General features: G+C 51.3%; 51 protein-coding genes, 1 long non-coding RNA gene and 4 pseudogenes across 72 annotated transcripts; 31 read left to right on the top strand and 25 right to left on the bottom strand.

Moving 5' to 3' along the window:
* Window positions 1-2525: 2525 nt before the first annotated feature.
* LOC137463556 (keratin-associated protein 10-4-like) lies at window positions 2526-5733 on the top strand. 20 transcript variants are annotated; one of them, XM_068174811.1, is made up of 5 exons: window positions 2526-3512; window positions 3606-4072; window positions 4337-4406; window positions 4452-4639; window positions 4820-5733. In XM_068174811.1, the coding sequence occupies exons 1-5, from the start codon at window positions 2616-2618 to the stop codon at window positions 5694-5696; spliced, it is 2499 nt and encodes an 832-aa protein (XP_068030912.1). In that variant the 5' UTR covers window positions 2526-2615; the 3' UTR covers window positions 5697-5733. The 20 variants fall into 20 exon arrangements, with proteins under 20 accessions (XP_068030912.1, XP_068030911.1, XP_068030913.1 ...); XM_068174810.1 differs by having other exon boundaries at window positions 2527-3512; window positions 4337-4361; window positions 4407-4639; XM_068174812.1 differs by lacking the exon at window positions 4337-4406 and having other exon boundaries at window positions 2527-3512; window positions 3606-4052; window positions 4407-4639.
* A 5753-nt stretch (window positions 5734-11486) lies between these two features.
* LOC137463481 (proline-rich protein 9-like) lies at window positions 11487-12377 on the top strand. The gene has a single exon (XM_068174705.1). It carries the CDS (start codon window positions 11507-11509, stop codon window positions 12041-12043), a length of 537 nt encoding a protein of 178 aa, XP_068030806.1. The 5' UTR covers window positions 11487-11506; the 3' UTR covers window positions 12044-12377.
* A 4697-nt stretch (window positions 12378-17074) lies between these two features.
* Window positions 17075-18627, bottom strand: LOC137463473 (keratinocyte proline-rich protein-like). The gene has a single exon (XM_068174690.1). The coding sequence runs from the start codon at window positions 18282-18284 to the stop codon at window positions 17361-17363; it is 924 nt and encodes a 307-aa protein (XP_068030791.1). The 5' UTR covers window positions 18285-18627; the 3' UTR covers window positions 17075-17360.
* A 12992-nt stretch (window positions 18628-31619) lies between these two features.
* LOC137463513 (putative uncharacterized protein ENSP00000383309) lies at window positions 31620-32881 on the top strand (the record flags this gene model as incomplete). Its single annotated transcript, XM_068174751.1, has 1 exon — window positions 31620-32881. A coding segment is annotated over one exon (1260 nt), but the record flags the coding sequence as incomplete, so codon positions are not given.
* Window positions 32882-37374: 4493 nt separating this feature from the next.
* On the top strand, window positions 37375-39954 carry LOC137463477 (keratinocyte proline-rich protein-like). The gene is made up of 2 exons (XM_068174693.1): window positions 37375-37424; window positions 39018-39954. Exon 2 carries the CDS (start codon window positions 39037-39039, stop codon window positions 39934-39936), a length of 900 nt encoding a protein of 299 aa, XP_068030794.1. The 5' UTR covers window positions 37375-37424; window positions 39018-39036; the 3' UTR covers window positions 39937-39954.
* A 14392-nt stretch (window positions 39955-54346) lies between these two features.
* Window positions 54347-54994, top strand: LOC137463514 (feather keratin B-4-like). Its single transcript, XM_068174752.1, has 2 exons — window positions 54347-54590; window positions 54918-54994. The coding sequence occupies exons 1-2, from the start codon at window positions 54347-54349 to the stop codon at window positions 54992-54994; spliced, it is 321 nt and encodes a 106-aa protein (XP_068030853.1).
* A 1200-nt stretch (window positions 54995-56194) lies between these two features.
* Window positions 56195-56755, bottom strand: LOC137463515 (scale keratin-like). The gene has a single exon (XM_068174753.1). It carries the CDS (start codon window positions 56753-56755, stop codon window positions 56195-56197), a length of 561 nt encoding a protein of 186 aa, XP_068030854.1.
* Window positions 56756-59456: 2701 nt separating this feature from the next.
* LOC137463516 (claw keratin-like) lies at window positions 59457-59960 on the top strand. The gene has a single exon (XM_068174754.1). It carries the CDS (start codon window positions 59457-59459, stop codon window positions 59958-59960), a length of 504 nt encoding a protein of 167 aa, XP_068030855.1.
* Window positions 59961-62487: 2527 nt separating this feature from the next.
* LOC137463517 (uncharacterized) lies at window positions 62488-63198 on the bottom strand. The gene has a single exon (XM_068174755.1). The coding sequence runs from the start codon at window positions 63196-63198 to the stop codon at window positions 62488-62490; it is 711 nt and encodes a 236-aa protein (XP_068030856.1).
* Window positions 63199-66702: 3504 nt separating this feature from the next.
* On the top strand, window positions 66703-67377 carry LOC137463518 (uncharacterized). The gene has a single exon (XM_068174756.1). The coding sequence runs from the start codon at window positions 66703-66705 to the stop codon at window positions 67375-67377; it is 675 nt and encodes a 224-aa protein (XP_068030857.1).
* An 11180-nt stretch (window positions 67378-78557) lies between these two features.
* On the bottom strand, window positions 78558-78881 carry LOC137463519 (feather keratin 4-like). Its single transcript, XM_068174758.1, has one exon. It carries the CDS (start codon window positions 78879-78881, stop codon window positions 78558-78560), a length of 324 nt encoding a protein of 107 aa, XP_068030859.1.
* A 2920-nt stretch (window positions 78882-81801) lies between these two features.
* On the top strand, window positions 81802-82377 carry LOC137463500 (scale keratin-like). Its single transcript, XM_068174737.1, has one exon. The coding sequence runs from the start codon at window positions 81963-81965 to the stop codon at window positions 82287-82289; it is 327 nt and encodes a 108-aa protein (XP_068030838.1). The 5' UTR covers window positions 81802-81962; the 3' UTR covers window positions 82290-82377.
* A 2858-nt stretch (window positions 82378-85235) lies between these two features.
* Window positions 85236-85888, bottom strand: LOC137463724 (scale keratin-like). The gene has a single exon (XM_068175054.1). It carries the CDS (start codon window positions 85749-85751, stop codon window positions 85383-85385), a length of 369 nt encoding a protein of 122 aa, XP_068031155.1. The 5' UTR covers window positions 85752-85888; the 3' UTR covers window positions 85236-85382.
* A 4033-nt stretch (window positions 85889-89921) lies between these two features.
* LOC137463604 (scale keratin-like) lies at window positions 89922-91636 on the bottom strand. The gene is made up of 2 exons (XM_068174879.1): window positions 91227-91636; window positions 89922-90743 (listed from the first exon to the last, which is right to left on the bottom strand). The coding sequence occupies exon 2, from the start codon at window positions 90713-90715 to the stop codon at window positions 90248-90250; it is 468 nt and encodes a 155-aa protein (XP_068030980.1). The 5' UTR covers window positions 90716-90743; window positions 91227-91636; the 3' UTR covers window positions 89922-90247.
* Window positions 91637-94548: 2912 nt separating this feature from the next.
* Window positions 94549-95016, top strand: LOC137463520 (scale keratin-like). The gene has a single exon (XM_068174759.1). The coding sequence runs from the start codon at window positions 94549-94551 to the stop codon at window positions 95014-95016; it is 468 nt and encodes a 155-aa protein (XP_068030860.1).
* A 3299-nt stretch (window positions 95017-98315) lies between these two features.
* Window positions 98316-98778, bottom strand: LOC137463620 (scale keratin-like). Its single transcript, XM_068174898.1, is given in 2 exon segments — window positions 98316-98342; window positions 98344-98778. Coding segments are annotated over 2 exon segments (462 nt in total).
* A 4032-nt stretch (window positions 98779-102810) lies between these two features.
* Window positions 102811-103381, top strand: LOC137463609 (scale keratin-like). Its single transcript, XM_068174884.1, has one exon. It carries the CDS (start codon window positions 102811-102813, stop codon window positions 103270-103272), a length of 462 nt encoding a protein of 153 aa, XP_068030985.1. The 3' UTR covers window positions 103273-103381.
* Window positions 103382-106303: 2922 nt separating this feature from the next.
* Window positions 106304-107156, bottom strand: LOC137463738 (scale keratin-like). The gene is made up of 2 exons (XM_068175084.1): window positions 106950-107156; window positions 106304-106842 (listed from the first exon to the last, which is right to left on the bottom strand). Exon 2 carries the CDS (start codon window positions 106816-106818, stop codon window positions 106426-106428), a length of 393 nt encoding a protein of 130 aa, XP_068031185.1. The 5' UTR covers window positions 106819-106842; window positions 106950-107156; the 3' UTR covers window positions 106304-106425.
* Window positions 107157-107912: 756 nt separating this feature from the next.
* Window positions 107913-108480, top strand: LOC137463726 (scale keratin-like). The gene has a single exon (XM_068175056.1). It carries the CDS (start codon window positions 107922-107924, stop codon window positions 108312-108314), a length of 393 nt encoding a protein of 130 aa, XP_068031157.1. The 5' UTR covers window positions 107913-107921; the 3' UTR covers window positions 108315-108480.
* Window positions 108481-109666: 1186 nt separating this feature from the next.
* Window positions 109667-110063, bottom strand: LOC137463796 (scale keratin-like; annotated as a pseudogene).
* Window positions 110064-111102: 1039 nt separating this feature from the next.
* Window positions 111103-111565, top strand: LOC137463612 (scale keratin-like). The gene has a single exon (XM_068174887.1). It carries the CDS (start codon window positions 111173-111175, stop codon window positions 111563-111565), a length of 393 nt encoding a protein of 130 aa, XP_068030988.1. The 5' UTR covers window positions 111103-111172.
* Window positions 111566-112958: 1393 nt separating this feature from the next.
* Window positions 112959-113467, bottom strand: LOC137463611 (scale keratin-like). Its single transcript, XM_068174886.1, has one exon. It carries the CDS (start codon window positions 113465-113467, stop codon window positions 113075-113077), a length of 393 nt encoding a protein of 130 aa, XP_068030987.1. The 3' UTR covers window positions 112959-113074.
* Window positions 113468-114558: 1091 nt separating this feature from the next.
* On the top strand, window positions 114559-115050 carry LOC137463614 (scale keratin-like). The gene has a single exon (XM_068174889.1). The coding sequence runs from the start codon at window positions 114568-114570 to the stop codon at window positions 114958-114960; it is 393 nt and encodes a 130-aa protein (XP_068030990.1). The 5' UTR covers window positions 114559-114567; the 3' UTR covers window positions 114961-115050.
* A 1255-nt stretch (window positions 115051-116305) lies between these two features.
* Window positions 116306-116707, bottom strand: LOC137463617 (scale keratin-like). Its single transcript, XM_068174891.1, has one exon. It carries the CDS (start codon window positions 116696-116698, stop codon window positions 116306-116308), a length of 393 nt encoding a protein of 130 aa, XP_068030992.1. The 5' UTR covers window positions 116699-116707.
* Window positions 116708-117486: 779 nt separating this feature from the next.
* Window positions 117487-118221, top strand: LOC137463610 (scale keratin-like). The gene is made up of 2 exons (XM_068174885.1): window positions 117487-117667; window positions 117775-118221. Exon 2 carries the CDS (start codon window positions 117799-117801, stop codon window positions 118189-118191), a length of 393 nt encoding a protein of 130 aa, XP_068030986.1. The 5' UTR covers window positions 117487-117667; window positions 117775-117798; the 3' UTR covers window positions 118192-118221.
* Window positions 118222-119413: 1192 nt separating this feature from the next.
* On the bottom strand, window positions 119414-119872 carry LOC137463613 (scale keratin-like). Its single transcript, XM_068174888.1, has one exon. The coding sequence runs from the start codon at window positions 119870-119872 to the stop codon at window positions 119480-119482; it is 393 nt and encodes a 130-aa protein (XP_068030989.1). The 3' UTR covers window positions 119414-119479.
* Window positions 119873-120954: 1082 nt separating this feature from the next.
* LOC137463615 (scale keratin-like) lies at window positions 120955-121366 on the top strand. The gene has a single exon (XM_068174890.1). The coding sequence runs from the start codon at window positions 120974-120976 to the stop codon at window positions 121364-121366; it is 393 nt and encodes a 130-aa protein (XP_068030991.1). The 5' UTR covers window positions 120955-120973.
* A 1477-nt stretch (window positions 121367-122843) lies between these two features.
* Window positions 122844-123321, bottom strand: LOC137463737 (scale keratin-like). The gene has a single exon (XM_068175083.1). The coding sequence runs from the start codon at window positions 123300-123302 to the stop codon at window positions 122910-122912; it is 393 nt and encodes a 130-aa protein (XP_068031184.1). The 5' UTR covers window positions 123303-123321; the 3' UTR covers window positions 122844-122909.
* A 1075-nt stretch (window positions 123322-124396) lies between these two features.
* LOC137463586 (scale keratin-like) lies at window positions 124397-124956 on the top strand. Its single transcript, XM_068174854.1, has one exon. The coding sequence runs from the start codon at window positions 124400-124402 to the stop codon at window positions 124790-124792; it is 393 nt and encodes a 130-aa protein (XP_068030955.1). The 5' UTR covers window positions 124397-124399; the 3' UTR covers window positions 124793-124956.
* A 972-nt stretch (window positions 124957-125928) lies between these two features.
* LOC137463585 (scale keratin-like) lies at window positions 125929-126504 on the bottom strand. The gene has a single exon (XM_068174853.1). It carries the CDS (start codon window positions 126493-126495, stop codon window positions 126103-126105), a length of 393 nt encoding a protein of 130 aa, XP_068030954.1. The 5' UTR covers window positions 126496-126504; the 3' UTR covers window positions 125929-126102.
* Window positions 126505-127152: 648 nt separating this feature from the next.
* LOC137463587 (scale keratin-like) lies at window positions 127153-127548 on the top strand. The gene has a single exon (XM_068174856.1). It carries the CDS (start codon window positions 127156-127158, stop codon window positions 127546-127548), a length of 393 nt encoding a protein of 130 aa, XP_068030957.1. The 5' UTR covers window positions 127153-127155.
* A 3777-nt stretch (window positions 127549-131325) lies between these two features.
* On the top strand, window positions 131326-131841 carry LOC137463747 (scale keratin-like). Its single transcript, XM_068175098.1, has one exon. It carries the CDS (start codon window positions 131449-131451, stop codon window positions 131839-131841), a length of 393 nt encoding a protein of 130 aa, XP_068031199.1. The 5' UTR covers window positions 131326-131448.
* Window positions 131842-132362: 521 nt separating this feature from the next.
* Window positions 132363-133764, bottom strand: LOC137463521 (scale keratin-like). The gene is made up of 4 exons (XM_068174760.1): window positions 133666-133764; window positions 133533-133542; window positions 132898-133324; window positions 132363-132744 (listed from the first exon to the last, which is right to left on the bottom strand). The coding sequence occupies exons 1-4, from the start codon at window positions 133762-133764 to the stop codon at window positions 132513-132515; spliced, it is 768 nt and encodes a 255-aa protein (XP_068030861.1). The 3' UTR covers window positions 132363-132512.
* A 2591-nt stretch (window positions 133765-136355) lies between these two features.
* On the top strand, window positions 136356-137251 carry LOC137463522 (scale keratin-like). The gene is made up of 2 exons (XM_068174761.1): window positions 136356-136765; window positions 136919-137251. Exons 1-2 carry the CDS (start codon window positions 136356-136358, stop codon window positions 137148-137150), a joined length of 642 nt encoding a protein of 213 aa, XP_068030862.1. The 3' UTR covers window positions 137151-137251.
* A 1211-nt stretch (window positions 137252-138462) lies between these two features.
* Window positions 138463-139198, bottom strand: LOC137463553 (feather keratin B-4-like). The gene has a single exon (XM_068174791.1). It carries the CDS (start codon window positions 139075-139077, stop codon window positions 138745-138747), a length of 333 nt encoding a protein of 110 aa, XP_068030892.1. The 5' UTR covers window positions 139078-139198; the 3' UTR covers window positions 138463-138744.
* A 5244-nt stretch (window positions 139199-144442) lies between these two features.
* On the bottom strand, window positions 144443-145081 carry LOC137463606 (feather keratin 4-like). Its single transcript, XM_068174880.1, has one exon. The coding sequence runs from the start codon at window positions 144791-144793 to the stop codon at window positions 144443-144445; it is 351 nt and encodes a 116-aa protein (XP_068030981.1). The 5' UTR covers window positions 144794-145081.
* Window positions 145082-149800: 4719 nt separating this feature from the next.
* Window positions 149801-153162, bottom strand: LOC137463725 (feather keratin 4-like). The gene has a single exon (XM_068175055.1). It carries the CDS (start codon window positions 150458-150460, stop codon window positions 150110-150112), a length of 351 nt encoding a protein of 116 aa, XP_068031156.1. The 5' UTR covers window positions 150461-153162; the 3' UTR covers window positions 149801-150109.
* Window positions 153163-155029: 1867 nt separating this feature from the next.
* Window positions 155030-156350, bottom strand: LOC137463601 (feather keratin 1-like; annotated as a pseudogene).
* A 781-nt stretch (window positions 156351-157131) lies between these two features.
* On the top strand, window positions 157132-157983 carry LOC137463600 (feather keratin 1-like; annotated as a pseudogene).
* A 1671-nt stretch (window positions 157984-159654) lies between these two features.
* LOC137463543 (feather beta keratin-like) lies at window positions 159655-161455 on the top strand (annotated as a pseudogene).
* Window positions 161456-164374: 2919 nt separating this feature from the next.
* Window positions 164375-164803, top strand: LOC137463541 (feather keratin 1). Its single transcript, XM_068174781.1, has one exon. It carries the CDS (start codon window positions 164496-164498, stop codon window positions 164799-164801), a length of 306 nt encoding a protein of 101 aa, XP_068030882.1. The 5' UTR covers window positions 164375-164495; the 3' UTR covers window positions 164802-164803.
* A 1639-nt stretch (window positions 164804-166442) lies between these two features.
* On the bottom strand, window positions 166443-166987 carry LOC137463548 (feather beta keratin-like). Its single transcript, XM_068174786.1, has one exon. It carries the CDS (start codon window positions 166967-166969, stop codon window positions 166613-166615), a length of 357 nt encoding a protein of 118 aa, XP_068030887.1. The 5' UTR covers window positions 166970-166987; the 3' UTR covers window positions 166443-166612.
* Window positions 166988-176065: 9078 nt separating this feature from the next.
* LOC137463577 (uncharacterized) lies at window positions 176066-186304 on the bottom strand. Of its 2 annotated transcripts, none has more exons than XR_010993949.1 (2): window positions 185457-186304; window positions 176066-176354 (listed from the first exon to the last, which is right to left on the bottom strand). It is a non-coding gene; the product is annotated as an uncharacterized lncRNA (long non-coding RNA). The 2 variants fall into 2 exon arrangements; XR_010993948.1 differs by lacking the exon at window positions 176066-176354 and adding an exon at window positions 184880-185088.
* A 2081-nt stretch (window positions 186305-188385) lies between these two features.
* Window positions 188386-189316, top strand: LOC137463575 (feather beta keratin-like). The gene has a single exon (XM_068174841.1). The coding sequence runs from the start codon at window positions 188444-188446 to the stop codon at window positions 188849-188851; it is 408 nt and encodes a 135-aa protein (XP_068030942.1). The 5' UTR covers window positions 188386-188443; the 3' UTR covers window positions 188852-189316.
* Window positions 189317-190481: 1165 nt separating this feature from the next.
* LOC137463576 (claw keratin-like) lies at window positions 190482-190838 on the bottom strand. Its single transcript, XM_068174842.1, has one exon. The coding sequence runs from the start codon at window positions 190836-190838 to the stop codon at window positions 190482-190484; it is 357 nt and encodes a 118-aa protein (XP_068030943.1).
* Window positions 190839-192777: 1939 nt separating this feature from the next.
* LOC137463523 (claw keratin-like) lies at window positions 192778-193113 on the top strand. Its single transcript, XM_068174762.1, has one exon. It carries the CDS (start codon window positions 192778-192780, stop codon window positions 193111-193113), a length of 336 nt encoding a protein of 111 aa, XP_068030863.1.
* Window positions 193114-195100: 1987 nt separating this feature from the next.
* On the bottom strand, window positions 195101-195562 carry LOC137463713 (claw keratin-like). The gene has a single exon (XM_068175044.1). The coding sequence runs from the start codon at window positions 195560-195562 to the stop codon at window positions 195101-195103; it is 462 nt and encodes a 153-aa protein (XP_068031145.1).
* Window positions 195563-197428: 1866 nt separating this feature from the next.
* On the top strand, window positions 197429-197890 carry LOC137463712 (claw keratin-like). Its single transcript, XM_068175043.1, has one exon. It carries the CDS (start codon window positions 197429-197431, stop codon window positions 197888-197890), a length of 462 nt encoding a protein of 153 aa, XP_068031144.1.
* A 3057-nt stretch (window positions 197891-200947) lies between these two features.
* Window positions 200948-201409, top strand: LOC137463703 (claw keratin-like). The gene has a single exon (XM_068175027.1). The coding sequence runs from the start codon at window positions 200948-200950 to the stop codon at window positions 201407-201409; it is 462 nt and encodes a 153-aa protein (XP_068031128.1).
* A 3057-nt stretch (window positions 201410-204466) lies between these two features.
* Window positions 204467-204928, top strand: LOC137463714 (claw keratin-like). The gene has a single exon (XM_068175045.1). The coding sequence runs from the start codon at window positions 204467-204469 to the stop codon at window positions 204926-204928; it is 462 nt and encodes a 153-aa protein (XP_068031146.1).
* Window positions 204929-207956: 3028 nt separating this feature from the next.
* Window positions 207957-208418, top strand: LOC137463715 (claw keratin-like). Its single transcript, XM_068175046.1, has one exon. It carries the CDS (start codon window positions 207957-207959, stop codon window positions 208416-208418), a length of 462 nt encoding a protein of 153 aa, XP_068031147.1.
* Window positions 208419-211493: 3075 nt separating this feature from the next.
* Window positions 211494-211955, top strand: LOC137463718 (claw keratin-like). Its single transcript, XM_068175048.1, has one exon. The coding sequence runs from the start codon at window positions 211494-211496 to the stop codon at window positions 211953-211955; it is 462 nt and encodes a 153-aa protein (XP_068031149.1).
* A 3049-nt stretch (window positions 211956-215004) lies between these two features.
* LOC137463598 (claw keratin-like) lies at window positions 215005-215466 on the top strand. The gene has a single exon (XM_068174869.1). The coding sequence runs from the start codon at window positions 215005-215007 to the stop codon at window positions 215464-215466; it is 462 nt and encodes a 153-aa protein (XP_068030970.1).
* A 1986-nt stretch (window positions 215467-217452) lies between these two features.
* On the bottom strand, window positions 217453-217788 carry LOC137463524 (claw keratin-like). Its single transcript, XM_068174763.1, has one exon. It carries the CDS (start codon window positions 217786-217788, stop codon window positions 217453-217455), a length of 336 nt encoding a protein of 111 aa, XP_068030864.1.
* Window positions 217789-219684: 1896 nt separating this feature from the next.
* LOC137463557 (claw keratin-like) lies at window positions 219685-220068 on the top strand. The gene has a single exon (XM_068174816.1). The coding sequence runs from the start codon at window positions 219685-219687 to the stop codon at window positions 220066-220068; it is 384 nt and encodes a 127-aa protein (XP_068030917.1).
* Window positions 220069-235003: 14935 nt separating this feature from the next.
* LOC137463525 (keratin-associated protein 6-5-like) lies at window positions 235004-235357 on the bottom strand. The gene has a single exon (XM_068174764.1). The coding sequence runs from the start codon at window positions 235355-235357 to the stop codon at window positions 235004-235006; it is 354 nt and encodes a 117-aa protein (XP_068030865.1).
* Window positions 235358-240054: the final 4697 nt, after the last annotated feature.

Raw genomic sequence — 240054 nt, forward strand, 5'->3', positions numbered from 1 at the left:
AAACCCAAAAACGTAAATAAAATCTGTTCTCTTCCCCCTCAAAGAAAACATTGGAAAATCATTGGAAATGTTCGGCTGAGAACAGATTTGAGCAAGAAAATCTCTTTTTGGGGAGTTTGAACAGAAAAGCAAAAAAAGGAGGAAATTTTTCCTGCAGTCAGCAGCAAATTCCCAACCCAAGGGGTCACGAATCCCAAATTTATTTATTTCCTGGAAATAACCAAAAAACACCACACTGGACACCCAAAATTGGAGGGAGAAGAGGCAAAACCCCTCTTGGTCTCCTGATGGAAAATGGCCTCGCCTCTGGCATGAGTCACTCCTGTCCCTGGTTGTGTCACCGGGTGACTTCGGGAGGAATTCCAGAGCCTTTGATGTCTCAGGGGAACTGGTTGGGTCTCTCTTCCTTCTTTTCCAGGCAGGGACGGCTTTTCCGCAGGGAGAAAGCAGCGGCTCCGAGCTGTGATGGCCGTGTGAAGTTTGTCACCTTCTCGGGCTGGGTGTGACCTCCTGGCACCAAAAACGGGCACAAAAATCAGCCCAAAGGCCACTGGGATCAGAGAGTTCATGCCTCATCGCCCCGGGTGTCGCCTGGTGGAGCTGGGACATGCGGGAGAGGTCCTGGAAAATCCCAGAGATCCTCGAAATTAGAAGATTTCCCTGGAGGCCGACGGACAAAATCCCAACAAATCAAACAAATCAAATTTGTATTAAAAACAAAATCAAAGAACTGTGGCAAAAATGACAACTGGGACCGGGGCAGGGATTGTCCCTTGGGCTGGGCACTGGGGAGGGGAATGTCCAGAGCTGGACACAGCACTGGACAATCATGGAAAGAGGGATGGGGAGGGGCTGGAGCGGGGCCAGGGATGGGAATGGAGCTGGGGAAGGGTCTGGAAAATCCTGAGGGAGCTGGGGGGCTCAGCCTGGAGAAAAGGGGGATCCAGGGGGGATTTGGGATCTGCCAGGGGAGATTTGGGATCTGATCCCAGGGAACAGGGACAGGACAAGAGGGAACGGCCTCGAGCTGTGCCAGGGGAGGCTCAGGGTGGGAAATTTGGAAAAATTCCTCCTGAAAAGGGCAGCCAGGCCTTGGAAGGGGCTCAGGGAGGTTTTGAGTGGCCACCCCTGGAGGTGTCCAGGGAATTCCTGGACTACATCTGGAGCTGCGGCTGATTTGGATCCCACAGCTCAAGACCAACCAAGGCTACTCAGATGTTCCAGGGACCTTGAGGAAAAGGTGGATTGGAAGATGCTAAAGGATTTGCCCACCCTGGAAAGGATTTGGGGATGATCCTGGGGCCTCTTTCAGCCGTCCAAAATATTCATGGAGAGGTTCTTCCAACTGAGGGATTGAGGGAAAACTGACCAGATTTTCAGGAATAAAATTCCCAGCAGAAGGAATACTGTGAGAGACCAAGGCCCTTCCAGAGTCCCATCCCACCTCCATTCCCCAAATGCACCAAAACAACTTTTTTTTTTTCCAGAGTTTAATCCCGAGGGGGATTGTTTCCAGGCTGTCTCATCCGCATTTCCCGGTCTGTAGGAAATACGTGGATGGGGAATTCCTCGCAGTCATAAAGAGTCTCATGTCCCACCTCGGCGACATTAAAAATTATAACGTCGAGCGAAGTAATTGAAGGATTGGAGCGGAGCAGGTCTGGATTATTAAATATTTGATTTCCATACCCCTGAGGTGTCTCACTTCCGGAGCCACGGACACCAAAATCCTATAAAAGGATTCCTATTGTCCTGCTCCTCAAGCCATTTTTGGTTTCATTTGGTGCTCGCTGGTGGAGAATTGGGTAAGTCCAGCTCGGTTTCCTGGGAAGTCACCTCATGGTTGGTTTTTTTTTTTTTTTTTCATTTTGGAGCCGTGCAGAAGCAAATTAAAACACTTAAAAGTGTTTCTGCTTCTGGATATTGGGGTTGGGATTCCCCCAGATTTTAATTCCATCTTCCCCGGGGTTTATTTGCTGTGGGTTTTGCTCTTTCTCCATCGAGGAGGACCAAATTCTCTCTCTGTCCTCGACTTTGCTGCGTGTTTCACCCAGGGAATTGTTGGCTTTGGGAGAGATCAAAAGGCCAGGCTGGGACTTCAAAGGGGAGAAGTGGGAGGGGTGATAAGGAGCGGAGACTTTCAGGCTGCCAGGGAAGGCCGTGCCTGGGAGGAAAAATCGGGGTGGGAAGAGGCAGGCAGATTTTGTGGGAAAAGCAGCCGCGGCAGAGCCTTTCCTTGGGGAGGTTTTCCATCACAGAGCCTCCACTGGTGTCCTCTGGATGAGGGCAGCGTCCCTTTTTGGGTGAAATTAGGGAAAGAGTGGGAAAGATTCATCCTGAACCACAGGGAGGTGTGGGCAGGTGGAGGCTTCCCACCTTCCAGAAAACTTAAAGGAGCCCAAATAATTTTTGCTTCCTGTTTTGAGAGGAAGTTGCTTGAAAATAGCTACAAATTCATCTAAAACACTTCCATGTGGAGTCACAGCTGTTTTCCCAATTCAGGATTCTGTGGGAAAAGGATGTTTTAATTCCGTGTATAGAACAGCCTGGAATGTTTTCACACCTTTTAAATCTTATCCCTTTCCTGCTTCCAGCCTCCCCCTTTCCCCCCAAAAATGCGTCGTGCGACCGGCTGCCCGCTGAGCCAGATCTGCATCCCCCCTCCCGCCGTCCTGGTGAGGAGCTTCCCCGTGAGATCCAGCCCGGACCCCTGCGGCACCGCCGGCAGCTTCCAGTGCCTCCCTCCCCGCGGGAGCTCCTGCTGCTACCCCGGCACCACCACCTACGTCAGCCTGGGGAGCCTGGCCGCGGCCCAGGCTGCCGGCTGCACCAACTGCGGCCTCGTGGCTGCCACACGCGTCCCCCCGTGCTGCCAGGGCGTGGCCAGGTGCACCACCACGTGCCGGAACCCCTGCTGCTGCTGCCGGGTGACTGAGAGCAGCAGCAGGAGCTGGGACTGCTGTCAGGACGTGGCCAAGTGCTCCACAGCCACATGCCAGGATCCGTGCTGCCAGGAGGTCACCAAGTGCACAACCACGTGTCAAGACCCGTGTTGTCAGGAGGTCACCAAGTGTGTCACCACGTGTCAAGACCCGTGTTGTCAGGAGGTCACCAAGTGTGTCACCACGTGTCAAGACCCGTGTTGTCAGGAGGTCACCAAGTGTGTCACCACGTGTCAAGACCCGTGTTGTCAGGAGGTCACCAAGTGTGTCACCACGTGTCAAGACCCATGTTGTCAGGAGGTCACCAAGTGTGTCACCACGTGTCAAGACCCATGTTGTCAGGAGGTCACCAAGTGTGTCACCACATGTCAGGATCCGTGTTGTCAAGAGGTCACCAAGTGTGTCACCACATGCCAAGATCCCTGCTGCAAGGAGGTGACCAAGTACGCCACAACATGCCAAGATCCGTGTTGCAAAGAAGTGACCAAGTGCACCACCACGTGTGTGGACCCCTGCTGCCAGGAGGTCACCAAGTGTGTCACCACATGCCAGGATCCCTGTTGTAAGGAAGTGACCAAGTGTGTCACAACGTGCCAAGATCCCTGCTGCAAGGAGGTCACCACTACCTGCGCCACAACATGCCAGGATCCCTGTTGTAAGGAGGTCACCAAGTGTGTCACCAGGCGTGTGGATCCCTGCTGTAAGGAGGTCACCAAGTGTATCACCACATGTCAGGATCCGTGTTGTCAAGAGGTCACCAAGTGTGTCACCACGTGCCAAGATCCCTGCTGCAAGGAGGTGACCACGTGCACCGCCACGTGCCAGGATCCCTGCTGCAAGGAGGTGACCACATGCACCACCACGTGTGTGGATCCGTGTTGTAAGGAAGTCACCAAGTGTGTCACCACATGCCAAGATCCCTGCTGCAAGGAGGTGACCACATGCACCACCACGTGTGTGGATCCGTGTTGTAAGGAGGTCACCAAGTGTGTCACCACATGCCAAGATCCCTGCTGCAAGGAAGTGACCACGTGTACCACGTGTGTGGACCCATGTCGTCAGGAGGTCACCAAGTGTATCACCACATGTGTGGACCCGTGTTGTCAGGAGGTCACCAGGTGTGTCACCACGTGTGTGGACCCATGTGTCAAGAAAGCCCCCAGGGGCCTCACGCCGTGTTACGATCCCTGCTGCAAGAAGGTGACCAAGTGGAGCAGCCCGTGGGTGATTCCTTGGTGCAGGAAAGGCGCCAAGTCCAGCACCAGATGTGGAGATCCCTGTTCCAAGAAGGGGACCAAGTGCAGCTCCAGATGTGTGGATACATGCTACAAGAAAGTGCCCAAGTGCTCCACCCCGTGCCAAGATCCATGCTGTGTGACCAGGTGTGACCCCAGGTGTGTGGACCCGTGTTGTCAAGAAGTCACCAAGTGCAGAACCAGATGTGTGGATCCCTGTTGTCAGGAGGTCACCAAGTGCAGAACCAGATGCGTGGATCCCTGCTGCCAGGAGGTCACCAAGTGCATCACCACGTGCCAAGATCCCTGTGGCAAGGAGGTCACCAAGTGTGTCACCACGTGTGTGGACCCGTGTTGCAAGGAGGTCACCAAATGTGCCACCAGATGTGTGGATCCCTGCTGCCAGGAGGTCACCAAGTGTAGAACCAGATATGTTGATCCATGTTGTCAGGAGGTCACCAAGTGTGTCACCACGTGTGTGGACCCCTGTTGTAAGGAGGTCACCAAGTGTGTCACCACGTGTGTGGACCCCTGTTGTAAGGAGGTCACCAAGTGTGTCACCACGTGTGTGGATCCTTGTTGTAAGGAGGTCACCAAGTGCACCACCAGATGCGTTGACCCATGCTGCCAGGAGGTCACCAGGTGTGTCACCACCTGCCAAGATCCCTGTTGTGTCACCAGATGTGCCACCAGGTGTCAGGATCCCTGTTGTCAGGAGGTCACCAAATGTGTCACCACGTGCCAAGATCCCTGCTGCCAGGAGGTGACAAAGTGCACCACCAGGTGTGTGGATCCCTGCTGCCAGGAAGTCACCAAGTGCAGAACCACATGCCAAGATCCCTGCTGTGTCACCAGATGTGCCACCAGATGTGTGGATCCCTGCTGCCAGGAGGTCACCAAGTGCACCACCAGATGTGTTGATCCCTGCTGCCAGGGAGTGACCACGTGTGCCACCAGGTGTGTGGATCCGTGTTGCCAGGGGGTGGCCAGGTGCATCAACACGTGCCAAGATCCCTGCTGTGTCACCAGATGTGCCACCAGGTGTGTGGACCCCTGCTGCCAGGGAGTGACCACCTGCACCACCACCTGCCAGGACCCCTGCTGCCAGGGAGTGACCACCTGCACCACCACCTGCCAGGACCCCTGCTGCCAGGGAGTGACCACCTGCCAAGACCCCTGCTGCCAGGGAGTGACCACCTGCCAGGACCCCTGCTGCCAGGGAGTGACCACCTGCACCACCACCTGCCAGGACCCCTGCTGCCAGGGAGTGACCACCTGCCAGGACCCCTGCTGCCAGGGAGTGACCACCTGCCCCACGACGTGCCCAGCCCCGTGCTGTGTCCCCAGCTGTCCCCCTCCGTGTGCGGACCCCTGCTGTGCCACCCCGCAGTGCCGCGGGGGTGTCCAGGTTGTCACCAGGTGCGCCGACTCCTGTCCCACCACCTGCGTCACCCAGACCTGCCCGGTGTGCGGCCAGCGCTGCTCCATCTCCTGTTGCCCCAAATTCCGGGCTCGCTGAGGGGCTCCGGGGTGGGATCCGAAGGAGACCCCGCTCCCCGTGGGGGTTTCCCCATGAAATCTCCAAAGGAAAAGTAAATACTCATTTTCCTCGCGTTCTGCCCCGTTCCTGCTGTTTTTCACCTCAAGAAAGCGCCGTTCCTCATGGGATGTCACCGAGCGATTTTGTGCCCCCGGGATTGTTCCCCGGGAGAAAGAATCCACAGTTCCCCCTCGCACCAGGAGTGCCATGGAGGAATTCCCCTCTTTGTCCTTCCTCCTGATCTTTTTCCTTCCCGTGTTCTGAAGCAATAAAAGAAACGATCTTGGCATTGGCCTCGCGCATTTCCTTCCCTTCCCGCCCTTCATCCTTTTAATTCCTTTCCTAAAATCCCGATTTTTGTAATAAAAAATGCTTGGGAAGGTCTCACTGGGATTGTGGAATGCCCTGAGATGGAAGGGGCACACAGGGATCACCAAATTCAACTCCTGGCTCTGCCCAGGACATCCCAAAATCCCTCCGTGTCCCCGGGAGCGCTGTCCTGGAGCTCTGGTGAGTTTGGGATGGTGACCATTCCTTGGGGAGCCTGGTCAGCGCTCCCACACTCTGGTGGGAAGAACCTTTCCCCAAAATCCACCCCAATTCCCACCCCCTGGCGCATCTCCAGCCCTTCCCTCAGTCCTGACATTCCTGAAATCCCAGATCAATGTGTGAAATCCCAGATCAATGCGTGATATCCCAAATCAATGTCTGAAATCCCAGATCAACATCTGAAATCCCAGATCAACGTCTGAAATCCCAGATCAACGTCTGAAATCCCAGCTCAGGTGGGATTTCCAGGCTGGAAAACCACCTGGAAACCCCAAAAAGGGGGAGTTTTCCAAGCACTCCTTCATCACTCCCATCGCTCGATCCCAAACCCCCAAACGGGGGTCGGGACCGTCCCAGGAGGCTCCCAAAGTTGAGCTCGGCTGGAAGCCGGGCCCGGGGAGGGTTTGGCGGAGCAAATCCGGCTCGGAATGCGGGCGGGAGGAGCGGGGGCGGCGGCAGACGGGGTGGGACCGTCTGGGAGCCGCCACCGGCTCCTCTGAAGATGCCCCAAGGCCCGGGGTTGGTGACAACCTGCGAGCTCCTCCCTCAGAGCTCCTCTGATCCCAGCGGGCTGTGGCACAAAAACTTCCCGTGGGGTTTCATTGGACTCCAAAACGCCTCGAAAATTCGTTAAAGTTCTGTGCAAGCATCGATGTCCTTCGCTCCTGCTCCCAAATCCCTCGGTTTTCTGGGAAATAAAATGTAGGTGGGGAAAAAATGGCTTTTGGATTAATTTTTCCCTTCTGGCGTGGTGCTGGCAGGGTGTTTAATCCTTCACATGTCCAAAAATTTCGGCTGTAAATAATCTCGGAGCAGCAGAGAGCAGAAACACCATTTTCAGAAAAAATCCAAACAGGAATTCTTCCTGCGTGACCACGCAGATGTTTATTCCGCACCTGTCAAAATTAAAACAGGCAGGAAACTCCTGCTCACTACAAGAAAATGTTGTAGAATCCCCCTGGTTCCTCTGTCAGGTGAGGTCTAAAATTTCCATGGAGATCAAAGCAATTTTATCCACTAAATTAAAAAAAAAAATCCCGAGGAAATCCAGAGATTTTTCCTGAAAAAAATTGAGAAATGAAAGCAAAGAGATAAAAAAGGCAAGGATTTTTTTTTTTTTTTTTCCCCTGCAACCACAGCCAGTTCCTCCTTCCCAGATTTAATTACTCAGGTGCTAATTGTCATTCTTCCCTGAGAGCTCACCTTCCGGAGTAAACAGGAAAAGAGGCCAGAATGGTGGGATTTGGGTTCCTCTCGTGGCTGGATCCAAATTGTCCCTCGGGCATGGGCTGAAGGAGCCACTCATGTCCATGTGAGGCTTCATGTCCTCTGCTCTCATCCTCCTGGCATCCCAAAAATTCCAGGGCTCCCGGAGCCACCTGGACGCTGCCCAGAGAGCTGGGTCAGACCCTCCCACCTTCCCCTGGTCCTTGTGGGAATGAGGAGAGGGGAAAGTTGGGTCTGATGAAGGCCCAGGAGGTTTAATTGCAGCCAGGTGTGGAGGGTTTGGGCAGGAAAATGGGGAGAATCTCTGATTTCTGTGAGAATTGATCGAAACGCACAGGAAAAATTCCTTTTCTTTCTCGGGAAAATGGGAATCCTGCACGGGGATGGAGGGGTTGGACCTCGACCCCGTGTCCAGCTCTGGAAAATAATGGAAAGAGGAACATGGAGGGGCTGGAGCCTGACCAGGGGTGGGAATGGAACTGGGGAAGGGTCTGGAAAATCCTGAGGGAGCTGGGGGGCTCAACCTGGAGAAAAGGGGGATCCAGGGGGGATTTGGGATCTGCCAGGGGGGATCTGGGATCTGACCCCAGGGAAGGGAACAGGACAAGAGGGAACGGCCTCGAGCTGTGCCAGGGGAGGCTCAGGGTGGGAAATTTGGGAAAATCCCTCCTGGAAAGGGCGGCCAGGCCTTGGAAGGGGCTCAGGGAGGGTTGGAGTGGCCACCCCTGGAAGTTTCCGAGGAATTCCTGGAGATTCCTCAGGATGACTAAGGGGGATCGGACACAGCTTGGACTCGATGTTCTGGGAGTTCTTTCCCAGTCTCAGGGATTTTGGGATCCTGGGAAATCTTTGTCCCTTCAGCACAAGATGGGACTGGACCCTTGGAGCTGGGGGTGCTGCCCTCGAGGAATTCCCTCGTGGAATTCCCTCCGGAACGCCCGGCCCACTGCGGGAGGAGTCACCGGAGCCACGGAAGGACGTCTCCGTGGGGTCCTGACTCACCAACACCGTGACAACTCCAATGACTCCAATTGCCCATAAATGTAATGGAGATTCCCAAATAAGTGCCAATTAGGGATAACGACCCAACCCCGTGACGTTCCCACGTGTCGGAGTGCGGATCCCTTTACGTCTCCAGAAATAATCCACTTTTGGAAGGCCTCAATTTCTTGCTAATCAAAGTTAACAACGGGGTGCAAAACAACTCGGGGTAGAAAGGGAGGTGCGGGAGCGGTGCTCAGAGATGGTTTTGAGGTGAGCCTGGAGCCTGAGGAGATAATGAGGAGCTGTTCCAACCGGAATATGGGATATTCCTTGGGAAGATAAGAGTTGGAAGCTGCTCTGGGGGAAAATTTCCACACCCAGCAGCTCGGGGAGGAGAAAATGATGAGGGATTCATCTGCCTAAAAATTCAGCTCCCAAATCCGAGCTCTGCTGGGCTCAGTTTCTCCTCCTATGGCAAGGGAGGTGTTTAAGATGAGCAAACCACACTCTGTCAGTCCCAGTTTATCCCTGGAAAAGCCTCCGGGGCAGCGGAGCCTCCGGGGAAGAAGCTGTGGGGAGCTGAGTCTGTGGAAAAGCTGAGCCACCCATGAGGTGGCAAAAGCCATGGAGATCAGGTGGAATTCCAGTATAAGCACTGGGAAGGAACCAGTGTTGATGCCTGGAATTCTCCGGGAGACTCCGGGCTTGGGGCGTAAACAGGACGTGCTGCTCGTGCTAGGTTGGTTCATTTTGGGGTGTTTTTTCCCCTATTTAGCATTTTTTGTGATGGTCACGTTCCCATCTCCGTGATTGGAATATCTAGGAGAAACGTGGATTTTCCATAATCAGCAAAACTTTAATAAAAATTGTATGGTGGGTCTAAATCCCACTTAAACTGGAGCCTTTTGTACTTTTCTGTGAGGGAAAAACATCTTTAAAATGAGGATTATTCTGCCTTGAATGGCTTGAAGTGTTCCTCAAAAAACCTGGAGTTGTGTCCAGCATGGATGGTGCTAATCCATGGAGAGGAATGGGTTGGATTAATTAAATAATTTAATTTATCAGGAAAACAGGGACCTCAAGGTTTTGTGGGAGCGCTGGAGGATTGGTTGTGCCTTTCCATGAGAATTAGGGCAGGGTATTTCTCATAGTAAATCCAATTAATTATCCATCTTCCCTAATAACAGCCATCCCACGCTGGAAAAACTCCAGGTATCAAAACCCAACATTTATGGAAATAAGGCCATGGAAACGTCCCAGCGCATTAAATCCTTTTCTGAAAACCAATTAATTCATCACCTGCTGTTTTTTTTTTTTAATGACTCCACCATTCCCGTTGGGAACCGCATGACCGAGGTTAGAGCGCGGCTGGCTCAGCATCACCTGCTTTCCTGGAAGAGGGCTTCCACCAAAAATTAGGATGCAAACAAACATGCAAAGCATGTGGAGGTGGAGCCTGCCGGGGCAGTTTGTGGTCAGCTGTCCATCCCCCTGGGCTCCCATGTTTCCGGAGCTGACGCCACTCCGGCCGTATAAAAGGTTTGGATCTGGAGGCTCCCGCCAGTTCCTTTGGCTTCTCCGTCGCTCGCCAGGACCGGTGACCCGGTAAGTCCACCTTGGCTTTATCAGGGAAGTTTTTATCAGGATATCTCGTGGAAAAGAGAGTTCCCTCCAGCTCCCAGGAGAGCTTCGCTCCCGTGCTTCTCTTCTGGGATTTGTTCTGGAATTGGGGATTTTATTTAGGGTTTGCTCTGCCTGGAGGAGCTTGGAGAAGTCACGTCCTCCAGAACTATGGTGGCTTTTCCTCCTCCCTCCTGTTCCATCCTGGTTAATTTCTTCCTGCCTCATTAAAGCTGGGAATTAAATAAATGAATGGATGCTGTGGAGCAGCTCCTGGGACTTCAAACGGGATGGGTGGGAAGAGGCTCTATCCAGAAGGAGGGAGCTGCAGGATTCCTGCGGGCAAAGCCAAGGGAGACCTCGAGGAGAAGAAGCCAAGAGGAGGAAATGAGTTGGAAATGGGAGCTGCAGCCTCTGGGCCAACCCTTCCCTCATGGAAGGATGAGCCCCATTAATCCTCCCAAAAATTCCAGTGACATCCCAGGATCTGGAGGAACATCAGGATGGGAGAGCTGGGAATGTTCAGCCTGGAGAGCTCGGAGCCTTTCCGAGGATCTGCAGGGGCTCCAGGGAAGCTGGAGAGGGACTTTTCCTCAGGAACTACAGGGACATGACATGGGGAATGGGTTTACACTGAAATGTGGGAAATTTAGGTTGGATATTGGGAAGAAACCCATGAGGGTGGTGAGGCCCTGGCCCAGGTTATTCCATGGATTCCCCATCCTTGGAAGTGTCCAAGGCCAGGCTGGACAGGTCTTGCAGCAACTTGGTCTGGGTTGGAATGAGATGATCTTTGCGATCCCTCCCAGCCCAAACCATCCCATGATTCCATGAGATAATGGCAGGATTTGTGGCCTCCGGGTTTTGTGGTTGGGAATTCCCAGCTCGGGGAACGTGTCCAGGTGGGCGTGAGGATCTGATAAGGAAGAGACGAGCTGATGGAACTGAGAATAGGAGGGATTGGACTATTTTTGTGTGTATGGCTTCCACAAAATTGACAGTCCCATAAAATTCAGGATTTGTGGCTTGAGGCTTCCTAATAGGTTCCCAATAAAGGAAGGGATTCTCTGGCAGCGTTAATTCCATAAAAACCCTGGGATTGGCCCAGACCGCAGCGCTCACAACGCCGAGCTCACGCATTTGATCCCTGCAGGGGCCATTTCCTGAAGAGCTGGACATGATGAGATCCTTGTGGGTCCCTTCCAACTCCAGAACCCAGGAATCCTGGACACAGGCAGCTTTTCCTAACATTCCTTTCCTCAGCCAAACACGAACCCACCAAGACCTCACGCCGCGAATCGCGCCTCGATAAGCACGCACCGATATCCTGATCTTTTTTTTTGTTGTTGTTTTTGTCTCTTTCCCAGCTTTTTCCCAGCTCTCTCCCGCTGCCCCGGCACCTCCCCAGGATGTCCTACTACTACGAGCAGTGCAAGCAGCCCTGCCTGCCCCCTCCCATCTGCCTGCAGAAGTGCGCCAAGTGCCCGGAGCCCTGCGCCACCAAGTGCGTCGAGGTCTGCCAGGCCCCCTGTGCCACCCAGTGCGTCGAGGTCTGCCAGGCCCCCTGTGCCACCCAGTGCGTCACCCAGTGCGCGGAGCCCTGTGCCACCCAGTGCGCCACCAGCTGCGCCCCGCAGTGCGTGGACGTCTGCGCCAAGCCCTGCTCCAGCCAGTGCGTGGAGGTCTGCGCCCCGCAGTGCGTCGACGTCTGTGCCACCCAGTGCGCCACCAGCTGCGCCCCGCAGTGCGTGGATGTCTGCCCCACCCAGTGCGCCACCAGCTGCGCCCCGCAGTGCGTGGACGTCTGCCCCACCCAGTGCCCCGCCCAGTGCCCCGAGCCCTGTGTCACCAAGTGCGTGGAGAAGTGCCAGGCCGAGGTTTGCAGCACCAAGTGCGTGGAGTCGTGCGAGACCGTGTGCCTGGAGCCCTGCTCCCACCCTTGCTGATTCCGACGTCGGGCCCAGCCCCGTGGGGTGGCTCCGGTGACCGGTGAGGAGCCGAAGCTGCGGGGTCCGGATGGAAAACATGGCGCAGACCCATCGGCAATGCAACGAGGCCTCTCCCGCTCTGATTGTCCCACGTTAACTTCATCTTGGAAAATGTTTCCTCTCTGAGTGTTCCCTGTGTTTTCACTTCTGCTCCTGACAGCGTTTTTCCTTGTGTATTCCCAATATTTTAGCGTTGGGAACCCCAGGAAGCGCTGTCAGCAGCTGGTGGTGGAAGATGTTGATGCTTTTCCCCTTCCCTTCTCCTCTTGTCTCTTCTCAGTCCTGTAAATTCCCTGTGCAGCAATAAAAAAATGACCATCGATGGCACCAGCTTTCTTTTGTCTTTTTTCTCCCCATTTCCATGACATCAGACCCCAAAATATCATCCTTAATTTCCATTTTCAGAAGTGGCTGGGGAGGGTTTTATGCCTGAAGTAAAAAAACATTTAAATATGGAGAAATTCCTTCTAATTCGACAAGGAAATAATTGTCTGGTCAATTCTTTTCTGAGAGATGCTTGAAATTATTGATAGAAATTTGATTTTCAGACATAATTTTGGTCTTCACAGCTTGGGATTTTGGAAGTAAATTCTAGAAACCGTTAAAGGGCGAATTTAAGTGGAAGAAAGCCTTAAATTAATAAAGGAATCAAACATCTGGAAAGCACAATTTTAAATAAATATAAATACATCTTTATTCTGGGTAAGTTTGAAAGTGAAGGTGACCCCGTGGTCTGGAGGGAGTTAAACCCATAAAAAAACCCAAATTTTGGGGATAAAGGTCCCACTGCGTCCCAGCTTGTACCTGTGTCTTTCTTCACCTCCGGCTCCATGCTGGCCACGCCATTTCCATGTCTGGGAATGCTGAAATCGCTCCCCACCTACCCCCTCATTACGGGAAGGGTGGGGAATATCTAATCTGGAGAAGAAAAGAGAGATATTTATATTCGGGGGTGTGCCGACACTGTTTCCAAATCGCCTTTTTAATGTGCAGGTGGGGAGGCGAGGAGCAGGTTCCTCTTTGTGTCCCTCGCTGTCGACACCAGGAGGTGACACCAGAAGGTGACACCAGGAGGTGACACCCTCAGGCGGGGATCATGGGAGGCAAAAAAAACACAGCTGGGGAAGGCAAACACCTGAGCACACCTGAGAGGCAAAGCAGGAGCAGAAATTCCCAAAAAATGGATGGGGAAGTGAGGAATCAGCACCTCAAATTCTTCCTCTGTGGAATTTGCGGACCCAGGCTCTGCCTCAGGAGCAACTCGGAGGTGCCACCTTTGGGGCATCTTGGGGACATGGAAAAGGTTTTAGGAATCAGGGCAAGCAACCCCACACTCGGGCCAGAAATTCCCAGGAAAATGGATGGGGAAATGAGGAATCTGCACCTCAGATTCCTCCCGAGGAACCCAAATCTTTGAGGATCCAAGCTCTGCCTTGGAGGTGCCACTTTTGTGACATCTTGGGGGCATGGGAAAGGTTTTAGTCAGGAATCATGGGAAAAAAACCCAACCCCTACACCTGACCACACCTGGACTGGATATTCCCAGGAAAACTGATGGGGAAATGAGGAATTTGCGCCTCAAATTTTTGGGGATCCAAGCTCTGGGTTGCCACTTTTGTGTCCTCTTGGAGGCCTGGAAAAGGTTTAAACCATGAATCATGGAAAAGGTTTAAATCAGGAATCACGTGGAGCTCCTGCCCTCCGTGAGTCACCTGATTCTGGAGCATCTTCATCCCCATCTATCACCAGTGCCTGTCACTGGAATTTTTCCATTTTCCCTGGGAACAGGGATCACGGGAGCACCTGGAAAATCCTGGAGGGACCTGCTCTGCTCCCAGCATTTCCTGTGGCCAAGCCCTGACGCACCATCTGTGGTCAGTGCTGGGGATTGCTGGAATTCCTGGGATATTTGCAATAAATTAGGGATATTTCATCAGGCTGGAGGCGGAGGAGCCTGGAAAATCTTCCTGATATCTTGGCGGGTGGGGGGGGGGGATGGAATTTCATTCCTGGTTTTGGGATGGGAATTAGAGAAGGGAAACAGCAAAATCCAGAATGGCAGGGTTCCAAACTGGGATCTGGTGCTTTTCCCAGGAGACAGGACAGATTCCCAACCCCGCTCAGATTTCTCCAGGTGCTCCCCAGCCAAAATTATCCCTAAAACTCAGAGAATTCCACTCAGAATTCCCAAGTGGATGTGAGTTCTCCCAGCTGCCGGTTCTTTGTGGGATCTCTGCCCAGGACGGGGAGGGGGCGAATCATTAAGAAATTATTAATGAATTATTAACAAATCACCCCGCCATGAGCAGCCCTGGGTGTGCCCTGCGTGAAAAACACCCAGTCCCCCGCAGCCGGGAGAGGAGGGAATCTCTCCCAGACTTTGACTGAGGTCCAGGAGGTGGGAGCGGAGCCGGTTCTGGTTGTGAAAGATTCTGGTCACCGAGTTTAATCCGGAGGCATCGGCCCTTCTGCAGGGATATAAAAGCCGCTGCTCCGGGAAGCTCCACACCCGCAGCGGCTCCTCCTGAGCTCCCTCCTCGAGCAGGACGCGCCAGGTGAGTCCGTCCCTGCCCCTCTCTCTGCCCAGGTGAGGGGTTTGGTGTCCTGGGGTGGGAAAAAATGGGATTTTTCACCATTTTCTTCCGCAGTCTGGCGTTGTCTCTCCCAAAAAACTCCGCCTGCAACGGGTGGAAAACCGGTTTATGGAATTTTGGGAGTGTTGAGGCTCCAAGCAGAGGTTTGGGACTCTTTGGGTCAGAACTCCATGACAATTTTTTCAGGATTGATAAGAATCCTGTGGATAGCCAAAGGTTGGCATCCATGGGCAGATGGTGGAACAGCTTCCTGGATTTCTGGGATTCTGGTTCGGTTTCCTTGGATAAAATCCTCAATCCCCTGAATTTCATGGCCCCGGGTGTGGCTCCTGCTCTGGGGATTTCAAGGAGCTGGGGCAGAGATGTGGTGGTTCCAAAAATTGGTATAAAATATTAGGATTAGTATCAAATATTGGGAACATTATCAAATGCTGGGAATATTATCAAATATTGGGATTGGTATCCAATACTGGGATTGTTATCAAAGGATTTTTCCCTGTCAAAACTCCCAATCCTGAGATTTTCCCAGTTTTACGCGCCTCTTTTGCTGCTTTTCTTGGAGCTTCTCCTTGAGTTCAGCTTTCCTCCAAATCCACATTTTATCCCTTTTTAAAGTCGAGATTCCCAGGAAAAATGAGCAGAGGGAAGGAAGGAAAACCCCTGGTGCTGTTTGTCTCCTCTCCAGCTCTGCAGCCTTGCCCTGGCTTTGTTAGGCTGGGTTTTGCCTCTGTTCCTCATTTTAGGCACAGCAATTCCCTGATCCCTCAGCGGGGCAATCGATCCCGTAGGGAATGGGATGGGATCCAAAAAAACCCCAAAAAGGGGCTGGAAACAACTCCCCAAAATTCCAGCTGAACTGCAGCACCCTCGGGGATTTAATCCCAGCAGCTGCCTGGTTTGGGACCGGGATTAAGTTTAAATCTGCGGGGTCAATCTCGAAGCTGAGGCAGCACCTGGAACCTCAACACCCCAAAAAGGCGAATTTGAGCCTAAAACCCGCCCGATTCTCTCCGTGATTTTGAATTCCAGGCTCGCCCAGGATGTCCCAGCAGCAGAAGCAGCCGCAGCAGATCCCGGCCCAGTGCCAGCAGAAGTGCGGGGCCCTTCCCAAGGGGGTCCAGCAAAGCCAGGCCTCCAAAGGCCAGGCCAAGGCGGCCGTGAAGAGCCTCCCCCAGCAGCAGCAGCAGGAGTGCTCCAAGCAGAAGTAGGAGCCACCCCAAATAACCCAAATCCCGCTTTTCCCACCTCATCCTGGCTCCCGGGAACGTCTCCAGACCTGCAGCCACCTGCTTTGCTTGCCAGAAATTACCTCATAACGAGATACGCTTAATTAGCTTAAAAAATGATAAATGAATGGCGGGGCTGGTTTTAATTCCAAATTTAATTTGGGATGTGGTGCAATAAAATGATGGAATGACCTCGTGGTTGCTTCCTGGTGTTTTTGTTGGTGCTTTTCCTCCTGTTTTCACTTCTCCTTCTCTTTTGTTTTCCCCTAAAATACCAACTTTAAACACACACAAACCCCGGCTTTTGCAAGCTGAGCCTCTTCTCCATCTTTTTCAGGAGAAGCTGTTGAAAATCCTCAAAACTTGATTTAAAAATCCCCAAAACTTGGTATGAAATCCCCCAAAACTTGGTATAAAAACCCCCCAAACTCAGTATAAAACTTCCCAAAACTTGTCATAAAAATTCCCAAAACTTGGTACAAAAACCCCTACAATTTGCTACAAAAACCCCCAAAATTGGCTACAAAAATCCCCACAACCTGGTGTAAAACCCCCCACGACCAGGAACAAACATTCCCAAAACTCGGCATTCAAAGTCGCTTTTATTTTGGAATTTTCACAGTGAAATAAATCCTGGATCCAACAGCAGCCGAAAACGAGACAAAGTCCCAAACACCGACGGGTGGCGAAACATTCCCGGCTGGAATTCCTCCTCTATCGCCACGCCCGGGGTTAATCCCTTCCCAAACATGTCTGGAGTGGAGTTAATTATCCATAAATTTGGGTAATTATGGAATATACACGGCCTGATCTGTTCTTTGACACCTCCAAGGAAATTCAAGGGGAGCGTGAGCTCAGATTTATCCTAAAATGCTTCCTTTTTTCCCCTCAATCCCAAAGGATTCTATTTAATTCCACCAAAGCAGGATCTATCCTAAAATCTTCTCTTTCTTTTTCTCACTCAGTACCAAAGGATTAGTTTTTAATTCCACCAAATATTCGGGACCAATTCCCGATTTGGGAATTTTTGAGCATTTTGGCGGCAGATTCCGCACAAATCTGATTATAAGGAAAATTTCCCAAATTCCAGGTGGGAGCTGGAATCCAGTGGGAAAAAGGAGATGAGCTCTTCCCTGGACTTGGGGCTTTTTTCTTTAACTTCACGAACCCCGCCTTGCTCCATGATTTTTTTGGGGGCTTTCTGGGCATTCCAAAGCCGCGGGATTGGGGAAAAGGGCAGGGATTTGGGAAGGTGAAGAGCTACAACCCTGCTGGAAAGCATTCCCGATGGGAATTCCCTGCTGTTAGTAACGGACAAGGCGTTAGCGGGAGGGGCGGCTGGAAGGAATTCCCGACAAAAGCTCTGCAGGGGTTAAAAAAAAAAAAAAAAGAAAAAAAAAGTTTGGAAAAACCTCTGGATTCGGGGAGAAAATCCCCGGGATCGGGATTTTCCCTCTACTTCTGCCACGGGCCGGGCTGCTCCAGCTGCTGCTCCAGGGGAGGGAATTTCTCGGGAAGGGAGCGCTGCTCCGGGATCTCCTGGAATTCCTGCTTTTCCTGGGAACAGGGGGCGGGGTCTGGGACTGGGACTGGGATGGGGACGGGGGTGTCCTTGCATTCCTGTTTTTCCGGGATGGACACCGGGATTTCCTTGCACTCCTGTTTTTCTGGGATGGACACCGGGATTTCCTTGCATTCCTGCTTTTCCTGGGAGCATGGAATGGGCTCAGGGCATGAAACTGGGATGGGGACAGGGATTTCCTTGCACTCCTGTTTTTCTGGGATGGACACCGGGATTTCCTTGCATTCCTGCTTTTCCTGGGCAGGATCAGGGATGGAAACTGGGATTTCCTGGCACTGCTGCTTCTCCTGGGAACACGGGACAGGGTCAGGGTGTGGATCAGGGACGGACACCGGGATTTCCTTGCACTCCTGTTTTTCTGGGACGGACACCGGGATTTCCTTGCACTCCTGTTTTTCTGGGATGGACACCGGGATTTCCTGGCACTGCTGCTTCTCCTGGGCGCACGCCGCAGCCTCGGAGCAGGGAACGGGAACCGGGATCTCCTTGGCCTCCTGCTTCTCCAGCGTCGGTTCCGGGCAGGATTTCTCTTCCAGGCGCGGAGCAGGCTCGGGGGTCGGGAATGCCGGAGGGAATTGGGTTTGCTGCTCCTGGGGCGGGCACTGGGGCACGGCAGCTTCCCCTTTTCCCGGTTCTGGGATCGCCTTTTCCGGGCATTTCGCCACTGCCGGGAGCGGCTCGGGGCAGGGGGCGGGCACCGGGATTTGGGGAGGCTCCGGGCTCTGTTTTGGGGTGGTTTTACCGAGGCCGGGGGGGAGCTGCAGCTCCTGCTTGATTTGCATCTGGTTCAGAGACATCTCTGCGGGAAAACGGGATCACCTGTGAAAAAAAGTGGGAATTTCTTGTGTTACCGGGACGAGGGTGACACAATCCTGAAAAACGTGTTAAATTTCTTTTAAAAAGCCCAGTTTTTCTCCTCTGCCCTTTGCTTCCCGAGGCTAAACCCAAACATTTCAGGACGTTTGTCGTGACAGAAAAAAGAAGAATATAAATGTGGGGCCAAGGGGGTGTTTGGGACTGGTAAACCCGAAATAATTCCTGCTTTTTGCCCCTCGATTTTCAGCTTTCCCTTGGAATTTGGAACGCCAGGGGAGGTTTCTCGAGGCTCCGGCGAGCTGAGGGTTAAATTCCCAGGAGACAGCTCCTCCTCTCGCTCCGGTGACGATGCCGAGGGTTTGGCTGACCCCGGCTCGGTCCTTGGAAGGGAATTGTCTGGGATGAAGAGTCCCCGAGGTCCGTGATTGTCACCGCTGTCCCCTCCTGAGTCAGAGCGGGCAGCGCGGATTTCTCCTCTCCGACAATTTGGGGACAATTTGGGGGCAATTTTGTGGCCGCAGAAGGCTCGCCCGGACCTCGGGAATTCCTGCGCTGGATTTTTTAAATCCAAGGGCAGGAGGGAAAGGTGAGAATTCCAAAAGCGGGGTTGGAAGGGATTTGATGAACTCCCCAAGGCAGAGAGAGGGGAAAGTCCTCCTCCCTTCCCCGGGGGATTCCCAGCTCCTCTCACAGCCAATTCCCTCCTTTTTTTTTTTTTTTTTTTTTTTTTTTTACATCTGATAAGACCTTAATTAATTAAATTATTAATTAAGATCTTGTTCCTGACATGAATGAGGCGGCACTCGGGGAATATTTTCACTCCTTGTCTCCCTGCAGCGCCCTCGTGCTCCCAAATTTGCCTCTTTCCAAGGAATTTCTGGGTGAAATGCAAGTTTTAAAAAAAAATTCGGTTATAATATCAAAGGAAAATCAATTTGGCAGGAGAGGGTTTGGTGTTCTTCCCTGGAGGGAGGAGATTCGTTCTTAAACCAACGGAATTCCATCTGATCCATGCCTCAGGAAGGGTCTAATTTAAGACTTAATTACCCTCGGATTTAGGCTCGGTCTTAATTTGCCTTCCAGTGCCATTTCCAGGCCACCCCAACGCCCACAAATTCCCTCCTTTCCAGGAACCCTCCACATATCCCAAGGCACCAAATCCAACCTTTCCTGAAAGGCAGAATCCCAGATATCTCTCCAAAAATCAGGATTCTCGATCCCAAATATCCCCAAAAATATCAGGATTCTCAGTCCCAAACATCCCCCCAAAAATATCGGGATTCTCAATCCTAAACATCCCCGAAAATATCGGGATTCTCAGTCCCAAACATCCCCCAAAAATCCCAGGATTCTCAGTCCCAGATTTCCCCCCAAAATCTCGATATTCTCAATCCCAAACCTCCCCAAAAATCTCAGAACTCTGAATCCCAGCGCTCCCCGAGGAACCTTGGGATCCCCAATCCCAAAGCTCCCCGAGGAACCTTGGGATTCCGGAACTCACCCAGCCGGTGCCGAGGGAGCAGTGGGAGCGGAGTGGATGCCGGAGTGGGGAGATTTTGGATCTTTTATAGGGTTTGGAAGCCCTGCCTTCTGGGAATGAGTCCTCCTGGCTGATGAGCTCATTCTTTCACAAGAACCTTGCCCGGCCGGGTTTTACACGTAGGCACTTTCCAGAGAGGATTCCGAGTTCGTTCCCCTGACTAATCCCGGTGAACTGTGGAATTTCTGTCTGCATAAAGGTCAGAGCCTTGGGATCATGGAGTTATTGGAGACCCCGTTGAGGTTTGGGGGCTTGGTGGGGTTTGGTGCCGCCTCAACCCATCCAGGGGTCATTCCACAGCTAAAACCCCCTCTGATGTCTGAAATTCCTGGGATTTATTGTGAATTCCCACTTCAACCCATCCCAAGGTCATTCCATAGCTACACCTCTCCTGGGTTTTCCTGGGAAGAACTTCATGGATTTCCCCCAACTTTCATTTCACTTTGGAATCACCAGGAGGGATTTCCTGGACATTCCAGGAATTTCCTCCTGGAAAGGGTGGTCAGGGGCTGCCCAGTGAGGTTTGGAGTTGCCACCCCTGGAGGTGTCCAAGGAATTCCTTGGACACCCCTCAGGGCTCGGGAAAGGGGTTGATCCATCAAAGGATGGACTCGATGATCTTGGAGGGCTTTTCCAACCTCAATAATCCTGGAATTCTCCAGATAAATCTCATTTCTCCACGGAGATGCAGTTCTCACCCATCCAAACATGATGGAGCAGGGATCTGAGTTTCTCTCCAGGGATTTTTGACAATAGCTGAGATTTTTCCCACCCAAATGGAATTTGGGGAACCGGCCCCACGGAATTCCGGAAGGGAATTCAAAAAGGTCTTTCAGCCTGAATGTGAAATAAAGGGAACTCTGCGTGTGCAGTGCATTCCCTGAGGATTAGTCCAGGTGGAAAAAAACCCCAAACCCTCCGAAATCCAATCCCAATGCCCAAAATCTCCAGGATCCATCGGGACACAGCCCCTGGAGACGCCGTGTCCCACCCAGACGGGAATTTCGTCACCTTTGGTCATCCCGGGCCTCTCCCAGGCTCATCTCCGCGGCTTTTCCGGAGCTTTTATCGGATCAAGATCCCAACGCGATCACTTCCAACAGGCTGAGCTGGTCCCACGTCGCCTCCCGGAATTCCTGGGCAGCGCCTGGAAGCGGCTGCTCCTGGCGTGGAGCAACTTCCTCTCTCAACAGCCCTTCAGCAGCACAAGGCTGGAAAATTCTAGAATTTTCTCCCGTCTGTGCAATTCCCGTTTTCCCGTGGGTCCTGCCTTGCTGTTCCCGCTAGGATAGGCTCGGTTTAATCTCCAGCTTTGGGGATACCCCAGCCCAAGCCCAAAGCCTGACTCAGGCCTTGCTGGAGCTCCGCTGGTGCTGACTCCAGGCTGGAATTAGGGCACTTCCCAGACCTGCCCGGCTGCTTTCGAGGCAGCCTGGTGGCTGGCAGGGCTCGGAACCGAGATAAGCTCCTGGAATTGTGCCCTTCCCGCGGGGAGATGCAGGGAAGGAGATCAGAGTCTTTAAACCTCGGGGTTCGGCACTGCCCCGTTCCTGGAGGTGTCCAAGGAAAGGTTGGATGGGGCTTGGAGAGACCTGGGACAGTGGGAATTGTCCCTGGCCGTGGTAGGGGCTTGGAATGGGATGATCCTGAAGGTCCTTTCCAACCCAAACCTTTCCATGATCCTCTGATTTTCTCGGATCCTCTGATTTTATTGTTCCATGATTTTATGCTTCTGTTATTCCGCAATTCCATGATTCTCTGATCCTCTTATTCCATGATTTTCTGATTCTCCGACTCTATTATTCCATGACTTTGTGATTCTGTGATCCCCTAATTCCATAATTTTGTGATTTTATGATACCACGATCCTCTGACTCCATGATTTTCTGATTCTCTGATTTCATGATTCTCTGATTCTATTTTTCCATGATTTTCTGACTTCACAACTCTCTGACTCCATGATTGCATGATCATCTGATACTCCATGGTTCCCTGATTCTATTATTCCACTATTTCATCATTCCCTGATCCTGGTTTTTGCCCCGCCGAGGCCGGAGTGGCCGAGTTTGAGAGCGGACAGGGAATTTCACCACCTCCAACCTTCCACCTGAATTTTTGTGCAATATTCCCGAGGGAATTCTCCTTCTCAGGTCGGTGCTGTCCATCCCTCAGAGCCCCGAAGAAGGACAGGACACCTCCACCTGCTCGGGATATTTTTATTTAAGCAATAAATCAAGGATTTCTGGAATATTTCAGTGCCAAATTTAAACCCTGAACTTGCAACACCCAGGGATTAAATCAAACACTTCCCATGGCTGGGAGGGAGAGACCTAAACCTAATCCTAAACCTAATCCTAAACCCTGTCTGGAGATCAGCAGATGTGGCCTGACCTTAAACTGGTTTGGATCCAGTCTGGAAATGCTCCAGAGGTCACCGGGCAGCAACCTCAGCACAAAAATGATGGATATTGCTCTGGAGTCAGCCCTTGGAAAGGGAGGGAGCGTTTTTCCCAGAGGAGAGGTGGAATTGCTTTTCCCATCCCTGGGAATTGCACAAAAATCTATTTTTAGCCAAACCTTTGAGAAAACGACGGGAGAAACGTGAGGGAACGGAGGGAACGTGGTGCTCCCGGCCCGTCCCAAATGTGCCACCAATTCCAGGGATCGCGACACTGTGGGGAAGGATATTCCCAGCCTGGCGTTCCCGGATGGGAATTGCTGCTCCAGACCCCACAAATCCCGAATTTATCAGGGACCTCCCAGGTGCCGAGCAGATGATTCCCAGGAGTTATTCCAGGAGATCCAAATGGGAGTTGGCGGCTCTGTCTGGGATGTCCCAGAGGCGTCTCGGTGTCTCCAAGGGTCCTAGAGCTCCTTCGCTTCACTCTGCCAAAAAAATGGATCCGAATTTTGGGAAGTGAGGATCCCTCACCCAGGGCTCCATGGATGCTCCTTGACCTTTTTTGCCACCTCAGATTTGGGGATTTTCATGCAATTCCCAGATTTTTTTGGGAAGTGAGAACCCCTCCCTCAGTACTCCGTGGATGCTCCTTGACTGTTTTTCCACCCAGGATTTGGGGAAAGGATCAGATTTTTTTGGGAAGTGAGGAGCTCTCCCTCAGGACCCCTCAGACGCTCCCTGATTTTTGCCACGCAGGATTTGGGGATTTTTGTTTAGGGATCAGATTTTTTTGGCAAGCGAGAATCCTTCCCTCGCGATTTCATGGATTCTCCCTGATTGCCCTCCCGGGATTCAGGACCTTTGTGCACAGAGGGGAGGATCCTCGGGAACTTTTGCCCTGCTGGATTTCAGCCGTGACTCAGGAGCCGCAGAACCGGCCCCGCCTGGCCTGGGGCTCTTCGGAGGGTTCAGCTCCCGCCCATCTCATTGTTGTGTCCAGCTCCTGGCTGGACATGGCTGTGAACTCATCAAACAAAGGCTTAATTAGCACCTGCTGGATGGCTTAATTAGCACCTGCAGCTTCTCCCCGGTATCGGTCTGGAGCCTGGAGCAGCTCCTGTCCCAAACTCCCGGGACCTTTGAGGCTTCCCTGGAAGTGTCCAAGGCCAGGCTGGACGGGCTTGGGGCCACCTGGGAGGGTGGGAATTGTCCCTGTCTGTGGCCCAGGATGGGATTTAAGGTCCCAAAAAACCGGGACACCCCTAAGTGCTGCAGGATCCAAGGACTCGATCTGGAGTGTCCATGGTATTTTCCTGGCTGTTTTTTTTTTCCAACAGGCTGGGAATGTTGGGAATGTTGAGCCTGTGGGGACCCCAGAGCCCCTCCAGGATCTGCAGGGGCTCCAGGGAAGCTGGAGAGCGACTTCTCCTCAGGAACTGCAGGGACAGGACACGGGGAATGGGGTCAGGGGGACAGAGGGGGAATCTGGGTGGGATTTTGGGGAGGAATTGTTCCCTGTGAGGGTTCCAGGTTATTCCATGGATTTCCCATCCCTGGAAGTGCCCAATTCCTGGAGCCTGGAGCCACCAGGGACAGCAGAAGGTGTCCCATGGCAGAGGTTGGAAAGAGATGATTTTTTAAGGTCCCTTCCCACCCAAACCATTCCATAATTCCATGATTCCTGAGCTTCCCAGGATCCAGACAGTTCCTATAAAACTCTGAGTTTCCTGGCTGAGTCATGGCCTCCGTTCTGTGACTCCCCTGTAAAACCTCCCCATAAATCCCCCAAACTCCAACCCAAAGCTTGGTCCCTGTTTTGAGTCCCATTTTTGGATTTCCCAGCCTGTTCCTGAGTCCTTCTGGGCTGCTCCCTGAAAACCTCCTGCTCATTCCCGGCCTAAATTAGTCCCTAATTTCTTCTCTGCTTGAAAACCTCCTCCTAATTCCCAGCCTAAATTAACCCCTAATTTCTTCTCTGCTTGAAAACCTGCTCCTAATTCCTGGCCTAAATTTAGTCCTAATTTCTTCTCTGCTCCTTGAAAACCTCTGCTAATTCCCAGCCTAAATTTATCCCTAATTTTCCCCACAGGGCTCTGATTGCCTCACTGAAACCCCACAACTTTTCCAGCAGCCATCCCATCAAAGAACCCAATTCCCGATTGCTTCATTCCCCCTCCGGAGCTCACTGGGAATGAACTCACTGGAGTTCAGCCTTTCCCAGGTTTTTCCAGGACCTGCTGGAAAGTGGAGCAGCCTTGGGGACACCCAGGGAGGAACTGGGATACAGAGGCAGGTTTCAGCCTTCCCTGACCTCTTGGAAAAGGATAAAATCCCATTTTTTTTTTCTGGAATATCAGCTCTGTGGTGCTCCTGGTGCCACTGGGAAAGGCAATTATTGGTCTTTGAGCCAAAAAATCAAAAGGATTTATCTTGGATTTCGTCCTTTCCATGAGTTCCATGAGCCGGGCTGAGTTAATCACTAAAATAATTAAAATTACAATCCTGGGCTCGCCATTTGCTCTGTCCCAGCACCTGCACGAGGCCAAACCCCAAATCCCAGGGTTTTATTCCACATGGAATCCCAGCACGGGGATGGAGCCGATGGACAGAGGCGCTGGGGGAAGAAAAATTGGTGCCGAAACCCCAAAAAAAGCTGAGCTTTGAGAAGTCACTGGGGTTATTCTGACCCTAAAGCCAGGCTTAACCTCCCCCGAGCCTGGCCTAGAACAAAGAGCTCCTAATTAGTGAAACCAAGAGTTAATTAAGTAATAAAACCCTTTTAGGGTGAAGCAAGAGGGACCCGAGTGAGGAGTTTCATTCTCATTTTGCCCTGAGCGCTGTTAAATCGCCCAAATCGGGAATTTACTCATGAGAGAAATTTTCTTGTCTGCAGCTCCTGTGCAGCTCTTTAATTACAAATTAATTAAACTAAATTAATTAAATTAGAGAATGGTCTTTGCTCGTCCCCTCACGTTTCTTTTGGTCCCTGCCCCATGCCCAAAATGGTGGAATGGTTTGGAATAGTTTGGAATAGTTTGGAATAGTTTGGAATGGTTTGGAATGAATTGGAATGGTTTTGGAATGGTGGAATGGTTTTAGAATCGTTTGGAATAGTTTGGAATAGTTTGGAATGATTTGGAATGGTTTTGGAATGGTGGAATGGTTTGGAATCCTGGAATGGTTTGGAATCCTGGAATGGTTTTGGAATGATTTGGAATGGTTTGGAAGTCTGGAATGGTTTGGGTGGGAAGGGACTGTAAAGCTCATCCAGTTCCAATTCAGGGGCAGGGACACCTTCCCCCACCCCCAGTTGCTCCAAGCCGTGTCCAGCCCAGCCTTGGACACTTCCAGGGACAGAAAATCCATGGAATTCCCTGGGCCGGGCTCTCACAGGGAACAATTCCTCCCCAAAATCCCAGCCAAATTCCCCCTCTGTCCCCCTGACCCCATTCCCCGTGTCCCGTCCCTGCAGTTCCTGAGGAAAAGTCCCTCTCCAGCTTCCCTGGAGCCCCTGCAGATCCTGGAGGGGCTCTGGGGTCTCCACAGGCTCAACATTCCCAACATTCCCAGCTTTTCCAGCAGCGGGAACAGGAGGCCCTGAGAGGGGTGGGGGATCCCTCCCCGATCCCTGGGATCCCTCCCCGATCCCTGGGATCCCTGGCACAGCTCAGGGACAGGTTGTGCCCACCAGGACCCCCAGGTCCTTCTCCGTGGGGCGGATTCCCAGTGGGACAATCCCAGCCCGTGCTGCTCCTTCCCAGATCCAGCGGCGAAAAGGGGTTGGGCTGAGCCAAGCCCGAAATTAAAACTTTTCCTGGAGACACAGAGAGAGAGAGAGAGAGAGAGAGAGGATCCCACGGGATTTTCCAGGAGCCGTCTGCGCGGGCCAATGCTGCGCTCTGGTGGCTGGGGACACTCGGGGACACTTGGTCCTCTGTCCCCGCATGGAAAAGGGACACGGAGGGGATGGATCAGGGATGGGAATGGGGCTGGAGCAGCTGGAATGGAGAATCCTGAGGGAGCTGGGGGGGCTCAGCCTGGAGAAAACGGGGATCCAGGGGGGGTTTGGGATCTTCCAGGGAGGATTTGAGATCTGATCCCAGGAAACGGGGCCAGGACAAGAGGGAACGGCCTGGAGCTGTGACAGGGTGGGAAATTTGGGAAAATTCCTCCTGGAAAAGGGAGAAGGTCTTGGAAGGGGCTCAAGGAGGGTTGGAGTGGCCACTCCTGTAGGTTTCTGAGGAATTCCTGGACGTTTTTGTGGGTGTCCAGATGGGGATCGAGCTTGGACTTGATGACCTTGGAATTCTTTTCAGGGATTTTGGAATTCCATCCTTTTTACCCCGCCTGACTCCACCAGGAAGCCGCCGCCAGGTGAAGGTGGAGGAAAGGAGTTAAAGCAGGGAGGGGTTGGAGCGGGGAGGTCCCAAAAACCCCGGGAGGAGGAGCCCGGTGGGACCTCGGGGATTCTCCACCCCACCGTTAATAAGTCAGGAACGCGGATTTGGAGGGTGAGGCCCCAGGAATGCAGAGCTCCCTCCCTGCTCCAAAAATAGAAAATCTGGCAGCAGAACAAAAGTGAGAGAAGGGAGGAAAAAAAAGGTGAATTGTCAATGTGTGATCCGAGGCGTTGGGTTGAAACCTCAGGAGATAGAAAATCAGCCCCGCTCCACGAATTCGCACCTGGGAATCGCCTTCCAATGCCCAACCACCTTTTCCAGGTGGAAATTCCACCTGCCGCTGTCCAGACCTGGAAAAATCAAAATAAATTTGTTTACGAGCTACATTTATATGGATGTGAACTGCTCGTTTTGGTCAAAGGGAGGTTCAAACCTCCAAAAATGTGAGCTGAAAACCACGGGGGAACTGTGGCTTCAGATCAAAGAAACGATTCCTGCAGGAGAGAAGCCACAACAAAGCCACGTTCCTGTGGTCCAGGTGGAGCCGGACACTCCGAGCTGACCAGGAAAATCTTGATTCGTTCCTGATGGAGAATTCCCGGAAAAGGGGAGGGTTTCACCCTCTCTGCTTCTTCCCCCGCGTGGAGCACAATTACCCAAGAGCTCCCAAACTTCCTGATTTGTTTTCGTGTCTGAATTATCCGGGGCCCTTTCTCCTGGCCACAAAAACCGCCCGGGCGGGGCTGTTTGTCCGAGTTCACAAGAAACCACATTTTTTAATAAAAAAATTAAAATACTCAGGCCCTGCCCCCTTCCCTGTGGGTCTGGGCTCAGTGTTGGTGTCACCAGGGCTGGGCTTTATTTTGTCCTGGTCCCTCTCAGAGGCTCTGGAGAGAGCTGGGTGGAGCCAGCAGGGCCAAATTGGCCTTTTTGGGGTTATTTTGTGTCACAATGAGCTCACAAAGACTCTGAGCAGATTTTAATGACTTAAAAGATCCATCTTCCAGATTTTTTTGGGGTTATTTTTTGTCACAACGAACCCATGAAAGCGTAGATCAGATTTTAATGACTTTAAAAAAAATCCACCTCCTGTTTTTTTGAGGATTCTTTTCAGTCTGTGTGAGATAAGGAGTTGAATCAGTGAGAAAGTCACACGTGATTTTTGGAGGAAGTTTATTTTTGGGTGGCAGCCCAGCTGGTTGTGCAAGGGCTGTGCCTCACCTGTCCCGGTCACCTGAGAGTCACCAGGGCCACATTCCCGCTGCTCCGGGGACAGGTGACAGCCCCGGGACCCGCATGGGGACACCTGGAACCAGAGGTGACAAAAAGCTCCCAGGAGCTGATAAACTTCCTCCGGCCCCGTGTGACTTCCCCAGGCATTCACCTCCTTGTCTCCCAGAGGTTAAAAAATTCCTGAAACCAGGAATTCCTTATTTTTTTTAAAGTCACTAAAGATCTGCTCAGCATCTTCGTGGGTTCGTTGTGACACAAAAAAAAAAAAAAAAAAAAAAAAAAAAAAAACCACAAAAACAAAAACAAAAAACAGAAGATGGATTTTAAAGTCATTAAAATCTGCTCAGTGCTTTCATGGGTTCGTTGTGACAAAAAATAACCCCCAAAAACAGAAGATGGATCTTTTAAGTCATTAAAATCTGCTCAGAGTCTTTGTGGGCTCATTGTGACACAAAATAACCCCAAAAAGGCCAATTTGGCCCTGCTGGCTCCAGCAGAGCTGAGAGGGACCAGGACAAAACAAAGCCCAGCCCTGGTGACAACAACACGGAGCCGAGACCCACAGGGAAGGGGGCAGGCCCTGAGTATTTTAATTTTTTTTATTAAAAAATGTGGTTTCTTGTGAACTCGGACAAACAGCCCCGCCCGGGCAGTTTTTGTGGCCAGGAGAAAGGGCCCTGGATATTTTGGACATGAAAACAAATCAGGAAGTTTGGGAGCTCTTGGGTAATTGTGCCCCACGTGGGGGAGGAAGCAGAGAGGTGAAATCCTCCTTTAATTATGGAATTCTCCATCAGGAACGAATGCAGGAATGAATCCGGGCCTTTCCTGCTCGGTGCCATGGGACAATTTTTCCCTGATGGTCCCGAGGAGAGCTGAATGGGACCAGGACAAAGCCGTGCCCAGCCCCGGTGACGCCAACACTGAGCTGGGACCACAGGGCGGGGAGAGAACTGGAATTCTTAATTTAAAAAATGGAGATTTTCATGGATAATGAGCTGCACCCACCACAAGGGGCCATTTGTTTTCCTGTTTTCCCTCACTGGATCGAAATCCACACCCAAAACGTGGCCAAGCACCCCCAAAATCTGGGCGTTGCAGGGTGGATGAGAGGAAACCATGGAGCTGGAGAATCCCATGGAAAACCTGTCCCAAATCCACTAATAACCGGGATCACCCCATCCCTGTGAGCCCCCCCAGGGATAGAGAACCCCCTTGGAAAACCCATTCCTACACATCCAGGGGTTCAGTTCCCAAAAACACCCCCGGGGCTGGGGCTGCGGCTGCTCCAAATGCCACGCAGGATTAATTATCCCGAGGTAATTACTCTGGGAAGCTGACATGGAACCACTCATTGTCCGGGATGAGTCGGCGACTCCGACTCACTCCGGGAGGGCCACAGGGGTTACGGGACCTGGCGGCTCCTCCGGCGGCCCTATAAAGGCTCCATCGGAGCCCGGACACGCCGGTCGCCTCTGGAAGCTCTTCCCGCCCCCAGGAGCTGGGTGAGTCCGGTTCCTGAGCCTCTGGAGATGCTGGGATGGGGAATTCTGGAGGGAATTCTTGATTCCCAGAGTGGGGATGGGCTGGGTGGGGTGGCTCGGAGAAGATTCCCCATCCAGAGAGGTGTCCACAGCCTGGTTGGACAGGGTTTGGGATTGGGGCTTGGGTTTGGAAAATAGCAGCTTGTTTTGGGGTGGGATTGGTGGATTCCAGAGAGAGATCCAGGATGGGTTTGGAGAAATAACACCTCAGTTTGGGGTGGGATTGGGGGATCCCAAGCAAAGAGTTGGGGTGGTTTTAGGAAAAATAACACCTCAGTTTGGGGTGGGATTGGTGGATTCCAGGGAGAGATCCAGGATGGGTTTTAGGAAAAATAACACCTCAGTTTGGGGTGGGATTGGGGGATCCCAAGCAAAGATTTGGGGTGGTTTTAGGAAAAATAACACCTCAGTTTGGGGTGGGATTGGTGGATTCCAGGGAGAGATCCAGGGTGGTTTTAGGAAAAATAACACCTCAGTTTGGGGTGGGATTGGGGAATCCCAAGCAAAGATTTGGGGTGGTTTTAGGAAAAATAACACCTCAGTTTGGGGTGGGATTGGTGGATTCCAGGGAGAGATCCAGGGTGGTTTTAGGAAAAATAACACCTCAGTTTGGGGTGGGATTGGGGGATCCCAAGCAAAGATTTGGGGTGGTTTTAGGAAAAATAACACCTCAGTTTGGGGTGGGATTGGTGGATTCCAGGGAGAGATCCAGGGTGGTTTTAGGAAAAATAACACCTCAGTTTGGGGTGGGATTGGTGGATTCCAGGGAGAACATCCCCTGCAAGGAAAGGTGGTGGGAGGGACTTTCCATCAGGAGCTGGAGTGACAGGAATATGGGGAATGGGGTAAAAGTGAAAGTGAAGAAATTGAGGCTGGATTTGGGAAGGAATTGTTCCCTGTGAGAGTGAGGAGAGCCTGGCACGGGATATTCCATGGATTTCCCATCCCTGGAAGTGTCCCAGGCCAGGCTGGAGTGACCTGGGATAATGGAAGGTGTCCCATGGCAGGGGTTGAGTTGATCTTAGATGTCCCTTCCAACCCAAAGCACTCCGGAATGCTGGGATTACGAAATTCAGATTTATTCCTCATTTTCCCATAAGAAAAATGCAATCTGGGGGAGGATTTTAATATGGATCGGTTGGCATTTCTGTGCTGGAGTGGGAGAGGACTCTTGGGGTTCACTGCTGAGTGCCTGAATCCCAGATTTGCTCCTGAAAAAGGGCAGTTTGGGAGCGAGGGAAGTTTTAATTAATTAATTTAATTAATTGGGGGTTTTTGGTATGACATTCAGTGCTGAGTGTCCCCGAATGTCCCCAGCTTGGCATCAGGACGTGGTTCAGAGATAAAAATGAGGATTTGGGTCCCTCAGGTGCTGCTGGGGCCATGCTGGGATGGTGGCACAGCTGGGACATGTCCCAGAGGTGTGGGGACCACAGGGAACTCACCTGTCCAGGTGTCCTTTGGTGTCACCAAACAGGTGGGGCAGGACCCTAAAATTCACCTCATTCCAATCCCACCATGTCCTTCAAGTGTCCCCAAGATGTCCCCAAGACCTCCACCAGCTGGGGCTGTGACACAGCTGGAATGTGTCCCCGAGCTTTGGGGACCAGAGGCTCCCTCAGGTGTCACCAAAAGGGTTGGGTTGGGAGGGACCTCAAACCTCACCTGATTCTAACCCCGTCCGTGTCCTTCCAGTCCTGCCACGTGTCCCCAAGATGTCCTGCCACCTGCACCAGCACCTCCCTCCGCTCTACCAGAATCCCGTGGCGCTGTCCCCTGGTGTCCCCTTCCCGGCTCAGCGGTGGCACTCCACCACCTGCATCCCCCAGGCCGTGCCCGGCCAGGTCCCCCTGCAGCGGGCGGTGTCCTCCAGCGTGTGCCAGCAGCAGAGTGTCACCCAGGCCGTGCCACCCCGCCAGCTCCACGGACCCCCCTGCGTGCCCCAGCACCTCCTGCAGCAGCAGATTGTCCCCAGGCGGGTGACAACGTGCGTGCCACCACAGCAATATGTCAGCCCCTGCGTGCCACCCCAGCAGCGCGTGACCGGCGGCGCGGGTGTCACCTGGTGTGTGCCACACCAGGTGGGGGTCACCCAGTGCGTGCCACAGCAGCTGCGGGTGCCACAGCAGTGCCCGCCCGTCCCCCAGCAGCAGAAGATTGTCCCCAGGTGTGTCACCACCTGTGTGCCACAGCAGCGTGTGACGGGCGGCGCGGGTGTCACCGGCGTCACCCAGTGCGTGCCGCAGCAGCTGCAGGTGCCACCACCTGAGTGCGTCCCCCAGCAGCAGAAGATTGTCCCCAGGTGTGTCACCACCTGCGTGCCGCGGCCGCCGTTCGTCACCAAGGGTGTCCCGCAGCAGCAGAGTGCCACCAGGTGTGTCCCCCAGCAGTGTGTGACCAGCGTCTGTCCCCAGCAGGGCGTCCCCAGGTGTGTCACCACCTGTGTCCCCCAGCAGCGCGCGGCCCGGGGCGTGTCGTACCAGTGGGTGACAGCGCCTGTCCCCCAGCAGTGGCAGAGTGTCACCGCCGGTGTCCCCCAGCAGTGGCATAGCAGGTGTGTCACCAAGTGTGTCCCGCAGCAGTGTGACACCGGCGGCGCCAACATTTGTGTCCCACAGCAGCAGCAGAGTGGGACGGTTTGTGTCCCCCAGCAAAATGTCACCAAGGGTGTCCCCCAGCAAAGTGCCACCAAGTGTGTCCCCCAACAGAGTGCCACCAAGTGTGTCCCCCAGCAATATGGGACAATTTGTGTCCCTCAGCAGTGTGTCACCAAATGTGTCCCCCAGCAAAGTGCCACCAAGTGTGTCCCCCAGCAGTGTGTGACAAAGAGTGTCACTCAACAGAGTGCCACCAAGTGTGTCCCCCGGCAGAGCGTGACCAAATGCGTCCCCCAGCAAGGTATGACCAAGTGCGTCCCCCAGCAAAGTGCCACCAAAGGTGTCACCCAGAAGCATGGGACAGTTTGTGTCCCCCAGCAAAGTGCCACCAAGTGTGTCCCCCAGCAAAGTGTCAAGTGTGTCCCTCAGCAGTGTGGCACAATTTGTGTCCCTCAGCAGAGCGTAACCAAGTGTGTCCCCCAGCAAAGTGCCACCAAGTGTGTCCCCCAGCAGTGTGTGACCAAGAGTGCCACCAAATGTGTCCCCCAGCAAAGTGCCACCAAGTGTGTTCCTCAGCAAAGTGCCACCAAGTGTGTCCCCCAGCAGTATGGGACAATCTGTGCCCCCCAGCAGTGTGTGACCAAATGTGTCCCCCAGCAAAGTGCCACCAAGTGTGTCCCCCAGCAGTATGGGACAATCTGTGGCCCCCAGCAGTGTGTGACCAAATGTGTCCCCCAGCAAAGTGCCACCAAGTGTGTTCCTCAGCAAAGTGCCACCACGTGTGTCCCCCAGCAGTCTGGTGGAGTGAAGATCTCCAGCCACTCCAAGAAATACTGCTCGGCCCCCAAGTGGCCCTGGTGACCACCAGGGCGTGTGGCGAGGACAATCCCTGGGAATTTGGGGTCTGGGATCTTTATCGCCTCCCTCTCACATCCGCGTTATCCCAGTTTTCCAGCGTTTCCCTCCCATTCCTTGGGGTCATTCCAGGTGCCTCTGGGTCCTTCCTCGATGGTGGGATGGGACCGAATTGCCACAGAATTCCAAGAAATTGTGATTTTAAAGCAATAATAATAATAATAATAATAATAATAATAATAAAGAATGGGAAGATAAGAGGAGTCCAGATCTCCAAAGCTTCGAGGGGACTGGTCCAGATCCCAGCTCCAGGTTTATTCCTGGAATCGGGATGGAATGTTCCCGTTGAGTTGGATTCCACAAGGCTCGGAGATTTCCAGAACATCCAGGTTTGGACTGGGAAGGCGAATGTGAATTTCTGATGGAATTGGGATAAAATTCACTCGGAATGCCAGGATTGGAGGGGTCTGGAGGGACCAGAGCAGGTCCAAATTCCCTGTTCCAGTAGGGTATTAATTAATTAATTAATAGTTGTGAAATATTCCCAGGGAGGGAGACTCCAGACCTTTTCCAGAGCACAGCCAAGGAATTCTTAAAATTCAGTTGGAAAAGGACCCTCTTGGTCCAGGAGAGCCCCTTTCCCTCTAGAATGTGGCCACAATTCCCTTTTTTTTTAACCCCTGACTCCTGCAGAGTCCCCAAACAACAATTCCCCAAAATGTCCCTCCTGAACCTTTTATTTTTATTCTTTGATTAAAATAAAAACCACAACTTGAAACGAAAACTCTTCGAAATAACGGAAGTTATAGCAGGGTTATTCTAGAAATGTTTTATTTAAAAAAGTAATTAATTAAATTATTTGTGCTGAAGATGTGTACTGAAAACAAACTTTATTTACAGAAATATACTAATATTTTACATATATATATATATATATATAAACTTAAATAAACATTCTTGCCTGACCTCGGATTAAAATCTTGTGTTTCTGCCTCTTGGTGTTTTTTTTATTTCATTAAAGAAATATTTTGTTAATATTATTATGATTATTTTATTATTTATAATATAAATATTTAATATTTATATATTTATTTAAACACTACATCTTTATTTAAGGTGACATATTTATTTAACAGAAATATTTCTTTAGTGGAAGTACTATTTAACAGAAATATTTATTTAATGTTAAATAAATATTTATTTATTTAATCCTGCAAAATCCAGGCTGGAAAAAAGCCACGGATGAGCCCCATCATTACGAAAATGAGCAGGAGCTCACGAGGTGACCTGAGGGGACAAGAGGGTGTGGCCGGGCTGGGGACGCTGTCCCGCATCTTGTCCTGCCCCTCCCTGCCTCGATGACCTCCTGGTGCCACCTTGAGTTGTCCAAAAGCTCCTGGAATTGTTGGGAGATCCCAGTGCCTCCTTTTCCTCGGAGTTTGGGGTTTTTTTTTGCCAGCAGGGAATGTGGAAAATCTGCCGCCCCCAGAGCCAGGGGTGGTCCCGCAATCCAACCCTCCAGATCCCCCGAAAACTGAGGGGGGAAATCCTGGAGTGGTTTGGGTTTCAGAGACCTGTTGGATCTGCTTAAAATCGGGAAAAAATCCTGGAATTATTTGAGTTGGAGGGATGTCAAAATCATCCCATTCCAGGAGCAGGGACATTCCCCTACCCCAGGTGGTTCCAATCCAGCTCTGGACATTCCCAGGGATGGGGAATCCATGGAATCACCTGGGCCAGTGAAGGATTGACCCCTAAAACCCCATCCAAACCAGCCCACGGAATTCTGGAATGGTTTGGGATGGGAAGGAGCCTTAAATCCCAAAAAATCCCACCCCAGTTCCATGGGCAGGGATCTTCTCCTATCCCAGATGGTTCCAACCTGGCCTTGGGCACTTCCAGGGATGGAAAATCCATGGAATAACCTGGGACCCTCACAGGGAACAATTCCTCCCCAGAATCCCACCCAAACTCCCCCTCTGTCCCCCTGACCCCATTCCCCGTGTCCTGTCCCTGCAGTTCCTGAGGAAAAGTCCCTCTCCAGCTTCCCTGGAGCCCCTGCAGATCCTGGAGGGGCTCTGGGGTCCCCACAGGCTCAACATTCCCAACATCCCCAACATTCCCATCCCCTCCATGACCTTTGGAGGAGTTGTCCCATCTCCAGGTGGCCTTGTGGCTTTTCCCATGGAATCTTCCAGAAAATCCTCCTTGGGGATTGGATCCCGGATTTTGGGGTCACTGAGATTTGGGGATGTTTTGGACGGGGTTGGCCCTGACTCAGCCGTGCCTCAGTTTCCCCAGTGTTTAATTGGGAATAATGACCCCCCCCCCCCAAATTTCCCAGGAGTCTCTGGGAGATGAAAGGGCCTCGCAAATGTTAATTAAGGACATTGGGGTGCTAATTAGGGACGTTTTTAATGTCAGGTCACCACGTTAATGCTCCGGTCCCTGCACTGGGCACACACAACCAGGAATTAGCAGCTCTCCTTGATCCCGAGCTTCCCAAGGAATTCCCATAAAACCCGGCCTAACCCAGGGTCCGACGCCTGTTTATTCCCAGAATTTCAGGTCAGGGAATTCAGCATTTAAAAGATTTAGTTGTTGTTGTAGAGGGGAGGGAGAATCCATAAAAGTGAGAGGAATCCAGGCCGGAGCCGGGATTTACCTTCGGGTTCCTCCCTTGAGCCCTCCTGGGAATGTTGGGATCCGCCTGGAAAAGTGGCGCCGGCCGTGTCCCTGTGATTTCCTGTGGAGCTGGGAAATTACATGGAAATCACGGGGCTGCCTCCAGGCTCCTGGGAAAGCAGGAAATAAAACGGGACATTTAGGTTGTGGGCCATAATTTGGAGCTTGATATCCCAAATCTTCCAATATTCCAAGACTCCAATGTTCAAATTCTCCAATACTCAAATAATTTAATATTCAAGTACTCCAATATTCAAATAATCTAATATTCAAATACTCCAATATTCAAATGTTTAAATATTTCAATATTTCTATACGCCAACATTCCAAAACTCCAATATTCAATTATTTCAATAACCAAATAATCCAATATTCCAATGTACAAATATCCCAATATTCCAAAATTACATTATTTCAGTATCCAAATATTCCAATATTCAAATACCTCAATATTCCAAAATTCCAATATCCAAATAATCCAATATTCCAATATCCAAGTATCCCAATATTCCAATATCCAAATATTCCAATATTCCAGTCATGGAATTCTCGTGGCCAGGCACTGACCAATGGTCACATTCCCAAAGCTCCAGGAGCATTTCCCCAGTTTTGGGAATTTTGGGAATTGCGAGCAGGGCCCGGAGCTGGATTCGATTCCTTCCAAGAAGAACATTCCATGATAATTCCCCTTTTTTCAGGCTCCTCACCTAAATCCCTGCATATCAAAAGTGTCAAATTCATATAAAAGGGACCAAAAAAAAAAAAAAAAAAAAAAAAAATCCGGGGACAAAAAAATTCCCCAAAAACCCCAAAAATACTGAGTTCCAGGCCCTTAGCTTGTGCAGAAGTGACTTCCAAAGTCGCCATTCCCAGCCCTGCTCATTTTTCCGGTTTTTTTTGTTTGATTGTTTGGTTTGTTTTTTGTGGTTTTTTAAGGGGTTTTTTTGTGGTTTTTTTTTTGTTTGTTTTTTTGGTTTTTTTTTGTTTTTTTGTGGGACAAACAGGGAACAAAGGGCGGCACGGAGCAGGAAATGGGAATTTTGGGTTTTTTTCGGGATGAGCCCGCTCCTTTCCCCCCTTTGTAAGAGCCAATTTTTGGGAGCTGTGACCCCTCCTGCCTCCCCTGGATTCCCGGGAAGGAATCCGCGTGTCCCACTAATTATGGGATGCCCCGAGTCCTTCCTGGATGGATTTTCAAAGGGATTCCTGCCCGCAACTCCCATGGGAATGAGGAATTCCTTCTCTTCCCTTGGCTGGGCTCCAATGGGATTTTTTTTTTTTTTTAATTTTTTTTTGGGTGGAAAGGGCCGTTTTGGCTGGAATTTCGGGAAAATTTGGCACCCCTGAGAACCCTTGCTTTTCCAGTTTTTGGTTGGTTTTTTGGGGTTTTTGCGGGGATGGAAAGGGCCGTTTCAGCTGGAATTTTGGGAAGATTTGACAAGCCTGAGAATCCTCGGTTTTCAGGTTTTTTGGTTGTTTTTTTTGGGAATTGAAAGGACCTTTCAGCTGGAATTTCGGGAAAATTTGGCATCCCAGAGAATCCTCGGTTTTCCATGATTTTTCCTTTGTTTGTATGGTTTTTTTGAGGGGTTAGAAAGGGCTGTTCCGGCTGGAATTTCGGGAAACTCCGGCATCCCTGAGGATCTCTGATTTTGCAGGGTTTTTTTTGCTGGCCCAGCCTCTCGGATCCCGGGGATCCAGGACATCCCTGGGAGCCGGAGCCGCACGTGGCCGGCTTTGGGGTGCAATTAAAGCCAAACCCAACCTCCCAAAAATTCCCTGGGGCATTCCCGAGCTCCATAAAAACCCGGCCAGCCCGGGCCTTTCCCGGGCTCTTCTCTCCGGCTCTTCCCCCTCATGACCTGGGTAAGTCCTGGAACTCCCAAAATTCTCCTTTTTATCCCCGAAAGCTCCTCCAGCCTTTTGGGATGCGCGGCTCTTCCGGCGGGAGCTGCGCTGAGGAGAAATGGGGAAGGAATTCCACAGGGAATGGGATTTTTGGGGTTTTTTTCCTGCTTTTTTTCCCGGTGGGATTTGGCTCCATAAAGGGCTGGATCCCGACGGGAATCGGGTGTGGGATGGGAAGAGCCGGGGCAGCTCCTCCAGAGGAACCGGAGGAATTCCCTGCTGCTTTTATGGAATTTCAAACAGAGGAGTTTTTTTTTTTCCCGACCAGAGGAAATTTTTTTCCCCAGAGCAAGGATTTTTTTTTTTTTTTTCCGGACCAGAGGTGACGGGATTTCAGACGGGAAAAAATAATCCCCAATTCCTAAAAATTCCCGGTTAAACCCCCTAAAGACGAGTGGGAAGTGCAAACAATCCCCCTAATTAAGAGGCGTTTTGTTCTCATGAGCTTCAGCTCTTGCGGTAATTGCTGCCTTTGTTTTCCCGGCGTAGTTTTTATTGGACAATGATTGTTTTGATTGTGGCGATAACGAGTTTTCATAATGAGCCGGGCACGTGACTCTGTCCCGGTTTAGGATTTGGGAAGACGAAACCTTAAATCCTGAAATGATCAGAATTCGGGGTGCTCTGACAATCTAAAGTTTTAATTTTAATTTTTATTTTGCAATCTACAATGTAGATTTTTTATTTATTTAATGCTTTACTCTCCAAAGAAATATTGGAATGAAACCATTTTTGGTCAAAATAATCCTGTTTAAACATGGGAAAACTCCCTAAAACTGGATTTTTTTCTGGAGCGGGATGTTTTTTTCCTGCGATTTCCAAGGAGAAGGGAGACTTTTCAGAGGAGAAAAGTGGTGCAGCCCTGGGAGCTGATTTATTGGGTGTAATTCTCCCAAAATCAGCGCAGATGGAGCCATTCCCAACCCTGTGTCACCTGCTCCGGGTCCCTTCGCACCCCAAATCTTCTGGGATATTTAACCCTTTTATCCGCCTGGGGTTTTGCCTTGATTTTTGCCTTCCCTCCACCAAATATTTTGCTGCCTTTCCTAAAAAAAAAAAAAAACAAAAAAACAACCAAACCAAAAAAACCCAAAACACAACAAATCGGGATTTGTCCTGACAGGGAGCCAGGGCTGCTCCTGCCCCATCCCAGACCCCAAACCCCTGTGGGATCGGGGCTCCAGAGAGCCCCAAACCTCTCCTGAGCCTCGGCGCGGCTCCGTGGCCACACCCGACTATTACCGGGTGGCCACACCCGTCATTTTGGCTCCTCTTTCATCTCGCAGGAGCTCAACTTGAAAGGGCGACCCAGGGAGGGCCCCGAGGTGCTCGGGAGGGGCAAGCGCCGCGGTTTGGAGGGTGCCACGAACCGGCCTGGCTGAAATTCCGGATTTTTTTCAGGCTTTCGAGAGCAGAGCCCGGAGCCGAGGACGGAATTTTCTCTCCCCTCCCAAACACGCCCCGCTTTGAGTCACGGCCCGCGAGGAGAGCGGGGCGTGCGGGCGAGTTTTGGTGCTGAATCACCCCAAAAAAATCGCTGCTTTCGCGCAGCTCTGAGCCGCGCTCCGCCATGCGCTGCCCCGGCGAGTGCTGCCCGCCGCTCCTCCTGCCGGGCCCCAAATTCATCCCCGAGCTGCTCCCGCCGTGCCCTGCTCACCCCGAGCCCTTCGCCAACACCTGCCACCCCCTGAGCATCACCAAGGGCCCGGTGCCCCGCTGGCAGAGCTGTCCCCAAGGTGCCACCGCGGTGCCGCTGCTGCCGTGCCAGCCGCTGGTGCAGAAGTGCCTGCTGCTCTACCCCGAGCCCTGCGAGACCACGCGGCTGCTGCCCCGCCCGAGGGGCTCCGGCGTCCTCCAGCCCCCGGCGACCCCGCAGAGCCCCCGCGGCGACAAGAAACGCGTGGCCAGGAGCCTCCCGCCGTGCGCGCCGCGCTGCCCCGAGCCCGGCCGGCTGCGCTTCCCCCCGTGCGGCATCCGCTGCTCCTCGGCGTCGTGCCGAGGCGAGTGCCGCCCGCGCAAGGTGGCCACGAGCCCCCCGCGCCGCCCCGAGCTGACCAGCGGCTACTCGCTGCCCCTCCGAGGGGTCACCGAGTGTCCCCCGCAGCAGAGCGTCACCCGCTCCTTCCTGCAGGAGCAGCTGGTCGGGGTCGCCCCGCACCGCTGCTCCAAGGGGTACCCCACGCAGGAATTTGTCACCTGCTGCTCCTCGGAGCAGCGCCTGAGCAGCGCCCCCGCCACGCGCGGTGTCGCCAAGGCCACCAGGGAGTGTCCCCCGCTGCGGGCGGTGGCCAAGGGCTCGCCGCCGCTGGAGGGGAGCAAGGCCAGGAGCTGCTCCGCGCAGCACCTGAGCAAGTCCCGCTGTGGCCACCACCCCCGGGGCGCCCCGCGGCCCTCCCGGCTGGCCCCGGCCGGGACCAAGCGCTCCGGCCACGCCAAGAAAAGTCGCTGCGCTTCCAAGTGGCTCTGGTGAGGGAGGGGCGGGGAAAGTCGGGAATGCCGCGGTGGATGGAGCCCAGGGTTGGGGTCATCGCCGTGGGGTGATCGCCCCCTCCTTGGAGCCCAAATTTGGGGTGATGCCCCCCTCCTTGGAGCCCAGGGTTGGGAGGAACCCCCCTCCTTGGAGCCCAGGGTTGGGGTGATCCCCCCTCAGAGCCTAGGGTTGGGGTGATCCTCCCCTCCTTGGAGCCCTGATTTGGGGTGATCATCCCCTCCTTGGAGCCCAGGTTTGGGGTGATGCCCCCTCCTTGGAGCCCAGGGTTGGGAGGAACCCCCACCCCTTGGAGCCCAGGGTTGGGGTGATCCCCCCTCGGAGCCCAGGGTTGGGGTGATCCCCCCTCAGAGCCTAGGGTTGGGGTGATCCCCCCCTCCTTGGAGCCCAGGTTTGGGGTGATGCCCATGGGGTGATCCCCCCTCCTTGGAGCCCAGGTTTGGGGCGATGCCCCCTCGTTGGAGCCCAGATTTCGGGTGATTTCCCCTCCTTGGAGCCCAAGTTTGGTTTGGGGTGATCCCCCCTCCATTCCCCGTCCTGCCCCCCAAGCCTGGTTTTACCCCCATGTTCAGCTCACAGAGAGAATCCCCCGTTTTATTCGACCCCAAAATTCGGATTTTCCAGCACTGGGAAGGTTTTGGGGGGAGGTTGAGGAGCTCTGAGCCACTTGGAGCCTCACCCCAATGCCTTTGTGCCAAGGTCTGCACCCTGTTTTTATGTTGTGGGATCAATTCTCCTCTGGTTGTACCACTCACATTAAACTCAGGTTTACAGCTGATTCCTGCTCTCTGCCTGATTTATTTTCCATCTTTGAAAAGAGTTTCTAATTCCTGCTGCTGGAAAAAAACAAACCAAAACAAAAAAACTTCCCCTGTTGTTACACCGCTCCTTTTGTGTAAAATAATGGAAATAATCACAATTTTAGGGCTGGGTTCACTACCAGGGATTTATTGGGGGGGGGGATGATGTTCTTCAGGAATCCATCATAAACTTCTCCCTGTTGAGCTGAACCCATTCCCCTTTTCCTGGCATTCCAGGCCCTTGGGAAAAAAAAATTAAAATCTCTCCCCATGTTCCCTGCAGCCCCTTCAAGGCCGCAGCGGGGTCACCCCAAAGCTTCTCCAGGCTGAAAATTCCCAATTCCCTCCGCCTTTCCTCCCAGAAGGAGGGAAAAAAAAATGGGGAGGACGGGATGGATCAGCAGGAAAAGGTTAAATTGTAAAAATCTGAGCTCCGATTCCTTGGATTTGCTGCTGATAACAGAGTTGTGTTGAGATGACAAAATAAAAACCCGGCATCCCAAAGCAGCAGTGAAATTTTGCTGTAATTCCGGCGTCTCCACACGAGGACGATGCTCAGGCTCTCCTGCTCCCTGTCCCGCCCTCATCCCGAGGTTTTCCGGGTGGGATTTTTCCTGGGAAAATCTGGAGACCTGGAAAAGGCCACAGGGAACCCCGAACGCGCCGCGGGGCGGTGCTGCCGCCTGGTGGCCACAGGGGCGAACTGCGCCGGGAATTCCATCCTCATCCCAAAAGTTCCCGAATCCCAAAAAAATCTCTTTCCCAAATCCCAAAAAATCCCATTCCCAAATCCCAAAAAATCCCTTTCCCGAATCCGAAAAAATCCCTTTCCTGAATCCCCAAAAATTCCACCCTCATCCCAAAAAATTCCACCCTCATCCCAAAAAGACCCATTCCCAAATCCCAAAAAATCCCTTTCCCGAATCCCAAAAAAATCCCATTCCCAAATCCCAAAAAATCCCATTCCCGAATCCCAAAAAATCCTACCCGAATCCCAAAAAATCCCATTCCTGAATCCCAAAAAATTCCATCGTCATCCCAAAAAATCCCTTTCCCGAATCCCAAAAAATTCCACCCTCATCCTAAAAAGTCCGATTCCCGAATCCCAAAAAATCAGATTACAATCATAAATAATCATATTCCAGCATGAAATCATAATCCCGATAATAAATCTCGACCGGATCGGCCTCGATTGGGAAGGAGGCATTCAAACCCTGATTTTTATTTATTTTTTTTTTTTTTTTGGAAAACTCTGTGAGAACCTGGCGTTGTCTTTTGGGACGGGATGAGGGAAATGATCCCGATAACGAGGTTCCCACACAACTCGGGGATGAAAAAAAAAACCACGTCGGGAATATTCGCGAGTAATTTATGCATGCAAAGTGTTTTCTCCTCGTGATAGAAATAACAAATGATCCCAGGAAAACCCCTCGGGGCTCGGAGCAGCTCTGGAATATTCCCCCCTGGAATAAACAGGATGTTGTTCTCCCGCCTAACTCCGGCTGTTTTGCATATTCATGAAGCAAAGCGATCGATTTCTCCTCAAAAATCACCTCAGAATTGTGGCTCCGGCTCAGCCTGGGGGAATTTCCAGGGGCAGGAATGGATTCCCATGAACTTCCACTGGAACAGATTGTCCAGGGAATGTTGGGATCTCCCGCAGTGGGGATATTCCCGAGGGATCCTGAAAATCCTTTGAGCGTGATCCCTTCCCGCCTGAAGAATCCCCAAATTACCCAAAGAATTCCATAAAATTCCCAGTTACTTCCATAAAACACCCATCCCGGAATTCTGGGATTCACCCAAATCCTCAGAAAATCAGCAAAACTCCATGAAATTCATCAAATTTTTCCAGCTTCCACAGGATGAATTTTTTTCCCCTCATATTTAAGACTTTAATGTTTAAATGTTTTTAAATTAATTTTTTATTTGCTATAAACTTTTTAAACTTTTAAATTGAGTTTTTAAAAATTAATGTTTTTAAAATTATTTTTTTAAATTAAAAAAATAATATTTAATATTTAATTCCTTGAGGCATTTTTAGCCCAAGGAAAAATTGGGATGAGGCTTGGAGCAAGCTGGGAGAGCGGGAAGCGTCCCCGTCCCTGGAAAAGAGTTGGAATAGGATGAGATTTAATCCCCTTCCCACCCAAACCATCCAAAGGTTGGAAATCCAGGCAGAAATGGTAAAATCTCCTCCAAAATTCACTTTTCCTGAAAAAAAAAACAAAAGAAAACAAAACAAAAAATCAACAACAGGAATATGGGGGATGTGACAAAAATTCCCATTCCCATTCCATTCCAAAAATTCCCATGGAAAAGGGAATCATGTGGGTAAACAACCCTGAAATAATTACTGGTAATTAAGTTTATTACACATGAGGGGAGGGCAATTAAACCCTCGCGCCCAAAGGCTGCCTCAGCTTCCTGGAAGTTCGAGAGTTCTTATAAATCTCCAAGGATTTGGGGCTCCCCCGGACATTCCCGGCAATTCCTTCCTGGAATATTGGTAAGTCCCTCTCCCTTCCATCCCATAATTTGGGGGAAATCGAAATAAGTAATTGGGAAACAAAATAAATAATGGGGAAACAAATGGGAAAACAAAATAAATATTTGGGGTTTCACGAGAATTCTGTGGCTCCAAAAATTCCAAAGGGAGATTCCCTGCTGGGAATTATTTTGTTGGATATTTGGGGTGAGTCCAGGCTTAAAAATTCTTGTTAAAAATCCAAAAATAATTCTGTTGGAATGTTGTTATTATCAATTGACTGGCAATTACAATAAAAGTCACTTTAATTGTAATTCCGGTGGGATTTGTGTGAGTTTGTCATAAAATCATGGAATGTTTTGGGATGGAAGGGATTTTAAAGGTCAGGATGCTCAGCAACATTTGATCTGTGTTTTTCCATTTTAAAAACCTGGAATTTCTCTTTTTTTTCCCCCCCAAAAATTTTATTATTCACAAATCAAATTGATTTTCTATGGGATAAAAAGTGAGGAAAATATTTTTTCCTCCTTATTTTCCTGCCCAAATGATCCAAACCAAGCCCATTTTCCTCAAAAAGGAAATTTCTTTGGTGCAAAACCCCATTTTTGTAGCACTTTTTGGGAAGAAGAAACTCCAATTCTGTTGTTTTCCCACCCAAAAACTTCGGGAATTGTCTAAAAAAACCATTTGATCTCCATGGAAATCCCCATCACGTAAATAATGGAATTCCCCTGGACTTTTCCAGCGGAATCTTTGGAGAATAACCAGGAATTTGATGAATTTGAGGAGTTTAACCCAACACCTACCTCCAAAGGAGCCTCTGGAAGAGCCTGGATTCCTCCAGGGACAAAAATTTCAGGGATTTTTTTGGGAATCATCTGCATCCCACAGCTTTGAGCCCTGACAAGTAAATCCCAGGAGAAATTCTGGAATGAATTCCACAAGAATGTGGATTCAGGGTCCAGGGGAAAAAAAATCTGGGCACCAAAATTTCCTGTGGAGTTCTGGGCCCTCTGGAATTCATCTGGAGGAAGGATTTCTCCAGAATTCCATGGATTTTGGAGCTGTCGGGGTGAAGGGAGCGCTCCGGACGCGGATCTGATCTCAGGCTCTGGAATCTGCTCCGGGTAATTATCCCAGTCTGGGCGGGCTGAGATAAACAAATCATCTGGGAAGGGATGGAAAATCCTGGAATCATGGCCTGGAAAAAGCCAGGGTGGGGTTTTTTGGGATGGTTGAGGCGGGTGGGGAAAAAGGGAAACTGAGCTGGGAGTTCAGTTGCAAAGTAACATATAAAAAGTTAAATTATTTTTTTTAAAACTACAATTAAAAACCTCAGTTTTAAAAGTGCAATGAAATCTAAATAGACTTTTAAAAAATAAGATTTAAAAAACTGAAGGAAATGTAAAAATGACAATGAAAATGGAATAAAATTTTAAAAAATTAAAACTAAATTAAAAAATATGACAGAAATTAAACTGAATTTTAAAAATAAAATTAAAGAATGAGATAATTTAAAGAAAGGAGAAATAATTAAAAATAAAATTTAAAATTTGATTAAATCGGGTAAAATAAATTAAAATAAACATTAAGTAGAGCAAGTTTTTATCCTCACCAGGATTTACAAATAAACAGGAATAAATGTTCTAATTCTGGGATATTTTCACTGTTCTGGCTGCAGGTTCTCCCTGGTTCCTCCCAGATGTGCTCGGAATTCCAGGGGCCGTGTCCGCGGCCGGCAGCCTCCGGCTCCAGCCAGCCGTGCGTCGTCTCCTGCGGCGCTTCCCGTGTCATCATCTTCCCTCCTCCCGTGCTCGTGACATTCCCGGGGCCCATCCTCAGCACCTGCCCGCAGGAGACCGTGCTGGGATCCTCGGGAACGGCACTGGGATCCTCGGGAACCTCCCTGAGCTCCCACAGAGCGCAAATCCCACATTCTGGTGCTTTTGTCCCAAAATTCACCCCCAGGCCCGTCCTCGGCGTGGACCCACAGGAGACCCTGCTGGGATCCTCAGGAATGGTGCTGGGATCCTCGAGAATGCTGGAGGGGGGAGCGGGAACAATCCAAAACTCCCTGAGATCCCACAGAGCGCCAATCCCGCGTTCCGGGGGTTTTGTCCCAAAATTGGGCCCCCGGCGAGCGTCGCGCTGCTCCTACATTTTTAATTCCCGTTGGATCCATCCCTGCCGGAGAAGCAGCTGTGGGAGCCAGCAGCCGGCCGGGAACGGGAGCCAGGAGCAAATTCCAGGTGCAGAAAAGCCAGGAACGGAAAATGCGGATGCAGCAAAGGAGGAAGAAGAGATCTTGGAAGTGTGACGCAGATCCGACCCCAATCCAAAGGCTCTGGAGGCTCCTCCAAAGCAGATTTGGGAATTTAAGTTCAGTTTAAATTGGGGTTTTTTTACGGTTGGGTTTTTTTTAAATTGTTTTTTTCCCCCTCAGACATTCCCAAGTGGTGGAATAAAGCCATTAAGTAACAATTTCAAATGTTGGGATAACCTGACACTTGGACTTGGGTTTGTGGGAGCAATTCTGTGGTTCTTCCGTGGTTTTCCAGAAAAATCAAGATTGGGGAACACCCCAAGTGTGGTCAGGTCTGACAAAGCCTTTGCCTGCCAGGCCTAATTAAGCCTAGTTTAGCTTTTATGGGAATTACTCACCAGGAAATTCCCTTTTCATTGGGATAAATACAAGCACGATCCTGGCACCATTTACCGGCTTTCACTTTCACCGCAGGAAAGTCTGGAAAGGGAATAAACTGATCTCCTTATATTTAATTTTAATAAAAAGGGAAAAAATGTGGAAATGAATGATTTTTATATAAAACTTAACCCAGCGGGAAAGTTTGGCCACAAAAATGTGGATTTTCCACCTTGGAAGTGTCCAAAACCAGGTTGGATGGGCTTGGAATAACCTGGGATAGTGGGAGTGTCCCTTGCCCATGGATCTGGATGATCCCACCCAAACCATTCCAAAATTCCAGGATAAAAGTGAAGAATCTTCACCTGGACCTATGTCCTTTGCCCCATAATTTATTATTTTATTTTATTTTATTTTATTTTATTTTATTTTATTTTATTTTATTTTATTTTATTCTTTCCCTTCCCATTAAAATTATTCTGCATTATCACAGTGTTCTCCTGGTTTTCTTTTCCAGGGAAATTCTCCTAACTGGGAAATCTGGATAAATTCCAAATCCCTGAGGTTTGTTTTTTTTTTTTTTTTTTGGAGCCGGGGAGGTTTGAGAGCCGCTCTTAAATGATTGGAATTTTGGAATTCCCAACCAACCTCAGGGTGGGCTCCTCCTCCTGGGACCAGCCCCAATCCGGGGGTTCCCTTCTGGGGGAAAAGGGATTGTGGAAAATTTGTCAGGGGTGTTAAAACAGCTCCTAAACATCCAGAAGGAACAATCCCAACCTCCGAGGAGGCTTTTTCCGTGTTTTTGCTGGATTTCACTTTCTCTGTGCCCACCCTCCTCACCTGGGCATCTGGATGGGAAACAGGAAGTTTTTCCACACTTCCAAATCCCCACAAACCTGTTCCTGCTGAAACAATCCCCTCAAATATTCCCCGCCTATCCACATTTAAATTTTTCCCCTTATGGGAAAAAAAATTTCCCTTTATTTATGGCAGTTCCCACTTCGGGAGCTCCCATAAATCCCTTTGTTTACCCCATTTGCATGTGCCCCACTTTCCCCATTCCCGATCCCGATCCCAGTGGTGATGTAACAATCCCAATATCTTGGAGGATCAGCCCGTGAGCCGCGGGCAGCTCACGGATCCCACATTTCTTGTTTGGTTCTTGGGGAAAAGGTTGGGAAAACTCCGGCAATGAGGTCACGGGCGGGGCAGGCCCCAAGACCTCGGGGTTGACTCATTGGCCCCAGTGGCTCCACCCCATCCAGCTCCAGGGGTTGGACAATCTCCAGTTCCACACGGGGCTCAGGAAGAGGAGGAATGGGAATTGTTCCTTTTATATTATATAGGTTTTTTTGTTTTGTTTTGTTTTGTTTTGTTTTGTTTTTTTTTTCTTTTTTTCCTTAAAGGAAGATCCCTGAGCTGTTGAGGTTGGAAAAGAGTCCAAGCTGTGCCTGACCCCAGACCAATGTCCAGGAATTCCTCGGACACCTCCGGGGTGGCCACTCCAAACATCCCCGGGCAGCCCCTTCCAAGGCCTTTTCCCTTTTTCCAGGAGGGATTTTCCCAAATTTCCCACTCTGAGCCTCCCCTGGTACAGCTCGAGGCCACTCCCTCTTGTCCTGTCCCTGTTCTTTGGGATCAGATCCCAAATCCCCCATGAAAGTGCCCGAAATTCCCCTGTGGAGTCTCCTCACTGAGACTTTTTGGAGAAGAACCACCAGTTTTTCCACCAAGAACTCAGAGCTGGATCCCTTTTGGATCAGACTCATCCCTTTTGGGTCCAGTTGATCAGATTTTTTTTTCCCCACAGATTTTGTTTGGGTCCATTCCATGTTTTTTTTTTTTTTTTTGTTCCAAATCAGTATTTCAAACAACCATCAGCACTGTCCACTCATCTACCTAAGATGATGATGATGATGATGATGATGATGATTATTATTATTTGCAGCCTGGAAAACCAAGGGTGCATCAGGAAACCCTGGATTTTTCCGCCAATTTGGCTTTTTTCCCTGCTTTTCCCCCCTTTTCCCACCTCCCACAAACCCATCCCACCTGCTTCTATCCCAGTGCTCCCATATTTTTTATGGCCTTGCATAGGGAGCTCAGCTGTTCCTCCTTTTCTGATCTTCACGGAGTCCTGGCATGGTTTGGGATGGAAGGGACCTCCAGCATGATCCAGATCCCTCATTCCCTTTCCGATATCCCATCCCACAACTCCTCCTCGCAGGCTTTTCCCTTTCCCCTCTCCTGGCCCAGTAAAATACTCATTCATTAGGGGCAATCTGGTGCCCAAAAGTGTCCCAACCTGCCCAAGGATTCTCCATGCAGAGGGTGGATCTGAGGCTGGGGCACACCCAGGCATTAATAGGGTTATTCCCAATAACCTGTCATTATATTCCCAATATTGCATGGCAGCAAAATTCAGGATGAGGTCAGGGAGACCAAGGCTTGGCCCAGCCCCAGGGGAAGGGATGGGGCTGCTTTTCCTCCTTAAATCCCATTTTCAGGCCCAAGAATCATAAAACCATGGGATGGTTTGGGTTGGGAAAGTCCTTAGGGCTGCTTTTCCTCCTGAAATCCCATTTTCAGGCCCAAGAATCATAAAACCATGGAATGGTTTGGGTTGGGAAGGTCCTTAAAAATCATCTTATTCCAGCTCCTTTCCATTATCCCAGGATGCTCCAACCTGGCTCTGGACAATTCCTGGGATATGCTGGCCACAGCTTCTCTGGGGAATCCATTCCAGGGCCTCCCCACCCTCACAGGGAACCATTTCTTCCCTAAACCCCACCTAAGTTCCCCCTTCTTCTGCTTGAACACATCCCCCTTTTCCCATAACTACAATTCCTGATGAATTCCAGGAGCAAGGAGAGCACTGGAATTTCTGACCCGATTTTTATTCAAGCTGAACCTTTGGTCCTGTTGAGCTGGACTAATCAGTGCTGTACAAATAATCTCAGCTGGCAAAAATTTCCAATATTTCCTCTGGATAACAAAACTCTGCACTTTTTTTTCCCTGGGAAAATTTCCTTTTCCCTCCTTAAATCCAACTATAAATTCATTTTACAGGATTTTGTGCCGCCAGCTCCAGGTTTAATCCTTGAAGGAACTCAGAGGAAGCTGCCAGATTTTCTTGCTGAGACGAGCAGCTTTAATGAGGCAATGAAGGCAAATGAAGATTTAATTAATATCTTTCTCATTAATGGATGATTAAATTGGATCTTAGCACCACGCCTCAGTGAGCCATGGGGTGATACAGGAATGGGAATTCGCTCCGTGGCGTTGGCTCATTCCACAGGCACTAATGAAATAGTAAAATTAATTATTTGCAAGGGTGGAACTTCTAAGATGCCCCAAATAACCCCAAACTTCTCCCATGAGCACTCACCCTCCTGAGGAGCCGATCCTGCAGCTCTTTAGAAGCCCAGGATATTGTAGGTTGGGAAAGAGTTCTGAGGTCATTGAGTCCAAGCTGTGTCCAATCCCCACCTGGACACCCAGACCAATGTCCAGGAATTCCTCGGACACCTCCAGAACTCCAAACCTCTCTGGGCCTTTTCCTTTTTCCAGGAGGGATTTTCCCAAATTTCCCACCCTGAACCACCCCTGGCACAGCTCGAGGCCGTTCCCTCTTGTCCTGTCCCGTTCCCTGGGATTAGATCCCAAATCCCCCATGGAAGTGCCCAAAATTCCTCCTGGATCCCCCTTTTCTCCAGGCTGAGATGCCCCAATTCCCTCAGCATTTTCCAGACCCTTCTCCAGCTGCTCCAGCCCCGTTCCCATCCCTGGCCATGCTCCAGTTCCTCAGTGAAGGTCAAAATCTCCTTCTCAATCTTCTGGGAGTTTGGGGTTGGGCTGAGCCGTATCAGATCTTCACCCGCCTTGCCCACACCTGGGGGCTCCAGGACCTCAAAAATACCCCCAGATGAGACTCTGGGGACTCTTGGGGATGGTTCTGTGTCTGATCCTTGGTGTTCCCTTCCACCTCGGGATATTCCGAGATCCTGGGAAGTCCTGGAGGTGACCCTGACCTGGAGAAGGCATTTGGGTGGTGGCCCCAGAGGGACACCTGGCCCAGCTTTTAGACAGACCCAAATCACGCCCAGGCACTCCAGGCTTCGCCCCCTAGGGCTGCAATTCCACCTTCCCTGGAGTTTTATGCAGGGAATTACAGACCATTAGCTGGGTTTTGTTTCCAAGATGAAAGATTCCCAGGAAATTGGGGTGCCGTCATTATTCCCCGAGCTCCCAGCAAAATCTCGTTGGGTGGTGGGGGAGAATTCCGCAGTTCCGGAGTTATTTGTGTGTTTAATTCTTTAATCACCGCCTTCCATGGTGCTGGTGGTAAAAAATGTCCCCAAACCTCTCCATGAGAGAGGAAATCCAAGTAAAAATGTGTTCTGTCCTTAAATTCTTAGGGATGAGACGGAGATGTCCAGAAAGAAATGGGAGGCTGCCAAAAACTTGATTTTTTAATAGGATGAATTATCACATTGGGGGGAATCACATCAGAAATGGGCAGAAAGGGACTGAAGTTTGACATAAATGGTCAGAAATGGACAGAAATGGATAGAAATGGACAGAAATTAACATAAATGTACATAATTCAACAGAAATGAACAGAAATGCTCTGGTCTGAGCAATAAAGCAAATAATTAATGAGCAGTTGGTGCTGATTTAATTTAATCTCATATTTCCTCTTCAATCTCACAATTATCCAATGAAAAAACACCTCCAAACATCATCCCTTGATTTGGAAATCGGATTCCAGGTGAGAGCTCAGAAACTGCTGCAAAACTGAGATTCCAGGATCGAAACCAGCCTCAGCTTCGTGCAGGAATTCCCAAATTTCAGCCTGTTTATTTTCCCGCCTGGTGTTGTTGGTTGTTCCCTTCCCAGCCTGGAACTGCCGCGATAAAATCTGGGGGAAAATGAGGGTTGAGGATTGTGTTCTGCCCCCATCTGGGATGATGACACCAATGATTTCCTCTCTGCCAAGCGGCCTCGGAGCCCAATTTGGAAAATTATAGGGAAGAGCAAAGCAGCTGCAGCAGCTTCCTCTGATTTCATCTCTGTATGCAAAGCAGCCGGGAAGGATCAGAGCAGAGCCCTGGAATTCCTAAAGCCAGAAAATCAATTTAGCAGCCACGAGAACAACAACATCAACAACAACAACAACAACAACAACATCAGTGTGCCAGGAAAAAACAGGATGAGGAATGTCCCAGGTAAATCTCTGGAGCTGGTTTGTTTGAGGTGAGTCTGGAGCTCCTCAGCACAAAGTGCTGCTCTTTAAAGTTCATTTTTTTTAATGTAAAAATTATGTTGCTTTGTTGTTCCTTTTTCCTTGCAAATCCCCTGCAAAAAAAGCCAAAATTCCTGATTTTTTAAAAATTTAATTCATATTTCCAGAAGGATTTCTCTTCCAGCTGGGGAGTTTATCTCCTTAAAGAACTCTTTGATCTGAGGCAGGTTCAGGGCTTGTGAAAGGAATTTTGGGCCTGTGCCAGGGGTTTGCATTTGGGAGATGATTTTTTTTGGAAGGATCTCCATGGAATATCGGGGCTGTGAAATTCCACCAAGGAAAGGATCCCATTAAACCTTCCAGGGAAAAAAACACAATTCCAGAAACCAAACTCCAGGGATTTTTTTGGGGCAGTTTTGTGTTTTACATCAATTTTCTCTCCATTGAAAAAACCTCCAAGACAATGGGATGAGGTTCTTACGGGCTTTTTTCAAATATTGGGTTTGGTAACTCCTGGAATTGCCTCAGATGTCAATCACTGTAATTAATAGGTGCTCTTAATTGCCACAAATTAAGTGAGTCAGACTGTTCTGTCCTTCTCATGTGTCTCCTCTGCTCATTAGATTGATTCCAGAGCCATGAAATGTAAATAAAATAATTTATTTGGGGCTTTGTTTTTGTGTTTTCCTTTCGTTTTAATAATTCACCACAACTGAGAAGGCAGAGGGTTTTTGTTAATATAAATGTGACCATGGAAATCACATTATCAGCATTTTCCAGGCTCTGGGGATTTTTTTGAGCTCAGTTTGTGGGCCTGGACTTCAGGTAATGTTTACTCTGAGTCCTCTAATCCTAAACTAAATTCCCCTCCTCATCTTGGCCTCTAAAAAACAGATCCCCAAAGGAAAATTCCTTTTCTTCCTGGTTTTTAGTAATTTTTTGGTGTTTATTCTGAAGGGGATGACCCTTGAGATGAGGGATTGCAAATAAAATATCAAATCCTGGGCAGGTGCCCTTTTTTAGCTGAATTTCTGATGGAATTCTTGTCCAGGAAAAATGAATGTTTTAGGGAAAATCCCACTCAGTGGGATTCCCTACAAAGGTCCTGGAAGGGTGAAACACCTGCAGGCCTGGGGATCGTCCCACACCCTCATGTGGGCCTGGGAATTTAGAAGTCAGAAATTCCATAAAAACTCACGGGGTGAACACAAAGTGACCACGGACACACAGAATGAATGTTTTAGGGAAAATCCCACTCAGTGGATGGTGGGATTCCCAGCAAAGGTCCTGGAAGGGTGAAGCACCTGCAGGCCTGGGGATTGTCTCACACCCTCATGTGGGCCTGGGAATTTAGAAGTCAGAAATTCCATAAAAACTCACAGGGTGAACACAAAGTGACCACGGACACACAAAATGAATGTTTTAGGGAAAATCCCACTCAGTGGATGGTGGGATTCCCAGCAAAGGTCCTGGAAGGGTGAAGCACCTGCAGTGCCCTGTGTAGGCCTGGGAATTATCCCACATCCCCGTGTGGGCCTGGCAATTTCTGTCCCAGGACAGAAATTCCATAAAAACCCACGGGGTGAACATAAAGTGACCACGGACACACAAAATTAATATTTTAGGGAAAATCCCCCTCAGCTTTTAGGGAAAATCCCCCCTCCATCCCCCAGGATGGAGAGATTTCCAGCAAAGGCCTGGGAAGGGTGAAGCACCTGCAGCGCCCTGTGTGGGACTGGGAATTATCTCCTAATCCTGAGGCGTTATCAAAACAGTTGCGACAAGGGGAGGCAGGAGCAGGGAAAACATTCCATTTCACAAGGGGTTGCGTCAAGGTGGCTCCCAATTTCCCTTCTCCATGACAGGATATAAAAGTGCTCCTGACTGGTGGCCCTGGAGCTGCCTCTGCTGACTCGTTCTCCTCACTGACTGGGTAAGTCGGATTTAACTGAATCAGCTCCTAATTAGAGGTAATTTGGTTTATGGGGAGCTTTGAACTGAGGTTTTATATCCTATCCTAAATAAGGGTAGAGTTTATTCTCCAAACCCGTTCTTGCGTGGGAAGTTGGGCTTGGGATTAAGGTGGATAAAAGTGGGGAAAGGAATGGGAGTTATAAAAATGTTGATGGGATGAATTTTTAGGAATTGAGCATTCATTTATGGAGAAGGGCCACCCCAAACCTGTGATCAGGGTGGGATTGATTCCCAAAAGGAACAGGGAAGGGAATGAAGTGGGAGAAGGACAGGGAGGTTCTTCCCAGAATTCATTCTGGGAATAGAGACAGGACAAAAATACAGAAAAGCTTTGGTGTGACCCAATTGTGGCCTTCCAGGACCTGAAGGAGCTAAGAGGAACACAGGGAGCGACTTTTTCCAAGGGATGGAATGCCAGGAGAAGGGGGAATGGGTTCACACTGATGGACAGGAGGTTTAGATGGGATTTTAGGGATAAATCCTTCCCTGTGAGCGTGCGGAGGCCCTGGAATGGAATTCCCAGAAAAGCCGTGACAGCCCCATCCCTGGAACTGTCCAAAGCCTGCTTGGACAGGGTTTGGGGTCTATGGAAAGGGTCCCTGCCCATGCCAGGGATCGGAACTGGATCTTCAAGGTCCATCCCATGATTCCATGGAACACTAGAGAGGAGTGGGAACAGAATCAGAAGCATTTCCCCACAATTCATCTCCCTTGATTGGTGCAATTTATGGAAAAGCCGATTGTGCCTTAGAAATGATGATTTATTTTATTTTATTTTATTTTATTTTATTTTATTTTATTTTTAACCACAAACTTATTTATTCAGATGATTTAATCCCACACATCTGCACCTGTCCATTCAAACATCATCCAGCATATTCCCATTCCAAGCTCCCTTTTGAGCAAATTCCAAAGGGAATAATCCCCCTACACCTCCCATTTCCTACCAGGTATCTCAGCCTCATCCCTCAGAATTTAGGGACAAAACACATTTTCTTCACCCCGATTCCCTCTCTCATAGAGAAGTCTGGGGACACGGGGACAGTTTTTACCTGGGGACATTTTTTACCTGGGGACATTTTTTACCACCTTTTAAAAGGTGACACTTAAAGAATTAAACACACAAATAACTCCAGAACTGAGGAATTTTCCCCCATCCTTCCAATCCATCCTTCCCCATCCTTCCCAGGCCATGCCTTCACTGGGCTGGGACCTTCTCGTCCTTCCAGGTTGGATCGGGAACGATGTCCTCCTATGGCCAACTGCTCAGCGCCCGCTGTGCTTCGCCCTGCGAGGTGACGTGCTCCCAGCCCTACGTCGATGCCTGCAGTGAGCCTTGTGTCGCCTCCTGCGGAGACTCCCGAGCCATCGTCTATGCCCCGCCTGTGGTCGTGACATTCCCGGGGCCCATCATCAGCTCCTGCCCCACGGAGAGCATCGTTGGGTCGTCCATCCCTGAAATCAGCGGGGGAATGGGGTCTGGAGGGGGTGGGATGGGGTCTGGAGGAGGTGGGATGGGGTCTGGAGGTGGTGGGATGGGATCTGGAGGTGGAGGGATGGGATCTGGAGGAGGGATGGGATCTGGAGGTGGAGGGATGGGGTCTGGAGGAGGTGGAATGGGATCGGGATCGGGATGGGGCGGGATGGGCTCTGGAGGGGGAGGAATGGGATCTGGAGGGGGAGGAATGGGCTCCTCCTGCGGGGGAATGGGAGGGGGAGGAATGGGCTCCTCCTGCGGGGGAATGGGAGGGGGCTCCTCCTGCGGGGGCGGCATGTCACGGCTGGGGAGCCTCTACCGCAGCTCCTATTTCTCAGGCTACGGTAGGAATTATTATCCCTATTTTTCCCGAGGGTACTACAGGTATCGCTACGGGAACTATGGGCCTTTTTAACCCTTTAAAGCTGAGGAATGTCCAAAGGAAAAATAGGATGTAGAGTAGTAGTTGAGAGCTAGTAATTCCAAACAGTCTCTGCTCCAGCTGATCCAGTCGGAGCTGGGGTTGTTTGGATCCTGTTGTGCTTTATCCAAGGCTTAGGATCCCGATGTTCCCTCCCTTTGTCCCTTGCTCCTGTTGTGTTTTGTACTCCCTGAACCCGAAGAGTCAAACCAGTCATGGGACTTGGCTGTGAAAGTGTCCGGCTGGAAAAAGAATGTCTAGGAATGACTGCTGGACTGGAGTCCAGGCTGAAATGGGAATGCTGAAATGGGAATGCTGAAATGGGAATTCTGAAATGGGAATGCTGACATGGAGATTCCGTTCTTTGTCTCTGCACTGCCTCATCCCACTTTTTGTTTGTATTAAAGCCCTGTTGCATCACAGCCCCGGGTTCTGGCTTTTATTTCACCACAGTTTCACTTACAAACTGGTCTGAAAGAAGGGAATCCTTGTGCAGTAATTAATTCTCATCAGAGGGGAATTACTTCCGCTTTAATGCAAATATATTTAGTCTGAAATTCCTCAATAAACTATTTTCCCTTTCTGATCTATTCCACATAAATAGCACAGAATAATTTCCAACAGGCTGGAAAAAACCTCTGGGGATGGACTGGTGCAGCTCCCAGTTAAAACCAGTTTACCCTTGGAGGCAGGGTAATGGAGGATTGGGATGCTTAGGGGTGACCTCATTTTGTGGAGATCAAAGGTTGGACTTGATGACCTTGGAGGTCTTTTCCAGCCTAAATGATCCTGGGATTGCACAGAAAGGAAAACCAGGAAGCTGCCAATGCAATTTGGAAAGATTTTTATTAGGGTAAAGTAAATGAAATAAAACAAAACAGAGCAATTCATGGGTGGTCCCAGGGCGGCCAGGCCACCCCTGTGGGTGACAAAAGCCATTGCACAAGGTGAAGCCAGGGCCTTTACAGAAAACCCCACATAGAATTCTGAAGAAATTTCCACCCCACCAGAAAGAACACAGGACGAGATTAATTAAAGAGTTCCAGGAGAGACGTCATCCCACGGAACGGTGTTTGATTGAAGATGAGGCACAGCAGGAAGAGATGTGGGCCTGGTTTTCAGGGAGCAGGCTCAGAATTCCAGGCCCAGCCGTGGATCTGGATCCCAGGTTTTCATCCTTAGGGTTGTTTGTCCTTAGGATGAGCTCTGGCTCGCCAGGTAGGATCCGCGGTGGCTGCTGCGGGACCTCCGGTTGTACCAGGAGCCGCCCATCCCTGAGGAGCCTCCGTAGCCAAAGGCACCCCCAGACCCATAGGAGCCCTTCGCCCCCAGCACGCCCCCGTAGCCACAGGACCCGCGGGAATTCTGCATTCCGTAACCAAAGGAACCCCCATATCCAAAGGGGCCCCTGATGCCCGAGGAGCCCTCGTAGCCAAAGGAGCCCCCAGATCCGAAGGAGGGTCCCACCCCCACCGTGCTCCCAGCCCCAAAGGAGCCCCCCACCCCGTAGGACTCATCAGAGATGTTTGGGATGGGAGCACCCAAAATCATGGGATGGGATGATCCCACCACGCTCTCCTGGGAGCAGGTGCTGAGAGTGGGGCCCGGGAAGGTGAGGACCACGGGAGGAGGGAACACCACGGCTCTGGAATCTCCACAGGAGGTAACACAGGGCTCCAGGCTCCTGCTGTAGGCACAGGGCTGGGAACAGGCCACCTCGCAGCCTGGCAGGCACTCGGAGCCGACGTTCAACATCATTGCTTGGGATTTGGGATCAAGCTGGGAGAGGAAATGCGAGGTCAGGGAAGCAGGACAGTCAGGCCACGGGTTCCCAGTATGAACCAGTTGCACTTTGTCCATCTCCAACTGCTCCCAGTTCAATCCTCCCTCACAGATTCCCATTTTTCCTGCTATCTCCTTCCTTCCTGACCTGTTTGAGGCTTCTCAGTTCTTCCTTTCCTACCACCACAACTCTTTTTCTTCTGAATCTCTCAAAAAACCCCAAAACTTCCCCTTTTCTCTGGGGCTGAACTGTTGATCCTTAAACAATTCCTTGCCCAGAACAGTCCCATGAATTCCCTTTTCAAGTAGATCTGCAGGAAGATTTGCCTTCAGAAAGTCCCCAAGGAAAATCTTCCTTGCTCTCTTCTTCCCTTTCCCCTAGCTTTTCTAAATCCACTCTTCTCTCCCTCAGCTTTTCTGAAACTGTTGGAATTTTGCAAGATAAAAAAGGAGAAATATCGAAGTATTGAGGAGTACAATGAAGTCAGACTTACCTCGTTGTCTTGGAGGGAAGAAATCAGTGGAGCTGCAAGGATGGAAGATTTCTCAGATCTCTCCCCTTTTATCCCATTTTCAGACAATAGGGAGGATGTGATGTCACCCATTATTTACTAAATTCTTATCACTTACAAAGAAAGAGATCCTCTTAAGCCTCGCCATTGTTTTGATTTCAGCTCATAATTGCTGATCTTTTCCAGCCCTGCTTTGAGTGGCACAAACCCAACACCCAGAATTCTCCTTTTGTCTCAAACTTCATGGAGGAAAATCCTTACAGCATCATTCTGGTTCCAAAAGAAACAGGAGCTGATCTCTGTGTTTATTTTCCTTCAGTGACTCGCAGGAAGGTGGCTCCCCTCATGTCACTCACATAATTGGGGCGTAATCCTCAGATTTGGGTGAAATCCCTCCCAAAGAGAATCATCCGACCTCGGATGGGGGTCAGGGCTCTTTGCAACCCCTCCTGCATCCACTGATTGAGGGGATGAGACAGCAAAACACGTTTCAAAAGGTATTGAAGTGACACGTGAAGTCCTCTAAGCCCTGAAACCTCTGAGTAATTTTAATCAAAACTCATTTCGGGGATGCTGAGCTCAGTGTTGTCAGCAGGATGTCACCAGTGCCACTGCAAGGGCACAGCCCAAGATCACCAGGCCCTTGTGCCCCAGGGTGGATCCCAAACTTGGAACCTTGGAACCATCTTGGTTGGAAAAGCCCTCCAAGGTCGTCAAGTCCAACATTTGAGCCACCACCACCTGGTCACCCAGACCAATGTCCAGTTTTTCGTTGGACACATCCAGGGATGAGGACTCCAAACCCCCCTGGTCATCCCCTTCCAAAGCCCTTTCCATGAGGAAATTCCCCCTGAAATTCTTCACAAATGAGTTTGACTTTCAAAATTATCTCATTATCAACCCAAGCTGTTCTTTCGTGCAGACTTGCAAGGTTGATCTGTCCAGGCCTCACTTAAATCATTAATGAAAAATAACAGGCAGGGGTCAGGTTCCATTGTAAATCCAGTCATCCCTGGGATGTTGCATAGGAACCAGGCTGTAAAATTCCCACACAATAAAAAAGCCAAATTTATGATATGAGAGCCAGATTGTATATGTCGAGGGTTGATTTGCTAATTGGAAACTATGAAAATAATTACAGGCGTTAGAGGAGTCACACAGAGGAAAAAAATCAGAATTTGGTAAGGGTGAGAGATTTTATGGGATGCTTCATACCCCAGGAGCTGCCTCCAAAGAGGTATAAAAGCAGGAACATCTCAGGAGTCTCCTCAAACCTTCTCCTGACTTCTCCTGCTACACCAGGTGAGTTGGATTTAAGCTGATCTTTGCTGTCTCTCATTCTCTGTAGCGACAGTTTTAAAAAAGGACTCGTTCCTTGATTTTGGGCATTTTAGCTGGGAGATGTGACAGTGAAATCCTGCTTTTCGTTGGAGTCTCGCTGCAGTCACTTGGAAGAAATCAATCTGATATTTAAAGATAGAATTTTAGGAGTTATTAGAATTTTTCTTGTGGCTTTTCAAAGCTTGAGGTGCAAATTTAAAGCTCAAGTTTACTGAAAAACCAAGTCCAAGGTGTCTTCTACAGGGGAGGGAGAAATGGTGTCTCAGGACAGGAGGATTTGAGGGAGGAGGTGAAGCCACACCTCGATCCTGTGGCCAGTTCTTGGTCCCCCAACTCAGGAAGGTCATTGAGGGGCTGGAGCAGCTGGGGAAGGGTCTGGAGAATCCTGAGGGAGCTAGAGGGGGCTCAGCCTGGAGAAAAGGTGGATTCAGGGGGAAATTCGGGCTCTTCCAGGGGAGATTTGGGATCTGATCCCAGGGGACAGGGCCAGGACAAGAGGGAATGGCCTTGAGCTGTGCCAGGGGAGGCTCAGGGTGGGAAATTTGGGGAAATTCCTCCTGGAAAGGGCAGCCAGGCCTTGGAAGAGGCTCAGGGAGGGTTGGAGTGGCCACCCCTGGAGGTGTCTGAGGAAGGAGTGGACACTGGTCTGGGTGACCAGTTGAGGGTTGGGCACAGCTGGGACTCGATGCTCTTGGAGCTCTTTTCCAACCTCCGGGATCCTAGAGTTCCGTGGGCAGGAAGGACGAGGACCTCATCTGCTGTCCCTGACATTCCCTGACTCCATCTTCTCTTCTCCAGCTCCTCCTCCAGCTCTGAGAACCATGAACTGCATCAGCTCCCGGTGCCTGCCCGGCTGCGAGGTGGTGTGTCCCGAGCCCTGTGCCTACAGCAGAGGCCTTGGCCCCTGCGTGGCCTCGTGCGGGGACTCCACGGCCCTCGTCTACGCCCCACCCGTGTGGATCACCTTCCCCGGCCCCATCCTGAGCTCCTGCCCCCAGGAAAGCATCGTGACATCATCCATGCCCCAGCCCTCCGGTGGTTCTCCCTACGGCTCAGGGATGGGAGGCTACTCTGGTGGCCTGTCCAGAATTGGGGGTTCCTATGGATCTGGGGGTTCCTATGGATCTGGGGGCTCCTATAGTTCTGGGGGCTCCTATGGATCTGGGGGCTCCTACGGATCTGGGGGCTCCTACGGATGTGGGAGCTCTTCTGGGGGCATGTCAGGGAAGGTGGGCTCCTCTGGATGTGGGGGCTCCTCCTCGGGGGGCTGCTACCTCAGGAAGTTCTACACCAGCAGCAGCCGTGGATCCCGCCTGGGAAACTGAGGCAGCTGAAGATCCGCAGGCCCAGGAGATAGAACCCCATGATCCAGACCTGCAGCTGGGACCGGCTTTTGGAGATGGCAAAAGCATCAACAGGAGCCACCCTGGCTCAGGACTTCTGGGAACTGGGCCCACACCTCTTCCCTGCATTCCCCCTTTGTCTTTAATTAACAACAGCCTCTGTTAGTCACCCTTCAGTGCCAGCTCCTTCTTTCCATTGTGCCAAGAGAAGAAAAACAGAACAGCTTGAAAGGCCTGGCATGGAGTTTGTCAGTGCAGCCCTGACAGGAGAAGAACAATGGGTGGAAGGTGGATTCTTCTTGGACAGTGGGCTGAAGGAAGGAGTGTCTGTTTGGTGTCATTCGTAGTGTATCCTATTAAAATCCTCCTGCATCATCAAATTTTGTTGGGATTTCCTTTCTCTGTGGGGCTGTTTTGGTCCCATCCTCTCCTCTACCTCCCTAGGCTTCCTCAAGCTGGGTCCGTGAGCAGCAATTACAGGGTTTTATGGTAATTGGGAGGTAATTGTTTGATGAATCGGGGTTGTGAAACGGAGGGTTGGATGAGCACCTGAAATTCGAGCACAAAAGGGTTCAGTTGTTCTCTGGGGGGCACAGAGGTCTCTGGAGGTGACGACTTTGAGCTGCAGGATGAACAAGTGAGGGGTGGGGTGTGGTCAGCTGACGGCTGGAAAGCCACGAGGTTTTTATTTTATACCCTGGTTTAGCTCAGCTCCTCCCTCCTGAAGGATTCTGTTCATTCCTGGAATCATAAAATCCAGTCCTTGAGGCTGGAAAAAATCTCCAAGGTCATCGAGTTCCATCTTTGGTTGATGTCCACCTCCTACCAGACCAGTGCCATGTTCAGTCATTCCTTGGACACCTCCAAGGGTGGCCACTCCAAACCTCCTTGTCCACCCTTTCCAGGAGGAATTTTCCCAAATTTCCCACCCTGAACCTCCCCTGGAATAGCTCGAGGGCATTCCGTCTCATCCTGGCCCTGTTCCCTGGGAACAGAGCCTGGCCCCACCCATTCTGCCGCCATATTTCGAACCAATTTTTAGGAATTATCGTGATTCCCTGCAGAATTCCGGGGTTCAGGAAAGCTGAACACATCTTCAGGAGTATTAAAGAACACAAACCAAGATGAAAATGTGAGGATGGGGACGGGAACCAAAGGAAATCCACCAAGGAGCCTCTCCTTGATTTCTGAGCCGTCACTCTGAGCTGGCAGCGCCAAACTCTTCAAGACATGGAGAAATTTCTCTCAGCTGTGGCATCATCAAAGGGCTGCTTTTATATGACAGCAAAATATCACTGGGCTGTGCAAGAGAGGATTTCCCAAGGGAGGAGTGACACAAGAGCTCAGATCCCACCTAGTGCTGTTTTCCGTCAGGATGGGGGCACAGAGAGAAGCTTGGGTTAGCCCCAGGTCTAAAGATGTGCCAAAGGTGACCTAAAACCCAGCTTTACTCCCTTGGAAAACACGGGAGGGAGAGCAGGAACCCCCCAAAAAAGTTTAAAGATTGTTTTAATATTTTTTATTGCACTATAGAATCCTTAGTATTTACTAAATCAAGAAGGATGAACTGAAATGTGGGAAATATCAAGAAGAATCAGTTGTTGATATGAGTGATTCCTGCTTGGAAAATCAAATTTTTCGCCCTCTATTTAAGCTGAAAATGGGTTTAAAAATTTGAATTGACAGCTCTGGAGGTAAATAGAAAATTAGATGACACACGACTAATGTTGCTTAAATTCCACGTGTGCCTAAAGAGGTTTAGGAATTTTAATCTGCCATTAATTTAATGATGGCACATAATAAATTCATCAGCTCAAAGTAAAACCTTAATGGGGCTGAAGGAACAGGCTCAATTGGAAAACAATTAGATAATTTGTTTGCAATCGTGGTGAAGCTCTGGAAAGAGGAGGCAAAAAATCCTACAGAATTGCACATCAGCAAATCCCAGAATGTGTCACAGGGTGAAACCAGAGCTCCAAATCCCTGTTAAAGTGGCCTGAAAGTGACTCCAGGATTTAGGAGAGGAGGATTTCTGCTGGGTCTGGGCAAAGTGGTTTCCAGCTGAAGGATTTGTAGGAGAAAAGGTGGAAAAGAAAATGTGAGGCAAAAATAGGGATATAAAAGAATTTTAGTGGGAAATATTGATGGTGGAAAATTTGTTGTCCCCCCCTCAAACCCAGTGCTGAGTGGGATAATTGGTTCTAGTTTTCATCCTGGAGCCTCCAACCCTCCCAAATTCCTGAATTAGACCAAAAGGATAACTTGGAAAAAGGAGTTACAAGGAAAATAAAGACCAACGTGGAAATTTGAATGCAACAAAACTTTAATGTCGGGGAAGGGTTCAGGGCAGAGTCACAGGCAGGGAGACCAAAGGACAATTCCCAGGGCTTTGGGAAGCAATGCAGATCCACAAAGGCTGGAGAAGGTGATTCCTGAGATGTCCTTGGCTTGCAGCTTCGCCAGGAGCTGAGCCCAGCCCGTGGATGCTGCCGGGGGAGCCCGGGCTGCCTCAGAAATAAAAGGAGCCGCAGTTTCCTCCTCCAAACCTCCTGGAGCTGGAGCTGCCCCCTCCGTAGGATCCTCCTCCATAGGAGCCGCCCCCAAAGGAGCTGCCCCCACCGCAGGAGCCCCCAAAGCCCCCGCCTGAGGAGCCAAAGGATCTTCTGCTCCCAAAGGATCTGCCCCCTCCATAGGAGCCCCCGGAGCCAAAGGATCTGCCCCCTCCGTAGGAGCCCCCAAAGGAACCACCTCCGTAGGATCCACCCATGGAGCCGCCTCCATAGGATCCCCCAATTCCACCCATGGAACCGCCTCCATAGGATCCACCCATGGAGCCGCCTCCATAGGATCCCCCAATTCCACCCATGGAACCGCCTCCATAGGATCCACCCATGGAGCCCCCTCCATAGGATCCACCCATGGAGCCACCCCCAATGGATCCCCCAATTCCCCCCATGGAGCCGCTGCCCCCTCCGTAGGATCCCCCAATGGCGCCCCCGGATCCAGAAGATCCCATGGCCCCCGACGGGAAGGAGGTGCCCACGATGCTCTCCTGGGGGCAGGAGCTGAGGATGGGCCCCGGGAAGGTGATGACCACGGGCGGAGGGTAGACCACGGCCCGCGAGTCCCCACAGGAGGTGACACAGGGCTGGCTCCAGGCGTCTGCGTAGGGCTGGGGACAGGACACCTCACATGGGGACGAGCAGCCGCTGCTCATCATCGCTCCTGACGACATTCTTGGGATGGACGGCAACCTGCGGCAGCACAGCAGTCAGAACTGCAGTGCCCAGAATTCCAGAGGAAAAAGAAATCCTGCTCTGGTGCCTTCCATGAGCAAGAAAAAAGTGGGGGAAGGAGAGTTTGGGAAGAGTCAGGCTTGTCCCTTTTCTGCATTTTTCTGCACTGATCTCTGCTGAGTCTCAAAGGGTTTCCTGCTGCCCTGGCAGCGCTGGGAATCCTGGAGAGCAAAGCCAAACTCAGGGGCCTTTGGGAGCAGGTCATCCCCAGGAGTTTGTTGGACCATAAGATATAGTTGTGGTGGTCACCAACAACCTGGTTTTGATCCCAGTGCCTGCAAAATTCCAGTCCTGTTATTGATCCCGTGCCTACAAATGCAGGCATGGATGGGACTTTGGATTTTAAAGCCTGGAAAAGGCAAATGGAATTGCTGGGCCCCACAGGTTCTGCAAGAGAGCAAGCCCTCCGTGTCCTGGAGACAGCTTTTGGGATGGGGAGGAACCCGAAGCAGGGGACAAATCCTAATTACAATGCCCAAAATCCCAGAGGAAAAAGAAATCCTGCTCTGGTGCCTTCTGTGAGCAGGAAAAGAGAGGAAGAGTTTAGAAAGAGCCCTGAAAACATCTTTTGGGAAGGAGAGAAAAGGCAGAAAATATTTTCTCCTATTCATGCAGAGGACCAAGAAGATCCAACTCACCGGGTCTGGAGAAGTGGAGACAAGGAGCAGCCGTGGATGGCACTGCAGAATTCCAAGGGCTCTTTTATACTTTTCCCGACCCCCAGTGGGATGGGAGCTGCGCTTTGTGCAAGAGCTTCCCACGCGTTACCAAACCATGTTTTGCTGGCTGGATTGTTTCATTAATTGTCCTAATTGTTCTCCTAAGTGACATGATAAATTCATTATTAATCCCAAGTCACGTTCCAAGCACTGCACCCCTTGGGTTTGATCCCATTTGCTCCGCATTCCGACCCCCAGGAAGTCACCTCGGAGCTGGTGCTGTCCCTAGGCCTCGCTGGAATTAAAGCTGGAATGAGTTTAGATCTACTTGAGGGATTTATTGATCAATAAATCTGTTTCCTGTACAATAATTTGCTTTCCACCCCAAAATCTGGATTTTGGGGAGTTGATGGAAGTGCTGCCACTTCCCAGAGCCGCCGGAATGGGAGAACCAGCAGCAGAACTGAGGAATTTCCATGTAAATTGATATTTCCCAACCCAACTGGAGGAACCCAGAAAGTTTCACATTAATTGAGGAGTCAAGGAGGAATTGCTGACTGGCAGAGCTGTCAAACCCGGGGATGTCACCGGGGCCTGACAGGGCTTGTTAGGGTTCTGTTGCAAGATCTTAACCCCGATATCGGCTCCTCATGTTCTGTTTTCCAATCGGGCCTGGAAACACCAGAAATGTGGGGATAGGAGTTATGTAAACACCGACAATGAACTTCATCGTGATAGAAATGTGAAGTGCGGGATGATCACGGAATTTCAGGATTGTTGAGGTTGGAAAAGAGCTCCAAGGTCTTTTCCATGGAGTCCAGCCTGGGACTGAGCCCCACCTGGTCACCCATACCAATGGCCAGGTGTTCCTTGGACACCTCCAGGGAGCCCTTTCCAAGGTCTGACCACCCTTTCCAGGACAAACAAGATGAAATTCCAGCTCCAAACTGGAGTCACTTCCCTCTCACAGCTCCGACTGAGAATCAAATCTCAAATCTTGAATCTCAATTCTCGAACCTCAAATATCAAATCTTGAATCTCCAATATCAGATCTCAAACCTCAAATCTCTTCCACTGACTTTGATTTAGAACCAAACCCCCCTGCCAGTCTGGGGTTTGATGACACCAATGTTTGTGTGAGATGTTTGTCTGTGACAACCACCCCAAAATATCCATCACATCTAAAACCCTCCTGGATGTTTCTGGTGATTGATAATTTGAGAATTTTGCTTGGAGGTCTCTCCTCCTATTTATGCATTTCTGCCTTTCACCAGACGAGATTTAAACCCAGGAATTCTGCTGGAATTTTCAGGGAATTCAGGAATTCCCTGAAAAAATAATCCTGGCCAGTCTTGAGATGCTTTTATTTTGTTTTAGATGGAATCAGCTTCATGCACTCAAAAATATTTTGGTTTCTTCCTCCAATGACAGCTCCTGGACACGTGTCTCCCTGGAATATTGCAGCTGTCCCAAAAGGGGACAAAAGGAGAATTAGGATAATTAAGGTGACAAAAGGAGAATTATGAAAATTAATGTGACAAAAGGAGAATTAGAATAATTAAATGCTCTCACACAGGGTTTCCTTGGATGACAATGAGCAACCAAGGAATTTATTTAAGTCCTTTTTAATGAGCTCCTTGGGTTAAATGGGTATTAAAAATGACCCTTCCCATCCGAGGATTTATAAATGCAAAATTTGCGGTTTTTCCCAATTCCAGATTTCCATGGAATTTTCTGCAGAACAGAAAATATTTCCCCTGACAAAGCCAAAGTGATTTTTGCCCTCGCTGAGGGAATTCCTGATCCATCACCCTTCCAAGCCAATTCCCAAGTCAAACCAGGTCAGGAAATGGCAGCAGTCACAAAATCATCTAAAAATTATTTAAGGATTACAGCAAGACAAAGGGTGTGTGCATGTATTGGCCGATGAGGAGTTGATTTACGAATCATTAGCACTTATCAAAGCAATTATTACAATTAGAAGACGCTTATACAGCAAAAAGTGTTGCTGGTGATGTCCCAAAGTTGTGTTGCATGGCCTGGGAGCCGTTGGGAAGGGTATAAAAACCGGGATTTTCCAGCAGCTTCTCCAGCACCTTCTCCTCAGTCCGGTTTTCCCTGCGAGCCCGGTGAGTTCTCTGCCTCTAATTCCATTTCCATTAACAGGGATGCAGCAGTCAGTGCTGAACTGGGAAATGATTCCTTGTCAGAGCTCTGAAATTATCAGAAATTTGGACTTGGGGCTCTTATCCAAGCCAAATTGTTCCATTCTATCAATTCTGTCTCTTGGGAAGGGAAGTTTTTTGTGGCTGGAACTGTTGGGAGATGCAGATCTCAAAAAGTGAGGTTGTGCTGTTCCCAACCACAAAGGGAAAGTGTCAATTAAGCACTGATTATTTGATGGGGAGGTTACAACTTAACTACTCCGAGCTTGGCTTTTATTCAGGATGGAGGGAAAAGACAGGAGATCTCGTATTTATAGGGCAATAATTCCTTCAGCCAGGAAAATACAGATTTTATCATCCTGGGGATTGTGCAAAGGCCCAGATCTCCGGGAACATTTTAATTTTACTCCTATTCAGAGCTGCAATTCTTCCTCTATCACAAAAGATCGTAGGAATCTCTCCAAACTCTCCTTCCCCCGCTTTTTTCTTGCTCATGGAAGGCACCAGAGCAGGATTTCTTTTTCCTCTGGAATTCTGGGCACTGCAGTTCTGACTGCTGTGCTGCCGCAGGTTGCCGTCCATCCCAAGAATGTCGTCAGGAGCGATGATGAGCAGCGGCTGCTCGTCCCCATGTGAGGTGTCCTGTCCCCAGCCCTACGCAGACGCCTGGAGCCAGCCCTGTGTCACCTCCTGTGGGGACTCGCGGGCCGTGGTCTACCCTCCGCCCGTGGTCATCACCTTCCCGGGGCCCATCCTCAGCTCCTGCCCCCAGGAGAGCATCGTGGGCACCTCCTTCCCGTCGGGGGCCATGGGATCTTCTGGATCCGGGGGCGCCATTGGGGGATCCTACGGAGGGGGCAGCGGCTCCATGGGGGGAATTGGGGGATCCATTGGGGGTGGCTCCATGGGTGGATCCTATGGAGGCGGTTCCATGGGTGGATCCTATGGAGGCGGTTCCATGGGTGGAATTGGGGGATCCTATGGAGGCGGTTCCATGGGTGGATCCTATGGAGGCGGCTCCATGGGTGGGTCCTACGGAGGTGGTTCCTTTGGGGGCTCCTACGGAGGGGGCAGATCTTTTGGCTCCGGGGGCTCCTATGGAGGGGGCAGATCCTTTGGGAGCAGAAGATCCTTTGGCTCCTCGGGTGGGGGCTTTGGGGGCTCCTGCGGTGGGGGAAGCTCCTTTGGGGGCGGCTCCTATGGAGGAGGATCCTACGGAGGGGGCAGCTCCAGCTCCAGGAGGTTTGGAGGAGGAAACTGCGGCTCCTTTTATTTCTGAGGCAGCCCCGGCTCCCCCGGCAGCATCCACGGGTTGGGCTCAGCTCCTGGCAAAGCTGCAAGCCAAGGACATCTCAGGAATCACCTTCTCCAGCCTTTGTGGATCTGCATTGCTTCCCAAAGCCCTGGGAGTTGTCCTTTGGTCTCCCTGCCTGTGACTCTGCCCTGAACCCTTCCCCGACATTAAAGTTTTGTTGCATTCAAATTTCCACGTTGTTTTTTTTTTTTTCCTTGTAACTCCTTTTTCCAAGTCATCCTTTTGGTCTAATTCAGGAATTTGGGAGGGTTGGAGCCCATCCCCAGCTCCCTCCCGACCTTTCCAGACCCTTCCCCATCCCAAACCTCTAAATATTTAATATTTATTTAAATTTTCTGCTCACAACATCTATTGTAACTTCACCAGTTTGAAGTCTGAAATCCTTTTCCAACCAGGATTGCACAACCACTTCCTCATCCCCGATTTTATCCATGTAAATAAATAGAAACATGCAGGAGAAGAAATGAATTCCTGCTTGTGAAGTCAGGCTGGTCCAAAAGCTCCCTCTGGAGCTGCTCTGGGGAAGGGAATTCCTTCCAGGAAGGGCAGAGCGGCTCTTCCCTTCCAAGGGGCTTTTGGGGAATTCCTGGGGCTGAAACCTGGCAAGAGATGAAGACCTGGATCTGGGAATGCCCCCGAGAGAGCCAAAAACAGGATAAAAGCTGCAGGAGGCTTCTGCTGTTAAGGAGAGAGGAGGAGGAGGAGGAGGAGGATAAGGAATCCTCCTGGCAGGGCTGGCACTGCTGACAGGAGCTGGAAAGGAATTCCAGTGTCTCTAAACTTTTCTGAAGCTGCCAGAGGCTGCTCGGTTGGGCTGCTCCAGGGAAAGCAGCCCCTGACAGGTCCTACTGATCCTCATCCTGATCCTGATCCATTAATTCCCCATCCCTGGAAGTGTCCAAGGCCAGGCAGGATGGGAACTGGAGCAACCTGGGATGGTGGGAGGTGTCCTTGCCCATGGATGAAGGGATTTCTAAGGTCCCTTCCCACCTAAACCATCCCATTTCTGTGATTCCTTTAAAATCCTCTCTCAGGGGCCCATCCCACCTTCCCACCTCCGGAATTTTGTGTCACACTCAGCTGAGGAGCCCTTGATCAGGTTGGCACCACGATCCCAGGATCTACCACCCAAACCAGTTGTTTTTGAGCACCCCCCAACACTTCATGGGGTCATTTCCATCCTTCCTGGGTTTTTTTGTTTGTTTGGTTGGGGTTTTTTTTGTTTTTCTTTTTGTTAATTTTTGTCACGACCTCCATGCTCTCTGTTCCCTCTTTGGACCAGAGCGATCCCAGAGGCTCCCCTGGGCAAAAGCACTCATTGGGAATGCTGTGAGGAAATGCTTGGGGATGGTTTTGCAAACACCCACTCATGTTTTACCCATGCAAAGCGCCGTGGCTCTCTGAAGTTAATGACAGGCTGCGGGAATTAAATCAGGACTGAATCATAGCGTCCCTTCCAAACAAATGTGTCAGGGCCACCCACGTGATTCCCCTGACTCAGTCTCGGGAATTCGGATCCCTCTGGTTCTTTGGGATTAAAAGCCTGCCCCTGTGTTTGTTATCCTAATGATACCATTTCAATCCACTTGGCCAAACACTCACCTTCCCAAATCAGGGCATATTTGGGGATTTAAATGGGACTGGGCTTCTCTCACCTCAGGGGCTGAGCTTCCAGCATGCCATGAATTTCTGCTTCGCCCCAGCACAAACTGGGCCTGTAACTCTTTGTCCTCTGGATCCAAAGTTGTCCTGAGTGGCCTTAAATAAATCCTGGGGTTTTTTCCTGGTTTTCCCTGTGTTAAACAGGGAATTATTGTCTCTGGTGGCTTCTCCCCTCGCCCTGAGTTTCCCACACTCCTCCACACTCCAACATTTTTCTGGTGACCAAAACCACCAGGAAGGGAACTGGGGATGGTGTGATTTATTCCATACCAGGATCCCTCTGACCATCCCACTTTTCCCAAAAGGGACTTTCCCACTTCCAGTTTCTTCCCGGGCACGAATTCTGTGGCAGAGGAGGAGTTTTGTGCTAAACCGGGGCTCCACTGGCCACATCAACTCCTGGTGTTGTTTTATATCCCAGAATCCCAGGATTGTTGGTGTTGGAAGTGACCTCTGGAGATCTCTCAGGGCAGGTGACACAGGGACGCATCCACATGGGTTTGGGATGACTCCAGACAGGGACAATCCGAATTCTGCACTCTCTGGGCAGCAGTTCCATGGAAGGAAGTACTCCCTCACGCTGAGGGGGAACTCCTTGAGGTTTGGAACTTGGAATGAGTCGGATCCCGGACTCGGTCACCAAACGAGGAGCCAGAGCCCCACGGGCTCAGCCGGGAGTGGCTCTGGGAGCCGACTCGGCCACTCCAGTCCAGCCGTTCCCATAAACACGTCCCAACAAGTTTGGAAGCAGCCGGGAACACTCATGGCTAATGCTGGGTTAGGCACTGCTGCATTCTTGGAGGCCAGGAAAACAAATCCTGGGATTAAGGAGCTGCAAGGACGAGCCTTGCAAAGCTCAGGAGCACCTGCAAAGCTGAGCTCAGCCTGGGTTTTCACCTTGGCAGAGCTGCAGGAATAAATTTGAGCCTCAAAACTCTGAAATGAGAAGAATCCGGGACCAAACAACGACGGTCACGTGCTGGTGAGAAAAGGGTAATCAACACAAACAGTGAGCAAAGCAAAGCAATTACTGTAATTACCCCTCAAATTTGGTTTGGGGAGTAATGGGACCTAATGCCCAAATATGACGTTATTTTCTTGCATCAGCCTGGTGGTCCAGCCGGGGATATAAAAACCATTCCTGACTCAGGGAGCTTCCAGCGGGTCCTGTTGGCTTCTCCTCGGTGAACTGAGTAAGTTAGATTCCGATATAACTTCTTCCTAAAATAATACAATAAAATCAGTCTAATTTTAAAAATGTTTACGTTTAACTCAGCGCTGAATTTTGGATTTGTGTTCTGCAGTTCTGGAAAACAATTCCATTTATTTTCATGGAATAATCAAAATAATTTTGATTATTCATCCAGAAGCGTTGCAGGATCAAAGTTTAAAAATGTATTTGCAATCTAGATAATATTAAAAACATTTAATTCCATTGCTTTATGGAAATGTAATGGATTCAGCCTTTAGGTAACCTTAAAATACCTCAGCCAGCAGCTTTCACCTGGTGGGGCGGTTCTGACCTTGTGGCTTCCAATTTTTATCTGATTTTGGGCAGAGGTGGTGCGGAAATTTAAACACAAGTTTTAGAAATGTTGAGATGGGCAGAGCTGCAGTCGCCTGTGGATGAGGACACAACATCCCTGGGGATGCAGCCCTACAAAATTCCTGGTTTTCCTATGCAGGGGATACAGGAATGACCCAAAAAATGTCAGCTTGGGAAGCAGCTTTGGGTGGTTTTGTTCTGTTTATGCAAAGCTTTGGTTTTATGCAAAGCAAGAATATTTGAATCTGCTTGGGATATGTTGTGCTCTGTGTTTAGGTCTGGTTTTAAGTTATTCCTTTCCTCTGTTTTGGTCTCCAATCAGAGTCAAGTCAAGGACAGGGAATTCAGAGTTGTAGCAGATTTAAAGGGTGGGAAACTCAGGAGAGCACCTGGATTAAGGTTTAAATTTGGGTGAATTATGCACATTTGGGCATCATGTTTAGAACGCAGAAAGAAAACAAAAATGGCTTGAGTCAAACTCAACCCCACCCAGGCTTCTCCAATATGTAGCTAAAAAAATAAATAATCACCTGGGCTGAACCCAAAATATTCAATTTAATCTGCAACAACAGATTAAGCGGCTCCTTCACTGGATGCTTTGAGGTGGAATTTGGGTAAGGCTGAAATGACAACTTGAAATGGACTTTTGTGCTGTTTTCCAAATCCCCACCCTTAAATTTTTTTCAAAACCAGAAAGAGGAACTCAGCCCTCATTTGGGAACAGTTTTAATCCCTCTGAAATTTAAATTTGGAGCAGCTGCTCTCAGGTTTTTTGTTGTGCTTCAGTTTTTCCTCATGATCTTGCAAAAGGTTTTTATTGAATTTTCCAAGTGAGTTTTGTGCTCAATATCTGTGGCAAAGACACCTGTTGTGAACTGACTGCACTAAATCCATAATTATTGGTATCCTTATGGATCAATTCCATCACAGGGATGATATCCCTTGGATTTTTATCCTCTTCAAAGCCCAGACTCTGTCTAAATTGGGTAAGGTAAAACCTCTCATGTTCTCCATTCCTACAGTGGTTTATGTGTTACCCTCATTTCACTGAGCTCCACCTCTGGAGCCCAAATTGCACAGGAGAAAACATTATATTAATTAAACAACAGCCCCAAAGGGGTCATTTGGTGTCCCCAAAGAGGTGTTTTGGTGTCCCCAAAGAGGTGTTTTGGTGTCCCCCAAGGGGTGATTTGGTGTCCTCCAAGAGGTGGCTTGGTGTTCCCAAAAAAGGTGGTATGGGGTCCCCAAAAATGTGTTCTGGTGTCTCCAAAAGAGGTGGTTTGGTGTCCCCAGTGGGGTGTTTGGGTTCTCAGGGCTCTGGAAGGTCACCAAGAAGAACCAAACCAAGCAGAGCAGAGTGGTTATCAACCCACCGCCACCTCGTGCCTTTCCAGGGGTCAATCCCATCCCTCTGGCTCCTTGGGATTGACATTTGTCCCCTCCTTGCAGGTCCAGCCCAGCCGCAAGATGTCCTGCGAGAAAACCGTGTGCGCCGAGCCCTGTCCCGACCCGCGCGCCGCCGCCTGCAACGAGCCCTGCGTGGTGGCATGCCCCGACTCGCGGGTCATCATCTTCCCACCACCCGTGGTCGTCACCTTCCCAGGGCCTATCCTCACCACGTACCCGCAGGAGACCGTGGTGGGCTCCACCGAGTCGGCCGAGCTGGCTGGGGCGCTGGAGGCGGGTGTGCCCATCGGGACGGGCCAGAAGGGCCTGGAGTGCCTGGAGTCCTGCTGCGTGCCGCAGTTCGTGGCCAAGTGTGACCCCCCGTGTGTCACCCAGTGTGCCCCGCCCTGTGTCACTCCGTGCGCTGCCCCATGCGTCACCAAATGTGCCCCGCCCTGTCCCCCGCCCTGTCCCCCGCCCTGTGCCCCGCCCTGTGCCCCACCCTGTCCCCCGCCCTGTCCTCCGCCCTGTGCCCCGCCCTGTCCCCCACCTTGTGCCACCAAGTGCGCCCCGCCGTGCCCTGCGCCCTGCGCCGCGCCCTGTGCCACCACCTCCTGTGCCACCAAGTGCGTGACCAAGTGCGTCCCCACCTGCACCACGCCCTGTGCCACGCCCTGTGCCACGCCCTGTGCCACCAAGTGCGTCCCCGAGCGCTCCTACACCTTCTCCACCCGCTGGAAGCACCCGTGCCAGAGGGGTCTCTGCAAGAAGATCTGAGCAGTTTTTGAGGGAAATAACCACGGAAAGGAACGAGGGAAGAAGCGAAGGAATACGGAATGTGATCTGAAGGCTGCCAGAGAGGGAAGCACCACTGGAAACCAGGACCATGCATTTTAAGTCTAGGATAGAGCTTTAGTTTAGTTCAGGCTTTTCTTTCTTCTTGGGGCTTTGCCTCTTCTGTCTGTGCTTTGGACTTTCTCTGCCCAGTTCGACACCGAGCGTGGATCGGAACAGAGGGATTTGGGGAATGGTAGGGATTGGAAGGTTTTGGCAAGTGTAAGGGGAGGGGCTGTCGGGCTGGAAGGGGTAAGGCTGGAGCGGGTGATTGCGATTTTGGGTGAATTTGGGTGATTTTGGGTGATTTGGGGCTTTTCTCTGAGTCGGCTCCTCTTTGCATTATTCTCTCTGCAAATGTTCGGCTCCACTTTGCATTCCCATTAAAATGCTGCTGCATCAAACCCGTTCTGAATTCCCTTTTTCCTCTGCTCCTTGGGTTCTCTTGGTGACACTCAGCCTTGGATAGAGGGACAGGTGACCTCCAGGCTCTTCCTGGACTGCTCCACACTTGACTGAAGGTAAAATTTAGGGTTAAATTTCTGGGATAAGAGATTTTATCCCTTAAAAACTCTGGCTCTGCATTTTCTGGGATAAGAGATTTTATCCCTAAAAAAACCCTGGCTCTGCATTTTCTGGGATAAAATATTTTATTCCTAAAAACATCTGGCTCTGCATTTTTCAGGATAAAACCTTCAGATTGAAGCAAAACGGGAATTTTTAGTGTCCTGTTCATACCAAGCCCTGTTTGGGGATTTTCTTCCCTCTAAACAAAGGGAACTGAGCCAAACCCAAGCTTTTCTCCACATTTCTGCATCCAAACTTTCCTGAACTGCTTTTCCAAGGACTCTTCTCCACCTCTTCAAGGTGACAGGGAGGGACCTGGAGCTCCAAATTCCAGGAGCCGGTGCCAGCAGCGGATCCCTCCAGGCAGTTTGGGATGCCAGGCGTGTCCTGCTCATCCCATTCTGAGCCATTCCAGGCGCTGTTTTTATCCTAAAGATCATGTTTGGTTCATTCTTCCCTAATGGCCACGTTGGAGCTGGAATTCCGGGTCATTGCCCGCCCCAAAATTACCCCTGCCCCAAAATATCCCAGGGCTTCCGCACAACAAAGAGATCCAGCATGCTTCCCAAACACTCCCAGGCTGGATTACGCCTGGACCTGGAATGTTAATTTAATGTTAATCAGGTTTTATTTGGGTTATGTGCCCTAAAACTGGAATAATCGATTTGGGAAAGAAAAAAAAAACAAAACCTCAAAACAACCAAGGTCATAATTTTCATCATTTCATCATTTCACATGGTTTTATTTCCTTATCTACTCTGAATACTTTTTTTTTAAATTTTAGTAAATTGATGATTTTCACCCTAAAGATGCTCTTCTCTTATTTTATGGTACCAATGATCAAGATATGAGAACATTTCCCATCAGCTCAACTTTAAAGAAGGGCTCCCAAAATCTGCTGGAATCCTTCAGCTTGGTCATTCCAGAAGTTCACTCCCTTCATATTTTCAAACAAATTGGGGTTTTTAAGCACTGAAAAAATTTAAGCTAAATAAAAATAAGTGCTATTTTATTAAGAACCAAACCCCAAGTTACCAGGCTGGAAAAAATCCATTTCCAACAATTTTGCCTCCTTAATTCCCCACCAAATTCCTTGGAAAAGGGGAATCTCCAAATTTTTTGTGGACATCCTTGAAAAACTTTAACATTCAGAGGTGGAAAAAAAATTGGGATATTTGAGGAAAGAAATAAAACAAGAAAACCTGAGGATAATCTGGCTGTGGATAAAACACCAAAACCACCTGGAAAAAAACAGGAATTCCTCTTGGAGTTTGGGACTGGACATTGAGATTGGAGATTGGGATTGGAAATTGGGATTGGAGATTGGGAATGGAGATTGAGATTGAAGATAGAGAGTGGAGATTGGGAATAGAGATTGGGATTTTCCCCCCAGGGGAGAAGAAGCTTTGGAGTGACACAGTTGTGGTTTCCAGGAGATGAAAGAGTCAACAAAAAATAAGGGAATTAACAATTCCCAAGGGATGGAGGGACAGGATAATGGGAATTTCACCTTGATATAATTATGTAGTAAGGGGCACTAAAATACATCAAGCATTTCCAGAAAAAAATCAATTCTATCCCCCCCAAAAAATGCAAATTTCCTCCTTAGATTTGCAAAAACATGGATGAAATACGATCTTAGAGAATCTTAAACCCCATCCCTACCCCAACCCTAACCCAACCCTAAACCTAAACCTAAACCTGAGCCTAACCCCTAACACTATCCCTAACCCTCCTGTGATTCCCCATCTTGTGTGGGAGGTGCGGGCCTCGAAAGAGCAAGGGAAAAGGTGATTATTGCTAATTAATGCTTAATAAAGCGGGATTTTCTGCGGGCTCAGCAGCTCCCAGGGGAAGTCTGGAGCGGGCACCGGGTCCTGAGTCAGGAGTGACGGCGAGGAAAGCAAAGATCTCTGAAAAACATCTTTAAATTCCTGAATCATTGTTTATCCTTCTTCAACCTCACCCCAAAACCTTCCTCCTCCTCCTCCTCCTCCTCCTCCTCCTCCTCCTCCTCCTCCTCCTCCTCATCCTCAGGGGCTGGGAATGATCCCTGGATTTCTGCGTGGCTCCTTCCCTGGAAATCGTATTTCCCCTGTTATCGCACTGACTCGAGCTGCTGCCAAAACAATTTAATTTTAATTTTAATTTTAATTTTAATTTTAATCCTCCCCTCGCCATGTCGGTGCTCTCTGATCTCGGGACGACGTCAAACCCTTGTTTTTGCCACCCAACCCCTCATTTGCCCGACACCCCACGGGAATTAGGCAATTTTTGGTGCTGATTTCCTCACGGGGATTATTAAAAAGTCTGAGGTGAAATCCCAGCCCCGGCTGTTGATTCAGCGGGGAAGGAGATCCAGGGAGGAGCCCAAGGCCTTGCTCCTTTCATCTCCTGCGCCGGCTCTGAGCCAGGAATTCTGTCTTTGGAGAAACAAAAACAGGGGATGGAGAGGCCGATTGCACAGAGATATTGAATTGGGGGATTTTGATACAATTTGGGGGAAAAAAAATCGATATGAAAGCTCACAGCAAAATAAATCTTCAGCTCGGGAGTTGTGCCAAGGGTGGGAATCACCCTCCCTGTCTGACATCCCAAAATCTCTGGGATTTAAAGGCATGCCAGGTGGAGTTTTGGGAGAAACAATAGCCAGAATTACCTTGATTGAGAGACAAAAGCCAAAAAATAAAAGGCATTTGAGGGACAATGGGGACAAAGAGGGCAGGATTGGTTCCCTTCCCCCGGGGCGAAGTGAGGCTCTATAAAAGCTCCTGCAGCGAGATTTTAAATCATTTTTCTGCGATTCTCATCCCATCTCCTGCTGTGCCACCGCGTAAGTCAGGTCTGGGAGGGGGGTGGGTCGGGCAGGGTTTGAACTCGAAAATTGTTCGATTTACCTCTAAAATATTCACAAGGAGAGGTGGGAGATGGTTCAAGGTTTGGGAACAGCACAGTCGGAAATAAATGAGACAAAACGTGTTAGTTCTGAGATAAATTTAATAAATGAATATTTGGAATATGAATATAAGAAATATGAATATTATAAATATGAAAGTTGAGAATATGAATATTGGAAATACGAATATTGGAAATATGAATATTGAAAAGACGAATATTGAAAAAATGAATGAATGAATGAATGAATGAATGAATGAATGAATGAATATTGAAAATATGAACATTGGAAATATGAGTATTGAAAAGATGAATTTAAAAATATATGACTATTTGAAATATGAATATAAGAAATATGAACTTTGGATCTATGAACACTGAAAATATTATAATTGGAAATGTGAATATTCGAATAAATAAATAAATAAATAAATAAATATTAATAATTAGTAATCAATAATAAATAAATGATAAATGACAAATTATAAATGAAAAATTATAAATGACAAATGATAAATGATAAATGATAAATAAATAATAAATAAGGGCTCCCTTTTGCTCTGTCCCCTCACATTGTCCCCTCTCTGTGTCACCTCCAGCCCTGTGATGTCCTTCCAGCAGCTCTGCGCCGTGTCCTGCCCCCAGCCCGTGGCCAGTGCCTGCAGCCAGCCCTGTGTCACCTCCTGCGGGAACTCCCAGGCTGTCATCCACCCCCCGCCCGTTGTCATCACCTTCCCGGGGCCCATCCTCAGCTCCTGCCCCCAGGAGAGCATCGTGGGATCTGAATTACCAGCGGGAATGGGAAATTCCTTTGAGTCTGGAGCTGCCCAGAGCTCCTTCGAGCCCGGAGCCGCTTCTGGTGGCTGGAATTTCTCCTCCTCCTCCTGCTTTTCCCCAGGTTCCTACCCCTCCTATCCCCGAAATTCCTACCTCTCTTATTCCCAAAAATCCTACTCCTCCTATCCCCGAAATTCCTACCTCTCTTATTCCCAAAATTCCTACTCCTCCTATCCCCGAAATTCCTACCCCCGCCCTGCCAAGCCCAGCAAAGGTTTGGGTTACCAAACCCAGATGAAAAAGAAGCAAATCCACAAAGAGTGAGCGAGGGGAGGGCTCCGAGAGGGGCCGGGGCTGCTCCTTCATCCCAGGAATGATCCCAGGAATGATTCCAAGAATGATCCCAGGAACAATCCCAGGAGTGATCACAGGAATGATCCCAGGAACCAACTCAGGGATGATTCCAAGAAGGATCCCAGGAGCCATCCTAGCCCCGCGATTTCCTCTGGATCGGATCTCCGCTCGCAATTCCCATCGATTCTGCCTTGCTGTGAATTTGCCCAAATTCCTCTGAATTCCTCTGTAATTCCCTCTGAATTCCCGGGGATTCCCGGCGGCGCTGCTGTCACGGGATGAATCCTATTTCTCAGTGCCAATAAAATCCTTTCTGCATCATGATTTGGAGTTTTCTGTTTGGGTGGGATGAGCTCTTGGAGCCGTTCTGGAGTGGATACTTAATTTTTCATGGATTTTTTTCGAAGGACTGCGGAGCTCTGTCCCACCTGGTTCCTGGGGAAGGTGAAATGGGAATTTTCTGACAGGTGAATCCATAAAAACATTCACTGGAAGAGCCAAACCCTCCTCCCAAGACCTCTGGGATAATGGGATAATTTGGTCCCATGGTTTGCAGAGGTTTTATAAAAAAGAGAAGAAATCCAAGAGATTTGAATGCAAACACAGAAGTTTATTGGGATAAAAGTGGGCGAACAGTTTGGGGTTTGAGGAGGGAAAAGGCAAATTCGGAGATAAGTGACATTAAAAACAAGGAGGGGGAGAGGAAGAGCAGCTCCCAGGGGTGCTGAGGGGTTTGCATGGAAGTTGAGCATTTCCCACAGGTTCTGAACAATTCCCATGGATCCTGAACAGTTCCCATGGATTCTGAGCAGTTCCCATGGATCCTGAACCATTTCCATGGATTCTGAGCAGTTCCCACAGGTTCTGAACATTTTCCATGGATCCTGGACATTTCCCATGGATCCTGGACATTTCCCATGGATCCTGAGCAGTTCCCATGGCTCCTGAACAGTTCCTATGGATTCTGAGCAGTTCCCACGGATCCTGAGCAGTTCTCATGGATCCTGAGCAGTTCCCATGGATTCAGAGCATCTCCCAGCCCCACAGAGCCACATCCCTCCGCTCAGCCCCTGCCCCAGCTCCTGCTGTCGCTCGCCCAGGTTCCCCCATGCCCTTTTCCGGTTCAGCAGGGCCCGCAGCCCCCGGAGCGCTGGCTCCAGATGTTCCTGGAGGAGGAGGAGAAGCAGCCTCCATAGAGCAGGGAGCCCTGCAGGCCCACGGGGCGCTCCATTCCCGCTGGGAATGCGGATCCCACGATGCTCTCCTGTGGGCAGGAGCTGAGGATGGGCCCCGGGAAGGTGATGACCACGGGCGGGGGGTGGATGACAGCTCGGGAGTCCCCACAGGAGGTGACACAGGGCTGGTTCCAGGTGTCCGCGCAGGGCTGGGGGCAGGACACAGCACAGGGAGTGGAGCAGCGGGAGCTGAGCTGGCTGGAGAAGGACATCCTGGAACTGCTGCGGGAAGGGGAGGCAGGGGAGGAGACGGGGTTGGAAATCAGCACAGCAGAGCCCCTGCTCGTATTCTTCTCTCTTTCCCTTCTCCCTCTCCCTCTTCTCCTCACTCCTTCTCTCCTTCCATCCCTCCCTCCAAAAACTCTCCAAATTCTCAGATTTTTCTCTTTCTCTCTTCTCCCTGTCCCTCTCTCATGCTCCCTCCATCCCTCCATCCCTCCCTCTTATACGGCTCCTCTGTTAAAACTCAGATTTTTTTTCTCTTTTTCCTTTTCCCCATCCCTCTCCCTCTCTCTCTCCTTGCCTCCTTCCCTCCCTTCCAGGCATCTCCTCTCCAAACGCTCAGATTTTTCCTCTTTCTCTCTTATCCCTATCCTTCTCCCCTCCCTCCCTCCCTCCCTCGCACCTGCTCTGGAAAAACTCAGATTTTTCTCCTTCTTTCCTTTCTCCCTGTCCCTCTCCTCCTTTTCTCCCTCCTTCCCAAACAGTTCCTCTCCAAAAACTCAGATTTTTCTGTCTTTTTCCCTTCTCCCTCTCCCTTCCTTCTCTGCAGCTCCTCAGGGCTCTCCCAGTCTCCCCAAGGAGCGAGTCCCACCCCAGCCACCCCAAAAACGTCCCCCAAACTCACTCAGATCCCGAAGAGGAGAAGCCTGAGGAGCTGAAATCTCAGGAATCCGGAGCTGGCATGGGAGGAATTGGGAGCCGGGAGCCTTTTATTCCATCCCGGGATCGCCCGCGGGGGTTGAGCCATTCCCGGCATTTCCCAACCCTCGGGAGGCGATCCCTGCCCGGGCTCCGATTGTTTCATCTGCCTCAGAATAATTATCAGTTTCTCCCAACACCCTCCAGTTTCTTCCTTGAGTTTTTTTTTTTAAGCGGTTTCACTTCCTGCAGCGTTTGCTGATTTTGCCAAGTTGGTAAAAATGTTGAGGAATGAATTTTTGGGGGTGGAATTGCTCCACAGACAGGGGCAGCTTCCATAGACCAGCCTGGCCTTGGACACTTCCAGGAGTGGGAAATCCATTGAATTCCCTTGGCCAGGCCCTCACAGGGAATAATTCCTCCCCAAAATCCCAGCCAAATTCCCCCTCTGTCCCCCTGACCCCATTCCCTGTGTCCTGTCCCTGCAGTTCCTGAGGAAAAGTCCCTCTCCAGCTTCCCTGGAGTCCCTGCAGATCCTGGAGGGGCTCTGGGGTCTCCACAGGCTCAACATTCCCAACATTCCCAGCCTGGATCCAAAGGGGAAGGGCTCCAGTCCCCTGAGCAACGTCATGGCTTGGGGACACCAAAACCGGGCACGGAATTCCCGGTGGGATCTCAGCACAGCAGAGTAGAGGGAGAGAATCAAACACCTGGACCCAAAATGAAGAATTTTAGGGTTCATTTGGGTTGATTCCACTGGGTTTCTCCTTTTACCCTTTTAGGAGGATGGGGAGGTTGGGACAGGGATTTCCAGGTGTGGTCGGGGCAGGAGCAGCTCCTGAGGGTTGTGGCCCCACAATTTCTCCTTCCCTGGTTTTTCCTAATCCTGGTTTTTGTTTGGGTGAATCCTCTTTACTGTAAATTCCAAGGGTTGGGAAAACTCAGGGAAACCCCAGGAAAAGCTCCTTCAGGCTTCCCACCCTGTTACCAATGGAAAAAAAAAATGGAATAAAATGGACATTTGGACATTTTGGGACAGAACTCTCAGGGCTACTCAAACCCCCACTCTTCACCTTATAACTCCATAAAGGGGAGGGATTTTGGTGGGGAAAAGCTCATTTCTTGAGGAAATTTAGGAATAATGTTGGGTATGGAAAATGGAGACTCAACAGGAAATGTAATCCATTAATGACTGGAGAGGGAGGAATCTGAGGAACAAATCTGCTGAAGTTGCAGCCAGACCTCTGCCTCAGCTGCAGTTGCACCTGGACGTTCCCAGGTTTTCCAGGGGTGATGCATGGATCCCCTCCCTGACCTGGCTCACCCCAGTCTGTGAATCCTCCTCCCTCAGCAGTGCTGATCCCACAGATTCCCTAAAATGTGGATGTGGAAAAACCCCCAGTTACTCCCCCTGGACATTTCATGAAGCTGAGAGTGTTCCTTGACCAGGAGGATGGGAAGGAGGTCTTCCCAATCCTAAATTCCGTCGGAAGGCACCTGTGGATGAACATGCCTCAAGTAGGAGTCACCGGAGTCACTGTGGGTCAATAATGGGAGAAATTGCACAATTCCCTTTTCCTCGGAAAAAGCGGGGTGGGATCCACACTATGTCAGCACCTCGTGTTGATGGATCAAGCTCTGAGCAATCATGAGGCAATCCCAGAAGTAGGAAAAAGCAACAATGAAAATCAAAAAAAAGAAATCATTACTGCACCTGAGTAATGCCGTGGATGTAACAACAACAGTAATAATTGCTGAGCGAAATAATCACTTTATCTGGGCCAGTGAGAGGTGGAGGGAATTTTTCTTGGATCATTCATCAGCCGTGGATGTTTCAGCTCCAGCTGATTGCCCAAGAAAAGGTATAAAAACCCTCTCGGCTCTGGGCTGCTCCAGCAAACCCTCCCGACTCACTCTGAGCTCCACAGGGGTAAGTCCGAGCCTGGAATTGTTCCTGGAACTGTCGGGATCTGAACTGAGCTTTGCTGGGATCCAGAATTGTGCAGCCAACAGGGCGAGGGCAGGGGTTGGGGTTACTGCTCATTTTGGGGGTTACTGTTAATTTTGGGGGCTACTGTTCATTTTGGGGTTTACTATTCATTTTGGGGGTTACTGCTCATTTTGGGGGTTACTGTTAATTTGGGATTTACCATTCATTTTGGGGGTTACTGTTCATTTCAGGATTTACTGTTCATTTGGGATTTACTGTTCATTTTGAGGGGTATTTTTTGTGTCAAATTGACTCCATAATTAAGAGTTGGGAGACATAGGAGACAAGGACATGAGAAGATGGAAAACCCCAAATTTTGAGCCTCTTTGTAATCTTTTTGCTGTCCGCTCTTTCTCTTCCCAGCCCAACCTCCATTAAATCGGTCTCTGACCTTCCTGCTGCCTCAGCTTTGTGGTTCCAGACCCATCCCCAATCCCAGAAGATGTTTTCCTACAGACAGAGCTCCAGCTCCCGCTGCCTGGCCCCCTGCGGGATCTCCTGTCCCCAGCCCTGCGCAGACACCTGGAACCAGCCCTGTGTCACCTCCTGTGGGGACTCCCGGGCTGTCATCCACCCCCCGCCCGTGGTCATCACCTTCCCGGGGCCCATCCTCAGCTCCTGCCCGCAGGAGAGCATCGTGGGGTCCTCGGCACCCTCAAACTTCCTGGGATCCGGAAACTTCCTGGGATCTGGGAGTTCCTATGGCTCCTACAGTTACGGGAGGTCCTACTCTTCCTACGGATCCTCTGGGAGCTGCAGACCCTGCTAAACATCCCAGGAGTGAGCAGGAAGGAGCCAAGAGCCACCACGGAGCCTCCACAAATCCCAGCAGTTCCCAGAGCATCCTCAGCCCCAAATCCCGGCAGTTTCCAGAGCATCCTCAGCCCCAAAATCCCGGCAGTTCCCGGAGCATCCTCAGCCCCACGCTTTTATGTAAATTCCCTTTTCTTTTTTTTTTTTTTTTTTTCCCGTGGGTCCTGCAAAGAAAATGACCTCGGAATGGTCCCATCCATGATCCCTGGCTGGCTGAAAGTGGGATGAGGTCATGTCACCTTCCCACACCTGAACATGCAGGAGTCACCCCTGTGGAATGCCCAGTCCTGGAGCACTTCTTTCCTTCATTTCCCCCGGGATTTTCCACCTGCACCGCGATATTTCCCTTCCTCCTTTCTCATTAAACCATTGTGCATCAAAATCCAGAGTTTTCCTGTGTTTTTTATCCATAATTTTGGGGGTTTTCCACCAGTCTGGGTGCAGCTTCTCGTGCCTTTCCACACCCAGAAGGTGGCCAGGTTCATCCGGCGCTGACACAAAGTCATTCCGCGAGGGATAAAGAGGTTTTGGATCTCTCCCAATCTCATTTGGATCTTCCCTCAGGGCAGGCGTGGCTGTTCCCTGTTCCCAGAGAAAGTCAAACACCGGTGACTTGGATTATTTGTGGCTCAATGCCCGCCCCGGGCTGCGATTTAATTACCTCCCCACACGGTAATTTTATGGTTTTTTCATTGTTTAAAAACAGCCTGGGGGGAATGACTTTCCTTGGAAAACTTCCCTTGGAAATCCCCACAGGAATTTTTACCCGAAAGGCAAATTTTTGGTGTAATTCTGTGAGTTCCTATAAATAGATTAAAATAAATTAAAGAGTTGTTAAAGTGTTCCTTGCAGATCAACCCACTCTCCCCTGGGAGGGGGGGGGGGAATTCTCTTTTCCAGGGAATTTCTGGCTGCCCCATCCCTGAAATTATCCATTAATAAGTTGGAGCAACCTGGGATGGGAGAAGGAGTCCCTGCCCATAAATCAAAGATCTTCAAGGTCCCTTCTAACCCAAACCATTTTCTGGTTCTATGAAACCTCAAAGGACAAATCTTTAACCTTTAATTCCTTAATTCTCCTTGAGCTTGGAAGGAAAAGAAAGAAACACAGGGAAAAGATTGGAAAATATCTTAAAGTTTAGGGCATTTTCTCCTGCTTTTCTGTCTGTTTTGGAGCAACCTCTGGTCCTGTGACCCTTGATTATGGAGCCAATTTAATACAAAAATCATCATTTTCTGGCCACTGCAACAGGGGGATGTGTCTGACTGTGGCATTTCCTGAAGTTCTTGGGCACAATTTGAAGAAGAACACGAGAGAAAAATTCTGATGGCAGCAACTGAGGCTCCTGATCCACCTGCCACCCAAACAGGGAATTCCCGGCAGCGGGGGGAAAACACTGAGGATGAGAAAAACTCATCTCTGAACCCCAGAGGTCACTGCACCCTTGTCTTACCCCGGGCTCAGTCCCAGGACAAGGGAATGCTGTTAATTGAGATGCAATCAGCAGCTGACTCATTAAAGGCATTGCAAACAGCAGCCTGAGCCTGATCCCAGCTCCAGGCAGATCCCGATGCCAATTAAACTTCTTGTGTTTGATTTCCATACTTTATTTAATGGGTAACATGTTCATTTAATGGTTTTTAGGTGCTCTGGGATGGCAAAATCTTGATTTAATGGGTTTTTAGGTGCTGCAGGCTGGCAATATCTTTATTTAGTGGATTTTTAGGTGCTCCGGGCTGGCAAATTCCCTGCAGGCACAAAGGCCCAGCCCAGGGATGTTCCCTGCTGGATTCCAGTGTCCTTCTAGGGACAGATTCCCTTGGGATTGGCATTTTTCTCATTTTGCTATTGAAGGAGCTGCACTTCAATTTTTCACATGTTTTAAATGAAACTCTCCTTTAGGCACACAGAAGAAAAGCTTGTTTTTTGCCTGTTCTCTCCTTTTTTTTTTTTTTTTTTTGTTAACTTAAACCCCAAATAATTTAATAAGTATGTCTGGAATCTTTGATTTTCGTAGTGTTCAAGGGGCTTTAAGCAAACTGATCTAGTGAGAGAAAACCAGAGGGGTTGGACTGGATGACATTTGGAGGTCCTTCCCAATCCAAACCATTCCTTGACTCCATAATTCCTTGTTAAATAATAAAAAAAACCAAACCGGAATAATTCTACTTGTCAGTTTTGCCCATGGCCTTTTCCAACCTGAATGATGCTGGGATTCTGTTATTTAATTTTTTTTTTTTTAGCCTTCAAAGTATGGAAAGCTGCTCCTGAGGAGTTTTATTACAGAAACATTTGGAAAATCAAGTAAACTGAGGCTGTGCTCCTCCTCGGGGAGCAGCTCAGACCTGCCTGTGGGCAGATCAGTGGGCGAAGGGGAAAAGGGGGGGAAAAGTGGAAAAAAAGGGGGGGGGGGAAGGGGGGAAAAAGGAAACCAGGAGGCTGCTGTGTGATGCAACAAAGTTTTAATGAGTGAGAAATGCCCCTTTGCAAAGCCATAGATCACAGAACGCGGAAAATCCATTTCCGGACAATTTCAGGGAAAATGCATTCCTGGATAATTTTGGGGAAAGTCCAACCAAAGTCCTGCTCTGAGATGTCCCCAGCCGGCTTCTCCTGGCTGTCATCCAAGGATATTGGTCATTGCGGGTGAAATCCATAGGGAATGGGCTGTCCCATGTTGTTCCAATAAATCGGGAATGCTGGAACAGGGAATGGGCCATTCCATGCTGGTCCAATAAACCAGGAATGCTGGAACAGGGAATGGGCTGTTCCACACCAGTCCAATAAATCAAGGATGCTGGAACTTGGAATGGGCTGTCCCATGTTGGTCCAATAAATTGGGAATGCTGGAACAGGGAATAGGCTATTCCATGCCAGTCCAATAAATCGGGAATGCCGGAACAGGTAGTGAGAGCAAACAACGAGGAGGTGCTGAACAAGAAGTAGGAGAAAAATCAGGAATACAAGGGGGCTGTGGAAACGCTGACCCCTCACGCTTGTGGCCGTGGATTTGGGCATTCCCAGGATTCCCTGGAGGCTCCGGTGCCCTCAGCAGGGCCCGCAGGAGCCGCGGAGGAGGCGGCTGAAGCGGCGTGACGTGGAGGGGCCGCAGGAGTTGCTGGCCAGCGCTGAGATCCCGTATCCAGAGCGGGTGCCATATCCCGGGAAAGCCCCAGAGCCATAGAGACCCCCAAAACCCAGGGAGCCCCCGAAGGCCGGGGCTCCAGCAGATCCCACCACAGCCTGCTGTGGGAAGGAGCTGAGGATGGGGCCAGGGAAAGTGACCACCACCGGGGGTGGCTGGATGAGGGCGGTGGAGTCCGGACACTGCCGGACACACGACTCGTTGCAGCTGTTGGCCACGGGCTGTGGGCAGGAGATGCCACCAGTGGTGGGGCAGAGGTCGTAGCAGGACATTTCCTGGCAGGGGTGGAGGTTCCTGGAATGCAGAGAAGGAGCTGCTGAAAACCGTGGATCTACGGAAGGAGCAGGTGGGGGTTTGGGGGAGCTGGGAAATGGGGGGGCAACATCCCCGGGGGAAAAATTGGGGTGGGACAGGAGCAGGTTTGGGTTGAGAGAGATGGGATGGGTGATGGAGATGGGATGGGATGGGATGGGAACAGGGTGGGATGGAAATCAGATGGGATGAAGATGGGATGGGATGGAAATGGGATGGAGATGGAAATGGGACAGGATAGAGATGGAAATGGAGTGGGATGGAAATGGGATGGGATGGAGCTGGGATGAAGATGGGGTGGAGATGGAAGAGGGATGGAGATGGAAATGGAGTGGGATGGACATGGGGTGGGATGGACATGGGATAGGATGGAAGGAGCACAATTCCTTCATCACATAAAAATATGGATTTAAAACATTTTCCCACCTGGATATCTGGGCATAAAAGCCTTTGGTTAAATGTTTAATGTTTTTTTCCAGTAAAAAAGTAGAAATATTATTTTATTCACTGGGTCAGAGCACGAGTCTACTTTCCTTCTCTTTGGCTGTGATGAAAATAACTAAATAATTAAATATATATATATATATATGTATATATATATATATGACTAGAATTAAACTGCTTCTTCAGCTGGATCATTTCACAGCTCAGGGCATGGACAAATTTCCCTGATTCAGTCACAGACTGAAATGCAGGAAAATTCAACATTTTAAAGCTTGTGCCATCCTGAATTTTCATTCTGCTGTCAGTCCAAGAATGGCCAAATATGAATAACAGGAAAAAAAAAACCATCCCTAAATAAAAAATGCCTCAAATTGATTTGGCTCCTAAATCCTTGCAGTAAAATACTTGCCAGGATACTGCATAAATGAAAATTTAAAGAATGAAAAAAAGAACAAAGGAAATATAAAGCCCTGAAAATGAATGTAACAGTTGCAAACAGTAGCTGGAATAAAAAATCAAAAAGCAAAGGTATTCTGGAGCTGGGAGAGGAATGAAAAGGCATCGGACTTACCTGATGGAGAGGAGAAAAGCAGGAGAAAGATGGAAAAGCTGCGCAGAGCTGCTGCTTTTATACCGACCCTGGGATGCCCCGGGGCTGAACACGCCGAGCCCACGAGTCGCCACCTCGGACGAGCCCAAATCACTCCCCAAAGTGACGAAACTCTCCTTGCTTTGCAAAACCACCCTGAATCTCTGCCCAGCACATTCCAGCTGCCGGCTCCCTTTCATCTCGGATCCTGATGGAGCAGCTCCATCCCTCCCAGCGGGAATTAAATCCCATTTGCTGAGCCCTTCCTTCATTAGCTTCATTAATGATTTTAATCGGAGTCAGAACCTGCTGCCGTGCACAGGTTTGGGGGTTTGGGGCTCCAGATCCTGTCTCTCATCACTTCTGATCCCAGATTTTGCAATGGAATGCTTGGAGAGGTGCAAGGAGCCTCCTGATGGGTTTTGCACCCGCAGCCACAAACCTCAGGTCATTCTGGGAATCGTGGATTTGCCTGCTGGGATTGGTAAATTCCCAATTTTCCTCAATGCAGAAAACACAATATTTTAGTACCTAAAACAGGGCTTAAATCAAAATTTGGTGTTGTTTTTTTGGGTTTTTTTGTGGTTTTTTTTTCCCCTGGAGGGATATCAGTGTTTTTTTCACAGATGAACATCGCCAGGTCCCATCTCAAAACCCCTCATTAGCTGTGGATCAGTTATTACATAAACACATTCCTACCAAAGTTGCACTGAAATTGGGAGGTTCTTTCCCCCAAAACTTTGGGATGTTGCCAGCGGATTAAAGGAATAATTCCCCCCAAAAAGTGTCCAAATATTTTTTGGGTGTGTTTTTAAGCACTTTCCAAACCCTCCTTAGTAGTTTATGTGTGAAATGAGGTGTGATTACTGTGATATAAATATGTGGTTGTGTTCTAACAGCCTAGCATTTTGAAACATAATTAAAATTAGTCTTATAATTATTCTTAAAAGTAAAATATAAAGAAAATAATTTGTCCAAGTGAACACTTCCTGTTCCCTCACCAGCTCATGGCTTCTCACCTCTGTGGATTTTCTTGTCTAATTTAAGTTTTCGTTTATTTGGGTGAGTTTCTTCTTCAGTGCTGATGTTTTCACTCCCATTTTCTCTGTTCGTAGCCTGAACATCTGTGAGACAAAACACGGATCTGTATGGTTTAAAAAAAATCTGTAATTTCCTCTGAAAAGTTTCTGAAAAGTTCTGAATTGTTTTGTCCAAATCCAAATTCCAACTACACATAAAAGTTGCTGATTTCACAAGGAAGGCACCAAGGTTTTCATCAATTTTTTGTCTACCAGAGGTGAAGAAGAAAAGAAAAAATCTTGCACCTTCAAGCAGATGAAAATGATGATTAATACCTGAGCCAGCATCATTATGCCAGCTAATGAGAGGTGAATAAATGAAGCAGCAGAATCCGTGCTGTCATTCTGAGTGTATTTCATGGAACGTTACCAGGTGTGAACCTCAGCCAATTAAAGTGCTGAGATGAAAGAAATCTTTGGGTTGTAATTTGTGTTTCATGCAGCGTCAGAATTTGAATCAACTCATAAACAGAAACATTGAGCAAAACTCTTTCGTCACCGAGAGGCGACCCAGGCGTGATAAACACGTTAATGGGAGCCTCGCGGTCTCCAGCAGCTCAGAGGACATATCAAAAGCCCCTCCTCGAAACTGCCAGGAGTTTCACAGAATCCCAGAATTATTTAAGTTGGAAAAGAGCTCCAAGGTCACCGAGTCCAGCTGGGACCACCCCCCACCTGCTCATCCAGACTAACGTCCAGGAATTTCTCAGACACTGCCAGGGGTGGCCACTCCAACCCTCCCCAGGCAGCCCCTTCCAAGGCCTTTCCAGGAGGCACAGCTCAAGGCCTTTCCCTCTTGTCCTGTCCCTGTTCCCTGGGGTCAGATCCCAAATCCCACCTGTCAGATCCCAAATTCCCCCTGGATCCCCCTTTTCTCCAGACTGAGCCCCCCCAGCTCCCTCAGGATTCTCCATTCCCTTTTCCAGCTGCTCCAGCCCCATTCTCTTCCCTGGAGATTCTCCAGCCCCTCCATGTCCCTCTTGCCCAGAACTGGATACTCGATTTTCCCATTTCCGTGAGATTTCCAAGCTTTTCCCCTTGTCCCTCAGAAGGTTCTGCTGGGTGACGGCCACGCTTGTGTCACCTGATGACCGTCACATTTCCCGGTGACCAACTCAAGGATTGCCCTGACCCGAGGGTGGTGGCTCAGCCACCATCCACTGTCATCACACGGATCCTTCGTCCCTTCCTTCCGGAAGCACCGTGGGATCTCCCTTAGAGCCTGGCTTAAACACTGCTTAAGGGCTCCTTTTGTAACCTGAGCTCTTCTTACCCTTCTCTTCACCACCGCAGATTTTCTGACTGATTTTTCAGGTCCTGACAGAAGGTAGACAGATTTTTCTGACTGATTTATCAGGTCCTGGCAGGACATAGAATATCGACTCTGCCTGTCATTTGGATACTGCTGGGGAAGCTCTGGGTTCTGCTGGGAGTCATTCAATTTTGCAGCAGGTTTTGCCTTTTTAAAATTCACGTTTTTCCTTCAATTTTCTGGTCAGATGTTCTCTAAACCAAATCTTTTTGCTGCAGGAAAATGCGTACCCTGAGATCTTTTGGCAGCTGAACCAGATAAGGAAAACTCCTTGTGAGATAAGGATCTGCCTGAATCAGGAGGTGGCTTTGTGCTTTGCTGATGACATAAGAAGATAATGACATTTATGGTGCAGTGCTTTAGGGTTTTAGGCTACTTATAAAATCTGAACACAAAACCTATTTCTATTTAATATATAAATAAATTAAACCCATGGTCTTGACAATCTTCAAGGCTCTTCCAACCCAATTCTGTGATTCCGTGACCATTAATGAGGTCCTTGTTGCGAATTTAAAGAAATTCCCTCTGCACACAGGGCTCAACACATAGAGGAAACTTCTGCTTATCTTTAGCCACCATGCTGTGACCACGTTGTAATTCTGTAAATGTAAATTTACTGAAATTGTAAATTCATGGGTAAAACAGACCCATGAAAGGCTCTCCATGGAGACTTTCCCCTCTGGGCAGGGTTTGCCCAATGTTTTGCAGCCTCATGCAGAGTAGGGAGCTTTACCCAGTGAGGTTGGCAAACTCAGGGGTGGGTGAGGACACAAAAGCCCAACACGAGGATTTTCAGTGATGCGACAGTTTTAATGAGAAAGAAAAGAACACAAACAACATGGTAACATCAGGATTGTAAACGCAGGCAGAGCTTGAAAGACACTTCAGTCTGTCACTGCATTCAGCCACAGGGGTGATAAAGAAGATAACAAGGAATTGAACTCATGGAGGTATCAGGAAAGAATTTAAAGGAAAGAAAAATCTGCATTTTGCTTTGCCCTTTTACGTCATCCAGAGGGTTTTCCGTAGGGTTTAGCAGATCCCCCAGAAGCCGCGGCCGTAGCGGCCGTACCAGGAGGAGTAGGGGCTGCAATAGCCAGAGCCAAAGAGTCTGCCAGAGCCGTACAGGCCCCGGTACCCCCCACAGTAACCCAGACCCCCATAGCCCCACAGGCCCCCGTAGCCCAGGGGTCCGTAACCCCCATAGCCCCACAGGCCCCCGTAGCCCAGGGGTCCGTAACCCCCATATCCATAGAGACCCCCATAGCCCAGGGAGGCCCCAGAGGCTGGGAGGACGGGCGCTCCAGCAGATCCCACCACGGAATCCTGCGGGAAGGAGCTGAGGATGGGGCCGGGCATAGTGACCACCACAGGAGGAGGCTGGATCACGGTGGTGGAGTCAGGGCACTGGCGGACACACGGCTCGTTCCCGCTGTCAGCCAGGGGCTGGGGCCGGATGACGCCGCAGGCAGAGGAGGGGTACAGGTCGTAGCAGGACATCTTGCAGGGGATTGGAGGTCAGCGGACACTGAGGAGTGAGCAAAAGGCAGAAATTCAATGGTTAAAATATTTGACATTTGGACATGTGGATGTAAATAGCTGTTATGTCTCAAGTCTTGGTTGTCCTTTGTTCTCATCAGTGTTTTTGTAAATCTCTCGCTCTCTGACCTGTCATGTCTCCTGGGGTCTCATTCCTAATTTCTTATACTTCGTTCCCACCTAGAAAACCCACAGAAAATTCTTATTGGCTGAACAAACCTTCTGCAATGCTTTGGAAGCTGCTTTGGTAATTTTTCTAATTTCTACTAAGAAGAAAGAATGATTTTACCATTTTGAACTTATGAATGTCCAGCACCAACTAAAAAGATAACCATCACAAAATTACCCAATTATTAAGAATCTTAGAATCCTTATGGATGATCCCAACCTCGATTAAGACCCACAGAAAAGAGAGACTGGAATTTTCTAAGGAAAAATTCTAAGGGAAGAGATCCCTTAGAATGGTGCTTACCTTTCTCACGGAGGTGAATGAAGCAAGGAAGGCGAAGTGAAGAGCCCCGGGTTGGGAGAGCTTTTATACCATTCCCAAAATCCTGGGGATCATCTAAGGTGCAATTTGGGGATGTGCATAACTGGGGCAAACCCCAAATGAATGTGACACGTAGGTCCTCAAAGTTCTGCTGACTCTTTGTTTATTTGCTGGTCCGAAGTCTCGTGAAATGTGATAGGTGCGTTTCATCACTGAGCCCTCTTTCATCTGGAATGGTGACAAGTCATCCTCATTCCTGTTATCATTCCATTCACAGCCCTGGCGTTACAGCAGGAATTATCCCAATGCTCTTCCGGAGCTTCTCCATCATTAATGGCAAAACCTGTCTGCTCGCTTGGGGTCACCTGATGTGCAGAGCTTTTTTTCCATTAAAAAACAAAATACCTGGAGAATAAATGATTTAGAGCAACTTTGGTGTGGTCATTTTTATCATTATTACTCTCTGCTTAATGTGAGAACAATAGGGAACCCAAAGGAAGGCGTGGAAAGCATCCTGTGGTCCTTAAATGGTTTTTGTTACAGAATCTTGAAATTATTTGGACTAGAAAAGCCCTCCAAGACCATCAAGTCCAAGCTGTGACCAACCTTCACCCAAGGCCATTCCCTGTTTTCCTGTCCCTTGTTCCCTGGGACCAGAGCCTGTGATTGCCCGCACCCCGGAATTGTTTTTGAATAAAATACGGTTCATGAATTTCTGGGTTTTATTCAGAATTTTTTATTTCAAATTCTTTTTCATTGGGAAAAACCTGAAGGGGCACAAACCCCCAGTATTTGCCCTTGAACCGATGATACCAAGGACACAAATATCTTGACTGAAGCATTTGAATGTGATGTCATTCCATAATTGTGAGGCACCTAATTCCAGCTCCATGCCTTTAATCTACTGGACCATCTACAGGATTTGCATGGACTTGCTCCCTGGAAGCTTGAAAAGATTATTGTCCAAAAGCCCCTGCCCCCCAAAGGCTGAGAACACCACCTCACCATTTAGGGATCACCTATGGCATGGAGTCTGCAATATTGAAATGGCCCAACTGTAAATGAGGCAAGAAGGAGCCTTTGTGTCACACATTCCAAATTCCTGATTGTTCCCTCATCCCAGAAACTTCCAGCTCAGCCGTTTGTGGGATTTATGACTTTTGTATCACAGGAGCTCATGAATTTCTAAGAACACAAGGCTATAATTCAAAGCACTTGCATCACATTTTGACTTTTGCATCAGAGGATCCATTTTTCCCTAAAAAATCCCACCTTTCCGCAGGCACATCCAATGTTCTTAGGTGCCATCTTTGTCCAGAAAACATCGGACCCTCAACACCTGGGAAAGTCTCTTCAGGACCTCCAATCTCTTTGTGCTTCAGTTAACTTTATGAATTCATTCCTTGTTTATCTCCCAAACCCAAACAAGCCTCAGGAAGGCAAAGGTTCCTCTCTGTCTCCTCCATGGAACTCTGTGGACTTGGCCAAAATTAAGGATTTCGCTGTTTTTCCTGCTCAGGATTAAATTCCAGTGGAATTTGTGATTCCGATGAACCCATGAGGCACTCTCCAGGTATTCAGTTAATACCAAGGGGAGCTGGCTTGGCGATTCCTGATGTAATTCCAAGGAAGTGACAGGAATAACGCCAGGTATTAATCTCCCCCCAAGTCGTCACAAGATGAAAGAATTCTCTATAATCTCAGGTGATGTTTAGATCATTATTACAAACAAATTTGAAAGGCCTCATAAACGCCAATAATGAACCCAACAATTTCATCATCCTGATGGTTGCATGAGTTCGAAATTGGGGCGGGCAAGATGTGATCTGGTACCTCCAGCTGATATAAAAGCTCCTCTGTCTCCTTGCTCCTCCAAACGCTTCCCTTGACTTCTTGGAGACTTGGGTAAGTCTGAATCTTCTCCGTTGCTCTTGGTGTATTTTTTATTGTTGGCTTCAACTCGAGTTGATGTCCAGCATCCTTTCTGTTGGGTGAATCTGCATGGACTTGGGAAAGATCAAGGACCTTTCTGTCTTTTTGGTGTGTGGAACTCTCTGTGGAGTTCTTGGTGTTAGGAACTCTGGACCTTGGAGCAACCGGACAGTGCTCTGAGTCAACTGAGGTGACTGGATCTCCTCCCCTATGGAGCCAGGCTGGGAGAGCTGGGAATGTTCAGCCTGGAGGAATGGAGGTTGTGTGGGGACCTCAGGATCTGCAGGGGTTCCAGGGAAGGTGGAGAGGGACTTTCCTCAGGAACTGCAGGGACAGGACACAGGGAATGGGGTCAGACTGACAGAGGGGAAATTTAGGTTGGATATTGGGAAGAAATACTTCCCTGTGAAGGTGGGGAGGCCCTAGCACTGGATATTCCATGGATTCTCCATCCCTAGGAGTGTCCAAAGTCAATTGGGACAGGGCTTGGAGCAACCTGGGATAGTGGGAGGTGTCCCTGCCCATGGAGGGGGTGGGACTGGATGATCTTAAGGGTGTCTTCCAAACCAGGCAATTCCAAGGTTCTCTGGTTTAGCTCTAAATAACCCTGCAAAGAGCAGGGAGCTGGACTTGAGCCTTTTGAGTCACTTCCAGCTTGAGGAAGTCGGTGATTCTCTGATCCTCATTTTGATACATTTAACCCATCTCAACCTTTCCATAAAAGGTTCAAGGTTTGACAAGGATTTCACCCCTGCAGCCGTTCACATGTGATAAAGTCATTTGTGTCCTGCTATCACAAACCCTCAGGCTCTCCTTCACATTCTCACTTTCAAGTTCCTCCTCAGAACTCTGTTTAGGATTTACAGAACATCGTTGGAGATTTGTTCTTTGTTGTCTTGTCAAATGCCTTTCTGGGCACTCACAATACTATAATCTGTTGTTCCCTTGACTCTCAGCAAAATTGGGATGAGTGGGAAGACGAAGCTACTGTAATTAAGTTCTCTATAAGCTCCATCTCATGCAAACCTGCTGAACCCAAATCTGAGTTTTTCTAATGACTCATCCAATGACCTTGGACAAAGTCACTTTGCTCTCGCTGCTTTTGCTTCCCGGTTTTCAGTTTAATATGGAGAAATCAGTCATAGTTCTTTGCAGGATCTTATGAGGGACAAGGTTTTTAGAACATTTCCCACTTGCTCTTGTGTGCGGATACACTTTAGAGAATTTTTGAAAAAAACGCTTTTTGAAAACAAGAGAGCACTGAGATTGCAAAGTGCTCAGAATGCTCTACTTATTATTTTAATTTGAATTGCTGAATTTTGAACTCCTTGTCTTCTTTTTTAGCCTGTGTTGACCTCCAATCCCCTGCAAGATGTCCTGCTACGACCTGTACCCCTCCTCTGCCTGCGGTGTCATCCGGCCCCAGCCCCTGGCTGACAGCGGGAACGAGCCGTGTGTCCGCCAGTGCCCCGACTCCACCACCGTGATCCAGCCTCCTCCTGTAGTGGTCACTATGCCCGGCCCCATCCTCAGCTCCTTCCCGCAGGATTCCGTGGTGGGATCTGCTGGAGCGCCCGTCCTCCCAGCCTCTGGGGCCTCCCTGGGCTATGGGGGTCTCTATGGATATGGGGGTTACGGACCCCTGGGCTACGGGGGCCTGTGGGGCTATGGGGGTTACGGACCCCTGGGCTACGGGGGCCTGTGGGGCTATGGGGGTCTGGGTTACTGTGGGGGGTACCGGGGCCTGTACGGCTCTGGCAGACTCTTTGGCTCTGGCTATTGCAGCCCCTACTCCTCCTGGTACGGCCGCTACGGCCGCAGCTTCTGGGGGATCTGCTAAACCCTACAGAAACATCTCGGAGTAAGGAATCACCGGCAACAGAGAGATACAATCCTGGCCTCAGAGGAGGTGTTGTGACCACAGCCACCCCACTCCGGTGGAGGTGGAAGCACACAACTCCTCCTTGATTTGTTCACCTTCTACTTGTCATCTTCTGGGCTTTTTTTCCTTTCTATGTGTGTGTAATATGTGTGATAAAATAATAATTTATCTTGTTCTAAAATGCAACTTCATTGTCCAACTGGAGAAGAGCAACCACACAAGGAGTTGCCTGTGATCTGATATTCTTCATACTCTGCAATGCTTTTCTGTGAATGCTTTTTTTCTCATTAAAGTGATTCTGTTCTGCAAAAAACAAACGAAGTTTTAGTTTCAATTTCTCTGGCTGTGGGTTTGCAACACTTCTCTCTCTATGGGGGGTGGGGGGTGGAATTCAAATCCTTACAATAGGCTGAGGTTCAGACTTCAAAACCACCTGTAATGTCTTAGCTGAGAGTGAAGTCAGTCCCTGTTCCTTGATCCAGAATTTGGGACCAGGAATCCTCCCTGCCCAGCTGTCCTGGGGCACAAAAATAACATTACAGAGTCATGGACTCATGGAATGGGTTGGATTGAAATGACCCTAAAGATCTTCTCCTTCCACCCCCCACCATGGGCAGGGACACCTCCCACTAGACCAGGTTGCTCCAGCTTGGCACTGGACACTTCCAGGGATTGGGCAACCAGAAATTCCCAGGAAAACCTGTGCCTGGGCTTATCCACCCTCACAGGGAAAGATTTCTTCCCAATATTCACCCTAAATTTGCCCTGTGTCAGTTTGAATCCATTCTCCCTTGTCCTGTCACTCCAGTTCCCTCTCCAGCTTCCCTGTAGATCCTGGAAGGTGGAATCTCACCAGAGCAAGAAGGGTGGATTTGCTCACAGATTAAGGTATTTCCTACCTTTTTATTTTTCCAGGTACCATCCTCCTAGGTTCTCTCTGCTCCAGCTTTTCTTGCTGGTGTGAATGAATCCTTGAAGGAGCTGTTTTTCTGTCAAAAGCCATCCAACACTTTACATTTCATGATTATTCAGAAAGATTTCTGATTTCAAAGTTTCACTCTGTGGCCCAGAAAACTTTATTTAAAGATTTGACAGGAAAATTGATTTAACTTTTTGCTGAGGTGTCACAGTTTGACACTGGCGCGATGCCAGCGCCCCCATGAAAATGTACTTTTCTAAATAATTACTGTGAGATGTGATCAGGAACAGAGCAGAGCACGCCCAAGCTTAATAACAAAGAAAAGAACTTTATTAAACTACTACTACTATAAAAACTACAAACACTAAATCCTGGATGAAGACCTTCCAAAACACCCCTCCTCCTCCCACCTAATTTCCAAACAAACTCAACAGTGAGACATCACCCGGGATCTTGATCAAGTTGCCACCTTTCAGATAATCAAATACTCAATCTTTCAAGGGAGACAGGAGTCTCTCTTGTGCCACAGACTCCCCAGGAAACACAATTGCCACCCTTGTGTTTCCATGTCACACACGGCAACCACCCAGAGAAAATCTGCCATGGTGACACTCTCCTCTCCATGTCACAGTGCTCTCACCACCGTGCATGGACAGACTGCTCATAGGGCTCCTTTAAGGATGCTTTGCCATGGACCAAAAGAGACAACAGTTCAGTTTCTCATCTTGGGACTACAGTCCCCACCATTTTCCCTTGGGGGCTGAGGGTCCAAGAACAGAGGTCTTCTTCTCCTCTTCTTCTTCCTCGAAGATGGAGGGCTTCTCCACACCTTCTCCAACTCTCCTCTGTTCTCTCTACTCCTCTGCTGGTAATCACTGAAACAGGTCTCTTGGCACACCAACCACCACCCTAAGTGCAGCTTCTGTCAGGAGAATTTGGTTCAGTCTATGGCTAACAAGAAAAGTCCAGCCACAAGCCACTCCATCATCTCCTTCCAACTCAAGAATTTCTTCTTCTATCATCTCGGATCCCAGACTGTCTTTCTTCTACTTCAAATCAAGGAGGAGTAATATTTTACAAAGCCTTCGTTTCTCAGGAAAGGGTTAAAAGCTCAGACTCCCTGGACGGCTGATATCTCTGCCCAGCAGCTGATTCCCAAGGCCAAGGCTGGGCACCTTCCCCCCCCTCCTTCTCCTCCGCACCGGCAAAGTTACAGGTGCCGTCCGGACTCTCTGTCTCTTCCCTCTGGGGGGGGGAATGACAAAGACATCTCCGCTTCTCTCCACCCTTCCGTCCACAGGAGCTGGCTCGGTTCCAGCCCTTCAGCCCCCTCGGCTCACCTCGACCAGGCCATGTGGCTTCCCCTCCCCCACCCAGCCCCATGGCTGGGCAGGGGAGGTCTGCACAGCACCTTGACCGGAACCAAAGAGAGCGAGCTCTTAGGAGTTCCTGCTTTTAACCCCCTGTGTTCTCAGAGGCGCATCCCTATCTTCAGTGGTCACTCCAAGTGCCAATATCCAAACTTGACCACTGATTGGTTTGACCCAACTTCCTGAAAAAATCACTTCCATGTCAAACCACGACATGAGGTTGTTCCTGAGGACAGAGTTTAAGTATTTGACTGAGGAAATATTTGGGACAGAGCATGAAGTTCAAAGAGATGAAAGCTTTACCTGGAAGAAATCCATAGGGAAATTTAATCTTCCCTGCTTTTTTTGGGCAGGACATTCATCTCCATGGTTTAGGGATAGGTTAGATGAAGCTCTGAGCCACCTGGGCCAATGGGAGGTGAGCCTGCCCATGGCAGGGCGTGGAATGAGATGAAATTTAAGATCCCTCCCAGCCCAAACATTCCATGACTCCAGGATATTTTAGGCTGTTACAGACACTTGCACAGGTGAGGCTTCTCCAAAGCCAAATAACCAAGGTGAAAACAGGAGAAAAGAACACCAGAACATGGCAACTTTGATGCAATAAACTTTTAATGACAACAAGAAAAGCAATGCATTCGCAGAGTCTCCAAGAAGCAAGAAACTCTTCTCCAGCCAGAGGCACATTCACATGTGATTGATTCGGGGTCTCTTCCAAATCCCAGATGTTGATGTGAACAAACAGGACCCATTTTGAGCCCTTTTGTTCCATATTTACCCCAGGCAACACAGAAATGGGGCGGGAGAAGATTTAAGGCAGAAGCTGAAAAAGGAGAAATCCAAAAGGGGCTGGACAGATACAAATCCATGGTTTTGGGATGGAGCAGCAGTGGTTCCAAGCTCTTTGGCTGTGAAACCATCACATTTCATCTGTTAGTGAGACCTCACTTGGGATTTTTCCCACGGGTTTAGCAGGGGCCACAGCTGCCACGGCGGGTAGCGGCCGTACCAGGAGGAGTAGGGGCTGCAGGAGCCAAAGGATCTCCCAAAACCATACAGGCCCCGGTACCCCCCACAGTAACCCAGACCCCCATAGCCCCACAGGCCCCCGTAGCCCAGGGGTCCGTAACCCCCATAGCCCCACAGGCCCCCGTAGCCCAGGGGTCCGTAACCCCCATATCCATAGAGACCCCCATAGCCCAGGGAGGCCCCAGAGGCTGGGAGGACGGGCGCTCCAGCAGATCCCACCACGGAATCCTGCGGGAAGGAGCTGAGGATGGGGCCGGGCAAGGTGACCACCACAGGAGGAGGCTGGATCACGGTGGTGGAGTCAGGGCACTGGCGGACACACGGCTCGTTCCCGCTGTCAGCCAGGGGCTGGGGCCGGATGACACCGCAGGCAGAGGAGGGGTACAGGTCGTAGCAGGACATCTTGCAGGGGTGGAGGTTAATCTGTGGAAAGTGTCAATTTATATTAATTTGAAAAGAATAGCAAACTTTAGGCTGTGCTGAAGCAGTCCAAGGGTATCAGTAATAAATCTGGGATGTAAATGCATTTCCTTTTCTTATTTTTGCTATGGCTGTGATCTCCAGGCTACTCTTGACTTCAGTCCACCACAGTCTCCAGTTGTATCTTTGAATTTCCAGATCTGGTAATTTCATCAGCATTACATTACTTTTAGCTGATGATTTCTACTCAGATTTTATCTTTCCTGTTACAAACTCAGCAAAATTCTTCCGAATGCAGGCACATATACGGGTTATTCTTTATCTCCTAAAATACAGACAAGTAACCCTTTGGAGTGCTAAAATAATACAATTTTGGGGTTCAATACCAGTCAGTGAATCCCTCTCCTAAAAGACCTAGAGATAAATGAGAAATTAAACACCAAATATCCTACAGAGCATCGGCCGCCTGACTGCAACCAGATTTCTCGACAGAAAGTTCAATTTAGAGAAGCTTGAGACAAAAGTGACTTACCTGGTTCACGAAGGCAGAACAGGTGAGAGAAGTGGATGGAAGGACCTGGTGCAGACACCTTTTATAGAGCTCCCTGCTTGCCCACAGGGCATTGGCCACCTGATGCGCCAGTTCATAATTAGGTCCCAACCCCAAATTGCAGGACACTTAATTCCCCAAAGTGCTGAAATTGTTTTTGCTTATTGCTGGTGCACTTCAAACCCACACATAGCGTGAGCTGCACATTCCACCTCAGACCTCTATTGTCTTCGGGCTTTATGGGGGGAATTATTTTTTATGATCCCATTGCTTTCCTTAGCGTTAGGGGAGGAAATAAAGCTGACTTCATTTATTTGTGAGTTCTTCATAATTGGGATGACTGAAGACCTCGTGGTTTTGTCCAGGTAAAGGTCCTTCAGTGAGGTCAACAGGAGACACGGCGCCAATGGAGTTTCTTTTAGGGCCTCAAATGAGGACTGGGGACAAATAGTAAAAGGAAAAACATTGGTTCTGTAGGCTCAGCATTTCTCCCTCCACCTACTCAAGGCAAGGCAAACACAACAATCAGGAGCATCTTTGAATGGACTTCATACCATAAAATGCTATCATGGAATGGTTTGGGTTAAAAAAGACCTTAAAGATCATCTAGTGGCACCGCCTGATACGGGCAGGGACACCTTCCATAGACAAGGGTGCTCCAAGCCTCGTCCATCCTGGCCTTGGACACTTCCAGGGAGGGGGAATCCATGGAATATCCTGTGCCTGGGCCTCCCCACCCTCACGGGGTGCACAATTCCTGCCCAATATCCCATCTAAACCTCCCCTCTGTCAGTTTTAATCCATCCCCTCTTTTCCTGCCAATTCAACCCTTGAAAGAAGTCTCTCCCCATGTTCCTTTTTAAACTCTCCACTGGTTCTCTTTCAGTCCCTGGAAACAGAGAAAAATGTCACCTGGCAGCCACAATTCCATGGAAATTGAGTTTTCTGAGTTGTCTTATCGAATTTTCCTTTCTCATGTTTTCCACTCCTATTCTTACATGTTAGAGACACAACATTCTGTGTATTAAATGAAAATGAAAAAATAGATTTTATTCTTAAGGTCAAAGACAGGAAGGTCAATGTTATAAATCAAGAGCTGATTATGGGAAAAACCCACGTGGCCTCAATTTATGCATTTTAATGTGATAATCTCTTTTAATTGTGGTGTGTTTACACCCAGGCACAGATTTTATATAACTCTGACACAGTAGGAACAAGTCAGTAATGGGTGTTCAGGAGGTGGTTGAAAATCCCTTGGAATGCTCTTGCAAAACTTTGACTTTTTTTTTTTTTTCCCCAGGATAATGGCTCAGGAAATACCCATATGTATCTCCAGATTTGAAAAAGCTCATCATTTATAAATAATACATGGTGTTAAGATTACCACGTAGGTGATGATGATAACGACAATAATGATAGAGTAGGACAATCGTGGTGTAAACAGAGAGAGAAACCTCAGCAAATCCAACATTTGCTTTTGCCAGCAGATTCCCACTTTGTAATTGCTCTGTGCAGAAAGATGACAACAAGGATGGGATTAGCTGCAAGATCCTCTCTAAAAACAAAGGGAATTTTATTTCCACTACAGCTAAATTTGGGATTTCTCCTATATAGAATCTTGGAATGGTTTAAAATTGGCAGGGACCTCAAAGACCCTCTTGTTCCAACACCTGCCATGGACAGGTTTGACAGTACCAGGTTGATCCAAACCAGCCTTGAACACTTCCAGAGATGGAACCATCTCAATAAAACATAAATTTGATTATTAATTCAATGTACACTCTGATTATTCTGAGCTTTCCATTCTAATCCTTTAAATCATAAATATCTCTCCCTTCAGAACTAAACTCAGGTTTAAACTGTGGCTTAAGGGTCAGAAAAAACATAAGACATTTCTGGATATTTGTTTCCCCAAACCATTCTAAGAGTTTTATCATTTCTGTAAATGACTGAGCATAATTGTCTTATAGGTCAGGAAAAGAATATTTGTGTAAAAACAGCTCAGTACATGGTGTCACTCCAGAAAACTGACACTAATTCATGAATCATGTTTTAGGATGAAAGATGCACCAATTTCAACCCATCAGCGTTTCAGCTCAAAGGACCTTGTGTGACGTAACGCGGCATTTGAAATCAAGAATAAACACAAAGAGCAACAATTTCATCACTTTGAGGAGCAATCAATACAAAAAAATGTTCTGTGTCAACTAATGAGCTCCTCCGAGCCCTCAGGCAAGTCTGAACTGTATAAAAGCTGTCTCCACTTGGGGTTCTCCCAAACGTCTTCACTTCACTCGTTCTTCTCAACGACTTGGTAAGTTTGGAGCTGCTCTTTTCTGCTTTTAGAATTGCTCTTTGCTGCTTTTGGAATCTCTCTTTGATAATTTTGGAATCTCTCTTTGCTGTACAATTCATACGGGGTGCTCTCTTTCATTGGGAATTCATAGGCAAAATTTGAGGTGAAGAGATAAACCTTGCAGACACCTTATGGAAGGCTGCTCTCTGCTTTTGAGGTTGGCGTTCTGTTACAAACCAAACTGGAAGTTTCTTATCAGAAAATTCTGCTGGATATTGGGTTGCCTTCACTAGTTGTATCCATAATGTGAAAGATTCAGTTTTTATTCCTATCCTCTGTTTGGTTAAATGGGTGACTGGAAATTATTTGGAAAGTTTAGATCTTCCTGGTTCACAGGGAAATGTTGAGTTTAGAGCCAAGCCTGCCATTAGATCCGGTTTGTTCTATTACAAATCAACTGAAATGCTTTTAATTCAAGATAAATGGGCAGGAACACCCCAAGAGACCAGGCACTGGCTTGGAGTAGGACACAGAGAAGAATTGAGAACTGTTTAAAATGCTCTCTATTAGATTCATTTAAGATGAAAAGGGATCCTTGAGGGTATTTAAGGAGCTGAAATGTGAAGCGCTGGGTTTTCCAAGTTAATGAGAGCAAGTGGTTTGGTGTGAGAATTCTTCAAAAGAGTTCATAGATCAAAATCAAAATGCTGGGGTGTTAAGCTCATTGTAAGGATCTCAAAGCCCTGATTCAATGTTTGGAAATATGGGACAATTATCTTTGCAATTCCCTTGCATTGATCTCATCCAAGAAACTACGAGGGAATCTGAACAGACAATGAGTTATAATCCCTGTTTTGACAAGGATCAGCACAAAGGAGATCAGTGGGAATGAAGAGCCAGAGTCATGAATTCCTGAGTAACAACACACTCCACTCCTGGAGTAGAGTCCCTCTCCTTGTTGATCCCCTGACTCACCAAAATGATCCAGCAAATAATTTTGGCTGTTCTTATTCCATTTTCAACTCTAAGAGATGTGGGGAAATTCCAGTGTTTCAAAGCTCTCCTGTCTGGGGAAAAGCAGGCATCTCCAGAGCCCTTTCCTGTTGGTAAATAACATCTTGTACTTGCTCCAATCAACTCTTGCAGATCGACCTCCAATCCCTGCAAGATGTCCTGCTACGACCTGTACCCCTCCTCTGCCTGCGGTGTCATCCGGCCCCAGCCCCTGGCTGACAGCGGGAATGAGCCGTGTGTCCGCCAGTGCCCTGACTCCACCACCGTGATCCAGCCTCCTCCTGTGGTGGTCACCTTGCCCGGCCCCATCCTCAGCTCCTTCCCGCAGGATTCCGTGGTGGGATCTGCTGGAGCGCCCGTCCTCCCAGCCTCTGGGGCCTCCCTGGGCTATGGGGGTCTCTATGGATATGGGGGTTACGGACCCCTGGGCTACGGGGGCCTGTGGGGCTATGGGGGTTACGGACCCCTGGGCTACGGGGGCCTGTGGGGCTATGGGGGTCTGGGTTACTGTGGGGGGTACCGGGGCCTGTATGGTTTTGGGAGATCCTTTGGCTCCTGCAGCCCTTGGTATGGCCGCTACGGCCGCTACCGCCGTGGCAGCTGCGGCCCCTGCTAAACCCTAGGGAAAAATCCCTCAACTCGGCAAACGACACCGATGGATCCTCACCTGAGCTCCTGAGGAAGGGGAAGAGCATCAGAACTTTACTTCAGACCATGGAGTCAGAACCCCTCTAGAAATTCTCCTTTTTGTTTCCTCCTTCCTTTGCTTGGTCTCCTTTTCCCCACCCCTTTCAGTGGCCAAATGTGTGGCTCCACCATCCACTGGCTTCTCCCTGAAATTCCTGCCTCCTGCCTCAAGGCTGAGGGAGCAGGTCTAGTGAAGGACAACCTGCTTGTCTTTGCCTCCTGTGTCCTCGTCCTGTGGGGCCTTCCCTGCCCTTGCAATAAAAAAATATCCTGCATACAACACCTGCCTTTGTTTTTTTTGTTAAGCCCCAGAGTGGGATTCCTCCCCATCAGAACCAGGCTGAGATGCTTTTGGTCATACCTGCAGCTGAGAGTCTTCTCTGTCTTACACTAATTATTCCAGTTGTCAGACTTCCAGTAGTTAGTCTAATTATTTTCATCCAGTTTGGCACTGGAACAGTGAACTGTCACATCCCCAAGGCTGACAGAGCTCAAGGACAACAGTCTCAGGCACAGGGTGGGATTCCTGGGGTGCCTGTGCAGGGCCAGGAGTTGGACTCAATCCCCGTATGGCCCTTCCAACCCAGGATATTCCATGGCTCTTTAAGTCATTAATTTAGTGCTGGAATTCCTTTTAATTTTACATCTTCCAGGCAATGTATTAGAAACCATCCAACTGCCTTCAAAGGCAAAGCTAAAAAATACCGCCTGAAGTTCTGCCAAAGCACATTCTGAAAAGGAATGATAGGAGGAAGGTGAATCAAGGGAAACAATTTTTGCGATAGGTATCTGATGAGCAAAGATGAGGCACTACCTTCTCTTTTTTCGTTAATCACTGCCATGATAAAGTTGCCTCAGGGAAGGTTTGGCTGAACCTGTCAGCAGGTGAGGTAAAAAGAACATGAACTGATGCATCAGAGAGGATTTACCTCTTCCTTCACCAGGACTCTTTCAAAGAAAATATCTTAATCAGTGTCAAGGGACAGCAGATCTTATTTTTCACAGGCAATTTCAATATTTTTCCTTGTATTGGACTGGATCTGTCAGATGGCTGTAAGTAATAAATTGAAATTAAAATTAGTCCATGGCACCTGTGAATGCTGCTTTTATTTTCAAAAACAAGACTTAATTTTTATGGGCAAACAAACACTTATTTGAGAATATTTTGACAAAAAGCCCACACAGAATTGTTTAGGTTGGAAAAGACCTTTGAGATCATCCAAGATTCCCACCTGGTCACCAAGCCCAGCATCTAGGAATTTCTTGGACATCTCAAGGGGTGGGAATTCCAAACCTTCCTGAACCCCTTCCAAGGCCTGGCTGCCCTTTCCCGGAGGAAATTCCTATGTCCAACCTGAACATCCCCTGTTGCATCTCCAAAAGCTCTCCCCAGGCAGGTTCTTGTCTCTCTCCTTGCTTTATCCTCCCTGTCCCCTTTCCTCTCATCCAGGGCAGATCCTGGAACAACTTTACAAAACGCGGATGCTTTGCCCTCCTTTTCTCTTCTGATCTTTGCTTCCACCCGCAGCCTCTGAGAGGTGCTTGGGTGTAAATCATGAGCCCAGCCGAGCACTTGAACTGCGACTGCCAAATTTCACCTGATCCTCTCAGCTAGGCAGTGCCAGGCAAGTACCAGCCTAATTAGGTGTTGTGTCAGACAAGTGCTAAGCCCAAGATAACACCCCTGAAGAGAGCCATTAACACCTAAAGAACAATGATTACACAGCTTTAATTTGGGCTGGATGCCTGCTCAGGGTGAGCTCATGTCTGATTGCAAAACCCAACAAAGGGCTGACCTTTCTCTCAGTGTCTATGCGGGAGTTATGGGGTGGAGGGAGTTCATTCGTTACTCAAGCATCCATCCCGAAAAACCTCTAATTATTCATTTGCCTTCCTGGCATTGGCACATCTTTTGGGAGCCCTGATAACAGAAAGCTGAGTGGCACTGAGCCGGAGGGAATCAGAGTTTCAGACTGGAAAAACGAGGTGGCTGAACTGCTGGGAGCAGCAGTAACAGAGTGACCATCATGGGACGGGGTAGAGCTGGGTGCCTGCTGACTGTGGGGAAAGGAGGTGCTGCAATGGCAAGGAAACTTCCCTGTCGCACCTTTCAGCAGCCACCTCAGCATCCCAGGAACCAGGAAAACACCTCCAACGTCATTGAGTCCAAGCCAGGACCGATCACCACCTTGGCAACCAGCCCAGAGTGTTGAAGGTCCCATGCAGTTGAACCACCTGAGCCATCACTGGTTCCAGTGACCACTGGTTCCAGTGACCACTGCTTGAGTCCCCACACCTCTCACAGTTCCAGTCACACAAGGATTTCTCACAGCCTCGACCCCAGGTTTTCCAAGAAGAGTCTCAGACCCCTGAATGTTTAAAATTATTTAATCGCAGTGGAAAAACAGAATAACAGCTTGAGATGGTGTCTCCAGGGAGGGACAAACAAAGGGCACGTTGGGATTTGAAAGCCCCCCTCCCCTGGGAGGGGACATCGGCGCCTGCTGTGACCATGAGTGTGCAGTCACTTTGCTGGGTCAGAGGTCCCTCTGCCCTTGACATGCTCTGGAGTGAATACATGGAAAGCATAAAATACCTGAGAGCCCCGGTAATATGAGGAGAACATGCAAAACAAAGGGAAAGAGCACACCCAATTTCCCTTTCGCTGCAAACATGACCCTGCCTGTCCAATAGACAAAGTGAATCCAGGAAAAAACAATGGAAGTAATCTTGAGTAAAACCAAGAGTAGAACATGAAGTGATACAAACAAAGCAGAATCCCTAAACACTTAAAAGGGTAAAAATCATATTATATGCCATGGTGAAAAATGGTAGGATCAGAATATAGCCTCCAGTTGTGGAGGAAAGAGAATTCCAGAAAATACACAGAGAGAGAGGAGTTGGATGCAGGAACAATTTATTGTACCAAGAAGGGCTGGAGACACGGGGAGAGGGATGAAGGGCAGGCCCCAGGCAGGCCGGGTGTCACGGGCTGCAGGAGGCCAGGGCAGCTTGTGCAGAGCTCAACTTCTCCATGCTGGGCTGAGGAGGTCACGGGGCTTTGGGGCTGTTGGTGGTGGCTCTAGCAGGGCCCGCAGGTGTCCCAGAGCTTCTTGCTGTAGCGGGGCCAGGCGCAAGGGCTGCAGGCGGGAGCAGCGTAGGCCCTGCCAAAGGTGCAGAGGCCCCCCGAGGCCTGGGTGGCGCCGGCGCCGTAGAGGCCGCCCAGCCCCAGGGAGCCGCCAAAGGCTGGTGCTCCGGAGGAGCCCACCACGGCCTGCTGGGGGAAGGAGCTGAGGATGGGGCCGGGGAAGGTGACCACCACGGGTGGTGGCTGGATGAAGGCAGAGGAGTCGGGGCACTGGCGGGCACACAGCTCGTTGCAGCTCTCAGCGATGGGCTGGGGCACAGCCACGCTGGTCCTGGGGGGGCACAGGTCCGCGCTGGTCTTGGGGGGGCACAGGTCGTAGCAGGACATCTTGGCGTGGGATCCCAGGGTGCTCTGCAAGAGAGGGCAGCCATGGCAGGAGAGCAGCCCAGGGCAGCGCCCGAGCCACAGGGGCCGGGGCTGGAGCAGGGAGACGAGAGCAGGAGTGCTCACACACTTACCCTTGTTCCCGAGGAGGAGAAGGTGGCCAGGGCAGTGCTGGGTCCAGTCTGGCCCAGCCAGGGCTTTTATAGCAGCCCTGGCATTGCTCAGCTCCAGCCTGGCCAATCTGCACAGGGGACACTCCCTGCTGCTGCTGCTGCTGCTGACACCAGGGCTGTGCAGCCCCTGCCCCTCCCTGAGTCAGCATCCCCCAGGTGCCACCGCAGCACATCCCAAGATGCCCCAGCGATCCTGTCCTTCCTGCCACGTCAGATACTTGATAGCTGGGACGTCACCCAGGAATGGGCTCCAGGAACACATTTAATGGTCCAAAGGGGTGGGGAAGGGCCGGAATCAGCCTGGGCCAGATGGACATCTCTTTGTCATATGATGATCAGGCCTGAAAGGAGAAGTCTTTGTTCCCGGTCTCATGGAATTCCCTGGGCAATGACTGCAGGCAGATGGGGTCTGGTTCTGCTGGGCTGTCCTGTGATGCTCAGATGCCCTCAATGCTGAAGGCTCCTGTCACTCCTGCCCCAGAAGCTCCAACCCCTGACACCTGTTCCTGGAGCCCATTCCTGGGTGACGTCCCGGCTATCAAGTATCTGATGCGGCAGGAAGGATGAGATTGGTTGGGCATCTTGGGATGTGCCAGGGTGGCACCTGGGGGATGCTGACTCAGGGAGGGGCAGGGGCTGCACAGCCCTGGTGTCAGCAGCAGCAGCAGCAGCAGCAGGGAGTGTCCCCAGTGCAGATTGGCCAGGCTGGAGCTGAGCAATGCCAGGGCTGCTATAAAAGCCCTGGCTGGGCCAGACTGGACCCAGCACTGCCCTGGCCACCTTCTCCTCCTCGGGAACAAGGGTAAGTGTGTGAGCGATCCTGCTCGCGTCTCCCTGCTCCAGCCCCAGCCCCTGTGGCTCGGGCGCTGCCCTGGGCTGCTCTCCTGCCATGGCTGCCCTCTCTTGCAGAGCACCCTGGGATCCCACGCCAAGATGTCCTGCTACGACCTGTGCCCCCCCAAGACCAGCGCGGACCTGTGCCCCCCCAGGACCAGCGTGGCTGTGCCCCAGCCCATCGCTGAGAGCTGCAACGAGCTGTGCGCCCGCCAGTGCCCCGACTCCTCTGCCTTCATCCAGCCACCACCCGTGGTGGTCACCTTCCCCGGCCCCATCCTCAGCTCCTTCCCCCAGCAGGCCGTGGTGGGCTCCTCCGGAGCACCGGCCTTTGGCGGCTCCCTGGGGCTGGGCGGCCTCTACGGCGCCGGCGCCACCCAGGCCTCGGGGGGCCTCTGCACCTTTGGCAGGGCCTACGCTGCTCCCGCCTGCAGCCCTTGCGCCTGGCCCCGCTACAGCAAGAAGCTCTGGGACACCTGCGGGCCCTGCTAGAGCCACCACCAACAGCCCCAAAGCCCCGTGACCTCCTCAGCCCAGCATGGAGAAGTTGAGCTCTGCACAAGCTGCCCTGGCCTCCTGCAGCCCGTGACACCCGGCCTGCCTGGGGTCTGCCTACCGTCCCTCTCCCTGCCTCTCCCGTCCTTCTTGGTACAATAAAGTTTTCCTGCATCCAATTCCTGTCTCTTTGCCTCCTTTTCTGCAAACATGATTACCCCTGGGCATGGGAGGGTCCAGGATTGAGAGGGGAAATGGTATTGGGTACAGTTGGGGCAATGGAAAATGGGAGGGGTTGGTAAAAGATACGTGGGGAGAGGACAGAGGAGATTGATGAGAAGAATAAAATGAAACCAAGGGGGAAATGGAATCAGAAGATAAAGGACTGTGGGGAGGGTATGGATTAGCAGGAGGAGCAAAAATGAGGAGAAGAAGAAGGAGAAGGAGAAAAGCAGAAGGAGAAGGAGGAGAAGAGAAACCTTATATGAGAAACAGGGTGACAAAGAAATACAAAAAAAAGAGAAAGAGACAGAGAAAGTGAAAGAAAGAATAAATTGAGAAGTAGCTGATGTCAGGGAAATTTAATCTATAGGGCATAGTGATGGGCAAGTTTTTCTCTGATTTCAGTCCCTGGTCCTTTAACGGAGCCAAGGTGGATACAGAGGCACTGGAGCTCTGACAACATTTGCTCTTGGATGGCTCCCAGCTCTGGGGACAGTCCTACTCTTTGCCAACATGGCTTCAGAACTGTAAAGGCCCCAGGTTTCATGGCCTGCAAGAACTGTAAAGGCCCCAGGTTTCATGGCCTCCTGTTCCTTATTTCTGCAAGGAATCTGTCTGTCTTCAGGTGGAGAGCTTGAAGCTACTTGTTTTTGTCCTTGTACTTGTCACTGTCCTTGTCCTTGTCCTTGTCCTTCTCCTCCTTCGTCTTCTTCTTAAACTTCCATGACAGATTTCCACTTCCCTCATTCATATGTATCCACTTCCCCTTTGATGCCATTTCCTTCTCCACTTTAACCTCCAATAAAACATTCCATCTTCCTCTTTACAGTTGCTATCCCATTCCATTTCCACTTTTCCCAGGAACACCACTTTCCCTCGCATTCCTGGAATTCCCCATCCCCAGGGGTAGTCATTACTTGGGAAAAAGAGGCAAACAGACAGGAATTGGATGCAGGAAAACTTTATTGAGTCCCGAAGGGTAGGAGAGGCAGGGAGAGGGACAGTGGGCTGGCACCAGGCAGGCCAGGTGTCACGGGCTGCAGGAGGCCAGGGCAGCTTGTGCAGAGCTCAACTTCTCCATGCTGGGCTGAGGAGGTCACGGGGCTTTGGGGCTGTTGGTGGTGGCTCTAGCAGGGCCCGCAGGTGTCCCAGAGCTTCTTGCTGTAGCGGGGCCAGGCGCAAGGGCTGCAGGCGGGAGCAGCGTAGGCCCTGCCAAAGGTGCAGAGGCCCCCCGAGGCCCTGGGTGGCGCCGCGCCGGTAGAGGCCCGCCCAGCCCCAGGGAGCCGCCAAAGGCCGGTGCTCCGGAGGAGCCCACCACGGCCTGCTGGGGGAAGGAGCTGAGGATGGGGCCCGGGGAAGGTGACCACCACGGGTGGTGGCTGGATGAAGGCAGAGGAGTCGGGGCACTGGCGGGGCGCACAGCTCGTTGCAGCTCTCAGCGATGGGCTGGGGCACAGCCACGCTGGTCCTGGGGGGGCACAGGTCCGCGCTGGTCTTGGGGGGGCACAGGTCGTAGCAGGACATCTTGGTGTGGGATCCCAGGGTGCTCTGCAAGAGAGGGCAGCCATGGCAGGAGAGCAGCCCAGGGCAGCGCCCGAGCCACAGGGGCCGGGGCTGGAGCAGGGAGCCGCGAGCAGGAGTGCTCGCACACTTACCCTTGTTCCCGAGGAGGAGAAGGTGGCCAGGGCAGTGCTTGGTCCAGTCTGGCCCAGCCAGGGCTTTTATAGCAGCCCTGGCATTGCTCAACTCCAGCTGGCCAATCTGCACAGGGGACACTCCCTGCTGCTGCTGCTGCTGCTGCTGACACCAGGGCTGTGCAGGCCCTGCCCCTCCCCTGAGTCAGCATCCCCCAGGTGCCACCACAGCACATCCCAAGATGCCCAACCAATCTCATCCTTCCTGCCGCGTCAGATACTTGATAGCCCGGGACGTCACCCAGGAATGGGCTCCAGGAACAGGTGTCAGGGGTTGGAGCATCTGGGGCAGGAGAGACAGGAGCCTTCAGCATTGAGGGCATCTGAGCATCACAGGACAGCCCAGCAGAACCAGACCCCATCTGCCTGCAGTCATTGCCCAGGGGGATTCCATGAGACCGGGAACAAAGACTTCTCCCTGTCAGGCCTGATCATCATATGGCAAAGAGATGTCCATCTGGCCCAGGGCTGATTCCGGCCCTTCCCCACCCCTTTGGACCATTAAATGTGTTCCTGGAGCCCATTCCTGGGTGACGTCCCAGCTATCAAGTATCTGACGTGGCAGGAAGGACGGGATTGCTTGGGCATCCTGGGATGTGCTGCGGTGGCACCTGGGGGATGCTGACTCAGGGAGGGGCAGGGGGCTGCACAGCCCTGGTGTCAGCAGCCAGCAGCAGCAGCAGGGAGTGTCCCCTGTGCAGATTGGCCAGGCTGGAGCTGAGCAATGCCAGGGCTGCTATAAAAGCCCTGGCTGGGCCAGACTGGACCCAGCACTGCCCTGGCCACCTTCTCCTCCTCGGGAACAAGGGTAAGTGTGTGAGCGCTCCTGCTCGCGGCTCCCTGCTCCAGCCCTGGCCCTTGTGGCTCGGGCGCTGCCCTGGGCTGCTCTCCTGCCATGGCTGCCCTCTCTTGCAGAGCACCCTGGGATCCCACGCCAAGATGTCCTGCTACGACCTGTGCCCCCCCAAGACCAGCGCGGACCTGTGCCCCCCCAGGACCAGCGTGGCTGTGCCCCAGCCCATCGCTGAGAGCTGCAACGAGCTGTGCGCCCGCCAGTGCCCCGACTCCTCTGCCTTCATCCAGCCACCACCCGTGGTGGTCACCTTCCCCGGCCCCATCCTCAGCTCCTTCCCCCAGCAGGCCGTGGTGGGCTCCTCCGGAGCACCGGCCTTTGGCGGCTCCCTGGGGCTGGGCGGCCTCTACGGCGCCGGCGCCACCCAGGCCTCGGGGGGCCTCTGCACCTTTGGCAGGGCCTACGCTGCTCCCGCCTGCAGCCCTTGCGCCTGGCCCCGCTACAGCAAGAAGCTCTGGGACACCTGCGGGCCCTGCTAGAGCCACACCAACAGCCCCAAAGCCCCATGACCTCCTCAGCCCAACATGGAGAAGTTGAGCTCTGTACAAGCTGCCCTGGCCTCCTGCAGCCCGTGACACCCGGCCTGCCTGGGGCCTGCCCACCCTCCCTTCCTCTCTTGCCCTTCTTGTACAATAAACTTTCCTGCATCCAACTCTTCCTGTCTGTTTGCTTCTCTTTCCGCAGGTCATAATGACCCCCATAATGGGGGTGTTCAGAGAGTGGGAGAGGAGTTTGTGGTGTTGAGATGGGTACAGGGAATGGAAAGTGGAAGAGGAAGGTAAAGGTTAAACTGAAATGGGGAGTGGACCTTGGAGGTATATTTTGAGAAGAAAATGCAATCAAAATGGAAGTGGAGGGATGCAAAGGATAGCTGTGGAAACAGGTGAGTTGAAGAGATGGAGGAGAAGGAGAAGGTGGGGGGATAGGTGAAGGAGAAGGAGAAGGAGAAGGAGAAGGAGAAGGAGAAGCTTGGGGACAAGGACAAGCACAAGGAGCTCCGAGCACTCTGCCTGAAGAGACACAGATCCACCTTGCTTGCCGGCCATGAGACCCAGATCTCTTACAGACCTGCAGTTGTGCTGGCAAAGAGTGGGGTTGGCCACAGAGCTGGGAGCCATCTGGGGCAGAGGCTACTCGAGCTCCAGCCCCTCTGTGCCACCATGGCACTGCTGAAAGACTTGGTATAGAATTCAGAGAGACACATCCCTCTCACTCTTCCCTGTACATTAAATTCCATTGTCATCAACTCCTTCTCCTTCCTTGCTCTGTCTTATTCTTCCGTATTTATATTTCTCCTATGCATTGTTTCTCATTCTCTTTCCTATTCTCTTTCTTCTTCTCCTTCCTCTTGGGCTTCTTCTTCAAGGTCTCTTTCCTTTTTGTATCCTCTGTCTCCTCCTTCCTCTTCTCCTTCTCTTTATCCTACTTCTCCTTCCCCTTGTCCTTCTCCTCCTTCTCCGAACCCAAATCCCTTACCAACATTCTCTATCTTTTGATTGAGTTTCCATTTTGATTTCAATTTCCTCCCCATATTACTGACCTCTGTATCTGTCCCTCATCTCATTCCCCTTCCCCTTCCCCTTCCCCTTCCCCTTCCCCTTTCCCCTTCCCCTTCCCCCTTCCCCTTCCCCTTGCCCTTCCCCCTCCCCTTCCCCTTCCCCTTCCCCTTTCCCCTTCCCCTTCCCCTTCCCCTTCCATTTTTGATTGCCTCAGGGAATCCCAACATCACCATTTCCCCTCCCTTTCTTCAAACTCCCCCATGCCCGGGGTCTTTGTAATTTTGGAAAATGAGGCAAAGAGACAGGAGATGGATGCAGGAAAATTTATTGTGCCAAGAAGGATCGAAGGGGCAGGGACAGGGAGGGAGGGCAGGCCCCAGGTAGGCTGGGTGTCACGGGCTGCAGGAGGCCAGGGCAGCTTGTGCAGAGCTCAACTTCTCCATGCTGGGCTGAGGAGGTCACGGGGCTTTGGGGCTGTTGGTGGTGGCTCTAGCAGGGCCCGCAGGTGTCCCAGAGCTTCTTGCTGTAGCGGGGCCAGGCGCAAGGGCTGCAGGCGGGAGCAGCGTAGGCCCTGCCAAAGGTGCAGAGGCCCCCCGAGGCCTGGGTGGCGCCGGCGCCGTAGAGGCCGCCCAGCCCCAGGGAGCCGCCAAAGGCCGGTGCTCCGGAGGAGCCCACCACGGCCTGCTGGGGGAAGGAGCTGAGGATGGGGCCGGGGAAGGTGACCACCACGGGTGGTGGCTGGATGAAGGCAGAGGAGTCGGGGCACTGGCGGGCGCACAGCTCGTTGCAGCTCTCAGCGATGGGCTGGGGCACAGCCACGCTGGTCCTGGGGGGGCACAGGTCCGCACTGGTCTTGGGGGGGCACAGGTCGTAGCAGGACATCTTGGCGTGGGATCCCAGGGTGCTCTGCAAGAGAGGGCAGCCATGGCAGGAGAGCAGCCCAGGGCAGCGCCCGAGCCACAGGGGCTGGGGCTGGAGCAGGGAGACGCGAGCAGGATCGCTCGCACACTTACCCTTGTTCCCGAGGAGGAGAAGGTGGCCAGGGCAGTGCTGGGTCCAGTCTGGCCCAGCCAGGGCTTTTATAGCAGCCCTGGCATTGCTCAGCTCCAGCCTGGCCAATCTGCACAGGGGACACTCCCTGCTGCTGCTGCTGCTGCTGACACCAGGGCTGTGCAGCCCCTGCCCCTCCCTGAGTCAGCATCCCCCAAGTGCCACCACAGCACATCCCAAGATGCCCCAGCGATCTTGTCCTTCCTGCCACGTCAGATACTTGATAGCTGCAATGGCATTCAGGAATGGGCTCCAGGAACACATTTGATGGTCCAAAGGGGTGGGGAAGGGCCGGAATCAGCCTGGGCCAGATGGACATCTCTTTGCCATATGATGATCAGGCCTGACAGGAGAAGTCTTTGTTCCCGGTCTCATGGAATCCCCTGGGCAATGACTGGAGGCAGATGGGGTCTGGTTCTGCTGGGCTGTCCTGTGATGCTCAGATGCCCTCAATGCTGAAGGCTCCTGTCACTCCTGCCCCAGAAGCTCCAACCCCTGACACCTGTTCCTGGAGCCCATTCCTGGGTGACGTCCCGGCTATCAAGTATCTGATGCGGCAGGAAGGAATAGATTGGCTGGGCATCTTGGGATGTGCTGTGGTGGCACTTGAGGGATGCTGACTCAGGGAGGGGCAGGGGCTGCACAGCCCTGGTGTCAGCAGCAGCAGCAGCAGCAGGGAGTGTCCCCTGTGCAGATTGGCCAGGCTGGAGCTGAGCAATGCCAGGGCTGCTATAAAAGCCCTGGCTGGGCCAGACTGGACCCAGCACTGCCCTGGCCACCTTCTCCTCCTCAGGAACAAGGGTAAGTGTGCCAGCGCTCCTGCTCGCATCTCCCTGCTCCAGCCCCAGCCCCTGTGGCTCTGGCGCTGCCCTGGGCTGCTCTCCTGCCATGGCTGCCCTCTCTTGCAGAGCACCCTGGGATCCCACGCCAAGATGTCCTGCTACGACCTGTGCCCCCCCAAGACCAGCGCGGACCTGTGCCCCCCCAGGACCAGCGTGGCTGTGCCCCAGCCCATCGCTGAGAGCTGCAACGAGCTGTGCGCCCGCCAGTGCCCCGACTCCTCTGCCTTCATCCAGCCACCACCCGTGGTGGTCACCTTCCCCGGCCCCATCCTCAGCTCCTTCCCCCAGCAGGCCGTGGTGGGCTCCTCCGGAGCACCGGCCTTTGCCGGCTCCCTGGGGCTGGGCGGCCTCTACGGCGCCGGCGCCACCCAGGCCTCGGGGGGCCTCTGCACCTTTGGCAGGGCCTACGCTGCTCCCGCCTGCAGCCCTTGCGCCTGGCCCCGCTACAGCAAGAAGCTCTGGGACACCTGCGGGCCCTGCTAGAGCCACCACCAACAGCCCCAAAGCCCCGTGACCTCCTCAGCCCAGCATGGAGAAGTTGAGCTCTGCACAAGCTGCCCTGGCCTCCTGCAGCCCGTGACACCTGGCCTGCCTGGTGCCTGCCACTGTCCCTCTCCCTACCTCTCCTGCCCTTCTAGACTCAATAAAGTTTTCCTGCATCCAATTCCTGTCTGTTTGCCTCCTTTTCTGCAATCATGATTACCCTGGGCATGGGAGAGTCCAGGAGTGAGAGGGGAAATGGTGTTGTGTACAGTTGGGGCAATGGAAAATGGGAGGTGTTGGTAAAAGATACGTGGGGAGAGGACAGAGGAGATTGATGAGGAGAATAAAATGAAACCAAGGGGGAAATGGAATCAGAAGATAAAGGACTGTGGGGAGGGTATGGATTAGCAGGAGGAGCAAAAATGAGGAGAAGAAGAAGGAGAAGGAGAAAAGCAGAAGGAGAAGGAGGAGAAGAGAAACCTTATATGAGAAACAGGGTGACAAAGAAATACAAAAAAAAAAGAGAAAGAGACAGAGAAAGTGAAAGAAAGAATAAATTGAGAAGTAGCTGATGTCAGGGAAATTTAATCTATGGGCGTAGTGATGGGCAAGTTTTTCTCTGATTTCAGTCCCTGGTCCTTTAGAGGAGCCAAGGTGGATACAGAGGCACTGGAGCTCTGACAACATTTGCTCTTGGATGGCTCCCAGCTCTGGGGACAGTCCTACTCTTTGCCACCATGGCTTCAGAACTGTAAAGGCCCAAGGTTTCATGGCCTGCAAGAACTGTAAAGGCCCCAGGTTTCATGGCCTCCTGTTCCTTGTTTCTGCAAGGAATCTGTCTGTCTCCAGGAAGAGAGCTTGAAGCTACTCGTTGTTGTCTTTCTCCTTGTTTTTGTCCTTGTACCTGTCCTTGTCCTTGTCCTTCTCCTTCTTAACCTTCCATGACAGATTTCCACTTCCCTCCTTCATATGTATCCACTTCCCCTTTGATGCCATTTTCTTCTCCACTTTAACCTCCAAAAAAACATTCCATCTTCCACTTTACAGTTGCTATCCCATACCATTTCCACTTTTCCCAGGAACACCACTTTCCCTCGCATTCCTGGAATTCCCCATCCCAAGGGGTAGCCATGACTTGGGAAAAAAAGTCAAGGAGACAGGAATTGGATGCAGGAAAACTTTATTGAGTCCCAAAGGACAGGAGAGGCTGGGAGAGGGACAGTGGGCAGGCCCCGGGCAGACCGGGTGTCACGGGCTGCAGGAGGCCAGGGCAGCTTGTGCAGAGCTCAACTTCTCCATGCTGGGCTGAGGAGGTCATGGGGCTTTGGGGCTGTTGGTGGTGGCTCTAGCAGGGCCCGCAGGTGTCCCAGAGCTTCTTGCTGTAGCGGGGCCAGGCACAAGGGCTGCAGGCGGGAGCAGCGTAGGCCCTGCCAAAGGTGCAGAGGCCCCCCGAGGCCTGGGTGGCGCCGGCGCCGTAGAGGCCGCCCAGCCCCAGGGAGCCGCCAAAGGCCGGTGCTCCGGAGGAGCCCACCACAGCCTGCTGGGGGAAGGAGCTGAGGATGGGGCCGGGGAAGGTGACCACCACGGGTGGTGGCTGGATGAAGGCAGAGGAGTCGGGGCACTGGCGGGCGCACAGCTCGTTGCAGCTCTCAGCGATGGGCTGGGGCACAGCCACGCTGGTCCTGGGGGGGCACAGGTCCGCGCTGGTCTTGGGGGGGCACAGGTCGTAGCAGGACATCTTGGCGTGGGATCCCAGGGTGCTCTGCAAGAGAGGGCAACCATGGCAGGAGAGCAGCCCAGGGCAGCGCCCGAGCCACAGGGGCCGGGGCTGGAGCAGGGAGACGCGAGCAGGCGCGCTCAGACACTTACCCTTGTTCCCGAGGAGGAGAAGGTGGCCAGGGCAGTGCTGGGTCCAGTCTGGCCCAGCCAGGGCTTTTATAGCAGCCCTGGCATTGCTCAGCTCCAGCCTGGCCAATCTGCACAGGGGACACTCCCTGCTGCTGCTGCTGCTGCTGACACCAGGGCTGTGCAGCCCCTGCCCCTCCCTGAGTCAGCATCCCCCAGGTGCCACCCTGGCACATCCCAAGATGCCCAGCCAATCTCGTCCTTCCTGCTGCATCAGATACTTGATAGCTGGGACGTCACCCAGGAATGGGCTCCAGGAACAGGTGTCAGGGGTTGGAGCATCTGGGGCAGGAGTGACAGGAGCCTTCAGCATTGAGGGCATCTGAGCATCACAGGACAGCCCAGCAGAACCAGACCCCATCTGCCTGCAGTCATTGCCCAGGGGATTCCATGAGACTGGGAACAAAGACTTCTCCTGTCAGGCCTTATCTTCATATGGCAAAGAGATGTCCATCTGGCCCAGGCTGATTCCGGCCCTTCCCCACCCCTTTGGACCATTAAATGTTTTCCTGGAGCCCATTTCTGAATGCCATTGCAGCTATCAAGTATCTGACGTGGCAGGAAGGACAGGATCGCTTGGGCATCTTGGCATGTGCTGTGGTGGCACCTGGGGGATGCTGACTCAGGGAGGGGCAGGGGCTGCACAGCCCTGGTGTCAGCAGCAGCAGCAGCAGCAGGGAGTGTCCCCTGTGCAGATTGGCCAGGCTGGAGCTGAGCAATGCCAGGGCTGCTATAAAAGCCCTGGCTGGGCCAGACTGGACCCAGCACTGCCCTGGCCACCTTCTCCTCCTCGGGAACAAGGGTAAGTGTGCGAGCGATCCTGCTCGCGTCTCCCTGCTCCAGCCCCAGCCCCTGTGGCTCTGGCGCTGCCCTGGGCTGCTCTCCTGCCATGGCTGCCCTCTCTTGCAGAGCACCCTGGGATCCCACACCAAGATGTCCTGCTACGACCTGTGCCCCCCCAAGACCAGCGCGGACCTGTGCCCCCCCAGGACCAGCGTGGCTGTGCCCCAGCCCATCGCTGAGAGCTGCAACGAGCTGTGCGCCCGCCAGTGCCCCGACTCCTCTGCCTTCATCCAGCCACCACCCGTGGTGGTCACCTTCCCCGGCCCCATCCTCAGCTCCTTCCCCCAGCAGGCCGTGGTGGGCTCCTCCGGAGCACCGGCCTTTGGCGGCTCCCTGGGGCTGGGCGGCCTCTACGGCGCCGGCGCCACCCAGGCCTCGGGGGGCCTCTGCACCTTTGGCAGGGCCTACGCTGCTCCCGCCTGCAGCCCTTGCGCCTGGCCCCGCTACAGCAAGAAGCTCTGGGACACCTGCGGGCCCTGCTAGAGCCACCACCAACAGCCCCAAAGCCCCATGACCTCCTCAGCCCAGCATGGAGAAGTTGAGCTCTGCACAAGCTGCCCTGGCCTCCTGCAGCCCGTGACACCTGGCCTGCCTGGTGCCTGCCACTGTCCCTCTCCCTACCTCTCCTGCCCTTCTAGACTCAATAAAGTTTTCCTGCATCCAATTCCTGTCTCTTTGCCTCCTTTTCTGGAGTCATTAATACCCCTGGGAATGGGGGAATTTCAGGAGTGCGAGGGAAGTGGTGGTCCTGGGAAAAGTGGAAATGGAAGGGGATAGCAACCGATAAGTGGAAGAGGGAATGTTTTATTGGAGGTTAAAGTGGAGGAAGAAATGGCATCAAAGGGGAAGTGGATACATATGAAGGAGGGAAGTGGAAATATGTCATGGAAGGTTAATAAGACAGAGAAGGAGAGGGAGAAGGAGAAGGAGGAGAAGGAGAAGGACAAGGACAAGGACAAGGACAAGGACAAGGACAAGGACAAAGACAAGGAGCTTCAAGCTCTCTGCCTGAAGACAGACAGATTCCCTGCTTGCAGGCTGTGAGACCTGGGGCCTTTGGAGTTCTGCATCCATGGTGTCAATGAGTAGGACTGTCCCCAGAGCTGGCGGCCACCCAAGAGCAAATGCTGTCAGAGCTCCAGTGCCTCTGTATCAACGTTGGCTCCTCTAAAGGACCAGAGACTGAAATCAGAGGGAAAATTCCCTGTCACTATGCCTTATACATAAAATTTCCTTCTCATCAGCTCTTTCTCTTTCTCTTTTTCTTATCTCGCTTTCCTTAGATTTCTTTGTCTCCTTTTGTCTTGTATTCTGTTTCCTTTGCCCTTCTACTTCTCCTCCTCCCCCCACTAAGACAAACCCATCCTAGACTACTTTGTTCATTGATTGTCTTTCTGCTTTGATTTTATTTTCTTCTCCACATCAGCTACATCTGTCCCTGTTCCTCATCTCATTCAATTTCCCCTTCCCTTTCCCTCTCCATTTTCCATTGACTCTAGCTACCTCAGCATGACCAATTCCCCTCCCATTCCAGAAACTCCCCCATCCCCAGGGGTATTCCTGACTCCAGAAAAGGAGGCAAACATACATAAGGAGTTGGATGCCGGAAAATTTATTGTACCAAGAAGGACGGGAGAGGCGGGGACAGGGGGAAGGCCCCGGGCAGGCCGGGTGTCACGGGCTGCAGGAGGCCAGGGCAGCTTGTGCAGAGCTCAACTTCTCCATGCTGGGCTGAGGAGGTCATGGGGCTTTGGGGCTGTTGGTGGTGGCTCTAGCAGGGCCCGCAGGTGTCCCAGAGCTTCTTGCTGTAGCGGGGCCAGGCGCAAGGGCTGCAGGCGGGAGCAGCGTAGGCCCTGCCAAAGGTGCAGAGGCCCCCCGAGGCCTGGGTGGCGCCGGCGCCGTAGAGGCCGCCCAGCCCCAGGGAGCCGCCAAAGGCCGGTGCTCCGGAGGAGCCCACCACGGCCTGCTGGGGGAAGGAGCTGAGGATGGGGCCGGGGAAGGTGACCACCACGGGTGGTGGCTGGATGAAGGCAGAGGAGTCGGGGCACTGGCGGGCGCACAGCTCGTTGCAGCTCTCAGCGATGGGTTGGGGCACAGCCACGCTGGTCCTGGGGGGGCACAGGTCCGCGCTGGTCTTGGGGGGGCACAGGTCGTAGCAGGACATCTTGGCGTGGGATCCCAGGGTGCTCTGCAAGAGAGGGCAGCCATGGCAGGAGAGCAGCCCAGGGCAGCGCCCGAGCCACAGGGGCCGGGGCTGGAGCAGGGAGACGCGAGCAGGAGCGCTCACACACTTACCCTTGTTCCTGAGGAGGAGAAGGTGGCCAGGGCAGTGCTGGGTCCAGTCTGGCCCAGCCAGGGCTTTTATAGCAGCCCTGGCATTGCTCAGCTCCAGCCTGGCCAATCTGCACAGGGGACACTCCCTGCTGCTGCTGCTGCTGCTGACACCAGGGCTGTGCAGCCCCTGCCCCTCCCTGAGTCAGCATCCCCCAGGTGCCACCACAGCACATCCCAAGATGCCCAAGCAATCTCCTCCTTCCTGCCACGTCAGATACTTGATAGCCGGGACGTCACCCAGGAATGGGCTCCAGGAACAGGTGTCAGGGGTTGGAGCATCTGGGGTAGGAGTGACAAGAGCCTTCAGCATTGAGGGCATCTGAGCATCACAGGACAGCCCAGCAGAACCAGACCCCATCTGCCTGCAGTCATTGCCCAGGGGATTCCATGAGACTGGGAACAAAGACTTCTCCTGTCAGGCCTTATCTTCATATGGCAAAGAGATGTCCATCTGGCCCAGGCTGATTCCGGCCCTTCCCCACCCCTTTGGACCATTAAATGTTTTCCTGGAGCCCATTTCTGAATGCCATTGCAGCTATCAAGTATCTGACGTGGCAGGAAGGACAGGATCGCTGGGGCAGTGGGATGTGCTGTGGTGGCACTTGGGGGATGCTGACTCAGGGAGGGGCAGGGGCTGCACAGCCCTGGTGTCAGCAGCAGCAGCAGCAGCAGCAGGGAGTGTCCCCTGTGCAGATTGGCCAGGCTGGAGCTGAGCAATGCCAGGGCTGCTATAAAAGCCCTGGCTGGGCCAGACTGGACCCAGCACTGCCCTGGCCACCTTCTCCTCCTCGGGAACAAGGGTAAGTGTGCGAGCGCTCCTACTCGCGTCTCCCTGCTCCAGCCCCAGCCCCTGTGGCTCGGGCGCTGCCCTGGGCTGCTCTCCTGCCATGGCTGCCCTCTCTTGCAGAGCACCCTGGGATCCCACGCCAAGATGTCCTGCTACGACCTGTGCCCCCCCAAGACCAGCGCGGACCTGTGCCCCCCCAGGACCAGCGTGGCTGTGCCCCAGCCCATCGCTGAGAGCTGCAACGAGCTGTGCGCCCGCCAGTGCCCCGACTCCTCTGCCTTCATCCAGCCACCACCCGTGGTGGTCACCTTCCCCGGCCCCATCCTCAGCTCCTTCCCCCAGCAGGCCGTGGTGGGCTCCTCCGGAGCACCGGCCTTTGCCGGCTCCCTGGGGCTGGGCGGCCTCTACGGCGCCGGCGCCACCCAGGCCTCGGGGGGCCTCTGCACCTTTGGCAGGGCCTACGCTGCTCCCGCCTGCAGCCCTTGTGCCTGGCCCCGCTACAGCAAGAAGCTCTGGGACACCTGCGGGCCCTGCTAGAGCCACCACCAACAGCCCCAAAGCCCCACTGCCTCCTCAGCCCAGCATGGAGATTTGAGCTCTGCACAAGCTGCCCTGGCCTCCTGCAGCCCGTGACACCCGGCCTGCCTTGGGCCTTCCCCCTGTCCCTGCCTCTCCTGTCCTTCTTGGTACAATAAAGTTTTCCTGCATCCAATTCCTGTCTCTTTGCATTTTTTTCCTCAAGTAATGTCTACCCCTTGGGATTTGGGAGTTCCAAGAGTCAGGGGGGAATTTTTGTTCTTGGCAGAACTGAAAATGCAAGGGGACAGCAACTGCAAAATAGTGGAGAGACTATGAAACTGGAGGATAATGTGGGGAAGAAATTGAAATCTAAGATGAAGTGGATGGATAGACAGGGAGAAGTGGGACGGCTTCAGGGAAGGAGAAATACGACACGGAGAAGGAGAAGGAGAAGGAGAAGGAGAAGGAGAAGGAGAAGGAGAAGGAGAAGGAGAAGGAGAAGGAGAAGGAGAAGGAGAAGGAGAAGGAGAAGGAGAAGGAGGAGAAGAAGATGGACAAGGAGAAGGACCAGGACAAGGACATGGGCAAGGAGCTTCACGGTGTCTGCCTGGAGACAGACAGATTCCCTGTTCGCAGGCCATGAGACCAGGGGCCATTACAGTTCTGCAGCCAGTCCGGCAATGAGTAGGATTGTCCCTGGAGCTGGGACCCATCCCAGAGCAAATGCTCTCAGAACTCCAGTGCCTCTGTATCAACCTTGGCTCCGCTAAAGGCCCAGGGTCTGAAATCAGAGAGAAAATTAAATGTCACTATGCCTTATACAAAAATTTTCCTTCTCATCAGCTCTTTCTCTTTCTCTATCTCTTTCCCTTTCTCTTTCCCTTTCTCTTTCTCTTTCTCTTTCTCTTTCTCTTTCTCTTTCTCTTTCTGTTTGACTTTCCCTTTCCCATTCTCTTTCTCTTCTGGCAGATTTCGTCTCCTTTTGTATAGTATTCTCTTTCCTCTTCCCTTCTCCTTCTCCTTCTCCTTCTCCTTCTCCTTCTCCTTCTCCTTCTCCTTCTCCTTCTCCTTCTCCTTCTCCTTCTCCTTCTCCTTCTCCTTCTCCTTCTCCTCTCCTTCTCCTTCTCCTTCTCCTTCCTCTAAGCCAAACCCTTCCAACAGTACTTTATCCGTTGACTGCCTTTCCACGTTGATTTCATTTTCTTCTCCAGATTTCCATCCCCTGTCCATGTTCCGCATCTCTTTCACTTTCCCCTTCCCCATCCATTTTCCATTGACCCTAGCAACCTCAGCATGACCAATTCCCCTCCCACTCCTAGAATACCCCCATTCCCAGGGGTATTAATGACTCCAGAAAAGGAGGCAAACAGACAGGAGGAGTTGGATGCAGAGAAGTTTATTGTACCAAGAAGGGCAGGAGACACGGGGAGAGGGACGAAGGGCATGCCCCAGGCAGGCCAGGTGTCACAGGCTGCAGGAGGCCAGGGCAGCTTGTGCAGAGCTCAACTTCTCCATGCTGGGCTGAGGAGGTCATGGGGCTTTGGGGCTGTTGGTGGTGGCTCTAGCAGGGCCCGCAGGTGTCCCAGAGCTTCTTGCTGTAGCGGGGCCAGGCGCAAGGGCTGCAGGCGGGAGCAGCGTAGGCCCTGCCAAAGGTGCAGAGGCCCCCCGAGGCCTGGGTGGCGCCGGCGCCGTAGAGGCCGCCCAGCCCCAGGGAGCCGCCAAAGGCCGGTGCTCCGGAGGAGCCCACCACGGCCTGCTGGGGGAAGGAGCTGAGGATGGGGCCGGGGAAGGTGACCACCACGGGTGGTGGCTGGATGAAGGCAGAGGAGTCGGGGCACTGGCGGGCGCACAGCTCGTTGCAGCTCTCAGCGATGGGCTGGGGCACAGCCACGCTGGTCCTGGGGGGGCACAGGTCCGCGCTGGTCTTGGGGGGGCACAGGTCGTAGCAGGACATCTTGGTGTGGGATCCCAGGGTGCTCTGCAAGAGAGGGCAGCCATGGCAGGAGAGCAGCCCAGGGCAGCGCCCGAGCCACAGGGGCCGGGGCTGGAGCAGGGAGCCGCGAGCAGGAGCGCTCAGACACTTACCCTTGTTCCCGAGGAGGAGAAGGTGGCCAGGGCAGTGCTGGGTCCAGTCTGGCCCAGCCAGAGCTTTTATAGCAGCCCTGGCATTGCTCAGCTCCAGCCTCACCAATCTGCACAGGGGACACTCCCTGCTGCTGCTGCTGCTGCTGACACCAGGGCTGTGCAGCCCCTGCCCCTCCCTGAGTCAGCATCCCCCAAGTGCCACCACAGCACATCCCACTGCCCCAGCGATCCTGTCCTTCCTGCCACGTCAGATACTTGATAGCTGCAATGGCATTCAGAAATGGGCTCCAGGAAAACATTTAATGGTCCAAAGGGGTGGGGAAGGGCCGGAATCAGCCTGGGCCAGATGGACATCTCTTTGCCATATGAAGATAAGGCCTGACAGGAGAAGTCTTTGTTCCCAGTCTCATGGAATCCCCTGGGCAATGACTGGAGGCAGATGGGGTCTGATTTTGCTGGGCTGTCCTGTGATGCACAGATGCCCTCCATGATGAAGGCTACAGATACTCCTGCCCCAGATGCTCCAACCTCTGACACCTGTACCTGGAGCCCATTCCTGGGTGACATCCCAGCTATCAATATCTGATGTGGCAGGAAGGACGAGATTGGCTGGGCATCTTGGGATGTGCCAGGGTGGCACTTGGGGGATGCTGACTCAGGGAGGGGCAGGAGCTGCACAGCCCTGGTGTCAGCAGCAGCAGCAGCAGCAGGGAGTGTCCCCTGTGCAGATTGGTGAGGCTGGAGCTGAGCAATGCCAGGGCTGCTATAAAAGCCCTGGCTGGGCCAGACTGGACCCAGCACTGCCCTGGCCACCTTCTCCTCCTCAGGAACAAGGGTAAGTGTGCCAGCGCTCCTGCTCGCATCTCCCTGCTCCAGCCCCAGCCCCTGTGGCTCGGGCGCTGCCCTGGGCTGCTCTCCTGCCATGGCTGCCCTCTCTTGCAGAGCACCCTGGGATCCCACGCCAAGATGTCCTGCTACGACCTGTGCCCCCCCAAGACCAGCGCGGACCTGTGCCCCCCCAGGACCAGCGTGGCTGTGCCCCAGCCCATCGCTGAGAGCTGCAACGAGCTGTGCGCCCGCCAGTGCCCCGACTCCTCTGCCTTCATCCAGCCACCACCCGTGGTGGTCACCTTCCCCGGCCCCATCCTCAGCTCCTTCCCCCAGCAGGCCGTGGTGGGCTCCTCCGGAGCACCGGCCTTTGGCGGCTCCCTGGGGCTGGGCGGCCTCTACGGCGCCGGCGCCACCCAGGCCTCGGGGGGCCTCTGCACCTTTGGCAGGGCCTACGCTGCTCCCGCCTGCAGCCCTTGCGCCTGGCCCCGCTACAGCAAGAAGCTCTGGGACACCTGCGGGCCCTGCTAGAGCCACCACCAACAGCCCCAAAGCCCCATGACCTCCTCAGCCCAGCATGGAGAAGTTGAGCTCTGCACAAGCTGCCCTGGCCTCCTGCAGCCCGTGACACCCGGCCTGCCTGGGGTCTGCCTACCGTCCCTCTCCCTGCCTCTCCCGTCCTTCTTGGTACAATAAAGTTTTCCTGCATCCAATTCCTGTCTGTTTGCCTCCTTTTCTGCAATCATGATTACCCCTGGGCATGGGAGAGTCCAGGATTGAGAGGGGAAATGGTGTTGGGGGACAGTTAGGGCAATGGAAAATGGGAGGGGTTGGTAAAAGATACGTGGGGAGAGGACAGAGGAGATTAATATAAGTAGAATAAAATGAAATCAAGGGGGAAATGGAATCAGAAGATAAAGGACTGTGGGGAGGGTATGGATTAGCAGAAGGAGCAAAAATGAGGAGAAGAAGAAGGAGAAGGAGAAAAGCAGAAGGAGAAGGAGGAGAAGAGAAACCTTATATGAGAAACAGGGTGACAAAGAAATACAAAAAAAAAGAGAAAGAGACAGAGAAAGTGAAAGAAAGAATAAATTGAGAAGTAGCTGATGTCAGGGAAATTTAATCTATAGGGCATAGTGATGGGCAAGTTTTTCTCTGATTTCAGTCTCTGGTCCTTTAGCGGAGCCAAGGTGGATACAGAGGCACTGGAGCTCTGACAACATTTGCTCTTGGATGGCCTCCAGCTCTGGGGAAAGTTCTACTCATTGACACCATAGCTTCAGAACTGTAAAGGCCCCTGGTCTCATGGCCTGCAAGCAGGGAATCTGTCTGTCTTCAGGCAGAGAGCTTGAAGCTACTTGTTTTTGTCCTTGTCCTTGTCACTGTCCTTGTCCTTGTCCCTGTCCTTTTCCTCCTTCGTCTTCTTCTTAACCTTCCATGACAGATTTCCACTTCCCTCATTCATATGTATCCACTTCCCCTTTGATGCCATTTCCTTCTCCATTTTAACCTCCAATAAAGCATTCCATCTTCCACTTTACAGTTGCTATCCGATTCCATTTCCACTTTTCCCAGGAACACCACTTTCCCTCGCACTCCTGGAATTCCCCATCCCCAGGGGTAGTCATAACATGAGAAAAAGCGGCAAAGAGACAGGAATTGGATGCAGGAAAACTTTATTGTACCAAGAAGGACAGGAGAGGCAGGGAGAGGGATGGTGGGCATGCCCCAGGCAGGCCAGGTGTCACGGGCTGCAGGAGGCCAGGGCAGCTTGTGCAGAGCTCAACTTCTCCATGCTGGGCTGAGGAGGTCATGGGGCTTTGGGGCTGTTGGTGGTGGCTCTAGCAGGGCCCGCAGGTGTCCCAGAGCTTCTTGCTGTAGCGGGGCCAGGCGCAAGGGCTGCAGGCGGGAGCAGCGTAGGCCCTGCCAAAGGTGCAGAGGCCCCCCGAGGCCTGGGTGGCGCCGGCGCCGTAGAGGCCGCCCAGCCCCAGGGAGCCGCCAAAGGCCGGTGCTCCGGAGGAGCCCACCACGGCCTGCTGGGGGAAGGAGCTGAGGATGGGGCCGGGGAAGGTGACCACCACGGGTGGTGGCTGGATGAAGGCAGAGGAGTCGGGGCACTGGCGGGCGCACAGCTCGTTGCAGCTCTCAGCGATGGGCTGGGGCACAGCCACGCTGGTCCTGGGGGGGCACAGGTCCGCGCTGGTCTTGGGGGGGCACAGGTCGTAGCAGGACATCTTGGCGTGGGATCCCAGGGTGCTCTGCAAGAGAGGGCAGCCATGGCAGGAGAGCAGCCCAGGGCAGCGCCCGAGCCACAGGGGCCGGGGCTGGAGCAGGGAGACGCGAGCAGGAGCGCTCACACACTTACCCTTGTTCCTGAGGAGGAGAAGGTGGCCAGGGCAGTGCTGGGTCCAGTCTGGCCCAGCCAGGGCTTTTATAGCAGTCCTGGCATTGCTCAGCTCCAGCCTGGCCAATCTGCACTGGGGACACTCCCTGCTGCTGCTGCTGCTGCTGACACCAGGGCTGTGCAGCCCCTGCCCCTCCCTGAGTCAGCATCCCCCAAGTGCCACCGTAGCACATCTCGCTGCCGAAGCGATTCTCGTCTTCCTGACATGTGAGAGACTTGATAGTTGTGATGGCACCCTGGAATGGGCTCCAGATTGGCCAGGCTGGAGCTGAGCAATGCCAGGGCTGCTATAAAAGCCCTGGCTGGGCCAGACTGGACCCAGCACTGCCCTGGCCATCTTCTCCTCCTCAGGAACAAGGGTAAGTGTGCGAGCGATCCTGCTCGCGTCTCCCTGCTCCAGCCCCAGCCCCTGTGGCTCGGGCGCTGCCCTGGGCTGCTCTCCTGCCATGGCTGCCCTCTCTTGCAGAGCACCCTGGGATCCCACGCCAAGATGTCCTGCTACGACCTGTGCCCCCCCAAGACCAGCGCGGACCTGTGCCCCCCCAGGACCAGCGTGGCTGTGCCCCAGCCCATCGCTGAGAGCTGCAACGAGCTGTGCGCCCGCCAGTGCCCCGACTCCTCTGCCTTCATCCAGCCACCACCCGTGGTGGTCACCTTCCCCGGCCCCATCCTCAGCTCCTTCCCCCAGCAGGCCGTGGTGGGCTCCTCCGGAGCACCGGCCTTTGGCGGCTCCCTGGGGCTGGGCGGCCTCTACGGCGCCGGCGCCACCCAGGCCTCGGGGGGCCTCTGCACCTTTGGCAGGGCCTACGCTGCTCCCGCCTGCAGCCCTTGCGCCTGGCCCCGCTACAGCAAGAAGCTCTGGGACACCTGCGGGCCCTGCTAGGCTCATCCCAGAGCCTTTTTTTCTGTCAGCATGGAGAACTCTGCTAGTTCTTAATCTCAATTGTTGCCTTCATTGCTCTTTCCTTTAATCCTTTTCTTTTCCTATGCTTGGATTTTACTTTGTCTCCAGTTTGAAGTTATTGTCCCTAATGTTTTCTTTTGTGAATTTTTATGTGTAACAATTTCATTGTTCTTTCCTCTTCTTTTGTCTTTATTTTATCTTTTTTATCAACCTCATGTCATATTTACATTTATTTAGCTCTGCTTGTAGACATCTTCATGAGTTAAAAATTTTAGCTTTATTTTTTTTACTCTTTGTACCTCTTGTTTTCCCACATTTTCCTTTGTACTCTCTGACTTATTCAAGTTGTTCCTGCAATAAATCTTTCATGCATCATATTTTTGTGTTGTTATCATCTTTTTTTTTTTTTTAATGATGCTGAGTACTCACTTGAGATCTTACCTGCTCATAACAGAGCTATTCAACTTGACCATTTCTGGTTGCTTAAATCTCTGGACAGCCACTGCGGGGAGGGCCTGGGAGTGCTGGAGCCACTCTGGGAGAAGCAGCCTGCCCTGGATGACACAAAAGGGAAAGTAAGAGCAGGGCAGGGCCCGGCCTTGCCAAACCCAGCGGCTACAAACGATCTGATCAGGACTGAGGTGCCTGGCAGCTCCTCCCTGCTTTGGGCGTTGTTACTCAGTCCAGGGACATGCAAGGGCTAAAAAAACAGAAAACAGGGAGCAGATATCATTGCTCAGTTCTTCCCAAGTGCTCTCACAGCCCTTGTTCCTCAGAGGCTTGAGAAAATCTGCACTTAGATGGGTTTTTTCCCCACAGGAACCCTCCAAATAAATTTTGTAGTCCAGAGAGCGCTGAAATCACGGTGTTTTTAATACAAAGTGGAGAGCGGCAATCACAGAATCATGGAATGGTTTGGGTGGGAAGGAATCTTAAAGTCATTTTGTTCCACACCCTGACTTGGGCAGGGACATCTTCCACCACCCAGGTTGCTGCAAGCCCCGTCCAAGCTGGCCTTGGATACTTCCAGGGATGGGGCAGCCATGGAATGTCCTGTGCCACAGCCTCCCTGCGCTCACATGGAAGTATTTATCCTGAAAATCCCATCTGAACGTCCTCCTTGTCAGTCTGAAAACATTCTCCCTTGTCCTGTCACTCCATCCCTTGGGAAAAGCCTTTCCCTGTGTTTCTTGTAGCCCCTTCAGGTCCTGCAAGGCTACAGTGAGGTCACCTCAGAGCTTCTCCTTCTCCAAACAGAATAATCCCAGTTCTTTCAGCCTTTCCTCCCAGCAAAGCTGCTCCATTCCTCGGATCATTCTAGAGCCTCCTCTGGGCTCTGTCTAGGTCCTGCCTGGGCTGGGATCCAGGGCTGGGGCAGCCCTGCAGGTGAGGTCTCACCTGAACAGGGCAGAATCCCCCCCTCCCCTGCTGCCCATGGGGGTTTTGATGCAATGCAAGAGAAATCGAGGGGTTGGATTTGAAGGGAGTTTGAGCCAGGGATGAGGCTCTGACTGCTCTGCTCTCACAACTTGCTCTGTCAGATTTTTGTAAAATATAAATCAAAGCAAGGAAATCCACCCCCAGGCTGGGAAATGTGGGAATCACTCAAACCCTCTCTGTGCTTGGAGAATCTTTTTCTTCCTTCCCCTGCAGCAAATACAGGGGCAAATTTGTTGGGGCAACAAACAAAACACAAACATAAACACAAATCCTTTTTCATCTGCTGAGAAAATGAAAATATTGATGTGAACCTGCACCACAACAACCAATCTTCAGCGTAGGAATTAAGAGTGGATCTCTGGGGGGATTTCTCAGGAATGACCAGAAGTGTCTGTAAAATGCACTGGATACAGGTGAAAACCTAAATGTTGTGCTCTGAAAAATCACAGGAAAAGGGTAAATAATCACAAATATTTATTTTTTATGGAAAATATAGCCTTAAATAAGGCAAATACAGCAAAGGTGGAATCTTAAACTCACAGAGAATTCAAGCACGGATATGGAAAGGATTTTTTTTTTAAAGAAGGAAAATAAGAGCTGCATTAATCATTAACCCTTGACTTCAAGTGGCACAAATAATGATTTAATCAAAGTAATGGCAGGCACCACCTTGTTTCCTGCACATTAAAGCAGCTTGGAGTTGTGTAAGAGTGAAATGTCTAAATCACTCGTGTAATACAACACCAAACATTAGCTGGGTTGAACAGCAGATAATGAATGTTTGTGAAATCATTACAAAGTATTTTTCTCAAGAAGGGCCAGAACACTCTTGATAAGAGAATGCACCCATGACATTAAAGAAAAACCTTCATCTGCCTCTTTGGTTTTTCCTCAAAATTGGAATCACAGGACTTGATATGGGAACATCCAGCACCATTGACCCTTTTAAAACTGAATTTCATTTCCCACTAAAACCTTCTTAGTTAAACAAAGTGATTTTTATGTGGGATTGATTACAAACCTTCGTCTCAATGAAAAACTATTGGGGAATTGCTGAGTGTCCTGGATGATCTCAGCAGATATTCATGTCCCCTTAAATCCATCTCAGACCAACAAGGTCTCTTTAATTAGGGCTGGAAATGACATTTGTCCCTGGGTAGTTCTGGGATAAGCTGGTTTCTGCTTCTAATTAATTTATCAGATAATTTTGAAGGGCTGTTAAGGAAAAATGTCCATGTCAGCCAAAGATGAGTCTTACAAAATCTTGGAGCAGACAAGCTCATGACAAGGTTGTAAAGGAAGAAGTAACATGTGGAGTCAGCTTAATGAACATGGTAATTCCAGTGAGGTCACTCTAATGATGCCAGGAGTTGCCAGTGCAATTAAAACCCAAGATTAAAGAAATCAGGATGGTGAAACTACAACATCACACGATAGGAGAATATGAGTGAAATCAGAACTGCCACAAACTCCAAATTTTCATGACTCAAAGCTGGCAAACAATTTCTTTCAGGCAGAACTCCCACCCCAAGCGAGATTCCAAACCCTCAGGAATGTTGGGATCCTCTATATAAGCCCCAGTGTCTGGGTGGTGGACAGACACTTCTTGCAACTCATTCACCTTGCAGAGCTTAGTGAGTATGAATTTTTAATTTCCTTCTATTTATTTAATCAGAACCTGTACCAGAGCAGTTGTAGAAGATTCCTTTAGGAATGCTGAGATTTAGAAGAGCTTTACATCGTTTCTGTCTGGAATTACACTTAATGAAACCAGTAGGAAATGTGGGATTTGGGAGTCTCCAAATCTTTGGGAGTCCCCAGATGTTCCCAACTTCTCAACTTTGGGGAAGTTCATCGGAGATGGGACTGGGGTTTTTATATTGTTTTTCAGGGTAGGCACTTCCAAAATCTGAACAACACAACCATGTGGGGCCAGAACAAAGTTCAGTCTGAGGGCTCTGGTCATTGTGGAGATGGTTTTACATAGGCAGGAATTTTTTGATCAAGGTGCTCATTGGGTGCTCACCATGACAATCAAGGCTGAACATGAACCACAACACAGTGATTTCACTCATGTTGAAAATTTCTCTCACCAACTTCTGAGTATTTATAGTTTTTATGTCTCTATCTGATGCAAACCAACCTTCACCCAGGCAAGATGTCCTGCAAGAGCCCTTGGCTGGGACAGACAGAGCCAGGCTGGGCACAGAGACTTGAGCAGGGATTGTGAGGTCTGGGGGTGTGGGGATCAGGGCTCTGAGGGGGCTGCAGGGCACAGGGCCAGTGCTGGGGGCGGTGGGCAAGGCTGCGTGGCTTTGGCCACTCAAGGTCTTTGTCAGGTGTGGGGGAACAAGCCACTGCTGAACTGGGAGATCCCCATGTCTATTCTAACCAATGTTTCTCTGAATTATCTTTCAGCCTCATCTCTCTCACGCCAAGATGTCCTGCTACGACCTGTGCCCCCCCAAGACCAGCGCGGACCTGTGCCCCCCCAGGACCAGCGTGGCTGTGCCCCAGCCCATCGCTGAGAGCTGCAACGAGCTGTGTGCCCGCCAGTGCCCCGACTCCTCTGCCTTCATCCAGCCACCACCCGTGGTGGTCACCTTCCCCGGCCCCATCCTCAGCTCCTTCCCCCAGCAGGCCGTGGTGGGCTCCTCCGGAGCACCGGCCTTTGCCGGCTCCCTGGGGCTGGGCGGCCTCTACGGCGCCGGCGCCACCCAGGCCTCGGGGGGCCTCTGCACCTTTGGCAGGGCCTACGCTGCTCCCGCCTGCAGCCCTTGCACCTGGCCCCGCTACAGCAAGAAGCTCTGGGACACCTGCGGGCCCTGCTAGAGCCACCACCAACAGCCCCAAAGCCCCGTGACCTCCTCAGCCCAGCATGGAGATTTGAGCTCTGCACAAGCTGCCCTGGCCTCCTGCAGCCTGTGACACCCGGTCTGCCTGGGGCCTGCTCACCCTCCCTGCCTCTCCCGTCCTTCTTGGGACAATAAAGTTTTCCTGCATCCAATTCCTTTCTCTTTGCCTCCTTTTCCCAAATGACAAAGGGCCTTGGCCAAATGAGGAACTCCAGGAATCTCCTCCCAGCACAAGAGTGAATATCCCGGCAGAGGAAAACAAGGACAAATCAAAACCAGAGAGGCTTTTGTGCAACACCAACAGGGGTTTAATGTCAGAGAGAAGAGCAACAGCCGAGGGCAGGGAATCCAGGCGATCCCGGGGCAGCAGGGGATGCAGGACTCATGCTCTGGGAGCAGGGCCTTGCTCGGGACCGGGATAATCCAGGGATGGAGGGGTCCGCGCACAGAGAGGGGATGGAGGGCTCAGGGCACAAAGAGGGGATGGAGGGCTCAGGTATCCCAAGGGGATGGAAGGCTCAGGGCACACCCGGGGCTGCTGGGCACACTCAGCTGCCACTGCCAGCGGCTCCTGCCCGGTGTCCCCATGGCCCGGGCTGGGCTCCAGGGCTGGCACTGCCTCTGGGGCCTGGCACTGCCAGGGGGGCTTTAGAAAACCCCACAGCTCCCGCGGCGGGACCTGCCCCATCTCTGGGAGCCAGGCAGGGAATAGCCCAAGCCCCGCGAGGAGAAGCCGGAGCTGTAGGACCTCCCACAATTGCCAAAGGAGCCCCCATAGCCCCCCTGGGAACCCCCCCAGCCAATGTCACCTCCATAACCCAGGGAACGGCCGTATCCCAGGGAGTCCCCATAGCCCTGGGAGCCCCCATAGCCCCCACAGCTTCCCAGGCCAAAGGAGCCCCCATAGCCCCGCGAGCTCCCATATCCAAGGGAGCCCCCATAGCCCGAGAAACCCCCATAGCCCTGGGAGCCCCCATAGCCCCCGTAACCTCCCAACCCAAAGGAGCTCCTATAACCACGGGAGCCCCCCAACCCAAAGGGGCTCCCATAGCCCTGGGAACCTCCATAAGGTCCCCACCCAAAGGAGCCCCAATTGCCCTGGGAGCCCCCATAACCTCCTGACCCAAAGGAGCCCCCATAGCCAGAGGAGCCCCCCAAAGCCAGGGAGCCCCCAGAACCCCCAGAACCTCCCAGCCCAAAGGAGCCCCCGTAGCCCTGGGAGCTGCGGGAACTGAAGGAACGCCCCAGCCAGGCTGGCCCCGACGATCCCACAACGCTCTCCTGAGGGAAGCTGCTGAGCACGGGGCCCGGGATGGTCACTACCACCGGCGGGGGCAGGATCAGGGCTCTGGAGTCGGGACACTGCTGCACACACGGCTCGTTGGAGCTCTCGGCAATGGGCTGGGGGCAGCTCACGCCGCAGGACTCGCCGGAGTAGGACATCCTTCTGTGCTGGGAGGCTGCAACGCACAGCAGAAAGGACTTTAAGGCTAAACTGGCTGAGATGCATCAAAATTAAACTCTATGTTTGAAATATCAGCCGGTAACAAGATGAATTCAAAGGTGATATCAAAGAAATCTCATTATTGTATCATCTCCATCTTTATCCTTCCTCTCATCATGATCATCCTTGCAAGAGAAATCCTGTGCTGGATAAATTAAACAAACTTGTACCAACCTGTGGAAAAGATTCAGCCAAAGGTGTAAGACCAGTGAAAAAGAAGCAAAGAGGAAGAGGAAAAAATGCCCATTGCCTTTATGCAGTAATTCAGATTTTATGGGGATGCATGGCACCACTTACCTTGTTCACTTCAGGGATGGAAACAGGAGCAGTGGATGAAGGGCCTTGGGTGATCTGAGCTTTTATATCCTCCTCAAAGCCACCTTCTGAGCCTCCCATCCTCGTTTATTACAAAACCAACGCCACAGTGGGCGCTTCCATTCTGTCACCTCAGCAATCCCAGACTCGCGTGGCTATGACACAACTGCTGATGGCAATCAGCTCCCTCTGAGGGCGATCCGTGGGAATTTGGGGAATTTGGGGCTGAAGGGTGGTCACGGAGTCATCAATCAAAGCCAGCTCTGGTTCACTCCAATTTTAATGTCCTTTTAAATCGGGACATTTTAATGGCCATGGTAACACTTCCATGGTGTGGAGCCCTTTGTGGTGCCACCTTCATCAGGTGAAGGTCGCGCAACTGGACCTAAAATTGTGGCTCTGAAAGGACACAAATTCTCCTTGTAGCTGAGTAGGGATCTATAAAAGTCATCCCCAAAGAGGCAGAAATTGGTACAGCCAGAAGAGGCCTCAGCCTAAAGCTAATTCCAAACATTTCACGATATTTCATTTGAAATCTCAGCTTCCAGAAGTTCAGTTTGAAATACATTAAAAATCTTAATTTTCTTTCCCCACCACCATGAAGTACTGACCACGACAGAAAAAAGAGAGAATTTAATAAAGTAGTAATAAAAAAAATATATATTTTATTAGGATGAGTCTGGGACATCCTGAAGTTATTGCTTTTCTTTCCTCTTGCAATTGTTCTCTAATTTTACAATATTGCAAAAGAGAGGCAATAAATTACCTCTAAATTGTAAAATAGCTCTGCTTGTGAAGTGTCATCAGGATTTGCTGATAATAATGAGAGGTACCTGGAGGATAATGACTTTAAGCTGCCTCACAAATACTCATTAATAGTCAGTGCTTGCAATTTCTGCTATTATCCTATTAAATGGAGGCTGTGAGTTATGAGGATTTATTCTGAGTTAGGAGCTCCCTTGTTATGAAACAGCATCATTTAAAAATATGCCAATCAATGTCGCTCCTCTTGATTCCCTAATCAGCCTCCGATTAATAATTTCAGTGCTGGCAATGTTTTAATTTTCATTCACGAACTCAAATTCTTCAATTTATTAACTATTAATGTGTTTGGGATGATTATGACAAGTACCTCATGTGCCATATTGAGTGCAGCTTCTTCGTAATTTATGAGGCAGCATTTTGCTGAAATATCTTAATTTTCAGGGGAGAACTTAAAGACTGATCGCAAATTATCTGAATTTTCAGGCTTAACCATCAATGTTCGGCAAAAAAGGGGTCTCAAACTGATTCTCTAAAATCTCTACTCTTGGCGTCTCACCTGTAAATATTTTGTCCATGATATTGTGCCTCATGACACAGAGCCCTCAGCTCACACATCTCTGAACTGATGCCCCTGCCCCAGTTTTGGGCGCTGACATTTCTGTGTTCGAGTCTAACACACCAAATATGAATTTCCTGTGGGCGTTCACAAAGCCCCTCATGGTCCTGGAAGGATCTGGAACATTCCCCAAGTGTCACTGCCTCCATGACATTCCAAAGCCAGCAGGGAATGGAGCCACGGAGCCCACCTTGGAATTGCTGAGTAATTAATGGCATTTGAGGTGCAAACACAGACCTAAAACCCCTCACGTTTCTAAAGCATTTGGAGATAATTGATATTTTCTTCATTTTTGATACCCGTCTCCCTCTTTTTGTGCAGCTTCCATGGATTTTCATGGGATTCACTTAAATTTTAAAAGACGAAGTTAATTAATCTGAAGTAATCAAACCCAAAGACAGTGCTCGTGATGGGGATTATTACCTCATCATTCACCAGCCCTATGCCCTCAAGTCTGTCCTGACATGGCCTCACGCCCATTTTTGCACATGGGGAGTGGCAGTGCAAAGCCAGCAGAATTAAATCCCTCCATGTGAGGGTTGTTTTGTGTGGGACCGGAGGCACGGAGGGCGTTTTGTCCTTGTAAGCACTTTAGGAAATGTATAAAAGCTGCCACCACTCCGAGCCTCTCCATCCACATCTCCTGAGTTAGTCACCTTGGTGAACAGGGTAAGTCCGAATTGAACTCCTTTCTCCTTCTCTATACTTCTTTTTCCCCATCCAATTCTTTGATGTTATGGATCAGCAGATTGAAAACTGTGGGTCTCAGAAGGTTGTTGTAGAATAAAATGTGAATTTTCACCAAGCCAATTGGAATAACCATTTCCAGGCATTTTAGGTACAGTGCGTAAAATTTAAAAATATCTGAGTGATCATTCCCACCTTGTGGCAATATAAGGGTAAATTTTCTGGTTTGGAAGCTGAGGGGCTACTTGCAAAAGGATATGAAACAACAAAAATTGCTGCTTTCTATCTGACACTTATTAACTTCCTATAGATACATTGCTAGATTTCAGTTGGTCTTATAAATTTATAAAGAGATAAAACCCAGTGTAAGAAGTATCACCAGAGATGACACCAGATATTTTCATCTGTGTATGACATCTCGGGGATCTTGACAGAAGCCAGAGCCCAGAATGTGATTTTTGTGGTCACATGAGGGCCAGATTTGGAAAGCAGTGAACTCTAGACTCTCACATTTTCCATGGCAAAGCACAGGCAGAGTCAGGTGGAAATTTCTGGATCTGAAACCTTTCTCCTGCTGTGCGTTGCAGCCTCCCAGCACAGAAGGATGTCCTACTCCGGCGAGTCCTGCGGCGTGAGCTGCCCCCAGCCCATTGCCGAGAGCTCCAACGAGCCGTGTGTGCAGCAGTGTCCCGACTCCAGAGCCCTGATCCTGCCCCCGCCGGTGGTAGTGACCATCCCGGGCCCCGTGCTCAGCAGCTTCCCTCAGGAGAGCGTTGTGGGATCGTCGGGGCCAGCCTGGCTGGGGCGTTCCTTCAGTTCCCGCAGCTCCCAGGGCTACGGGGGCTCCTTTGGGCTGGGAGGTTCTGGGGGTTCTGGGGGCTCCCTGGCTTTGGGGGGCTCCTCTGGCTATGGGGGCTCCTTTGGGTCAGGAGGTTATGGGGGCTCCCAGGGCAATTGGGGCTCCTTTGGGTGGGGACCTTATGGAGGTTCCCAGGGCTATGGGGGCTCCTTTGGGTTGGGGGGCTCCCGTGGTTATAGGAGCTCCTTTGGGTTGGGAGGTTATGGGGGCTATGGGGGCTCCCAGGGCTATGGGGGTTTCTCGGGCTGTGGGGGCTCCCTTGGATATGGGAGCTCGCGGGGCTATGGGGGCTCCTTTGGCCTGGGAAGCTGTGGGGGCTATGGGGGCTCCCAGGGCTATGGGGACTCCCTGGGATACGGCCGTTCCCTGGGTTATGGAGGTGACATTGGCTGGGGGGGTTCCCAGGGGGGCTATGGGGGCTCCTTTGGCAATTGTGGGAGGTCCTACAGCTCCGGCTTCTCCTCGCGGGGCTTGGGCTATTCCCTGCCTGGCTCCCAGAGATGGGGCAGGTCCCGCCGCGGGAGCTGTGGGGTTTTCTAAAGCCCCCCTGGCAGTGCCAGGCCCCAGAGGCAGTGCCAGCCCTGGAGCCCAGCCCGGGCCATGGGGACACCGGGCAGGAGCCGCTGGCAGTGGCAGCTGAGTGTGCCCAGCAGCCCCGGGTGTGCCCTGAGCCTTCCATCCCCTTGGGATACCTGAGCCCTCCATCTCCTCTTTGTGCCCTGAGCCCTCCATCCCCTCGGGATACCTGAGCCCTCCATCTCCTCTTTGTGCCCTGAGCCCTCCATCCCCTCTCTGTGCCCGGACCCCTCCATCCCTGGATTATCCCGGTCCCGAGCAAGGCCCTGCTCCCAGAGCATGAGTCCTGCATCCCCTGCTGCCCCGGGATCGCCTGGATTCCCTGCCCTCGGCTGTTGCTCTTCTCTCTGACATTAAACCCCTGTTGGTGTTGCACAAAAGCCTCTCTGGTTTTCATTCGTCCTTTTTTTTTTTCCTCCGGGAGCAGATCTCCCCAGCGTGCTCAGGGATCCTTATCACAGGATCTGACCTGCTCCACGTCTTTAAAATGTGGAATGGGAGCTTAATTGGGGTACTTAACACGATGTTGAGGAATGTTTGTTTAGCAATTTGCCCGTCATTAACTTCCCCGAGGTTCTTGAGTAATTGCTCCTACTCTGAGGATTCCTGATGACATCCGAAAGGCCCCTCAATCACCACATCGTTTAGCAAGCAATTAAGGCATAATTGCAGCGTTTCTAAGCTAGCAAGACAACAAGGAAAGGACGAGACCTGAGGTTTCATTTTGTTTGTTGGGGTTTGGAAGTTCTGCCTGGGTTTGTTCAGCCTGAGGAAGAGAAGCTTCGGGGAGACATGATTTCACCTTCCAGTATCTCCAGGAGCCGACAAGAAATACGGGGAGAAATTATTTCCAAAGGCCTGGAGGGCCAGGCCCAGGGGGAATGGGCTCGAATTTATGGAGAGGAGGTTTAGATGGGATATTGGGAATAAATTAAATAAAGTTTTGTCTCTAAAAAGCTGCTTTAGCTTTCCCACCTCTTTCCCTCCATTTGGTGCTAGCCAGGAGTTATTATTTAATGTTGTTCTTCCAGAAATGACAAAAAGGGAAAATATTCCCAAAAAAAAGAGCTATTACTCATTGTATATATTTATCTAACTCCTCAGTGATTATAATGGTATAACTTAAATGCAGATCTGCTTGGTACTCACAATTTTTGCACAGGCAAATTTCTGCCAGAGAAGGCTCCAAAGAAGAAGAGCGAGAAAGAACATTGCAAACCACAAATTGTGATGCACCATCTATTTAATGAGCAAGAAGTGGAATTAAAAAAAAAAAAAAAAACAGCATAAGAAAGCAGAAGGGTTGAATACCAATTAAAATTCATCAGCCATTTCCAGGCAGTGCTTTACAGCTGGACACCCAGCGACATTTGAGTGACATTTTTCACCTCCCTGATACCACAGAAAGGCATCAAATGGGAAAGGCCAAGATCCTGCAGCCCCGGGAGCTCAGGGCAAAGCTGCGGGGGTCAGCAAGCGAGTGGGCACGGGCTCAGTCCTGCATCCGATCGCGCTTTCCATCTCCTGCTCATCCTTTCCTGGCCGTCCCGAGGCTCCCTCAGGGCCCGCTGCGGTTGGAGCGCCGGTAGGACCTCCCATAGAGCCCCCCCAAAGCGGAGTACCCCAAACTGCCGAGCCCCGAGGAGCTGCCCGAGGAGATGGGGACGCCCCCGGCACTCAGAGCATCCCCGACGGCCGCGGAGGCCGAGGATCCCACGGTGGTGTTCTGGGGGAAGGAGCTGAGGATGGGCCCGGGCAGGGTGACCACCACAGGAGAAGGTTGGATCACGTAGGTGGAGTCCTGGCACTGTCGGACGCAGGGCTCGTTGCAGCTGTTGGCCAGCGGCGTGGGGCCACAGGACGTGGGAGCACAGAGGTCATAGCAGGACATGGCTGTGGGGTGTGAGTGCAGAACGCAGGGAGTTCTGGAATACAAGGAGCGAGGTGTAATTAGTCACGTAATTAAGCTGTTATGGTGATGGAGAGCACAGGGACTGCGAGGGGAATGGAATGAAGGGTTGGTCTCGCATTTGAAAGGAGATTTCAGTGAAGCTCGGAGCTCTCCACACCACCAAGGGCAGCTCCACCTCCTCCTGAGCGGCTCTGAGCGCTCCTTTCCCACCACACTCCTCCTGCAGCCCTGAAATAAGCAGGGAGGTGAGGGACCAGGTAGACTGGAAAGCATGCAAAAACTGTGCCGGAAAAAAGAGGGAAAACCAAAAAATTCCTCAGCAAGTAAAAATGAGGAGCAGAAAATTTACGGCGAGGGTGTTGAGGCCTTGGCATGGGTATCTCTGAGCAAGGGAGTTCAGGGAATGTCCCTCTGGAGACATTCAGACCCTCATGCCCAGGAGTCTCCCTCTCCAGAGTTGTTCCAATCCCGCTTGGAGGCTTTCCTGTATCATTGCCCCGGGAGATCTCCAGAAGTCCCTTCCAATCCCAAATATTTTGTGGTTCCATCCTGAGAGCCAAAAGCTCTGCACAGATTCCCCACATCCACTCCCAACTGCTGAGCAACACTCAGGCAGAGCTTGGGACTTCTAGAAACTGAAAGATTTGGGTGACACAAATGAAAAAAATCCGGGGTCAGCACAGGAACGACCTCCACCCTTCACAGAATGTCCCTCCCTGGAGAAAAAGCTGCTTTGAGGTCTCCCCAGCAATTTTAAAGAGCGTAGACCTCGGGGCGCTACAGACAAACAGCAGAAAAATAAAACACAACGACAGCAACAATGCAGGAAAATGGGGAGCGGATTGAGACTTACCCTTTTCTCCAAGGAGAGAGAAGCAGGAATGGTTGTAGCTCCTCCGACCGAGCTGATTTTATACCCTGGCCCAGAGAGCCTGAGGACCTGGCACAAAAATTGTGCTTGTAGCCCATTAGCAGCCAAGTGCTAACGATTCCTCATATGCAAAATACCCCTGGCTGGGGATTTACTTTTCCTCTCTGTTTGTGTTTCTTGCCTGGATTTCATTTCCTCCCTGTAATGTATGCATTCCTCTGGAGAGGTTTCTTTTATCCTCAAATCTTACAAGCCCAGTTAATTCCTGATTAGAGGCTGATTCAGCTGGGTTACTCAAGAAATTATTTTGCATCCTAAGGAACCATGACACGGATGAATGAAACCATCAGGAAAGGTGCAGTGACCTTCCCTGTGACATCCCTTTCCCCCTGCATGGAGGGCACAAGTTTTTGGCACACCTCGCTCTGAGAAGGGCAGAAATTCCTACTTCTGCCTCAGAATTTCACCAAATTCCTCTCAAACAGAGGGAGAGACACAAAAATCAAGGAAATAAAATTGTTAGAAAGCATTCAGAGCTGATTAAACTCCACCACTCTCCAAGGTACTGGGAAATGGATTATTTGAAGGAACAGATTTTATTTTCTTGACTCAGCAGAGAGCATGGAAGAGGATCAGCATCTGACCTATTCCTTTATTATTAAGCCACCAGACTCCCATGATGGAATCTGAGACACAATTTGGGAACTGAGTGTCCAAGTCCTTCATCTCAGGAGTCTCCAGGCTGGGTTTTCTCCCTACATCAAACCAGCACCGTGATTGAGGTCAGCTGGAGGATGCCTGGGAATTTGGGGCTGCTCAAAGCCTTGCCCAAGCTCATCTTTGGGGTCATCAAAGACACCAAACCCTTTTTCATCTGCCACCAAACCCTTTTTCATCTGCCACTAAATTATTACTTTCCCCTGCTGAGCTTTGCACCATTATGCAAAATTGTTCCCCAAATTAATAGCAGTTATTTAGAGATGTTTGTAATGTTCCTGTTCCTTTTTTCCCACTTTGAAAGCCAATTCTGTCTTTCACTTTGCACGTATCAAAGATCACCTCAGCGTGCAGCAATTCCAGTTCCTTTTCAAAGGCAATTTCCAGATTAAAAAGTAATTGCAGACAATGCAGGAGCAGACTGGAGGGCAGGGCCGAGCATTCCAGCCTCTCGTGGTGTTTAATCTCCGAGGCAGAGACAAGCAAATCAGCCCCGAACTGGGAATATCTTCCCCAACATCTCCTGGGAAATAAATGCTGGTTGGAGACTTCTGAAGAGCAGAAGTCTTCAAAGTTCCCAAAAGATTTCCCTGGACCACTCAGACATGCAAATGTGGGATGATCAGCAAATGGGCAGGGACAGAGTCTTTGAACATGACCAGGGGTTCGAAGGGGTAGCCAAGATTCCTGATGGATTCCACAAACTTCCCCACCAGCTCCAATCCTTCCACCTTGTCCTTGAAATACAAATCAGAATTTGCATCAGCTGGATATCCCCAGTTTGGGATGAACCAAAATGATGACACGATGGATGGAAGCTCTCCCGTCACTCAAGATTGACCAGACCTTCCCAAAGTTCTCTCTGCATGCACAGAAATGTTAAAAATTGGTTGTTCAGAGAAGCTGTGGCTGCCTCATCCCTGGAAGTGTCCAAGGCCAGGTTGGACAGTGCTTGGAGCACCCTGGGATAGTGGAAGATGTCCCTGCCCATGGTTTAGATTATTGTTAAGGCCCCTTCCCACCCAAACCATTCCCTGATTCCCTGACTTTCCTTTATAACAAGAATTATCTATCACCTCTAAGAGCAGCTTGTGGTTTGAAAGCCAACTCATCCAAAGCTACAGAGAAGATAAAAAGAGCTCAAATTCCACTTCTGAGGTGATCCTAAGTCCAGCTTGTCTGGCTGGCTCCATCTCCTCCTCCCAGGAGCCGAAAGCTTTGGGATGTTGCTCATGGGAAGATAACAAGGAACAGCGATCTGAAATCTCCTGGGCACTTATCATGGCTGGAATTGCACACTCAGGACTCCAATTAAAACCCGCTGCCACACCAGGGGCTGCTACCAGGTGTGTGCCCAAAATGCCAGAAGTCCTAAACAAATGGGATTTTGACTCATCCCCACTTTGGAAGGTGGAGTTGGCGCAATGGAGTTGGGAATGTTTAATGGATGCAAAGCAGGGAGATGAAAGCAGCCTCGCAGGTCGTGGGTTTCATCCGCGGCCAGGATAAACCCGTAATGAACATAAACAGTAAACAAACCAATTTCCCTGCTGGGAACCCAGCCAAATGCAAAGCAAACCCACAGTTCCTGCGGGGACTGGGTAATAAAAGGTGCAGGAATGTCTGGGATCCTCCAGGCAGCCCCAGAAAGCCATAAAAGCTCTCCAGAGCCTTCCTGCCTCTTCTCTTCTCCCCATAAACCCAGGAGATGCTGCAGCTCTGGCTTCAGCTTTGCAGAATTTGGTGCTGAAAGGGATTTTCGCTGACAACAAATATTTCTGCAAAAACACCTGGTGGTATTTTTTATTTCCATGGGACCAAGTTGTTGCAGGTCTTCAGAAGAATTCCTTCCCTGTGAAAAACAATTCTAACACAATATTTCCACTCGTTTTCTGCAGCAGTGAATAAATAACTTTCTAACTGACTGCAAACCCATACAGATTTCCCTTTTTTCTTCAGATTTACTGAGTTTCACTGGTTTACTGAGCTTTACTGTGCTTTACTGGTTGCCACACCAAGTTTTAACCCAAAAAGGCCGTTTGGGACAGGAATGAAAGGGGGAAATGGTGCTTGAGGGTCGTCTTTTATTTTATTTTTAAAAGTTTGATCCTTCTGATGCGATTTCTGAATGCTTGGAGGAAACATCCCAGCTTTAAGGGGAGTTTTTTTGCAATCTGGGAAGGGATTTGGTTCAGTTAATGAAAAGGGAACTGCAAGGGTAAGGAAATTAATTTTCTTATGAGAAATATCCAGCTGAACCTGTCCAAGGCACCTTCTCAACAGTGCCTCAGTCACAACCCTTTGGAGCCATTGGACTTTTTGGAATTCACCACCTTTGATCAGGGAATAGCTTCAGTTGAGATGGCAAAAAATATTAAATTAAACATTTAATCCAGACCAAGTTCCTCTGTAATAGAACATCAAACTGCCAGCTTTCCACTGTCTTCTGGTGTTTATTAAAAAAACCTCCTCCTTAAAATTATTAATTCTTTCATTTACCTCCTTTAATTTCATTTCACTAATGACTGCAGTCAGCAGAACCTCATCACCACCTTTAATTACAGTTCAGCCTCATTCTGGACAGGCAGACAAAGACTCTAAGTGAAACTTTTTAGAGATAATCGGGAGTTTTATGGGCTGACAGGACGTTGAGTCATCCGGAGCCTTCAGGGGAAGCTTTCCAAACCTTCTTCCTTCAGGGTGTCTAAACAGCTCCTTCGTCCCAATCCAGGAGGAGCAAAGCCGCTCCTGATAAAGCTCAGCTCTGGCTTAAAACACCCTAAGAGTGGGCTGGAACTAAAAATTCTTTGAATTTTAGTCCTTTAATCTCTCTGTCCAAGACTTGCTTCCCAACCCAGCGAATTCCAAAGGGAGAAACCCTTCCCATCCTTCTGTGCCTCCCCTCCCAGACTCACCAGGGGCTGAGCTCAGCTGCCAGGAGATGCTGCACCTAAAAAAAGGATGTCCCAATTGCTGCTTCTCTCCCTCCACATTTCCCTGAGGAACCTCAGCTGAGCTCCCTTCTTTTAAAAGGCTTTTCCCAAGTATCACATTTTTAAAATGCCCTGTTTATGTCCCAGCAGGAGGTACCCATTGCAGGGTCCCTTTCTGCCTTTGATAAGGGGTCTCAGACTCAGATTTAAAAGTTTTCCACCCTTGGAATCTGACTCGTTCTCCTTTGAAATTATTTGAAATTATTATTATTTTGAAATTATGTTTTCTGGAAGTGGGGACTTCCAAAGGCACTGGAAAAGGGGTTGGGAGAGCAAAGAAGGCCAGGCAGACTCGGAGGGTGATGCAGCACGAATTTAATGGGTTGAGGAAGGGAAGGAAGCAACGAAAAAGTCAGGAATACATTTCCATGGTCCAGTAAGGACAGAACCTACTCATCCCTCTCACAGCGACACTCTCAGCGAGTGGAAATCTTCTTTCTTCATTGATGAATGACCTGTGCTAATCCAGCCATGCACAACAATTGCCAACAATTGATATTTTGCCTATTATCAAATACAAAAAAAAACCAAAAAAAACACCCCAACAAAACAAAAAAGCAGGACAAGACATTGGATCAGAAATACGAAGTAAAGCACAACAAGAGACAAGCAAAGGCCTGGTTTGGGGAGATGCCGAACTCCCACAGCTCCTTTTATTCCAGGCTGGGGGTGTCTCATGTGGCATCCAAAAACCACGGCCGTGAGCTCAGTCCTGCTCCAGGGACGGGTCGGGATTCAGCATTCCTGGTCTTCTCCTCCCGCCTTAGCAGGGCCCATAGAAGCCGCTGCGGGACGCGTTGTAGCGCCGGTAGGGCCGGCTGTAGCCACAACCCAGCCCAGGGTAGCCAAAGCCCCCAAAGCCCAAGGAGCTGCCCGAGTTGATGGGGACGCCCCCGGTGCTCAGAGCGCTCCCCACGGCTGCGGAGGCTGAGGATCCCACGGTGGTGTTCTGGGGGAAGGAGCTGAGGATGGGCCCGGGCAGGGTGACCACCACAGGGGACGGCTGGATGACCACGGTGGAGTCCTGGCACTGTCGGACGCAGGGCTCGTTGCAGCTGTTGGCCAGTGGCGTGGGGCCACAGGACGTGGGGGCACAGAGGTCGTAGCAGGACATGGCTGTGGCCGGAGGGAATTCTGGAATACAGGAGCTGGGTTACACCCACATTTATCAGCAGCTTTCCAGGGGTCCATTCAGGATTGGGAATTGAGAAGGAAATTAGATTTTTAGTGCTGTTTGTGTTCTGGCCTTAGGTGAATTCTCCACTTGGGCTGTGGTGGGACGTGGTCACACGACTGAACAGGCCCAAGAATTCACTGCTGATATTAAAGTGCAGCTGCACAACCTTAAAACTTCCTTGGATCCCAAAACTGAATAAATAACCCATTTAATAAGTAACCCATTTAATAAATAACCCATAGCCATTTAGCTAATGTGGCTAATGATTTTTATAACTCGACAAAACTCTCTCTTTTGTATTAAACCCCTTCCACCCTCTGAGAAAAAAATACCACAACAGGAGTGAGGGAAAAAACTACAAAATCAAGGCAGAAGTTCACTGTAGAAAGAGAATAAATAGGTTCCAACTCACCTTACTCGCGATGGCAAAGGAGGGAAGAGAAATGGCTGGGAGAGCTTAGAGTTGCTCAGGCTTTTATACCGAGTTTTGAGTTGCCCAACGACTTGGGCCACTCTTTGTGCAAGGAGTGATTTATGGGCCACGACTGATTACAGGGGTTTTTGCCTCAGTATTTGTGTTTTTTACTGCTTCACTTCCTTATCTTGTGGTTTGTCTATCTGACCACAGGGTGCTTTCATCTTAAAATATTCCTGGCCGGGTTCATTCCTGGGAACACTGCAGTGATTAATTCAGCGGGATTTATTCAGCCTTCAAACCTCTTTGGGATCTGCTTGGTGTCATTAAAGGATATTAGGCCTCATTTGCATAATGCAGCGCCCTCCTCTGAAAGGTAAATCCTGGGGGAATTCGTGGAGAATTGCAGGTATTTCCAGCTGCTTTCCACAGGTTCCCTGAGGTTGGAGAAGACCTCCAGGACCATCGAGTCCAAGGTGTTCCCAACCCCAACCTTGTCACCAGCCCAAGGTCCGCTCATTCCTCGGACACCTCCAGGCATGGGGAGGCTCTCTGGGAAAGGAAGAAAGAATTTTTCCATGGAAGAGGCTGCCCAGGGAGGTTTGAAATCCCCATCCCTGGAGGTGTCCCAGGAATGAGAGGACGTCAAGGGATCAGTCACAGGTTGTGACTGATGATCCTGGAGCTCTTTTCCGACCCCAAATCCATGAGCAGTCCTGGCTGAAGGGATTAACCCCAAGGTTCTCACTCTGCTGGCACAGCCACTCCGAGACATGCAAATCACATTTAAATTAGGGCTGTCTCTGTGGGGATCCTCTGGGAACAGAAACTCGTTTGGCTTGGTCAGAGCTTCCTGAGGACTTCAAAGTTTATCAGCAGCTTTATTGGAGTGCCACCATGCAAATGTCCCATCCTGGGCACATTTCAGATCCCTGACCTAGATCTGAATTCTTGTATTTTATTTAATAATATATTACAAAGATTTAGGGGTGCAGGGCAGTAATTGGGCCATGAAATTGATGTCATTGTTTCTATCTGCAGGAATTACTGCTGCTTTATTTTAAATCAAAGAGGAAAAGTTCAAGGTTTGGCTCGAGCCATCTCATATTTCAGGAGGATTCTCAAAAATAAATTCCTTGGCTGTTTTTAGCTGTGCTTTCCTCACTATTTCTCCATATTTTAAGGAATTAGCAGCTATTTTAAAAAAATATTTCCTCTCTAGGAGTTAGTTGAGGAATTAACTTGCATAACACCATCCGCAGTTTCTTTTCATATTTTTAAAAACTTTCTTCATTCTTTTTATTCATCTGAGCTTTGCTTGGAAAACACAAAACACGTTTCAAATCCAGATGTGAATTTAAAAACAGATCTGGCAACATTTCAAATCTGTTTGGGGACTTCCTTGTAAGCAATTACAATAAACACTGTACCAACTAAAGCCTTTATTTTATTGTACTCTCAGAATGACTTAATGGCCTGATTTTGAGATGAATTAAAGTGGGCAAATTAAGAGTTCACAGATTTTTGTCATCAAGGCCAGATCTAAATATTCAGATTATAATTAAGACATTTTGCATAATGTGAGAACATCCTCCTGAGACACCTGTGAGTGACTGAATGTCTGAAAAAAGAGATCTTTAATCAAAATGGGACTGGGAGGTTACTCACAGTCATCCCTGGGTAAAGTCTCTGGGCACAGAAGTGACCCCAAAATCCATGGAGAAGCAGAGGGAATTTCCCTGGCAAGAGTGGCATCTGCAATTCGTTTTGAATTGTAATTAATTAGCTCATTATGAAGAATTAGTTCCTCAAAGGCTTGAAGCCTCTGTAAAATTCTTGCAGTTCTTGAGTTCCCTCCTGTGCTAAGTTTTGCTTTTCTCTCAGTAATTCTGGACTGAGCTCGTGAGGACTTTATGGAGCCATTTGAGGTTTCCACCATAATCCAGGCCAGTTTCAGAGCTGGACACAATTCCAGAGCTGGACACGATTCCAGAATTGGACACGATTCCAAAATTGGACACAATTGCAGAACTGGACACGATTCCATAGCTGGACACAATTCCAGAGCTGGACATGGTTCTCGAACTGGACACAATTCCAGAGCTGGAATTCCAGGTGGAATCTCCCCAGAGCAGAGCAGAGGAGCAGAATCCCCTCCCTGGATTCTTGGGGTTGCCCCGACCTGGGATTAGGACTTCGCCCTTGGGCTTGGCCCAGTCCCACCTCTCCAGCCTGTCCAGATCCCTCTGGATTGGGAATTCTTTGAACCTGAAGGTGTTCCTGCAGCTTAAGTTGTTTAATTCAGACCCTCTGGCCACGTCTGCCTGGAATTTGGGATTTTTGCAGCCACCCCCCATTCCTGGCTGGAATTTGCTGCCCGGCCCAGGCAGACGAAGCTGTGGATGTGTGATCTGAGACGTTTTTGGGGTAGGCGGAGCCTGGGACGTCACCTCTCCTCAAAGAATCCCCCTGAAGGCACAGGGACATGTGAAATCCTCCACTTTCACACCTGACTGGAGCTCATTTCATTGTTAATTTTATTCAGATTCTGTCATGAACAACATTAAAATCACTCAGGTTTGAGGTTTGCTTTGGCATCTTACTCTGGGCTAATAAATTTCAACAATTTCTGTTATGATTTCTGGTTTGATCCAAAAATTAATGTCACTCACTCCTGGATGGATCTGAGGAGAATTCCTGCAGGGAGCCGGGGTAGTGTGGAATTCCCAGCTGGAATTCTGCTGGGAACAGCAGGAAACAGCTCTAGAAATTAATTCACACTCGAGGGAGAAATTATTTACTCACCAGAAGCTCTGCAAAGCAACACACCCAGAATGGGAAGGTTTTGTTTGTTTTTCAGACCTGTTTTTCGCGAGGTTTCAAACGCAGATTTTAATTACATTTCAAATTGGATGAGTGCAATTAGTGCTGCCCTGGGTGCCAGCTCCACCTTCCTCACATAACAACCTTTGGTGCCACCAAGGCTGGTGAATTTGGGATTCTGATCCATCCCCTGGGAGCTCGGATTTGTCAAGAATAATCAGGATAAACCCCATGCACAAAGTGTTTCTTTTCCATGAGAAACCCTATTTCCACAGGACGTGGGGGCTCACAAATCGTAGGAAGACATTTCTTGGGATGGAGGGAGCTCTGGGACACAGGGAGGAAATTAAACCCTGTCACAGAGTCCCCAGGCACCTGCAAATCACAAAACCCAGGCCTTTTTAAGGAATTAGCCCATTTATCACAAAAACCAGGAATTAGCCCTTTATCAGTTACATTCTGTCTAAGCACAGCAAATGTCATTCAACCAACCACCATAAACCGTGATATGTGCACAAAGTTAAACACCTTCGGAAACTTAAATTATTTCATTAGAACTTTCTGTAATTTATATTTTTAAAAAAATAAAATTAAGCCAAATCTCCGTCTCCTTAAAATCCTTTAACACCTCCTATTCTCTCCACAAGAAGATTCTCTTCTTTTTTAGAATCTTTTCTACAAAAAGGTTTTTTCTAGAAAAGATTTTTCTATAAAAGGAGAGTCTTTCTCCTCCCTCTCCTCAAAATCTCTACAACCCAACAGCGCATAATATTTTCCAATATGTTACAAAATCCATTCCTTCCAGTAGTGATCACACCCAAGAGAAATTAGCTTCCTTTTCATGGGTAAAACTGAGATAACCCAGGAACGCTTCCTCCTCCTCATCCTCCCCTCCAGGCACAGAAACTGCAGGTCTTGGAGGGGAGATCCCATTTTGGGAATGGCCTCATTAACAGCCTGGCAGGGATTCCAGCTCCCTAATTAACACCCGGAGTTCATCCAAGAGGTTGGGAGCCCTTGGATGGGGAGCCAGGACACACCAACTTCCGCTTGTGGAGTTTCGCATTCTCCACACTCAATTAATGCATTTGGAGCTCCCGGGACAGGTGAGGCACCAAAGAGTTGGCAAATTACTGCGTGAACTGAAATTTGTAGCATTTTGTTGGCTCCGCAGCCCTGGGTGTGATGGAACAAAGGATTGAAATGAACGCTGGATCCCGGAGATGAAAGAAGCTTTGAGGGAAGTTTTTCATCTCACGCCAGGCTGGGACATAAACCACGAGCAGTTTAACTCCTGGGGACAACTCAACCTGCTGCAGACATTGTTTGCATAACTGGGTTTTTGGAATGTCCCAAACCTTCCCAGCAAGAGAATTTTTTCCTTTTTTTTCCCCCAAAATGGACTGGTTTAGTGCCTACAGTGGCTGTTGTAAATCTAAATCAGATCTGGGAGGTGCTCTGAGTTCTCCATACTCCAGGATGAACATTCCCGACATTCCCAATATTCCCAACTCCCCCAGACTATTGATGTTCTACACGGTGATAAATTTCACCTAAAAAAATGAAACAGAAAAAGTTTCAAATAAGAACAGGAAGGGAGGGAAAAAACCAGCAGGAGACTCAGGAGATTACGATAAAAGCATAATTTTATTAATCCCAATGAGAGGATTAAAGCCCTGCAAAGCACAAGGGGTTGGTGTGGGGGGAAAGGCTCAGCTCAGAGGGACGTGTTCCCAAGGCAGAGCTCTTCTTCCAGCGCACCCTGAGAACCACGTCCTACCTAATTCCTAAATTTAAAACTTTACACCGGGTAGTACCAAATACACCGAGCAGCAGAGCTACAAACAGCACCAGAAACACCCAGGAGTAACACAGGAGCAGTGGCCTCATTCCAGGGGCTGATGGACTCCGTTCAGGTGGAGCTGTGGGGTTCTGACCCCATTTTGGACACCATGAGCTCAGTCCTGCTCCAGGGACAGGTCGGCATTCAGCATTCCTGGTCTTCTCCTCCCGCCTTAGCAGGGCCCATAGAAGCCGCTGCGGGACGTGTTGTAGCGCCGGTAGGGCCGGCTGTAGCCACTGCCCAGCCCAGGGTAGCCAAAGCCCCCAAAGCCCAAGGAGCTGCCCGAGTTGATGGGGACGCCCTCGGCACTCAGAACGCTCCCGACAGCTGCGGAGGCCGAGGATCCCACGGTGGTGTTCTGGGGGAAGGAGCTGAGGATGGGCCCAGGTAGGGTGACCACCACAGGGGACGGCTGGATGACCACGGTGGAGTCCTGGCACTGTCGGACGCAGGGCTCATTGCAGCTGTTGGCCAGTGGCGTGGGGCCGCAGGACGTGGGGGGACATCGCTCATAGCAGGACATGGCTCGGGATGAGGTCTGGAGTACAGGAGCACACCTGTGGGCAAGGTAGGAGCCGTGTCACACCTGCATTTACTCAACTCAGCTCATTTACTCATTTTAGTTCAGTTATCAGGGCAGCGACTTTCCAAGGAGCCTTTTAGGAGCTGAGCCAGGAGCTGAGGAGGAAACCAAAGTCTTAAATAGAGACAGAGGCTGAAATGTCCTCTGGGCTGTCAGTGATGAGGGGAAGAACTGGCAGCAGAACAAAAGAAGCAAACCTGTGTCATTAATTTAATTGTAGGATTTTGATTGCACGTCTGGAGAGACCCAGCTCCGTGCACCCAGAGCATTGAGGCAGCATCAATTAGGAGTGAAACCCAACCACAAATGTACCTGTGGAGAGAGGTCCACCGGCAGCTGGAAAAATGAAAGGGAGGATTCGTTTCAAGGCTTCAACTTTGCCTACAAAGAGGTAGAAATTTCAATGACAAATTTCAACGTCATTAAGCAGCCTTGAAGAAGAGGTCTTTGAAATCTTTCCCAGACAACTCATCCATGAATGTGAGAAAAGGCAGGAATTCCCTGCACGCTCTTGGGTTTTATCTGCACCACAGCAATAAAACCAAAATTCTCTGATTTCTAGGGGGTGCTCAGCTCTGCTCTGGTTTTTCCCCTTCTTTCCCTTCATCCCCACAATCCCTGATCCCACTTCCCAACATTCCAGGAGATGTCTTTGCACTCTGGAACAAAATTTCCACACTTGGTGACCCAGCTGACATTCCAGGATGGAAAAGATCCTCCAAGATATAAAATGCTGCTGAAATATAACTCAGCTCCTGGATTTTCCGTTTTAATAAATAGTTGGACGTTAAAAGGACCTTCAAAGATCCTCGAGTTCCAACCCCTTGCAGACTTATTCCACCCATGCAATTCGTTAATCTTTATTAGTTCTAATATTTTCTGTGTCATTTAACATGTCTGAAAACCCACAATTGAATAAATTTCTATCACAGTTCAAAGATCTCTATTTCCAAGTCAGGACTCCAGAAATTATACAATTCCAACAGCAAACCCCAACTTTTTAAACAGAAAAAGTCTTCCCCCCACCAAAAAAAAAATAAAAATCCAGCAAGCAGCAGAACACTGTGGGGAAAAAAACCCAGATTATTAGAAGGCAAGAACTCAGCAAACAGAGAAAGAGAAGTGGATTTGAACTAACCTTGCTCACAAAAGAGGAAAGAGGGAGGAGAAGTGGTAGGAAGGAGTTGGGTTGAGTTGGTTTTTATACCTCAGCCCTGATGGCCTGGGGACCACAGACAGCCTTTGTACCTGGAATTAATTCCCAACGAGTATGTCCTGAATGTCAAATGTTCCACCTGATTAAATGTTCTTTTCCTCACTGCTTATTTACTTTGTTTTTATTTCCTCCTTATCTTCTGACAGACAGATTCTGTCCTGCAGGTTTCTCTCATCTCGGGAATTAGGGACCAAATTTATTCCAGGGCTACCTTTCAGTCACAACAAAATCCAGACTCCGGAGTATGTTTGACTTTAGTCATAAAGAAAAATACTAAGAATGTCTATAATACATAATTCATCATTCCAAGGCGTTCTTTTATTAAGGGTATGAGTCTAAATCTTTAATAAATTCCTGTCTCCAGCGATGCTCACCAGGCTCTGCCTCCAGCCGGGCATCAGAACAATCTCAATTCTGGGTTTGGGCAAAGCCCTGCCTAAAGAGCACATCCAGCCCTGAAATCCCACAGAGGCACGGCAGGAAGTGCCAGAATTGTGGAATTCAGAGACAAATTACCATTTTATCACATCCAATTCAAATGGTTTTATGGCATTAAATCTGGGTAACGCAGTTTGAGGCACAGCTGGAAGAACAAGGGGACATTTAATCCTGATTTATCAGTCCTTTTACAAAGGGAACCACTAAACCCCTCCTGTTCCACCTCAGCTCACAAACACCAGTCAGAATTGTGGAATCATGGAATGGTTTGGGTGGGAAGGGACCTCAAAGCTCATCCTGTGCCAATCCATGTGCAGGGACACCTCCCATGATCCCAGGTTGCTCCAAGCCTCATCCAACCTGTCCTGGGACACTTCCCAAGGTGGGGAATCCATGGAACCACCTGTGCCAGGGGCTCACCACCCCCACAGGGAAGAATTCCTTCCCAAATCCAACCTAAATTTCCCCTCTTTCAGTTTCACGCCTTTTCCCCCGTGTCCTGTAACTCCAGGCTCTTGGAAATTTGTTCCCCATGTTACTTGTTGGCTCCTTCAGGTCCTGGGAGGCCACAATTAGGTCACCCCAAAGCTTCTCCAAGCTTGGAAAGGTCCTCAGAGGTTTTGTTTTTTGGGAGATGTGAACATTTTAATTGACAATTGTTTTTAACTGGGTCAGACTGGGAATGGCGCACAAAGAGTTTTGGCTCCTCTTGGATTTGATCTTGGATCCCAAGGCGGCCACAAGTGAACAAATTGCTGAGGAGCTGGGAAAAAATTGTCTTTATTACACTGTACTTGAAGTAATTTCATGCTGCCATTATTAGAGTTGGTCTAAAAATACCAGAAATTAAAAGTACCTATAAATTGGGAAGATGAAAGAATTTTTAATGGATGGATGATGCTTCTCACGCAATGCCAGCCTAAACCTAGACTGGGAAACAAAAGCAGGATAATTCCTTTATCAAGAAAAGGTTCCACTTGCAAAAATACGTGTGGGAACTAATTAATTCAAAAAAATAGGCTTCAAAAACCCCATGAAGTTAAAAATATCTAGAGAGTTATCGCACCCATTTTTCCACCTGAACTTCCAAAGGGAATGCGGCTTCAAACCACGTTTGTGTTCTTCAGAAATTGTCTCTCCAATGATTTCAGTCATTGCAGGTGGTGGATCAGACCCTTAAAGGTACAAAATTCTGCTTGAAATTGAGCTGAGCTGGAAATCTAATAAAATCTTCCACATCCTGCACAACCCCCCTGCCATGCTGGGCTGGGAAGGTTACAGAACATGGCTTTTTCCCCTTTTTTTCCCTTTAGGTCAGCAAGGGTAAATTTCGGGGTTTATTTCCCCTTACCCAGACTCTTCACTCTCCCAAATTCCCCTCCTCCACCCCTCGTGCTCCGTGTCCATTTGCATCACGAGATTAATAGATTAAATTAATTAAATCGATTAAAATTATTACATAAATAGATTAATTCGATTAAATAGATTAAATGGTCTATTGGTGGTAGATAAAGAATGCATTTTCAAATCCCTCACATATGTTTCAATAAAAACAGATTTAAACTGGCTTTTATGGCCCATACTTTTTAATTGGTATTACATTAATTTCACCATAATAAAATTGTTATAGCACAGAAACCTTATGTGTAACATTTTTATCAGCAAGTGCCATATCTGGGGTGTCACTTAAGATGACCATGAGGTCATTTTCATATTTAAAAAAGCTAGAAAAAATAGTCTGATCATAAATACAACTGCAGCGGTTCTGCCGCGCGGAATGCCGCTGCCCTTGGATTCCTCACGGATCCAAGGGAACAACTTATCCCACCAGTTCCTCTGATTAATTGTTTGGAAAATTCACCCATGGAAACCTCTTTTCCAGCCCAGGCTCCTCTCAGTCTGGGACATTTTCATTCCCCAGATTTCATGTTTTGGCGTTGCTGCCTTGAGCTGCGGGTGGAAAGGGTCCCCAGCAGAGTTCCTCTGCTCCCCGTGACCGGGAATGGCTGGAGCTGTGCCAGGGGCGTTTGGGCTGGATTTTTGTGGAAATTTCTTCCCCTCGAGGGTGCTGGGCACTGCGCAGGCTCCCCAGGGATCGGACACGGTCCCAGGGCTGTTCCAGGAGTGTTTGGGAAACGCTCCCAGGGATGTTTTTGGATTTTGAGGTGACTGTGCAGGACCAGGAGCTGGATTGGATGACCCTTGAGGGTCCCTTCCAATGAGGATATTTTAGGATTCTATCCCATCTTTTTGCTGAACTCTTCTCCTCCCAAATTTGTAAATTTGCAAGTAAATAAGTTTTAATAGACTTTAAACATAGCATAAAATGTTTGAATAGAAAACCTCTCCTCTTCTGCCTGTTCTGTGGACATTTGGACCTGAATGCCAGGAGCCTTCCCTCGAGCTCTGCAAATATTTATATCTCTGCTCCAGGATGATTTCATTTTCAAATAGATTTTATTTTGTGGGTTTATTTGTCTTGGGTCTCTTTTGGTTGCCACAATGGCAAGTGTTGCTTCTGCTATGTTAATATTCATTCAGATTCTCAATAGTTTCAAAGATGCCAAAGAGGGGACAAGATCTAAAATCTCTCAAGCCTAAACACCACAATTGTACTTTTAAATTCAGAGTTGGGATAAAAAATTTGGGGGAAAACCTCCCAGAAAGAGAAATAGATTTGAGAACCTCTTCAGTGCTTCTCAAGAGCATAAAAACCAATGAAATTACTTTTATCAGATGAGTTGTGGTGGCTTTTGGATGCACATTTTTCTCCGTGAAATCTTTGCATAGATTTTCACATAATTCTGCCCCAAGGGGAGGTAAAAACGAGAGAAAAACCACAATGAAACTCAAAATCAGATGCAACATCAGTTTAATGACAAACAGTCAAGTAGCATTCAGCAAAAACAAAGGGAAACAAAGGGAAATATATATTTATGAAGGGAAAAGAAACCATTCCAATTGAGATACAGAAAGCAAGGCTCCACCTTTCCTTAATTCCTGAATAAAACCCCTCCACTGACTGTTGGCAATCACAGCGTTAAACCACCATGAAATGCAAAATCAGAGACAAGGAAACTCTTCAAAAGCAGGATTTTCAAGGCTGAAACAGGCAGGCCATGAGTCCAGAGAGCACCTCCCTCCCTCCCTCCTTGGCAGGAGGGCTGCAGGGGCCAAAGCCTCTGGAAACGCTGGCCAGCAGCTCCAGGGGACGCTTGGCCTGGGGAGGCACTCGCTGGACGTCCGGCCAGGCTCTAGCAGGGCAGGCACCTGCGGCCGCAGTAGCGGCCACCAAGGCCAGAGAGCCCCGAGAGCCCAAAGCCACCCGAGTTGATGGGCACTCCCTCCTCGCTCAGGATGCTGCCCACAGCGGCGGAGGTGGAGGATCCCACGGCGGTGTTCTGGGGGAAGGAGCTGAGGATGGGCCCGGGCAGGGTGACCACCACGGGCGAGGGCTGGATGACCACACGGGAGTCCTGGCACTGCCGGACACAGGGCTCGTTGCAGCTGTTGGCCAGCGGGGTGGGGCCGCAGGGCCGGCACAGGTCGTAGCAGGACATGGCTGTGGCTGGAGGAGCACCTGCAGAGAGGGCAGCGAGAGCACCCACGGACTGTGAGGCACAGAGGGAGATGCTGCTGGGCAGGAGAAAACACAGCCTGGGCACAAGGGACAGCCTGGAGAGGGAGGAAGGGAGCAATTCAACAGCCCTGAGCCCAAAGAGTTCCCTGCAAAGAAATCCCAACGTCTCCCACCTCTCCCCAGGAGAAAACAACCACCAAAACCTGCTGAGAGCAGTATCAAGGAGAAAGACTCTCAGAAACCACTACAGAGAGGCAAAGATTCCATTGAGGGTCAAGTGAGAAGAGAAGAGAAGAGAAGAGAAGAGAAGAGAAGAGAAGAGAAGAGAGAAGAGAAGAGAAGAGAAGAGAAGAGAAGAGAAGAGAAGAGAAGAGAAGAGAAGAGAAGAGAAGAGAAGAGAAGAGAAGAGAAGAGAAGAGAAGAGGGAGGCAAAGGCCCTTGCAGCTCACCTGTGTCCCCGAGGAGGAGAAGGCAGAAGAGGTGGATGAGGCATCCCCACTCGCTCTGCCTTTTATACCGTCCCACACAGCCCCAAGCCCACGAGCACCCTCGGCACATGGAACGTGTTTACCAAGCTCATCTTGCATGCAAAACATCCCCATTAGAGAAATGGGGACACTGCAATGCTGCTTTTTCATTTCCCTGTGCAGGACATGCCCAGTCAGCCTCCCAGGCTCCTCTCAAGTGCCAGGATTAGAGGCCAAAACGTGTCTGGGGGCAGTGCCACGTCAGCTGGGCTGGGTGATGCAGCCAGTGCTGAGGAGTGTCCAACATCCCAAATCATTCCAGCCCTGGCCCTCCAGGGCAGGACTTTAAAGTGTTTCCTGATGATGGGGCTGAGCTCCTCAGGGCCCTGAGGCTCCAGCCTGGCCATTCCCCTGCAAGTGTCAGCTCTGTCCCTCGCCTCTGTCGCTCTCTGGCCCAGGGGGGTTTGGAGTTGCCATCCCTGGAGGTCACCAGTGGGATACTGGCCATGGCACTCCGTGCTCTGGGCTGTGTGACAAAGTGGGGATCAGTCCCAGGTGGGACTCAGTGTTTTGGGAGAGCTTTTCCAATCTCAGGAATCCTTCCAAGTGAGGGACCAGCCCCAGTCTGGCCCTGTGGTGCCAATGTCCAGCAGGGGACATGGGGCTGCCTCTGCACTTGAAAGTCCTGCCCTGGAGGGCCAGGGGCTGGCACCAGATGGTCAGTGGGACACTCCACAGCCCTGGCTGCATCACCCAACCCTGCTGACAAATCATTTTCCCTGGAAATGTTTTAGCCTCTAATCCTGGCACTTGAAAGGAGCCTGGGAGGCTGACTGGGCACGTCCTGCACAGGGAAATGAAACGGCAGCCTTGCAGGGCAAAAATAAAAACACTAATTTTTGTAATTGGGATGTTTTGCATGCAAGATGAGCTTGGTAAACACATTCCCTGAGCAAAGACTGTCCCTGGGCCTGGGGCTGTGTGGGACGGTATAAAAGGCAGAGCAAGTGCAGGATCCCTCATCCACTTCTCCTGCCTTCTCCTCCTTGGTGACACAGGTGACTGCCTTCCTCTGTTTCCATTTCTTTTCCTCTGTCTCTTCTGGCTCCCACTGGGGCTTTACCTCAGTTATATTTTGCTGGGGCAGATGGAGATGGTCTCCATTCTCTGTGCCACACTGGAGGGAGGTGGGAGAAGGCCTTGTCTCTGTTTTTAAGGCCTTCTTGGGGACTGCAATTCCTTGTCATTTCTATCTCCCTCTCCAGGCTGTCCCTTCTGCCCAGACTCTGCTCCTCCTCCTGTGAGCAGCATCTCCCTCTGTGCCTCACAGCCCGTGGGTGCTCTCGCTGCCCTCTCTGCAGGTGCTCCTCCAGCCACAGCCATGTCCTGCTACGACCTGTGCCGGCCCTGCGGCCCCACCCCGCTGGCCAACAGCTGCAACGAGCCCTGTGTCCGGCAGTGCCAGGACTCCCGTGTGGTCATCCAGCCCTCGCCCGTGGTGGTCACCCTGCCCGGGCCCATCCTCAGCTCCTTCCCCCAGAACACCGCCGTGGGATCCTCCACCTCCGCCGCCGTGGGCAGCATCCTGAGCGAGTCCGGGGTCCCCATCAACTCGGGTGGCTTTGGGCTCTCGGGGCTCTCTGGCCTTGGTGGCCGCTACTGCGGCCGCAGGTGCCTGCCCTGCTAGAGCCTGGCTGGACGTCCAGCGAGTGCCTCCCCAGGCCAAGCGTCCCCTGGAGCTGCTGGCCAGCATTTCCAGAGGCTTTGGCCCCTGCAGCCCTCCTGCCAAGGAGGGAGGCAAACGTGGCCAGCTGAGGCTTCTGCTTGTCCTGCTTTCTTCTGCGCCTCCTCAGGCCCTGCCGGGCCCTGCTCTGCTGGCCCAGGGGCTCAGCCCCAGGCCAGCGCAGCGGGGTCCTGCTGCTCCTGCTGGCCCCGGGCACGGGGCAGGCAGACGTGTCCCACTGCTGGCACAGCCAGGGCTGCCTGCCCAGCCCTGCTGCTGGGCCAGCCTGGCCCGGGCCCTGCCCACCCCTGCTTTGTTTCTGTCTTCACACTCAATAAAGTTCACTCTGCATTGGAACTGGAGGCTCCTGGAATTCCTTCCCTTTTGGGATACCCAGCTAAAGCTGATTCATGGGGGAGGTCACAAAATCACAGTTTTTTTGGTTGGAATACAATTCCAGAGGTCACGTGACCCAAACCTTGCTCAGGTGGGACAGCCTTGAGGGAGTTGCTTTAGATGCCAACGGCTGCTCTCGATCTGTCCAAGGATGGACACCCCATAATAACCTCCCTCGTCCATGTGTTCCATCACTCAGTAGAAAAATGTTTCCTGGAACACCTTCCATGGCTCATGTCCTGTGGGAGAGGTTTTACAGCGACTTCTGTGAGCCAGAGAGAAGTTTGAGAAGAGGATCCAGGTTCACCCGGAAAGAATTTCCTACCGAGGTCATTGACAGAGAAACCAAGAAAGAAAGAAGGAGAAATAAGAGAAACCTGCAGCTGCCTGTTCCAATGAGCACTTTGTTTGTCTTTCCTGACCAATGAGTAAAGTGTAAATTCATGAGCTTTATAAGAATATATTAAAAACATGCATGCTAGAATAGAAAACGTTAGAAGCCTTCTGAAAATGGAGTGTGTTGCTCTGTGTTGTGACCGTCTCAACTACGACAATGTCCTTCATGCAACAGAATCCCAAGGAGTTGCCACCCTTCGCTTCTGCCACCACAGCATCCCCTGTGCCCTCCTGTCCCTCCTGGAGGGCTCAGGAGGTCACAGGGACACGTTGGGCGCAGGGAGAACATTGCTGGAGTGTTGAATTGTCGTGTGGGTGGTGAGGCAGAGGAGGGCAAAGTGCTCCTGCTTCCTCTCACAACTTCTACTCCCTGTTATTCAGGGAATCACAGAATTGTGGAATATCCAAATTGGAAGTGACCCAGAAATCACCAAATCCTGCTCTTGGCTCTGCACAGACACCCCAAAATCCCACCCTGTTCCTAAGAGTGTTGTCCAAACACAAGAAGTGACCTTCACTCCACCTGGAGCAGAAGAACAGAGGGGCCAGAGAACATTCCAGGGATGGAGGGGTCAGAGACCATTCCAGGGGGAAATCAGGGAATGGAGGGGTCACAGACCACTCCAGGGATGGAGGGCAGGGAATGAAGGGGTCCCAGACCACTCCAGGGATGGAGGGCAGGGAATGAAGGGATCCCAGACCATTCCAGGGATGGAGGGCAGGGAATGAAGGGGTCCCAGATCATTCCAGGGATGGAGGGCAGGGTATGGAGGGGTCACAGACAACTCCAGGGATGGAAGGCAGGGAATGAAGGGGTCCCAGACCATTTCAGGGATGGAAGGCAGGGAATGGAGGGGTCCCAGACCATTCCAGGGATGGAAGGCAGGGAATGGAGGGGTCCCAGACCATTCCAGGGATGGAGGGCAGGGAATGGAGGTCTCAAAGACCATAAAGGGCAGCCCCTCAGTGCTGACCACAGGACAAGGCCAGGACAGGTGGACCCTGTATGTCTGAGTGTGCTGACAGGATGGAAGATGAGCCCGTGATCTTGTGTCTGCTTGCCTCCAGTGTTTTCCTGCTGACATTCCCAGACCGTGAGTCTTTCTGATGTGTTTTGATGTCTCCTTGGAGAGCTCTGCAGGCTCTTTCCACCGCCTGCTACTGAGTTTGGGTGTAGGCTCCCAGAAGGGGTTTGGAGATGGAGAAGGAACAGTGGGAAAGGCCCAACACGGACTCTTGGAGCTGGGTGGAGCTGGTGGGAGCAGAGTTAAGGTGTGTTGGAGAGGACTTTCTGCTTTTCAAACATCCTCCTGTTGACTCGAGGATGCTGGGGGCTCTCCACGAGGGCATGGAAGGGCAAAGAGGGTGTGGATTTGTCTGGATGTGAAATTCCTGATTCTTCAGAGTGTCCAAGGTGACAGGGAAGTTGACGCCCAGCTCTGCTGGAGTCGAGTATTTGATTACGCAGTGGATGAGGTGACTCCTGTCACAAAAAACACATTTTTAAGCGTGGCTTGTTATTTTAGGGCTGCCAGAAAAAAATACCCTGATCATTCTGGGAATCCTAAAGTGAGGCCCTGGAGGGCAAAGGGCCTGGTATCCCCTGGTGAAATAGGACAGTCCCCAACACCAGCTGCATCATCCAGCCCAGCTGACGTGGCACTGCCCCCAGACACGTTTTGGCCTCTAATCCTGGCACTTGAAAGGAGCCTGGGAGGCTGACTGGGCATGTCCTGCACAGGGAAATGAAAAAGCAGCATTGCAGTGTCCCCATTTCTCTAATGGGGATGTTTTGCATGCAGGATGAGCTTGGTAAACACGTTCCATGTGCCGAGGGTGCCCGTGGGCCCGGGGCTGTGTGGGATGGTATAAAAGGCAGAGCAAGTAGGGATGCCTCATCCACCTCTTCTGCCTTCTCCTCCTCGGGGACACAGGTGAGCGGCAAGGACTTTGCCTTCCTCTTCACATTCTCCTTCTTCTCTTTGTCTTTGCCTTCATTTCTGGTCTCACTGCTGTGCAGTTCCAGCTGAGAACTTTGCTCCCAGATCCTGCTCCCAGCCTCTGCTCACTGGAGGAGCTGGGAGAAGCTCTTGGGCTCTTTGCAGAAAGCTGTGGGGATGGGGTTCCGGATCCTTTCTTCCTCCCTATTCCCTGTCCCTTGTCCCGGTCTCTGCTCCTGCTCCTGTTGAGGCCATGCCTCACGTTCTGCCTGTGCCTTCTGCAGGTGCTCCTCCAGCCACAGCCATGTCCTGCTACGACCTGTGCCGGCCCTGCGGCCCCACCCCGCTGGCCAACAGCTGCAACGAGCCCTGTGTCCGGCAGTGCCAGGACTCCCGGGTCATCATCGAGCCGTCCCCTGTGGTGGTCACCCTGCCCGGGCCCATCCTCAGCTCCTTCCCCCAGAACACCGCCGTGGGATCCTCCACCTCCGCCGCCGTGGGCAGCATCCTGAGCGAGTCCGGGGTCCCCATCAACTCGGGTGGCTTTGGGCTCTCGGGGCTCTCTGGCCTTGGTGGCCGCTACTGCGGCCGCAGGTGCCTGCCCTGCTAGAGCCTGGCCGGACGTCCAGCGAGTGCCTCCCCCAGGACGTCCCAAGCCAGGTGCCGCACTGAGGCTGGAGCTGCTGGCCAGCGTTTCCAGAGGCCTCGGGGCCCCTGCAGCCCTCCTGCCAAGGAGGGAGGCAAACGTGGCCAGCTGAGGCTTCTGCTTGTCCTGCTTTCTTCTGTGCCTCCTCGGGCCCTGCCGGGCCCTGCTCTACTGGCCCAGGGGCTCAGCCCCAGGCCAGCGCAGCGGGGTCCTGCTGCTCCTGCTGGCCCCGGGCACGGGGCAGGCAGACGTGTCCCACTGCTGGCACAGCCAGGGCTGCCTGCCCGGCCCTGCTGCTGGGCCAGCCTGGCCCGGGCCCTGCCCACCCCTGCTTTGTTTCTGTCTTCACACTCAATAAAGTTCACTCTGCATTGGAACTGGAGGCTCCTGGAATTCCTGCCCTGCTGGGATGTGCAGCCCAATTGCTCTCTGGGGGGTGTGATGCCCTGGGGGGTTTGGGTGGTTAAAGGCCAAAGATGGACCTTTCTCACACCTGGGCAAGGTGAGAACCTCCAAGGCAGTCGCTGCAAGTGCCATGGGGCAGTGGAGGGCGTGTGGCCTCGTGTGGGTGTGCACAGGGTGACCAGGAGATGCCCCAGGGGACAGCTGAGCCAGGCTGAGGTTGGACAACTTGCAGCTGATGAGTCAAGCCACTGACCGATGTTTTCTGTGCCAGTTCCACCCACCTGCCCAAGGCCGTGGTTGTGTTTTACCACCTACCCCTGGTCCTCTGCCTTCCCTCCTCAAGCATTTCTCCCAAGCTCTGGGTGTGGAGGGAGTCCCAAATGAATTGAAGGGACATGTGCCCGCCAGTGCAACTGCCAACGTCAACGTGATGCCCAACTTTCTTTTCCTGCATTCTGTGCAGTGCTTCTCCCCAGGGAATGGGGTGTGCCTGGGCCTGCAGTTATCTGCTGACAGCCAAAGGCTGCCCGTCTGCCCTGTTTGGGGCTTCAATGTCTGAAATAAAGCCTTCCTGCCAAGTTGCTCTGTCTCTTTATCTGTCGCCATTGAGGCAGGATGGGAACGAAACACCTCCGGTTCTGAAGGCAAAGAAGAGGAAGATTTATTTCAAGTACATCGCTCTTTTTATAGAGCACATCATGAGGACTAATTTCATTGGTCTTAAAGTAAAAACATCTCACACCATTGGTGCACTATGAATAGCACACGGTGGCAGAACATATCTATAAACAATATGAACAGCAGGAGAGATAATCAATTGTTTACATTCCTTTCCAGCTCTTTCCCAGGCTTAGCCTGGTAGAAATATCTCCTTTTCTCTCTGACTGAAGTGAGAATATCCACATTTATCTGCTGTGGAAATGCCCTCCCATCCCTGTATGAACGAGGAGGGGACACTGGAGCCACAGGGTCAAAATGGAACCAGGGAAGGGAGGCACCACCCTCAGGACACCCCTGAGAAAATAAGGTGGGTGGGGACAGGCTTAATGGAGACCCTCAGTGGGGAGGGCTGGGTGAGGGAGAAGGAGAGAGGGCTGGAAATGCCTTTGTTGCATTCAGTGTTTGCCTGTGGAAGGGATTTACGTGGAAATGCCTGGATGGAAACGTGGCACGTGTGTTTTGAAGGAAAATCTCTCTGTTAGATCTGCCCTGTCACACCTGGGGTTTTCTCCTGAATGGGTTTGTTTGGAGAAACTTCTCCCTTCAACCTGAGAGCTCCCTTCATCCTCCTGGATGAGGAATCTGGCTTGGACCTCTGGGATTTAAAATTTTTCTGTCTCTGATGGAGCCCCAGCCTTGCTGGGACAGGAGTTTTGCCCCCTTTGCCATGAGGGGTGTCACAGTGGTGGCCGGGCAGGGCTGTCACCGCTCCTGGGGTCACCAGCTCTGCTCTTGCCCCAGGAAATGCAGCTCAGGGCGTGGAATCCTTCCCTTGCCAGGCATCTCTGGGCCCTGCTTCTCCCCAGGCTGGGTTTGTGGGCACTGCCAGCCCTCAGCTGCTCCCTGTGTCCTGCTTGGAAATATTCCCTAGTGTTTGGGATGGGGTGTAGGGTCTGTTCGGAGGCAGGGGGGAAAACGAGTGGAGGGATGGCCATGGGGAATGGGAGAAGGGTTTTGAAGTCAGATGTTCTCATTAGGGAGTATTTTCTGCAAGATAATGACCCTGACTAATATTTGTTGTTGGGAAAGCAGCATCCTTCCTTCTGGACCTGTCCTATTCTGATGATTAGAGAACTCCAGGTGATGCTGAAAGAGGTGAAAAGCAGAAGAAACGAGATAATTTATTCTAAAGGCAATATGAGATCCCAAAGAAAGTTCAAAACCAACCCATGTAGTTTCTCTGATGAATAAATGATGTCTAAGAAGGCTTGAAAGACCTTGGAGCCACAGGGAAAAACGTCTATGGCCAGTCCCCGCCAAAGCCAGCCCTTTAATCCTGGGTTTATAATAAAAAACTGCATTTATCACTCCAAAGGCTCAGAGCTGCCTCAGGAGGGGAAGGTGCTGACATCACCTGGAAATATGGCACAACTCCACCCAGCTGGCTGAAACATCAGCCTGGTTCTGGCAGAAAAATACCCTAAAAACCTTTTGGCCTCTAATGCTGGCACTTGAAAGGAGCCAGTTTGGCTGAATGGGCATGTCCTGCACAGGGAAATGAAAAGGCAGCCTTGCAGGGAGCGTAAACAACCTCCAGTTAACTTAATTGGGGATGCTTTGCATAAAATATGAGCTTGTTGGTAAACACGTTCCCTGTGCAAAGGTGCGTCGGGCCCGGGGCTGTGTGGGATGGTATAAAAGGCAGAGCAAGTGAGGATCCCTCATCCACCTCTCCTGCCTTCTCCTCCTCGGGGACACAGGTGAGCTGCAAGGGCCTTTGCCTCCCTCTTCTCCTTCTCTTCTCTTCAGCCTTGGCCCTCAATGGAATCTTTGCCTCTCTGTAGTGGTTTCTGAGAGTCTTTCTCCTTGATACTGCTCTCAGCAGGTTTTGGTGGTTGTTTTCTCCTGGGGAGAGGTGGGAGACGTTGGGATTTCTTTGCAGGGAACTCTTTGGGCTCAGGGCTGTTGAATTGCTCCCTTCCTCCCTCTCCAGGCTGTCCCTTCTGCCCAGGCTGTGTTTTCTCCTGCCCAGCAGCATCTCCCTCTGTGCCTCACAGCCCGTGGGTGCTCTCGCTGCCCTCTCTGCAGGTGCTCCTCCAGCCACAGCCATGTCCTGCTACGACCTGTGCCGGCCCTGCGGCCCCACCCCGCTGGCCAACAGCTGCAACGAGCCCTGTGTCCGGCAGTGCCAGGACTCCCGTGTGGTCATCCAGCCCTCACCCGTGGTGGTCACCCTGCCCGGGCCTATCCTCAGCTCCTTCCCCCAGAACACCGCCGTGGGATCCTCCACCTCCGCCGCCGTGGGCAGCATCCTGAGCGAGGAGGGAGTGCCCATCAACTCAGGTGGCTTTGGGCTCTCGGGGCTCTCTGGCCTTGGTGGCCGCTACTGCGGCCGCAGGTGCCTGCCCTGCTAGAGCCTGGCCGGACGTCCAGCGAGTGCCTCCCCAGGCCAAGCGTCCCCTGGAGCTGCTGGCCAGCGTTTCCAGAGGTTTTGGCCCCTGCAGCCCTCCTGCCAAGGAGGGAGGCAAACGTGGCCAGCTGAGGCTTCTGCTTGTCCTGCTTTCTTCTGTGCCTCCCCAGGCCTAGCCGGGCCCTGCTCTGCTGGCCCAGGGGCTCAGCCCACTGCTGGCACAGCCAGGGCTGCCTGCCCGGCCCTGCTGCCGGGCCAGCCTGGCCCGGGCCCTGCCCACCCCTGCTTTGTTTCTGTCTTAACACTCAATAAAGTTCACTCTGCATTGGAACTGGAGGCTCCTGGAATTCCTTCCCTTTTGGGATCCCCAGCTAAGGCTGTGTTGTGGGCGCTGTGATGCCCTTGGGGGGGTTTGGGTGGGATTGGAGTGGGTGTGGTCTTGTGATTGTGCAGAGGGTGACCAGGACATGCTCCAGGGGATATTTGATCCAGGAGGGAAGTTGGATATTGCATTCCAGTTGATGAGGCAAAATATTGACTTTCCAGAGTTTGGTCATTGGGTTCCAGTTGATGAGGCAAAACATTGACCTTCCAGAAGAGATCTCTTGCAGTTTTGCAGGCCTCTTCCCAAAGCCTTTGTTGTGCATTTCCGGCTACAGGTGGTTGTTTTCCTTGCCTGCATCCAAGCACAGCATCCAAACCCTGGGGCACAGGGACAGCCCAAGGTTCTGAGGTGTCACGTGGCACCCAGGGCAGGTGTGCAAAGAGAAATGTGAGTCCTGTGCCAGGTGTTGGTACAGTGGAAATGGGTTGAGCATGGGTCACTCTTCTGGAGGAATCCCAAGTCCTCAAGGCTGGAAAAAAGCTCCAAGATCAAGTGGCCATTCTGCACAGCAGAGTTCTGCAGGTCTGCTCCAGAATCCTGCTCCTTCCGGACAAGGTGGCACATGGAATGACTCCACAGCAATTAATGCCTCTGACCACAGGACAATTTGGGGTGGGGATAAGATGGTTCCACTGCTCCCTTGCAGGCTTGGGTACAGTCCCAGGCCATGTCACCATCAGTGCTGCCCTCCCTCAGAGGAGGGATCATGGTCCCTGTGTGTCCATCCCTGTCCTATGTCCATGTTACACATCCACCCCCAGCATGTCCCCAACCTCAGCCTGGCTCAGCTGTCCCCTGGGGCATCTCCTGGTCACCCTGTGCACACCCACACGAGGCCACAAGCCCTCCACTGGCCCATGGCACTTGCAGCGACTGCCTTGGAGGTTCTCACCTTGCCCAGGTGTGAGAAAGGTCCATCTCTGGCCTTTAACCACCCAAACCCCCCAGGGCATCACACCCCCCAGAGAGCAATTGGGCTGCACATCCCAGCAGGGCAGGAATTCCAGGAGCCTCCAGTTCCAATGCAGAGTGAACTTTATTGAGTGTGAAGACAGAAACAAAGCAGGGGTGGGCAGGGCCTGGGCCAGGCTGGCCCAGCAGCAGGGCTGGGCAGGCAGCCCTGGCTGTGCCAGCAGTGGGACACGTCTGCCTGCCCCGTGCCCGGGGCCAGCAGGAGCAGCAGGACCCCGCTGCGCTGGCCTGGGGCTGAGCCCCTGGGCCAGTAGAGCAGGGCCCGGCAGGGCCCGAGGAGGCGCAGAAGAAAGCAGGACAAGCAGAAGCCTCAGCTGGCCACGTTTGCCTCCCTCCTTGGCAGGAGGGCTGCAGGGGCCCCGAGGCCTCTGGAAACGCTGGCCAGCAGCTCCAGCCTCAGTGCGGCACCTGGCTTGGGACGTCCTGGGGGAGGCACTCGCTGGACGTCCGGCCAGGCTCTAGCAGGGCAGGCACCTGCGGCCGCAGTAGCGGCCACCAAGGCCAGAGAGCCCTGAGAGCCCAAAGCCACCCGAGTTGATGGGGACCCCGGACTCGCTCAGGATGCTGCCCACAGCGGCGGAGGTGGAGGATCCCACGGCGGTGTTCTGGGGGAAGGAGCTGAGGATGGGCCCGGGCAGGGTGACCACCACAGGGGACGGCTCGATGATGACCCGGGAGTCCTGGCACTGCCGGACACAGGGCTCGTTGCAGCTGTTGGCCAGCGGGGTGGGGCCGCAGGGCCGGCACAGGTCGTAGCAGGACATGGCTGTGGCTGGAGGAGCACCTGCAGAAGGCACAGGCAGAACGTGAGGCATGGCCTCAACAGGAGCAGGAGCAGAGACCGGGACAAGGGACAGGGAATAGGGAGGAAGAAAAGATCCGGAACCCCATCCCCACAGCTTTCTGCAAAGAGCCCAAGAGCTTCTCCCAGCTCCTCCAGTGAGCAGAGGCTGGGAGCAGGACCTGGGAGCAAAGTTCTCAGCTGGAACTGCACAGCAGTGATGAAGGCAAAGACAAAGAGAAGAAGGAGAAGGAGAAGAGGAAGGCAAAGTTGGTTGCTGCTCACCTGTGTCACCGAGGAGAAGGCAGGAGAGGTGGATGAGGGATCCTGTGCTCAGAGTGGGTTTTATACCATCCTGGACAGCCCCAGGGCCAGCCTTTGCTCATGGGATGCTTCCCAAGCTCATCCTACATGGAAAACACTCCCTTCCTCCTGCACCAACCTTTGATTTGGGGCTGCAATGCTCCTTCCCCGTTTCCTTGCTGCCGGCATCCCCATTCCACACTGGAACCTCGTTTTATGTGACTTAATTAGAGATCAAAGGCCTCTCCTGGCCAGCATTGTTGATTCAGGTAATTCAAGGCCTTTGTGGCGATCTCATTGGAAAGCAACGTGTTTTTCCTCCTCTGTCTGGAACTTTAGTCACTGCCTCGTCTGTCTCGTGGCCATTTCCAAATTAAAACCATGCCAGACTCATCCCAGGTAGCTCCAGATTCACACAGCATTTGCATGTTTTGCATAAGTGCAATTGCAGCTATTTTTCCCTGTGTTTTCAGATTGTGCCTCATGTCTGGCTTGAATCTCTCATAGAGAATGAAACCCTGGTTTAAGTGAGAGCCTAATTAGGTCATAAACCCAGCCCGGCACCAATTTTTTTAGTTTTTCAGTCAACATTCAGCATTTTATTCCAGAAACCACCTCATGGTTTATAGTTTATTGTCTCACTACATTCAGTTTGTGTGGAATCTCCAAGTGCATTTAATAACCAAAATCTGAATTTTTTAAAATGTGTTTTTTTTTCCAAGTCAGCTTCACATTTTAAGGGGGAATATTTCCCCCTTGACCATCAGAGCAACTTCTACAACATCTCCAGGAGTGGTTTTTCCTTCCCTTTTTCCAACAAGGAGCCGTACTCTGTTTCTCAGTGGAAATAAAACATTCAGCAGCTGGCAACTGGGCAAGTGGCTTCCCTGGCCTAATTAGGGCTGGAATGTGCTCAGGTTTTTTGTCCTGGCACCACAGTTTGGAGGCCAGGATGGCCACTGGTGACATCCTGACAGCCCTGCTGTAGGACAGGAATGGGAGCAATTGGGAGCACAGGGTTGGTGGCAATCCCTGCAATTGCTGGGACACCTAATTTGGGTTTATTTATGGCCATCCCCAAAGCCAGAAGCCCAAATGCTTCATTCAGGTGGTGCAGCCAACAATAATTTCTGCTCAACTTGGATAATTTGAGCAGGTAATTTTGGCTAATCAAGGGGAGGAAGTCTCCAGCTTCAATTTTTCTGTCCCAAAACATTTCTGAGGAGAGAAATGTTTCATTTTATTCATTAAAGAAGAGCTTGGCACATCATGACTGCAGCAAAACAAGAATTAAACTGACCATGAAGGGATAAAATTATTCCATTTTATTTTTGGAATTATTTGAAGATTTCAGTTCAGAGAATAACCGAATTAATTGGGAATGCATTCTGTGGTGATTGAGGCTGAAGAAATTATCAATTCCAGGATGTGATCCATTCCAGGCCAGGCTGGATGGGATATTGGGCAACCTGACCCAGTGGGAGGTGGCCCTGCCCGTGGAAGGGGTTGGGACAAGGTGATCTTTAAGGTCCCTTCCACCCCAAACCATTCCGTGACTCCACAAATGATGGGAATTTTTAGGAAGTATTTTTTTTAATAAACAAAACAAGGACATTTCACTTGAAGTGGAATTATTGTGAAGTATTTTTTAATTTAAAAAAAATGATATTTCAATACTTCAAAAGGAAATATTTTTTTAAATTTTAAAAAAATGTAATTTTTTAGGATTTTTTTTTTACATTTAAGAAAAGGGACATTTCGCTGGAAGCTCCCTCCCAGCAGTATCAGAACCTCCATCTCTCATTTAGCTTCATCCCACATCCAGAAGCCTCGGAGGTGTCTGTCTGCAGAACAACTGAAGCTTCAGCTTCTTGAAAGGGAAGAACTTCAAAGCCAATCCCAAATATTCATTAAATGGTTGAGACACACAAAGTGCATCAGCCATGGAAATATTGCAGCTACAATGCAAAATTGGAATGGTTTTGTCACTTGGGGAAGAACGTCACCCGAAATGTGGTTACTCCCTGGGCAGACAGCATTTGACAGCGTCAGAACCCAGGGTTATTAATTTTTTTCATTAAAAAGTCATTTCGTGTGTCACAGTGACCTCCCACGGAGCCTCTGGAGTAGATCCAAGGCTGCTTGGGATTCTTGTGACAATTTAATACAGCTGCACTGGGAACAAAACGAGGTGGGGATGGGGAGGGGGTTCCAGCTCAGGTGAGACCTCACCTGCAGAGCTGCCCCAGCCCTAAGTCCAGCCCAGGGAGGACCTGGAGCTGCTGGAGAGAGCCCAGAGGAGGCTCCAGGATGGGATCCGAGGGATGGAGCAGCACTGCTGGGAGAGCTGGGAATGTTCACCCTCGAGAAGATTTTGGGTGACCCAATTGTGGCCTTGCAGGACCTGAAGGGGCATCGAGGACCACGGGAAGAGACAATTCCCAAGGGATGGGGTGCCAGGACAAGGGGGAATGGGCTCAGACCGATGGAGAGGAGGCTTAGGTGGGATTTTGGGAAGGTTCAGACTGACAGAAAGGAAATTTAGATGGGATTTTGGGAAGGAATTCCTCGCTGCGATGGTGGGGAGGTCCTGGCAGGGGTTATCCCATGGATGCTCCACCCATGGATGTGTCCAAGGCCAGGCTGGAGCAGTCAGAGATGATGGGAATGTCCCTGTCCATGTCAGGGGGGGAATGAGATGAGTTTTAAGGCCCCTTCCATCCCAAAGCATTCCATGATTTCCTGGGAGACTGACAGGAAATCCCAACACAAAGCCAGGAAATGGATTTGTGAAACCCAGGGAAAGGAGTTTATTTGTCTCTCCCCAGATCCAGGTTATTCAATTAATTATAATGGAATTTATTCCATTCTTTGCTCTTAATTTATTCCCCTATTGGGATTTAATTGATTTCACTACTGGGATTTTATTTATTCCAGTAATTCATTTATTCCAATATTGGAATAAATTAAATTTATTCCATTACTGGGTTTTAATATGCACGCAGCGTAGGAAATAATAACATTTAAAAAACCCTTACAAGGCCAAGAATCCTGACCTGATTAGGAGCCAATTACTGGAATGACAGCTGAGCTCTGATCTGTTTATCTTTGAGGGCTTTTATTGCTCAATCCATGGGTGTCTGAAGCCAATTCCACGCTGGGGATAATGACACAGGGATGTGCAAACCATTAATGAGCACCTGGGATGGCAAAATTTGGGATCGGACCCGCTGCCCCGGGCTCTCCCCGTCACACCTCCTCATTTAGAGGGATTTAAAGAGGGAAAAAAAATTAAAAATTGGAGGCTTTATTAAAGGAGCAAACAAGGAGCAGGCAAAAAACAAATCTGGCTGTAGGGAAGGGCAGAGCTCCGGGGACACCGGGCACTTTCCCTGCCTCGTTCCCTGGGCTGAAAGCTGCAGTTTTTGGTAAAACGGCCCCAAAATGAGCTCGGGAACGAGGTTTTTGTCAGCCTCGGGGCAGCTCTTGGCCCTTTAATTGGGGGTGATGCTCAAAGAAGCGTTTCAGAGCACAACAAGGGTGGCCAGAAACGTCCTTTTTTTGAAAAAAAAAAAGGAATAAAATCCCAATTTCTGTGCGGGCAGAACAATTCCTCATCCTTTCCTCCATCCTCTCGGGTGTTCCAGAAGCTCCAGGTCCTGCCCCAGAAACTCCCAGAAGGAACTGGGGCTTCTCTGCTCCTGAATTTTAGTGCTCCAGAAAATCTGTTCAGGTTTCACAGCAGAGCCTCGTGGTTCCTGCTCAGAAACAGTTTGGAACGGGGAAAATTCCCTCCCACCCTCTTCCCATCTCCCCACTGCTGGAGAAATAATAATTTGAAAAAAAAAATTACCAAAAAAAAAATTATATTCAGTAATATATATATGCAATTATAAATAAATAAATATATATATATGTATGTATGTATGTATATATATATATGTATATATGTATATATATATGTATGTATGTATGTATGTATGCAATTATATATATATGCAATTATATATATATATATGCAATTATAAATATATAATTTATTATATATAAAAAATATATGTCCGAAATAATTGGAATATTGGGCGATTTCAGTAGGAAAAGGGCTTATTCTCCATCCTCCTTTCCCTGAAAATCATTGAATTGCCCATTTTTATTCCTATTTCCCTTTTTTTAATCATTCATCCCATTGCTCTCTGGAATTATTCCTGAAAAAATGGGTGACTCTGCAAAGTTCCCGAGGCAACACCAGTTCCCGGGAACAGCCCCGGGAAGTTTCAGATTAAAGGATTTCAAAGCCCTTTGCAAACTCTCATGAATGATTTATTCATGTAAAACACTCATTAGCAGCTTTTAGGGATGCAGTAGGATTGCAGGATCGCAAAGAGAGTCACAAAGTCACACCGAAGGACCTGGGCAATCCTCTGGTCATAAACAGATATTTTTAAAATATATAAGAAAATATAAAAATAAAAATAAATCTAGTAAATATATTTCTATTTTTAGATAAATGTATTTATATGAAAATATAAAAATATAAACCCCAAAATATAACAATCTAAAAACATAAAATATAAAAATATATTGATAAACTTTAAATCTATAATATATTTATAATTATTCATATAATTTTATAAATATAATAAAATATAGATGTGAATTATATTTATCTTAAATAATACTCCATTAGCAATACACTAAATAATAAATAAAAATAATATTTGTTATTGCAAATATAATATTAATAGTTATAAATATTTTCTCTGGTTTTATTTTTATTTGAAAACGTTGGTTTTTTACTTTTGCCAGATTTCCCAGAACAGGCAAATGCTGGAATTTGTTGCAGAGAAAACCTGGACATTGGACAACACTGATTCCTCAGGAATTACACAAGCAGGGACTAATTTTTAAATCAAAATGTGGAGACCATTCATGGTTAATTTTGGATTTAGGGGAAGGGGCTCAGAGCTGAATTTTTTCATATTGATAAAGGAATAATAAATAAAGAACTTTGATTAAGATTTAATAAAAATTTGGGGCTTGCCAGGGAAGGAATTGAGAAAAAAATTGATTTTTCAGTTTAATTCTGAGCCGCAGACTCCAAAAAAGACAATTATTCTGGAATTCTAAGGAAGGACCAGGAGCAGAGTGGGAAGGTCAGAAATGCAAACGGGGCCAGCGTGACCCACAAGGAGAGAATGCACAACTCAGTCCTGAAAAATTAACATGGAATTAATTAGCACCTCACACACACACACACACTCAAAAGGCTTTGTTAATATTTCAATTAATCAAAGAAAATTCCCACAGCTTCACCCTCCTGTTTTTATAATTTTTTTGGGTACTATTTGCTTGGTTTCCCCCCTCTTTAGCTGTTAAAAATCAGATAAATCCACACTGATACGATTATTCCCTGGCAGCGTGGCATTTCCTACGGGGGGGGATTTTTCAGGCAGGATTTTCATTAAAAAGGAATTATTTTCTGCCTGGGGATCATTACCCCATCCACGGGAGCAATTTGCAGGCCCCACTAATTGCAGATTTCTTAAGTGGCAGCTTTAGGTTTCGAAAGACATAAACAAAGGCCTGTGCTTTAATTAGGGATCGGGCCTTGAAGGCCTCCAGCAGCTTTGGCAAACTCAGCACTTTTTTTGAGGGGAAAATGGAAAGAAATCAAAGTTCGCTGCTCATTCTGAGGGAGAAATTAAGGATAAAGATGTTCTGTGGGATGGTGGAGAGGTTTTGCAGGGAATTGTGGATTTCCCATCCCTGGAAGTGTCCAAGGCCTCGGTGGATGCGGTCTGTACTCCTGGGAGGGCTTGGAATGAAATTATTTTTAAAGCTCCTTCCCACCCAAACCACTCCAGGACTCCACAAAACAACACACGGAGAGAACGTGACAACACAGGGCACTTTGAAAACAAAATGATTTATTAAAATAAAACCCAGGGATGTGTTTACTGGCGCAGATTTCCAGGCCTCAACTGGAAAAGCCATTTGAGGACACATCCAAAAGTGCTCCCAGCTCCTCCCTCAATCCCTGCCAGGGTTTGGAGCTCCCAGTCCTTCATTCCCAGCTCCATCGCGCTGATCCCTGGGTTTGAGGGTTCTCCTTCCCCCCACGGACCCCGTGGAAGCATGGCCGAGGCCTGCAGGAGCCGCTGGAATTCAAATGTGGAATTCAAATAAATGCCAGCCCGGTTCACTCCGGGTTCCTCCGGGTGCTCCTGGGGTGACCTCAGAGAATTCATTTACCTCCTGTGCTTCCCTAAACCCAGATAATAACTGGAATTAAAATCTGCCAAAGGCGACGGAAAATCCGCCTGCGAGGGAAGGGCCGAGGAGATTTTTTTATAGAGGGCCCAAAAATGCAGAGGGAGCAGAAATCCCCGCAAGTTCCAGAATGTTCTGCAGCACAAGGGGCTGGGAAAAGGGGAGGGCTCACAGAATCCCCAGAAAAGAGCTCCAAGATCATCAAATCCAACCTCCGATGGATAAACCTTCAGGTTTAAGGTTTATCTGCACTTGGCAGCACAATGTGTGATTTTTAATATAAATACAATTAATTGTTGTCTTTAAAAAGTGTTAAGTGATTAATTGGCAAGAAGGAAATCTTAGTATGTTGGTTCTGAAAGGAAATAAAATATAACTATAAATATAAATGAAATATAAAATGTGTTTATATATATAATATAAATAATATACAAAAAGAACAAAAACCAAAAATATATAATATAAATAAAATACAAAAAGTACAAAAAACCAAAAATATAGAAATACAGAAATAAAATATATAAAAATAGAAAGAAAAAGAAAAAGAAAAAGAAAAAGAAAAAGAAAGAAAAAGAAAAAGAAAAAGAAAAAGAAAAAGAAAAAGAAAAAGAAAAAGAAAAAGAAAAAGAAAAAGAAAAAGAAAAAGAAAAAGAAAAAGAAAAAGAAAAATTATATATATATATATATAATTATAGGAATATAAAAATAAAAATTAAAAATTTAGAAATTAAAAATATTTTTCAACTAATAAAATAAAAAAATATGCATTAGTGTCCCTTTATATCTTCAACTGAATTAATTTATTAATTTTTTGAAACAGCTTTCATATAACTTAAGGCTGGTTAATTAGAGTTAAATCTTGGACATTCCCACCTGCCTTGCACACTTCCAGGGACGGGATATCCACAATTCTCATTCCTCTTTCCCAGGATTCATATCCCAAGCGAGGTGCCAGGAAGGTGAGCCGCCTCCCTTCATTCCTAATTATTATTTACTCTCAATTTTCCCTCCCAGCATAAATTATCTGCAGCCTGAGAGGGGTCCTAAGGCAAAAGCGTTTGTGGGCACTTGGAAACAAAAGGGTTTGGGCTGATCCCAAGGGATTTATGCAGATTTGGGCATCAGGGACACGGAGGTGGAATTGTGCTTTTAAGGGTGTCCCCGAATATTTGAGCCCCATCCCGGTATTCCAATAGGATTTCAATTAAGGACAGCTTTTATGTAGCAAAGAAATAAAACTGTCTGGGGACTGTTATCCCAAAACATTCTGGTGGCTCCCTCAGAAATCTCTTTCTGTGGGAATCCTGATTTGCGTCTTTATCATGATTTTTCTGTCATTGATTTCCTCTTTAAAATATTAATGAAAACATTTTAAATCCATTTCTGGCTCACTCAAAAATGTTGATAAACTACCCACCGCCATTTTTTCCATTACTGTAATGGTTTTATACTAAACTCACATCTCTAATTTGTGTTAAATTAAGTTTTCATCAGGACAGAACAATTTCTTGTCTACTTCCTCCCCCTCAATTCTGTCCCAGAAAACCTGGGTGGTTCCAACCTTTCCTTTCCCACAATTTTATCCTTTCCAACCCAAAAAATTGGGGGGAAAAGGGGGAAAAAAAGTCCAAACAAACAAAACCAAGCCCGTGTGAGGCTCGGTGACTTCACCTTGAGTCAGGAGCCAGAATCGTGGGTGGGATTTGGGTGCCTTTAATTGCGCTGGGGTCAAACCCCACAAAGCCTGGGAGCAAATCCAGCTGCTCCGATTAAACCCCGTCCCAGATTTGTAAGGAGCGGATGGGAGATAAGACTGAGCTTTCTCCGCGGGGTCAGAGGTGTTCACTGACGCCGTGAAATTAAAGATTTCTTGAGAATTTATGGGATCTATTGAGAATTCTAGAACTGTGAATTTATTCTTTCTCCTTTTCCGTGGGTGTCCGGCTGTGTAGGGGTACAGCTGATGCCCCCGGGAGTGTTTTGGGAATAAAAAATCCCATCTGCACTGGGAAATTATAAAAATTATGCTGTTCCCTGATAGGAAATGATGCCACTGCAGCTCCCTTCCACAGAATCTGAGAGGGAAAACCCAATGCCAATAAAAGAGCCCTTGATCAGGCCCCGAAATAACTGAAATGTGGTTAATTAGCAGCAGATCGAGCCCTATTTTTGGCCCTTGAAAGGGCAAAGTGAATCCTGCCTGGAGGGCGTAGCACGCTCTGGGAAGCTCCGGGAGGGAACAAACACAAACAGGGAACAAAACAGTTTCATTACTCGCAGAAGTTATGCAGGCAGCAAAGTTTGTTTTGCAACTAATTAAGACTTCATGCAAAGAGGGTGTCACATCCTCCAGGCGCTTTGGGGACGTGTATAAAAGCATTTGCTACGTAGAAGCCTCCCTAATCACTTTTCTTTTCCTCTCCTCCTTGGGTGATCCGGGTAAGTCAATTTTGAATCAATTATTGAATTTTAAATCAATTATTTATCATTATTATTATTGTTATTGTTGCTATCTGAATATAAAATGACAGGGCAAGCTCGTGAAAGGACAAGGGGGTGTTTTACCAGAAAAAGCCTTTTTATTATCCTTTAGTTTGGAGTTAATTGAAGTTTTACACTTCAGAGGGGAGAGCTCAGCTCGTGGAAATTAGGGAGGGCACAGAAAACTCCCACTGAATACTAAAGAGTCTCAATAATTCCATGGTGCTCTTTTCATATTCTAAGAGTCGGTGTCATTAAAGAAATTATCATTTAAAATTTAATTTCTACGATGTTCTCACCCTCAGCTGTCTTCCAGGAGGCTCCGGTGTTAAGTTGGAGAACTTGCCCTAAATATTTTCCCAATCCTGCAGAGAGCAGAAAACAGATTTTCCTTACTCAAAATCCACTTTACTGCTGGCTTCAGTTAAAATATATTTATTTTTTTGAATTCCAAATGTAGCAGAAACATCTGAGCCCTCCTTTTTTCACCTCCTTTCAGGAGTTCTGGGATGAGATTTTACAAATCATGTGGAATCACTCAAAGATCTCAACCCCCAGACCAATCTTCTTTTCCCAAAGCCAAAATCAGCCATTCCAGATCCAGCTTTTGAGCTGGAAAAATCCCCTGTGGTTGCCTTTTCCTCACTTTCAAGTCTAAGGAGATTGGACTTGAATCAATTGGAAAAAAAAAAAAAAAAAAAAAAAAAACACCAGAATTTTTAACTCAGGAAGGTCAAAATGGGATGTTCAGGTGGAGACATGAGAAATCCTTCCTGGATTTTGTCTCCCCGAGAGATTCCTGGGGTGAAGTGGGGACTCATTTTGGAAATCACTTCAAGCCCCCCTTTTGCCAGCCCTTAATTTTTCCCCCAGGAGCTCCACAGAGATAAAATGAGGAAAATGAGGAAAATTATCCCTTCTCCCTCCGTGTTTTCCTTGCCCAATCCGTGTGGGCACAATCCAGGGCAAGCAAGGCCTTCAATCCGTAATTAAACCATGCCCAGGAAAAATCTGGCCTCGATATCAGGTTGGGCTTAAAGCGATCTGGGATTTCAAATATCCAGCTGGTCCCTAATGAGACCCATAAAAGATGGGTGGATCTCACAGCTCCACTTGGAACAAGGTGGGAGGAGGACACGAGCTCCAGTCTCCACACTGGGGATTGAAATGAGGATTAAAACCCGAGTTTAAAGTCTAGGATTGAGTTGGGGGTTGTGGTTTTCCGCTGGCAATAGGAGTGGGATGGACACAGCGAAAATCCCAGGAAAAGAAGCAAAGGGATAAAAGCTTTTTGGGGTTAAAATGGTGATGTTCTGGAAAATATCATTCTATTGAAAAGCAGGAAGTTCAAACAGAGAGGAAGAGTTCCTGGTTGGAAAACTAAACTGGACAAATTCAGCTCCCATCTGAGCTCTCCGTAATTCCCAATTTGCCATAAATCCCCATAACCATGTTACGAAAACCCCGATATTTATCCCAGATATTTCCCACCACACCAAGGATGGAGTTTTCTCATTTTTCCCTCTTTTCCTACTCAATTCCAGGTCAGTTCCTGAATTCCAGCTCCCACCTGAATTCCTGCTCAATTCCTGCCAAATTCAACTCCCACCTGAGCTCCCAATTTCCCGTAAATCCCCATAACCGCGTTACCAACACCCCGCTATTTATCCCAGATATTTCCCACCATGCCAAGGATTTTTTTTTTCTCATTTTCCCCTCTTTTCCTGCTCAATTTCAGGAGAAATTCAACTCCCACCTGAGCTCTCTGTAATTCTCAATTTGCTGTAAATCCCTATAACCACGTTACCAACACCCCACAATTTATCCCAGATATTTCCTGGCATGCCAATGATTGTCTTTTCTCATTTTTCCCTCTTTCCCTGCTCATTTCCAGGTCTGCCCTGCCAAATTCAACTCCCACCTGAATTCCTGCTCAATTCCTGCCAAATTCAACTCCCACCTGAGCTCCCAATTTCCTGTAAATCCCCATAACCGCGTTACCAACACCCCGCTATTTATCCCAGATATTTCCCGCCACACCAAGGATGATTTTTTCTCATTTTTCCCTCTTTCCCTGCTCGTTTCCAGGTCTGCCCTGCCCCATGTCTCCCTTCCACGAGTGCTGCCTGCCTGTGGGCCTGGCGTGCCCCGAGCCCTTCGCCGTGACCCGCAGTGACACCTGTGTCATCAAGTACCCCGACACCGTGGTGGACATCGTGGAGCCCGACTTTCCCCCCTACTCCGTCATCTACCCCGGGCCCACGCTGACCACCTTCCCCCAGCAGACCCTGGTGGGCTCCACAGCCCTGCTGGACATCAGGAACTTCCTGGGCTCCCAGGGATTCCATGGGTTTGGGGGTAGGTGCGCTTTGGGCTCAGGTGTGAACGCCTCCTTTCGGGGCGCTCTGGGGACTTTTAATCCTTTTCCTCCTCACTTATCCCAGTTTTGTTGTGGAACTTGCAGGCCAACCTAAACCCTGCCTGGATATCTGTGGATAGACTGAAAAGCACAACTGAGCGGTCAGACAGAGCCCGACTAAAGTTTATGGATAATGGATTGTAGAAGTGCCGAGCTTCCGAGGTTCCCATGGAGTCCATAAATCCAGGGATTCCTGGCACTAGACCTGCCCAAGGACTAGAATTTCCAAACTACGAGAAAACTGAAATTTCTCTATTGACCTCATTCCAAATTAGGGCAAGCCAAAGCCCAGAATTTTCCAAGAAACGAGATTTAAAAAAAAAATATCTCTCTCTCTTTTTTTTTTTTTTTTTTTTTGGTTTGCTAAAAGCTGTGTGTCAATAAATTCATTTTTATGCCAACACGGACGTTTTATTATCAATTTCTCTCAAAATAAAATAATTTCAAAATCCACCCAAACAATATGACTGAAAATCTTGGGTTCCAAAATGAAATTTTACCCAAATTCCCCTTCATTTGCAAATTTTGCTGAACCGGCATTTAAAAAGAAAGAAATAAATCAGCTCTACTTGGCATTTCTGAAAATTAGGAATTTGTAGCTACTTGCTGTGCTTTATTCCTGCTTAGCCCCACAGTGTAACACTCTCCCAGCTTCTTTTCCTTTCTTTATCTCATTTAATGCAAGCCAGGGAAAAAAAAAAAAAAAAACAAACAAACAAAATCAAAATATATACAGCAACTGTAAGAGCAAATCTCTTTGCAAAATTCTTCTGCTAAAATCTATGAAAATCATGGGAGTGGGGATTTGTTGTGGACCCTCCTGGAATTCTTTGATTTTATCCTTTCCAGCGAGTTTTGCACTTGTAAATTGAGCTTCTCGTTCCCATTAAATGCTGTCATGCAGATGCACTTTTGGGTTTTTCTTTTTTAGGATGGCTTGGGGTGGAAGGGACCCCAAAAATCATCCAGCGCCACCCCCTGCCATGGGCAGGGATGTTCCCGCTGTCCCAGGTGGCTCCAGCCTGGCCTTGGGCGCTCCCAGGGATGGGGAATCCATGGAAGCACCTGGGACAGGGAAGGATTGATCCCTAAAATCCCATCTAAACCAGCCCAGAGATTTCTGCAATGGTTTGGGTTGGGAAGGAGGCTTAAATCCCAAAACATCCCACCCCAGTTCCATGGGCACCTTCCCCTATCCCAGATGGTTCCAACCTGGTCTTGGGCACTTCCAGGGATGGAAAATCCATGGCATAACCTGGGACACTCACAGGGAACAATTCTTTCCCAAAATCCCACCCAAATTTCATGGGCAGGGACCTTCCCCTACCCGAGGTGGTTCCAGCCTGGCCTTGGGCACGTCCAGGGATCGATAAACCATGGAACCACCTGGGCCAGGCCCTCACAGGGAACAATTCCCCCCCAAAATCCCACCCAAATTTTCCCTTTTTCAGTTTGAACCTACCCCCCTGTCCAACACCCCCCACATCAGCATTAACCAACCCACCAAGCAAAATTGATGAGATTTTGCCTTTTCCCAGAGTTCATCCAGCCTGGATATTGGGGTGAAATGCTGCTGCCTCCGGGTGCCGGGCCCAGCACAAAAATGCAGATTTTTTTAATTAATTGAAGCTCTGGAATGAATTTTCCAGCCGACTCACAAGGCTGTTCCCCAAAAATAGGACAAAAATCCTGGGCCAAGCATGTACAGGCAGGAGCTGGGCACTGTCACCCTCCCTGGGGCACCAGGCTAGGACAAGTTGGGCAAGGATGATCTGCAACATGTGAAATAAATAAGTATTAATATTATGGGCAAGGACCATCTGCAAGGTGTGAAAGAAATAAATATAAATATTATATATTATAGGCAAGAACCATCTGCAACATGTGAAATAAATAAATAAATAGAAATGTGACATATTACAGGCAAGGATGATCAGCGTAGGGATGTGCATCTTAAAATCCGAAACAAATAAATATAAATGTTAAATATTATGTATATATTGGCCGATATTTGGTAATAGCTGGAAGTAATGAGTGATCAAGCTGAGAATTAACGAGCTGAGGTTCCCCCACTGGAATTTCCAGGGAATCACGTTTCCAAAATCCTTCCTCAACCCCCTCTGGGGTGTTCTGTCCACACCAATCCACTTAATTTCTTCTAATCCACAAAGGAAATCTGCAAATCTGCTTTTTCCACAAATCGGCTCCTGGATGATCCTTCCCATAATGACAGAGGGTTGGGAACGCTGCACAAACATTAATTATCTCTGTACACAAGCCTTGCGACACGAAGATTCGGATTTGGACATCCAGATGTTGGGCAACAGCTGCACTTTAGCAAGGTGAGGATGGGGGTTGGGAGCGGCATTTTTCAGGATGATTATTTTGGGGGTTTCTTTTTGGGGGGCAGGGGCTGGTTTGGGATTTTTAGCGAATGGCCCTGGGGCTGGGTGAAGGAATTGGCGGAAATTCCGAGGTGGGAGCCAAACTTCTCCTCCCCTCAGGGGTGCGGCTGCATCACCCGGGGTTTCACCGGGCGGAAATTTGGGATATTTGGGGATTTTGAGTGTTTTTAAGTCAGTCCAGACACTCAAAATCCCCAAATATCCAAAATTTCCGCCCAGGAAATTTACAGAACATTTACAGATATTTAGAAGAAACAAATTTACAGATATTTAGAATAAACATTTACAGATATTTAGGAACAGGCAGGAACATTTACAGATATTTAGAAGAAACAAATTCCAAATATTTCCCCTATTTTTGCTTTTCCTACACTAAACATCTGGACAAAAAAACCGGGATGAATCAAACCACGTCTTATCACACTCCAAATGCTCAAATATCGGGTGATGGCGTCACTCAATTAAGCACAAATCTGCATTAATGACGCTTCGTTAATACTCCAGCCCCCGAGGGATTGAATTTCCATTAAATTAACCCCCGCGGGGAAGGTTGGTGGCAGCAGAGGCCGGAATTTGTCACCCTGGAGCCACCCCGGGAGGACCCGGGTGACTCCGAGCAGCTGCCACACCCAGAGGTTGTTAAAAATAGCCGGCTCCTCCCCCCCGCATGGTTTGTTTGCATTCCTGTGGTTTATTCCCATTAAACAACCCCGGCTTTCCCTGCCCTAAACCCTCTTGAAAATGTGGGATTTTCCCCCGGGGGGAGGGATCCATCCTGCTGGGAGGCGGGTGGGAAAAATTCCAATACCGAGTAGGAATAATTCCAGAACCGAGTGGAAAAATTTCAAAATCGAGAAGGAATAATTCTAAAATCGAGTGGGAAAAATTCTAAAACCGAGAGGGAATAATTCCAAAACCGAGTAGGAATAATTCCAAAATCAGGTGGGACTAATTTTAAAATCAAGTGGGAATAATTCCAAAATCGAGAGGGAATAATTTCAAAGATCTTTGGGAATAATTCCAATGAACTTTGAGAAGACATTTTCAGGCCCCACATCACAAATCAGGGATGTTCAGGCTTTGACAGCTCAGTTTTTAATTTTACCCCCCCATTCCTGCCCTGATGGTGCCAACAGCTCCTCCAGCCCCTTCTCCCAGGTCAGATTATCCCAGGAATGCTCAGGGATCATCCCTGGGGTTGTTTTGTCACAGCCAGGGTGGGACAGGTCTTGTTTTTGTTTGTTTTTAATTTTTTTAAATTTTGTTTTATTTTTCAAAATTTGTTTTCACTTGGTTTTATTTGGTTTTATTGTTTTTTATTGTATTTATTGAGTTTTATTTAGTTTTATTTGGTATTTTTTGCTTTTAACGTGACAAATCTGAGGGACACCGAGCCCAGATCGGTCTCTGGGGTTTTGGATGGTGGAATGGGATGGGATTTCAGATCTTCCCAACCCAAACCGGTCTGGGATTCATCCTTGCCTGACTGCAGGAAAATGAGCGGCACCTTGAGCATCCACATTTATAATTCCATTGAATTTCACAGCAGCACAGAACGGAATTTTGGAATGGTTCGGATTGGAGTGGAACTCAGAAATCATCTCCTTCCATGGGCAGGAACAAGAAAAATCATCTCATTCCACCATCCCAGGTGGCTCCAGCCTGGCCTGGGACATTCCAGGGGTGGGAAATCCATGGAATAACCTGGGACCCTCACAGGGAACAATTCCAACCCAAAATCCCACCCAAATTCCCCCTCTGACCCCATTCCCCGTGTCCTGGCCCTGCAGTTCTTGAGGAAAAATCCCTCTCCGACTTCCTGGAGCCCTTCCTGGTGCCTTTTCCTGTCTCTGGGGTTTTCATGGGGCAGAAGGAAAGCAGGTGCCCCTTTTGTGCTGTAAAATGAAGAGTTTGGGGCAGGTGAGAGCAGAAAAATCGGCTTTGTGGGGAAACTGAGGCAGGTTGTGCAATGCCAGCTGGGGCAAGCAGAGGGAGACGCGAAGTCACCGAGGGAACTCGGATCTGGGGCTCCTCCCAAACACCAAAAACCAGAATTAATTAAAAAAACAAAACAAAACAAAAAACCAGCAAGGAATTCAGGTGTGCTCTGAGCAGATTTGATATCATTTATATAATTGGATATAATTTATATCATTATATATGATATATATAATTTCTATCATTTATATCATTGGATTTGCTTTGCTGCCCTGGCCAACCCGACATTTCAATTTTCTTGCAATTATATATTAGTATATAAATCTATAATATTTATATATAATATCAGTGTTTGATATTTATGTATAATATTTATGCACAATATTTACACATGACGTGTATAATTTACATATATTTGCATAACATCTATATAATAATTATATTGTTTATGTCATATTTATATTTCTTTCTATAATATTTATATTTATTTCTATAGTATTTATAAATGTTTTATATATTTATATATATTCTACACCTCAGTACAGCTCTCCTCCCTTCATTCCCTTTACCTTTTGCGCTCCTCCAACATTTAATTCCCTGAATTTATCCTTTTGTTATTTTTCAGGATTTAAAATCTGAAAAATAGCTGGGTTTAATCCCAGCTAGAAGCGAGCAAAAAGCAGAAATCTTGGGTCCCACTGTTGGATTTAGGGTGTTCAGCTGATCTGAGAAACCCTGGAAAGACAAAAACCCCAGTGAACCTCAGTATCCCCCATACCTCGGGGTCCTGGCAAGGCTGGACCATCCTAAAAGAAAAAAAATCCCTTTTTTTATCGACCAAAAAACCTCCAGGAAAGGCTCTCCTCACCGGGCACATCTTTTTGGAGCAGACCCTCCCTGCCTCGCGCCCACCCCACGCACGGCTCGGTCCAGGGGCTGCCGTTTGCTCCAACCCTCCCCAGAGCAGGAAATTGGGATCGGGGAGCATTTCCTGGAGCAGGCTGAGACACCCTGGGCGTGTTCCGAGTTCCACCAACCCCAAACCCCTTCCCTGGGCGGATTTTGGGATTTATCCCCCACCCCGGGAGCCGCCGGCTCTTGGGCAACCACCACCGAGACCAACCGAGGTCACTCCCTGCCCTGAGCGAGCCGGGGGTCACCGCCTGGATTTTGGGGTTCTCCGACTTTCCCTGCGAAATCCGAGCTCCTGATAGAGCAGAACGCGCGGGGAGCGAGGCGTTAATTGCCGTTAATTACCCGCTCGGCTGCTCCTCCTGCCCGATGGGTGGAATTGTTGCTGATGCGAGCTTTGTGCCGCTGATGTCAGCGGGCAGAGACGCTTTGAAGTGAGGACGGCGAGGGCTGCCAAGCTCCGGCAGCAGCGCTCCCACCCCAAATCTTTGCTGTCTTTGATGATTCCTGCGTGAGGCAGCGCTCCTGACTCAGCCGCAGCAGCGAACCCCGCGGCTCCGCAGCCCCGCCGAACCGGTTCGGGCACAAAAACCGAATTAACCGGCATTAAAGCTGCCCCTGCCCTGCGCAAGGATGTAATTTTCGACAACGATTTAGGATTAATGGATATTAAAGCTCTGTGTTGTGGGGTTTGCAGTCTGCGCTCGCCCTTTGTTCCCTTTGTTACTCACGGGGCGGTTTGGGCTGGAAGGGGACTTAAAACTCGCCCAGTTCCACCCCTGCCGCGGTCCCGGCTCCTTCCAGCCTGGCCTCGGACACTTTTCTTCGTTTTGGTGGATTTCTCCTCAAAATCGGGGCCGAACCTTGCATAAATATTCTGGCTCTGTGGGATTTTGGGGCTCTTTCCTGCTCTGCTTTCTGTGTCGGGTAAAAGATGCAAAAAAAATTCAAAGCTGGGGGTTTTCCAAGGCTTCTGAATTTATGGGAGAATGAGGGATTTCAGTCTCAATTCTGAAAAAAAATATTTGGGAAAGTTTTGAGAATGGGTTTTCCCAGAAATTCCCTGGAAAAGCTGTGCCAGGGCCTCCCCATCCTCACAAAATTCCTTCCCAAATTCCCCCTAAACTTCCCCCTCCTTCAGTCTGGATCCATCCCTGACCCCAAAATTCCTGATGAACCGAATCCAGGTTCTGGAGAAAAACACAAAACGCTGGTGGAAAAGAGAAAATTCCTCACCAGAGTTCTGCATTTCGGGGGATTTTGGGAGGAGTTGATCCCGTTGTGCTCCAGGGACCGATTTTGCCAGCCAGGATTTGGCTCCTGGCTTGGGAATTCCCAAATGCCACAGGGATCAGCTGAGGAGAGCTGGAATCCTTTCCGAGGGATGAATTTCACACTTTCTCCATGTGCTTTAATCCTCCTGGTCTGGAACAGGAATTTTGGGGAGGGGTGGGGGGGGGGAGGTATTGGAGCAAGAAATTCCAAAGGGTGATAACAGAAACATGGGAAATTTCGGGAGGAGAAGAAAATTTATGATTTTAGGGCAGGATTTTTGGGCTTCTCCCATAGGCAACGTCCATCCAACCTCGCTAGGATTAAATCCTGGGGAAAAAACCCCAGGATTCTTCTGCCATGGGCGTGATCCCAAAAGGACCCACACGGCCCCAACTCTTCCCTGCTCACAAAGAAGCCACTGGGAGGATCTTCCCAAAATCCCGGTGCTCTGCGTCCCTTTTTTCCCTTTTCACTCCCTCTTCCCTCCGGAGGGAACCTTTGAGCCTGGAAATGCCCACCTTGAGACGAGGTAAAACCATCCCGGGATTTGTGGCATGCCAGAAATTATTCTGATTTTATGAGGCACCTCCAGAGGTCTCGCAGGGCTTTGGAGCTTATCAGGAATATTCCGGAGACATCAGAAAATGAGATTTCAAAGAGGATCTCAAAACCTCTGCGAGTTTGTCATCCAGGGAAATCAGTTCGTGGTAATCACGGTAATGACATCCTAGAGGATCCGGGCTGCTGTGAGCTGACAAAGAATAAATTATGGAAAGTGTTCCATCAAACTCCTCGTTTTAACCTTCCTCAACTGGCATAATTCATGAACGGTTTCGTTTTTATTCCAAAGATAACCCCGAGCTTTGCTCTTCAGATTTGCGCCAGATCCTTCCCCTGATTTCGGAGCACATCTGTAAATCCCACCAATATTATGGGAAAGAATCCCTGATTTGATAAACGAGGCACGGACACAATTCCCTGTGTTAGGTTTTGCTTCCATAAGGAAAATCACCTTGGCACTCCAAGATTCCCTGCGCACTCCAGCTTTTAGCCAAGATAAGCTAAAAAGCCTCATTAATTCTCGCTGCATTTTCACCTCTTAATGAAACCGGGAGGGGAAAAGCAGGAAATTCCGAGATGAAAAGACCTGGTGGATTGCCAGATGCATTTTTGGGGTTATTGCCCAACGCGGCTTTAGATAATCATAAACAGCGAGCAAAACAATTCCTGCGGCTCCAGGAGCGATCCGTGCACCGGGCTGCTCTCCCGAGTCATTAAAGCGCTTTAACAAAGGGTGGCTCAGCCGCCCCCGGCCATCGGGGCAGGATATAAAACCCCTCTGCAGCCTGGGATCTCCTCACTGCCTCTCCCGACTCCTTCTCTCCGCCTCTCTGAGTAAGTTTGGACTCTAAAACCCTCCAGTTTCCTTCTGCTTTTGCGTGGATTTCTCCTCAAAATCGGGGCTGAAGCTTGCCTGAATGTTCTGGTCCTGAGGGATTTAGGAGCGCTGTCCCGCTGGTGCTTTCCGTGCTGGGCAAAGGGCGCAAAAATCAAAGCGGGGCTTTCCCGGGGCTTTTGAATTCATTAATTTGGAGGTGGCACGGAAGGAAAGAGGAGGAGTTCTGCTCCCGGGAAAGAGGAGAAAAGGAAAATTTAGCAGGAATTCAGAACAAATCGGGGCGGGGAAGTTTAAGGTGGGAGATAAATGAATGAGGGAATTCAGTCTCTTGATTCTGCAGAAATATCTGGGGAAGTGTCGGGAATGGATTTAACATCGCGTTTGGTTGTGAGGCGCGATCAGGGAGGTGGGATTCATGGGAAACTCTGGAAAATCCTGCTTGGAAGCGCGCTCGGTGCAGCTCTGCTGCTGCTTGGATCAGGCCATCCTTAATTTAATTGGAGCCACTACACCAAGCGATTATTATGGACTATTAACCTAACTGTGCCAATAACTTTCATTTCTAACTCTTAAAACTGATTTACAATCCTAAAGCGCTTTCACAGAGATTAAATTCAGCATTTCTGTAGGTCAGTGCTGCGTTCCAACTTGAGGGAATTTGGAGGGAAATGCTCTGCATGGGTTTTTATGATTTTGTTTTAATTATCAAAAGGATAAATTTGATTTACAAGCTTAAAAAAATATTCTGATGCTGCACCAGGTTTTTATGTGAAGATTTAACCTGAAGAAATAAATATTATTGAATTAATTTCCCCTAGGTTAAAATGTAATTTTCTTATTTGGCTTGACTACATCACTACATAAATATTTTTATATATGTATATATATATATATATATAATATAAATATTTTAATTATACATTTCATTTATTAAATGAGCACTTAACACTCCCACTTATTCTCAGCCTTTTGCTTTTTTCCCTTGTGTTTTAGCAGAATATTTTCCTGCCTTAAAACAACAGGAATCTGCAAGAAAAATAATATAAAAAATAAGCAGGGTGCTAAACTGATTATTCCACGCTGAAATACGTGGAAAATCCGGATTTTTTTGTTGTTGTTGTTTTTTTTTTTTTTTGGTGTTTTTTTTTTTTTTTTTTTTTTTTTTTTTTTCCCGCGTGGGAGGAACAGAGGCGCTGTGGGAACCAGTTCGAGCGCGTCCTCGGGAATTCCTCCAAAGGGCCGGGAGGGTTCGGGGCAGGGCCGGGGCTTGGAGGTGGCACGGAAGGAAAGAGGAGGAGTTCTGCTCCCGGGGAAGAGGAGGAAAGGAAAATTTAACAGGAATTCAGAACAAATCGGGGCAGGGAAGATAAAGGTGGGAGATAAAACTGCATCTAAATTACCTCCCAGGATATCTTAAAGACAAATGTCAACAGCCAAGTGATCAATTCTTGTTTTTATCTCAGCTATCCCTAACAAGACCTCAAAACGAAATGTCAATAGCCGAGACATCAATTCTGTTTTTTATCTCAGTTATCCCTAACAAGATCTCAAAACGAAATGTCAATAGACAAGGAAGCAATTCTGGTTTTTATCTCAATTATCTCTCATGAGCCAAATGCCAAAACTATTAGAGCCAAATGTCAACAAACAAGCGATCAGCTCTTCTTACCCGAGTTAAGAATGTCGATAGCCGAGTGCTCAACTCATGTCTTTTCCCGAGTTTATGAGCACACTATCCTTTTAGAGATATCTCGATTATCTCTAAAAACCACTTAGAGTCAAATGCCAATAAACCAGCGCTCGGCTCGTGTCTTTATCTCGATTATCTCTAACGACCCTTAGAGCCAAATGTCAATAAACAAGAGCTCAGGTTTGTCTCTATCCCAATTTCCTCTGAAGATTTTTTAGACCCAAATGTCAATAATCCAGCACTCCAGTTCTGTCTCTATCCCAATTTCCTCTGACGATCTCTTAGAGCTAAACGCCAACAGCCAAGAGCTGCCGGGAGTAGTTCGTTTCGCTTTTGGAGCTTTGTTTGGGTTTTTGTTTGTTTGTTTGTTTTTGTTTGTTTTAACCCCGCAGGCTCTTCCCCAGCAGCGCCGGGCGATGGCTTCCACCCAGCTGGCCTGTGCCACCCCCTGCGAGCCCAAGTGTCCCCAGCCGCTGGCCAGCAGCACCAACGAGCCGTGCGTGGTGGCCTGCGGCGACTCGCGGGTCATCATCTACCCCCCGCCCGTGGTGGTCACCTTCCCGGGGCCCATCCTCACCACGTACCCGCAGCAAACCGTCGTGGGAGCCTCGGAGCCCTCGGAGGTGGCCCTGGGCGAGCCCCCGGCCGCGGCCGCGCTGCCCACCGAGGTCACGGCCAGGCTGGAGGCGGCGGGGGACAAAGTGGCAGCGCCGGTGCTGGCCCGTGCCGAGCCGCGCTGCGCCCCCAAATATTCCTACAGCTACTCCTCGCAATGGACTCATCCCTGCAATTCCTACCGCTCCGGGAAGCGCTGGACGTGCTGAGCCCCGGTACGGGCAGCAAGGGAAATTCCGGGTGAAATCCGAGCTGTCGTTGGCGGTGCAGCTGCGGCAGTGGCCCCGGGGCTGCTCCGGCTCCTCCCGAGAGCTGCGGGAGCTCAGCACCCGGGACAGGCGGGCTCGTGTTGCAATTCCTCAGTTTTTTCCCCTTAGTTTAGAGCTGTTCTCCCGCAGCTTTGCAGAGCAGTCGTCTGCTTCCGCCGTGCTTTGGCTTATCCCGGATTTTTTACTGGCACTGAGCTTAGAGAGGTGACTTGAAATGCTCGGAATTGCACGTGGCAACGCTGCCAAAAAGGGAGATTCCCCGTTTTTACAGGAGGCATCACTTGGATGCTGGTGATTTGCCAGAGCCTCGCTGAACCCCTGGAACGATGCTCTTTGTTTCCTGTACAGTTTTGTTCCACAGTTGTAGGAAAGCTTCTCTTTCCAAATAAATTTTCTCTACCAAAATACATTTTCTGTTTTTCTTTATCACAATAAATAAAATAAAAAAAAAAAAAAAAAAAAAAAAAAGGGAGGTTTGATTGGGTATCAGGGAAAATCTTCCCCCAGAGGGTGCTGGGAACTGCCCAGGCTCCCCAGGGAATGGGCATGGCCCTAGGGCCGCCAGAGCTCCAGGAGCGTTTGGAAAACGCCCTCAGGGAGAGGAGAGAGCCCAGAGGAGGATCCAGGATGGGATACGAGGGATGGAGCAGCTCTGCTGGGAAAGCTGGGAATGTTCACCCTCGAGAAGCTTTGGAGTGACCCAATTGTGGCCTTGCAGGACCTGAAGGGGCTTCGAGGAGCACGGGGAGAGATAATTTCCAAGGGATGGGGTGCCAGGACAAGGGGGAATGAGCTCAGACCCATGGAGACAAGGCTTAGGTGGGACATTGGGCAGGAATTGTCCCCTGTGAGGGTGGAGAGACCCTGGGATGGATTTCCCAGAGAAGCTGGGGCTGCCCCATCTCTGGCAGTGTCCAAGGCCAGGTTGGACAGGGCTTGGAGCACCCTGGGACAGTGGAAGGGGTCCCTGCCTATGGCAGGGGGTGGAACGGGATGAGTTCTAAGGTCCCTTCCAACCCAAACCTTCCTGTGATTCCATGGAGGGACATTCCACACCATCGCTCAGTTAGAGATGCATTTAAAGTGAGGATGAAGAAATCCATACCAAAAGAAATCATTCGTGCAATGCAGATTCTTTATTGCAGATGAAAAGGCCACAGGTGGTGTCAGCAAGAGACAAACCAGCAACAAGGCGTTGGAAACACAAAAATCCCAAGGCAGCAGCGAGGCACAGCCCAGGGCTCCAGCCCAGAGATTGCCCCTTCCCAGGACGAGTTTGGGGCTCTGAGCTGGGTGGAGCAGGGCAGAGCCTCAGCCCAGGCTGGGCACAGCCGGCTGGGGTGGCAGAGAGGGGGCAGCTTTTGGAAGCAGTGCTGGGAGCCCCAAAGGCACCGGCCGAGGCTCTGCAGGGTCACCTGGCAGTGATGGGGACCCTGCAGCTCCCGGTGCTGCTGGGCCGGCGCTGAGCAGGGGCTGCAGCTTCACCCCGGCTCAGGAGGCACAAGACAGCAGGGGCTGCTGGAGGAGCCCGCGGGCAGGGGCAGCGCTGAACTCCGCCGGGATTTGGGGCTTAGCAGGGCCCACAGGAGCCCCCAAAGGACCTGGAACCGCGGCCACAGATCCCAGAGCCCCCAAAACCTCCATAGCCCCCAAAGCCTCCAAGGCCCCCAAGGGCCCCGTAGCCCGCACGGCTTCCAAAGGCGCCCCCGGAGCCGGCTCCCACGTAGGGAGCTCCGGCCGAGCCCACAACGCTCTGCTGCGGGAAGGAGCTGAGGATGGGCCCGGGGAAGGTGACCACCGAGGCCGGGGGCTGGATGACCACCGTGGAGTCGGGGCACTGCCGCACGCAGGGCTCGTTGCTGCTGTCAGCCAGAGGGGCCGGGGTGGCCACCCCGCAGCTGGGGACACACAGGCTGGAGCAGGACATCCTTCGGCTCGGCTGGCAAAGCTGCAAGAAAAGGCACAGCCACGGCTCACGCCAAGGACTCAGCCCAAAGCCCTGCTGCTCTCGCCTACCTACAGCCCATGGCCCAGGACTCGCGATCATCCCAGGCCTTCCCAGCAAAGCCATGGCACGGCTGGCACGGCTCCTGGAATCCCCTGCTGCCCTCACCACCCCCAGATCTGGCCAGCCTACAGCAATGAAGAAAAACTCCCTCATCCAAAGCGCCAGGCTCCCAGAGGCCTTGAGCCCACTGGTGGAACCCCAAGCACCCCAACCCTGCCCTGGGACAGCTGCTGCAGCACGGGCACAGAGATTCCTCGGGAAATGGCAGCAAGAATTCCCTGGGGAATGCGCAGAGGAGGAAGGGAGGATGGAGGGAAGGCTCGGACTCACCACAGCGATCAATGTGCAGATTCAAGTGGGGAGAGCTGGATGGAGCCCTGTGGAACCCTCGGACCTTTTATACACCCCAGAGTGCCCAGGGCACTGTCCAGGGGGTGGTGATGGGAGCCCCAGAGAACCATGGAATCAAGCGGACAAACTTCATGACACAAACTGAAACGTTGGGTAATTACATGGATCCTAATTGGGGCTAGGAACGCGTAAAGGTGCCCTGGAGAGCCACCAGGCCCTGAAGGGACAGACCGTGACCAGTCGCTGAGTGTAAGATTATTTGTTGCTGAAGCCGAGCTCACAGCCCCAATAAACTCTGGTTTGTCACTAATCCCCCGCTTTGCTCATGCATGGGAATTCTGGGCATCACTCAGTAGAGCTTTAAAATCCTGGGCACAGCCGACACAACTGTCATTAATTCCTTTTTATGGGCTGCTAAATAGGGACGCCGGGAGGGAGAAGCCATCCCACCCACTCGAGGCACATCCCAAACGCCAAACGTGGCAGGACCAGAGTCCCGGAGTGGGGCAGGCTGGGGGTAGCACAGGGGGACAGCAGCCCCCATATCCTGCCTGAGGAGGGCCACCCCACCCAGCACAGGGAAGGGCACAGGGGGTTCTGGGAGGGACAATCCCTAAGGGAATTTCTGTGCCACTGGAGGATTTGTTAATTCCCCGATTCACCTGGTCGTGCGAAAAGAGGGGCAGATCCCGTGTCAGATGAAGTTTCACCAACGATCCATCTCAGCATGGGTGTGGGCGTGAACGGGTGGGATCAGGAGTGGGAAAAACAAGTAAGGGGAGACCTACAGAGAGGAGCAAGGAAAGCAAAGAGAGAGGATCAAGAAAAACCCAGACCCTCCAGCCTGGTTCCTTGCCCAGCCCTCCTCTGATTGCCCAGCTGGCCCCGAGGGCTGGCCCTGGGACTGTTGGCCGAGCCCCCCAGAGCCAGGCTGGCCCCGGCCATGGCCCAGGACAGGCCCAGCTGGACACGGCTGGCTTATGGCCACAGCCGGCCTGGGGCTGAGCGTGGTGGGGCCGGGCACAGCCGTGTCCCAAAGGAAGCTCGGGATTCTTTGTAAGCAAAGTGAGGAATCAGGGACAGAGCAGGGTTTATTGGGGCTGTGAGCTGAGCTCCAGCAGCACCGTGGCTGTCACGTAATGATGGGCCACGGCTAACCCTGAAAGCACCTCTCTCTTGTCCACTCATTCTCAAACCAATGTCCACAATGGGGGGATGACAGAATTTTCCTGCGTCCCCTCAATTTATGAAGCTTCTCGGCGCAAATTTGTAATTACTGGGGCGATCTGCCCGCACCCCCTTTCCTGAAGCCCCAGGCTCTCTGGGGTGTATAAAAGGGCTGAGCTCCTTGCACAGCTCCATCCACACTCCTGCACTTGACTCTTCTCATCACCCGGGTAAGTGCAGCTCTCCGAAGCCTCTTGAGGATCTCTCTCAACACCACTCCACCCTCACACCTTTGCCTCTTTCCCGGGGTGTTTTCCAGAAGCCTTTCCCAGTCTCCAGGATGTCCTGCTGTGTCCCCAGCTGCGGCGTGGCCACCCCGGCCCCTCTGGCTGACACCTGCAACGAGCCCTGCGTGCGGCAGTGCCCCGACTCCACGGTGGTCATCCAGCCCCCGGCCTCGGTGGTCACCTTCCCCGGGCCCATCCTCAGCTCCTTCCCGCAGCAGAGCGCCGTGGGCTCGGCCGGAGCTCCCTACGTCGGAGGCGGCTTCGGCGGCTCCTCCGGACGCCGTGCGGGCTCCGGCGGCTCCGGGGGCTTTGGGGGCTACGGAGGTTTTGGGGGATTCGGAGGTTTTGGGGGCAGCTGCGGCGGCCCCAGAGGCTGCGGGCCCTGCTAAGCCCCAGCCCGAGCGCGCCCCCAGAGCCGGCAGAGCTCCAGCAACGCCCCCGGCCCATCCCCGCTCGCCAAGGCCCGACGGAAGGACACACCGACAGACATCCCCCAGCCCCGCTCCGCCGCCTTCGTGCCGCGCTCGGAGCCCCGCAGCCATCGCTGCCCGCTCCCAGCACGGCCCCAGCTCGGCTCCTGCTCTGCCCGGGGCCGGGACATGCGGGGAGCCCTCGGCCAGGGCCCCGCTCCGCTGCCGAACCCCCCCTGCCCCCGCACGTCAATAAAAGCTGGCTCGCATTGCAATGGTCACCGGCTCTCGGCTGCTCTTTGCTCCGCACCCGCTGCCACTTCGGGGTCCGCCAGCCCCGCTCGGCCACGACCGAGGAGAAGCCCCGGCAGCTGCCCGGGCTCCTCCTGCCCGTCCTTGGCCGGCCCGGCCCCGCAGCAGAGTCCCTCCGAGCCAGACCCTGCCCAGCCCCTGGCACGGAGCCTCTCTCCATCCCTGCCCGGCTCCCGCCCGCTCCGGGCTCCTCTCGGCAGCCCCACAGGAGCCCCGGGCCCCACCGCCAGCCCCCTGCCCGTGGGACACTGCCCGAGAGCCGCGGGAGCCCCAGGGCCGTGGGCACTGGGGGTCAGTGCAGCCCCCAAGGGAGCCGGCCCCGCTCGGGGCTCTCGGGCGGCCCCGGCTCCGCAGGGAGAGGGAGAACAGCCCCAGCACCGCTCCCACTCCTCCCTCATCCCCTCGACCATTCCGGCTCCGCCACCGCCTCCTGCTCCCGCTTCTCCCGGGGATTTCAGAGCGGCTCCTCGGGGCGCTGCCGGCCCCGCCTCGCCCCCGCTGCAGCTGCAGAATCCCCTCCTGGCACCGCCGGTGTCACCCAGCCCTCGCCAGGAACACGGCTATGCCCAGGAGCAGCAGCAGAACTTCCCACAGCCCCGGGCTCCGGGACACACCGGGCTGGCCTTTGCCGCCCCTGCTCACGCTGAATTACATCCCCAACATTAAAATATTATTTAATAGATTTGTAATATGGGATACATTGGAACTATTGCCGTAACATGGACAGAGTAAGAAATAATATTGTCTAAAACTGATCTACGTGAACTTAAAAACAAATATGGAATCTCAAACCCAGGGAGCCTTTGGTGTTTATTTCATCTGAGGAACAAATTTTCAGATATATTTATAGACAAAGGAAGGGACCTCGTGGGGGTGGGAACTCCAAGCTCCCGCTCCAAGAGCTCTGTGGGACTGAACCCTGGGGTCGTTCCATGGCATGGAGAGGAGACTGGGCAAGATCTGCTCAGGTCTGTCCCCTATCTTGCCAGCTGCCACCAGTCCCAGAGGTGATGTCAGCTTTGCTGCTTGGGCTGAGGATTCGGAAGAGTTTCTGCGAGGGCCTCGGGGTCTTTTCCCGTGGTCAGCGAGGGCTTTGGGGATGTCCTGTGGCTCCTGCTGCTGGAGAGCACGGGGAGCTGGGGGGGATGTGCTCCCCAGAGGCAGAGGGGTCTGACATGCCCAGCTGGGACACACGGAGCCAGCTGTGCCTGGGCTCCAGGGCACTGCCCAGGGTGACTGCAAGAGCCCAGCAGACAGCCAGGAGACTGGGGCAGCAGGAAAAGGGAGGATGAAGGAAAACCAGGAGTCAACATTGCAATGCAAGAGAGCTTTTATTGCAGAGGGAGGGCAGGAGGGGCCGGGCAGAGGAGCAGGGCCATGGCCAAGGGCTTGCCGTGGCCTGGCCCTGGGCACAGCCGGGCGAGCAGGAGCAGCAGCCCCGGGCGAGTCTCTCGCACCGGGGCACCAGGAGTCCCGCGGGGATGCTCAGGAAGGGCAGGGACAAGGCAGAGCTGGTTCCCAAGCTGGCACGAGGCTCCCGAGGTGCAGAGCCTGGCCGTGCCCAAGGGGTCTTGGTTCACAGAGCGTTGGGTCGGGAGGTGCCGGGCTTTCTCCTGGAGCTCTTCTCGGTCTGAGGCCGCACTGGCGCTGGGGCTTAGCAGGGCCAGCAGTTGCCATTCAGGTAGCGGTGGCCACTGCTCCAGCCGCCGTAGCCACAGCTCCCATAGCCCCCATAGCCCCCAAGGACTCCATAGCCTCCACAACCCCAACCCCTGTAGCCCCCAAGGCCTCCATAGCCCCAGCCCCCGTAGAGTCCACGGCCTCCATAGCCCCAGCCTCCATAACCTCCATAGCCCCCAAGGACCCCGTAGCCCGCACGGCTTCCAAAGGCGCCCCCAGAGCCGGCTCCCACGTAGGGAGCTCCGGCCGAGCCCACAACGCTCTGCTGCGGGAAGGAGCTGAGGATGGGCCCGGGGAAGGTGACCACCGAGGCCGGGGGCTGGATGACCACCGTGGAGTCGGGGCACTGCCGCACGCAGGGCTCGTTGCTGCTGTCAGCCAGAGGGGCCGGGGTGGCCACCCCGCAGCTGGGGACACACAGGCTGGAGCAGGACATCCTTCGGCTCAGCTGGCAAAGCTGCAAGAAAAGGCACAGCCACGGCTCACGCCAAGGACTCGGCCCAAAGCCCTGCTGCTCTCGCCCACCTACAGCCCGTGGCCCGGGAATCACTCGCGATCATCCCAGGCCGCCTGAACACAGCCCCGTCCCATCGGAATGCCAGCTCCCATCCCTTGCTGCCCTCACCATCCCTGAGTCTTGCTTGCCCATGGCAATGAAGAAGACTTTGCCATCCGAAGGAGCAAAGGCCTCAGGCTTCCAAAGGCCCTCAGTCCCCTGGTGTAGCCCCAACCATCCCAGCTCTGCACTGGCAGAGCAAGAGGAGCACACAGCCAAAGGTTCCCCCAGAAAGCCCCAGAGATTCCTTGAGAAAGCCAGGGATGGAGAAGGAAAGAGGAGGAATTGCTGGACTTACCAAGTAGACAAGGCGAGTCAAGCAGTGGAAGGTGGATAGAGCTCTGTGGAACCTTTGGGCCTTTTATACATCTCCCAAAGGGCCTGAGGCAGCAGCAGAGAGAGCGGTAGCAAAAAAACAACCAGGTAATTAGGAATTCAAGCTGACAAGCTGCATCAGAGAGATAATGATGCAATACAATTATAGACATCAACATTGGGGAGATTGGTGTGGAAACGTGCCCTGGACCGATGGGAGGAACAGTCATGGCCCATCATTAGGTGACAGCCACAGTGCTGCTGTAGCTCAGCTCACAGCCCCAATAAACCCCGCTCTGTCCCTAATCCCTCACGTTGCTTACAAAGAATCCCGAGCATCCTTCGGGACACGCTGTGCCTGGCCCCACCACCCTGAGCCCCAGCCCGGCGGTGCACGTGAGTTGGCCATGTCCAGCGGGGCCTGTCCTGGGCCACGGCCAGGGCCAACCTGGCTCCGGGGGACTTGGCCAAGAGCCCTGGACCAGCCCTTGGAGCCAGCTGGGCAATGCAGCCCCTCCAGGAGGGCTTGGCCAGGCCCCAGCTCACAGACACGGGGCTGGAGGAGTCGCAGGGACCAGGCCCCGCTGCTGCCCTTCGTCTCCTCCCCTGTTGTCCCCTCTGTCACGGGTCTCCCAGGCTCTGTCCCGCCGCTCTCCCCCTTCCCTGTGGGTTTGGGGGTTGCCCACCAGTGGCATCTGCCCCCCCGCTCTTGGCGGGACCATCAAGGCAAACTGGGGCATGGAAACCCCAATGTCCTCCAGAACCTCAGAGGGGCAATTCACAGACGTGTTAGGGGACCCCAAAAACATGCTGTGAATTTTTTTGGGAGACACCCGAGAGTGGCTTCACCTTTGCCCAAGCTGCCGCTGCCTCTGTTTACCAGCCTGTAAAAGGCCGGTAATGACAGGGGTGATGGCTGGGGCAACACTTCCAAGCTGCTGCAAGATGCCGGGAATTGTTCTCTGTAAGCAAAGTGAGGGATTAGGGACAGAGAAGGGTTTACTGGGGCTGTGAGCTGAGCTCCAGCAGCACCGTGGCTTTCACGTAATCATGGGCCATGGCTGTCCCTCCCATCACTTCCTTCGTGTCCAGGACACATTTCCACACCTGTGTCCCCAATTAGGGGATTCCATGGAATTATCTTGCAACATTATCACTCTGATGAAGCTTGTCTACGTGAATTCCTTATTACTCGGGTTTGTTGTCACCACCCCCTTTCCTGAAGCCGCAGGCTCTCTGGAGTGTATAAAAACACTGAGCTCCATGCACAGCTCCATCCTCACTCCTCCTTTTGACTCCTCTCACCATCTGGGTAAGTGCAGCTCTCCTAAGCCTCTTGAGGATCTTTCTCTGTGTAGTTTCATGAAATGCCTTGCTTACACCTTTGCTTCTTCCCAGCGTGTTTTCCAGAAGCCTTCACCGGTCTCAAGGATGTCCTGCTCCAGCCTGTGTGTCCCCAGCTGCGGGGTGGCCACCCCGGCCCCTCTGGCTGACAGCAGCAACGAGCCCTGCGTGCGGCAGTGCCCCGACTCCACGGTGGTCATCCAGCCCCCGGCCTCGGTGGTCACCTTCCCCGGGCCCATCCTCAGCTCCTTCCCGCAGCAGAGCGTTGTGGGCTCGGCCGGAGCTCCCTACGTGGGAGCCGGCTCTGGGGGCGCCTTTGGAAGCCGTGCGGGCTACGGGGTCCTTGGGGGCTATGGAGGTTATGGAGGCTGGGGCTATGGAGGCCGTGGACTCTACGGGGGCTGGGGCTATGGAGGCCTTGGGGGCTACGGGGGTTGGGGTTGTGGGGGCTATGGAGTCCTTGGGGGCTATGGGGGCTATGGGAGCTGTGGCTACGGCGGCTGGAGCAGTGGCCACCGCTACCTCAATGGCAACTGCTGGCCCTGCTAAGCCCCAGTGCCAGTGCGGCCTCAGACCGAGAAGAGCTCCAGGAGAAATTCCGGCACCACCCGACCCAACGCTCTGTGAATCAAGACCCCTTGGGCACGGCCAGGCTCTGCACCTCGGGAGCCTCGTGCCAGCTTGGGAACCAGCTCTGCCTTGTCCCTGCCCTTCCTGAGCATCCCCGCGGGACTCCTGGTGCCCCGGTGCTAGAGACTCACCCGGGGCTGCTGCTCCTGCTCGCCCAGCTGTGCCCAGGGCCAGGCCACGGCCAGCCCTTGGCCATGGCCCTGCTCCTCTGCCCTGCCCCTCCTGCCCTCCCCCTGCAATAAAAGCTCTCTTGCATTGCAATGTTGACTCCTGGTTTTCCTTCATCCTCCCTTTTCCCGCTGCCCCAGTCTCCTGGCTGTCTGCTGGGCTCTTGCAATCGCCCTGGGCAGTGCCTAGGAGCCCAGGCACAGCTGGCTCCGTGTGTCCCAGCTGGGCATGTCAGATCCCGCTGCCTCTGGGGAGCACATCCCCCCCAGCTCCCTGTGCTCTCCAGCAGCAGGAGCCACAGGACATCCCCAAAGCCCTCGCTGACCATGGGAAAAGACCACGAGGCCCTCGCAGAAACTCTTCCGAATCATCGGCCCAAGCAGCAAAGCTGACATCACCTCTGGGACTGGGCTCTCATAGTCGAGACGGTCACAACACAGAGCAAAACACTCCATTTTCAGAAGGCTTCAAACCTGGTTTTATTCTAGCACGCATGCTTTATATACATTTTTAAAAAACTCATGAATTTACTCATTGGTAGGGAAAGACCAACAAAGTGCTCTTGGAAGAGGCACCTGCAGGTTTCTCTTATTTCTCCTTCTTTCTTTCTTGGTTTCTGTGTCAACCAACTTCATAGGAAATTCTTTCCGGGGTGAACCTGGATCCTCTTCTCAAATTTCTCTCTGGCTCACAGAAGTCGCAGTACAACCTCTCCCGCACTGGGCTGGGATTGCTCGGGCACATGGAAGGTGCAGGGAAATGCTGGATGACCGCTGCATGTCCCAGGAGTTCTGGCCTGTCGGCCTTGAGGTGGTGGCAGCTGGCAAGAGAGGAGACAGACCCAAGCAGATCTTGCCCAGTCTCCTCTCCACGCCATGGAACGACCCCAGGGTTCAGTCCCGCAGAGCTCTTGGAGCGGGAGCTTGGAGTTCCCACCCCCACGAGGTCCCTTCCTTTGTCTATAAATATATCTGAAAATTTCTTCCTCACATGAAATAAACACCAAAGAACACCAAAGGCTCCCTGGGTTTGGGATTCCATATTTGTTTGAAGATCACATAGATCAGTTTTAGACAATATTATTTCTTACTCTGTCCATGGTACGGCAATAGTTCCAATGTATCCCATATTACAAATCTATTAAATAATATTTTAATGTTGGGGATGTAATTCAGCGTGAGCAGGGGCGGCAAAGGCCAGCCCGGTGTGTCCCGGAGCCCCGGGCTGTGGGAAGTTCTGCTGCTGCTCCTGGGCAGAGCCGTGTCACTGTCAAGGGCTGGGTGACACCGGCGGTGCCAGGAGGGGCTTCTGCAGCCGCAGAGGAGGCGAGGCGGGGCCGGCAGTGGAGCAGGGCCCGGGCTGCAGGCAGAGCAGGAGTCGAGCTGCGACAGCACCAGGAGCGGGCAGCAATCGTTGCCGGGCTCCGATCACGGCAGGAAGGTGGCGGAGCATGGCCAGGGGATGTCCCAGGTTCCAGGGGCAGCCAAAGGTTTCAGGGACATCCAGGCACATTCCATGTCCCAAATCCCACCGACTGCCAGTGCCAGCAGAAATGTTCAAAGCATGTTTTTGGGGTCCCCTGACACGTCTGTGAATTGCCCCTCTGAGGTTCTGGAGGACATTGGGGTTTCCATGTCCCAGTTTGCCTCGATGGTCCCACAATGAGCTGAGGGGGCAGATGCCACTGGTGGGCACCCCCCAAAGCTGCAGGGAAGGGGGAGAGCAGTGGGACAGAGCCCAGGAGACCCGTGACAGAGGGGACACCTCAGGAGGAGACGAAGGGCGGCAGCGGGGCCAGGTCCCTGTGGCTCCTCCAGCCCCGTGTCTGTGAGCTGGGGCCTGGCCAAGCCCTCCTGGAGGGGCTGCATTGCCCAGCTGGCTCCAAGGGCTGGCCCTGGTCTGTTGGCCGAGTCCCCCAGAGCCAGGTTGGCCCTGGCCGTGGCCCAGGACAGGCCCCGCTGGGCACGGCCAACTCACGTGCACCGCCGGGCTGGGGCTCAGGGTGGTGGGGCCGGGAACAGCGTGTCCCGAAGGATGCTCGGGATTCTTTGTAAGCAACGTGAGGGATTAGGGACAGAGCAGGGTTTATTGGGGCTGTGAGCTGAGCTCCAGCAGCACCGTGGCTGTCACCTAATGATGGGCCATGACTGTTCCTCCCATCGGTCCAGGGCACATTTCCACACCAATCTCCCCAATGTTGATGTCTATAATTGTATTGCATCATTATCTCTCTGATGCAGCTTGTCAGCTTGAATTCCTAATTACCTGGTTGTTTTTTTGCCACCGCTCCCTTTCCTGCTGCCCCAGGCCCTTTGGGAGATGTATAAAAGGCCCAAAGGTTCCACAGAGCTCTATCCACCTTCCACTGCTTGACTCGCCTTGTCTACTTGGTAAGTCCAGCAATTCCTCCTCATTCCTTCTCCATCCCTGGCTTTCTCAAGGAATCTCTGGGGCTTTCTGGGGGAACCTTTGGCTGTGTGCTCCTCTTGCTCTGCCAGTGCAGAGCTGGGATGGTTGGGGCTACACCAGGGGACTGAGGGCTTTTGGAAGCCTGAGGCCTTTGCTCCTTCGGATGGCAAAGTCTTCTTCATTGCCATGGGCAAGCAAGACTCAGGGATGGTGAGGGCAGCAGGGGATGTGAGCTGGCATTCCGATGGGACGGGGCTGTGTTCAGGCGGCCTGGGATGATCGCGAGCGAGTCCTGGGCCACGGGCTGTAGGTGGGCGAGAGCAGCAGGGCTTTGGGCCGAGTTCTTGGCGTGAGCCGTGGCTGTGCCTTTTCTTGCAGCTTTGCCAGCTGAGCCGAAGGATGTCCTGCTCCAGCCTGTGTGTCCCCAGCTGCGGGGTGGCCACCCCGGCCCCTCTGGCTGACAGCAGCAACGAGCCCTGCGTGCGGCAGTGCCCCGACTCCACGGTGGTCATCCAGCCCCCGGCCTCGGTGGTCACCTTCCCCGGGCCCATCCTCAGCTCCTTCCCGCAGCAGAGCGTTGTGGGCTCGGCCGGAGCTCCCTACGTGGGAGCCGGCTCTGGGGGCGCCTTTGGAAGCCGTGCGGGCTACGGGGCCCTTGGGGGCTATGGAGGTTATGGAGGTTGGGGCTATGGAGGCCGTGGACTCTACGGGGGCTGGGGCTATGGAGGCCTTGGGGGCTACAGGGGTTGGGGTTGTGGAGGCTATGGAGTCCTTGGGGGCTATGGGGGCTATGGGAGCTGTGGCTACGGCGGCTGGAGCAGTGGCCACCGCTACCTCAATGGCAACTGCTGGCCCTGCTAAGCCCCAGTGCCAGTGCGGCCTCAGACCGAGAAGAGCTCCAGGAGAAAGCCCGGCACATCCCGACCCAACGCTCTGTGAACCAAGACCCCTTGGGCACGGCCAGGCTCTGCACCTCGGGAGCCTCGTGCCAGCTTGGGAACCAGCTCTGTCTTGTCCCTGCCCTTCCTGAGCATCCCCGCAGGACTCCTGGTGCCCCGGTGCTAGACACTCACCCGGGGCTGCTGCTCCTGCTCGCCCGGCTGTGCCCAGGGCCAGGCCACGGCAAGCCCTTGGCCATGGCCCTGCTCCTCTGCCCGGCCCCTCCTGCCCTCCCCCTGCAATAAAAGCTCTCTTGCATTGCAATGTTGACTCCTGGTTTTCCTTCATCCTCCCTTTTCCTGCTGCCCCAGTCTCCTGGCTGTCTGCTGGGCTCTTGCAATCGCCCTGGGCAGTGCCTAGGAGCCCAGGCACAGCTGGCTCCGTGTGTCCCAGCTGGGCATGTCAGATCCCGCTGCCTCTGGGGAGCACATCCCCCCCAGCTCCCTGTGCTCTCCAGCAGCAGGAGCCACAGGACATCCCCAAAGCCCTCGCTGACCATGGGAAAAGACCACGAGGCCCTCGCAGAAACTCTTCCGAATCATCAGCCCAAGCAGCAAAGCTGACATCACCTCTGGGACTGGGCTCTCGTAGTCGAGACGGTCACAACACAGAGCAAAACACTCCATTTTCAGAAGGCTTCAAACCTGGTTTTATTCTAGCACGCATGCTTTATATACATTTTTAAAAAACTCATGAATTTACTCATTGGTAGGGAAAGACCAACAAAGTGCTCTTGGAAGAGGCACCTGCAGGTTTCTCTTATTTCTCCTTCTTTCTTTCTTGGTTTCTGTGTCAACCAACTTCATAGGAAATTCTTTCCGGGGTGAACCTGGATCCTCTTCTCAAATTTCTCTCTGGCTCACAGAAGTCGCAGTACAACCTCTCCCGCACTGGGCTGGGATTGCTCGGGCACATGGAAGGTGCAGGGAAATGCTGGATGACCGCTGCATGTCCCAGGAGTTCTGGCCTGTCGGCCTTGAGGTGGTGGCAGCTGGCAAGAGAGGAGACAGACCCAAGCAGATCTTGCCCAGTCTCCTCTCCACGCCATGGAACGACCCCAGGGTTCAGTCCCGCAGAGCTCTTGGAGCGGGAGCTTGGAGTTCCCACCCCCACGAGGTCCCTTCCTTTGTCTATAAATATATCTGAAAATTTCTTCCTCACATGAAATAAACACCAAAGAACACCAAAGGCTCCCTGGGTTTGGGATTCCATATTTGTTTGAAGATCACATAGATCAGTTTTAGACAATATTATTTCTTACTCTGTCCATGGTACGGCAATAGTTCCAATGTATCCCATATTACAAATCTATTAAATAATATTTTAATGTTGGGGATGTAATTCAGCGTGAGCAGGGGCGGCAAAGGCCAGCCCGGTGTGTCCCGGAGCCCAGGGCTGTGGGAAGTTCTGCTGCTGCTCCTGGGCAGAGCCGTGTCACTGTCAAGGGCTGGGTGACACCGGCGGTGCCAGGAGGGGCTTCTGCAGCCGCAGAGGAGGCGAGGCGGGGCCGGCAGTGGAGCAGGGCCCGGGCTGCAGGCAGAGCAGGAGTCGAGCTGCGACAGCACCAGGAGCGGGCAGCAATCGTTGCCGGGCTCCGATCACGGCAGGAAGGTGGCGGAGCATGGCCAGGGGATGTCCCAGGTTCCAGGGGCAGCCAAAGGTTTCAGGGACATCCAGGCACATTCCATGTCCCAAATCCCACCGACTGCCAGTGCCAGCAGAAATGTTCAAAGCATGTTTTTGGGGTCCCCTGACACGTCTGTGAATTGCCCCTCTGAGGTTCTGGAGGACATTGGGGTTTCCATGTCCCAGTTTGCCTCGATGGTCCCACAATGAGCTGAGGGGGCAGATGCCACTGGTGGGCACCCCCCAAAGCTGCAGGGAAGGGGGAGAGCAGTGGGACAGAGCCCAGGAGACCCGTGACAGAGTGGACACCTCAGGAGGAGACGAAGGGCAGCAGCGGGGCCAGGTCCCTGTGGCTCCTCCAGCCCCGTGTCTGTGAGCTGGGGCCTGGCCAAGCCCTCCTGGAGGGGCTGCATTGCCCAGCTGGCTCCAAGGGCTGGCCCTGGTCTGTTGGCCGAGTCCCCCAGAGCCAGGTTGGCCCTGGCCGTGGCCCAGGACAGGCCCCGCTGGGCACGGCCAACTCACGTGCACCGCCGGGCTGGGGCTCAGGGTGGTGGGGCCGGGAACAGCGTGTCCCGAAGGATGCTCGGGATTCTTTGTAAGCAACGTGAGGGATTAGGGACAGAGCAGGGTTTATTGGGGCTGTGAGCTGAGCTCCAGCAGCACCGTGGCTGTCACCTAATGATGGGCCATGACTGTTCCTCCCATCGGTCCAGGGCACGTTTCCACACCAATCTCCCCAATGTTGATGTCTATAATTGTATTGCATCATTATCTCTCTGATGCAGCTTGTCAGCTTGAATTCCTAATTACCTGGTTGTTTTTTTGCCACCGCTCCCTTTCCTGCTGCCCCAGGCCCTTTGGGAGATGTATAAAAGGCCCAAAGGTTCCACAGAGCTCTATCCACCTTCCACTGCTTGACTCGCCTTGTCTACTTGGTAAGTCCAGCAATTCCTCCTCATTCCTTCTCCATCCCTGGCTTTCTCAAGGAATCTCTGGGGCTTTCTGGGGGAACCTTTGGCTGTGTGCTTCTCTTGCTCTGCCAGTGCAGAGCTGGGATGGTTGGGGCTACACCAGGGGACTGAGGGCTTTTGGAAGCCTGAGGCCTTTGCTCCTTCGGATGGCAAAGTCTTCTTCATTGCCATGGGCAAGCAAGACTCAGGGATGGTGAGGGCAGCAGGGGATGTGAGCTGGCATTCCGATGGGACGGGGCTGTGTTCAGGCGGCCTGGGATGATCGCGAGTGAGTCCTGGGCCACGGGCTGTAGGTGGGTGAGAGCAGCAGGGCTTTGGGCCGAGTTCTTGGCGTGAGCCGTGGCTGTGCCTTTTCTTGCAGCTTTGCCAGCTGAGCCGAAGGATGTCCTGCTCCAGCCTGTGTGTCCCCAGCTGCGGGGTGGCCACCCCGGCCCCTCTGGCTGACAGCAGCAACGAGCCCTGCGTGCGGCAGTGCCCCGACTCCACGGTGGTCATCCAGCCCCCGGCCTCGGTGGTCACCTTCCCCGGGCCCATCCTCAGCTCCTTCCCGCAGCAGAGCGTTGTGGGCTCGGCCGGAGCTCCCTACGTGGGAGCCGGCTCCGGGGGCGCCTTTGGAAGCCGTGCGGGCTACGGGGCCCTTGGGGGCTATGGAGGTTATGGAGGTTGGGGCTATGGAGGCCGTGGACTCTACGGGGGCTGGGGCTATGGAGGCCTTGGGGGCTACAGGGGTTGGGGTTGTGGAGGCTATGGAGTCCTTGGGGGCTATGGGGGCTATGGGAGCTGTGGCTACGGCGGCTGGAGCAGTGGCCACCGCTACCTGAATGGCAACTGCTGGCCCTGCTAAGCCCCAGCCCCAGTGCGGCCTCAGACCGAGAAGAGCTCCAGGAGAAAGCCCGGCACATCCCGACCCAACGCTCTGTGAACCAAGACCCCTTGGGCACGGCCAGGCTCTGCACCTCGGGAGCCTCGTGCCAGCTTGGGAACCAGCTCTGCCTTGTCCCTGCCCTTCCTGAGCATCCCCGCGGGACTCCTGGTGCCCCGGTGCTAGAGACTCACCCGGGGCTGCTGCTCCTGCTCGCCCGGCTGTGCCCAGGGCCAGGCCACGGCAAGCCCTTGGCCATGGCCCTGCTCCTCTGCCCTGCCCCTCCTGCCCTCCCCCTGCAATAAAAGCTCTCTTGCATTGCAATGTTGACTCCTGGTTTTCCTTCATCCTCCCTTTTCCTGCTGCCCCAGTCTCCTGGCTGTCTGCTGGGCTCTTGCAATCGCCCTGGGCAGTGCCCTGGAGCCCAGGCACAGCTGGCTCCGTGTGTCCCAGCTGGGCATTTCAGATCCTGCTGCCTCTGGGGGGCACACCCCCCCCAGCTCCCCGTGCTCTCCAGCAGCAGGAGCCGCAGGACATCCCCAAAGCCCTCGCTGACCATGGGAAAAGACCACGAGGCCCTCTCAGAAACTCTTCCGAATCATCAGCCCAAGCAGCAAAGTTGATATCGCCTCTGGGACTTGGCTCTCGTAGTCGAGACGGTCACAACACAGAGCAAAACACTCCATTTTCAGAAGGCTTCAAACCTGGTTTTATTCTAGCATGCACGCTTTTTATACATTCTTACAAAACTCATGAATTTACGCATTGGTCGGGAAAGACCAACAAAGTGCTCTTGGAAGAGGCACCTGCAGATTTCTCTTATTTCTCCTTCTTTCTTTCTTGGTTTCTGTGTCCACCAACTTCGTAGGAAATTCTTTCCGGGGTGAACCTGGATCCTCTTCTCAAATTTCTCTCTGGCTCACAGAAGTCGCAGTACAACCTCTCCCGCACTGGGCTGGGATTGCTCGGGCACATGGAAGGTGCAGGGAAATGCTGGATGACTGCTGCATGTCCCAGGAGTTCTGGCCTCTTGAGGTGGTGGCAGCTGGCAAGAGAGGAGACAGACCCAAGCAGATCTTGCCCAGTCTCCTCTCCATGCCATGGAACGACCCCAGGGTTCAGTCCCGCAGAGCTCTTGGAGCGGGAGCTTGGAGTTCCCACCCCCACGAGGTCCCTTCCTTTGTCTATAAACATATCTGAAAATTTCTTCCTCAGATGAAATAAACACCAAAGGCTCCCCGGGTTTGGGATTCCATATTTGTTTTTAAGTTCATATAGATCAGTTTTAGACAATATTATTTCTTACTCTGTCCATGGTACGGCAATAGTTCCAATGTATCCCATATTGCAAATCTATTAAATAATATTTTAATGTTGGAGATGTAATTCAGCATGAGCAGGGGCGGCAAAGGCCAGCCCGGTGTATCCCTTGGCCCAGGGCTGTGGGAAGTTCTGCTGCTGCTGCTGGGCAGAGCCGTGTCCCTGGCGAGGGCTGGGTGACACCGGCGGTGCCAGGAGGGGCTTCTGCAGCCGCAGAGGAGGCGAGGCGGGGCCGGCAGTGGGCAGAGCAGGTGCTGAGCTGGGCCGTACCAGGAGCGGGCAGCGATCGCTGCGGGGCTCCGATCACGGCAGGAAGGTGGCGGAGCGTGGCCGTGGGATGTCCCAGGTTCCAGGGGCAGCCAAAGGTTTCAGGGACATCCAGGCACATTCCATGTCCCAAATCCCACCGACTGCCAGTGCCAGCAGAAATGTTCAATGCATGGTTTTGGGGTCCCCTGACACGTCTGTGAATTGCCCCTCTGAGGTTCTGGAGGACATTGGGGTTTCCATGCCCCAGTTTGCCTTGATGGTCCTGCAAACAGCTGAGGTGGCAGATGCACCTCAAACCTGCAGGCACCCCCCAAACCTGCAGGGAAGGGGGAGAGCAGTGGGACAGAGCCCAGGAGACCCGTGACAAGAGAGGACACCTTGGAAGGAGCCGAAGGGCAGCAGCGGGGCATGGTCCCTGTGGCTCCTCCAGCCCCGTGTCTGTGAGCTGAGGGCTGGCCAAGCCCTCCTGGAGGGGCTGCATTGCCAAGCAGTCCCTGGGGCTGGTTTAGGGCTGTTGGTCGAGTTCCCCAGAGCCAGGTTGGTCCTGGCCGTGGCCCAGGACAGGCCCCGCTGGGCACGGCCAACTCACGGGCACAGCCGGGCTTGGGCTCAGGGTGGTGGGGCCGGGAACAGCGTGTCCCGAAGGATGCTCGGGATTCTTTGTAAGCAACGTGAGGGATTAGGGACAGAGCAGGGTTTATTGGGGCTGTGAGCTGAGCTCCAGCAGCACCGTGGCTGTCACCTAATGATGGGCCATGACTGTTCCTCCCATCGGTCCAGGGCACGTTTCCACACCAATCTCCCCAATGTTGATGTCTATAATTGTATTGCATCATTATCTCTCTGATGTAGCTTGTCAGCTTGAATTCCTAATTACCTGGTTGTTTTTTTGCCACCGCTCCCTTTCCTGCTGCCCCAGGCCCTTTGGGAGATGTATAAAAGGCCCAAAGGTTCCACAGAGCTCTATCCACCTTCCACTGCTTGACTCGCCTTGTCTACTTGGTAAGTCCAGCATTGCCTCTTCTTTCCTTCTCCATCCCTGGCTTTCTCAAGGAATCTCTGGGGCTTTCTGGGGGAACCTTTGGCTGTGTGCTCCTCTTGCTCTGCCAGTGCAGAGCTGGGATGGTTGGGGCTACACCAGGGGACTGAGGGCCTTTGGAAGCCTGAGGCCTTTGCTCCTTCAGATGGCAAAGTCTTCTTCATTGCCATGGGCAAGCAAGACTCAGGGATGGTGAGGGCAGCAGGGGATGTGAGCTGGCATTCTGATGGGACGGGGCTGTGTTCAGGCAGCCTGGGATGATCGCGAGCGAGTCCTGGGCCACGGGCTGTAGGTGGGCGAGAGCAGCAGGGCTTTGGGCCGAGTCCTTGGCGTGAGCCGTGGCTGTGCCTTTTCTTGCAGCTTTGCCAGCTGAGCCGAAGGATGTCCTGCTCCAGCCTGTGTGTCCCCAGCTGCGGGGTGGCCACCCCGGCCCCTCTGGCTGACAGCAGCAACGAGCCCTGCGTGCGGCAGTGCCCCGACTCCACGGTGGTCATCCAGCCCCCGGCCTCGGTGGTCACCTTCCCCGGGCCCATCCTCAGCTCCTTCCCGCAGCAGAGCGTTGTGGGCTCGGCCGGAGCTCCCTACGTGGGAGCCGGCTCCGGGGGCGCCTTTGGAAGCCGTGCGGGCTACGGGGTCCTTGGGGGCTATGGAGGTTATGGAGGCTGGGGCTATGGAGGCCGTGGACTCTACGGGGGCTGGGGCTATGGAGGCCTTGGGGGCTACAGGGGTTGGGGTTGTGGAGGCTATGGAGTCCTTGGGGGCTATGGGGGCTATGGGAGCTGTGGCTACGGCGGCTGGAGCAGTGGCCACCGCTACCTCAATGGCAACTGCTGGCCCTGCTAAGCCCCAGTGCCAGTGCGGCCTCAGACCGAGAAGAGCTCCAGGAGAAATTCCGGCACCACCCGACCCAACGCTCTGTGAACCAAGACCCCTTGGGCACGGCCAGGCTCTGCACCACGGGAGCCTCGTGCCAGCTTAGGAACCAGCTCTGCCTTGTCCCTGCCCTTCCTGAGCATCCCCGCAGGACTCCTGGTGCCCCGGTGCTAGAGACTCACCCGGGGCTGCTGCTCCTGCTCGCCCGGCTGTGCCCAGGGCCAGGCCACGGCAAGCCCTTGGCCATGGCCCTGCTCCTCTGCCCTGCCCCTCCTGCCCTCCCCCTGCAATAAAAGCTCTCTTGCATTGCAATGTTGACTCCTGGTTTTCCTTCATCCTCCCTTTTCCTGCTGCCCCAGTCTCCTGGCTGTCTGCTGGGCTCTTGCAATCGCCCTGGGCAGTGCCCTGGAGCCCAGGCACAGCTGGCTCCGTGTGTCCCAGCTGGGCATTTCAGACCCCGCTGCCGCTGGGGAGCACATCCCCCCCAGCTCCCCGTGCTCTCCAGCAGCAGGAGCCGCAGGACATCCCCAAAGCCCTCGCTGACCATGGAAAAAGAACACGAGGCCCTCGCAGAAACTCTTCCGAATCATCGGCCCAAGCAGCAAAGTTGATATCGCCTCTGGGACTTGGCTCTCGTAGTCGAGACGGTCACAACACAGAGCAAAACACTCCATTTTCAGAAGGCTTCAAACCTGGTTTTATTCTAGCATGCACGCTTTTTATACATTCTTACAAAACTCATGAATTTACACATTGGTCAGGAAAGACCAACAAAGTGCTCTTGGAAGAGGCACCTGCAGGTTTCTCTTATTACTCCTTCTTTCTTTCTTGGTTTCTGTGTCCACCAACTCGGTAGGAAATTCTTTCCGGGGTGAACCTGGATCCTCTTCTCAAATTTCTCTCTGGCTCACAGAAGTCGCTGTAAAACCTCTCCCGCACTGGGCTGGGATTGCTCGGGCACATGGAAGGTGCAGGGAAATGCTGGATGACCGCTGCATGTCCCAGGAGGTCTGGCCTCTTGAGGTGGTGGCAGCTGGCAAGAGTGGAGACAGACCCAAGCAGATCTTGCCCAGTCTCCTCTCCACGCCATGGAACGACCCCAGGGTTCAGTCCCGCAGAGCTCTTGGAGCGGGAGCTTGGAGTTCCCACCCCCACGAGGTCCATTCCTTTGTCTATAAATATATCTGAAAATTTCTTCCTCACATGAAATAAACACCAAAGAACACCAAAGGCTCCCTGGGTTTGGGATTCCATATTTGTTTTTAAGTTCACATAGATCAGTTTTAGACAATATTATTTCTTACTCTGTCCATGGTACGGCAATAGTTCCAATGTATCCCATATTGCAAATCTATTAAATAATATTTTAATGTTGGGGATGTAATTCAGCGTGAGCAGGGGCGGCAAAGGCCAGCCCGGTGTGTCCCGGAGCCCAGGGCTGTGGGAAGTTCTGCTGCTGCTCCTGGGCAGAGCCGTGTCACTGTCAAGGGCTGGGTGACACCGGCGGTGCCAGGAGGGGCTTCTGCCGCCGCAGCGGGGGCGAGGCGGGGCTGGCAGTGAAGCGGGGCCCCAGCCTGGGGCTCCCTGCGTGTCCCGGCCACGGGCAGAGCAGGTGCCGAGCTGGGGCCGTACCAGGAGCGGGCAGCGATCGCTGGGGGGCTCCGATCACGGCAGGAAGGTGGCGGAGCGTGGCCGTGGGATGTCCCAGGTTCCAGGGGCAGCCAAAGGTTTCAGGGACATCCAGGCACATTCCATGTCCCAAATCCCACCGACTGCCAGTGCCAGCAGAAATGTTCAATGCATGTTTTTGGGGTCCCCTGACACGTCTGTGAATTGCCCCCCTGAGGTTCTGGAGGACATTGGGGTTTCCATGCCCCAGTTTGCCTTGATGGTCCTGCAAAGCGCTGAGGGGGCAGATGCCACTGGTGGGCACCCCCCAAACCTGCAGGGAAGGGGGAGAGCAGTGGGACAGAGCCCAGGAGACCCGTGACAGAGAGGACACCTGGGAAGGAGCCGAAGGGCAGCAGTGGGGCTGGGTCCCTCTGGCTCCTCCAGCCCCGTGTCTGTGAGCTGGGGCCTGGCCAAGCCCTCCTGGAGGGGCTGCATTGCCAAGCAGGCCCTGGGGCGGGTTTAGGGCTGTTGGCAGAGTCCCCCAGAGCCAGGTTGGCCCTGGCCGTGGCCCAGGACAACCCCAGCTGGGCACGGCCAGCTCGCGTGCACAGCCGGGCTGGGGCTCAGTGTGGTGGGGCCGGGCACAGTGTGTCCCGAAGGATGCTCGGGATTCTTTGTAAGCAACGTGAGGGATTAGGGACAGAGCAGGGTTTATTGGGGCTGTGAGCTGAGCTCCAGCAGCACCGTGGCTGTCACCTAATGATGGGCCATGACTGTTCCTCCCATCGGTCCAGGGCACGTTTCCACACCAATCTCCCCAATGTTGATGTCTATAATTGTATTGCATCATTATCTCTCTGATGTAGCTTGTCAGCTTGAATTCCTAATTACCTGGTTGTTTTTTTGCCACCGCTCCCTTTCCTGCTGCCCCAGGCCCTTTGGGAGATGTATAAAAGGCCCAAAGGTTGCACAGAGCTCTATCCACCTTCCACTGCTTGACTCGCCTTGTCTGCTTGGTAAGTCCAGCATTGCCTCTTCTTTCCTTCTCCATCCCTGGCTTTCTCAAGGAATCTCTGGGGCTTTCTGGGGGAACCTTTGGCTGTGTGCTCCTCTTGCTCTGCCAGTGCAGAGCTGGGATGGTTGGGGCTACACCAGGGGACTGAGGGCTTTTGGAAGCCTGAGGCCTTTGCTCCTTCGGATGGCAAAGTCTTCTTCATAGCCATGGGCAAGCAAGACTCAGGGATGGTGAGGGCAGCGGGGGATGTGAGCTGGCATTCCGATGGGACGGGGCTGTGTTCAGGCAGCCTGGCATGATCGCGAGTGAGTCCTGGGCCAGGGGCTGTAGGTGGGCGAGAGCAGCAGGGCTTTGGGCCGAGTCCTTGGCGTGAGCCGTGGCTGTGCCTTTTCTTTCAGCTTTGCCAGCCGAGCCGAAGGATGTCCTGCTCCAGCCTGTGTGTCCCCAGCTGCGGGGTGGCCACCCCGGCCCCTCTGGCTGACAGCAGCAACGAGCCCTGCGTGCGGCAGTGCCCCGACTCCACGGTGGTCATCCAGCCCCCGGCCTCGGTGGTCACCTTCCCCGGGCCCATCCTCAGCTCCTTCCCGCAGCAGAGCGTTGTGGGCTCGGCCGGAGCTCCCTACGTGGGAGCCGGCTCCGGGGGCGCCTTTGGAAGCCGTGCGGGCTACGGGGTCCTTGGGGGCTATGGAGGTTATGGAGGTTGGGGCTATGGAGGCCGTGGACTCTACGGGGGCTGGGGCTATGGAGGCCTTGGGGGCTACAGGGGTTGGGGTTGTGGAGGCTATGGAGTCCTTGGGGGCTATGGGGGCTATGGGAGCTGCGGCTACGGCGGCTGGAGCAGTGGCCACCGCTACCTCAATGGCAACTGCTGGCCCTGCTAAGCCCCAGCCCCAGTGCGGCCTCAGACCGAGAAGAGCTCCAGGAGAAAGCCCGGCACATCCCGACCCAACGCTCTGTGAACCGAGACCCCTTGGGCATGGCCAGGCTCTGCACCACAGGAGCCTCGTGCCAGCTTGGGAACCAGCTCTGCCTTGTCCCTGCCCTTCCTGAGCATCCCCGCAGGACTCCTGGTGCCCCGGTGCTAGACACTCGCCCGGGGCTGCTGCTCCTGCTCGCCCGGCTGTGCCCAGGGCCAGGCCATGGCAAGCCCTTGGCCATGGCCCTGCTCCTTTGCCCTGCCCCTCCTGCCCTCCCCCTGCAATAAAAGCTCTCTTGCATTGCAATATTGACTCCTGGTTTTCCTTCATCCTCCCTTTTCCCGCTGCCCCAGTCTCCTGGCTGTCTGCTGGGCTCTTGCAATCGCCCTGGGCAGTGCCTAGGAGCCCAGGCACAGCTGGCTCCGTGTGTCCCAGCTGGGCATGTCAGATCCCGCTGCCTCTGGGGGGCACATCCCCCCAGCTCCCCGTGCTCTCCTGCAGCAGGAGCCGCAGGACATCCCCAAAGCCCTCGCTGACCATGGGAAAAGACCACGAGGCCCTCGCAGAAACTCTTCCGAATCATCGGCCCAAGCAGCAAAGTTGATATCACCTCTGGGACGGGGCACTCGTAGTCGAGACGGTCACAACACAGAGCAAAACACTCCATTTTCAGAAGGCTTCAAACCTGGTTTTATTCTAGCATGCACGCTTTTTATACATTCTTACAAAACTCAAGAATTTACACATTGGTAGGGAAAGACCAACAAAGTGCTCTTGGAAGAGGCAGCTGCAGGTTTTTCTTATTTCTCCTTCTTTCTTTCTTGGTTTCTGTGTCCACTAACTCAGTAGGAAATTCTTTCCGGGGTGAACCTGGATCCTCTTCTCAAATTTCTCTCTGGCTCACAGAAGTCGCTGTAAAACCTCTCCCGCACTGGGCTGGGATTGCTCGGACACATGGAAGGTGCAGGGAAATGCTGGATGACTGCTGCATGTCCCAGGAGTTCTGGCCTCTTGAGGTGGTGGCAGCTGGCAAGAGTGGAGACAGACCCGAGCAGATCTTGCCCATTCTCCTCTCCACGCCATGGAACGACCCCAGGGTTCAGTCCCGCAGAGCTCTTGGAGCGGGAGCTTGGAGTTCCCACCCCCACGAGGTCCATTCCTTTGTCTATAAACATATCTGAAAATTTCTTCCTCAGATGAAATAAACACCAAAGAACACCAAAGGCTCCCTGGGTTTGGGATTCCATATTTGTTTGAAGATCACATAGATCAGATTTAGACAACATTATTTCTTACTCTGTCCATGGTACGGCAATAGTTCCAATGTATCCCATATTACAAATCTATTAAATAATATTTTAATGTTGGGGATGTAATTCAGCGTGAGCAGGGGCGGCAAAGGCCAGCCCGATGTGTCCCGGAGCCCAGGGCTGTGGGAAGTTCTGCTGCTGCTCCTGGGCAGAGCCGTGTCACTGTCAAGGGCTGGGTGACACCGGCGGTGCCAGGAGGGGCTTCTGCCGCCGCAGCGGGGGCGAGGCGGGGCCGGCAGTGGAGCAGGGCCCGGGCTGCAGGCAGAGCAGGAGTCGAGCTGCGACAGCACCAGGAGCGGGCAGCAATCGTTGCCGGGCTCCGATCACGGCAGGAAGGTGGCGGAGCATGGCCGGGGGATGTCCCAGGTTCCAGGGGCAGCCAAAGGTTTCAGGGAAATCCAGGCACATTCTATGTCCAAAACCCACCGACTGCCAGTGCCAGCAGAAATGTTCAATGCATGTTTTTGGGGTCCCCTGACATGTCTGTGAATTGCCCCCCTGAGGTTCTGGAGAACATTGGGGTTTCCATGCCCCAGTTTGCCTTGATGGTCCCACAATGAGCCGAGGGGGCAGATGCCACTGGTGGGCACCCCCCAAACCTGCAGGGAAGGGGGAGAGCAGTGGGACAGAGCCCAGGAGACCTGTGACAGAGGGGACACCTCAGGAGGAGACGAAGGGCGGCAGCAGGGCCAGGTCCCTCTGGGTCCTCCAGCCCCGTGTCTGTGAGCTGGCGCCTGCCTGAGCACACCAGGAGGGGCTGCACTGCTCAGCCGGCCCCAAGGGCTGGCCCTGGTCACTTGGCCAAGTCCCCCAGAGCCAGGTTGGCCCTGGCCGTGGCCCAGGACAGGCCCAGCGGGGCACGGCCGACTCATGGGCACGGCTGGGCTGGGGCTCAGGGTGGTGGGGCCGGGAACAGCGTGTCCCAAAGGATGCTCGGGATTCTTTGTAAGCAACGTGAGGGATTAGGGACAGAGCAGGGTTTATTGGGGCTGTGAGCTGAGCTCCAGCAGCACCGTGGCTGTCACCTAATGATGGGCCATGACTGTTCCTCCCATCGGTCCAGGGCACGTTTCCACACCAATCTCCCCAATGTTGATGTCTATAATTGTATTGCATCATTATCTCTCTGATGTAGCTTGTCAGCTTGAATTCCTAATTACCTGGTTGTTTTTTTGCCACCGCTCCCTTTCCTGCTGCCCCAGGCCCTTTGGGAGATGTATAAAAGGCCCAAAGGTTCCACAGAGCTCTATCCACCTTCCACTGCTTGACTCGCCTTGTCTACTTGGTAAGTCCAGCAATTCCTCCTCTTTCCTTCTCCATCCCTGGCTTTCTCAAGGAATCTCTGGGGCTTTCTGGGGGAACCTTTGGCTGTGTGCTCCTCTTGCTCTGCCAGTGCAGAGCTGGGATGGTTGGGGCTACACCAGGGGACTGAGGGCTTTTGGAAGCCTGAGGCCTTTGCTCCTTCGGATGGCAAAGTCTTCTTCATTGCCATGGGCAAGCAAGACTCAGGGATGGTGAGGGCAGCAGGGGATGTGAGCTGGCATTCCGATGGGACGGGGCTGTGTTCAGGAGGCCTGGGATGATCGCGAGCGAGTCCTGGGCCACGGGCTGTAGGTGGGTGAGAGCAGCAGGGCTTTGGGCCGAGTTCTTGGCGTGAGCCGTGGCTGTGCCTTTTCTTGCAGCTTTGCCAGCTGAGCCGAAGGATGTCCTGCTCCAGCCTGTGTGTCCCCAGCTGCGGGGTGGCCACCCCGGCCCCTCTGGCTGACAGCAGCAACGAGCCCTGCGTGCGGCAGTGCCCCGACTCCACGGTGGTCATCCAGCCCCCGGCCTCGGTGGTCACCTTCCCCGGGCCCATCCTCAGCTCCTTCCCGCAGCAGAGCGTTGTGGGCTCGGCCGGAGCTCCCTACGTGGGAGCCGGCTCCGGGGGCGCCTTTGGAAGCCGTGCGGGCTACGGGGTCCTTGGGGGCTATGGAGGTTATGGAGGTTGGGGCTATGGAGGCCGTGGACTCTACGGGGGCTGGGGCTATGGAGGCCTTGGGGGCTACAGGGGTTGGGGTTGTGGAGGCTATGGAGTCCTTGGGGGCTATGGGGGCTATGGGAGCTGTGGCTACGGCGGCTGGAGCAGTGGCCACCGCTACCTCAATGGCAACTGCTGGCCCTGCTAAGCCCCAGTGCCAGTGCGGCCTCAGACCGAGAAGAGCTCCAGGAGAAACTCCGGCACCTCCCGACCCAACGCTCTGTGAACCAAGACCCCTTGGGCACGGCCAGGCTCTGCACCACGGGAGCCTCGTGCCAGCTTGGGAACCAGCTCTGCCTTGTCCCTGCCCTTCCTGAGCATCCCCGCGGGACTCCTGGTGCCCCGGTGCTAGACACTCGCCCGGGGCTGCTGCTCCTGCTCGCCCGGCTGTGCCCAGGGCCAGGCCACGGCAAGCCCTTGGCCATGGCCCTGCTCCTCTGCCCGGCCCCTCCTGCCCTCCCTCTGCAATAAAAGCTCTCTTGCATTGCAATGTTGACTCCTGGTTTTCCTTCATCCTCCCTTTTCCTGCTGCCCCAGTCTCCTGGCTGTCTGCTGGGCTCTTGCAATCACCCTGGGCAGTGCCCTGGAGCCCAGGCACAGCTGGCTCCGTGTGTCCCAGCTGGGCATTTCAGACCCCTCTGCCGCTGGGGAGCACATCCCCCCCAGCTCCCCGTGCTCTCCAGCAGCAGGAGCCGCAGGACATCCCCAAAGCCCTCGCTGACCATGGGAAAAGAACACGAGGCCCTCGCAGAAACTCTTCCGAATCCTCGGCCCAAGCTGCAAAGCTGACATCACCTCTGGGACTGGTGGCAGTGGCAAGAGAGGAGACAGACCCAAGCAGATCTTGCCCAGTCTCCTCTCCACGCCATGGAACGACCCCAGGGTTCAGTCCTGCAGAGCTCTTGGAGCAGGAGCTTGGAGTTCCCCCCCCCACGAGGTCCCTTCCTTTGTCTATAAATATATCTGAAAATTTCTTCCTCAGATGAAATAAACACCAAAGGCTCCCTGGGTTTGGGATTCCATATTTGTTTTTAAGTTCACGTAGATCAGTTTTAGACAATATTATTTCTTACTCTGTCCATGGTACGGCAATAGTTCCAATGTATCCCATATTACAAATCTATTAAATAATATTTTAATGTTGGGGATGTAATTCAGCGTGAGCAGGGGCGGCAAAGGCCAGCCCGGTGTGTCCCGGAGCACAGGGCTTTGGGAAGTTCTGCTGCTGCTCCTGGGCAGAGCCATGTCACTGTCAAGGGCTGGGTGACACCGGCGGTGCCAGGAGGGTATTCTGCAGCTGCAGCGGGGGCGAGGCGGGGCCGGCAGCGCCCCGAGGAGCCGCTCTGGAATCCCCGGGAGAAGCGGGAGCAGGAGGCGGTGGCGGAACCGGAATGGTCGAGGGGATGAGGGAGGAGTGGGAGCGGTGCTGGGGCTGTTCTCCCTCTCCCTGCGGAGCCGGGGCCGCCCGAGAGCCCCGAGCGGGGCCGGCTCCCTTGGGGGCTGCACTGACCCCCAGTGCCCACGGCCCTGGGGCTCCAGCGGCTCTCGGGCAGTGTCCCACGGGCAGGGGGCTGGCGGTGGGGCCCGGGGCTCCTGTGGGGCTGCCGAGAGGAGCCCGGAGCGAGCAGGAGCCGGGCAGGGATGGGGAGAGGCTCCGTGCCAGGGGCTGGGCAGGGTCTGGCTCGGGGGGACTCTGCTGCGGGGCCGGGCCGGCCAAGGACGGGCAGGAGGAGCCCGGGCAGCTGCCGGGGCTTCTCCTCGGTCGTGGCCGAGCGGGGCTGGCGGACCCCGAAGTGGCAGCGGGTGCGGAGCAAAGAGCAGCCGAGAGCCGGTGACCATTGCAATGCGAGCCAGCTTTTATTGACGTGCGGGGGCAGGGGGGGTTCGGCAGCGGAGCGGGGCCCTGGCCGAGGGCTCCCCGCATGTCCCGGCCCCGGGCAGAGCAGGAGCCGAGCTGGGGCCGTGCTGGGAGCGGGCAGCGATGGCTGCGGGGCTCCGAGCGCGGCACGAAGGCGGCGGAGCGGGGCTGGGGGATGTCTGTCGGTGTGTCCTTCCGTCGGGCCTTGGCGAGCGGGGATGGGCCGGGGGCGTTGCTGGAGCTCTGCCGGCTCTGGGGGCGCGCTCGGGCTGGGGCTTAGCAGGGCCCGCAGCCTCTGGGGCCGCCGCAGCTGCCCCCAAAACCTCCGAATCCCCCAAAACCTCCGTAGCCCCCAAAGCCCCCGGAGCCGCCGGAGCCCGCACGGCGTCCGGAGGAGCCGCCGAAGCCGCCTCCGACGTAGGGAGCTCCGGCCGAGCCCACGGCGCTCTGCTGCGGGAAGGAGCTGAGGATGGGCCCGGGGAAGGTGACCACCGAGGCCGGGGGCTGGATGACCACCGTGGAGTCGGGGCACTGCCGCACGCAGGGCTCGTTGCGGGTGTCAGCCAGAGGGGCCGGGGTGGCCACGCCGCAGCTGGGGACACAGCAGGACATCCTGGAGACTGGGAAAGGCTTCTGGAAAACACCCCGGGAAAGAGGCAAAGGTGTGAGGGTGGAGTGGTGTTGAGAGAGATCCTCAAGAGGCTTCGGAGAGCTGCACTTACCCGGGTGATGAGAAGAGTCAAGTGCAGGAGTGTGGATGGAACTGTGCAAGGAGCTCAGCCCTTTTATACACCCCAGAGAGCCTGGGGCTTCAGGAAAGGGGGTGCGGGCAGACCACCACCCCACCCCACCCCACCCCCCCCCCCCCCCAGTAATTAAAAATTTGCACTTAGAAGCGTCATAAATTGAAGGGACGCAGGAAAATTCTGTCTTCCCTCCATTGTGGACATTGGTGTGAAAATGAGTGGACAAGAGAGAGGTGCTTTCAGGGTCAGCCGTGGCCCATCATTACGTGACAGCCACAGTGCTGCTGGAGCTCAGCTCACAGCCCCAGTAAACCCTGCTCTGTCCCTAATCCCTCACTTTGCTTACAGAGAACAATTCCCAGCATCTTGCCGCAGCTTGGAAGCGTTGCCCCAGCCATCACCCCTGTCATTACTGGCCTTTTACGGGCTGGTAAACAGAGGCAGCGGCAGCTTGGGCAAAGGAGAAGCCACTCTCGGGTGTCTCCCAAATCCCACCGACTACCAGTGCCAGCAGAAATGGGCATCACACAGTTTTGGAGTCCCCTGACACATCTGTGAGTTGCCCCTGTGAGGTTCTGGAGAACATTGGGGTTTCCATGTCCCAGTTTGCCTTCATAGTCCCGCCAAGAGCAGGGGGGCAGATGCCACTGGTGGGCAACCCCCAAACCCACAGGGAAGGGGGAGAGCGGCGGGACAGAGCCCGGGAGATCCGTGACAGAGGGGACACCTCGGGAGGAGCTGAAGGGCAGCAGTGGGGCTGGGTCCCTGCGACTCCTCCAGCCCCGTGTCTGTGAGCTGGGGCCTGGCCGAACCCTCCTGGAGGGGCTGCATTGCCCAGCTGGCTCCAAGGGCTGGCCCGGGGCTGTTGGCCGAGCCCCCCAGAGCCAGGTTGGCCCTGGCCGTGGCCCAGGACAGGCCCAGCTGGACACGGCCGGCTCATGGCCACGGCCGGCCTCTGGCTCAGGGTGGTGGGGCCGGGCACAGCCATGTCCCAAAGGATGCTCGGGATTCTTTGTAAGCAAGGTGAGGGATTAGGGACAGAGTGGGGTTTATTGAGGCTGTGAGCTGAGCTCCAGCAGCACCGTGGCTGTCACCTAATGATGGGCCATGACTGTTCCTCTCATCAGTCTGGACACGTTTGCGCACCAATATCTGCCAAAAGGGGATGACAAAGAACTGTCCCCCATCATTAGCTGTGTCATTTTACTTGTCCGCTTGAATTCCTAATTACTCGGGTTTGCCCCCACCCCCTGGACGGTGCCCTGGGCACTCTGGGGTGTATAAAATGTCCGAGGGCTCCACAGGGCTCCATCCAGCTCTCCCCACTTGAATCTGCACATTGATCGCTGTGGTGAGTCCGAGCCTTCCCTCCGTCCTCCCTTCCTCCTCTGCGCATTCCCCAGGGAATCCTTGCTGCCATTTCCCGAGGAATCTCTGTGCCCGTGCTGCAGCAGCTGTCCCAGGGCAGGGCTGGGGTGCTTGGGGTTCCACCAGTGGGCTCAAGGCCTCTGGGAGCCTGGCGCTTTGGATGAGGGAGTTTTTCTTCATTGCTGTAGGCTGGCCAGATCTGGGGGTGGTGAGGGCAGCAGGGGATTCCAGGAGCCGTGCCAGCCGTGCCATGGCTTTGCTGGGAAGGCCTGGGATGATCGCGAGTCCTGGGCCATGGGCTGTAGGTAGGCGAGAGCAGCAGGGCTTTGGGCCGAGTCCTTGGCGTGAGCCGTGGCTGTGCCTTGTCTTGCAGCTTTGCCAGCCGAGCCGAAGGATGTCCTGCTCCAGCCTGTGTGTCCCCAGCTGCGGGGTGGCCACCCCGGCCCCTCTGGCTGACAGCAGCAATGAGCCCTGCGTGCGGCAGTGCCCCGACTCCACGGTGGTCATCCAGCCCCCGGCCTCGGTGGTCACCTTCCCCGGGCCCATCCTCAGCTCCTTCCCGCAGCAGAGCGTTGTGGGCTCGGCCGGAGCTCCCTACGTGGGAGCCGGCTCCGGGGGCGCCTTTGGAAGCCGTGCGGGCTACGGGGCCCTTGGGGGCTTTGGAGGCTTTGGGGGCTATGGAGGTTTTGGGGGTTATGGCAGCTATGGAGGTTTTGGGGGCTCTGGGATCTGTGGCCGCGGTTCCAGGTCCTTTGGGGGCTCCTGTGGGCCCTGCTAAGCCCCAAATCCCGGCGGAGTTCAGCGCTGCCCCTGCCCGCGGGCTCCTCCAGCAGCCCCTGCTGTCTTGTGCCTCCTGAGCCGGGGTGAAGCTGCAGCCCCTGCTCAGCGCTGGCCCAGCAGCACCGGGAGCTGCAGGGTCCCCGTCACTGCCAGGTGACCCTGCAGACCCTCGGCCGGCGCCTTTGTGGCTCCCAGCACTGCCTCCAAAAGCTGCCCCCTCTCTGCCACCCCAGCCGGCTGTGCCCAGCCTGGGCTGAGGCTCTGCCCTGCTCCGCCCAGCTCAGAGCCCCGAACTCGTCCTGGGAAGGGGCAATCTCTGGGCTGGAGCCCTGGGCTGTGCCTCGCTGCTGCCTTAGGATTTTTGTGTTTCCAACACCTTGTTGCTGGTTTGTCTCTTGCTGACACCACCTGTGGCCTTTTCATCCACAATAAAGAATCTGCATTGCTGCAACCTCTTGGATTTTTGTTAGTTTTTATGGGTTTACTCCTCTGATTGTCCGTGTTGAGGTGGGATATCTCCACATGATCCCAGAATCATTCAGGTTTTAAAAACCTCTGAGATCATCATTCAGTTTTTGACCAATCCCCACCATGTCACCCAGCCCAGGGCTCCGAGTGCCATTTCCACTTGTTCCTTGGACAATTCCAGGGGTGGGGACTCCAAGCCTCCCTGGGCAGCCCCTTCCAGTCCTGACCACCCTTCCCAGGAAGAAATTCTTCCCCAGATGAAGCTTAAGGCCCAGTATTTATCATCCATCAAAGGCACGTTATTGAACAGGGCCTGTGTTTTGTGAGAGCACAGAAAGGATGGAAATGAGTCATTATCCCTATTCCAAGGGTCAGGCTTGAAGGGAAAAATATCAATTAATTTATTTTTTCATTTTTGGTCCTTCAGCAAAAAGTTACAATGTCTTCACTTTTCTCCACAGTTGATAATTTTAGCAGTTCAAAGCACCTCGCAGACGCCCGTAACTGTTTTATGTATTTATAAGCTGTTATTAATCTATTTAAAGAACAATCCTCTTCTCAGCTGCTTCATTTTTGAAAAAGAGTCACTTCAAAGGTACAAGTTGAGGCAGTTCGATGTTTGCTTTAGTCATAATTTATTTTATACCTTTCAAACTTTCCATTCAATTGTGGCTCCGCACGAACAGCCACGATAATGAACTGCTTTGTCTCCTCATCCTCCAAATCTGGATTTATTTCTAGTTTTATCCTTAGACTTCCTGGAGTGAACAAAATACATGTTAAAATTCCATGAATTTTAACTCTTTCTTTAACCAGACCCTTGTTAAAGTAGCTAAATCTGTCTGTAGGGCCGAGACAGCAGAATTTATTTTATTCCCACTTGTGCATCCTGAGACACATAAAGCTTTCCAGTTTTTATTCGGGAATTTGTCTGTAACTCCCCGGACTTTATTGATTAGAGCTAGTTAGGGAAAATATTGAAATTATGACGATTTGCAGCTCAATTTAGAGACCAGGATACAGCCTGAACAGCAGCTTGAGCTGGGCTTCTGAATGGATAAATTCATCAAAATTCACCAAAAGCCTTAGGAAAGGCTTTCCTTAGGAAAGCCTTAGGAAAGCTCCAGCCCGAAATTTGCTGGGAATACAAGCCCCAGTTTTACTGGGAAAGGTTTTCCATGGGTTTTACGCTCATATTTTGCGCTGAGCCTAATCCAGCTCTGTTCCCTTGGCGGGACTGTGCCCAGAGAGGTCTCCAGAGGTCCCTCCCCACCCCAAATTCTGGGATTCTGGGATGCCGGGATTGCCTCTGCCTGTTCAAAGGGCGGCAATTACGCTCACAATGACGGTTCGAGGATTTAATTGAGCTTTCCAAGCTCTTTTGTGCCCAGACTCTGAGACACCTCAGTGATGAATAATTCGAGCCACTCCTCGTCCCCAGGACGCGGTGGAACAGCCTGGGAACGTCACACTTCCATTGTCATTCCAACAGAAGCTGGAGTGGAGGGAAAGTGACATTTTCTGCCCTGGAAAATGACATTTTCCGCTCTGAAAATAGAATTTTTCTGCTGTGTAACAGATCGGGTCTCTCCATCCGGAAAGATGAGAAAATCAGAGGCAGGGCCAGCACAAAAGCACGGCAGAAACAGGGGATTTCCCCCCAATTTCTGGTGTTATCCCCCAGAATTTAATTAATTAGCAGCCGGTCCGTGCCTCAGTGATTTACAGCTGCTGTCGTGTCCAATGCCTGCACACCCGCAGGGACGCAAAAGCAAATTTAAAGGAATATTTCCAAATATTTCCTAGGAAATTCGGGATTTGGAATTCATTTTCTGAGGTTCTACTGCATCGCTATTGGTTTGTACAATATGCACGCGGGTCCAGCTGAGCTTAGGAGTTTCAGAAAGGCCCCAGGGTGCGGTGTGACCCCGTAAAACATCGAGCTGCGGACAAAAATCTGTGTCCGGGAAAAGCAGAAAGCCAGAAAAAGCAAACCAGGGCCATTTCATGATGCTGCAACGTTTTTAATGAGAGTAAAGCTCACAATCACAATCTAAAATAGCACAGAGAGCAGAAAGGATTTAGGGACTTATATGCGCAGAAAATCCCCCGGTTTCATTGGTGCAACTTTAGCTGTCGATTTTCTGTTTTCAGACTTTCCCACTAGTTTCCAGCCCAGCGAAACGGAGCTGATTGGGTGATTTTGGGGTTTTTTGGCACAGTTTCAAAGGCAGTTAAGTGAGAAATTCATCCCTAGGACAGGCACGCTCCAGGTTTCACTCAACGGGGCTGGGGAAGAGCTATAAAACAAATATTAAACCCAAGTTTCATTTACACCACCAAACCCAGGGAGGGCTGAGAGACACAGCAGAGGAAAAAAAAAAAAAAGTGGGGGGGAAGTGTTTTGGAGGTCTGGGGAGTAAAGCTGGTGTTGGAGAGGAGTGGAGCTGTCAGCACAGCCAGACGAGGCTCCCGCTCCTCGGGACAAACAAAAACCTCATCCCGAAAGACTGAGAAGGAACAGCAAAAAAAGCCAATTAATCAGAGTAACAGCAGGCTTGGGAGAGATCCCAAACCCTCAGGGATCCACAGCTGCCGCCGCAGCTGAGCCGGAGCAAAATCCACCCAGGAGCCCTCAGGGCGGATTTGGGGGTTTTTCCTGCCTGGGCCGGGCTCAGCACTGGTAGCAGGGGTAGCAGCTGCCGTAGGAGTATCTCTGGAAGTAGCGGGAGGAGTAGGGCGAGCAGTAGCGGGGGCTGAAGGACGGGCAGTAGTCGCGGTAGCCACAGAGCCTCCCGTAGTAGCCCTGGTAGCCACAGGGGCTGCCGCAGTCGTAGCTGCGGGAGCTGAAGACGGTCCCGTAGCTGCAGGGGGAGTAGCAGGAATCCTCACACTGCCGCTGGTAGCAGAAAGTCATCTTGGGGCTGGAGGGAGGCGAGGCTAGAAGGGAGAAAACGCCCGTGAGGTGAGTCCCGACAGTGAGTAAACCCCGAGTAAGCGCTGCAGGGAAGGGAGAGGCAGCAAACCACTGCCCGGTGCCCTCATCCATTGCTCCATCCCGAATTTAGGGCCAGTTCTTCCCTCTAATCCTCCGTCCTGAGCCTTTCCCACACAGTCCCGCTGAAAATGGGACTGTAAACCGCGACCCTGAGGCAAAGCAGGGCTGGAAAATCCTCAGAGCTGCGCTGAGACAAAGACGTGAAGAGAAAAGGGGATCCGTGCAGGACTGAGGCTGTTTCAAACACTCAGACATTAAAAATCCAGGGAGAAAAGCTTGTTTTGCACAGGGATAACTCCTAAGTCATAAGTTCAATTCTTGGCTGCAGCCTTTGTAGATTAGCAGGGGAAAAAAAGGAGGGGGAACAGCCCCAAATCCGTCCCTTCGTCATCCACTGGGATTTCCCAAATCTGCTCCCACTTACCCTCGGCTGCAAGGAAGAGAAGGCTGGAGGAGGGAATGGTTTCTCCGCATGGATGCGGGGTTTTTATGGAGCTCCCGGTCCCGCCCCGCGTCTGGCTCAGCCCCAGTTCCCAGCCCCTTTTCCTCCCCTCATCGATATCCCGATGCTCCCCAGGGTCCAGCACCGTCACTGGGAGGCTCCGCCCGCCTCGTCCCTTTCATCCCAAAACCACTTAGCGCAATTAAGCCTCTCCATCATCGCGCTGAATTTGCGCTTTTGGCGACAGCGGCGACTCCTTGGGATCAGCAAAGTCCCGCGGAATTCCGAACGCGGCAGGTTTGGGAGGCTGAATGTGCTTTGTTGTGTTTTTTTTTTTTTTCCCCCGGAACAGTCGTGGAAGGGACGCACAAGCTGTGTTTTTTATGAATTTCGTCACTCCTAATGACACGTGGAACATCCCTGCCAACATTTCCTGTGATTTCCAAAGTGGGAAGGAGTGGCGCTTTGATTTGGAGCCGCCATGCCAGGGGATATTATTGATTCAGCCAGAAAATATTGATTCAGCCAGAAAATTGGCCTGCAAGCATTGAAATGGCACGTCCAGGATGTATTTTTAGAGGGGGGAAAAATCTCCCCGAGACCCAATTCTGAAGCTATAAATTACAACTTTAATAAAGCCAGGAAACAGGACACCCCAATCCACGTTTTTGGAGCGGGTGTTACATAAGAGCGGGGCGTACCAAAGTGCTGTTAATATTGAAATAATAAATCTCTTTGTGCCCGAAAATATTTAATAAGTCTTAATGAAGGCTTTGATATTCCAAATTTAGAGAAAGGCCCAGAACTCCTGACGTGCTGCCTGTCATTATCCTCCCTTGGGATGGGAGTAAACAGCAAAACAGGGTTTGGAGGTGAAGGTCACCCCAGCATTATTCACCTTCATTAGGGTGAATTAAACACCTCAACAATATGAAAAAGAATTTACATTAAGCCATATTTGAAATTTGGGGGGTTTCTCGGGAAAACTGCGATCGTTATAGAGATAAATCCCTGGGTTTTTTTATCTTTGTCCTTGTCAGAATCTTTTTGGAGCCAGGGAAATTCGCCTTGCTTGGGCTGGCTCTGCAGGAAATTCAGTTCGCGAGCGGATTTCATAAAACACGCCCGGAGATTTCAAATATCGTAAAATAAACCCGGAGATTTCAAATATTTTTATTTCTGCTTGAAATAATTTAGATTTGTTGGGGATTTCTATCTGCTCTAAAGTTCATTTAAGTCATTGATGACTGGTTTTATTCAAATGTATTTCCAGTCTCACACAGAAAAGGATCCCCGTTTCTTTCTACAACTTCAGAGTTTGTTGAAGTTGGGTCGAATTACTTCATAATAATTTTTAAAAATATAAATAAAAAGAATATAAATATTCTGGCCTAAAAATGCGATTTTGAAATCCACCCAAACAACAAATTATTTCCGGGGATTTTAATTTTGAAAAATAATTGAAATTCTTTCTCCCTAAATGAATTGCAGGTCATTGCAGGTTTCACATATTGACATTTGTCCATTCATCCCAAATTGGGATTGCGAGCATCCATTAATTCAGCTCTCAGTATCCTTCCTTCCTTTTCCTGCTATAACTCAGATTTCGCCACCCTCACTCCCCGTTTGTAATTGACCTGGGAAGTCTGGACATGAAAGGGAAGAGCAGCGCGAAGTCATCCTTGTGGCAGCCGAGAGATGAGTAAGGATCCCAAAGCCAGGAAAACAACCCCAGCAGCTGCGGGGATGACGTGCGGGGCGAGTTTGGGATGCGATGAGAAGGACTTTAAAGCATCACAGGCTGGGCCAGATAAATGTATAAAAAGGGAGCCAAATCCAAGGCTCTGCACTTGCACCTCCAGCCTCGGCTCTTGCTCAGCGTGGTAAGTCGGGCTTAAGGGGCTTTGCTGCTGGGTTTTGCCCTAGCGGGGTAGGGATGGAGACTGAACTTTAAAGTTGGGGTTTTGAAGTGATTTCGTGGCCGTGCACTTTGGGGTGCTTGTTAAAAATGGGGTATTAAGCCATATTTTATATATATATATATGAAATTTTTAATACATATTTTGTAAAAATATATTTTATATATTTTAAAAATATATAATTTATATATATTTTTTTTACATATTAAAAAAAATATATAATATGGGTTAATATCCCATTTTTAACAAACACCCCGGATTGCATGGCAATGAAATCATATATATATATATATATATATATATATATATATATATGCATTAATACCCCATTTGGTAATATGGGTTTTTATATTGTAATATGGGTTTTTATATATATATATATATATATAAATTTAATTCCTAATTTCTACACTTAGGGTAGAAATTTGGCTTATCTAAACATGCCCTATGAGAAATACTTTCTTTGAGGACATTATGGGTTATTTCAGGATTCATTGTTCATTAGCTGTGCCAGGGAGGTTTAGGTGGGACATCAGGGCAAGGTTCTTCCTGTAGAGGGTGGCCGTGGATGGAGAGGTTCCCTTGGGTTCATCCTTCTCTCCTCTCCCTATTTTCCATCCTCCCATGGGCTTTCCCAGAAGCAGCAAATTCCTGAGCTCGCCTTTCAAAGTGCAGGCAGCAGCTCCAGATGGGAGCCCTGGGAGGGCAGGGAGGCCCTAAATTCGGGATATTCCAAGGATTCCGCATCCCTGGAAGCGTCTGACGCCAGCTTGGAGCCCCCTGGGCTGGAGGAAGGTGTGGCTGCCCGTGGCAGGGGTGGAATAGAATAAGCTTTAATTCCCTTCCAACCCAAACCATTCCCCAATTCTCCCATTCCTCTTTTTCTCCCTTCCAGCTCTTCCTCGCCTCCCTCCAGCCCCAAGATGACTTTCTGCTACCAGCGGCAGTGTGAGGATTCCTGCTACTCCCCCTGCAGCTACGGGACCGTCTTCAGCTCCCGCAGCTACGACTGCGGCAGCCCCTGTGGCTACCAGGGCTACTACGGGAGGCTCTGTGGCTACCGCGACTACTGCCCGTCCTTCAGCCCCCGCTACTGCTCGCCCTACTCCTCCCGCTACTTCCAGAGATACTCCTACGGCAGCTGCTACCCCTGCTACCAGTGCTGAGCCCGGCCCAGGCAGGAAAAACCCCCAAATCCGCCCTGAGGGCTCCTGGGTGGATTTTGCTCCGGCTCAGCTGCGGCGGCAGCTGTGGATCCCTGAGGGTTTGGGATCTCTCCCAAGCCTGCTGTTACTCTGATTAATTGGCTTTTTTTGCTGTTCCTTCTCAGTCTTTCGGGATGAGGTTTTTGTTTGTCCCGAGGAGCGGGAGCCTCGTCTGGCTGTGCTGACAGCTCCGCTCCTCTCCAACACCAGCTTTACTCCCCAAACCTCTGATCTGGGGTGTAGCTACTCCTTAGTGTATGATGGCGTGAACCTCCTGTGCTACTACAAGCTGTAACTTCTTACTCTCATTAAAAGATCTTGCATCACACTGCTGCCTTCGGTTGTGTTTTAATGCTCTCTTTAATATTATATTTGACTTTGCTAGTTATCTATTTGGCACACATAGGAAAAAAAATCAAGAAGAGGGACCAGTTTCTCAGATCTGCGATTTTTAGCAGAATCTGAGGCGACTGAGAGCGCACTGAGCACCTCGATTTCTGTCTGCTCCAAAATTCACATTTGCCACGTCCCAACTCTGCCCTTCTTCCACCAAAACCATTCCTGTTTCCAAAGCATGAGGTGAAAAATGTGGAGATTTAGGAAAAATGAATCAGGAACTGAATCAGGCAACATTTCCAGCCCAAGTTCTGCCCCGTTTGAGGCTCCAGAATGCTTGACCACAGAGAATTCCAGAGTTCCTCAGCTTTCCGCAGCTCCACCTCCTGCCAAGGTGGTCAAGAGCAAGGTGGGCTTTGAGAAGTCCAGAAGGGGCTTGTGGAGATCAGGGAGGGATTCCTGAGCCAAGGAGATCCCAGGAGCTCCAGGGAGAGATTCCTGATCCCAGGAGAGCCCCAGGAGCTGCAGGGAAGGATTCCCGATCCCGGGAGAGCCCCAGGAGCTCCAGGGAAGGATTCCCGATCCCGGGAGATCCCAGGAGCTCCAGGGAGGTATTCCCGATCCTGGGAGATCCCAGGATCTCCACGGAGAGATTCACGATCCCAGGAGAGCCCCAGGAGCTCCAGGGAAGGATTCCCAATCCCGGGAGATCCCAAGATCTTCACAGAGGGATTCCCAAGCCGAGGAGATCCCAGGAGAGCCTCAGGAGCTCCAGGGAGGGATTCCCGATCCCAGGAGATCCCAGGAGAGCCTCAGGAGCTCCAGGGAGGGATTCCCGATCCCAGGAGATCCCAGGATCTCCATGGAGGTATTCCCAAGCCGAGGAGATCCCAGGAGAGCCCCAGGAGTTCCAGGGAGGGATTCCTGATCCCGGGAGAGCCCCAGGAGAGCCTCAGGAGCTCCAGGGAGGGATTCCCGATCCCAGGAGATCCCAGGATCTCCATGGAGGTATTCCCAAGCCGAGGAGATCCCAGGAGAGCCCCAGGAGTTCCAGGGAGGGATTCCCGATCCCGGGAGAGCCCCAGGAGAGCCTCAGGAGCTCCAGGGAGGGATTCCCGATCCCAGGAGATCCCAGGATCTCCATGGAGGGATTCCCGAGCTGAGGAGATCTCCGGAGAGCCCCAGGAGCTCCAGGGAGGGATTCCCGATCCCGGGAGAGTCCCAGGAGCTCCAGGGAGGGATTCACGATCCCGGGAAATCCCAGTAGCTCCAGGGAGGGATTCCCAAGCCGAGGAGATCCTGGGAAAACCCCAGAATTCTGGCTTTTCCTTTTTCTGCGAGAGTTCAGATCTGATAAAACAGACTAAAAATGCAAATCAACGTTTCCCTCCGCTGGTCAGGGTGTGCAAATTCAGCAGCTGAAGGGATTAATTTCTTATTTAAAGTTGCTCTGGTTTAGGCATGAAGTTGGTTTAGAAGTTTAAAAGGAGTTCAGGTTTGGTGGAGCAGAAAATCAACTTTCCTGTTGCAGAGTCTGAAAGCAATTGGAATTGACTTGTATTTTGAGAATGTGTTTTTCCTTAATATTCAGACTTAAATTCTGTATCGAATATTAAAAAAAAAAAAAAAAAAAAAAAAAAAAAAACCACTGAAGTTTCCTGGGGATGAGCAGGTCTTAACCCATCCGAGGAATCAGAGCCCTTCATTAAATGCCTCAATTTATTATTCCCTAGGAATTTCACTCCATCTTGATCTAATTAACAAAAAGTTCTATAAATTAGATTTCCACCTAATGGCCGAACTCTTTCTTCAGTTCTTCCCTGTGTTTTTAGGCACAGAAGTGAATTCCCATTTCTGTTCAATTTCGCATTTTCAGGGTTTGGGACACCCAAATTTTGCATTAATTTGGCTCATTGAAGGGACTTTGGAAAATGTCCTGCATTTGCTGAACTTTCCAGGATAATTCCTGGCCTTTCGGTGTCCCTCAGCAGTCTGGGAGGTGCTTTGGTCACTCAGAAATTATCTGACCAATGTAAACAGCAACAAAATTAAATTTATTTGCCCATGTCACACCTTCAATTAAAATAATTGGTTTCCTCTCCATCAGGGGTCATTAATCTGTTCTCAGCTCAACCTGACAACATAAAAAGCCACATTTTTTTGTCTTAAAAACCTTTTTGGCTACTCCTCAGATTTAGTGATGAAATCCAGATTTCAGAATGGACAAGGGAATTAAACCAGGAGTTAAAATGATAAAATCATTTTGCAGCAAATCTTATTAATGCCAATTTTCACCCTTCCCAGCACAAATCAAGACGCTTTTTGAAAATTCAGCAAATACCTCCCTGTATGACCTTCCCCGCAGTGAGCCAAGCCTCATTTGCATATTAAATGAGGATAATGACAGACACTAGGGAAGTGCTGAACCTCATCAGAATTTCTGGTATCAGTGCCCTCCCAAAACAGTCATTAGGCGTTCCTTTGGCAATGTTTAGATTATTTAAACCCTGCCGGTTTAAAGAATTCCTCAAGTATCACAAGCAAAGCAAGAAAGAAGCCCCCGGGCCAAGGGAGGTTTTTCTTTATTTAAATTATTGATATTTATTTATAATTCCTGCCGTCCCCTGGAGCAGAGTGACAAAGATCCTGCTGGAAAATGCCACCACAGCAGGTCGGGGAGCAATTCCTGCCCCAGGAAAATCCCTCCCGAGGGGAATGTCCAGCCCTTTGTGCTCTCCAACCCACCCGAGGCAGGAAAATAATTTGATAATTTTAACTCCTATGAGTTTTGAAGACCTGGTTTTCATTCCTAAAGCTGAGGGGGACCCCAGAAGTTTTTTTGAGGCAAAAGAGAAGATCTTTGGCTCGTTATTATGGATATGGAACCATGGAATGGGTTGAGTTGGAAGGACCACATATCCCCCTATCCCAGGTTGCTCCAAGCCCTGTCCAGCCTGGCCTTGGACACTTCCAGGGATGGGAAACCCATGGAATAACCCGGGACCCTCACAGGGAACAATTCCTCCCCAAAATCCCAGACAAATTCCCCCTCTGTCCTCCTGACCCCATTCCCCGTGTCCTGTCCCTGCAGTTCCTGAGGAAAAGTCCCTCTCCAGCTTCCCTGGAGTCCCTGCAGATCCTGGAGGGGCTCTGGGGTCTCCACAGGCTCAACATTCCCAACATTCCAAACATTCCAGCCTGGATCCATCAGGGAGGGGCTCCAGTTCCTTTATCAACTTTGTGGTCTCCTCTGGACTCACTCCAATGATTCCACGTCCCTTTCATGTTGAGGACACCAGAACTGGGCTCAGCATTCCCGGTGGGATCCCACCAGAGAGAGCAGAGGGGGAGAAGCCCCTTCCTCACCCCCCTGCCCATGGATGCAGCCCAGGACAGGGAAGGATTCTGGGCTGAGCTCACACTTCCAGCTCATGCCTATGGATCCCATATATAAACCCTATAAATATCAGACACCTGAATGATATCACAAGACACGGCTCAAGTAAGTTTTTCCAATCATTTCATCTTGGGAAAAAAAAAAAAAAAAAAAAAAAAACTCAAAACCCTCACACCATAAAAATTAACCACATTTCTCACATGCTGCTTTAATTGATCTCATGCCTTGGCCTGCACATCTCCTAGGACAAATTATAGGCAGGAGAAGAATTTAAAAGGATTAATGGAATGCCTGTCATTAATTGTGACGGAAATCCCGGAGCGCTCGGGGTAATTCTCCTCCTCTTCCCGGCTGTTTTACGTCACCCCAAAATGTGCAGTGCCCACCTCCCTGGTGGGGCCATGAGGTAAAGAACCAATCCATGGGCTCGCAGCTGACCAGGAATTGGGGCTGGAGCTGTTCTGTGTAGCCTCCAGCCCCATTCCCAGTTGTCCCCTGGGTGCTTTCCCAGAAATCCCTCTGTCCTGGAAAGCCTGGAGATGAAAGAATCTCCCGGGCTGTAATCACAGTGCTCAACCCCAGGAATTCCAAAATTGTCCTAAATGCGGAGGAAAACAATTATAGCAATTGGGCTGCTGATGTACTTCCCAAATTTGTCCCGTGACTAAGGGGAGCTCTCGAGGAACTGCTCCGACCTCCACAATGGGAATATAAAAATGCTCCCAACCCCGGTGCTCCTCACACGGCTCCTCTTGGTTTGCTCTTCCCACTGAACTCGGTAAGTCCAGATCCTGTTCTGGAGAATCCTTGAATTTGGGGGGAAATGCTTTGCTCACGGGTGTTTTCTCCTGGACGCTTTTAATCTGGGGAGCATCAACCCATGGACATTCTCATGTCTTTGGAAAGACGGGAAGCTGAGTTAGAAGCTCTGGGTTTCTTTTTTTCCCGTGGTGACACCTGGAATTCTCAGGCCCGGACAGAGTGGTTGTGCAAGAAGGAAATGGCTTTTTGTGCCAGGATGTTGCAACGGGGAATATGGAAAAGTCCCAGGAATTGTTTTTGTCCCTCTGGAGTCCCTGGGGCAGCTCTGAGCTGCAGGTTTTAAACCTTCTCTGTCCAGCAGAGTGTCCTTGCTAGAACTGGCACTAACAAAGCCGGTGTTGCCCAGGAAAAGGAATTGTTTATGTGCCAAGATTAAAAGCAGACAGGGAGGTTGGAGACTTAATGAACTCCTTGAGTTGTGCGTTTCCAAGAACTCCGGAAAATGCCAGGAGGGATTCCAGTCAGACACTGGGACTCCTTCATTGAGATGGGATTTACCTCAGCTTGTGCCAGGATCCTGGACATCAAACACCCACAAATCCCTTCTTCAGGAAGATTTTTTTTTTCTTGGAAAGGGTTTTTGGGATTTGGAAGGGCGGTTTGGAGTTCCCATCCCAAGGAAGGACTGGACGTGGCACTCAGTGCTCTGGGCTGGGGATTGGTGCAGGCTGGATTCGATCTTGGTGGTCTTTTCCAACCTCAATGATCTTGAAACCCTGGGGTTCTGGAATACTGGGATCCTGGGGTTCTGGAATCTTGGGATCCTGAGGTTTTGGAATCTTGGGATCCCGGGGTTCTGGAATCCTGGGACTCAGGGGTTCTGGAATCCTGGGATTCTGGGAATCCGTGAAAAGAAAATCCCATGCAAACCTGAGGGATTCACTCAACATTTCCACCCAACTGCACCTCACTCGCACAGCGACTCTGCCCTTACAAACCCTTTTTCTCCTCCTTTTTCTCCCGTCTTGTTCCAGGCTCACCTCCACCCCTGCACCCCACCATGTCCTGCTGCTACTCCCCGTGCTGCTACTCCCCGTGCTGCTACTCCCCGTGCTGCTACACCCGGTGCTGCTCCCCCTGCTACCGCACCTGCACCCGCACCTACAGCTGCAACCCCTGCATCTCCCGCATCCTGAGCTGCTACCGCCGCTCCTACGGCAGCTGCTGCACCTCCCGGAGCTGCACCACGCGCTACTGCTACCCCTCGTGCTGCTCCTACTCCTGCTGCTACCCCTGCTGCTGATCCCAGGGGAAAATCCCCATGAACGGACCCAAACCCACGGAAGATGAACGGATGAGCCTGCAGTTGATGTGTGCACAAATGTGGAGCCACCATGGTGAAGTCACCACAAGTGGGGGCTTTGCTGTGCGCTGAAACCTCTTGGAATTTCTGGTTTTGTTGTTGTCTCTGTCTCCTTCTTCCTGCCTTTCTCAACTCTCCTGATATTCTGCATTTAAACCCTCCCACAGCCCCTTCAGCAACAGGAGGGGCGATCTGCAATTCATGTGAAACTTCTCAGAGTTGCTGCAATGGGGCTGGAGGACCTCTGTGAAATTAGATTTGGTGTCATCTGCATTTTCAATAAGCACTTCCAGCACGGCGCTGCAGCCCTAGGTGAGGGAGCGTTGCGGCTGTCTCGCTTTTGATCTGCATTTACGAGGACCTGAAGGATGAACAACACAACTTCAGCAAAAAGGAATGTTCTGGAGTGCAGTGACTCATCTCCCAGAGCTGCCTCCAGCATCCCAAAACTATAATCTTTCTGTATCTGTGCCAGCTCTTTTTCTTGTTCTATTAAATACTTTCTGCATTTGAAAAAAAATCCTCTGGAGATCCAGTTGTTTTCTTGCCTGTGTCCTTGGTTTGGGTGGATATTCTGGGAGCTGTGGAATTCTGAAGGGACTTTCTGGACTTGAATCCCAGAGTCCAGCTCTGGGTACCTCATGGCAAGGGGGCATTGAGGGGCTGGAGAATTGTCCAGGGAAGGGAATGGGGCTGGAGCAGCTGGAAAAGGGAATTGAGAATCCTGAGGGAGCTGGGAGGGGCTCAACCTGGAGAAAAAGAGGATCCAGTGGGGATTCAGGATCTTCCAGGGGGAATTTGGGATCTGCCAGGTGGGATTTGGGATCTGATCCTAGGAAACAGGGACAGGACAATAGGGAACGGCCTCAAGCTGTGCCAGGGGAGGCTCAGGTTGGACACAAGGAGAAATTTCCTCCTGGTCAGGACTTGGAAGGGACTGCCCAGGAGGAATGAGGACATTTCAATTGGTTTTTAGTCTTTAGGAGTATTTGCCTTTTTCCCTCCACTTTCCCCCCTGTTTTCTGGCTTTTAGTCCTTGGATTTAGTGCGTTATTGCAACTGCACCCGTAAAAATTGATTTTATTAAGCTCAAATGGATTCTCTTCTGTTCTGTGTGGAAGATCAAAGTCATAGTTTGAGTTTTCCAAGCCAACATCCACACAAGCAAAGCCACCACCATTCCCTCTTGTCCTGGCCCTGCTCCCTGGGATCAGATCCCAAAATTCGCCATGGAAGAGCCCAAAATCCCCCTTGAATTCCTCTTTTCTCCAGGCTGAGCCCCCACTAGCTCCCTCAGGATTCTCCATTCCCTTTTCCAGCTGCTCCAGCTCCATTCCCTTATCCAGACACGCTCCTGCCCCTCCATGTCCACCTTGGCGTGAGAGGCCCAGAACTGGACACAGGACTGAGGTCCAACCTCACCAGTGTTACCTTTGACATCTCCAGTGCTTAAACTCACAAAGTTCATAGTTTTGTGTCCCAATCCTTTTACTGTGAAGGTTTTCATATTTGTGCAACCTCCACCCAATTTCTGGAGTTCATTTGAATTTAAAATAAGCATAAAAAAAGAGCAAACAGGATGCTGAGGCTTCCTCAGGATTTTGGATAGCAAAGACTTCAAGATGTTTGAGAAACTTAAATGACAAATAAACCCAGAAATGCTGAATTGATGCAGGAAAAGAAATCTTTAATAGGAATGAAAGGCAGAGATAACATTAAAGGGATACAGAATGGAAAGACCACACTCCCAAAGTCACATGACACCCACATCATCCAGTCAGAGGGAACATTTTGTACAGCACTGCCAAAAACACGGAGTTTGGTTTGCTCAGGGGATTGAGGAGAAGGTCTGGGTCGAGAGGACAGTTGGGGCAGCAGGATGAAGGCGAATCACCGCCAGCCTTCAGCAGCAGCACAGAGCTCTCGGAGCACCACGGCCGTGCCTCTTGTCCCCAAAACTCTGCCCACTCGTGGTCTCCGCTGCCGAACTCTCCATCGATCCCACCAAGCCCAGGCTGGGTTTTGGGATGGATCCCTCTGGCTTTAGCAGCTGTAGCAGCCCCCGAAGCCGAACCTTTGGCCGTAGCGGGAGCCGAAGGGGTACCCGTAGCGGCTGGAGTAGAACCCAGGGTATCCATAGCAGTCCCCAGAGCCTAAGAAGCCCCGGTAACCTCCATAGAGCCCCCCGGAGCCATAGCAGTCCCCGGAGCCAAAGATGCCCCGGTAGCCGTACAAGCTGCCGTAGCCGTAGCGGTCCCCAAAGCCATAGAGGCCGCGGGAGCCGTAGAGGCCCCCGTAGCCGCGGTAGCTGCAGGGGCTCCCGCAGTCATAGCCTCGGTAGCCGTAGAGGCCCCCGTAGTAGCAGTCGTCATCGCACGGGCCTTGGAGGAAAGTCATCTTTGGGAGATGGAGGTAAAACCTGCAACGGGGAGGAAAGGAAGAGTAGTAAATGCTCCAAGGAGTAGTAGCAATGTCAGAGCCCAAAATCTTCCTCACCAGTCCCGTGAGAACAAGAGCAGAGGAAAAATTATGACCTCAGCTCCTCCTTACGCCCCATTTGTATAATCTGCTCAACTACTCACTGCCTTTAAATTATTTTGTATTCTATATTAATGTAGATTCAATATATTCATATTAAACTATTTCTCTACTCCTCGGATTGGTGGAACCCCTGATGGAATTAGTGGCCACAGATCAAAACCTTGCTGCTGCTTCAGGGTTTTTTCTGAGAGAACATGGGTAGGAATTAGCAACACTAATTTTCTTTTAGGATATCAGCTTTTCATGGAGCTCTGCATTCCTGACTCTATCAGGAAAGTCTTCCCAGAATTTTCCTGTGATAACACCCCTCAGGTTTTGGGCCATCACTCTAAGACCCATTTCAGAGCTTTCCACCCATTTTAATTTGCACCTGGAAATGCTGAGAGCCCACAGAAGAAACCACGGAGCATGGACACACATGAGAACATCTGTGCAGCCAGACAGATCCAAAATCCCACTTAAAATAGGAGATTTAAAGAAAACCCCACCAAGAGTCATGGTGGGGAAACACTTTCCTACCTCTACTGTCCTAAAAATCCCTTATCAGGGAACCCAGGTACCAACAGGACCAGGAAAGTTCCACCTGCACCTTTAAAAGTTGAACCCAGCAAGCCCAGGTAAAAGGAACAGCAAAACCTGACAGTTCAGAGGAGCCAAAACCCCAACCGAAATTCTGAAAGGAAAATTCCCAGTCCAGGGGGAGAAAGGAGAAAAAGCTTACCGAGTTCACCGGGAGGAGAAGGCGGGGAGCTGATGAGGAGTCCTGAGCTCCGAGCCCTTTTTATACTCCAGCCTTGCCCTCCTGGCTTATCTCAGACGCCCTGTGGATTCAAAAGATTTGGATCCCTACTGGTTGGCAAACAAATTTGCCTGTACACGTCATATCTTCAATTAATGTAATTTTCCTCATTGTTTGGGATTATTACTGTGTTCCCGTATATCCCATATATTACAGGCTTCTTTCATCTTAACACTTTCTGGGCCAGCAACATTCTTGATACCATTTTATTGCCTCCGTTGTCAAATCCAAAATTCTATTTTTGCATTATAGAAAAGCCGTTTCTGATTTCTCAAGGTCATTGTCGAGAGAGAAATTTTCAGTAAAAAAAAGAAAACATTCCCACATGTTTGAAAGCATTTGTGTTCAGTAGAAAGGTGCACCATGGGGTTTTATTTAAAGGAAATGTAAATATAGTGATTTTACATTAAACCTCATCAACTTCAGGAAAAAGGAACAGAACTATAAATAAATCTTAATTCCAAAGTGCTCCTGAATCAAAGCCATGCTGCTGCAGGAGCAGGAAGAATATTTTTCACAAAAATCCCACTGCATTTTTTGCAGTGTCATTCACTGGAGGGTTTGACCCCAGTTCAGCACAGCAAAGTGGAGAATTCAAGCCTCAGCTTGATCTGGAAATAAAGAAATTATCAGGATTAGCACTAAAAGAGCATTAAATGAACACTAAAAGAACCCTGCTGGTATTTTTTCCACAAAGAATTGCCACGTGTAGAAGTTGCGATAGGGAGGAACTCTGCAGTTTAAGGCAGAGCTCCTTGGGTGACCTTCACCTAATTTCTGGCATTAATTTGAATATAAAATAAGCGTAATAATGAGCAAGCAGGATGCCGAGGCTTCCTCCAAATTTTGAATACCAAAGCACTTCATAAACACTCATTAATGTTTTCAATTTGCAAAGTGTTGCTGGATTTAAATATTAATAGTTTGTCACCAAAAGACTCCTCCAGATTTAATAATATAGTCACTCCTCAAGGTCTCTGCTTCTTGAGCCATATTAAGGTGATGCTCTTCCATGAAAGTCAAAAAAGTATCCCAAAAAAAAAAAATTAAAATAGGAAGGAATATTTGGGAAAGCCCAAAAGGCAGTTGGAAAATGTCTTTGGGTTGTTGTTGGAGAAGCTGGGATACAAACCCAGCGGGAGACGTCCACCAGGAAGGTCACGGAGATGCTGAGTGGAGACCCCTCAATCCTCAGCACACCAAAGCACAACCTCTCACTTTGTCCTCTGCGAGCGGCACCGGAGGCGCCAAAGCCAAGCCAATGGACCACCTATGAGGCCAACACCCTAATAATGTGAATATTTCCCCAGATTAATATCTCCCCAAATTAACAAATATTTCTTCAAGTATCTCACCATTTGGCCACAAGGAGTTCAGGGCAATTTCCCTAGAAGTACTTTAAGATTAAAGAAGTTCTAGAGGGTTTGCGTTGGCGCCGCGACACCAAACACGGAAAATATGAAAATGGTTGTGACGTAGATTGGAGGAATAAGGAGTGGGATGACACACTTTGGAAGGTATAAAAACGGACCCCCGAATCCGAAAAGTCATCCGCTCCTCTCGACTTCTCCTCTCAACTTCTCTTGGTGAAGCACAGGTCTGTACCGACTCTATTCTCCTGCGCGTATGTTTCTTTAAATATTTATTTATAAGTAAATTTATTTTAAAAATATGAATATGGATATGAATATATATTAAATGTATAGTGTTTGTTTATTTAATAAGTACTGCTGCATCTGCATATTTTTATATAACATAAAAATACAAACCTATGTCGATGTGCAGGTACAGACAGTTTGTAAGAAATTTCTTGCTATTTTAGAGCCAACACCAAGCACAAAATTCCCTGGAATCTCAAGGAATTGCTCCATTCAAAGCTTTTTGCTCTTCTTTTTAATATTAGGCTTTAAAGCGCTGAAAACTGGAAATTTGCTATCACAATCTTGTAGTAAAAAGTCATTTCCAGTTCTGGGTTATATTTATTGAGTTTTTCTTTCATTTATTACATTTCTCTGATTTCTGGGGCGGGAAAGCTCAGCTCTCAGCTGGCAAAACCCTCATTTGCTACGTTTAGTCAGCAGTTTCCATATGTTGACGGGGGAAAAAAAGCAGCGAAGTTGTTTGGGATTGAGGAGATTACAAAAATAAACGAGTTAATTAAGAGGGTGAAACCGATGCACAGGTGGGACCGAGTCAGAGCCTTTGCTCTGCCCTCAGCAGCCCATAAATTTTGTTTCTGGGTGTGTGTTCCAGGCTCTCCAAATCAACAAGAGATGAATTCCTTCAAGGAGTGCTGTGACAACATGTGCTGCCCCCAGGCTGGCAGTGACAACATGGGTGGCTTTGGCAGCTCCAGCTTCCGGCCCAGGCGCTCCTTCAGCTTCTATCGGGACCAGTGCCAAGATGTGCCCCCATCCGGCTTCAGGAACATCGGGAACTTCTGCCACCCCTCTGGGAACATCCGTGGCACTGTCTACGCCAACCTCAATGGGGACATTGTTGGGAGGCTCTCGGGGAAGATCGAGGGGCTCTCCGGGCTCCTGGGTTGTGTGGGTAACTTGGGTAACTTTGGAAACATGGGATTAAGTCTCCCCTTCTCTGTTCAGTTTGGGGACAGAACCCTCTGAGGTGCTCCCAGCAGGAGTAGTGCCCACAGGATGAAATGCAGGACACGGATTCATGGCTTTGGTTCTGGTGCTGAGAAATGCCGAGCGCTCGTGCATCCAACTCTGGGGGATGTGTGGGCGCTAGGCTGTGTAGGATACTCCATGTGTAACCCTCTGTAGGATCTCCTGTCTCTCTAGCTGTCACTCTCAAAGGGCTGAGGCACCTTTAGAGCAGTTTGGTGGAGTAGAAAGAGACTTTTGGGTGTAAGGAAAGCACTTTTTAAGTTCATCCGCAGCCACTTTGTGTTGCCACAGCAGTGGGAGTTTCTACAACAAAATCCACTTTGTTCGGCTCTGACCAAAGTTGACTTTTAGCAGAAGAGCTCCTGTTCTCTGTCCCTGCTGCGCCTCACCTGACCGAGAATACGAAAAAAGAAATACATCTGAACTGGCTAACTCCACCATTTCTACCAGGAAAAACATCGCCCACCATCGGGAACACTCTGCTTGCCGAAGCCCCTTTTGTATCTATCCCAACTTCTTCTTTCTGATCCTCACTGCTTCTCATTTCCATTAAAATTGCTCTGGTTAGAAGCTTCAAATGTCTGCTCTGCTTTTGTCTGGGCATTTTAAAGGGACCCCCAGCCACCCTCAGGAGCCCTGCAATGAGAGGGCAGTCCAGACTCCAGATGTTAGGGACTGTCACCACACCTCCATCTCAATGGCTCCTGCCCTGACTCATTTCCCCCAGCAGAAGGAGAAACCTTAACCTTGACCTTGGGTTTGCCCAAATATTTCACCGGAAAGAGGCATCGCCTGGTTGATTTTGCCCCCAGAGAGGCTCCTGGAGCAAAGGGGTTTGTGCTTGGGTGATAAACCACAAAAACGAGAGATTGAGGGGAGTCTCCTGGTCTTCCAAGGCAGGAGATCGGTGACGCTCAAGGTTAAAGACACCCAAGAGGAAAGACCAAAGGCAGCCAAGCCATGGTCATCTGCTGGAGGGTTCAGCTCCTCTGCAGATGGAGCAGCCGGTTCTTCAGGGAGCTCCTGCCAGCCCCTGCCTTGCCCCTGCAGGAGCACTGGTTTGGGTTTGGCATGCTAAAGATGATTTAGGTCTAAAATATTAAAGATTATTTAGATTTAGAAAG

Source organism: Anomalospiza imberbis, chromosome 29 (genome assembly GCF_031753505.1).
Source record: "Anomalospiza imberbis isolate Cuckoo-Finch-1a 21T00152 chromosome 29, ASM3175350v1, whole genome shotgun sequence".
Classification (NCBI taxonomy): domain Eukaryota; kingdom Metazoa; phylum Chordata; class Aves; order Passeriformes; family Viduidae; genus Anomalospiza; species Anomalospiza imberbis.

Bases quoted from the DNA above. Each gene is read 5' to 3' on its own strand.
- LOC137463556 (XM_068174794.1), top strand. From the start codon at position 2,616: ATGCGTCGTGCGACCGGCTGCCCGCTGAGCCAGATCTGCATCCCCCCT. The intron at 3,513-3,605 runs GTGACCAAGTGT...TGTTGTAAGGAG, and splicing joins AGGATCCCTGTTGTAAGGAA to GTCACCAAGTGTGTCACCAG. The intron at 4,640-4,819 runs GTGTGTCACCAC...GGAGGTCACCAG, and splicing joins TGTTGTCAGGAGGTCACCAA to GTGTGTCACCACCTGCCAAG.
- LOC137463481 (XM_068174705.1), top strand. From the start codon at position 11,507: ATGTCCTACTACTACGAGCAGTGCAAGCAGCCCTGCCTGCCCCCTCCC.
- LOC137463473 (XM_068174690.1), bottom strand. From the start codon at position 18,284: ATGTCTCTGAACCAGATGCAAATCAAGCAGGAGCTGCAGCTCCCCCCC.
- LOC137463477 (XM_068174693.1), top strand. From the start codon at position 39,037: ATGCGCTGCCCCGGCGAGTGCTGCCCGCCGCTCCTCCTGCCGGGCCCC.
- LOC137463514 (XM_068174752.1), top strand. From the start codon at position 54,347: ATGTCCTCCTATGGCCAACTGCTCAGCGCCCGCTGTGCTTCGCCCTGC. The intron at 54,591-54,917 runs GTGGGATGGGGT...CCTATTTCTCAG, and splicing joins GGGAATGGGGTCTGGAGGGG to GCTACGGTAGGAATTATTAT.
- LOC137463515 (XM_068174753.1), bottom strand. From the start codon at position 56,755: ATGTTGAACGTCGGCTCCGAGTGCCTGCCAGGCTGCGAGGTGGCCTGT.
- LOC137463516 (XM_068174754.1), top strand. From the start codon at position 59,457: ATGAACTGCATCAGCTCCCGGTGCCTGCCCGGCTGCGAGGTGGTGTGT.
- LOC137463517 (XM_068174755.1), bottom strand. From the start codon at position 63,198: ATGATGAGCAGCGGCTGCTCGTCCCCATGTGAGGTGTCCTGTCCCCAG.
- LOC137463518 (XM_068174756.1), top strand. From the start codon at position 66,703: ATGATGAGCAGCGGCTGCTCGTCCCCATGTGAGGTGTCCTGTCCCCAG.
- LOC137463519 (XM_068174758.1), bottom strand. From the start codon at position 78,881: ATGTCCTTCTCCAGCCAGCTCAGCTCCCGCTGCTCCACTCCCTGTGCT.
- LOC137463500 (XM_068174737.1), top strand. From the start codon at position 81,963: ATGTTTTCCTACAGACAGAGCTCCAGCTCCCGCTGCCTGGCCCCCTGC.
- LOC137463724 (XM_068175054.1), bottom strand. From the start codon at position 85,751: ATGTCCTGCTACGACCTCTGCCCCACCACTGGTGGCATCTCCTGCCCA.
- LOC137463604 (XM_068174879.1), bottom strand. From the start codon at position 90,715: ATGTCCTGCTACGACCTGTACCCCTCCTCTGCCTGCGGCGTCATCCGG.
- LOC137463520 (XM_068174759.1), top strand. From the start codon at position 94,549: ATGTCCTGCTACGACCTGTACCCCTCCTCTGCCTGCGGTGTCATCCGG.
- LOC137463609 (XM_068174884.1), top strand. From the start codon at position 102,811: ATGTCCTGCTACGACCTGTACCCCTCCTCTGCCTGCGGTGTCATCCGG.
- LOC137463738 (XM_068175084.1), bottom strand. From the start codon at position 106,818: ATGTCCTGCTACGACCTGTGCCCCCCCAAGACCAGCGCGGACCTGTGC.
- LOC137463726 (XM_068175056.1), top strand. From the start codon at position 107,922: ATGTCCTGCTACGACCTGTGCCCCCCCAAGACCAGCGCGGACCTGTGC.
- LOC137463612 (XM_068174887.1), top strand. From the start codon at position 111,173: ATGTCCTGCTACGACCTGTGCCCCCCCAAGACCAGCGCGGACCTGTGC.
- LOC137463611 (XM_068174886.1), bottom strand. From the start codon at position 113,467: ATGTCCTGCTACGACCTGTGCCCCCCCAAGACCAGTGCGGACCTGTGC.
- LOC137463614 (XM_068174889.1), top strand. From the start codon at position 114,568: ATGTCCTGCTACGACCTGTGCCCCCCCAAGACCAGCGCGGACCTGTGC.
- LOC137463617 (XM_068174891.1), bottom strand. From the start codon at position 116,698: ATGTCCTGCTACGACCTGTGCCCCCCCAAGACCAGCGCGGACCTGTGC.
- LOC137463610 (XM_068174885.1), top strand. From the start codon at position 117,799: ATGTCCTGCTACGACCTGTGCCCCCCCAAGACCAGCGCGGACCTGTGC.
- LOC137463613 (XM_068174888.1), bottom strand. From the start codon at position 119,872: ATGTCCTGCTACGACCTGTGCCCCCCCAAGACCAGCGCGGACCTGTGC.
- LOC137463615 (XM_068174890.1), top strand. From the start codon at position 120,974: ATGTCCTGCTACGACCTGTGCCCCCCCAAGACCAGCGCGGACCTGTGC.
- LOC137463737 (XM_068175083.1), bottom strand. From the start codon at position 123,302: ATGTCCTGCTACGACCTGTGCCCCCCCAAGACCAGCGCGGACCTGTGC.
- LOC137463586 (XM_068174854.1), top strand. From the start codon at position 124,400: ATGTCCTGCTACGACCTGTGCCCCCCCAAGACCAGCGCGGACCTGTGC.
- LOC137463585 (XM_068174853.1), bottom strand. From the start codon at position 126,495: ATGTCCTGCTACGACCTGTGCCCCCCCAAGACCAGCGCGGACCTGTGC.
- LOC137463587 (XM_068174856.1), top strand. From the start codon at position 127,156: ATGTCCTGCTACGACCTGTGCCCCCCCAAGACCAGCGCGGACCTGTGC.
- LOC137463747 (XM_068175098.1), top strand. From the start codon at position 131,449: ATGTCCTGCTACGACCTGTGCCCCCCCAAGACCAGCGCGGACCTGTGC.
- LOC137463521 (XM_068174760.1), bottom strand. From the start codon at position 133,764: ATGGGAGGCTCAGAAGGTGGCTTTGAGGAGGATATAAAAGCTCAGATC. The intron at 132,745-132,897 runs GTTGGGGGGCTC...TGGCCTGGGAAG, and splicing joins GGCTATGGGAGCCCCTTTGG to CTGTGGGGGCTATGGGGGCT.
- LOC137463522 (XM_068174761.1), top strand. From the start codon at position 136,356: ATGTCCTACTCCGGCGAGTCCTGCGGCGTGAGCTGCCCCCAGCCCATT. The intron at 136,766-136,918 runs GTTGGGGGGCTC...TGGCCTGGGAAG, and splicing joins GGCTATGGGGGCTCCTTTGG to CTGTGGGGGCTATGGGGGCT.
- LOC137463553 (XM_068174791.1), bottom strand. From the start codon at position 139,077: ATGTCCTGCTATGACCTCTGTGCTCCCACGTCCTGTGGCCCCACGCCG.
- LOC137463606 (XM_068174880.1), bottom strand. From the start codon at position 144,793: ATGTCCTGCTACGACCTCTGTGCCCCCACGTCCTGTGGCCCCACGCCA.
- LOC137463725 (XM_068175055.1), bottom strand. From the start codon at position 150,460: ATGTCCTGCTATGAGCGATGTCCCCCCACGTCCTGCGGCCCCACGCCA.
- LOC137463541 (XM_068174781.1), top strand. From the start codon at position 164,496: ATGTCCTGCTACGACCTGTGCCGGCCCTGCGGCCCCACCCCGCTGGCC.
- LOC137463548 (XM_068174786.1), bottom strand. From the start codon at position 166,969: ATGCCTCACGTTCTGCCTGTGCCTTCTGCAGGTGCTCCTCCAGCCACA.
- LOC137463575 (XM_068174841.1), top strand. From the start codon at position 188,444: ATGGCTTCCACCCAGCTGGCCTGTGCCACCCCCTGCGAGCCCAAGTGT.
- LOC137463576 (XM_068174842.1), bottom strand. From the start codon at position 190,838: ATGTCCTGCTCCAGCCTGTGTGTCCCCAGCTGCGGGGTGGCCACCCCG.
- LOC137463523 (XM_068174762.1), top strand. From the start codon at position 192,778: ATGTCCTGCTGTGTCCCCAGCTGCGGCGTGGCCACCCCGGCCCCTCTG.
- LOC137463713 (XM_068175044.1), bottom strand. From the start codon at position 195,562: ATGTCCTGCTCCAGCCTGTGTGTCCCCAGCTGCGGGGTGGCCACCCCG.
- LOC137463712 (XM_068175043.1), top strand. From the start codon at position 197,429: ATGTCCTGCTCCAGCCTGTGTGTCCCCAGCTGCGGGGTGGCCACCCCG.
- LOC137463703 (XM_068175027.1), top strand. From the start codon at position 200,948: ATGTCCTGCTCCAGCCTGTGTGTCCCCAGCTGCGGGGTGGCCACCCCG.
- LOC137463714 (XM_068175045.1), top strand. From the start codon at position 204,467: ATGTCCTGCTCCAGCCTGTGTGTCCCCAGCTGCGGGGTGGCCACCCCG.
- LOC137463715 (XM_068175046.1), top strand. From the start codon at position 207,957: ATGTCCTGCTCCAGCCTGTGTGTCCCCAGCTGCGGGGTGGCCACCCCG.
- LOC137463718 (XM_068175048.1), top strand. From the start codon at position 211,494: ATGTCCTGCTCCAGCCTGTGTGTCCCCAGCTGCGGGGTGGCCACCCCG.
- LOC137463598 (XM_068174869.1), top strand. From the start codon at position 215,005: ATGTCCTGCTCCAGCCTGTGTGTCCCCAGCTGCGGGGTGGCCACCCCG.
- LOC137463524 (XM_068174763.1), bottom strand. From the start codon at position 217,788: ATGTCCTGCTGTGTCCCCAGCTGCGGCGTGGCCACCCCGGCCCCTCTG.
- LOC137463557 (XM_068174816.1), top strand. From the start codon at position 219,685: ATGTCCTGCTCCAGCCTGTGTGTCCCCAGCTGCGGGGTGGCCACCCCG.
- LOC137463525 (XM_068174764.1), bottom strand. From the start codon at position 235,357: ATGACTTTCCTCCAAGGCCCGTGCGATGACGACTGCTACTACGGGGGC.